Here is a 258,682-nt window from a genome sequence, read left to right on the forward strand (position 1 = left end):
AACTATAGGCCTACACCTCTGACATTGGCTGTTGCGGAATTTTTGGAGTATTTTAAGCTCGTACGTTATGACATTTCTCGAGAGTGAAGATCTCCCCTGTCGGAATTAACGTGTGTTCGGAAAACGACAACTTTGTGAAATCCAGCTCGCTCTGTTCATCCACAAGAGCCAGAAAGCAGCAACCGTATCGATGACATGTTCCTCGACTTCTAGAATATGATCGATACAATTCCTCAAAGCTAACTAATGAGCAAAATATGAATGCACAGAATAGCAGACCAAACGGATTAGAGAGTGTCTAGCAAATAGAACACAGCATGTCAATCTCAATGGAGAGGAATCTTAAAGATGTAAAAGTAGCTAAGGCCTGTTATAGAACCGCTACTTTTCACGATACACAATACGTAACCAACTGAGTACACTGTAATGGAAGTTCCACGAGGCTGTTCACGGATGCTGTATACAGAGAAGTTGCAACTATAGGAAACTGTGGCAGAATGCAGAAAGACCTACATAGGACTGATGCTTCCTGCACGGACTCCACATAAACAAATGTAGCATATTTCACACAAATAGGGAGAAATGCTCTTTAGTATACCATTACACAATTGCAAACAACCACCGGAAGCTGTTAGTTCCATAAAATATCTATGAGTCTGTGTACAGAGCCATTTTAAGAGGAAAGACCAATAAAACGAAATGTGGTTAAGGCCAATACCAGACTGACATTCACTGGAAGAACCCTCAGGAAATGAAATATGTCATCAAAGGAGGTAGCTTGTAACCTCCCCCTTACTAATCGACCTATCCTGCTTGCGATATAAATAGAGGTCTGCGCGGATAAGAAAAGTGCAATCCGTAACCGCATCCGCAGCAATTAATCCGCATCCGCAAGTTCCTTATCCGCATCCGCATATATTTAAGTTTTGAATGAGTAATTAATAGTAATAGACAGTAGTACTTAGAATTATGGTATTTAATGACATAGTTATTGTTAGAGTGCCATTTCTGCGACAACTTAACTACTTCTGACTTCTTAAATCACAGGAAATGCTCTATACCTACTCTAAAGCAGACCATTCCAAACAGGAAAGCAATGGCGCTCTGGAGCACACACAGTAGCGGCTCGGATCTCGTGAGACTGGAAACGCTATTTAAAAAAATAAAATTCAATGTAATAGTATTAAATGATGAAAGTAGGTGTATAAAAACAATTATATTTCACTACTCTTGTGCTGAAAATGACGATGGTTTTAAACTGTTACTAGCACATTGCATCATTTACCGACAGTTTTTTTGTACTCACTGCTTGGATGTGTCAAATTTTGAAGCCATTCATGTCAGCTTATGATTATATTATAGCTTACGCGTTCAGTCCTCGTCATTTCCAGGTGAAAATATTTACAGTATTAGGCCTACACTGCAAAACGCTGGCGCACCTGTGAAAAAGTTAAACTGCCAGCAATAATTGACGTTGTCTGGAAGAAATAACTCATCTTCCGAAGAGTGACAACAAAATCAGTGGTTATAGAAATTAGGAGTGGTTGGATGAGGTAGCAGTTCCTTAGCACTCACTGCACCGTACTTGGCGCACACATCAATAAGAAACTGTGCCGTCTTGAGAAACCCAGATCCACACGCAACTTCGGATGATAAAAATGTCTTTGCTGACAAGATTGATAAGTTTTTCTGTCGTGGCTGTCTTCAAATTTGGCGGAACTTCAGGAACTTTCACGTCTCTCTTGGTATTTAAGTAAGTAATTATGCTACTTTGTCGAGCCTCACACGAATGTTTTAGCAAATTTGAAGTTCCACTTTTGTGTCATGCAAAACAAGCCACTATATCTTTTATCTTTTTTCGTTGCCATCAAATATGTATGCGAATTTTTTCCAAATTGGCGATTTCAATTTGTTTTCCTTCACTAATGTAAAATCACCTTTTTTTACCTTACACGAAATTGTATCCATCGATATGGTGTTCATTTGAAGAAAGAACTCTCACTGATATTTGCCACGATGCACGTTGTCACTCGGTCACTACAAAGCGCTAACTGAAGGCAGCGGAAAATTGCAACGGGCACCTGTCTGGTAGACAGTGGGCAGGTTTGCCACCCAGAGAGCACTTCACAGGCCACACGAAAGACACAGTCGCGGAAACGGATTAGGTGCAGGTCTCTCGGGTACAGCTACGTCGGTCGTAGCCAGGGGCTGAGGACGACAGACATCCGCTCTACCCGGGCCCTGCAAGATTCCAAGAATGTCAACAGACTTGAAGTTTTGAACTAACATTGCAACATACGTACTGGGCAGATGCCTTGCTCATTATCCGCAGATGACCCGCGGATATCTGCGCCGGTCGCGATTTTATCCGCCAAGTAACAAATACCGCGGATATCCACATCCGCGCAGACCTCTAGATATAAAATATGACCGTGGATTGCGTGTATACCTAATGGAATTTTTCTAATTGGATAAGGCTATCTTTCCCGAAGAAGTAATACTGATAAGTAGGGGGAAAGTGTGCAAACGATATTTCTGATAGAAAAGTCTACTATTTGGAAAAATGAAAGTTATTTTGTGCATTCACTGATAAACAACACTAGAGAGAAAAGGGGTACCACTGATCATGAATCCAAAAGTTACACTAATGAACGAAAAGGAAATAATTACGGTCGCCAGCCAACTAGGGCGATTTACATGCAAAAACCTGTACGAGATGATGGAAAAGAAAAACATTTATTATAAAACACTGACGTGGCAACTGAAGGTTGTCATGTTTTTTGACACTAGTTTTAAGTCAGTATGTAATGATAAAGAAAACTGAGAAGTCACTTTTACATTAAGTTTGTCATTAAATTTTGAAAAAAGGCAATCGAGTAATGATTTGAAAATATCCATTTAAACTGTATGTTAGTACTGAACTTCGTTACGTGAACAATGACTTTCAGAGACCTCAACATAACGTCATCAAAGAAATTTAGAGAAAGGCAAGCACTTTTTACTTTGCAGTTATTTAATTTTCAAATTGGATTTCATATTATTGTCTGAACAACTGAGCCTTTTTTACTGACTTGAACAGAATTGAATACTAGAATACGTATCAAACCAAACAGCCATGTGCTCCAAGCTATATGTAAAATAAATAAAACTTCTGCACTCTTAATTTGTGCATTTTGTTTAGATTTGGATTTTTTCCAGTGATAGATTCTCAAACTTTGGCTAGCATATAAGGAAAAAAGGGAACAAGGACCCTGCTCGGTAACAATGTCTGCGGGCAATGAGGACACAATCGTCCTGAATTTAACTGATTATTATTTAAATAAAGTTCATTAATCAAATCCAAATCACATTCAGTTGTGCTGCTGGGTTAGACATTAATACTTTCTACCAATGAACAGTCTTACTTCAGTGCAGTGCGTGCGACGAAACTCGGAGCCGATGACGAATCTGTGTTGCTGGAACTGCTGCTGCTGCTGCTGAAGACGGTAGCATCTTGTGGAGCCATGGCTAATTACAGGAACGGGCAATCGTAATTAATACAGCCTCTTCCGCCCGTCCACTGTCCCTCCTGCTACTAGTCAGCTGGCCGGCGCGCGTACATGATGCCGCCGAAATGGTACACTCTACTGCGAGAGCATTAACACCACATTTCCGCACACTACAAGTGCTGGAACCCGTCTCTCGCTCTCTCCGCTCGCTCTGCGCAACAACCTCCTACCCAAAGATTTTACAATGCACAAGCACTGTTATTATCGTTGCTAATCGATGAAAATAATAATTCCTTTGGCTTTTTCCCAGAGCTTATAAGTTTCACAGTAAAACACAGATAAATACAATAAAACGTCAACAGACTTCTACCTAAATGTACACATACAGTGAAGCAATGTCCTTACTTATTAAAAGAAAGCATTTAAATTACAAATATTTACATACAATTAAAAAAAATTATATATCGGTAGCAGGTACCGTGCATCCTGCACTTTCGGTGTTACAAGCTTTACAAAACCCTTGTTTGGCCAATATCAATACTGCTTGTTAATATGGGATCTTTACCAGATAGGACTGACTGAATAAATAGCAAGGATCTAAAGAAGAGGAGCGTGTTCAACTAAAGGTTCATTTACAAAGCACAGAAGGGTCATGGAGATGATCAGTCAACTCCAGAGGTGGATTATGTAAGAGAAGTGTTCTATATCACGGTGCAATTTACTGTTAAATTTCCGAGAACAAACATTCCTAGTAGAGTCGACAAATATATTACTTCCTCCTACGTATATTTCACATAAAGATTGTGAAGATGAAATCAGAGAGATCTGAACATATCAGAGGCTTACCAGTAATTGCTTTTCATGCAAATCATTTGTTACTGGAAGACAAAAAGGAGGAAGTTACCACTGTACACAAAGTACCCTCTGCCACACATCGCAAGATGGCCTTCGGAATATAGATCCCTCGATGTATGGAGAGTATGTTCCCCAGAAAAGCAACAAACATAAAAACAGACAGGCTAGTGAGATTAAACAAGAGTATAAATGCACTTTTATTATTTTCGCACCAGTTAATAGTGAACAAAAGTGTTGAGTCACAGACAGGCACAACAAAAAGAATGCTTTGTTTTGTCGTGCCTGTCTGTGACTCAACATCTCTGCTGCATGGTGAGTAGCACTACCATCTTCATAATACCAAGTGATATGTTAATGTTCAGTGACAGTAATAAATGGACGTGCATTGTTACAAAGTTAAATATCACATCTTGTACAAGTTCTAATAAAGTGATCTAATATGCTGTACATGTCATAGTATTAACTCGCTCCTTGTGTGTGTGTGTGTGTGTGTGTGTGTATATCATTGAGGGGTTCATCTGAAAGCTAGCAAAGTTTTCTTTCATCTTTGGGTGCCTTTCATTATTTTTACGAAATCCATCAGTTCCATTACCTTGTACCGTGTATTTTATTTTCAGTTATTCATAATGTCACCTCATAACTGTATTTCCAGTGGCAACGCCACAGCAGTAATGGTGCTGGCACACACTTTGCAGTGATTCACAGAATGTTGATAAGAATGACACAAAACTGAGAGAGCTACAATTCTTTATTACATATATATGTACATATATTTTACAAAAGAGAGGCTTCACTTAATTTATACAATTTTTGTGGACACGTCTAAAACACTACAAAAAGTTTCGTGGTGCAAGTCGGAATGCTAATGTTAGATAAATTATAGATTATTCCGCATCGAAAATTACTTGTGCCGTGCCTGTAAATTATTTCTCAATAGTTTCGAAACAGTGATAACGTAGTGAATTCGAGGCTCCGAAAATGACTGCCGCTCCCACAGATCGGGAGAACTGCAGTACTACTCTATGTATTCGACAGTGTGGTGGCAGTCAGTCTGCCCTTCACATTGCCGTAGACTGAGGCAGACGTTGTTCCTCTGCCGAATCAAATAAATTAGCTTAGATTAAGGTTTGCAGCAAGGCTGAAAACTGACACACACGTATACACACACACACACACAGTCACCTCCCTCCCGGAGTCGCCGCGGCGCCCGCTCACTTCTCCTTGTTGAGCGCCTGGATGAAGTCTTCTAGCTTCTCCTGGATCTGCCGCACCCTCTCTGTGGCAGACAAAAGAGACCGTCACAATGCAATTTACTGTCGCTACTCACACCAGACACAGTTTGTGCAATACTCAGTCAACTTGCTCTAAATGTAGAAAAATGCAAGTTAGTTCAGATGTACTGGTCAATACAGTCACATCGGTTAAGTACAGCTGAACCTGATTTGTATGTATCTCTGTTTTGTCTAATTCTTATTTATACATGAACTTTTGTTAGGCCCAGAATAATATAATTTAAAAATGTGTAATATAAACCTCGTATGTATGTATGTATGTATGTAGTGAATTATTACGTAATTCACTGTTAGACAGAGCAAATTCCAATTAAATAAATTGATTTTTGCATAATTGTGTTCGTCAGGATAGAGGTCAGGAGCGGAGGGCGTTGTAAAATGAAAAGTAATGAAGTGGAATGGACCCAATTTATTCCTGTAACGATGATACATTGGTGCCTACGTAGGGCTGAGCAGCCCCAAGAGGGGTTGCCGTCTGCTCATCAGCGAGGCAGAGGCTAGAAGAGCGACTACTCGGGGCCGAGGTCTGAAGCTAAGAGAGCGTGGAGCTGTTGCCAAGCCGCCCTCGCCGCTCCCGGCCACGTCCCCACGTGATCACACGATTAGTCTCTGATTGGAGGATCGATTCCGCCAACGCGCCTTGCTAGTAGCGTACCCCCGTCAGCACAACCAACCTGTGGAACTTGAGTCTGACCGAGGAGCACGTGGCAGGAATGTGCCGACCATGTTCTTTCGGCCAGCACCTTCCACCACAGTATGCCCAAGCTGGCTACGGCCGAACATTATGCATGGAAAATATTTTTAATAAAATTTTGTCGGCAATGATCCCTCTTGGGGGGTCTCCTCCCTGCACAATTGTAATGAGCACTGATGTTCAAAAAGAAGCCCTGTGATATTTTCCATAACTCTGCTGGCACATACAGTGGGTAGATGGCACCGTGGAGGCAAGGGGCAAAGACGTGGTTAACGAGAGCAGGCAGCACTGAAACAAAGACACTCCCGGCACTGTCGTTTTCGATATAAGAATTTCTTTAGTGGTTATAATTTAGAAGTTAAAAATTTTGTGCTGCGTTTACTGCCGAACAGTGGTTCTATCTTTCAGTCGCTTTTGATCGGCTGTGGAGAACAGAAAAAGGAAAAGTTACACTCTAGATCAGATATACAGGAGGTGGATGCCAATCCACACAAAACAAAATCTGAAATTGCTTCGTACTTAGGAACTGCCTATACCACATAATATGTAGTCCATCAGCAAAAGAAACAGTATTTTAACTGGATGCACTTGAGTGGAATTTTCCCCTCCAAACTGTACCGGAGTTCTAAACCCCACTTGATATGGACAGTATTGCAAATTTCAAAGCGCATTCTAGAAAAACACTGGTTCAACATTTGAAAGTACTGACTGATGCAGGAAATGAAAATCTCTCCACTAACTTACTACAAGCCACGCAATTTATTTCGACCGTCCGGCAGCTGGTGTCATCCACATCAGACAACTATTTCTGTAAAGCTGGTTTCTTCCAGGAAGAGACTGCTGCTGATGATGATGATGATGATGATGGCAGCGACAGTGAAGTCAAGTCCAGTAGAGAGCTAGCTCTACTGGAGGGTAACAGATTTTGACAGTTTTGTACATTTTGATGATAATCTTGCCACTTGTGTGGAACTACAGGATGAGGAGATTACTGCCGACGTGTGCCAACAATGCGGTGACGATTGAGACGGGGGACCAGCTTCGAGCAACAGTGACGGAAGTGACGACTCGAATCTTGAAACACCTAATTTGGGTGAAGTGTTACGTGCAGTTGATGTATGCAGGTGCTACATCACTGTGAAAAGTTGTAGTGAAAAAGCTCTGAATTCATTATTAAAGTTTGCTAAATGAGGTCTATATACTTAATAGAAGAAAAGTGAAACAAGCCATGTTATCTGATTTCTTTAATGTAGGAACACGTTAAAAATTATGCATTTTTTTCTTTAATACAGTATCAAATCACAACACAGTATCTAATTTCTCTAAAGCAGGACTGAATAAGATTTTCTTTTTTCAATACTGTATTCTATTGTCTGCGTAGTTTACATATGGGGACCCATTGTATGACCTTTTTTTTCTTTTCTTTCTTTTAATATCTGATTTCCAACCACTTCTGAGTAACAAGTAATATTTTCTCTTTCTCTTAATATACATATAAATCTGGTTCAACTGTCCTTTGGTTCCCACAAAATATAAATTATTAATGATTATTTCAAGTTCAGCTATGATTTACAGTTTCAACAATAAGCTGTAAGTTATAAAGTCTCAACCATTCCTGGAAATTCCCTTGTTACTACTGGCTGTCACCATTTGATGCTGTCTCGCATTATCTTATTATTATGAGAAATTCTTGCACAAACACACTTAACTGTCGGCACTCAATTGTCGAATTCCAAACTGGATACTCTTCAAAGTACGTCATGATTAGTGCAAGCGGCACAGTGCAAATAAAAGGCCTAATACTACTTCTCACAGAAATTAATACAAAAAAGCTCTAAGCCTAAATGTTTAATGCAAATCTACAAAATACATACGTTCAGGTAGGGATCGATATTCATATTTTTTTATAAAATTTATGAAACTCACTTAGGCTTTAGTGCTAACAACAAATTCACAGATAGGTGACAAATTCTTAGACATACATCACATCAATCTAAAAATTACTCAATTGGAAATGGGCCCGGAACACAATGACCCACAGAAAAGTAATGAAGATTGCCGAACAATTGTCAACGATACAATACGACACCCCCATTCACCCTTCCTTACGAGACTCCACAATTGATTGTTTTCAACGCACAATGGCAGCTAAATTTGAAGCAAAAATCCATTCAATTCTTGCTAGGGTCTCTCAAAATTCCACATTTTTCAGAATTCCCCAACTTTTCCAGTTAACTCAACTTCCTCGAGAATTCCAATTATCCAGGCAAACCACTATCCTATACTAGCTACTTCAAAAATGCTCTGTTCCTGTCAGTCACCTCGTAGGAGAGGAACAACGAGTGAAGGGGAGGGGCGGGGGGCAGTACTCACTGAGCTCCTCGGCCAGCGTGACTCGCCTCCCGGTCAGCAGCTTCTCCTTCTTCTCCTGGTCCTGGCTGTACTCCTCCAGCACTTCCTTGATCTCCTTGTCCAGCCTCCGTGCTGTGTGTGGACAGAGATTCCCAGTTATTTCTCAAAACATAATACGTGTGAATAAACACAGTAAAGCAAAGCTATCGGCTGGAAGGCCCGTACTAGCCCGACACTGCTCCGGTAGGCACAGCTCTACCGGAGGCAGTACACCACAACTTTTCTCCAAAATCTTCAATGATTTCCCAAACCACAGTGCAATCCATAGATATTCACATTAACAATTAACACTTTCCACACTGAGCCCGTACGCAATACATTCTCACAAACACACCTCATTGAACAGAGTCCGTACACAGTACATCACTTTCTTTCCCGCGCATTTGTAATGCGAAAACAGCAAGAGTAGTTCATTTACTTTCTGACAGAGGTCACTACGAGTCTGCAGCTCGAGCATAGGCAACACACACGTGGTTTTCACGGGCACATTTGCAAAACTTCCGATTGGACCTAGTGCACTTTGCATGTCTGTGTTGTGTAAAGAGCCCGGATGTTTTTGACGGTTCTTTCGGATTGGAGGAGGAAAACTCTGGTGAGGATATTGATTACAAACCTTCAGATGTATTTTCTGAAACTTCCAACAGTTCTGGTACAGATTTATAATACTGAAAAATATTGTTACAAAATAATATGCATGCTACTATAAAAGTAAATAGAAAATATCCCAGCTGCAGCATGTAAGCAAGTAAGTGTGTGCAGATAAAGAGAAAAAAGAAACTGGGAAAAGAGTAAGAAAACAAACACGCTGGTGGTGTAAGTAGTGTAATGTGGGTCTCTGCATACCTGACTGTTTCAAAGAGTACCATATCTGAATAAATTACTGTGTGTATGTTAAAGTAGTAAATGAGTTTTGCTATTTGGGAAGCAAAATAACTAATGATAGTCAAAGTAGAGAGGATATAAAATGTAGACTGGAAATGGCAAAGAAAGCGTTTCTGAAGAAGAGAAATTTGTTAACATCGAGTATAGATTTAAGTGTCAAGAAGTCTTTTCTGAAAGTATTGTATTGAGTGTAGCCATGTATGGAAGTGAAACATGGACGATAAATAGTTTAGGCAAAAAGAGAATAGAAGCTTACGAAATGTGGTGCTACACAAGAATGCTGCAGATTAAATAGGTAGATCACATAACTAGCAAGGAGGTATTGAATAGAATTGGGAAGAAAAGAAATTTGTGGCACAACTAGACTAGAAGAAGGGATCGGTTGGTAGGACACATTCTGAGGCATCAAAGGATCACCAATTTAGTATTGCAGGGCAGCGTGGAGGGTAAAAATCGTAGAGGGAGACCAAGAGATGAAGACACTAAGGAGATTCAGAAGGATGTAGGTTGCAGTAGGTACTGGGAGATGATGAATCTTGCACAGGCTAGAGTAGCACGGAGAGCTGCATGAAACCACTCTCTGGACTGAAGACCACAACAACATGTTTTTTTCAATAAAATATGTTCCTTTGTACATGCTTATTTCTTTCAAGATTAACAATAATGAGTTTTAGAAGTTAAGAATTTTTTTTTATTTTTTGGAAAAACATTCAACTTCCAAAATTCTAGAAAAAATATCATTTATGTTCAGAAAAAATTATGTAACAGCATTAGAAAGAAGTCGTTTCAAAATTTAATGTAAATGGTATACTATCTTTATATTTTCTTCATAACTTTTATAAAAAGTCCATGGTATTGCTTGAAAAGTGTCAGTCCACAGGGACAACACGCGTCTAAATGGCTCAGTACGAAACCTGTTAATGACTGCTAGAGGTGAAAAAAGTGATCCTAAGATGGACTAGAAATCTAACACCACACCTTTGGAATGTCGTGTGGTACTTATTGAGTGGCCTTTACAAATGTAAACACCAATGAACCAAAACATTACGACCACCTGTGATGTATACACGAAAATGAAAACTGATGTGACAAATGAAAATCTGTACCGAGGCCAGGATTCGAACGCAGGTCTTCTGCTCACTAAGCAGATGTGCTAATCACAGTGGCTCATTTCATTTGATTAAAGCACCTGTGCCCGTGTCGCACGCACGATCCACCATTTTGTGTGATGCTGATGAACTATTACAGTAAAGTTGGAGAGCCCCGGCCTGTTCAACTTACGGTGGAATACCGAGCTGGCTGAGGCGTGAATGGGGATTTGGATGGAGAATGGAGGCATGCTAAGGTAACCTGTGCAGTCGTGCAAAGCTACTGGCTCAGGGTGGTGTAGCGACCGGCACACGCCTAGTGAGCAGGAGTTCCAGGTTCGAGTCTCGGCCTCTGTACAAATTTTCGTTCGTCACTTCAGTCTGCGTACATACGTCGTGGACATTTGAGACTCGAGAAGGTCTCTAAAACCGTACAGCTTTATTTGATTATAACCACCTCCTTAAAAACGTATTGATCCATCTTTGGAATACAGTGTTACAGGTTTTTACAAATCCTCGGTAGGTTTCTGGACGTACGTGGCATCTGATGTCTACGAGAAAATCTCAGTATTCCTGTAAATTGATGGCTGGTGGTTTGTGAGTGCAGACCTGTTGCCCCATACTGTCCCAGATGCGTTCTGTGGGATTCGGATCAGGTGAATCTGGTGCCACAGACTGTGATGCGAGTTCACTGTCGTGCTCCCGAACCACTGTAACACAATTCTGACCTCGTGACACGGCTGGTTATCCTGCTGAAAGACGTCGCCATTGTCAGTGAGGACATTTCGAGTGCAAAGGGATGCAGGTCATCTGTAATAATGTTCCCACGTTCCTCGGAATGTGTGACACACAGTCCGACATTGAGTAACAGTGCCCACTGCAATCGTAATTAACAGTGTCATCGGGTCAATGTGGGGACATGTAGGAGTTGTCAGCTGTGGAGTCCCGAATTTGACTGTGTGCACCAAATGGTGTACTCCGAAACAACTGTGCCGACACAGACCTCGGTTGTCACACGTGCCACAGATTGCTGCCTATCGTACTTTACAGATCGGGTATGCCTCTGACCTTCACAACCTGTGACAAGATGTGGACATTCGACATCATCTAGTCACGGTTTCACTTAGATTAGATTAGTTTTCGTTCCATAGATCCGTGCTGAGGAGATCCTCGTGGATGTGGAACATGTCAATTTCTTTTTAATTTTTATTTTTATTTTTTTATTTTTTTTTAAGCTGAAATAACAATACTAATAGTATGAATATATACAATACATCATTTGTTTCTATTAAAAAATTCGTCAATGCAGTAGAAGGAGTTGGCCACTAGTCTGTCTTTCAGGCTCATTTTAAACTGATCTTTATTTGTAACTAAATTTTTTATGTTTACTGGCAAATTATTGAAGATGAGTGTTCCTGAGTAGTGGACCCCTTTTTGAACTAAAGTAAGTGCTCGTAAGTCCTTGTGCAGATCATTTTTGTTCCTGGTATTGTATGTATGAACTGAGCTGTTTGTTGGAAAAAGAGATATATTATTTAGGACAAATTTCATTAAGGTGTAAATATACTGAGAGGCAGTAGTTAGTATACCCAGTTCTTTGAAGAGGTTTCTACAGGACGTCCGTGAATTTACTCCACAAATAATATGTATTACACGCTTTTGGACTCTGAAAACTTTTGTTTGACTTGAAGAGTTACCCCAAAATATTATACGATATGACATTATGGAATGAAAGTAGGCAAAGTATGCAAGCTTTTTCATTTTTATGTCGCCTATGTCTGCTAACACTCGAATTGCAAATACAAATTTGTTAAGGCGTTTCTGCAGTTCTGTGGTGTGCTCTTCCCAACTGAATTTATTATCAAGTTGTAATCCCAGGAATTTAAGACTGTCAACCTCTTCTATCTGCTCTTCTTCGTATTTTATGCATATGCTGGGTGGAAACCTCTGAGTTGGCTTTAAACCATTTATTAATATCCATGAAAATATCATTAGCAGATCTTTCTAGAACTACACTTGACATACTACTTATTGCAATACTTGTGTCATCTGCAAACAAAACGAACTCTGCTTCTGGCAGTGTAACTGATGAGAGATCATTAATGTACACAAGAAAAAGCAATGGCCCTACGATGGATCCCTGTGGGACACCACATGTAATTTCTTCCCATTCTGATGATGACTGATGACTTAATTCACTAGTCCCTTGCACTGACACCCTTTGTTTCCTGTTAGTGAGGTATGACTTGAACCATTGTGCAGCACTGCCCGTGACACCATAGAATTCTAATGTACTTAAAAGGATGTTGTGGTTCACACAATCAAATGCCTTTGACAAATCACAGAAAATACATGCTGCTTGTAATTTGTTATTTAATGAATTAAGTACATTTTCACTGTAGGTGTAAATAGCCTTCTCGATATCAGAACCCTTCAGAAATCCAAACTGTGTTCTTGATAATATGTTATTTGTGGTCAGATGGTTGAGCAGCTGCCTGTACATTACTTTTTCTAAAATTAATGCTGGCAAAAGTGAAATCGGACTGTAGTTTGATGGTATCTCTTTATCTCCTTTCTTGAATAGAGGCTTAACATCTGCATATTTTAGCCAGTCAGGAAATGTCCCAGTTATAATTGACTGGTTACACAAGTGACTTAGAATTGTACTAAACTCACAAGAACATGCCTTAATTAACTTTGTTGATATTTCATCGTAACCACTAGAATGCTTTGTTTTTAAAGATTTTATTATTGAAGTTATTTCCTTTGGTGAAGTGAGTGACATATTCATGTACTTGAAGCTATTTGTGAAGGCTAGTTTCAGATATTCAAGGGCATTATTTACTGATCCCGAAAGTCCCATTCTATCAGTAACGGATATAAAGTACTTGTTAAATAGATTTGCCACAGTTACTAATGTGTCATCTACCCTTAGTGCTATTTGCTCCTGTTCCTTTCTGGTTCTACCAGTCTGCTCTTTCACTATATCCCATATTGTTTTTATTTTGTTCCCTGACATTGCTATCTTCTTCTCGTAGTGCCACTGTATTCGACCACTGACCACAGGTGCTCTAGACAGCAACACCGAGACAGTCAATCAGCTAACCCAATGCCTACATACTAGTTAGCAGCTTCTGGGCCAAAACAATGTGCTTTTTGTCAAAGCGGCTTGTGTCGATGGATTTCCTTATCTGAGACCCCTATTGTCACTAGAATGATTCCTCAGTCATCTGTGCTCCACTAACACACTTTACTTCTCGTTTCACACTGGTGACGTGTTTTGGCTCATACGTGTATACAAAACTGCAAAAGCAGATATTATTGCTAGGGATGTTGTTGTTCAATTAAAGACTGCACGGGACAACACAACCAGCTACAAATATTTTTCAAAAAGCTTCCATTTGTTCCTCCATACACTACCATTAAATTGCATTTTATATACTTCAATGAAAAGAAGTAATCCTTTCTACAAACAACTTGCAGTATTTTCCATATCTATTTGCTAGTTAATAATAACTATTTGAAATCTTTCAAGCAATGGAAACTCAAGGTAGGAACATCAACTATGGACAAAAAGACAGATTACAACTTACCATAAAGAAGACATGTCAAGTTCCAGACAGGCACCATTATGAGACACGGCCCGAGATGCTGGAGTTGGTGGTTGTGTCTGCTTGTGTGTGTGTGTGTGTGTGTGTGTGTGTGTGTGTGTGTGTGTGTGCGCGCGCGCTTGCATGCACATGTGTATCTTTTACTGACAAAATCTTTGGTCAAAAACTTTATGTGAGTGTGTCTTAACTGTGCCTATCCGCAACTTGACGTGTCTTCATTACGGTAAGTAGCAATCTGTCTTTTCCTATTTGAAATATTTGTATGATGCTGTCCTGTTGTGTGGCATAGCATCAAAGTGTTCAGACAAGGGCCACGTTTCAATTTTTTTTTTTCCAGACAATGAAAGGGGAAAAAAAATTTGGAACCAACTGCTCTACCGTTTATTGAAATACATGCCTATTTACCAGAATATACAGGGTGTTACAAAAAGGTACGGCCAAACTTTCAGGAAACATTCCTCACACACAAAGAAAGAAAAGATGTTATGTGGACAGGTGGACGGAAACGCTTACTTTCGATGTTAGAGCTCATTTTATTACTTCTCTTCAAATCACATTAATCATGGAATGGAAACACACAGCAACAGAACGTACCAGCGTGACTTCGAACACTTTGTTATAGGAAATGTTCAAAATGTCCTCCGTTAGTGAGGATACGTGCATCCACCCTCCGTCGCACGGAATCCCTGATGCGCTGATGCAGCCCTGGAGAATGGCGTATTGTATCACAGCCGTCCACAATACGAGCACGAAGAGTCTCTACATTTAGTACCGGGGTTGCGTGGACAAGAGCTTTCAAATGCCCCCATAAATGAAAGTCGAGAGGGTTGAGGTTAGGAGAGCGTAGAGGCCACGGAATTGGTCCGCCCCTACCAATCCGTCGGTCACCGAATCTGTTGTTGAGAAGCGTAAGAACACTTCGACTGAAATGTGCAGGAGCTCCATCGTGCACGAACCACATGTTGTGTCGTACTTGTAAAGGCACATGTTCTAGCAGCACAGGTAGAGTATCCTGTATGAAATCGTGGTAACGTGCTCCTTTGAGTGTAGGTGGAAGAAAATGGGGCCCAATCAAGACATCACCAACAATGCCTGCCCAAACGTTCACAGAAAATCTGTAGAGCAATGAGTCGCATGTCAACACAAGCACCGAAGTCAACATTACCTTCCTTCAACTGGGTCAACTGGCGGTGAATCGAGGAAGTACAGTACATACTGACGAAACTAAAATGAGCTCTAATATGGAAATTAAGCGTTTCCGGACACATGTCCACATAACATCTTTTTTTTATTTGTGTGTGAGGAATGTTTCCTGAAAGTTTGGCCATACCTTTTTGTAACACCCTGTATACCTATTTACCAGACAATAATATAACCTTGAAAAAAGGATGACCCATTCTTAGAAGAGGCTCCTTAAGACCTAATTTTTGTTTTGGACGTATTCTGACTAATCAAATTTACAAACCATTTTATTGATATAAAATAGCTTAAAGATCTCCCCCTGTAAAAGTTAATATGGTCGCGGTTGTTTTCTTAGATTGTGCAGTGCCAATACGCATGCTGTTTTTGGTCAAAAGCTGTGAGAAGTCACTGAGCTAGCACTGTTCTGTATGGCAACACAAGCCCCGTTCTTTTCATCATTGTGATGCACCAATTTGTAGTTGCTTTCAATTCTGTGATACATGCTGCTGCAAAATTCCTTGTTTTCTCCAGTGGCTTCATTCCATTAATTTCTCAAGTAATCTGGAATCCTTAATTTGGTTTGTCTTGCACATACCAATTTGCTTCCTGGAAAGCTTGGTGTGTAGAACTGACGACTCATAATTCGTTCTTCATCTGACACTAACTACAATCATTCATTTCTGAGACATCAATTTTTCTCCCTGCTGGACAGTTTTTTGTGGCCTCTATATGAGAAAGAACCATTTAGTTACGTACTGTCTGTGTGAACCGATTGTGAACTGCAAAATTGTAGATCCATATTTCTCAACAGTCACTGCTGTGATTCGCATCCATTGTCAATGGCTACAGTTTTCTGCTCTTACTGAATTAAGCTAACTAACTAACAAAAATATGTTATTCTCTCAGTTCCAAATCAGCAGAAATCAAACCACTCCGGACTAACAGTCAGCTCTATTACTCGTTACCAACACTAAATATCACCACTGTTGCCGAGCAGTAGCTGCTGTAGTGCCATTGTCTAACATTGTGCTTTATTTATTATGCCACATTTTGGGTCTTGTATGTGAGCATACTTACATTAGAATTAATTTGTCTCCCATATAAACATAGAACATTGCTGAGTATTTGTCAGTGTGTAGTCAGTGCAGTTCCTACTACATTTGGATTCAAGCGAATTGCACTTTATATGGGGTAGATGTTTATCAAACCTAAGCATACTTGTCACTGGGAGTTATCCATAATCTTTATTTTTACACAATGGGCTTATCTTTCTGTCTACTGATCACTGTCTTTACTTTGAAATGACTGGTTTTGGGCAGTGTTGCCAATCTTCAGTTCTGTTAAACAATAAAAATTACAATTGGGTTGTAATCCAGTATTTATACAAAGCCAAAAAGTTTTCTCTCTGATTACATGTTGTTGCTTCATATTAAAATTTCCAAAGATTTGATTTGTGTATGATACTTGTAATTTCAAAGAGTGCCCTCTACAAGTACTAATGGATTTAAAATACAATATTCAAATAATTTATAAATAAAACATTCAAAAATGTTAACATAATGTTAGTGAGAATGCTCTAGATATACCAACTTATTTTGTAAGAGGGGGGAAAAAAATTAAAAATATGCCCCCTATTCTTTTAATTAATATTTTAAGTATTATAGTTTGGAATGTTTTATTTATAAATTTTTGTCTGTATTGAATTTTAAGTCATTAGTATATGTAGGGAGCTCGCTTTAAAGCTACACACATTTTACACCAATCAAATCTTTTAAAAGTTTAATATAAAGTGGAAGCATACACGTATGGTTTTAGTATACAACAGTCAACTGGTAATTCTGTTAAGCACTTTGTAACAAGTTACTCTGTAGCTACAAGATTTGGTATATTATACAATTTTTGTATTGTAATTACATAAAAAGGTTTGGGCTTTGAAACATTGTAAACACAAGATTAGAACTGAACTCTTTTTAAACATAAGTCAAGATGAGAGACATTACCCGAAACTTGTCATTTTGAAACAGAAACAGCACTTGGGAGACAGAAATCAGGCCTATTTTGTGGTATATGTTCATAAAAAGCAAGGTATTAGGGATGCTTCCCCACGGTTGGCAGCACGACGAAATTTGCTGCCCACTCGCCACTACCCTCCCCATATTGAGCCGTGCTATTGTCACAGTACCCCATCGTAACCTTCTGAAATCGTCAATTTAAGTCTGTATGTGCTCAAGCATTTTCTGTCTGACATAAGGGGACCAGAAGAAATGATAAGCTGATAAATGAGTGAACATAGATGGTGAAACATTTTGCTTCGCTGTTTTATTCTGTCAGACAAACAACTGTTTGACATACCACCAGTTGGCAATTTCACAATGAAAAAATGATGTGATACTTCCATTTTTTAACTTACTTTTATTTATTCCATTGATGATTTAATCCAAGCAACTTTTGGTACACCATTTGCCAGTAAATTTTCTTCCCCAGTGCAGAACACTGTTTTAATTTGCCAGGTAGTTTTAGTAAGTGTTTCTCAGGTCCTTTAAATCGATGCTTTTGACATGCCCAGTGCAACTACAGGACATATGTTACTTCATGAGCTTCTGTTGAAATGGTCCTGAATCTATCAAGACTAGACGATGACTAACTTTTCAAAATGCATAATGTCAGAAAACATATAATTTTCAGGAGAAACAAAAAACTTACACAAGAGCATTTCATTCATCTTTTCGAATTTTACACAAAATACACAGTTAGGGCCATTGATGAAAGAATGTTCATTATAACACAGGTTGTCTGCTTCTTCATTCAAGATATGAGGACTTTTGGGGTGGAGGTGGAGCAAATGCAGTTGGTTGTGTTTTGTGTGATGTCAGCTATTACGGACATCAATTTCATTAGTTTGCAACAACACACCCAACAATGTTGTAATACTAAAAATGAATGACAAAGGCCTTTTTGGCTAAAAGCTTTCTTGGTTGACAGTCTTTTCGTTGTTCCCGTCTGCTACTCAGCATTGCCGTTATATGGTGAGTAGCGATCTATACTTTTCATAGTACTGTCATTATTTCATCCTGGATTTTCCATTGTTTGAAAACGAATACATTTTGGTCAAGTTGGCGAATTAAAAGTTTTCACTTCAGTGCACCGCTCTTACATTGTAGCCAACATCGCTTAACCCTCGAGTGAGCGTGCTAGTGTAAAAAGTGTGCCACCTGCAAATCAAATTGTTTTGCCCCATTCCACTGTTGTTTCACAATTGAGAGCCCATCCCTAGTTCTTCATTATTGCTTCAGCTAACACGGTGATAAATTGTGTTGTCCTATGTCCAAGTAAGCAGCAGAATATAAAAATAAATAGTGGGCTAGTGAGGAAAAAATTTACATTGTGTGGAAGAAAATGCCCCAGATTCCGAGCTAGCAGTGCAATCCCACAATGAGGCAGCTGTCTACAAGATAATTAGTAACTGCATATGTGGTTGGCTGGGATCTGATGCAACTGCACTGTTTGGGTGGGTTATTACTGTGGGGTATCACCTGTCTGTGGCAACCGAATGATATTAATGAAAGTTTATTTCATTACAATTAAATTAAACAGTGGTTTAATTCATATTATGTAAGTTTATTTTATCACTGTTTAATTAAACTAAGATAAAACAATGATTTTGATCATACATGTTTACCTCGGAACCGTAGAGATTGCTACTCTTTACATGTGTACAAAGTACGCCACATGCCCACTTGTGTTATGAAAGACTGCATACACGCTTTGAGGTAAATAAAACAAAATAAAATAAAAAGATGTACTTTATAGAATTTGATCCATTCATTCATAGTACAGGACAAAATGCTATTTGTTTTCATTTGCTACTTTTGAAAGCTTGTTTTGAAGGTTTTAAAATGCGTTTTAATGAGATCTGATTGTAGAAGTGTGTAGAGCAGGACTGCATATCAAACTCAATTTTGTTCACCAGTGGACATTAGGCATTTAGAAAAGTTGCTACTCAGATGTGTGTAGCAGTTAAATGTTTGTGCAACACAGAACCTACTGCAGTCTTTGATGTGCCTAACGATGCCTCTCTCTCTCTCAGGTGTTGATCAGCACAGATCACTTCACGCACAGTGCAAATGTTTTCTGATTGGATGACCATCACAGAATTTTTCGTTGGCAGAAGCAACACCACAATGCAAATCTACAAACCAATTGTAAACAGTCTTTTCTGCACGATTCATTACCAAAATCCAAACAGCAATTCAAGGCATTTTTACTGACTCAGATCTTTCTGAAACCCACGAAAAAATATCTAACAAAAATCTTCATATTAAGTTTCAATTTTTTCACAACATTGTTTCTACAATCACTCACTGTAAAAGAAAATTACTCACCCTATTTCAGATCTGCAATTGTTTAGACAGTAAAAATGATGCATTTTAAAACAATAGTGATGTCACATTGTAACAGAATAACTCATGACATCAATTATATATTTTTAATTTGATCTTATTCTGTTAACAGCACATGTACAATAATTACATGAAATACACTACTGGGCATAAAATTGCTACACCACGAAGATGACATGCTACAGACGTGAAATTTAACCGACAGGAAGAAGATGCTGTGATATGCAAACGATTATGTTTTCAGAGCATTCACACAAGGCTGGCGCCGGTGGCGACACCTACAACGTGCTGACATGAAGAAAGCTTCCAAGCCATTTCTCATACACTAACAGCAGTTAACCGGCGTTGCCTGGTGAAACGTTGTTGTGATGCCTCGTGTAAGGAGGAGAAATGCGTACCATCACGTTTCCGACTTCGATAAAGGTCGGACTGTAGCCTATCGCGATTGCGGTTTATCGTATCGCGACACTGCTGCTCGCGTTGGTCGAGATCCAATGACTGTTAGCAGAATATGGAATCGGTGGGTTCAGGAGGGTATTACGGAATGCCGTGCTGGATCCCAATGGCCTCGTATCGCTAGCAGTCGAGATGACAAGCATCTTATCTCCACGGCTGTAATGGATCGTGCAGCCACGTCTCGATCCCTGAGTCCACAGATGAGGACATTCGCAAGACAACAACCACCTGCACGAACAGTTTGACAACGTTTGCCGCAGCATCACAAACAGGAGCACCTGCAATGGTGTACTCAACGACGAGCCTGGGTGCACGAATGGCAAAACATCATTTTTTCGGATGAATCCAGGTTCTCTTTACTGCATCATGATGGTCGCATCCATGTTTGGCGACCGCTGTGAACGCACATTGGAAGCGTGTATTCGTCATCGCCATACTGGGGTATGACCCGGGGTGCCATCGGATACAAGTCTCCGGTCACCTCTTGATTGCACTGACGGCACTTTGAACAGTGGGCGTTACATTTCAGATGTGTTACAACCCGTGGCTCTACCCTTCATTCGATCCCTGTGAAACCATACATTTCAGCAGGATAATGCACGACTGCAGGTTGCAGGTCCTGTACGGACCTTTCTGGATGCAGAAAATGTTTGAATGCTGCCCTGGCCAGCACATTCTCCAGATCTCTCACCAATTGAAAACGTCTGGTCAATGGTGGCCGAGCAACTGGCTCGTCACAATACGCCAGTCGCTACTCTCGATGAACTGCGGAATCGTGTTGAAGCTGCATGGGCAGCTGTACCTGTACACGTCATCCAAGCTCTGTTTGAGTCAATGCCCAAGCGTATCAAGGCCGTTATTACGGCCAGAGGTGGTTGTTCTGGGTACCGATTTCTAAAGATCTATGCACCCAAATTGCATGAAAATGTAATCACATGTCAGTTTTAGTATAATATATTTGCCCAATGAATACCCGCTTGTCACCTGCATTGGTGTAGCGATTTTAATGGCCAGTAGTGTAGATAGTTTCTTATTCATGCCTTATTTCACTAAACTTTATTATTTGCAGCATAGTTTTCATACTGCTCATGATAATATTACATTTGATGCTTATGGAAACATTTCCTTTAAAGAAGTATTAGTGACTTACTACACATGCTAATGCCTTGAAGGCGAAATTTTCAGTTTGTGGTGAAAAGGTGTGTACTGTCAAATCTCTGTCTCTCTTCTTTCCATGGAAAGCAGACACTGGAATTCCCCCCCATCCCCACTCTTACTTGCTCACAGTACAAAGGCACTGATTATTTATTCATATTTTGTGTGTGTTATTGATCCCTTTATGCTCTCACAATATTTTGTTTATAAATTTTCTTATCACCATTCTGCTAACAATGTACTAACTCATTTCACAACCGGGTAGGTTCAGCTCATGGGATCCCACAGAAGCTGACAAATAAGAAATGAAATGAAACAAGAGGTGCATACCTTCCCTGTTCATGACCTGCTGCCTGAGAGCGTTGGCCGTCACCTTCAGCATCTGCTGGATCCTCCAGAAGAGCACCACGTCCGCACAGTCCACCTGCAACACAGCACACACTCAGTCGCCACCCGTACTCTGAAGCGATTGTCTGTTTCCTCTTTTATCTGATGACAGCAGCATGCCAAAATGCATAATTTCCAGTTGATGGGGAAAAATAAAGTGCAGGTTTAACCAGCAACCAGCCATTCTTAATCCTGCTGTTACCTTCAAGTCAACAAAACCCAAGCAGGAGTTTATTCTTTCATAATATTTTTGTATTTAAACCCTTGCACCTGAAACATGCCGACTTTATTTTTCAAACAATGGAAAAATTCAGGATAAAATAATATGCACACACACACACACACACACAAACACAAACTGCACAGACACCGGTGACCACAGCTGGGCAGGCTGGAAAGAAGGGAGGAGGCTGGACTGCACCCAGACACAACAGTTCTCTCTCTCTCTCTCTCTCTGTGTGTGTGTGTGTGTGTGTGTGTGTGTGTGTGTGTTTTCTGTTTCAGGACAACTTTTTTGACCTAAAGCTTCCTTTATGATAGCTTAATTTGTTACATTTGTGCCCCTTTGGTCTACACGACCTGGATGTTTAAAAATTCCCGACCTGTGCAAACACTGGTAATAAAATTTTATTTCACCGCCTCTGAGGTATGTACATAATGTTTTTTTTTTTTTTTTTAACAATGCATATCGTTGCTTGCTTATTGTTGAAAAATGTGAACTTAGACAACAACACAGGTTGATTATTACATTCAAACTATCAAAACATTATCGCTATCAGTGATATTTCATCAACTATATGGTGTGGAACAGTTAACATATCTAATGTAGTAGCTTTTGTGTGGTGATCATAACAAAACAGTTTCTTCCTGATGAATAGCTGAAAGAATTAGTAAATGCATATGAGAGTGAGGAAACTATATTTTCAGAAGAAAATCAAACAAGTGATGGCAGCATTCAAGCTACATCTGAATCAGAAAACACTTTAGAGACTGATGCCTAACACGGCAACATGCAAGTGGTTCTGCCAAATGACAAAAATATCATGTGGAACTTAGGACCTTTTCCACATCAACAAAATGGAACAGCAACCAGTCCTAACATTATAAAACTGACTCTTTGACCAACAATATATGCTATGCATAAGTGATAAAAAAATTCTCTTTTCGAGCTCTTACGGATGAAAATATTCAGAACAGTGTGGTGGGAATGGCTAATACTGAGAGTACAAAATTTCATGGCGACAGCTGGAAATAATTAGATCAAATTACACTTAAAACCTATACTGATGGCCAAAGTGTATAAATTGTACATGGTATTCAGAAACAGAGCTATCCTTCTGTCATAATGCCATAGAAGTGATTCTGTTGCATCTCACATGTGATATAGTTTGATGACAAACCCGGTCGAAGGGCAAATAAGTTAGCGCACCTATATGAGTGGGAGAAAGTAGAAATATTTTCAAAACTATATAATCCTATCACAAACATAGATTAGCTAACAGAATCCAAATTTAAAATCATAATAACTTTTAATACTTTATGAGAATTACATCCTTAAATACCAATTGCGTCATTAGGACCCAAAAGCCAAGAGAGCATATGAGGAGTGGAAACGGAAAACGACCTAAGTGCCGGATCTGTGTGTGTGTGTGTGTGTGTGTGTGTGTGTGTGTAAGGGGGGGGCAGGGGGGGGTTTGATATATCCCTGTTTGTAAACAAGTGATTTGCATTCTGATACCAAAGAAGTATGCTCCTCATCACATCACTCCAAAAAAGTAATCGAACAAGTCGACTATTAAGAACATTTTAAGTGTCATACCAGGAAACTAAAAATATTGAAATGTGTGTGATTTTCTAAGGGACCAAACTGCTGCGGTCATCGGTCCCTAGACTTACACACTACTTAAACTAATTTATGCCCGAGGGAGAACTCGAACCTTCAGAGGGAGGGGCGTGCAATCTGTGACGTGGTGCTGCAAACCACGCAGCCACTACGCGCTGCACCAGAAAAACTGACAGGTTCTAAGTGCCAGCACGAAAAAAACAACTCAGTACAAAGACCGTGTGCCATCTACTAAAATAAATTTGAAAGACCTCCTCACATTCATTTCCAATCCTCATATATGTAAAAGCTTTTTAGAGGAAAGGATCAAGGTTATAAGGCTACTTATTAAGAAGAAATAGGGTCTTATCGGTTTTGAACTGACCGATTTGTCATTGGGCAGCTGTTCACATTTAGAATTACAAAAACATTATGCAGTGCCTATAGCGTCGGCAGAATTTTGTGGCGCAAAAGTTGCTCGATGTGGTGGTGCTCCACAGAACAAACTATGTATGGAAAAGGGCTACATTCTAAATAGTCTTCACGGGTTTGCCGCCGGATCACGTTGCGCAAATTCCACAATATTTCCTCAGAGCAACTGTCCGACATCTTCAGGTCGTACCTAGCCAATGGCAAGGTTGAACCACCAGTTGCTCCGAGGAAATATTGTGGAATTTGCACAACGTGATCTGGCGGCTAACCTGTGAAGACTATTTACAACATATCTGCTAGGAAAGCTTGAAGAGTGACAAGGGCTACATTACTGTAATTGGACCTATAGCTGTATATTTAAAATGGTTTACATTTGACTGCTAGTGGGCCAGACAGCTGCTGACAGCGATGCCAGGTGGGGGCTGTACTGGCACTGTCAGCTTCTACTGGCTCGCCAAATATACTGCGCAAAGAACTGCTCTATCATATCTCGAGTTGGGACACTTTTCCAGATGCAACAACTTTACCTATTTTGGGGAAATACACAACTCTAGGAAACGTGGAGAGGATAAGGAGCAGAAAAGGCCACACGGGCAGAAGTACAGGCACACTCACTTTATGGTGGCAATAAAAGACCTCTGACAGCGCAGATTTCAATGACTGAGTGCACACGTGAGAAGACGTCGGCAAATAGGAATGTTCTGCCCGTACCGATGTTTTAGCTCCACACTCGAGAGAGCACCGAGCTAGAGCACAATCCAGTAGTAGCCACATTATCCTCTGTACTGTGGTGTGACGTGTTATTAATTCAGAATAACACATTATACTTTTTCCTATCAAGTTGATCAAACATGTCCATTTAAAAACATCATTTATAAATTATCGAAGTAGAGGACTTCCAACTGAGGGTCCTTCCATTTGATACGTCTGCAGACACAATGGGAGAAGTACGAGCACAGGACACTGGAAAAGCACGATGGCAATCCAGTTTTCCCACCTGCTGTGACTGTGTCACTTATAATTTAGTGTCGAGACTTGGCAGTGTTTCAGAAGGCACAGAACAGGAGATGCTGCCTACAATGACAATGCCCAGAAACAGCTGAAAGGAGTTTGCCAGAAATGTCATTCCATTCTATTTGAACCTGTTGTAAGAGTCCATTTGGAGATGATGTTCTGATCTACAAATTCACAAGAGATCTGTACACCCACTTAGTAAACGTTAATATACACTGAAGGTGAAATACAGACACTGAGCAATCACGACCAAACCATTATACTGTTACTGCCCTCTGCTGACAACACAACGCACCCGGCCTCCTTTTATACTGGCGGGTCCACCTCTTGTGACATCCGGTTACCAATTTCACATTACACAGCGGTGTCTGGATACTTTTGATCAAAGAGGGTGCATGTACAACAGTAGAAGAGAAAGATAACATTTTTATCTTTTACCCTTCTCAACGGGAGCACTCCTCCATTCATATTACTGATTGTCAGATGCAGTACATATTTACATAACTGCCTTGTGTGCACGACACGATACACAAACAGAGATGCCGTACCTCCTTTTCGTGGCCCTGGTGGTACATATAGTACAGCTTGCGACAGTCGTAGGCACGGGCCAGGCTCTGTTTCAGGAAGTGTTTCCTGAAGACGGGATACCACGTCTCTCGGATGAACTCGAAGTCCACGTCGATCTTTGTCCGCTGCAGGTTCTTGCGCACAGCTGCCAACTCGTCGTATGACAGCGACGGCGGGTGTTTCTGAAAACGTTTGGAGACCGATTACATTTGTTGTCTTTGGTATCCTCGTATTATAGTTCACATTAATATCTGCCACCAAAATTAATAAGAGCTGCAACAGAACCAGGTGGGACCATCGTACTTGCTTTTAAACCACTCTTGACATCAGTATAAGTTTTTGTTCTTACTCTGATCTTGTTATGTTAAGAGCACATACGTGATAATCAGTCAAAATAGCTTATTTCTTATTCATGCCTTTTTCAGTGATATCTGTGATTCATTGGATATTTTTAAGACTAATGGTGATAGTAGCATAGAGTGCTTGTAAATGAATATTGGGGTTTTAACGCTTCATAATATTTATTATATTAAACTTACAGTTATAAATGATTTGTCAAATGGAAGAGAAACTCAAACAGTTTTACCACGAATCTAATAAATGTTCAATGTGAGCACCATTTGTCACACGGCACACATCAAGTCTATAGCCGACTTCTTCCAAACGTTGATAAGTGTAAAACTGAAAGAAAGGATACTGCGGAGACATGGCTTAGCCACAGCCTGGGGGATGTTTCCAGATTGAGATTTTCACTCTGCAGCGGAGTGTGCGCTGATATGAAACTTCCTGGCAGATTAAAACTGTGTGCCCGACCGAGACTCGAACTCGGGACCTTTGCCTTTCGCGGTCAAGTGCTCTACCGTCTGAGCTACCGAAGCACGACTCACGCCCGGTCCTCACAGCTTTACTTCTGCTAGTATCTCATCTCCTACCTTCCAAACTTTACAGAAGCTCTCCTGCAAAACTGCAAGTTTCTTCTGCGAGATACTGGCAGAAGTAAAGCTGTGAGGACCGGGCGTGAGTTGTGCTTCGGTAGCTCAGATGGTAGAGCACTTGACCGCAAAAGGCAAAGGTCCCGAGTTCGAGTCTCGGTCAGGCACACAACTTTAATCTGCCAGGAAGTTTCATATCAGCGCACACTCCACTGCGGAGTGAAAATCTCATTCTCGTTGATAAGTGTGTCTTCAGTGATTGTAGCAACAGCTGCTTCAATCCAGTTTCTTAATTCAGGGAGGTGTGCTGGTAGCGGAGGCACGTACACACTATCCTCGATGAAGACCCCAAACAAAAAAAATCACATGGCGTTAGGTCGCGTGGAGGCCGTGCAAAGCAAGCCCTGTCATCCGGCCCCTTGTGGCCTATCCAACGCTTGGGTACAGTGTAGTTCAATCAATCGGGTACTTCGCTATGCCAGTGAGGTGAGCACCGGTGCCAAAAACAACTGTTTGGATTGCTCTTGCATTTGACATATCATTTCTAACTGTAAGTTTAATGTATTAAATATTATATAACGTTAAAACCCTGATATTCATTTAAAAACACCCTGTACATCTGGAGACTTTGGAAATATTTTATTTGAAAGATTATTCATAATACACAAAAAAGGCACCTGGAGGTGAAATTTTCAGATAGCAAATATCAAAGTAGTATAATTCATCTAAAAGTCCTCATTCACCTTTTTTTTCCCCCAACAAACATTTTACTTTTTCCAAAAAATTTTGAAATATACAGTCATTCATATTCAAATACTTCACAATCTAGAATGTTACAATGTTAAATACTGATTATTTCCAAAATTCAGTACTACAGTTTTGCAGTTTGGATTTATCAGATTCCAAAAATGCCTACTTTACTAGAATAAATTGTTAGTTTGTTTATTACTCAATTTGGTGCGCCTTGGGAATCTGTATAAAAATAGAAATTATTCTAATAAAATAGTACTTTTTTTTCTTTTCTTTGGTGAGGCCGTCTACACACTTCTGTCCACATTAAACCTACCAACAAACAGTACTTACATTTTGACAGTTGCCACCCTATCCACGTCAAACGTTCCCTCCCATACAGCCTCGGCATCCGATGCAAACGTATTTGATCCGATGCAGACTCTTTACAGCAATACAGTACCATTCTCACCCCAGCCTTCACTGGATGTAATTACCCCACCAGCCTAGTCTGAAAGCAGATTTCCCGGGCCATCACATCCAATTCTGGTACTGCTGATCCCTCCAAAAAGAAAAACAACTTCAGAGCACACCACTGGTGACTCAGTATTATCCTAGTACGGAATGTATTAATCAGCTACACGAGTTCCTAAAATTGGGCCCTGAAATGCAATCCCTAAAATCTTGCCCATCACACCTAGAATAACTTTTCATTCCCCTCCCCATCTCCACAATATTCTTTTTAGACCCTATGCGTACCCATCTCCCTACCCTACGGCTTCTACCCCTGCGACTGTCCCCACTGCAAGACTTGCCCTATGCACCCTCCTACCACCATCGATAGCAGACCTGTAACTGGCAGGACATATACTATTAAAGGAAGATCCAACCTATGAAATGAGACGTCATATACCAGCTGTTATGTAAACGCTGTTTGGACTTTTGCATCGGCATGACTAACACCAAATTATCAATTGAGATGGATGGGCATAGGCAGAGGGTGTACACTGGCAACACACAATATCCTGCTGCAGAGCATGCTCTACAACATGACAATCGTGACCTCGGCACCTGTTTCACCACATGCACCATCGGGATTCTTTCCCCAGACACCAGTTTCTCAGAACTCCGCGGGTGGAAGTTGGCACTACAACACGTCCTTGGTTCTTGAAACCTACCTGGCCTTAATTTACGCTAATTTCTTTTGTCTCAGCATTTCTTCACAGTAACCACTATTTTCTTCACTCCACTTTAGTTTTGTACATCTTCCACTGTCTTACCCGTCCATCTTTTACTGACCCCCTCCCACCTCTGTTACATACAATGCACTTAGCTTTTCACTCTTTTTAGCTCATGCATGATGTTTAAGCAGTAATATCTGTCTTGCATATTACCCTGTCTTAGGCCTTTAAGCTTGCAGGTTTTCAAATCACATCTGCTGCAGTTCCCAACAATCAGTCTTTCCTTCTCATCCCGTGCGGCAAGTCTCCCCTGACCTGCGTATCTGGGTAACTTACCCAGAATCTTTTCCTAGACCTCTCCAGTCCTTTTACTTCACCCCTCTTCCTTTCCCCTCAACCCTTCTGCCTGAAGGAGTCACTGGCTCCAAAAGCTTGCCTAATTACGATCCTCTTTTAAGTGTCTGTTCTGCCGCCACTTGGTGAGTGGGTTTTTTATCTATTCAATTAAATCAAATCTATCCTTTTCATAATATTGTCATTATTCCAGCCCGGATTTTCCACTGTTTGATAACGGACACATCGACACATGAAAACCTCAGATCAAATACGAGAAGGAGAACTAGACACACATCACAAAAGTGAAAGTGAGAGCAGTACGAACAATAATTCCTGCGGAAACACTCGGGCCCAACACGGGAAGATCTTCAGCCGTCACTGTTATGTAAAACAATATTATGATCGAGCGAAATAACTTTCACTGGTAATGACAGTACCAAAACATTTTCCTAAATCTGCATCAACGGTTCACGCGAACTGTCTGATATTGCAATGTAAACGAGACCAAATTGACAACATAACAATAATGAAACTTGATCATTTGTAAATCATCCTCTTTTTATTGTGTTCAACATCTAAGTGAATTACAAACTTTATGTGAGAGAAATCCTATTTTATATTCTCCTTTATATGTAACCAGCCAATTTACGTTGGAATCATTTTTTATTGCTATAAAGAAAAGTAATTGCAATGTCACTTCGTTTTTATTTTATTGTTATGAGGGGCATTCAATAAGTAAAACAACATTTTTTTTTTCTAGAAGCATGTTGATTTTATTCAGGATTCCAATACACCACATTATTCCCCCTCATTTGGCTACAGAAGCCCTAGTTTTCAACATAAACTCTGTCAAATGGACGGCGTTATGCCACCTTCGTGGGAGCGCCTGTATGCATGTACGGTATCCCTCTAATGGTAGATGTCACAGCCAACATCCCACTTCATCAATAACCTGCCCATGAACTGCTTCCTGCAGAGTGCATCCTCCACCAATCCAAAATGGCGGAAGTCTGAAGGTGCGAGATCTGGGCCATACGGTGGTCGAGGAAGAACAGTCTGACGAAGTTTTACGGGTTCCTCTCGGGTGCTCAGACTCGTGTGGCCTTGCGTTGTTGTGAAGAAGTTAGTTTTAATTTTTGTGGTGACGAATGTGCAGAAGTCGTTTCCTCAACTTCCTGAGAGCAGCACAATACACTTCAGAGGTGACCTTTGCCCTGTGAAGGGGGACAGTAAACAGAACAACTCCTTCGGAGACCTAGAAGACTGTCACCATGACTTTACTTGGTGAGGGTGTGGCTCTGAACTTTTTCTTCGGAGGAGAGGTGTCGCAACACCACCCTGCGGATTGCCGTTTTCTTTCCCATTCGAACTGACGGTCTACATTTCGTTGCCCGCGACAATGTTTGACACAAAATGGTCACTACAGTGCTCGTCATCTACTACGGCGGTCGAGTTTAGGTTCGTTCTGCGCATCCGACGTCACAAAACCCAGTCAGCCAATGAACAGAGAACGACGTTGCCAGAGCTCGACTGCAGTGCAGAGCACGGACGAGTGTCTTCAGTTTCAGAAACGTTCAGTCATAAGTAAAGTAATAGAACAAAAGCGATGTCTCGATAGCAGACTTTCTTTTACAGAAAGTTTGGAAAACGCCTTCTTTATACCAATAGCTTCATATTCTATTAATTAATTAAACCAAACAAGCAATAAGCCTCCTAATTCAGCCGATAGCAAGGAAAGGTGTTTGTATCATTCTCACAAACCGCTTTTTCGCAATAAAGAACAGCGGTAATTGTTTATTTCCTATTGTACTTCGATGAAACGTAACTCATGGTCATACCAACAGTGTTTGTCAGTATTTTGCATGATATTTTAGAAACCTCAAGGTCTGTTGAAGGACGAGCTGCGTTAGTGTAATGGTTACGATGTTTGGCTGCTAAGCGAAAGGTTCTGAGTTCAAACCTTGTTCGGTGCTTAATTTCATATTTAAAAACAATATCGAAGTGCCTTACTTCATGAATTTTATTCGCTCGAATGTAATTTTTTGAAATTTCTAGTGCTTTGTCTCTTGATTATAATCATAATAAGTTTTCGGTTTTTCTAATTTTGTCCTCCAATATTCCTTTTCACAGCAATTAAAAAGAATGAAAACGCACACATACAATATACATGTTATCTGTTTTGTTTGTATATCTTCTCTTCCGCTGTCACTGTTTTACTATTCGTATTGAGATATATTCTTTTGTGACAGTAATAAAAGTATAATTTAGAGCAGAATTTCGGCTCGTACGTTGCCAAGCTACTTGATTGTCTGCTGCAATTCTTTGCTTAGCTGCTTTGGCAACATCATATTCAATGTTTTTGTTGACTGATCTATTTTTTTGGCAAGTATTTGCTGTCCGTTGTGACAAACAAATTGTTTGCGCACTGCGCCTCACTGACAACATATTTTAATTTCTATGTTTCATTACATCCACAATTCAGTTTTGTGTACTTCGCCAATTTTGTTTTAATCAGAACGTTTTAGAAAAAAGCGAAATGACTCTGGTATAAATAAAAGTTTTATTATGGTCGCGAAAGACAGAATATTTCTCAATATTACATACGACACCTATCTGGTACTTAAATTAAATGAGATATTGTTATACAGTAAATTTTATATGAAATTTAGGTATCTTGTCCACATTTCATTCTCAACATTGTGGCAACTAAAATCGACCATACGGAAAGTATACGCTATGGACTTTCACCTCTGCAAACTCTTCAAAATTTCGTGCAATGGTTTACTACATTTAATGCTGCACAATAACTGCGTTGAACATCGAAACAAAATTAAGTCGTTTATGAGGGGAAGGTATCAGTCAAGAAGATGTGTAAAAATCAAATTTTTGAGCCAAATAGTTTTTGTGAAATTGAATTATAAGTGTGTCAAAATAGTCAGAACACCTTGTCTCTGCACAAGCGAGCAGTGCAGTGATGACAAAATCGCGCACAGTGCGGTATGCGAGGAGCACGTCTCTGTAGCAGCGAAAGGGTTAATGCAGCCGTGGTGGCTTTACTTCATGAACTGCGCGCTCCCCCCTAAACGTAAGTTTGGGAACTATACTATACTACGGCACTGCTTCTCTTGGCGTGTGCGTCGTTTGCAACTGGCAACGCAGCAATCTCCTGCGTCTGGGCGGGCATGTGCGAGCCGCCAAGACAAAAGAATTGAACTATAGCAGCCTCGTAACACCAAGCAATTCTGCACGAAGGTACCATGTTGTTCTTTATGTTCTTCTGTTAGGCACCGAGGAACCCAGCACGCAGACACCTCCGAGTATTCGACTGGTGGACGACTGTGTCAGCACTACCGACAGAGACGTCTAGTTGTACAGTGAGGTGTTTGACTGATCCGTCAATCACCTCGAACGAGAACGTCCTCACGTTGTAACACGGCAGGTGTCACACCTGCGTGCAGGCAGCCGGCATGCGGGATGTCTGACAGAATGGGCTGCTCTTCTTTGGATCTTCTATATTTCCTTTACCAATCCTGTCTGGTACAGATCCTATTCTGATGAGCAGTATTCATGTATCGGTCAAACAATGATTCTGCAAGTTACTGCCTTTGCTGGTGACTACACTTCCTGAGGATTCTTCCAATTAATCTCAATCAGACATCTGCGGTACTAGTGATTAATTACACATTCATTGTTCCACTCTCAATTGCTCCGTACACATACTCCCAGATGTTTTGTGGAAGTAACTGCTTCCTGTGATTATTCTACAACTACATTGTCAAACAATATTGGGTCTTTCTGTCTACATACACACAATACATTACATTTGTTTATGTTGGGAGTCAGTTGCCACACACTACTCCAAATATCAACCCTCAGCAGGCCTTCCCGTATTTCCCTATAATTTTCTAGCACTACTTCTCTCTATACGATAGCATCATCTGCAAAAATCTTCGAGCACCTTCCGGTGTTGTTTACTGTATCACTTAAATGTATTGTGAAAAGTAACACGGAGTGATTTTTTAAAAAATCACTTTTACATTTGAAGGCTTCTCTCCAGTGAGAATAACATGTTGTCTTCTGTTTGCTAGAAACACTGTCCAGTCCTATCACACAGGTCATATGATGTCCCGTATGCTCATTTTTGTTCCTTAGGTGGCAATGAGGAACTGTACTGAATGTCTTACAGAAGGCACGGAACAGAGTATATATATCTGGGCCTCACAGAAGAAGAGAGTGAGCTGGGTTTCACACAGTTATTGTTTTCAGAACCCGTGTTGACTCCTAAAGAGGTGAGTTTTGGTCTCCAGAAATGTCCTAATACATAAGCATAAACATGTTGCAAAATTCTACAACAGACTAATGATAGTTTTTTTGCAGTTGTTCAGTGTCCATTCTCGAAAATAACAGGCTCTGCACTTTTTTCCAATCGGGCAGAAACACTCCACTCCTCCAAAGATCTACGGTAGACTGTCGCTAGAAGAGGGGCAAGTTTGTTTGCATACTAAATGTAGAATTTTACTGGTGTCACGTCAGGTCTAGTGGCCTTTCCTATGTTGAAAGACTTAAATTGCTTTTCTGTCCCACAGTCACTTATTTCAATATCTGCCAATACGTCATTTGTACGACGATTTAAAGGAGGAACTAAAATGCGATCTTCCTCTTTGAAACATTTTTGGAAAAAGACATTTAAAATTTCAGCCTTTTCTGTGTCGTCGTCCATTTTGATGCCGACACGATCACGGAATATCTGGACAGGTGGCTTCAATCTGTTTACCGATTTAACGTAAGATCAAAACTTCTCAGGACTTTCTGTCCAGCTTGTACACAAAATATTAATTTTGAATTTGTTGAACACATAAGCAGGTTCAGAAGAACAGAGGACTGTGTACTAGTGCTCGAGGAAACAGTACGGTTCACCATCTCTACCACACAGACATAATATACTAACAGATTAAACAAGAATCGTACACAAGGAAATTTTGAAAAATTTGCAGAACTTCCCTGAAGTGTGACTCCAATTAGTCAATGCTCCATATTTGTGTGTTTCATCTATTTGCCACTGACTGACACGAAATCAGATAACCTACTGTGTATGCAGCCAAGGAAGGCACAGTACAGTACAGTACAGTGCAGGGCTCACGAGATACAATCCGTCGAGAAATCGTGGACGCTTCGGCACAGGTGTTCGTGAGTGAGACAGGTATCTGTGGCTTCTAATCTGTGCCCAGAAATATGGCTGATGTCTAGTGGATACAATCTTCCTTTCTGTGCATCTATGCAAATTTTAATTTGCAAATAAACCAGTTAAACTTGGTGCTTGCATAGTACTGGATATTATAGATGTCAGCTGTTAAATCTTTTTTACACTCCCTGATAAATAAAATGTGCAGCACCAAGAAGAGGAGGAGGAAACACAATGAAACTTGACGAGTCGAAAGAGCATTTAATGTTATTTCGGAGGTGCGTATCACATCAAATTTACTGTAAACTCTGTAGCCCGAGCCCACGCATCGGTACAACATTACAGCCCCTGTGGCCTGCACCGTGCTCCGATTCCGTCGGGAAGGGTGTCGTAAAGCCGTCGCGTCCTTTCCCGATGCAAGCTGGCCCCCAACAGTCGTAACTGGTCCTCGACATCCCAGACACTGGTGCTGCTATCGGGGACAAATCTGGGGATCTCACCGGCTGCCGGAAAACCTCTACATCACACTGACAGTTCTCAGAGGCGTGTTCCGATTGCGGTCAAACATTATCCCGTCGAAAAGTAGCATCACGATACTGTCACACGAGAGGTAACGTTTGAGAAGATAGGATGTCCGTGACGTGCCTCTGTACCGTCAGAGCTCCCACAATTACTAACAGCCGTGACTTGCGACCGTACCCGATGGCTCCCCACATTGTGATGCCACGGATGACACTGCTGATTCTCCAATAGGTCGAAGAATGGGACCTCTCCCCAGATCGCTGTCATACTTGTCAATATCGGTTACCTGAAGCAGTGAAGAATCACAATTACTGAATCACATTACTGAACACACATGATGCTATTTGTCAGCAGTCTGTGCTTCCTGTTCACAGTAGCACTGGAAACACACCGTTTCGCGTTGTTGTGTTAATTGCAGCCTATGCGTGGGACTATAATTCACTAGTCAGCTATTGCTAGAGTTCAACCGATGGGACAGGATGACACACAACATTGCAAGGAATCCAATACTTTTTTTTTCAGATGGCAGGCACAGACACGAAACAGTTATGGTGTATTTTGTGCACAACCTTCTCTTTTGGCAGTCGCACGGAATCTGCCATCACGTTCCCGTGCCGTCCACCGACAGACCGCTGTCGTGTCCAAATGCCCCCCAAAATTCAGATATTGCAGCACTGGAGCACACAACAATCCTTAAGTTCTGTATTGGCATCACTAGTTTCTCAATTCTGTTACTATATTCCGATTTCCTGTAAGAAGGAGGATACTGCCTCAGAGCCTTTATTTCACTGTGTCGGTGCCAAATTACAGAACAGAAAAAAGGACTACTCGTGACAAACCAGTCACAGCACGGCAATAATACAGCAGTAGGTTCACTTGCCACGTGCAGTGGACTGAGACACAAAAGTCATTTGTGTAAAAGGGTCTCTACCTCACAGTGTCTGCAAGTGGTTTTCCAACAAGAATAAATGTAGTGTTCTGGCTGTGACGGAGATGTTCGATCCGGTCACAAACGCAGTCGGACAGCGTGCAGAAATTTACATTCTAGAGAACGTGTCGCCAAGGGACCAAATGTATATTTTTTCCAAAGTCCAGAAACACCACACCAACCCGATTTCCGATATCCACTACACTGTGGATACCGTGTGCCGAGAGCGAGGGTCGGATATCGCGAGACAGAGGTTTTCAGGTGCTGCCCCCTTTCTGTGGGGGAGGCTCCCCACTGCCTGTGGTGTTACGTACTGCTCCAGAAGAGTAAAGTGCATCCCTACATATTCTTAACAATGCTGGATTTACTAGTTTATTTGCACGTGGAGAACCAAAATGAAGGACGAGGCGTGCCTTCGAGACGCGAATGTAATTGCAATAACTTTGTGATAGGAAATACTCACACAGGTACGATATAGAAGCCTTGCGAATGGCTGGCTTTATTTGGAGAATTGGGTCATCCTCGGAATAAACACAGCAAAAGAGGATAATGACTATATTTATATCAAAACAAAAAAAAATTAGGAATCGGTTTGTCATTTTGAATCCCTGATGCTATGTGAAAGGAACTTAATCCGAAAAGGAATACTGCAATTCAAGCTGATGCCACGTGAAGGATACTGTATATGTTCGTGGACAATATACCGCATATTCCTCCAAAGGGTCATCAGGTGCATATTCTCTGATGTTTTGGCGGATATTTAGAATTTCATTTTTGTAGTGTATAGTAAATCAGAGTCAGACCGAACAAATACTGTTCATCACATCTTTCACCAATGTCAAGTGACAATGCAAACTATTCATTTGTTTCCCACTGCACCGAAAATTATTTTAAAAATGAAATTTGTGTATGTCCATTCACAAGAAAGATCCAAAATTAATCTAGCAGGATATTTGTTTTAGTGGTATGCAGCACAGTTAACACAGATAGTAAAACAAAGGATAAGAAGAATTACAGCCGTGACCGAGTAGTGCTGCTGCAAGGCGGCGATTGTCGCTACGGGCCAGGATGCCGGAGTACTGCTTATTCTTTCTGTTTTACTATCTCTACTAAAACAAATATCCCACTAGACTAATTTGGAATATCTCTAGTGAATGGCTGTTTAAATTCTGCTTTAAAAATAATTTCGTTTGTAATGGGAAACAAATGGACTCTTTGCATCGATATCGGGTGTCGCACAAAAGACGTGACGAGTGTTATTCGTTTAGACTGGCTCCTGCTACACACTGTAGCGGGACTTCGAATTTCGCTGCACTACACTCGTTCCCTCAGATATAAATTATACCGTCGCAGCTGTACGAGCACTCGACGGCAGAGAAAATATATAAGAAAAGGAAAGTACTAAACCTGTAACTTTTTTTGTTATCTATCCGTTTTTTTGTCTCTCGAGAGCGGAAGCTTAATGCAGACGTAAAAAAACTTATTAGCTAGTCTTGGTCTGATTAAGACGAAAAACAACTTATTGATGTGCTGACGTATTGTGGAAATTTGTATGAAATTCAGAGGATGGAAGCAGCAACATAAAATACATTGCATTTAATCTCAAGACAATTTTGATTTGTATAAATTAGTGATTCCTGAACGATTGCAAGATTTCGGAGCAGCTACTACTTTTCACGCAGAAACGAAGTAGGAGATTTTTGAAGACCTGGACGCCACACGAAAGAAGACATCTTAACATGGTAAAGGATGAACTCTTATCTACACCATTTCCCCCTGTTAATCACCTTTTGTTATTCTCTGTTTTTTTTTTTCCCCCCCAAATAATTTTTGTAGTGGAAATTGGTTTGACTTTTGCTCAGAAACGCCACAAGGACGACCCCAACAATAGCTTTTACGAATCACAAAGTCTGATAATTTTTCTGTAATACGAAGTCAGACTTGCATTTCATTATTTCCCTTTTTCACGGTCATTAACAATTTTAAAAAACCCCTTTTATTCACGATTTCTTCCAACATTTTCAACCATTTTCTTTTCTTTTCTTCTCTTTTTCTTTTTTATTAACCACTACAACACTGCAAAAGTGAAATTGCAAATATGTGGCGAAACATCAGAGAAAATGCTCCTGACAACTCCTAAGGGGGACACCCTGTATGTACGAGAAAAATGTTCGAATACTTATTGAAGCAGAGCACAAATGACACATCCTTCCAGCAAGAGTAGTTCTTTCCAGAAAAGTAGTCTCGTATTGCTGCATTCGAGACAACAGTCAACGAAGAAGAAGAATATAAACTCTCCACTGAATCCAAAAGTCCAACAGGGAATGCTACAAGCACGGGCACAGCCCCCAGGGTACACTCACGTGGTCGCTGTAGAGGATCTTGTCCAGCTCGGTCTTGACTGCCGACCGCAGGGCCTGGTCCGCCGTCTGGTAGCTCCAGTACACCCACCGCTCGTAGAAGCCCGGGCCCAGCATCTCCTTCAGGATCTTGTCTGTGGACTGGATAGAAAAGGCAACACGTTCAGAGACAGCAGGACAGACGTCCCCGGGCAATACGTACGGTCGAATCGTCAGGATGCCGAAAGAGTCGGCCGTGCAGAGTCGGCACTCACTAGAGTTCCTAATCTCTACCGTGGAGTCTCGTTAGCCCATTTTTGGAGGGACCACATACTGTGAACTTCACAAGTGGAAACATGTACTACCAAAAAATGCTTCAGGGTGTCTACATGTACAAGGAAAAATAATTCCCGGATTTCCCGGTTGAAAATACACTTTCTCCCAGGTGAAAATACACTTTTTCCGTGTTAAGTGACAGTATACTTTTTCTCGGCACTTTTCAATCCTTTTACGGTTTATGGTTTTATACACCGGCGTAGAATTTCCCGGCACTTTAGAAAATGAAACTCAGGGGGAAAAAAAAACGTTTTGGAAAGATCTTTGATGTGCAGCAATATATACACTGCATATTTCCATGTTACGAAGGTATAAATTCGAATTCCACCAAGCACCGCATGTTACTTTCCGGAGCATTAAAATCGAGATTGCGACGCGCTTTTGTAAGCCAGTCACAGCTCGTGTCACCTGATCTCGCCAGGTGATGACAGCATTTGACACGTGATGTAGTCAGCCAATAGCAAGACCACTCTTAAGTAGTGCCAACACACAAATAAGAAAAATTAATGGCTTAAATTAATATACAATTGTTGCTACAAGAAAAGCAAAGCTATCACATATAATATTGGTCTCTAAGATTAATAAGCTGCAAGAGAAGCTAAGCTTCCACATATATTGTCGATCTCTTTTTCGCGTCATACATCACATAAATGTGCCAGTAAATTTTTTTAATAAGGACATAAATGTCTGAACTTCTGGGCTCGAAATTCTTCACATGGTCATCCCCAAAGAGTTGATTTTTAAATGAGAGTCAAACGCTCTGTGATTTAAGAAATTCGTCGTACATTCTCTCACATAGTGTATCTTGCATAAAAGGAAATTTACTTTGAAAGTAACGCTTTTCAAAGCAATATTCACAATATTTTTTAGAAAGGTACGTTTTAGCAGTTGGCAGAGAGCGCCAGATAACGGGTGTCACTGCACTCGTGCAGCTACGATGATGCAGGAAGCCAGCATGTTCGTACGTGTGAAACATTAAAAGATCTTCCATTAAAACGAATCTAATGTAAAAAACTGTCACGTCACGCTCACTGGAGGCAACTTGTTGTTAAGAAGCACTGCACAGTCTTCCTAAACCCTTTGACACACTTTGCTGTTGGCAGACGCTTGTATGAGCACTGTGTTTTGTTGTTGTATACGGCGCATTTTCTCTGCGACTTAAGTTTTATTTTCATTTTTTTCTCTCGTTCACGTTTTGTTGCTGCGGTATTATTCTGCAGAAGCGGGATACAGTAAATTTTTTTGTTAGAGTATTGGTTCTAACCAGTCAAAATCACAAAAATTTAACTGAAAACTAAAACAATGAAAAATTCCTGGAACTCAAAAAGATTCCCGGGCTTTTCCCGGTTTTCTCCCGGATGAAAAAATTCCCGGGTTTTTCCCAGATCTCCCAGTTGTCCTGGGTCGTAGACACCCTGTGCTTAAATTGGCAACGATTCAATTTTTTCATTAATTGTGGATTTGGGGTGATCTCAAAATTACACATTACTATACGAGAAACGAGAATGTGTTTAATACGATGACACTGCCTATATCCTATATGCTGGATGTGTACACTTCTGTGAGAGCAAAGCATCTAGTGCCAGAATACCAACTTCTTGTGTGACGATTGGATTTTTCCACGAAGTGAGACTGAGCTGCACTGAGGTTACAAATAAGTATAATTCAGATACGATGAAATTTGAAGTTTTTACTATGACAAGTAAAGCAACTGGAAATAACTTTAAAACATTAAGAAAACTAATCTACAAGAAAGGATCCTGCCTAACCTCCACCAGAAAGAATACAAGTGAGTACCTTAAAAATGCCACATTCTTTGAGCAGGTGGCACTCTTTACTGACTCTGGAAATGTGACAAGTTTATGCACTGTGTGGATGCACATAAAGACAGATAAAAGCACTCGGTCTACACGTAATTGACTGACTATACTCTTCTCGGATACGCACTTTGATAATGTCATCATCTCGACACAATATTTCTGCCATCTCGAGGAGAGTAGGCTGACGAACAATCTCACCACAACTGACAGAGCCGACAGAACTGGTGGCTGCGTTATACGACGCGGCCAGCCCACTGTGCCCGTGCAGGAAGTAGTGCTGCTGCCCTCGAGCCCGAGTGAACCGGTAGTGTTCCGGTGCAAGAAGTAGGCAAAAGGATACATCGCTAGCACGACGCTAAATAAAAGAATCCACTGGTACAAATGAAGACCACTGTCATTTAATATCAGATAAAATTTGATTCCACGTCTTATTTAAAGGTAAACACTTATCCCGATTAATAATGCACGGTGGTACACGAAAAACTGTCACCTACTGTTCTGAAGCTGCTGCGACTACATTTTGTTTCGTCAGTATTTCTCTATTACCTAATTATTACACGTTTATCTATCTGTCGCTATATCTGCTCACGGTGAGCAATAATTCGTGTGTATCTGGCAAGCTGTCTGTACTCGGGGCCAGTTTTCTGTAGGTCACCCTGTATTATCAGTTAATCAAATTTTCTTTAGAACACATTCCTAATAGTGTCCGCCCCCGGTAGCTGAGTGGTCAGCGTGACGGAATGTCAGTCCTAAGGGCCCGGGTTCGATTCCCGGCTGGGTCAGAGATTTTTTCCTTCGCTCAGGGACTGGGTGTCGTGTTGTCTCAATCGTCGCCATTTCATCCCCGTCGACGCGCAGGTCGCCGAAGTGGCGTCAACTCTAAAGACCTGGACCGGGCGAACGGTCTACCCGACGGGAGGCCCTAGTCACACGACATTTCATTTCATTTTCATTCCTAATAGTGGGAAGCAGGTGCGAACATTTGCATCTCATTATACATCGTCTTATGTCCCTCATTAACATAGTGTTCTGCCAATGCAGATTTTTCTGGCTGGAGCAAACCAGAGTGACAATAGTGTTCTACAGATCAGCCCTGAATAGTATGTATAGTTTGGCCAATATAAACCTTTCCACAATTACAATGCCATTTGTATACTCTCCGTTTTCTCAGTCCCAAGTCATCCTTTACCGATCCGAGAAGGGCTGTAATCTCAGCCAGTGGCATAAATACACTTTTGATGTCATATATTTTTAACATTCTTGAAATTTTTGAGGATAAGCTCCTAGCAAAAGGTAAAAAAGCAACAGAATTACAAGTATCCTCTGATGGTTTCCCTAGTGGTCTGAACTGAAGAGAATATCATATCCATAATGTTATAAAACAACTTTAAGATAGTCTAATTCCTGTATCAAATTTTCTGTGACAGAAAAAGGCTATCTTCACCGAAGTCCACAAGACCGTCGTGCGTCGGTGTGGTGGATGACAGCTGGTCCCGTGAAGACAACAATCAGTATGTGTAAGTTTACGATATATGTTAAGCTCCGAAGTCCCACTGTCATTTCTGTGAACCGAAACCTCAACAAAAGAAAGTCTGCCATCCTTTTTAACTTTCATTGTAAATTTGATGGATGGATACAATTAAAATGATCTAAAAAAATGATTCGAAGCATCAATCCCATGGGGCTAAACAATAACAGTATAAACAACATTCCCTCAAAAACAGGTGGTTTTAAGAAACGAAGTCTTAAAGAGGGACATAAAACGTATAATGAGATGAAAATGTTCTCTCCTGGTACCCACCACCAGGAATGTGTTCTAATGGAATCTATTGAATTTGATTACCTGATAATACAGCATGGTGCACGAAAAAAGTGCCCCAAGTGCAGACTGCTTGCCAGTTATGCACGAACTGTTGCCCAGCACAAGCGGAGACGCTGAGTCGCAATAAGCACAATAAAAAGATTCACACAATTAAAGCTTTCACCCACTAAGGCTTTTGTCAGCAGTAGACACACACACACACACACACACACACACACACACACACACACACACACACACACACACACAAATGAAAGTTGCACACACGTCTGCAGTCTCAGAGAGCTGAGACCACACTGCGAACAGCAGCACCGGTGCGTGGTGGAAGTGGCGACTGGGTGGGGGTAAGGAGGAGGCTGGGGCGGAGAGGGGGTGGAATAGTATGGTGAGAGTGGTGGACAGTCAAGTGTTGCAGTTTAGATGGAGGGCAGGAGAGAAGGTGCGGAGGGGGGCAGTGGGTAAGTAGCGGAAAAGAGAGAAATGGTTCAAATGACTCTGAGCACTATGGGACTTAACTTCTGAGGTGATCAGTCCCCTAGAACTTAAAACTACTTAAACCTAACTAACCTAACGACAGCACACACATCCATGCTCGAGGCAGGATTTGAACGTGCAACCGTAGCAGTCGCGCAGTCTCAGACTGTAGCGCCTAGAACCGCTCGGCCACCCCGGCCGACTTGGAGAGAAATAAAAGAAATTAAAAGACTGCGTGTGGTGGTGAAATGACAGCTGTGTAGTGCTGGAATAGGAACAGGGAGGGGGCTGGATGTGTGAGTACAGTGACTAATGAAGGTTGAGGTCTCGAGGGTTGTGGGAACGTAGGACGTATTGCAGGGAAAGTTCCCACCTGCGCAATTCAGAAAAGCTGGTGTTGGTGGGAAGGATCCATATGGCACAGGCTGTGAAGCAGTCATTAAGATGACACATATCATGTTTGGCAGCATTTTCAACAACAGGGTGGTCCACTTGTTTCTCGGCCACAGTTTGTCGGTGGCCGTTCGTGCGGACAGACAGCTTGTCGGTTGTCGTGCCTACGTAGAATGCACCACAGTGGTTGCAGCTTAGCTTGTAAATCACATGACTGGTTTCACAGGTAGCCCTGCCTTTGATGGGATAGGTGATGTTTGTGACCGGACTGGAGTAGGTGGTGGTAGGAGGATGTATGGGACAGGTCTTGCATCTAGGTCTATTACAGGGGTATGAGCCACGAGGTAAAGGATTGGGAGCAGGGGTCGTGTAAGGATGGACGAGTATATTGTGTAGGTTCGGTGGACGGCGGAATACCACAGTATGAGGGGTGGGAAGAATAGTGGGCAGGACATTTCTCATTTCAGAGCACGACGAGAGGTAATCGAAACCCTGGCGGAGAACGTAATTCAATTGCTCCAGTCCCGGACGGCACTGAGTTACGAGGGGAATGATCCTCTGTGGCTTGACTGTGGGGCTTTGGGAGGTGGTGGGAGACTGGAAAGATACGGCACGGAAGATTTCTTTTGTACAAGGATGGGAGGATAATTACGGTCTGTGAAGGCTCCGGTGAGACCCTCGGTATATTTAGAGAGGGACTGCCCGTCACTGCAGATGTGAAGACCACGGGTGGCTAGGCTGTACGGAAGGGACTTCTTGGTCGAAGTGGAGGTATTGCTGGTGGTTAGTAGGTTGGACATGGACAGAGGTACTGATTTAGCCATCTTTGAGGTGGAGGTCAACATCTAGGAAGGTGGCTTGTTGGGTTGAGTAGGACCAGGTGAAGCAAATGGGGGAGAAGTTGTTGAGGTTCTGGAGGAATGTGAATAATGTGTCCTCACCTTCAATCCAGATAGCAAAGATGTCATCAATGAATCTGAACCAGATGAGGGGTCTAGGATTCTGGGTTTTTAGAAAGGATTCCTCTAGATGGCCCACGAATATGTTAGCATAGGATGGTGCCATCCGGTTGCCCATAGCCGTACCGCGGATTTGTTTGTAGGTAATGCCTTCAAAGGAGAAGTAATAGAGGGTGAGGATATAGGTGGGTCACGGAGACTAGGAAGGAGGTTGTCGGTTTGGAATCCATAGTGCGTTCGGAAAGGTAGTGTTCGACAGCAGTAAGGCCACAGGCATTAGGAATATTAGTGTACAGGGAGGTGGCATCAATAGTGACGAGCAAGGCACCGTGTGGTAAAAGGAGAGGAACAGTGGAGAGTCTGTGGAGGTATGGTTGGTATCTTTTATATAGGAGGATAGGTTCCGGGTAACACACACACACACACACACACACACACACACACACACACACACTGTCACACACTGTCCTCAGCAGCCAGAGACTGTGGTCATATGTATGTGTGATACGCAGTTGTGTGAACATGTGTGTGTTGTCTAATTTCGATGAAGAGCTTTTTGGCTGAAAGCTAACTTGTTTGATAGTCTTTTTGTGTGCCTATCTGCGACTCAGCATCTCCACTGTATGGTGAGTAGCAATCTCTCCTTTTCATAATATTGTATTATTCCATTCTGGATTTTCCATTGTTTGACAATACAAAATGTAGTCACAACAGCCTCAAAAAAAGCGACAATTGGTGGGGTGACAATGAACAGTCTAGTACTAAAGAGACAGTTTTTCTTGCACCAGCATGTATTATTAACTGGAATAGGGTTCCCTTTACGTACGGCAAGGAATCCAATTTTATCTGATATTAAAGAACAGTGCTCTTCATTTCTACCAGTGTTGCACTAGCAATATATCATTTTGCCTCTTTCTTGCACTGGAACACTACTATTCCATTTGTGCTCGAGGGCAGTGGCGTTGCTGCCTGTGCACGTACGGGGGGCCTGTCGTGGTGGCTAAAGCAGCCAATGATTCTGTCGGTTCTGTCAGTTCTGGGACATTACTCATCAACATACTCACCTCAAGATGGTGGGCAGTCGGTCAGCTGAAATATTGTGTCGAGATGATACCTTATCAAAGTGCATACTCGAGACGACTATCGTCAGTCAATTACATGTAGACCGAGTGTTGGTCTGAACACGCATGTACGTGATGCCTTTTCTCATGTTTAACTTTGTGCAAGCATTTACATTTCCAACAGTACCAATACAAATGTGAATTTGTGCAGAAATAATTTCCTCAAAATGAAGGCCGTGAGTAAAAGCACACAGCTTCCTGGTTTTGGTGGGAATCTCTAGTGCTGTTTAGCAGATGACAGGCAGCAGGGACCTGTGTGTGCATTGTTGTATAGTGTGTCGAGGTACACTGTGAGGCAGTTTATGCGAAGTAATATCTTCCAACTCCAAAGAATGCACGCTGAAATTTACAGATGATTACAGACACAGTTAAGTGAATGGAATGTCACCTCTAAAGATTATTTGAATAAAAATTTGAAATGTAATGCCCTGATTGTTAACTACAAGATAAAAAGTTTCTGACCAATCACATTAAAGAATGAGATATATCTCGAAGCAGGAGAAAAGAAAAGAAAAAGCCTACAAATTTATTAAAAGTGTATATGAAAACTGTGGGCGAATATTCACATTATTAGAACCTAACAGCACAACAACTGAGGAGCACAACATCGGAACAACAGAAAAGATGAGATAGATGAAGCTCCTGAACACAGTATTACAAATTGAAATGCAGCATATTGACGATGCAAAAAATACAAAATTGAAAAACATAACCTCCATTCTAGTGCATTTTGAGGTCAATTGCATTACCAAATTCGAGGCAGTTAATATAATCTCTTTTGACAGAAGATGTGTAAAATAACTTTTTATAAAATTATATATGAATGACGTACTGACAGTCAGTTAACCTTCACAGTACAACTCCTTCACAGAACAACTACGAGCCTCCCTTAAGTATTTCTCAGTTTCAGTAATAATTGCTGAAATGCCTTGTTTTGAAATGTGAAATAAATAGCTCAAACTGCTATGTGCATTGCTGCTTGCCAACTAACAAAATATTATTGCCAGCCTTATCTCTGCAATTTCCCATGCAGAAAACCTAATCTCACTGTAAACTGAAATTTACAAACAAAACATTGCTCTTCAACTTTTGTAGTCCTGTCTTCCTCAGTTGCGTGTAATATTACGATATATTGATAATTTTTATTTATGGACCGCAGACACATAATAAGAACAACCAAACAGAAGCAGCTACTATGAAAAGGTTAAAACAAAAGTTAACAAACAACAACGTATTAATAACAAGAGCAGACAAGGGAAATGTAACAGTACTCGTGGATAAAGAGCAATACATCACAAAAACCAAGGATTACATTAACACCAACACAATACAAAAACTGAAGTCAGATCCAACTACACGATTCCAGGCAAATGTGAAACGAACACTGAAAAACATTGAACACACACTCACAGACAAACAGAAATACTACTTAACACAGAAAAACCCACAAGCACCAACACTCCGCAGTCAACCGAAAGTACATAAAGACGGAATGCCAATGAGACCTGTTATCAACTTCAAGAAAGCCCCAACATACCGCATAGCCAAACACCTCCAAAAGTTAGTTACAAAACACTATAAAGTAGAAAACAACAGAACAGTGATAAACACAGAAAGCCTAATAGAAAACATACAGAACATACAGGTACCACACACAGCATCACTGATTTCATTCGATATAGAAAATATGTATACCTCCATCCCTATCACAGAAACAATAGAAATCATAGAACAAAATCTCTCATCCCACAGCAACCTCACCTCAGACGCAATAAAAGAAATAACAGATATGCTCAGATTGACAACTGAACAAAACTACTTTCAGTTTGAGGAAGAATATTATCTACAAACTGATGGACTGCCCATGGGATCCCCAATATCAGGAACACTAGCAAACATTTTCATCAGTCACCTTGAAAATCAGATATTTGACAAGATAACCACAAATGAAAGTTTCAAAATCATATATTGGTACAGATACGTGGATGACATTATTTGTCTGGTAGATGAGCCAAGTGAAAAAATAGATGAACTCCATTCAGAAATAAACAAAGCTCATCAGAACCTAAAATTCACACTTGAAAAAGAAAAAGAAAATCAAATAAATTTTCTTGACATTACAATTAAAAAAGAAAATGGAAAACATACATTTAACATCTTTAGAAAACCAACAGCCACGGACACAATAATACATTCCACATCCAACCACCCCCACAGCGAGAAACTTGCAGCACTAAGACACATGTTACATAGATTAAACAGAATCCCACTCAGCAAGAGAAACTATGAACAAGAAATGAACACGATCATACAAATAGCTAGGAACAATGGGTATGACACACATGTGGTACACAGGCTCAATCAAAAAATAAAAACACAAATAAAAAACAAACACAACATTTCCACAATACAAAAGAACTCACAAGCTGAAAACTTACAAACACACTCAACAAACACACACAATGACAACACCACACAGAAAAGAACCAGATGGTACACCATGACCTACACACATAAACTAACACACAGAGTTGCAAACATCCTAAAGAGACAGGGCTTCAAAATAGCATATAAGCCTGGGCAAACCCTTCAATCACACCTAAGCCAGCCAGCTACCAAGAGGGACAAATTCCAACAATCAGGAATATATAAACTTGAATGTCAAAGTTGTGATGCAGTATACATAGGCATGAAATGCAGGAATTTTGAAACAAGATACAAAGAACATATCAGATGTTGGAAGTATGAAACAAACCATTCCACATTTGCAGAGCATTTAAAACACTACAACCATCATCCTACAAACATGGAACAAGAAATGAAAATAATGAGAATAAGCAACCATGACAAACATCTTATACAAATGCAAGAAAACTTCCACATCCAGAAAGCCATAGCAGAAAACAAACATGTGATAAATGAACAAACACACATCAGCACAGGCTCCCTACTACACTTAATAAAGGAAATGATAAAACACACACACACACACACACCCCCCACGGGGGGGGGGGGGGGGGGGAATTACATAACACCAAAATACAGACAGACAGACACACACAGCACAAAAAATATATATATCACACCAAAACACACACACACACACACATACACAGGACAAAAACAAAAATAAATAAATAAAATAAAATAAAATTAATACCACACCAAAAAACACTCACACTCACACACACACACACACACAAATGCATACACGAACAGACCACAGATACTTCAAAAGTTACACTCATAAGGTTGGCAGTAATATTCGATCTTTGGCAAAAACATTTGACAGTCGGCAACAGAAACCAAAACATTGCATTAAAACAAGCATTCAGTGCATAGTGCTGTGGAATGTGGAAAAAACAGCAAATTGGCGTTCATAGGAAGAAGAACAACACCAAAAATACAACAGGAGCGTAATATGTAAGAAACTGTCTACGCAACCTGTAAGTACAGTTCAAAACATTACTACTTAATAGGATATACCAACCACCAGAACTGTTTATAACCTATAAGCACAGTTACAAAAATGTAAATAAAATAGCTAACATATGTACATATTCCAGGCCACTGATGATGCCTTGCAGAAAATAAAGGCGAAACGCGTATGGCACTAAACTTGTGTTTTATTCAGTTGCTGTCAGACGGTCCATAAATAAAAATTATCAATATACCGTAAAACATTGCTCTGTTATTTAGAAACTGTTTTACACACAGTGGTCTCGTGTTTTCTTTTTCTGTTGCCTTTCACCACAACAAATGCAGCCCAAATTGCCGAACAAAGAAATAGGCGTATAGCAGATTGCTTCGACAGTGAGACAACGTGTGGACAAAGGACCACATATCCGTTTGTACGTCCTTTCTACTAATTTTTGTGCACACGCTTTTGTGCCCTTTTGTCTGCGATTGCACACGAGGAAAGACGCATCACGTGGCCATATCTTTACACTGACAAAAAGACTGGGCGCTTCCACAGAATTCTCTCTCACTGTGCAAGAGTGGCTTCACAGTTAGCACAGTAGCAACACACGTGTTTTACCATACGGTGTTACAGATATGATGGTCACTTCTCTTGTAATGAAGACATAAAAAGCAAAGAATACAATACTTTTAACTCATTAACAATAGTACCGTGATCAGAACGAGCAAGACCCACCTCCAGCTTGTCCTTGACACTCGCCTCCAGGAACCTTACAGCATCGTCCCAGTAACGCTTCTCCGCTATCGAGCGGTCCTCCAGGGTGTTTAGCTGGAGAACTCTCAGCATCTCAGAAGCCTGTAGGGCAAACAGAAATAGCTTATCAATAATCCCACAAAAGAAAATGGGTGAACATTTGACCTCTACATTCTAGTAGATGAGTTCACTAACACTGTAAAACTGGGTGGACAACAACACATTCACCAAAAGACTATTCAAAATTATGAAGTCAAAGATAAAAAAACCACTGCTTAGAAGTAAGTAAGGAAGAGTTAGAAGAAGGAATCGTAACTGATTGTCTAGCTTTTGGAACACTATAGTCCACAACAGCATTTATGACCTCTGGACTGGGGATGCACAATAGACAGCAGTGCAGTTAGCCAATCAGTGTTCAGTCCGTTTCCTCATTCCATACTGTGTAAACTTCCATCAAATTTGAGCATGTGTACACAACTACAATTAACCAATTTCTGTGGTATTCTGTATTTTCTCATAATGGATGAAACACCTAGGAGGTGCCAAATGTTTCCCTAACTGGCAAGGAAACTTATTTTTAACAAGTACTCATTCTTCAAACATCAAGCAGATTCAGGCGAGCCAGTCCGTGACATTGGCAACATGCAGGAAGCTAATGTAGTTGCTGTCTATGCAGTTTCAGCTGAGTTGAAATTCCTGGTGTGCCGCACGGCCATAGGCCATTAATGCTGTTGCCTACTATATAATGAATCACAGGTTTGCAAAGAAGCTTAAATAGGATGTTGGCAAGAAATGGTTGCAAGAATGGAAGAAAAAAGTAAAGACATTTTGGGAGCACAACACTGTGAATGATACAAGTTTAGTTCCTGGTACTGCCAATGATTTCTCCTCGGTAGAAGGACTCTGAACCCATTTTTTAATGTATTATTTCTTAGGAAAGAAACGTCTACAGTAATCAATTTGCACCAGAAGTAGTACACAAGAGTAATAAATGAAAAAGATGTATTTGCAAAATACTGACTGGAAAGATGTACAAACCAGACTTGGGGCTAATGAAAGACATAATATGAAGAGCATTTGTAAACAAGTGTAATAAATTTTAACCTCTTTTAACTTTACAAGTATTGGTCAGCATATGCTTATCAACTACTTGTGAACACGGCAGTTCGTTTCCCATGTCAAAGCTTCACAATACAGTGATATCCATTATAATGGTTTAAATCATTCAGCAAATCTCACGCATGGTGGTGGTGGTGGGGGGGGGGGGGCGGCAACAGAGCTACTGAATGTAGTCAATACACTGCTGCCGAGACTGCCAGCGACTCACTGCTTGTGTAAGGGGCACTTACAGAGAAACTCACTGCGTTCTCTGTGATACATGTCCCACCTACCAACACTGAAGCTGGGTCAGAATTTGTGATCACCACTTCAACAACTCCCACGGGACTGGACCACCACCTTTTCCCTGCTGCACCACCCTGTTTCTTCACATTACTTTATCATACTCTTAAACCGATTTATTTTGCAACTGTTTCTGTTGGCAATCTTTCCACAATGCAGTGTTGCTACTGCTGCCATTCTGATAAAACAACTAAAATAACATTACCAACAGTGCAGGGTCTTTCTTTAGTGACTGCATTTCATATGGAAAACCTCAACCTTTCTAACCCTTTACACCAAGAGTCACTTCACAAAAGAAATCAACGCACTTTGCCAAGTGACAAACACCATACTGACATCGAGACAGGAAACATTTCAAATTCTCACTTCTTATAGCGCCGTATTTTCAACTGGCAGCACAAAGTGGAACTATTCTTTCTTTTCAGCAAACTCCATGACCACAGTGATTAATTAACACATCTATGATATCGCAGCATCGTGCAATGTATACAGTCCACGATGCAGCACTCTGAACACCGTCAATTTAATTATATCTACCCGGTACAAGATACCCTCTGCCACATACCGTAAGGTGGCTTGTGAAGTCTGTATGTAGTTACAGATGTATGCAGAGGGCATTTCACAAGCATATTTGCAGAGGTCAACATTGTTACAGAGTGCCAGGAATAAATGGCTATTTTATAATGCACTACCCAGTCATGGGAAGGTCATTACATGGTTTCACTATAAAATGCTAAGTGACCTAAGAAGACCAAGTGGATGACGGCTAGCCGTTGTTGTTGTTGGGGTCTTCAGTCCTGAGACTGGTTTGATGCAGCTCTCCATGCTACTCTATCCTGTGCAAGCTTCTTCATCTCCCAGTACCTACTGCAGCCTACATCCTTCTGAATCTGCTTAGTGTATTCATCATCTCTTGGTCTCCCTCTACGATTTTTACCCTTCATGCTGCCCTCCAGTACTAAACTGGTGATCCCTTGATGCCTCAGAACATGCCCTACCGACCGATCCCTTCTTCAAGCCAAGTTGTGCCACAAACTCCTGTTCTCCCCAATTCTAAATCTCTGTCTTACAATTATATAATCTATCTGAAACCTTTCAGTACCTCCAGGCTTCTTCCAGGTATACAACCTTCTTTTATGATTCTTGAACAAAGTGTTAGCTATGATTAAGTTATGCTCTGTGCAAAATTCTACCAATCCATATCCATCTACTATGTTTCCTTCTCTCCCTTTTCCTACTGACGAATTCCAGTCACCCATGACTATTAAATTTTCGTCTCCCTTCACTACCTGAATTATTTCTTTTATCTCATCATACATTTCATCAATTTCTTCATCATCTGCAGAGCTAGTTGGCATATAAACTTGTACTACTGTAGTAGGTGTGGATTTCGTGTCTATCTTGCCCACAATAATGCATTCACTATGCTGTTTTTAGTAGCTTACCCGCACGCCTATTTTTTTTATTCATTATTAAACCTACTCCTGCATTACCCCTATTTGATTTTCTATTTATAACCCTGTATTCACCTGACCAAAAGTCTTGTTCCTCCTGCCACCGAACGTCACTAATTCCCACTATATCTAACTTTAACCTATCCATTTCCCTTTTTAAATTTTCTAACCTACCTGCCTGATTAAGGGATCTGACATTCCACGCTCCGATCAGTAGAACGCCAGTTTTCTTTCTCCTGATAACGACATCCTCTTGAGTAGTCCCCGCCTGGAGATCCGAATGGGGGACTATTTTACCTCCAGAATATTTTACCCAAGAGGACGCCATCATCATTTAATCATACAGTAAAGCTGCATGCCCTCGGGAAAAATTACGGCTATAGTTTCCCCTTCTTTCAGCTGTTCGCAGTACCACAACAGCAAGGCCATTTTGGTTAGTGTTACAAGGACAGATCAGTCAATCATCCAGACTGTTGCCCCGGCAACTACTGAAAAGGCTGCTGCCCCTCTTCAGGAACGACACATTTGTCTGGCTTCTCAACAGATACCCCTCCATTGTGGTTGCACCTACGGTACGGCTATCTGTATCGCTGAGGCACGCAAGCCTCCCCACCAATGGCAAGGTCCATGGTTCATGGAGGGGGTGGGGGGTGAGCAAGCCGTTCTCAAATCCAAAATGACAAACTGAGAGGAAGTCGAAATAATCTTTAATAGTGTGCACCAAAAGCTGAATAGTAAACCATGAGAATAACCTAGGATAAGTGTGTCACTGTGTGTGAGTAGTACCAACTGCGAAAGACACCATTCCAAAATTTTGGGTGTTACTGAATTAAAGAAGATCCCGTCCAGCTGTGTGTAAAGACCACGGGATATCTTCTAATATCATGTTGGACCTCCTTTTACCAAGTGCTGTGCAGCAACTCCACGTGTCACGAATTCGACAAGTCACTGGAAGTCCCTTGCACAAATACTGAGCCACGCTGCCTCTACAGCTGTTCATATTCGAGAAAGTGTTGCCAGGACAGGATTTTTGCACAAACTGACGTCTCGATTATGTCCCACAAATGTTCGAAGGGATTCGCGTTGCGCGACCCGAGTGGCCAAATCGTTTGCTCGAACTGTTCAGAATGTTCGTCAAACCATTGCGAACAATTAAGGCTCAATGACACGGCGCATTTTCATCCGTGAAAACTGAAATCCGTGAATAGCTGCAAATGGCCTTCAAGTAACCGAACAGAACCATTTTGACTAAATGATCAGTTTGGTTAGACTAGAGGACCCAGTCCCGTGCAATTCTGGAGCTACCACCAGCTTGTACAGTGCCTCGTTCACAGCCTGGGTCCGTGGCTTTGTGGGGTCTGTACCACTCTAACCCTGCCATCAGGTCTTACCGTCTGAAATCAGGTCTCACTGGACCAGGCCACAGTTTTCAAGTTCTCTAGGGCCCAACCGATTCGGCCACGAGCCCAGGAGAGGCACTGTGGGCGATGCTGTGTCGTCAGCAAAGGCACTCGCACTGTTCACTGTTGCCGTAGCCCAGTAACACCAAGTTTTGCCACACTGTCATAATAGATACATTTGTCATACATCTCACACTGATTTCTGTGGTTATTTCCGCGGTGTTGCTTCTATGTTAGCACTGACAGCACACGTTCATGTGCACGACTGCCCACTTTACATTTTCTCAATACAATTCGGAATGGTAGCATCCAGTGCCTAACTGTTCCATTCCCCACCAGTCCAGTTACGAGCCTCTGCAGAAGCTGCCATTTAGTATTGCCCCCAGCAAAAGCCACGGCTCTCGGTCATTATGTGAAGTCGGTTGGCCACTGCATCGCCTGTGGTAATAGGTAATGCCTGAAATTCTCGGCACACTCTCGATGCTGTCGATACCAGAATATTGCCTTCCCTAATGATTTCCAAAATGGAATATCCTATGTTTCTAGCTCCAACTACCAACCCACATTCAAAGTCTGTTAATATCTGTCATGCGGTCATAATTACGCTGGAAACCTTTTCACACGAATCACTCGAGTACAAATAACAGCTTTTCCAATGCACTATAATTTCATACCTCGCGTCCCTAATATTACCGCCATCTGAATACGTGCATAAGGCTATCCCATGACTTCTCTCACCTCCTTGTATTTTCACACAGTTGGAGGACACAGATGTTGACCTGTACGTGCATTGAATCAGTGTAACAGCACAACAAGTGTGCTACTGATCACTATAAACACCCTGTCTTTCTAGCACATTTTTGCACAGTCTGGCAGTCTACATACAACACATTGCATGCCAGCCAGCATGCCTCACAATTCCACTCTGCCCTGTGGATTTAGGCAACACAACTGTGCCACGGCAGCACCAAACTCGTGCCTCAGAGGGCGGCACTTCGCAACCGGGACATTACTGCCGTCATTCCTCCACACGGGGCAAGATTCTATCCCACTAGCCGTGGCCACCTACGCGAATTCAGTGTACGTACACGTCACCGGCTCCGTACACTCGGGGCCACGTAGTGCCGACTCGGGCACACACTGCCGAACGAGGTAAACGGTGTCGGCGAAGTCGGCCATCCCACGACTGCGGCATTACCGGTGCACCTCCTGCTCGCAGAGGGCGAATCCGAGGGTGTTGCGACACCCCAGAATTATAATTTGAGACAGATAAAATTTCCGTATCTTGCAGCAGAGTTTTCCCAGCCACCCTAGTCAGAACAGCGCCTTCACAACCTGCTACCTCTACACCGAAGCGACCCCACTCACCTTAGGTCACTATACTTCAGATACGTAAACACAACTGCCTGAGCAACGCGCGTAATTTTCCGCACTGCCTAGGCCGCCAGAGGGTCTCGCCAACTCGCTCGGTGTCCACATTGCCCGCGGTGCAGCTGTGCAATCTTACAGCTCCAAACAGCCGACACCAGTGCGTTTACCTCGATATCGGTGCCCTAATCTGGAGGCGACTCTAAACGGCAGCTTCTGCAGAGGCTCGTAATGGGACTGGTGGGGAATGCGACAGTTAAGCACTGGATACTACAATTGTGAAAATGTACTCAGAATACATAAAATGGACAGTCGTACATATGAACACACGGTGCATCTGCAGTCTACTTTGAATACGACTAAAGATCCGTACAAATGTAGATGGACTCTCCAGTCCACTCCCCAGGTGATGCCACTTAGAGCATACAGGACACTCAGAACTGACACAGAAAGTTGCCAAGTATTATACTGGCCGTTTCACTATTGCAAAAATTTAAAGTATTTTCTTTTTATAATCTAGTTTTGCCTCTACAGGCTGCATGGTAACAACCAATTTCATTTTAGTGTCTAGGTCTCGTTCTCGTTTCAGCTCGGACTTAGAAGTGCCGGTTTATGCTCTTCAAAGGTCCTCTCCGTTTTTTGGACGATGGTGCCATTTTAAAACCTCGGTAGTTTTTCACCGATCTTCTAAATTTGTTGCTGTCAGGAATTTCTCTCTCTGAGCTACCGATCTGCCTAAGATCTTTTTCACATTCTTGGAACCGTCTCGACCTCGCTTTCTCAGATTAGATGAAACTCCGTATTCTTTTCGTCAGTCGATCACCGTCCGTGCTCACGAGATGACCGTAAAATAACAACTGTCTCTTCTTAATGGATGCTGTGATAGGTTCTGCCTTGCTGTACGAGTCCTCATTTGCTCTCATTCGCCATTGTCCGTCGACCCATTACCTAAGATTTTCCTTAATATCCTACACTCTCACTTTTCCAGCTGCTAAGCTTGACCTCGTCTATTTGTAGTCAAAGTTTCGGACGCATATAAGCCCTCAGATTTTACGACTGTATTATAATGTCAGAACTTGGCCCCTTTACTGAGAGACTTTTTGTTATAGGTATTGTTTGTCAGTTGGTATGCCTTGTCTAATTTCCTCATCCTGACATTAATTGCTTCTTTTTCTCTCTTCCGATGTTTCCCAGATTGTGATCATCCATTCAGGTCCATCACAGATGTTCATCATGTATTTCGTCTTTTGAATAGGAATCTGGAGTCCAACTTTCACAGCAATTTCTGACAGCCTATTGTTCTTGTTGACTGCTGACTCTTATGTTGTTAACAAAAATGGCCAGGTCATCTGCAAATGCCAAGCAGTCAATGTACACCCCTTTGTACTTTGGACCATGTCTGAAGTGCTCTTCATTTGTTTCTTCTTGGATTAACAACTTTCTACACCCTCAAATGACCTTTTCCAAGATGCACTTGAAAAGGAGTGGGGATAGTCCATCTCACTGTCTTATGCCCGTTCTGATTGTAAAGGGTTCTGATATCTCACCCATAAATTTTATTTTTCACACAGTGTCTGTGAGAGTTTGTTTGATCAGCTTCCTCGATGTATCGTCCACCCCAAACTCTTCCAAAATATCCATTAATGCCTCTCGGTTGATGGAGTCATATGCCTTCTGAAAATCAACAAACAAGAGTATTTTTGTACCTGATGATGTTCTTCAGGTTACAGATATGTTCTGGGCAAGTATGTATTACCCATGTGTAGACAACAAAAAAGTTGAGTACAACACGTATCCATAAAGGGCCTTCATAACAGTAATATTCGCCACAACATTTTTTGTTCCCTAAGGTAGTTGCTGTGACAGATGTATTAACAGCGCAGTTAACTCCGAAGCAAAAGGTACTCCGAGTGTAGAGTTCGGCATTTGACAAGTACTCAAATCTAGAGCTGACAAACGTGCACTTCAGATACGGTAAGGTGGGTCACAAATGCTGTGTCGGCTCGTCGTTTGTAGCGAGAGAGGTAGTCGTAGTGAAGATTTTTTGATGGACAAAAGGTTGGAGGCACAGAACAAAAAGACACACTGCTGTAAAACATAGCTGCAGATATAGTGTAGTTGATGTCCCGTCAACTGTGTCAGACTGGAAGCAGAGCCAAAAAGAAGTTGAAGATGTGTGTTTCAAAATGACGACTAACAACAGTTAGCAGAGCTGTGGTATGATAAAGAAAGCAAGAAACAAAACACTGCATGGAGCATTATTCATTTGGTTCAGTGAAAAAGAGAGCACTGTGTTCAGACATCCCATTCAATCCAGCAGGAAAAGCTACTAACTTAAACAGGGAGCTACCGGGTGGCAATCCTAACTGCACAGCCTGCAAAAGTCAGTCGGAAAGGTGAAAAGCTCCTTATGGCATATCCCAGCTTCCTGTGACTATTGATTCTCAAATCATGAAAAACAGTGTGGTCTACTACGTGTGAATTTACTGCTGAAGTTCACGTAGTTGTCAACACCACTCTGTCCGTTTTAGACGACAGTGATGCAGATGCTCAGCGGTAGAATAACAGCACGATGACTGACGGCAAAGTCTGTACTGACCCTGTTGTACTACAAAGAATGACAGTGATGTTGAAGTGAACAACAAAAGGTGATTTCAGAAGAAGTAATACCTCTTGCAGGGGCAACAGCACAAATAGAAGTACTAATGGTTTACCTACAACACCAGTCAGAAACAACTCCAGCCAAACTGATGTTTAAAAAAAAAAAAAAAAAACAACACACACACACCACCACCTTACACGCTATAGAGATTAAGTGCTAAAAATCTCTGGTTACTGCCCAGATAAAACGTTTGTATTTCCGGATTATATTAAAAATTGGATACGCATATTGTGCAGACAATTTGTATTGCTTGTCCACGTTAACAAGCTCGACGGATGCAGAAATTCTGTAAGATGGGGCGGCACTAGGAGTTTGGTCACACTTTGTAGCGCCCGACAGTTTGGCACTTACTCTGCGCAGCTTTGCATTCGCCTTGGAGACATGCTGCACTCCTTAGAATAGTGTACACCTTGACAATGGACAAGAAGAATTAATTCAGCTGGAAAAACTGTTCTGAGACCCATTACAGAGTGGACGCTGAACTATTTTAGTGTTCTGTGTGGCTGTGAAAGCAAAACTGCGGACAGTTGTATATGGTATTTTTCCAAAGCTGTCCGAGTTGGAACAATATATGCGGATAAGCACAATTTTTTATCTCCAGAATAGGCCAGACTGCACAGGAGAAATAGTCCACAAGATATCGTAAGGAGGAAATGTACTCCAGACAAGCAAGTCAGTAATTTTATTGCAGATCTGTGCGTCAAAGCATCGGAATTATTACACGAAGTCCGCCCTCCGAATGCTCGTCAATTTCAGCAGAGATCATACCACGACATAGTTTTTTACAGAGTGTTAGCCTCAAGAATTTTGATGAAGAGAAGAGCAGTAGAACCAAGATGTGAAGAAATTCCTTGCGCCACCATAAAGTTATGCAATTGGGAAAGTGGAAGAGCAGACAGTTGAGACAGTGCCAAAGTTGCAGTTTGAATAAATATATCTGCTGAGAACTGGAACAGACCACGAAGAGAACCTTAGATACCTGGTGGGAGACAGTTAATAATAGGTTGACAAATAAGACATGCTCAACATGCAGTCCTGAGGTAGCCTATTCTGAATAAAAAGGTCTGATGAAGCAAGCCCATCACTTAATAAAAATCGTTGTCTTTTAAAAATTCTGTAGGTAAGGAAGTGTAACAGCTGGTTTTAGAAGTCCCATCCTCCAGCACCATACACCTTCAAAAAATAAAAATTATACAACTACAGTCCGGGTCTTAAGCAGAAGTTGTTCACAATACGGGTGAACAGAAAGGTGAGCGGTTGACTGTGGAGCGATGCCTACAAAAGCCACACTGAACATTTGTTAGCAGTTTCCGAGATTCAAACCACAATACTAGCCCCTGTTGACCATTTGTTCCTTCACTTCGAAGACAATAATGACGATGGAAATGATATGGCAGCTGGAGGGAAGGAGTCTGTTCTTACCAGGCTCAGGGATTATGGTGGCTTTGTGCCGCTGTGTAGTGAAAGAGTACACAATTTAGCTGAATTAAATTCGGAAATTTCTTATAAGCTTTACAGGTGTGAAACTATCTGTACCCTCGTCAATAAATGAGTGAGCACGTATATAGTTAGTTTTGTTACAGACCAGACAGACCTGTAAGTTGTTCTTTATATGTAGATAAAAACCTACATACTTTTCAAATATTTGTTTTGCATTTTTATTATCTGTCTGAGGTACTCTTCGGGTAGCGTGCGGTGGGTAGAGTTCGATACCGTCCCTGTCGCAGCAGGTGCTGCACTGAGCTACCAATGCTGTACGGAATGTGAAAGAACTCGATAACAATGACAACGAGAAAATTAAATTGAATTCGTGTGAAACAGCTGATCGTGTGCAAGAGCATCCGTGTGTGCACGCACGAGTGTGTGAAAAGCAAAGCTGCAATAATGAGAGAAACTAAATATTGGATGAAGTCAGATCTGATATACGTTTCACAGTTGTTGTCGGAAATTCAGAAAGGAGAAGAGGCTTATCAAAAAGCAATTACATGTCACTTTCACATTTTCACTCTCGATCCTCTTCAGAACTTTTTCTTTCATTAGGAAATGTGCCATCCTTCCAGATACAATTTGAATATTGGAAATAGAGGCTGCAACACTTGAATGTGAATGTCTTTTAGTCCGGGGGAAGTGGAATGTGGCGACAAACAGGCACACACTAGCTACGTTGCAGTAAAACCATTACTGTCGCATTTGCAATAACTAGGAGCCTACGAGAGATCCCGAGCCTCCGCCATCCGCTACCTAGGTGAAGCGAACGGGAGACGACGACGACTGCACCTGCCGTAGAGAGAGCACCTCGGGCGGACGGCCTACCTTGGCCTCCCAGGAGTGGCGCTGCATGGCGTCGGCTACCACGGCCGCCTTGAGGCTGTCGAAGATGTCGTCGTGGTCCTTGCTGCGGCTCGCCGCCTGCATGAAGGCCTGGAACTCGTCGCTCAGCACATCCCAGCCGGCCTCCACCGACTTCTGCGGCAACTGCTGGTCCGCCCACTGCCGCAGTCGGATGTCCACCGTCGTGTTGAACGTGCCTGCAGATCGAATGTCCCGTCAGTAGGTAAAAACGATACGCCCGTGTCTGTACTCTGCAAACCACTTCGAAGGGCACGGCAGAGGGTACTTTGCACTATTTGTAAGCCATTAGTGGATCTACCAGTTCAATTCGTGTACACAGCGTGAAAAGAATGTCTGCTTAGATGCCTGTGTGCACCAAGGGGATTTTAGAACATTCCTATACCCCTCACTCAAGCCTGGTTGTTAATAGTTTGTAAGCTGGCTTTCACGTGAAAGTTTGCGTTTACCCTTTCATTTTTTTTCAGCTTCTTTGTGATACTCTCCAACGAGTCAAACAAACCTTCGCTCATTTGTGCTGTCTTTCTTTGCGTAAGTCCAATATCCCCTGTTGGTCCTACTGTCACGGAACTAGTGGTACACTCTCGGTGATTAGTACAGAACATGATACATTCATTTATTTCACTTCACAAGTCAATAAAATTTCTCACACATAATGAATTTATTTGTTTACAATGCAAATGTTATTAATGTAACATTCACACCTGAACCAAAAAACTGTGTATAAGAAACAGTTCTTTTCATTAATGTAATTTTAAGATTATCACACATATTTTGTGCTTTTCTGCAACAAGAAACATTGACTGTTGTTGTCATCATCATCATCATCATCATCATCAAAGATTAATATCAGCATTAATATCGACCACTGAAATGGTGTGGTGTGGTGTGGTGTGGTGTGTGTGTGTGTGTGTGTGTGTGTGTGTGTGTTGCCAAAACATCGCAAGCAAATTTTGCAGCATCATGGGGGTCATATGGTCTGGTAATCCTCCATCCCCCATGCATGAAGGTTTCATTTTGGAACTGCAAGGGATAGTCATGAAGATTTGGGTGCCTGAAGAGGGCATTTGCTCATGGCAACATAATATATCTAAGTGTGGTTTGTCAGTGCGTGCGGCTATTACTCTGCCACACACTCCCGCAGCCCCACAGGTATTATATGGTCCTGTAGCCACCTATGCCCCATCTGTGAAGGTTTGCTTTGAACATCTGGGTGTCAAAAGAGGGCATCATACTAATGGACTTCAGATGGGAAGGGACGAAGCAAAGTGACAGACTGGCCACAATGTTCCTTCTAGAATATTTGAGTATGTTCCAGAATCTTCCAGAAAATTCAAGAAATTGACAACTAGTTGTGATTATCAGTGAAGATTATTAAGAAATGTGGAGAAAAGGAGTAAACATATAGTTGCATTTCATTTAAAAGAGGTCATAGAACTAAATTTGAAGCCCAAAATCTGTTCTGCAAGGAGAAATTCACCTCAAGAAGCATTGTGCCAACAACAAAAACAAAACCTAATAATTAAAGTACATGAACAAAAAAAAGTTCAGTAAGAGAAAAATAATTTTTTCAACATTGGCTTTAAAACAGTTCTATCTGTTATGTTTCCAACACACTTTAGCAGTATTCCAGGATAAGTAGCGTAAGTGTTTTGTGAATGATTTCCTTTGTGGACTGATTGCATTTCCCAGAATTCTGCCAATGATTTCAAGTATGCCACCTGCTGGGACAGGAGAAAAGGAGAGAAGTAAAACAGACTGTGGGTGTCTTGGTAAAATAGAGGGCTGTGCAGTGCTGTAGTGGCAACAGGGAAGGGACAGGTCTGTAAAGGACAATGACCAATGAAGGTTGAGGAATATACGATTAGTAGACAGCATTCCCACCTGCACAGTTCCGAAAAGCTGGTGTTTGAGGGAAGGACCAAGATGGCACAGACTGTGAAGCAGTCACTGTAATAAAGAATGTCGTGTCTAGCAGGGTGCTCGGCAAGTTGACGATCCGGCTGTTTCTCAGACACAGTTTGACAGTGGCCATTCGTGCAGACAGACAGCTTCACAGTTGTCATACCCAGACAGCATGTAGCACATCGGTTGCAGCTTAGCTTGTAGACCACACGACTGGTTTCACAGGTAGCCCTGCCTCTGATGGGACAGGTGACGCTTGTGACCAGACTGGAGTAGGTGGTGGTGGGCGGATTTATGGGACAGGTCTTGCATCTTTGTCTATTTCTGTGATACGAGCCACGAGGCAAGGGGTTGGGAGCAGGGGCTGTGTTGGGATGGACAAGGATATAGTGTAGGTTTGGTGGGCAGTGGAATACCATTGTGGGAGGGGAGGGTAGTGAGTAGGACATTCCTCATTCCAGGACACAATGAGAGGTAGTCAAAACCCTGGCAGAGAATGTCATTCAGCTGGTGGTGGTACTGAGTCACAAGGCATGAGGGGAATGTTCCTCTGTGGCCAGATGGTGGGACTTTGGGAGGTGAAGTGGGGGTGGGGTGTGGGTGACTGGAGAAATAAGGCACACAAGATCTGTTTCTGTACAAGATTGGTAGGGCAATCACAGTCTGTGAAGGCCTCAGTGAGACCCCTCAGAATGTTTTGAGAGAGACTGCTTGTCAATACAGATGCAACAGTCACAGGTGGCTAGGATGTATGGAAGGGTTTCTTTGATATGGAATGGGTGGCAACTGTTGAAGTTATTTCAGTGACTGCTTCACAGCCTATGCCATCCAGATCCTCTGGACGAACACCAGATTTCCTGAATCTTGCAGGTGGGAATTCTTCCTGCAATATATCCTGTGTTCCCATAACCCTCCTGGCCTCTACCTTTGTTAGTCATTATCCTTTACTCACCTATCCCCTTCCCTGTTCCGATTCCAGCATTACACAGCCCTTTATTCCACCAACAGACCCACAATCTTTATTTCTCTCTCTTTCTGCTGGCTGCCATCCCCCTCCTTCAAACATCCTGACTGCACCTAGCTGCCCCCCCCCCCGCCCCCCATCCCTGTATGCTCCCACAAGCAGCGTTTTCCCCATCCTCACCCTTATCTTGCTCTCCCTCCCTATCCCAGCCTCCTCCTAGCTCCCACCCCATGCGCTGCTGCTTGCTGCCTGGCCTCAGGAGCCAGAGACTGTGGTCACACGTATGTGAAATGAATACGCATATGCGCGTACATGTGCACGTGTGCGCACATGCGCATGAACACGTACCTATGTACACTGTCCAATTCTGATGAAGGCCTTTTGGTTGAAAGCTTAATTGTTTCACAGTCTTTCGGTTGCACCTATCTGCGACTCACAACCTCAGCTATATTTTGAGTAGTAATCTATCCTTTTCACTACTGTTACATCCAGGCATTTGTATGAGTTGGAGCACTGGATTTGCAACTCACTGATATTGAGGTCATCGTATACTACCCCTGATTCTTAAAAGAATCAAACTACCATGTATAAAACAGCTTCTTTACAAATGAGGTAATGTGTTAAACATTTGCGTTTAAAGCATGTAAGCGAGAAAATGTTTGGGAAAGATTTGAACTTATGCTTATAGGTTGTTGCTACTTGCTAAATGCTCTCATTATGAAACAATGGATGAACATAAACAGAGTAATTTGTGCTTCACTTTAAGAAGCAGTTAGTACCTCCCCCTTCCCCCTCCCAAGCTCATCTCAACATTTACGGTGTCATTTTTCTCGAACTATGTGTTGTAAAATGATATAATTATGCCGGTACATTCAGTGATATATGTACATACTGCATGCACAGTGTGATGTGGGTAAAATTAGTAGTGGTAGTGAGAAATTAACTGTTATGCCTGATGCTGGAGTTTGACTGCATAAACAGTGAAAACATAGTAAGTGATAATCTTTTTTTCCTTTTGTTGTTTTGTGGGAGGTGTCACTGAGAAAAAGTTTAATAAAGGTTTGAAATTATGTGCAGAGTCTGACAGGGTTCACTAAGTCCTCTCATTCCCAAATACTGGATGAATGAGTCTGCATATTTCCACGCTGTATGTTAAGTTACCTCAACACAAACAAACAGTTTTCAAATTACCGTGTTAAACTTTTAATATAAGTTTATTCATCTTAACGAGTAGATTGTGATGGCATTCAAAATTTTTAAATTTGGTCAATAATTATGCAAAATATTCAAAATCAAATTTTTGCTGTGTCTATATTGCAACTGGTACTGTGTTCCAGGATATAGTCCTAGTAATATAGACGCTTTTGGTTTATGAAGAGCACAATTTTATATTTCTGAACATTTAATGCAAGCCGCCAATCTTCGCACCACTTTGAAATCTTATCAAAATCTGACTGAATATTTGTGCAGCTTTTTGCAGAAGTTACTCCATTACAGTTAACAGCATCACCACAATAACTTCTTTGGTTATGATTAATATTACATATCACTTCATTAAAGTAAAACATGAACGGCACGGGTCCCAACACACTTCCCTAATGCCACAGTTACAGGAATACAAAATAGGGATCACACAGTTTGTGCACAATAACGAGCTTTAACAATGACTCCTCAAAATTATTGTGATCTGAACTGAATTTTATTAAAATTCTCAGTGTATATTCTTCATTGTTTTCAGTGAAAAATAGCAGTTTCTTGTGTAATTACAATTATGCTAACCACTGCAGACAATGAATAAAGTTAGGAATCAAGTTTCATGTACTTCCTCACAAAAATGAGACAAAACAGAATGGGTAGATGCTTGTAAACACACTAACTATTTTTGGCAGACAGTGCTGCAAATGTGACAATGCACATTTGTGCCAACAACTGGAAATTAAGGAAAGATAAATAACAGAACTTAGGCAAAAGAATAAAGATCTACATGATTGCTGATCTGGTATAATGTTCGGTTGTTTAAAATAAAAGAATTTAAGAGAGTGGTTGAGGTTTCTTTTCTTATATGTCAGCAGCAACAAGTGGCTATGAATGAATGGTGTACTTCCCACCACAGCACATTGCGAGGGCCATGACTTCAACACAGTATATCTTATAAAGCATGACATACTGAAATATCCTCTTCCTGGGGCACTAACTATTAAAAGATGGTCAGACAGTTTAGTCTTCCAGCACGGTTTATTGGTTTAATTTTGAATATCACAAAAGACCCAATCAAAGTCACTAACGAAATTTAAAAAGGAGGTAATTCTTAGTTTTGATGAAATGATATCTTAAGTTTTATCGAGGTAAAAAATTTAAGTAAAGCGGATTTATTTGTCTCATGCAAGACATTAGGCAAACATAATAAAACCCAGAAGATTGGAAAAATTCCTTAATTCACTAGTTACACAAGAAGGGAGAGAGAGAGTAAACATAAATAACTACTGAAGAATCTCAGTAGTATCAGGTGCACACAAAACTATCCCAGTGTCTTCTTGATATAACACAGAAACAACATGAATCGAGAATTTAAGAATATCAGGCAGAATTCAGACCAGGGCATTTGTGTCCAGAGAAAATCTGCAGTCTAAAGCTCATCCTAAGGCATCAGGGAATTTGTAGCAAATTGGTTGTTTCATAAAAGTCTATTACACAGTTGATCGAGAATCACTATTCCAGATATTAAAAGAAGGTGGTCTAGATGTGAAAACTCTTCAATCACAATACAGACACAAAGTACAAGGTTACATTTATAAGAAAAATCTCAGATATTTTCACAATCCAACTGTTTCCTTGAGAGAGTGTTAAAAGAAAGCACAAACAGAAATCAATCCTCACCTTAGGCAGAGGCAGGTTATCAATAAAGAAAAAGTGTCTCCAGATTATCTTTTCAAATGTCAGAATATGAGCCCTACAAGAAACAAGCTCCAAAATTCACAGAGATTAAGTGTGGTAAAATCAAATGATTTCCACAGCTTGAGTGAAACCACCAAGGAAAATGGAATCAAAACACAAGTAAATGAAATCGGATGCAAAAGAAACCTCATACTGATTTACCCAAAATATTTACAACAACGACAGTTTTGTGGCATAATGGACACTACTCTTTTGGAAGATGCAGATGTTCCAGTATTTGTGAGTGACGAGGCTCATTTTCACCTGGACGTTTATGTTAACATACAGAACTACAGGCATTGGGTGTTGGAGAACCCACACGAACTACACCAAATACCTCTCCACAGCTCAGAAGTAAAGGTGTGGTGCAGTACCTCCGAGACAGGTATTGTTGGACCTAACTTTTTTGAAGATGGACATCTGAAGATGTGACATCTGCGTGTTATATCGAAGCATTAAACAACTTTCTTCACCCAGAACTCTAAAGGCGTATAGTGAACACAAGAGAAATGAACCTACAACAGGAGGGTGCCACAGCTCACACAGTGAGAGTATTAACGGAACCGATTAGACAGATGTTCCCAGGACACACAATTTCACAAATGCCGACGTTCCTCAGCCCCCCGTGTTCACCTGGTCTACCACTCTGACTTCTTTTTGTGGGCTGCATGAAATTAAGAATGTACATGAACAAGCCCTGCACAATTGGTTTCCTCAAGATTTCCAGTTGTCGGGAACCTGGAGTTGTGCCGAACGAAATGTCGGAAACAGCCATACATAGCTTTCGGCATAGGACCCAAATTTGTGTCCGGCAAGAAGGACATCATCTCAATGACATTATATTCTGACCCTAATTAAGGTACGTAGATTTAAAAAATGTAATAAAACTACTATTACTGAATTTGAGTTCTCCCATTCCCCCTCCCCTCCCCAATAAAACCAGATTTCAATTATTTAACAGTGAAAAACACGTTTCCATTGTTCCATCGTGTACAATTATAAAAATATACGGCCCCATTATCTCCAATATCTTTTTCTAGCAACAATATAAACAAAAAATAATAATCTACACTGACAGGGAAATTAAACATAAAAGAAACTGGAGTATACGACACGTGAACCAGAATGACGACACGCACCTTGGTTGCCGGTCTGGGCGGCGGGCAGGTAGATGTTCTCGAAGACGTGTGTCGACACCTTCTCCCAGAGCTTGCGCATCAGCAGCTCCTCCCAGCGGCGAGGCGGCACCTGGCTCAGGTTGATCACCTCGTCCAGGATCTCACCGCGCGCCTTCTCGAATAGCTCGTCCCGGTCCAGCTCGCGTAGCCTGGGAACGGTGTTTGCTCATTACTAGGGCCCAGATTTTAATGACAAGTTATATTTTTTTCTAAACTACAGGGTGAATTTTAGAACAATTTATACACAAATCTAGGCATTTTAGTGTCGAAAAATGTATTTTTATTGTGTATATAAAGTCATATTTCAACAAATTTTAGTAATAGGTCATATTGTGGCTAACTTTTAATATAATAGGTCATATTTCTGTCAACTTTTGCCAAAAATGCACATACCGTTTTTCTCGTATCTTAAGGGACACACAAATAAGAAAATGAATATGTTGCTCACGAGACAATATTTGACGTGCTATTATGAAAGATGAGCAGATAAATTAGTACACACCTTTATTTCTCAGGACCGTAGCAGAAATTCGTTGCACCACAACAGTCGTTTCGCGAACACAAAACATTGTTGTGCAGAGTCGACAATACGCTCTAAGAGCCAACAAAGGTGGCTTCTGCCGTAGTAATCATCGCAGTCGCACAGGTGTTCCCAGTAACCAGTTTGAATACAGCCTTTGCCTTGTTCAACGTGCCTAAAGCAAAATGCTCTGACAGCGTGAAATTGTGAGGATATGTTCGAGAATTTGGAGAGAAGTTATTTAGTACTGATGGGAAAACATTATTTTGTAAACTGTGTGAAGTTAAAGTTAGTGCAGAAAAGCGCTTTATTGTGCAACAACACTGTAATACTGCTAAACACACAGCAGCTGTGTGAAACGGAGTGCTGAAAATAACAGCAGGCAAATGCTGTTATTTGAACAGACAGGTCAATCGTCAACCGTGCAATCATTCTACAAGGATTTGTGTGATGATGATGGTGTCCTGCAACATCCCTTTGGAAAAGCTGAAGAATCCACACTTCAGATGGTTCTTGGAGAAGTACACAACACGTCCAGTTGCAGATGAATCTACACCGAGAAAGAACTATTTATCCATATGCCACAATGATGTGCTCAACAAAATACGAATTACTATTACTGAGCAAAAGGTCTGGCTGTCAATTGATGAGACTACGGATATTAGTGGGTGATATATTGCAAATGTTGTTGTTGGTGTTCTAAACGTTGATGGCCCTGGAGATATGTTCCTATTAACGAGTGAAGCTCTCGATAGAGTAAACAATTTGACGATTGCTATTTTGTTTGACAACTTTCTGAAGCTACTGTGGCCGGATGGTGTGAAAAGAGACAACGTTTTGCTGCTTGTAACAGCTGGTGCTTCATATATGGCTAAAGCAGCCAAACGGCTTCAGATTCTCTATCCCAGTATGGTGTAAGCCACTTGCCTTGCACATGCGTTGCACAAAGTTGCCGAAGAGGTGCAATCAAATTACCCTGACGTGGAGAAATTAATTTCCTGTGGCAATAAAATCCACGTGAAGGCTCCGCAACGGGTGCAGAAATTCAAGGAACAAGCACCTTCAACGCCCCTTCCACCTAAACCTATTCTTACACGATGGGGTTCTTGGCTTAATGCTGCTGAGTATTACTGCACCAACTACACCCAAATAAAGACAATCTTCTGTGAGCTTGATAGCGATGAATCAAGTGCTATCAAAATTGTGAAAGAAGTTTTTACAGATACATTGTCTCGAAACTTGGCATACATCAATGCCAATTTTTCAGTGATATCAAAAGCCATCAAACGACTGGAAGCTGTTGGCACTCAGCTATGTGAGGCCCTGAGTATTGTGAAACATGTGCAGACTGAGTTGGGTCGAGCTTATGGTCATGTGGCTGACAAATTGAGAACCAATTTGCAAAGTGTTCTCCAACGGAATCCTGGGTATTCTACACTGTGCAAAATTAGTGACGGTCTTTCAGGGAATGCCACAACATTTGAAGATACTGAAACAAAGCTGAACTCCAGTGACCTGGCTGCCTTCAAATACACACCAGTGACGTCTTGTGAAGTGGAGAGGAGCTTCTCCAGGTACAAAACTATCCTCAGTGACAACCGTAGATATTTGACAATGGAAAACCTGAAAATGCACCTTGTGATCCGTGCAACTTTGCAGATACTGAAGATTGACATATGGTATTAAATAATGTGAAACGCTTTAAATACTATGAAGAAATAAAAACTTTGTTTTACTGTTTCGATAGATGATCTTTTCACTGTACTTTGTGTTTAGAAAATAAAACATTCAGACATTCAAAAAATATGTGCAAATTAGCCACAAACCCTACAGAAAGAAAGAACTATACTTACAATATTCTGAGAAGCGAATTTTGTATTACTTTATGGTGAATAAAAAATTAAATAAACAAACAAGAATGCTTTAAATAAACTTCTATTAAGTCATATTATATTTTTTAATGTCATACTTATGTAAGTTTTAGGTCATAAATGCTTGCATATTTTACTGTTTTTTAGGTAATTAAAATCCGGGCCCTAGTCATTAGTTACCGGACTGTGACGGGAACAGCAGCCACTTCCGTATGAGCCTGAAGACGGTTCTCTACTCTGGACCGACAATCACCGGTTACCAGTCAATATTGCATTCGAGGAGCATCTTCAGTGAAGGTACTGACAAATTTTCACCTTTTAATCGTGCCTGTCTGCAGCTTGACATGTCTTCTTTACGGTAGTAGCAATCTGTCTTTTCCTACATTGTTGAATTTGAACCTTTCCAATTTCAATTACAAGTAGAGGAACAGTGGTTAGTACGTGCCTGTGACAAGTAAGAGCCACTTGATGTTTCTCAGGTTTGCCACAAAATGGCAGACGTACAGTGCTCGGAAAAAAAGCACAGATATCACTCCGCCATTTGCTAGATCCTGGGTCATGAATCTGTGAAATTTGTGTTAAAAGAAACTTTATGAGTTTTGAGTGTTGAGTCTGGTGAACAGTGTAAGTTTTAGCATCAGTCTATACTTCTGAAGGTAAGAAGTACTACTATTGTACTTACATTAATATTTAAATAGTGTAATGTAGATTGTACTGTAATCCCGTTCACTCAAGCATGTTTCTGAGTAGTATGGGCCATACCAAAGTTGGATGGTAAGGGCTATACACAAAACTTTTTGTTTTGTTTTTAAAGAACAAGGCCGAGGTTGAAGAAACAGCGTACCAATGAGGGGCGAGATGAGAATTCTACAATAAAGCAAAAGGTTTCAAGTGTTTATGAAGGTGAAACGACCAAAAAGGCTGCTGGCTTTGACACAGCTGGTAAATTTTTGTTTGTCGGCTGCTGACATTGTTTTGATTCGTTTCTATTTCCAATAACATTCCGACTGTGGATTCAGTTTTAATTTCTTGCATTAGTTGTCTAACCATGGAGCAATTCACTTTTGGCAATGTGTGCCAATCGCGAAAACATTTTATAAGAATGGAGAAAGTTGTGCAGCAACTATCAGGCAACTTCGCACGATTCAGTGTTCTGAGCAGAACACTGCAGTGGTTTGTGACAGTGTGGCTGTTAGCCCAATGAGATCAATTCATCACTCTTCCCAACAATAGAGCTTATGTTGTTCATCAGTACAGAGGATTCTCTGGAATGATCTCCACTACCACACCTATAAAATTTAGTTGACAGAACAGCTGAAAGTGACAGATCACCAGAAGAGACGACAATTTGTTGACTGGGTTCTGAGAGGATGACAGGAGGTCAACAGCTTCGCAAGCAAAATCATCTTCAGTGATGAAGCACATTTCCACTTGAATGATTTTGTGAATAAGCAGAACTGCCATCAGAAAATCCTCGCACAATCCAAAAAAGGGGAACGCGTCCACAAAGCGTGACAGTTCAGTGCGGGCTTTGGTCGGGCGGCAACATCGGCCCTTATTTTTCTGAAGATGAGGCAGGACAAGCTGTGACAGCCAGTGGAGGCCGATACCGTACAGTAATAAGCGAGTTTTTGTCACATCATTTGGACGGAATGGACACTGAATACTTGTGGTTTCAGCAGGACGGTGTCACCTACCATACTTCTTGCAAAACAATTCAGTTCCTCCACGAGCAGTTTCCGGATCACTTCATTTCGCGCAATGTCTATCATCGATGGCCACCGAGGTCATACGACTTAACACCTTGAGACTTTTCTTTGTGGTCATCTTAAGTCAATGGTGTATACCAATAAACCCCAAAACATCCGTGACTTGGAGGAGGAAATATGATGAGTTGCCAACAAAATGGATGTGAAAACTTGTCTTGTAGTCATAGTGAATTTCATGGACAGAGTTCTTGCATGTCAGCACAGTAGAGGTGGTCGTATGTCTCACAGTTTTCCTACACAAAATTGGAAGGCTAGAAGAACATATCTATGTATTTTGTTTCTGTTTCTTGTAAAAATAAACTTCATACTTTGATGTATCAAAAACAGCGCCCTTTTTGAACCACCCTGTACATGTAAAGGAAGTCCGCCCGGTTGGCTGTGCGGTCTAACGCACAGCTTTCCGGGCAGGAAGGTGTGTCGGTCCCTGGTACGAATCCACATGGTGGATTTGTGTCGAGGTCCGGTGAGCCGGCCAGTCTGTGGATGGTTTTTAGGCAGTTTTCAATCTGCCTCAGCAAACGTGGGCTGGTTCCCCTTATTCCGCCTCAGCTACACTGTGTCGGCGATTGCTGAGCAAACAAGTTCTCCACATACGCGTACACCACCATTACTCTACCACGCAAACATAGGGGTTACCGTATTTACTCGAATCTAAGCCTCACTTTTTTTCCGGTTTTTGTAATCCAAAAAAACCGCCTGCAGCTTAGAATCGAGTGCAAAGTAAGCGGAAGTCCTGAAAAATGTTGGTAGGTGCCACCACAACTAACTTCTGCCGTCGAATATATGTAGCGCTACGCAGGCATGCTTTGCAGGCACAAAGATAAATACTGGCGCAAAAACCTCTGCGTAAAAAAAAAAAAAAAAAAAAAAAAAAAAAAAAAAAAAAAAAAAAACACCCCACCCACCCACCCACACACACACACACACGTGGAAGACAAGCTTTTTTCTCCACCCCAAGTTTCGACCACAGCATTTTCATACATTACCCAACGAAGTGCGGAAGTCCTGAAAAATGTTGGTAGGTGCCGCCACAACTAACTTCTGCCGTCGAATATATGTAGCGCTACGCAGGCATGCTTTGCAGGCACAAAGATAAATACTGGCGCAAAAACCTCTGCGTAAAAAAAAAAAAAAAAAAACACACACACACACACACACACACACACACACACACACATGTGGAAGACAAGCTTTTTTCTCCACCCCAAGTTTCGACCACAGCATTTTCATACATTACCCAACGAAGTAAATACAAATTCCGTGTTGTTCATCTTCGAATGTAGCAGCATTTCAATGTACTATGAAAATCCGACTGTCAAGGCTGTTTGGGATGTTTGTCAATATGGCCAACTCTAAGATCTGAATTTTTTCCTACCTGTGAGTAGTAAGAATTATACGAATATAAACATTTTGCCATGTATTCTTTCGTGTTTGCTGCTATCTCATTTAAATCCTGTCTGCCTAATAAACTACGAAACTAGAGTGAGATAACAGTAAACGCAGAAGAATATACATATCGTGTCATGTTTATATTCTTATTATTCTTATGCCTAATAGTGATACAGTCAGAAATGAAGCACGGCAATTGACTAGATTTTTAAATCTAAGATGACTCTAATTTCTGTGCAGAATGTAATGTACTAAAGAAGCATCTGCAAAGATTTTCAAATGGAGAAAAATTTTCGCTAAACTCTCGTTCAGAACATCTTCCATCACACGCAGTCTATTATTTGGTTCTTGTTGATCATTATCAAAGGAAGCAGCAGTGTAAGTAACAACAAATAGCATTCTCTTGCCATTGTTTTGCTAACGACATGATTCCTCTCTTTTTTTTTTTTTTTTTTTTAATTGTTAACTGCGGTAGCATGCTCAAAAGCAAGTCATGCCGCGAGCGGCGACAGGTCGTAAACACTCATTATCAGAATGCAACAAACAATGCATGACACAGTACAGTAATGCATTTTCAGCTTAGAGTGACATAAACACCTATAACAAAGAGAATGGCACTTATCAGATCAAAGAAAAATAAGCAATCAATTCAAACCAGACGAAGCACGTGAAAAAGGAAGGGTACCCGTATAAATACGGACGGAGCACCTGACGCATAGCAATGGCTACCTGGTAAAGCTTAACTGCTAAGCTTACGACTCGAACCAAACTACTGTAGCTGTGTCGTCATTCATTCGACCTAAATTGTCTCATATTACAATGGACCAACTTTGTTTCGATTTGGAGGTGCGGCCTCAAACTTTTCTTTCCCCTTGAATTTCGAGTCTCAAATTTCAGGTGCGGCTTAGATTCTGGAAAAATTTTTTTCCTTGATTTCAAGTCTCATTTTTCAGGTGCGGCTTAGATTCGAGTGCGGCTTAGATTCGAGTAAATACGGTACACTCGTCTGGCGTGAGACGTTCCCTGGCGGGGGGTCCACCGGGGGCCGAACCGCACAATAACCCTAGGTTCAGTGTGGGGCAGCGGAGGGGTGAAGTGGACTGCGTTAGTCGCCATGGGGTTGCGGTCCACTGCGACTGCGGCGTGGACGGAGCCTCTCCGTCATTTCTAGGTCCCCGATTAACATAACATAACATAACGTAACATAACATGTAAAGGAAAGCAAAATGATTTTAGGGAATCAGCAGATATCTATGATCCCTTATGTGGGGGTTTTCCAAACCAACATTTTAAGGAAAGTATGAAGAACTGCTTGTAGCACAAGAGCAGTTTTGATTCCTAATTAATGCTGCTGGCTAAGACTGAGTTTCAAAAGTTGGCTTATCATTTGGCAGAAAATTTAAAAACTGTCTCACCAGTTTAACAGAGAAAAAAAAGTGACAAGTAAAAATTTCTGTCAAACCTGAATGAAGAAGCACCCAGAACTGTTTTCCAAAAATCCTCAGCCCATAAGTTTAATGTGCTGTGTCAGGTTCAGTAGACAAGTTTAGATGTTTGTTTATCATCATGTACATTTAATATTTAAATGAGGTAATTTATTTGGGAACCAAATGACACTTTTTTTATTTAAAAACCTATATTTTGTTGTACGGTCCATACTATCTGACACTATTCATCGTATCTAAAAATGTGTATCTTAGAAAATCTTTTTGTTGCTGTGTCATTTTCATTACAAATCTTTTTCCATCATTTACACATAAACAAATGTTCTGGTATAGGTATTATGCAGCTATACCTTATTTCAAACCAACAACAAAAGTTTTATACGAATTTTCTTTAACTGGACCACACTTTCTGCCATTCCTGTGACATTTCTGCTATCTCTTATCTCTGCCCCTTACAACTGTTTTTCTTTTCTGAACACAGTGCCATCTTCTAGCAAATATCGCTGCAATGAGAAAGCTGTAGGTACCTATCGATTGTCACTCACAACCTACCGAAATGGCTGCTCCCTTAGGGCACAGAGAGTGATAAACAAATGAAGTAATTCAAGAACACAGCTCAACGTGTGTGTGCCACTATACTGATATAAATATAAATGTTCATTTGTTTATACATTTTTACTATATTCTGGAGTATTGCATCTAAGATAAATATTGTTCTCCACTAAGAACACTGTCTACACTAGATAACTCATGTCTTGCAGAGATCACTCTGAAGATTCTCGAATTCCGACACTCAGTTTATAGTACATTTAATCTGAAGTGGTTTTTTGTGCTGGTGATAAAAACCGCATTTTCTTAGGTGCTAGATTTACATTTCTGAATGTTTCAAGCAAGTTGTCAATCTCTGCATCACTAGAAATTTTAGTAATATTAGACTGTCAACATGTTTTTACAAAATTACTACTGTTTAAAGTAAGTGCACTGCCATGAAGATTCATGCACATCAGAGATTTCACACAGACATCCCACATGGTCCGTACCTGGGGAAGTTGTTCTTCCACTCAGTCTCCAGGTTGAAGCGTGTCGCCTTGAAGGCATCTGCCTGCTGCTCCACAGTCTCACGCACCATCTTCCAGAAGCATTCCGAAACCGCCATGCTCAGGTTGCGTGTCGTCACCTGGTTTGGCATCACCACTCCATCCCTGAAATCGATTCACAATCAAATGCCTTAGTCCTATGACAACCTACTACAAAGATGGGTGGATGTGGGTGTGGGGGTGTGGTTGGACACACACACACACACACACACACACACACACACACACACACAGAGAGAGAGACAGAGAGAGAGAGAGAGAGAGAGAGAACCTTCCTCATGAAGGAACTTCATGTAAGTCATGTCCATTCCTGTACTACTGTTTGCAAACACTATAGACATTTTATTAAAATTTTTAACAATTTATTATTGTTTTGAACATGGCTGCTTGGTTCAGTGACCTTTTGTAAATTAAAATTGAAATTAACGAGTCCTCGGTCACAATTTTTAGTCTTATTAACTAGGTTTCAACACTTTTAAAGAGTGCCTTCATCAGAATTTAAACGTTTAAAGTAGCCTATAACATAATTACAAATTTATGGGAAAAGAAATTTTTTATATAAAAGTATAAGTACTGACTAACAATACAAGACAGAGACAGTGCTTACATGTCACGTATAAAATAAATAACAGGCCAGAAGGGCTTCAGTCACCTCCCCTCCCCCCCCCCCCCCCTCCCGCATGTGACTGTACAGGTATAAGCAGCCCATAGTGGCTCACCTTCATGTATTTTTTTAAAAAAAATTGTGGCTAAAGCCCTTCTGGCCTGTTATTTATTCTATACATGACATGTAAGTACTGTCTCTGTCCTGTATTGTTAGTCAGTACTTACACTTTTACAGAAAAAAATTTATTTCCCCATAAATTTGTAATTATGTTATAGGCCACTTTAAACGTTTAAATTGTGACTAAGGCACTCTCAGAAGTGTTGAAACCTGGTTAATAATACTAAAAATTGTGATAGAGGGCTCATTTGTTTCATCTATCGACGTGCCAGCGCTTTCATTTGGTAAGTCACATCATCTTTGTTTTTAGATATATTTTTTCCCACGTGGAATGTTTCCATAAAGATGATGTGACTTACCAAATGAAAGCGCTGGCAGGTCGACAGACACACAAACAAACACAAACATACACACAAAATTCAAGCTTTCACAACAAACTTTTACCTCATCAGGAAAGAGGGAAGGAGAGGGAAAGACGAAAGGATGTGGGTTTTAAGGGAGAGGGTAAGGAGTCATTCCAATCTTGGGAGCGGAAAGACTTACCTTAGGGGGAAAAAGGGACAGGTATACACTCGCACGCACGCACGCACGCACGCACGCACGCACGCACGCACACACACACACACACACACACACACACACACACACACACACACATCCATCCGCACATATACAGACACAAGCAGACATATGTAAAGGCAAAGAGTTTGTGCAGAGATCTCTGTCTTGCATATTGCCCTGTATTCCACCTTTAAGCTATCAGGTATTCAAATCTTGTCCAATGCAGTCTCCAACAATCAGTCTTTCCTTCTCATCCCGTGCAGTAAGTCTCCCCTGACCTGCAGTTCTGGGTGACTTTTCTGAAATCTAACACTTTTCCTAGACATCTCCAGTCCTTTTCCTTCACTCCTCTTCCTTCCCATTCAACCCTTCTACCTGAAGAAGCCACTGGCTCTGAAAGCATGCCTAATTATAACCATCTTTTACGTGTGTGTTATGCCACCATTTGGTGAGTAGATTTTTTATTTTATCTAGCTACATTACATTAACAACGTACGAAAAGATAGATTGCTACTTACAGTAAAAAAGACACAATAAGTTACAGACAGACAGAATTAATAGACACTTATACATAAGCTTTCGGCCAAAGCCTTCGCCACAATGAGACAAACACACACATTCATTCACACATGACTGCCAACTCTGGCAGCTTGGGCCACAATGCAACTACCACGTGGGATTGGTGCTTCCATCCTACGTGATAGCTGCTTTGTAGCTCGAGCTGCCAGAGATGGCAGTCTTGTGTACATGAGGTGTGCTTGTGTGAATGAATGGTGTGCGTTTCTCTTTTTTTCATGAAGGCTGTGACCAAAAGCTTATGGGTAAGTGCCTCAATTGCATCCATCTGCAACTCAGCATGTCATCTTTATAATAAGTAGCTGTCTATCTTAACCTACATTGTAAATTCTTTTCAAGGTAGATTTCTGATGGTCACTGAACCTGCTACTGGAGAAAAAGAAAGTGTGTGTGAGAGAGAGAGAGAGAGAGAGAGAGAGAGAGAGAGAGAGAGAGAGAGAGAATAAATTACCGGATAGGAATTCTGTCTTATAATTTTACATGCTGACTGAAAAAGTAAAGAAGCACCCAGTAGGAGAAGAAGAAATAAAAAATAAGTTTACTGGTCGAGACGGTACAATATGTTATTTCGGTGATGATAAAATCGGGTTGAAATGGCTCTGAGCATTATGGGACTTAACTTCTGAGGTCATCAGTCCCCTAGAACTTAGAACTACTTAAACCTAACTAACCTGAGGACATCAGACACATCCATGCCCGAGGCAGGATTTGAACCTGCGACCGTAGCTCCAGACTGCAGCGCCTAGAACCGCTCGGCCACCACGGCCGGCTAAAATTGGGTCAAATTTACAAAGTTTTGGCCCACTTGTCAGTACAACATTGCACTTGATCTAGCTTGGAAAGGTGTCAAAGCTGTTGTAAGTTCCCCTGAGGCAAACTGGCCTGCACGTGTCATAATTGGTCCTCAATGTATCGGACGCTGGCACTGGGACCGAGTTGGCATCCGAGCCAGATCTATTGGTGACAGATGTGGAGATCTTCCCGGCCACAGAAGTACCTCGACATCACGCAGACAGTTTGCAGACACACGTGCCGTATGTGATAAGCGTTATCCTATTGAAAAATGACAGTACGATACTCTTTCACACAAGCGGCAAAACGTGCACGAGGCATAACACACAAAGAACAAAGACTGAGAATGTGATGTAGCACTGCGCCATTAGGCTTCCCTCAATCACTACCGGGTCATACCTGACGGTTCCCCACACCACGATGACAGGAGTAATGCCCCTGTGCTTCTCTGAAACATTGGAAGATCAGCTCGTCTCCCCAGATTGCTACCACATTCACCGATGCCAGTCTCCCGGGAGAGTGCATCGACGAATGCAATGTGATGCCATTTGTCAGAATTCTGCACTGTCTGTTAATGTCACCACTTCAAATGCACGGCACAATGGCAAAGAATGATGTCGGAAGCCCGTTACTCGTTCTCAAATGACGAGTACTGACGTGAAGGGGTTACGAGGTGCTCGGTGCACAATACAGCGATCAGACCTCACGGTGCTCAGATGTGGTCGACCGAGTCCGAGGTGACAAAATGCTTATCCTCTTATCTCGTGCTGTTCAACATCGGCCACTGTCACATCCGGCACTGTGGGATTCGACCAGCTGCCCAAATAGAGAGCCACAGTGAGGCCCCTTTCAAACTCTGTACGATTCCACAACTCAAATTGTTTACATAGCCACCATGATATACTTATATTATGTCCCACTGACAGCTGACCATACTTCAGGGTGCTTCACTTTTATTGTCAGGCAGTGCATTTTTTTTCCCCAAATTAATTTACCTCTTGAAATAAACAAAATAAAATGTTAATCTTTTTCTTTCTCAAATAAGTAATTAAAGAATACTGTGCTAAAAGGAAGACCAATAACTGAGTTCGTTTCTGTTGTTCCATCCATATCCGCTGTTTGGCCCTCCTCTCGTTTTCATCGAGATTGCATCTCAGTTCTGTAAAACTGGTGGTCCTAATCCCTTAACACTTTTTTTGTTTGTTTGCATTAGTTTGGGTCAGTTAATAACATTTTTGAAGACTGCACGAGTCTGTCTGATGGAGCTGTTCGAGTCCATTCTTACTAGTTGTCCCAGCAGTCAGATTCTACACATAGGCAGTGTAATCACAGATCTGGCAGGAGCTTTCTGCACTGTGTTTTGGGAGATGTATTCCAGCTTTAACTCCTGTAAAGATTTTCTTGTTATTTCCCATTATTTTACTACTCACTTCTCCTATAATGTCTCGTGTCAGGAGTAAGCGTCTCTGATGCACACGTTGCCTCTGGTTTGATCACAGTTTTAGAACTTCAATTTTGCAGTTCCAGGAGCAGATTTCTTTCTTGTTACAAATATTTTCTGTGAAGTGAAATGTGGCTTCCACTCCCTCAAATCTGTATGTAGAAATCTTCTTTTTAACAGTGTTTCTGACTAACTGTATTTACTCGAATCTAAGCCGCACTTTTTTTCCGGTTTTTGTAATCCAAAAAACTGCCTGCAGCTTACAAGGAGAATCAAGTGCAAAGTAAGCGGAAGTTCTGAAAAATGTTGGTAGGTGTCGCCACAACTAACTTCTGCTGTCGAATATATGTAGCGCTACACAGGCATCCATGTTGTTGTTGTGGTCTTCAGTCCTGAGACTGGTTTGATGCAGCTCTCCATGCTACTCTATCCTGTGCAAGCTTCTTCATCTCCCAGTACCTACTGCAGCCTACATCCTTCTGAATCTGCTTAGTGTATTCATCTCTTGGTCTCCCTCTACGATTTTTACCCTCCACACTGCCCTCCAATGCTAAATTTGTGATCCCTTGATGCCTCAGGACATGTCCTACCAACCGATCCCTTCTTCTAGTCAAGTTGTGCCACAAACTTCTCTTTTCCCCAATCCTATTCAATACCTCCTCATTAGTTACGTGATCTACCCACCTAATCTTCAACATTCTTCTGTAGCACCACATTTCAAAAGCTTCTGTTCTCTTCTTGTCCACACTATTTATTGTCCATGTTTCACTTCCATACACGGCTACACTCCATACAAATACTTTCAGAAACGACTTCCTGACACTTAAATCTATACTCGACAGGCATGCATTGCAGGCACAAAGATAAATACTGGCGCCAAAACCTCTGCGTCAGTAAATAAATTGGGAGGGTGGGGTGGGGGGGTGGGGGGGGGGAGACGAGCTTTTTTTTTTTTTTCCTCCGTCCTGAGTTTCGACCATAGCATTTTCAAACATTATCCATCGAAGTAAATACAAATTCCATATTGTTCATCTTTGAATGTTGCGGTGTTTCAATGTACTACGAAAATCCGACTGGCAAGACTGTTTGGGATGTTTGTCAATATGGCCAACTCTATGTTCTGAATTTTTTCCTACCTGTGAGAAAAGATGGTTGCTAATAGGAACTTTTATGAATTGTGAATCACATGCACTATTCTCTTCACCATAAGAATAATACGAATACAAACATTTTGCCATGTATTCTTTCGTGTTTGCTGCTATCTCATTTAAATTCTGTCTGCCTAATAAACTACAAAACTAGATAGAGACAACAGCAAACGCGGAAGAATAAACATATCATGTCATGTTTATATTCATATTATTCTTATGAGTAATAGTGATACAGTCAGAAATGAAGCACGGCAATTGACTAGATTTTGGAATCTAAGATGACTAATTTCTATGCAGAATGTAATGTACTAAAGAGGCGTCTGCAAAGATTTTCAAACGGAGAAAATTTTTCGCTAAACTCTCGTTCAGAACATCTTCAATCATACGCAGTCTATTATTTGGTTCTTGTTGATCATTATCAAAGAAAGCAGCAGTGTTAAGTAACAACAAATAGCAGTCTCTTGCCATTGTTTCGCTAATGAGACGATTCCTCTCTTTTTTTTTTAAATTGTAAGCAGTGGTAGCGCGCACAAAAGCAAGCCATGCCGCGAGTGGCGACAGGCTGTAAACACTCATCATCAGAATGCGAGAAACAATGCATGACATAGTACAGTAACGCATTTTCAGCTTAGTGTGACATAAACACCTATAACAAAGAGAACAGCACTTATCAGATCAAAGAAAATTAAGTAATCAATTCAAACCAGGCGAAGCATGTGAAAAAGGAAGGGTACCCGTATAAATACAGACGGAGCGCCTGACACATAGCAATGGCTACCTGGTAAAGCTTAACTGCTAAGCTTACGACTCGAACCAAACTACTGTAGCTGTATCGTCATTCATTCGACCTAAATTGTGTCTCATATTACAATGGACCAACTTTGTTTCGATTTGGAGGTGCGGCCTAAAACTTCTCTCTCCCCTTAAATTTCGAGTCTCAAATTTCAGGTGCGGCTTAGATTCGGGAAATTTTTTTCCCTTGATTTCGAGTCTCATTTTTCAGGTGCGGCTTAGAATCGAGTGCGGCTTAGATTCGAGTAAATACGGTAGGTAGAATTTTTTCTGTGAAAAGTGTCCTGTTACACCATATTTATTTAGTCACAATCTCTTCACTAGCTGCAGTTGCTCTATTTTGAACGGACTACAGTCTGATTAAAATTACTTCATAGTTGATACTTGAAGTGTTGGAGCTGGTTTCCTCCAATAACAGCACTAAACATCACACCTGAAATGTTTGCCGTTGCCAAACTGCCACAACAATTCATCAGTTCAGTTGAAATTCCTCGTCTGGCGTTCTTTCTTTATTTGTTTGGATACCAAATCACATCGTTGCGATTGGGTCACCAGAGTGATACATGTAACGACATAACATAGCACGGTTGCATAGTGCAACAGTTAATATTGAAACCTCATGTGTAGGTTATCTCGTGCATCAAAAATAGTGAATTATTTTTTATTTCTAAATCTGACCACAATGATTTGATTATTATTGTTATTCAATTAACTGTTTTAAATTTATTATTTATCACTAGTTCTTTTCTGTGTCATTTTCACAATCGTATTGACTTTTTTATTTCCTCTTATTTTTCTTCCTATCATTCCTTTTCCATTTTCAATCTGCTTGTGTCGCCTATAATCTCTAACAAAATGGCAAAAAGGACTGCTCGTCAGTTGGTAATGTGTCAGCTCGTGTAGCAAGTGTGAGGACAGTTTCAGGTAACCAATGATAGTAAGAAATTACAGTTTGCTTTTAGCACTGCAACTGCATTGTGTGTGTGTGTGTGTGTGTGTGTGTGTGTGTGTGTGTGTCTCGAGTTTGGGCGTAGAAGTTAGCTTTAATCACTGTGAACAGAGTGATCGTGCTTTTAGTTCTGCTGCACATTGTTGACCACCATTTCCTTAGGTACACTGCAAAACGTGTCATTTGCCACAGTTCATTCATTGGTCATTTAAAATCAGCTGTCAACACAGCATCTCACATTTCCAATATATCTCGCAGTTGCCGCTTCCAACATTGCTCTGCATTTCACATTAACAGCATTTGTGAATGGACCTGCCACGTTTGTGTGTCAGTTATAACTGAGCGGTAGGCAGCAGCCGATATGGTAACACCGTAGTAGCAAGTGACAGACATCAACTATGAGGTAATATTAATCGGACTATAGCAACACCACCTTCTGAACAGTATGGAGATAAGTACCATTCCAGAGTACTGATGGATATGCCTACGTCTTCTTACAGACAAATGATACTCTCGACTAAAAATAATAAAATAATGTGTCAGGTGTAAGGGTACAGTTATTGGTTGGGGATACTATTTTTATTCAGCATGTGGTGACCTACACTGGGGCCAATGTAGATCTTCCAACACATAATGGCGACTGCAGTGACTTTGTGAGAGGAAATAGTTGCTTGGACATGGAAATTAGTATTTGCCAGATTCCAGACCTGTCTCAAGAGATGTGCAGACTTCCAAAGTAGAGATATATATGAGCGATGAATGCAAAATCAACTTCTGATATATTATTCTTATTCTGTATACTGAACTGAGAAGATGGTAGTGTAATGTGATTAATGTATGTATTGTGGAAGAGAATATACAAACTGTTAAATCAAAAAGAGTCTTGAAAGTTATTCATAGAAATGTGGTGTAGCAATTTTGAATTTCAATGGGAAAAGAGAGAGAGGGGGGAGGGGAGGGGGGAGGGACTGACAGCCTTAGTGGTCACACACAAAGGTAAAGCTAAAGGTAAAGGGTAAAGGTAATCAGCAGTTTCCAGTTTGAAAGCCGATACTATGCAACACTATGCTAGAAAATGGTCTTAATTAGAAAAATTTAACATGTAATGTGATTACTGGTAATGTTCGACTCACTTGAAGAGCTTGGAGTTCCTGAAGAATCGCTCCTCATACTCTTTGATGCTCTGGATGGAGTCGTCCTGTTGACCACGACCAGTCACCACAGCAAAGTAGCCCAACGCCTTCATCGGGAACAGTTTGCCTGCCAGGATCTTCTTCATCTGCACATGCAAGTCAACATGCCAGTTGTAATTCTCACACCCATTTTGACATATGGAAGTTACTCTAATGATTTATGGCAAAACTAAATTGCTGCATAGCAGGTGTACTTTCTGATGGGTAGTCATACAGCTAATTAATTTTGTGTTTGTTTATAGGAATGTGTCTGTAGCTCTGGTATGTGGCTAGAAATTACAGATGGAGTTTATTTACACCACCTATTATTTGCGGATGATCAAGTAGTAATATCACAAGATGGGGACGACGCAAATTATATATGTAACCAGTTAGCAATGGAAAACAGGAACTGAGAACTAAAGATTAACTATCAGAACACAGAATACCTCAATAATGATCCTGATTACTTATGCATAGGAGAAAAGAAAATTAAGGTGGCCAATACTTTCTGTTATTTGGAATCCACTTTAAAGTTGGAGTGAAAAATCACAGTTAGAAATTAATAAAAGAATTAGCAGTTGAAGGAAGATTATTGGAATGCTGAACTCAATCTTGTGGAGCAGAAATTTAATAACTAATCATAAGAATCATACATAAATTGATACTAGAGAGCATAGCTATGTATGGGCTGGAGACTTGGACTACTAATCTGAAATACAAAAAAAACTGCAAGCAGCAGAAATGGACTTCTGAAGAAGGTCCACAAGAATTTCTAGTAAAGAGAAAATAAGAAATAATGAAATAATTAAGAGAATGGAAGTACGAGAAAGAATACAAGATGTGATTGATACAAGAAAAAGAAGAATGGAGGAAACCAGAATACCAGAACTGATCCTGGAATGGGAACTGGAGGGGAAAAGAGAAGAGGATTTCCTATGACCACCTGGCTCCAAAATGTACACTTGACAGTGAGAAGACTTGGGGCAGAGGAACAAGATCTACAAGATTGAAACACCTGGAGGGACATCCTGAGGAGATAAATTAAGATCTTATGTAACAAACGCAGTAATTTTCGAGTATTGGTTATGTTGAAGAAAAACTGTTGTGTGGAGGAAAAACTTACTAAATAAAAAAAATTAAATGTGTACAACTAATTTTATAGTAATTTTAATCATACTTAAAGAGAAAAAGGGCATTCCAAATCCCTTTTACTTATACATAGATGAATGTCTATGTAAGTTCAGATATTTGTTTTATATTTTTATTATTTGTTTGGCGTACTCCCCACGAGACGTGCAACGGAAATAATTCGACAACATAAATCCCGCAGTCACAGTAGGCACTGCAGGGAGCAATCAACACTATATGGACTGTCTGTGAGAAGCTCCAAGTATGCCATCCCCATGTAATTCCAAAGATGTGAAAAACAACAATACTAATAAGACAAATACAATTTATGTAAAATCCACCAGATACAGGAGGAAGTGAGTCGCAGACAGGCACAATGAAAGGAATACTACCCTGCTTACCCTCATCACTTACCTCAACAGACAGCTGCTCACATCAGATACAGTCACAGGTGGGCCTCAGTATCCAGATAAAGCAACCACGTGTGTGTAAGTTGCTGTCTGAATGTTGAGAGTTACACGCCTGAAGAATAATTTTGTTTGAAAGCTTAAATATTTCTAGTATTTTTTTCATTGTGCCAGTCTGTGAATGAACCCCTCTTCTACCTGATGAGTAAAAGTATGTCCTTTCCACATTGCTGTTATTCCATCCTGGACTTTCCACCATTTGATTTTTGCAAAACTTTTGGTTTCGTAAGTAGAAATCACTAAACCACTACTGATGTGAATTTTAGTTTTGAGACGTCGAAAAAATTAAGTTGCAATGATCAGAGAAATGTTATACAGAAAGGAGAACACGTTCAAATTTGATAAATATTACATAGTTGTTGCTTATGAAAACTGAGAAAGGAGAAGAGAGAGAATATTAATAATTTTAATTTTGATTCACCCCCGACACAATTTCACTTTTCAAACTGTAATTGTGAAACTTTCTAGTTCCACATCATACGGAAAAATCACAATTATGACCCACAGAATGTGTGTATAACTGAAACGTACTCACCCTCTCCGGATTGGCGAGCGACTCCTCGGCCATGTCGACCTTGGTGAGCACGAAGATGGTGCGCTTGCCCTGGGGGTCCATCTGTGCGACGAGGTCGGTCACGTTCGAGCGCTCCGCATCCACCGAGCCGTCCTGGATGCACAGGATGATGGCATTCGGGTTCGACATGTACGCCTGTGACATCTGCCGGATCGCCTCCCGCGTGTCCGTGGCCATGTCGGTTGTCTGCGTCTGCACATATTTAGCTGACACTTACTCCTCTGCCATATTATGCCACTGTATTATAAAGCATTATCAACAGAAAGTACATACACAACATCAGAAATTTAATTCTACATTATTATTTTTTCTCACTTACTCAAAGGCGTGCTACTACAAACAGCATAGTGAACGCATTATTGTGGCCAAGATAGACACGAAGCCCACACCTACTACAGTAGTACAAGTTTATATGCCGACTAGCTCTGCAGATGACGAAGAAATTCATGAAATGTATGATGAGATAAAAGAAATTATTCAGATAGTGAAGGGAGACGAAAATTTAATAGTCACGGGTGACTGGAATTCGAGTGCAGGAAAAGGTAGAGAAGGAAACATAGTAGGTGAATATGGATTGGGGCTAAGAAATGAAAGAGGAAGCCGTCTGGTAGAATTTTGCACAGAGCATAACTTAATTATAGCTAACACTTGGTTCAAGAATCATAAAAGAAGGTTGTATACATGGAAGAATCCCGGAGATACTAAAAGGTATCAGACAGATTATATAATGGTAAGACAGAGATTTAGGAACCAGGTCTTAAATTGTAAGACATTTCCAGGGGCAGATGTGGACTCTGACCACAATCTATTGGTTATGAACCACAGATTAAAATTGAAGAAACTGCAAAAGGTAGGAATTTAAGGAGATGGGACCTGGATAAACTGACTAAACCAGAGGTTGTACAGCGTTTCAGGGAGAGCATAAGGGAACAATTGACAGCAGTGGGGGAAAGAAATACAGTAGAAGTAGAATGGGTAGCTCTGAGGGATGAAGTAGTGAAGGCAGCAGAGGATCAAGTAGGTAAAAAGACGAGGGCTAACAGAAATCCTTGGGTAACAGAAGAAATATTGAATTTAATTGATGAAAGGAGAAAATATAAAAATGCAGTAAATGAAGCAGGCAAAAAGGAATACAAACATCTCAAAAATGAGATCGACAGGAAGAGCAAAATGGCTAAGCAGGGATGGCTAGAGGACAAATGTAAAGATGTAGAGGCTTGTCTCACTAGGGGTAAGATAGATACTGCCTACAGAAAAATTAAAGAGACGTTTGGAGAAAAGAGAACCACTTGTATGAATATCAATAGCTCAGATGGAAACCCAGTTCTAAGCAAAGAAGGGAAAGCAGAAAGGTGGAAGGAGTATATAGCGGATCTATACAAGGGCGATGTACTTGAGGACAATATTATAGAAATGGAAGAGAATGTAGATGAAGATAAAATGGGAGATACGATACTGTGTAAAGAGTTTGACAGAGCATTGAAAGACCTGAGCCGAAATAAGACCCCGGGAGTAGACAACATTCCATTAGAACTACTGACGGCCTTGGGAGAGCCAGTCGTGACAAATCTCTACCATCTGGTGAGCAAGATGTATGAGACAGGCGAAATACCCTCAGACTTCAAGAAGAATATAATAATTCCAATCCCAAAGAAAGCAGGTGTTGACAGATGTGAAAATTACCGAACTATCAGTTTAATAAGTCACAGCTGCAAAATACTAACACGAATTCTTTACAGGCGAATGGAAAAACTGGTAGAAGCCGACATCGGGGAAGATCAGTTTGGATTTCGTAGAAATATTGGAACACGTGAGGCAATACTGACCTTACGACTTATCTTAAAAGAAAGATTCAGGAAAGGCAAAACTACGTTTCTAGCATTTGTAGACTTAGAGAAAGCTTTTGAAAATGTTGACTGGAACACTCTTTCAAATTCTGAAGGTGGCAGGGGTAAAATACAGGGAGCGAAAGGCTATTTACAATTTGTATAGAAAGCAGATGGCAGTTATAAGAGTCGAGGGACATGAAAGGGAGGCAGTGGTTGGGAAGGGAGTGAGACAGGATTGTAGCCTCTCCCCGATGTTATTCAATCTGTATATTGAACAAGCAGTAAAGGAAAAAAAAGAAAAATTCGGAGTAGGTATTAAAATCCATGGAGAAGAAGTAAAAACTTTGAGGTTCGCCGATGACATTGTAATTCTGTCAGAGACAGCAAAGGTCTTGGAAGAGCAGTTGAACGGAATGGAGTGTCTTGAAAGGAGGATATAAGATGAATATCAACAAAAGCAAAATGAGGATAATGGAATGTAGTCGAATTAAGTCGGGTGATGCTGAGGGAATTAGATTAGGAAATGAGATGCTTAAAATAGTAAAGGAGTTTTGCTATTTAGGGAGTAAAATAACTGATGATGGTCGAAGTAGAGAGGATATAAAATGTAGACTGGCAATGGCAAGGAAAGCGTTTCTGAAGAAGAGAAATTTGTTAACATCGAGTATAGATTTAAGTGTCAGGAAGTCGTTTCTGAAAGTATTTGTATGGAGTGTAGCCATGTATGGAAGTGAAACATGGACGATAAATAGTTTGGACAGGAAGAGAATAGAAGCTTTCGAAATGTGGTGCTACAGAAGAATGCTGAAGATTAGATGGGTAGATCACATAATTAATGAGGAGGTATTGAATAGAATTGGGGAGAAGAGGAGTTTGTGGCACAACTTGACAAGAAGAAGGGACCGGTTAGTAGCACATGTTCTGAGGCATCAAGCGATCACAAATTTAGCATTGGAGGGCAGCGTGGAGGGTAAAAATCGTAGAGGGAAACCAAGAGATGAATACACTAAGCAGATTCAGAAGGATGTAGGTTGCAGTAGGTACTGGGAGATGAAGAAACTTGCACAGGATAGGGTAGCACGGAGAGCTGCATCAAACCAGTCTCAGGACTGAAGACCACAACAACAACAACATACTGAAAGGCAAAGCCACTTCCAAATCACAGCCTTTTTTGAAGTGTTTCTAGCCCGTATGTTGTCTCTTCTCCCCAGTCTGTTTACCCTTTTCTTCGTCAGGGTTTCTTTTCTTACCAGGTCGTCATGCCACATGCCCCTCCTCCTGCCCCCCTTTTTTCTTCCTGTTGCTTCAAATATATTTAATAGTAGCTTCATTCTGGCCATTTAACTACTTTTGCAACTGCTAGCCATCAGTTTGCTACTTGCAAAGAGCATAATCAGGCAAGCTTCACCTGTCCCACTTCTAAAATATTGTATATGTAACTTATCTACACCTCTACACCAGTAGGTACATAATGTATACAAATTAGTAAATTAAAGTCCCCCAACATATTTTTCTGTCTGTGTGTGAAGGCTAATCTCAGGAACTATTGTATGGATTTTGATACTGTTCTCATTAATATACAGAGTGATTCATAAGAAATGTTTTTGTGTGATTTATAAACATTTTGTGTAAATCGGGTGACCTATGACGATGACTGTCAACTAAGTAGTGCCTCCTGAGAACTTCCCTGGTGTGCACAGCTTAAATAATTTAGTTATAATAGTATTCAGAGTTTATCTTAAGTTACCTAACATAGTTCTCTGAATTTTAATCGTAACTCTTGCCAGCAGGCCATAAACAAAATAACTGCTATGCCAAACAAGTTTTCCAGCCGCTGATATTTCATGCTACCCATGTGAGGCCGGATCGTGACACTAGTTTCCTACTAGTTTTCACTCTGAGAAGGCTTTCCTCACCATCAATTCTATACTGTGAATAGTTTTAATAATATTTTATGGATGTAAGAGATACGAACTTCATAGAATTACATTCTTACTTGTAGCTTTCAGTTACAACAACCGTAGTGCAGATACTTTTATATTTTGAGTGCCTCTCTGAGCATATTTGGTTGACTACTTAACTATTTATCATATTCAAGTATGTGTAATTGTGTATAACAACTAGTTTAGGTTTCTGGTATTCTACAATCCAAATTTTCTCTGTTTTTAAACAGATTGATGTCAACTTGGTAATAAACCCAACCCATTAATGGTACCCCTGCATGATTTGTGGCTTAAATATACAATTTAAAAAAATAACTTACGAACATGGGCACTCTCATATATCATCCTCTCACATTTATGTATATAGGTCATTTCCTTGAGAGTGCTACCTCCTGTGAGGACTTATTTCAAATTGTTTCCAAACTGAATGTCAATGACCTTTAAGTCATCCATGTCAGACTGTCATTTGGAAACTGCAATTAGGTACAGTACACAAGCTAATTACAACATTTATCAGCATTGGTAAACTTTTATTTTCTATATCTTCATTTACATCATTACTCTGCAATTTGCCCTTAAAGTGTTTGGCAGAGGGGGCATCGAACCAGTTTAAGAATGTATATCTACTGCTACAGTCTCAAACAGTACAAAACAAAAATTAATTTTTCTGCGCGAGCTCTGATTTCTCTTATTTTCTAGCAACAGTCATTTCTGTCTATGTAGGTTGGACTCTAAACAATATTTTCACATTTAGAGGAAGAAGTTGGTAATTAAAATTTGAACAGATGCTGTTACAACAAAAAATAGTTTTGAGTTTTGTTTTAATCACTGCCACACCTACCCATTTATCATATCTGTGACACACTCCCCCCCCCCCCCCCCCCCCCTCATTTTGCAATAATACTAAACAAGTTGCCAGTCTCTGAACTTTTTATATGTCCTCTGTCAATTCTAACTGGTAAGGATCACGTGCTGCACAGCAATACTTAAGAAGAGGGCAAACGACAATGGTTGCGTAGACAGTCTCTTTACTAGATTTGTTGCATCTTGTAAGTGTTCAGTCAACAAAAAAACATTTTTCTGTGTATTGTTTCTGAGTTGTAGTTTCTTCCATGACACATTTCAAAGGCTTGTACCCACATCCAAGGAAGAAGGGTGGATTAAATGAAATTTATTTACCTGGATGTAATGAATCATCTGCCACACACATCATTTCACTTATGTCTCAATGTTCTTTCTGCTGGAACATATTTAAAATGAAATTAAGGCAGACAACTGGCTACACCTAGTGTGGTGTTACTTATCATTCTGGCAGAATGATATGCATCCTTACATATTCCTTACCAACGGAAGTTACTTACAAAAAGAAAAGTAAATATTGCTACATAGAAGAGTACAACTAATGTGTGGATTTATTATTTATTTTCATTTGGAGAAACAGACTAAAAGACCACACAACTCTTCAAGACAGGATGGCGACCACAGTAACTTCATAAGTAGTAGTGCCTGTGATGGCGCACCTGTACGTTCCACGAATTGCTGGTCCACAATGGATTTGCGTATTGTACTGGGAATGAAGGGAAGCATACTGAACAATGTCTATATTGAGTTGGGATACAAATGAGAACTGTATTGTAGATTTCTCCTGGTCTGTTATTTGGAACTGTCGGTTCTGTGTCTGATTTCTGAAGTCAGAGTTTGTAAGTACTGTTTTTACTTTGAGATGAAGATTAAAGTGTTAATTATGTAATGATTTCCATATTGGTGTTGAGGAACACATAACACATATTTAAGAGAAGTGACAGCACATTTATCTGAGAAAAGTACAGTTTGTTCTGTCATTGTCTTCCACCTCATACTGCACAATTAGGTGAAGAAGTCTGACAGGTGGAATAATATTTAGTATACACTGCTCGAGATAAATTTAAACATTGAAATAAAAATGGCAACACTATAAAAGCAAAAGAAAGTCTCATGTAAGCCACTGATTCCACAATAAACAGCGTACATGCCCTCCAAACAAGTCATGAAGAAAATAAAAGGTCACTGAATAGGAAGATTGTTTTAATTTGTCTTTTTGTAATTGGTACTGGGGAAAGACCTTAAGTAAATGATCACAGGTGAAGACAAAGAATCCAATATCATTACAGTGTAGTGGATAAAGTGTAAATGGTCACGAGTTTCATAAACCCCAGACCCCAGTAAATTTTAATTTGAATATTCAATTCTACTACCTTCTACATGTAACAAGATCCAGTGTTCTACATCTACATCTACATGGATACTCTGCAAATCATATTTAAGTGCCTGGCAGAGGGTTCATTGAAGCAACTTCACAATTCTCTATTATTCCAATCTCTTATAGCACGCAGAAAGAACGAACACCTATATCTTTGATGGGAGCTCTGATTTCCCTTATTTTATCATGTCTCTCCCAATGTAGGTATTCAGAGGAGAAAGTTGGTGACAGGAACTTTGTGAGATTTCTCCGCAACGAGAAATGCCTTTGTTTTAATTATGTACAACCCGAATCCTGTATCATTTCAGTGACACTCTCTACCCTGTTTTGTGATAATACACAACATGCTGCCTTTCTTTGAACTTTTTCAATGTACTCTGTCAATCCTTGCTGGTAAGGATCCCACACCAGGCAGTAGTATTCTAAAAGAGGATGGACAAGCGTAGTGTAGGCAGTCTTCTTAGTACAGCTGTTACATTTTCTAAATGTCCTGTTAATAAAACGCAGTCTTTGGTCAGACTTCCCCACAACATTTTCTACGTGTTCCTTCTAATTAAGTTGCTTGTAATTGTAATTCCTAGGTATTTAGTTGAATTTACAGCCTTTAGATTTGAGTGATTTATTGTATAGCCAAAGTTTAACGGATAGTGTGTATATACTGTGTAATCTTCTGGTGAGATTCCGTTTGCTCACTACTCTCCTACGTGCGAGTTAAGAGATCAGTCAATCTTTGTTGAGTTTAAACCAGAGTTCTTTAATCACTTAGCTACATCTAAGGACAAATGATTTTTGTTAGCTGTGTGACTACATGAATTCTCTAACCACTAAATAAGTGTACCAGACACTGGCCACAACATTCGGTAAACAACAAGAGTCTGTCAAGCTGCTCAGTTGGTGCTGGTCAGAGGAGACCAACCCATGAGGTTCCAGCTCCACAGCCAAACCACAATTCAACCAGAATTACTAGCAACTCCACCAGATCTACATCTACATCTACATCTACATGATTACTCTGCAATTCACATTTAAGTGCTTGACAGAGGGTTCATTGAACCACAATCATACTATCTTTCTACCATTCCACTCCCGAACAGCGTGCGGGAAAAATGAACGCCTAAACCTTTCTGTTCGAGCTCTGATTTCTCTTATTTTATTTTGATGATCATTCCTGCCTATGTAGGTTGGGCTCAACCTCCGTCAATCCCACCTGGTAAGGATCCCACACCGCACAACAATATTCTAACAGAGGACGAGCTGTCTCTTTAGAGGACTTGTTGCATCTTCTAAGTGTCCTGCCAATGAAACGCAACCTTTGGCTCTCCTTCCCCACAATATTATCTATGTGCTCTTTCCAACTGAAGTTGTTCGTAATTTTAACACCCAGGTACTTAGTTGAATTGACAGCCTCGAGAAGTGTACTATTCATCGAGTAATCGAATTCCAACGGATTTCTTTTGGAACTCGTGTGGCTCACCTCACACTTTTCGTTATTTGGCGTCAACTGCCACCTGCCACACCATACAGCAATCTTTTCTAAATCGCTTTGCAACTGATAATGGTCTTCGGATGACCTTACTAGACGGTAAATTACAGCACCATCTGCAAACAACTTAAGAGAACTGCTCAGATTGTCACCCAGGCCATTTATATAGATCAGGAACAGCAGAGGTCCTAGGACGCTTCCCTGGGGAACACCTGATATCACTTCAGTTTCACTCGATGATTTGCCGTCTATTACTACGAACTGCGACCTTCCTGACAGGAAATCACGAATCCAGTTGCACAACTGAGACGATACCCCATAGGCTCGCAGCTTGATTAGAAGTCGCTTGTGAGGAACGGTGTCAAAAGCTTTCTGACACTTGCTTCGCTACTGGCCGAGATCACATCCACCCAGTGTGGTTCCCTATCTAGTCACACTCAAAATTGAACAAAACCCACACACTCGTCCAACAGCTCATCTCGGCTATCCCCCAGACAGTACGCTACGACACTCACACTGATAATGCCCGGCAGGTCGACGAGCACCATCCTGTGCAGGCCGGGACCCTTCACTGTCATCGAGATCACCTCACTGCTCACTGTCTTTCCATCCCGTACGGTGTTCCGCATGCGGATCTCGACCTGCGAAAAAAATAAAGATCATTAAGTCGACATCCTGAAATATTACAATGTGGAGCACGTGCACTTGCCCTAATACTACTCATAACAAAATACTAATTTTTCCCTTTCCTTATCTACCACTAAACCTCTGTCTGGGTAATTTGTGCTCCATTTTAAGCAAAAGCTAGTTTTTCGTCCATCTCTACATTTATGATGTCGTACCTCCTGAATTGTGTGTTGTACAGTGATATAATTTTGCACATACGGTCAGTGGTACATGTGGACAGTATCTGCCATATGGTGTGTTACGAATAGAATTAGTAGTAAAGACGTAATACATTAAAGCATCATACCAGACACTGAAGTTCTAGTGCATTAACAGCAAAAATATAGTAAGCAATAAACTATTTCATTTCATCATTCTGTAGGGAGCCTCAGAGGGAAAAAGTTTTTGTAAAGGCCTGATATTATGTATAAAATTTGTTGGAAACCACTAAGTACTCTCATTCTCAAATACTGGGTGAAGACGGTCTGGGTAACTGGCGTGCAATGAGTTATGCTGCCTTGAGACATGCAGTATACACAATTACAAATATTGCAATAATACTCTTACTATGTTAAACCTTTGATGTAAGATTATATCTCTTATTAAGTAAATTATGACAGCATTTCAAATTTTCAAAACTGGTCAATAATTCTATAAAATATAGAAAATAAGTTTTTGTTGCACCTGTAAGCCATTAGATAAGTTACCTGCAACTGGAACTATCAATTGGGATTCAAAGATAACTTCTACACAGAAGTATAACTGTACAACGAACCATAAAATATGCACACTTGTGCATATTTTATGGTTCGTTGTACAGTTATACTTCTGTGTAGAAGTTATCTTTGAATCCTAGAAAAAACTGTGATGTGTGATATAAATAAAAGGGATCACGTTATGTCAGGCAGCACAATTGCCAATGTACCATTAGCAGTAATATTTCATTGGTTTTTAAGTGGACTGTGTACTAGTTAAAATGATGTTTGGAGGTTCTGAAGTTAATTAGATAAGGCAATCCATACTGTTGATGGAACTGATTTATGGGGCTCCAGGATTGTGTCTCCTCAAATTGTTTGAATTTCCTGTATGACAATTATGCATTTGCTCCCATTGGTGGAAATAGCAATGCATGAGTGCCATCTGTTCTTCATGAGTGAGTGCAATGTGCCTCAACTGGTATTTCTATACTTTTGAAATTATTATAAAATGGTATTTATGAACTTTTACTGATGTTAGTATTTTGTACGCTGTAAGTTGTCAAAAATTGTTAACAGACAATTTGCTTCATGTACTTTAGTGCCACTCAGTGGCCTCTTCCAATTTATTATTTTCAACCATTCAAAAAAAAAAAAAGACACCATTTTGTAAAACACTGCATAGTGATTTCCATGAACTGTTTACTGATGAAATTGATATGATAATGAAACTAGTTGTGAACAAACAAACTGCTATATCCCTTTTTAAAAATATTTTTTTATGAAAAATTTTGAGTACAGATTTGTGACCAAAGAGTCACTGTTCATAGTTGCATTATCTGCAACAATTAAAGAAAGCGTGGCCTTCAGTTTTTTTCAGAGAGCAGCTATGAGAAGCATGAATGTTTGCTTTCGCCTTTCCTCTTCCAGCCGTCAGAATGTAAGCAACATACACTGTAATTATTAATGATTTCTAATATACAAACTGACTGAGTTAACAACATGCTGCATCCTTATTAATTCACCATATTACGCGTCTCTTACATATTTACCGTTACAAGTTCTGATTTTCAGCTTTTCTTGTGAGGAAGAAGAAAAATTCCGATGTGACACCAATCTGTCACTGGCATGATTTTATAACTAATTTGCAATTTTCATTTTTCCTTATCATACGACCAGAGCCTGCAGTCATTTAGAGAATGAAGTCCGATATTTTTAATCAATCGTACAGCAGTGAGTGGTTATCAAACTGTGATATGCAATTTACATTTTCTAAAATTCCATCCATCTACATCCTCTGTTGTGCCTCTCCAAACAACAATCTGGGACAGTTACAAACTTCATTCTGGTCAAATTTTGAAATATTTTAGCTGGTGGAGGTGGAAACCAACTCTCAAAATGCAACATGTACCATGTATCCAGTGCCACCTAGTGGTTTAGTCAACTTAGTTGCCAATTTCTTCCTTGGTGGCACTTTGCACTTCGTCTTGTGAATGAGAATGTTGACAAGGTACAATGTATCTAATGAATGATTTTATATGACTGACATAACGCTGGTGAGATAGGAAAGCATATTTTACTCATTATACTATGTCTACAATCAATGATGAAATGTAACATACACACATCAAAAAAAGTTTTGCGTTACCCCGGTTCCCAGAACTCCTGAAGACAGACATCGACTGTTGATACTATTCAGAGATGTCACTAAACCCACCCAAAGATGTAAACAACCATGCATCAGCAGTGCCTATTAGACGGAAGGGGCCTGACAGCCGATCAGTTCCAGTCATTCCACCAGGAAGGAGGTACACGGCTCATGTTGTCTGTAGTTCAATCATGACTAGAGGGTCAGTACCACGGTTCAATCACATCCGCATTGTTACTTTGTGCCAGGAAGGGCTCTCAACAAGGGAAGTGTCCAGGCATCTCAGAGTGAACCAAAGCAATGTTGTTCGGACATGGAGGTGATAGAGGGAGACAAGAACTGTTGATGACATGCCACCCTCAGGCTGCCCAAGGGTTACTACTGCAGTGGATGACCGCTACCTGCGGATTATGGCTCAGAGGAACCATGACAGTGATGCCAGCATGTTGAATAATGCTTTTCGTGCAGCCACAGGACGTCGTTTTACGACTCAAACTGTGCGCAATACGCTGCATGATGTGCAACTTCACTCCCGACATCCATGGCAAGGTCCACCTATGCAACCATGACACTGTGCAGCACAGTACAGATGGGTCCAACAACATGCCAAATGGATCGCTCAGTATTGGCATCACGTTCTCTTCACTGACGAGAGTTGCATATGCCTTCAACCAGACAAATGTCAGAGACGTGTTTGGAGGCTCAGGTTGAACGCCTTAAAACACACTGACCAGCGAGTGCAGCAAGGTGGAGGTTCCCCGATATTTTGGGGTGGCATTACGTAGGGCCAACATATGCCGCTGGTGGTCATGGAAAGCACCATAAAGGCTGTACGAAACGTAATGCCATCCTCCGACTGATAGTGCAACCGTATTGGCGAGGCATTCGTCTTCATATACGACAATCCGCGCCCCCATCGTGCACATCTTGTGAATGATTCCCCCCTTCGGGATAACAACATCACTCGACTAGAGTGGCCAGCATGTTCTCCAGACATGAACCCTATTGAACATGCTTGGGATAGATTGAAAAGAGCTTTTATGGACAACGTGACCCACAAACCACTTTGAGGGAGCTACGCTGAATCGCTGTTGAGGAGTGGGACAATCTGGACCAACAGTGCCTTGATGAAGCTGTGGATAGTACACCACAATTAATACAGGCATGCATCAATGCAAGAGGACATGATACTGGGTATTAGAGGTACCGGTGTGCACAGAAATCTCTACCACCACCACCTCTGAAGGTCTCGCCGTATGTTGGTACAACATGCAATGTGTTGTTTTCATGAGCAATAAAAAAGGGCAGAAATGATGTTTATGTTGATCTCTATTTCAATTTTCTGTACAGGTTCCGGAACTGAGGTGATGCAAAACTTTTTTTGGTGTGTGTATTTTGACATCTTTTGAGACCAATTTGGTGTTGCATTTTATAGGCTCTGAAAACGATGGAATGTCAAAATGTTTAAGATTATTTTGGAAATAACACAAAGTGTGGACAAGACATCTGAAAGTTATTAAAGTGCATCCAAATGGACACTTCATTTCATAGCATTTTCATGGAAATTGCAGCTTGTAAGGGCGTTGCACGGTAGGTTGTGCTGACAAATAACTGTAAAGAAATAAATTCAATACAGTATGCCATTTCTGAGTAATTTAACATTGAATGTAACCAATCAAATCATCGTGCACAAATTCAAGCAGCCTACAAGAGTCAGTGTCACCAAATGGGAGTGTACACTTGGTTTCCTCAACCCAAATGGATGTAGCTCTTGCTCACCGAGCTCACATTTTTGACTTCTGAAAAAGGCACATTTTAACTAGTAATGAGTATTTGAACATGTGGCTACACATGGACCAACAGATGCCTGTATGTACAAAGACCTGATTGGCTAACTACCATGATATACAGTACAACTCGGAAATGGCACAGGGAATAAAATTTTTTTCTTTTCAATTATTTTGCAGCACAATCTACCCTGCAACACCCTTACAAGTTTTTGATACTGTTTCTGACTACCCTGTACATTACACCTCACATCAACTTCTGAGCTCTGGCCTTTTTTTCACATCGGTCGGCACCTTGCCGTTTGAAGTGTCGGTGAGCTCGGGCGTGATGTCTCAGGACACTGAGTTTTTGCACCATTACACAGGAAGATTGTAGGCATTTCTGAGCCAAATTTCAAGCTCATGCGTCATGATGGGAGACAATGGAGGGGTTTTGAAAAAGTGGTACTTTATTTTGCACAGTATATTGCACAACATATTTGGCATCTTGAAAGATTCTATGAGTAATGAATGGTGAATTCAGGAACAGGACCACCCACACACACACACACACACACACACACACACACACACACACACACACAAAGAATACATAACATACTTAAAGAACACGGCTTAGTAATAATAACAAAAGCCAAAAGGATTAAAGGTCATTTTACACTACATATTAATGGAATGGATCAGAATGGCAGGTGATGTCACCATCAAATGTTGGAGTGTTCACACTAGAGGAAAGTCAACACAATGTCAGTTCACTTAGCCCAGTGATGAATAGTCAAAGTGAGGTGGTAATACACTGTTCAAAATGGTTCAAATGGCTCTGAGCACTATGGGACTTAACATCTGAGGTCATCAGTCCCCTAGAACTTAAAACTACTTAAACCTAACTAACCTAAGGACATTACACACATCCACGCCCGAGGCAGGATTCGAACCTGCGACCGTAGCGGTCGCGCGGTTCCAGACTGAAGTGCCTAGAACCGCTCGGCCACACTGGCCGGCTGTAATACACTGTCCACAGTACAAAAAGTCAGAACATAGTAGGAACTAACAATGTTAACATTTATTAATAGCCAAACCAACTTCATAATGGATGCTCTCGATAAAGTTTGTGCGGTAAACTGCTAAGAAAGAAAACAAGGGAAGTGTCGTCCAAACATTTCAAAGCACTCACTTACACCTCCCCCTCTACTCCCCCCCACCAGGAAACTATAGCTATCAAACAAGTCAGTACATGAAGCCTGTTCAGCTTAGCCATCTTTTTTTTTCTTTTCTACTAAGTTCCAATTAATTTAAAAACACATCCATTTTTCTCCTTCAACCAACCTGACTTAACTGTTAAACAGAGATTACTTAAATTTATGTTCTAATTTGCACACAGTGTAGACTTTTTCTCTGTCTCATTATTGCAAAACCAAAACCAATTTTTGCTTTCAGATATCTGACCTCTTATGTTGGAACACTCAATGGAAGAAAATATCCAAGCTCTCATGGAAAATTTGTAATGTGTTGCAAAAACAAATGAAAATAATACAATAAAGACTAAGAACATTCAAAATCATTAAATGCACTACTGTAACATGACTGAACATGGCGAAAATAGGTTAACTTCCAATGTTAGCAGGCAATGATACCACCTCCCCACCATCAACATCAAAACTTTCTGCCCGAGAAACCTCGACGGTGATACTGTTCTGTTCCGTCCCGCCCCGTTCCGTTCCGTCGATGGCCACTGTGAATGCAGTGATTTCAAATGTGCCGAGGAATGTTTTGACATTCTGTTCCATTGAGTGTGAATCAACCGTAAGTGGATTAACCATGTAATGAGAGGTCACAAAGATAGATACATCAACACTGTGCTAGAAGAATCCCCCAAAGGACGAAGACCGTCAGGACAGTTGAGAATGAGATTTTTAAACGACACAGAAAAGGATCTAAATTTTTTCAAAATTTATTTGTTTTAAAGATAAGTTTGGCACAATGGTGTTAAGTCAGTAGGCTATAACTGCTAGACGATAACAGTAATGTGTAGACAGGAAACGAAAGCTCTGAAGCGGGATTACCTCCCTGCGCAGCTCGGCCAAGTCGGACTCCTTGGTGAGGTCGAACTCGCGGGCGCTGTCACGGAACTGGGCGACGTGGTACGGACCCTCACTCAGAGTCACCTTCACGGGTGCCCGGGTCATCATCTCACCCGCTCCTCTGCAACATACACTGAAATTTCACCTACGAAACAGAAACTGGACAGTTCATTGTATCGTAAGGAAAATTCACCCGAAGAAACTATTGGGGTGGCTCATAACTCCGTAGCATTTTTCATAAACACGACGGATATAAGTAACAGACACTTTAGTCATCAGTAATATATTTCCCTTCACTATTTAGAACAGTCTGCCAATGCTGCAGTAACTTGTCAGTTCCGTGACTGTAGAAATCGAGTGGTTTCGAGGTGAAGAACTCGTCGAGCCGCGTTCGGAGCACATTTTCCTCCAGAAAGGAAGTTCCTCGAAAGCTGTTCGATAGAGCGCTGAAAAGTTGAAAACCTGCGGGCATAAGACCGAGTGAATAAGGTGAGTGACGATAATTTCCCAAAGTAACTGCTGTAAACTGTTTTTTGTCAGTCTAGAAGAATGCAGGCGGGCGTTAGCCTGGAGTACCGTCACTTCAAACAGTCTTCCCGGTTGTTGTTCTCGGACTGCGTCTGCAGGACGTCTCAATTGTTGACAATAAAAGTCAGAAGTTATGTTTGTACCTCTTGAGGAAGCAATTCGTATTATACCACACTGCCGCTGTTCCACCAGAGGCGTAACATTATCTTTTGTGGATGCACACACGTCTTTGTACAAGGAAGTGTTGTTTTGTTTGGGCTCGACGTCCCCAACAGAACGTGTGGGACAAGCTCAGACAGCAACCCTATCCCAGTGCCAAACCCTTTGTAAATCTCATTCATATTTGTCACCCACCTTAACCAGTAAAGTTTCATTTCATTACCTCCTCCCCTTTGGGTGCTCCACTTTTTTTTGTCAGGCACAGTATTTTCTGGGACAATTTTATTTTGGCTATCCTGTACCTTCAGTACAGCCAACCTCGGGGAAGATCAGTTCGGATTCCGTAGAAATGTTGGAACACGTGAAGCAATACTGACCTTACGACTTACCTTAGAAGAAAGATTAAGGAAAGGCAAACCTACATTTCTAGCATTTGTGGACTTAGAGAAAGCTTTTGACAATGTTGACTGGAATACTCTCTTTCAAATTCTAAAAGTGGCAGGGGTAAAATACAGTGAGCGAAAGGCTATTTACAATTTGTACAGAAAGCAGATGGCAGTTATAAGAGTCGAGGGACACGAAAGGGAAGCAGTGGTTGGGAAGGGAGTGAGACAGGGTTGTAGCCTCTCCCCAATGTTATTCAATCTGTATATTGAGCAAGCAGTAAAGGAAACAAAAGAGAAATTCGGAGTAGGTATTAAAATCCATGGAGAAGAAATAAAAACTTTGAGGTTCGCCGATGACATTGTAATTCTGTCAGAGACAGCAAAGAACTTGGAAGAGTAGTTGAACGGAATTGACAGTTTCTTGAAAGGAGGGTATAAGATGAACATATAATGGAATGTAGTTGATTTAAGTCGGGTGATGCTGAAGGAATTAGATTAGGAAATGAGACACTTAAAGTAGTAAAGGAATTTTGCTATTTGGGGAGCAAACTAACTGACGATGTTCCAAGTAGAGAGGATATAAAATGTAGACTGCCAATGGCAAGGAAAGTGTTTCTGAAGAAGAGAAATTTGTTAACATCGAGTATAGAATTAAGTGCCAGGAAGTCATTTCTACACAACAACAACAACAACATCCTGTACCTTTATACATGGTGCATCATAATTGATGGTGTGAATGCAAACAGCTGAAAGTACACTCGACTAGATGTCTCGGTAAATGTGGGCTCTCAAACGTACACCTGAACAGCTACGAGCAGTACTTCATTTTCGATACTGTGAAACAAATCCCTTCTTTTGCAAGCTCATCGCTTTCCATATTTTGAGAGTAGTTTGGACCAAAAGAAGAACAACAATGTCTAGTATAAAATGAGTTTTATAGTGAAAACCTCAAGAGCAAAGAGTGCTTGCTCAGTAGAGCACGTGCTCCATAGTAGTGAAGATGAACTATTGCTCATAGCTTTTAAAGTAAGTGCTTTGGACCCCACACTTACTGGAATGTTTTTTTCTTGTTTTGGTCCAGATCACCTCATACCAAAATGTGGAAAGGAATGAGTTTGCAATAGAAGAAATGTGTTTCACTGGATCGAAGATGAATTGTTCGTAGCTCTTAAGGTGTGCATTTTGAAGCACTGCTTACTTAGACTTTTTGCTTCTAGCATCGTGTACTTTCAACTGCACGTGTTTATGCCATTAATTATGATACACCGTGTATGTGCCTGTCGACAGTACAAATATTTCACCTCCTGAAAGCAAGTATTGAGCAGCAGCTCTGTTTCACAGTTTTATCGAATCGCACACTTTCTGACATTATGTGTACGAAGATGGCAGGAGACATCACGACAAGGTTACCCGACCTGAACTCTGTAGCTCCATTTGTGGGTCAATTACATAACATATTCTGATACAACCGAGGCTTTTGCGGCCGATGTCAACTTCTAGTCAGGGAGAAAGCGGTCGACACATAAAACGATTCGCCAACATTTCGCCACTGTCTGCGGGACGTATCTTCAGAGACGAAACACTGGTCTTGGATTTAGGAGGGCACAGTATATCTGATTGTCTTCTACAGGCAACAACATCATCAATTACACGCTATCGTTCATCTGAAAGATTTCCATAACCAATAAAGAACAACAGCTGCTATACATCCCAAGCATTTACAAACAAGATTAGTAATTTCACTGGAAACATTCTGGTGAAGCATGGGGTTTAAAATAATTTTAAGGCCTTGGAACAGTAGTGTGTAAAAGTAGGATGAAGCAAACAGCTTGGTGGAATGACACAGTCAAAGCAGCCTGTAAAAGGAAAAAGAATGCGTATCAAAAATGGGTACATACTAGAGCTCAGGTAGACAGAGAAAGCTATGTTGAAGAAAGAAACAAAGCCAAACAGATAATTGCAGCATCCAAGAAGAAATCTTGGGAAGACTTTGGAAACAGGTTGGAGACTATGGGTCAAGCCACTGGAAAACCATTCCGGAGTGTAATTAGCAGTCTTCGAAAGGGAGGTAAGAAGGAAATGACAAGTATTTTGGACAGGTCAGGAAAACTGCTGGTGAATCCTGTGGATGCCTTGGGCAGATGGAGGGAATATTTTGAAGAGTTGCTCAATGTAGGTGAAAATACGATCAGTAATGTTTCAGATTTTGATGTACAATGGGGTAGAAATGATGATGGAAATAGGATCACATTTGAGGAAGTGGAGAAAATGGTCAATAGATTGCAGTGCAATAAAGCAGCTGGGGTGGATGAAACTCATCAAATACAGTGGAATGTCAGGTCTTAAATGGCTACACAGGATAACTGAAATGGCCTGGGAGTCAGGACAGGTTCCATCAGACTGGACAAAAGCAGTAATCACACCAATCTTTAAACATGGAAACAGAAAAGATTGTAGCAACTACAGAAGTATCTCTTTAATCAGCGTTGTGGGTAAAATCTACTCAGGTATTGTTGAAAGGAAAGTGCGAGTATTAGTTGAGGACCAATTGGATGAAAATTAGTGTGGGTTTAGGCCTCTTAGAGGTTGTCAGGACCAGATCTTTAGCTTACGGCAAATAAAGGAGAAGTGTTATGAGTGGAACAGGGAATTGTACCTACGCTTTATAGATCTAGAAAAGGCATATGACCGGGTTCCTAGGAGGAAGTTATTGTCTGTTCTACAAGATTATGGAATAGGAGGCAAACTTTTGCAAGCAATTAAAGGTCTTTACATAGATAGTCCAGGCAGCAGTTAGAGTTGACGGTAAATTGAGTTCGTGGTTCAGAGTAGTTTCAGGGGTAAGACAAGGCTGCAACCTGTCTCCACTGTTGTTCATATTATTTATGGATCATATGTTGAAAACAATAGACTGTCAGGGTGAGATCAAGATATGTGAACACAAAATAAGCAGTCTTGCATATGCGGATGACTTAGTTGTGATAGATTCGATTGAAAGTTTGCAAAGTAATATTTCAGAGCTAGATCAGAAATGTAAGGACTATGTGTGGTGTCACCGCTAGACACCACACTTGCTAGGTGGTAACTTAAATCGGCCGCGGTCCTGTAGTACATGTCGGACCCGCGTGTCGCCACTGTGTGATCGCAAACCTAGCGCCACCACATGGCAGGTCACAAGACACGGACTAGACCTCGCCCCAGTTGTACGGACGACATAGCTTGCGACCAGACGTACGAAGCTTTCCTCTCATTTGCCGAGAGACAGATTGAATAGCCTTCAGCTAGTCCATAGCTACTACCTAGCAAGGCGCCATTTTGTATCAGTGCTTATAGCTTACTACTATTCAAGAGATGTATTCCAACAAGAGAATAAAAGTTAAGTAACATCTACGTACTTTTCTTCTTATTCATTAATAAGTCTCATGTTCCAGACTTCACGCCCGTCTGCGTTAGTTTAGCGTGCACCTAGCTACCTCATTGTGTCTAGACTGTAGGAACTAGACACAACACTATGGTATGAAGATCATCGTCTCCAAAACGAAAGTAATGTCAGTGGGAAAGAAATATAAACGGATTGAGTGCCAAATAGGAGTAACAAAGTTAGAACAGGTGGACGGTTTCAAGTACTTAGGATGCATATTCTCACAGGATGGCAACATACTGGAGGAACTGGAAGCGAGGTGTAGCAAAGCTAATGCAGTGAGCGCTCAGCTACGATCTGCTCTCTTCTGCAAGAAGGAAGTCAGTACCAAGACTAAGTTATCTGTGCACCGTTCAATCTTTCGACCAACTTTGTTGTATGGGAGCGAAAGCTGGGTGGATTCAGGTTGCCTTATCAACAAGGTTGAGGTTACGGATATGAAAGTAGCTAGGATGCTTGAAGGTACTAGTAGATGGGAACAATGGCAGGAGGGTGTCCACAATGAGGAAATCAAAGAAAAACTGGGAATGAACTCTATAGATGTAGCAGTCAGGGCGAACAGGCTTAGATGGTGGGGTCATGTTACACGCATGGGAGAAGCAAGGTTACCCAAGAGACTCATGGGTTCAGCAATAGAAGGTAGGAGGAGTCGGGGCAGACCAAGGAGAAGGTACCTGGATTCGGTTACGAATGATTTTGAAGTAATAGGCTTAACATCAGAAGAGGCACCAATGTTAGCAGTGAATAGGGGATCATGGAGGAATTTTATAAGGGGGGCTATGCTCCAGACTGAACGCTGAAAGGCATAATCAGTCTTAAATGATGATGATGATGATGATGATGATGATGATGATGATGATGATGATGACGACAGAAACAGATCAACTGCATGGCTCTATAAAAGGTGTACTCAACTTTCCTTGTCACACTGAAATGAAAAGTTTTTTGTGTTGAATACATTAAGGTGTAACTTAAGATGGTACATGGTTAGAATAACCAGGTACCATTGCAATGCACAGTCAACAAAGACTTAGAAAGGAGCAAAATATCAGCTGAATTTTCTAATGGAGTATCATCACAGGCTTGCTCAATTTTCTCTGTTTGACCATCCAGTCTCTACGTTTTGCAGCATGCACTGTGTTCTTCAGAGCACCCCAGAGATAAAAGCCTAAGGGGGTCGAATCCAATGACGAGCTGGATACTACATACCATCTTTGCCCTAACCATCTCAAAGGAAACGTACGGCCGAGAAATTCCTTCGTATCGAGCTGAAAGTGAGGTGGCAACCCATCCTGTTGAAAATAATGCTTTTCCTACCAAAATCTACTCACCGAGTGGCAGGAGGGGAACACACGCATAAAAGAAGTTTATATTTATTCGAGCTTACGGAGGAAGTAAAAGGACTGGAGAGGGTTAAGAAAAGGGGTAAATTTCAGGAAAGTCAACCAGAACTGCTATTAAGTAGAGACTTAGTGGACGGGCTCCCCTGACCCACATTTCTGGAAATCTACCCCTTTTCCTTGACCTCTCCAGTCCTTTCCTTCACCCCTCTTCCTTCCCTTTCAACCCTTCTGTTGTAAAAGGGAGCCACTGGCTCCGACAGCTCACATAAGTATAACCTCCTTTTGCGTGTGCTTTCTCCTGCCACTGCTTTGTGAGTAGATTTTTTTATCTATCCAATTACATTATACTGTCAAAAATTGATTATTTTCATTGTTATATTAGCTCACTGTCAAAAATGCCATTTATCTGTAGCTGCTATTGCAATATTTCTAGGTAAGAGTCACCTATGACAGTCTCTTCAAAGAAGTACGGCCTACTGAAAGCTCTAGATGACGAGCCACTCCAGGATGATAGTCTTGGTAGATTACCAAATGCCTTTCTTCAGTTCCATACAGATTTTTGCTATCCCAGTACATGCAATTACAGCACTCACTTGATCAGTTATCTTTAAAGTCCCTTCTCTGTTTGACCATCCAGTCTCTACGTTTTGCAGCATGCACTGTGTTCTTCAGAGCACCCCAGAGATAAAAGCCTAAGGGGGTCGAATCCAATGACGAGCTGGATACTACGTACCATCTTTGCCCTAACCATCTCAAAGGAAATGCTCATCTTCTTCGAGCATGCTGAACCACTCAATCAAATTCAGAACACAGAGAAGTGCCAGAATGCATTTTCCTCTCTTAGTCCACATAATTTTGCAAACAGTGCTTTCATTTATTTCAATCTCACAAGAGCATTTGCCTCAAACTTTCTCAGGAATTTTGTCTACAACTGAAATACTGCATCAACACCACTTTCATTGTCTGTTGAACGTCTTTTCTTCCTTTACGTACATTTCTTCACGTCGTGCACTGTTCCATCAACTTCAAGCTTCTTTCAGATTCCTGTGATTGTTAACTGTGGAGGGAAAGATAATCCAACTTCAACTCTGGAATGTTGTCAAACCTCACTCACATTCTTTGTTTTCCAGTATCAGTTAGAAACAGCTTTGGTTCTTAAAGCTGTAGTACCACATTTGTTTGCAATCATGCAACAAACGGAACTGATGCTAAGCTTTTCACAGTCTTTGGAATCATTACACACAAAAAATTATTTCTATTTGCATTAATTAAAGAGAGAGACTCACTTTCACAGAGCATGTACATTATTTTGGAGCACCCTGTATATTGGAGCCACAAAAAATGTATTAACACCTGTTTAGCCCAATATAAGAGGAACTGTCTCTTTGGATAAACTAGGCCACAGTGGAACGCTGGTTACAGTAAGAAGGCTGTGGAATAAAACTTCAGGGAACTAATGTTCTATCCAAGACAATACATCAGCACGTTCACTTGTATCGAAAGGCAATAGAAATTTACAAAGCGTAATATTTTTAACAGAAAGAAAGTAGGGTTTAAGTAAAATAATATATGGAAGTGAACTTTGCAAAGAGAGGAATTTTGAGTGAAACTTATGCATGTTGGCTTCTGTTATTTCAATTCATAAAGTCAACCCTACAGTTTTATAACAGACTTTGCTGACCAATAGGAATGAAATATTCCACATCGTGTGACATTGTAAGACAATCTACAGATGAGGGAATGCAAAATCTGGTGAAACTGACAGGACCTTGTAAAGTTTCCGCCATTTTTGGATAGCAAAGATCTGTCTGAGGAAGAGCAAGGGGCAAACGTGCCGTGCAGTTTACGAAAGCAAAGGCACGTGTACATGCTTGCATATTGCACCTAGCAGTGGAACAGCCATCAGGGATATCAAATGGTAGTGACAAAGATAAAAAATCGCACCAGCAAAATAATCAGTCTCAAGATTTAAAACATTTCTCCACACTAGTCTATCATTTGCAAGCTGCTTCATCTCCAGGCAACCACGGTATCCGACCATCCCGATTCAGTTTTCTGTACTTCCTCAAATCTCTCCAGGCAAATTCTGGGACGGTTCTTTTGAAAGGGTACGGCCGATTTCCTTCACCATACTGTTATTGTTCCGAGTTTCTGCTCAGTCTCCAACGACCTCGATGTCGACAGGACCGTAAACCTTAATCGTCCTTCTGAAACGTACATTCATTTAGACCAGGTTACTGCACACATTTGTTGGTCTCCTCCTACAATTTTTACTCCCTATCTTTCCCTACTTTATCAAATTAGTGATGCGTTTATGTCTCACAATGTGTCCAATCAACCGATTCCTTCTTTCAGCCTAGTTGTGCATAAATTAATCTCTCCCTCGTTCGAATTTACAGTTCGAGATTTATCGATTAGTAATCGGGTGCCCCTACTAAGAGTTGTCACGCACACTTCCTCCAATGTTTCGGCAGATATTAGCAATTTCGGCTTTGAAATGCCTATGTGTAGTCCACCCAAACAAATATTTTTAATTCTACACCTATACTCTGCAAGTGCAAGAGGGTACGTCCCATTGTAATAGTTATTAGGGTTTCTTCCCATTCCGTTCACATGTTGTCCACCAAACCTTTCACACCTTGCCCAGAGTCGACAGAAAGAGTTTATTTGTTTCTTGTTACAAACAAATTAACTTTTAAAATGGGATTTCACGTTTCCGTTTGACAGAGTGCTCCCAAATTAGTCCGGAGCAATATCTGGTTTAGCTGTGAGTGTTAACAGTGGCAGTAAGACACATGGAGGAAACAGTAATCCAGCAGCAGCTGAGCAGCACTGCAGCAAGACGGTGGCAGTCAGTGCAGGCCAGGAAGGTGCCGTCGCTGGTGCATTACTCATTATTCTACGTGTTTTACTGTCGCTGTTAATACACGCTGAATACGTGGACGAGGAAAAAAATTTCCCAGATATCCGTCATAACACACTTTTTCCCCAAGTGAAAACATGCTTTTTCTGTGTTAAGTATACTTTCTCTCAGAACCATAAAACTTATCAACTCTTTGAATGGTTAAGGTTTTATACACTGGCGTAGAAATTTCCTGGCACTTCATAAAACGAACAACCACCCACCTTTAAAAAAAGGTACACTGCATATTTTCATATTACCAAAGTATATATTTGAATGACACCAAACACAGCACATTGGTCTCCAAAGCAACGAAATCGAGGTTGCGATGCACTTTAGTAAACCGGTCATAGCTGACGTCACGTGACCTCACCATCCGACGATAGCAGATATTCGCAGCATAGCAGATGTGATGTAGTCAGCCAATAGCAACCGACATCACTGTTCAATAGGGTGAACACGTAAATAGGAAAAGGTAATGGTTTAAATGAATATACTAAGTGTAGCTGCAAGAAGAGCTCAGCTTTCATTGATAATATTGGTCTTCTTTGCATGTGTTACACTTTAATATACATCACACAAACGTGCAGGTAAAACTTTAAATAATACGTAAATGTCTTGGCTCAAAATTCTTCTAAGTAGTTGGCCCTCAGGGTGTTAAGCTGTAAATGAGAATCAAACGTTCTGTGATTTAAGAAATTCAAAGCACATTTGCACACGTAACATAATTCATTTCGCATAAAACGAAATTTACATTGAAAGCAACGCTTTTCAACTGTTGTTGTTGTTGTTGTTGTTGTTGTGGTCTTCAGTCCTGAGAATGGTTTGATGCAGCTCTCCATGCTACTCTATCCTGTGCAAGCTTCTTCATCTCCCAGTACCTACAGCTACCTACATCCTTCTGAATCTGCTTAGTGTGTTCATCTCTTGGTCTCCCTCTACGATTTTTACCCTCCACTCTGCCTCCAATACTAAATTTGTGATCCCTCGATGTCTCAGAACATGTCCTACCAACCGATCCCTTCTTCTTGTCAAGTTGTGCCACAAGCTCCTCTTCTCCCCAATTCTGTTCAATACCTCCTCATTAGTTACGTGATCTACCCATCTAATCTTCAGCATTCTTCTGTAGCACCACATTTCAAAAGCTTCTATTCTCTTCTTGTCCAAACTATTTATCGTCCACATTTCACTTCCATACATGGCTACACTCCATACAAATACTTTCAGAAACGACTTCCTGACATTTAAATCTATACTAGATGTTAACAAATTTCTCTTCTTCAGAAACGCTTTCCTTGCCATTGCCAGTCTACATTTTATATCCTCTCTACTTCGACAAGTATCAGTTATTTTGCTCCCCAAATAGCAAAAGTCCTTTACTACTGTAAGTGTCTCATTTCCTAGTCCAATTCCCTCAGAATCACCCGATTTATTTCGACTACATTCCATTATCCTCATTTTGCTTTTGTTCATGTTCATTTTATACCCTCCTTTCAAGACTCTGTTCATTCCGTTCAACTGCTCTTCCAAGTCCTTTGCCGTCTCGGACAGAATTACAATGTCATCGCCGAACTTCAAACTTTTTATTTCTTCTCCATGGATTTTAATACCTACTCCGAACTTTTCTTTTGTTTCCTTTACTGCTTGCTCAATATACAGATTGAATAACATTGGGGAGAGGCTAAAACCCTGTCTCACTAGCTTCCCAACCACTGCTTCCAACTGGCATCTGGTTTCTGTACAAATTGTAAATAGCCTTTCGCTCCCTGTATTTTACCCCTGCCACCTTCAGAATTTGAAAGAGAGTATTCCAATCAACATTGTCAAAAGATTTCTCTAAGTCTACAAATGCTAGAAACGTAGGTTTGCCTTTCCTTAAACTTTCTTCTAAGATAAGTCGTAGGGTCAGTATTGCCTCACGTGTTCCAACATTTCTACGGAATCCAAACTGATCTTCCCCGAGGTTGGCTTCTATCAGTTTTTCCATTCGTCTGTAAAGAATTCGTGTTAGTATTTTGAAGCTGTGACTTATTAAACTGATAGTTCGGTAATTTTCACATCTGTCAACACCTGCTTTCTTTGGGATTGGGATTATTATATTCTTCTTGAAGTCTGAGGGTATTTCGCCTGTCTCATAAATCTTGCTCACCAGACGGTAGAGTTTTGTCAGGACTGGCTCTCCCAAGGCTGTCAGTAGTTCTAATGGAATGCTGTCTACTCCGGGGGCCTTGTTTTGACTCAGGTCCTTCGGTGCTCTGTCAAACTCTTCGCGCGGTATCATATCTCCCATTTCCATAATATTGTCCTCAAGTACATCGCCCTTGTATAGACCCTCTATATATTCCTTCCACCTTTCTGCTTTCCCTTCTGTGCTTAGAACTGGGTTTCCATCAAAGCTCTTGATATTCATGCAAGTGGTTCTCCTTTCTCCAAAGGTCTCTTTAATTTTCGTGTAGGCAGTATCTATCTTACCCCTAGTGAGATAAGCCTGTACATCCTTACATTTGTCCTCTAGCCATCCCTGCTTAGCCATTTTTCACTTCCTGTCGATCTCATTTTTGAGACGTTTGTATTCCTTTCTGCCTTCTTCATTTACTGCAATTTTATATTTTCTCCTTTCATCAATTAAATTCAACATTTCTTCTGTTACCCAAGGGTTTCTACTAGCCCTCGCCTTTTTACCTATTTGATACTCTGCTGCCCTCACTATTTCATCCCTCAAAGCTACCCATTCTTCTTCTACTGTATTTCTTTCCCCCATTCCTGTCAATTGTTCCCTTATGCTCTCCCTGAAACTCTGTACAACCTCTGGTTCTTTCAGTTTATCCAGGTCCCATCTCCTTAATTTCCCACCTTTTTGCAGTTTCTTCAATTTTAATCTACAGTTCATAACCAACTACCATTCACAATATTTTTCCAAGACCTATTAGAATTCGTTTCAGCAGTTGTCAGAGAACACCGGAAAACGGCGTTGCTCCACGTTTGCAGCTATGATGATGTAGGAAGCCCAAATGTTCATATCCATATAGCAGTAAGAGATCTTACATTACGTCATAAACGAAACAGAACATCAGAGGTACTACGAGAGCAATAGAATTTCTTAAACCAGACTAAAATGCATAATTCAGTGTGAAGTGCACATTCGTATGTCCAGATTTGCAAATATGTAGGCCCCAACCTGATATTAAGCTTTTTAGTGTTGTTTTCAGGCTGCAAATTTTCTTGAAGTACCAGTACTGTATTATCTCAGGTTTGGTTCTTCATTATGGCATAACGCTATACGTGTCAGGAGATAAAAACGGGCACTTTTAACTCAGCAAACAGTTGATACTAGCCAATAATGTGGAATGAAACACTTTGTTTCAAATAAATTGACTGCCTCTGCGGAAAAGATTAATAAAAGCCAAATTTCTTTAGCAAATAAACAAAAATAACTTCACTGTTCTGCAAGGCAATTAATGCTTGACTGCCAAAAACCTGAAAATAAAATAAAATCAGGAAACTAAAACTAATAACATATTTTATCCTTCCATAAGTATGTGAATGCATATTGAATGGCCACAGATATCCACTTTGTTTTCATTTGACATGAGAGGTGTAAATGAGGAAGAAACAGCAAAATCACTAAACCTAAACACGGGTCATGTGGAAACTACCGTCTTCTCCACTGGAAGTTAGACTGCTCTATGCATGTGCGAATCTGGCAGCTTGGGCTCACCAGATGAATTTTTCCAGCTAGTGTCTAGCTCCTTGTTACTGCTGATACAGCTAGCAGACATACTTCAGGTAGCCACAAGTGGGAGTAGGTAATGCTCTTACTCAACTGCGCATGCGCACGAGTCGACTGGCAACTACTCAAATGAACCTAACATAAACCGTTGTGACGTCACAGTCACCAGAAGCAGTTTGTTGTTATGTCCTAAAGCCTTTGACACATTTTGGTGTTGGTAGACGCTTATGTGTGCACTGTGTTTTGTTGTTGGGAATGGCACATTTCCGTTGATACTTACATTTATTTTGGTTTTCTTTCCCTTGTTTATGTTTTATTGCTGCAGTATTATTCTCCAGTAGCAAGCTAAAGTAAAATTCTATGTTAGACTATCAGTTCTTACCAGTCAAAATTACAAAAATTTAACTGAACACTAAAACAGTGAAAAATTTCCAGAATTTTTTAGAATTCCCAGGTTTTTCCTGGATGAAAAAATTCCCAGGTTTTTCCCAGATTTCCCGTTCGTTCCGGGGCATATACACCCTGTAATACATTATAGATACAACGAATATTGCACGAGGCTGACTTTGGAATGCTTTAACCAATGAGGATGCAAAATTCCACTTTAAAAATAATGTTACTGGTAACAGAAAACAAACCGATGCTTTCTATTGACAATGGGCAACAAATGAAAGACAATATGGGCAGTATTTGTTTGGGCTGATTCCAGCTACACATCGCAAGGAAGAAATTGCAAATACCTGCCGAAACAATAGAGAAAATGCACCTGCAACTCACAACTCTTAGGAGCAACAGTATGTGTCTGTGTGTGTGTGTGTGTGTGTGTGTGTGTGTGTGTGTGTGTACTTTTTAAACAACAATGTACAGACTTTCTGTTCAAAACTACTGAGAGAAACAAAATGCTATGCTATTATGTGAAAATGTATTGTTTAGTTTTCCTTCTTACAGATTTAGCTACAATAGCATGGCACTTAAACCATTAGTCACATTCTTTTCTCGTATATATACTTTCTCCATAATCTGTAACTATCCTTATCTACGAATTTTAAAGAAAAATTGTGTACACAACAATGTTATGTTTTGTTTCCTCCCTCGCAATCAGTTTTATCAAAAAAAATAGGGAAGTCTTATTTATGGATTGTCAGCCCTTGATTACAATACTATTATGGAATCTGAATTGTCCAAAACTTTGTAATCTTCAAGTTTTGCAAATTACGACTATGGGAAATAATGTCACTGACACTACTGTCCACAAAGATCCAGCAGCCAGAGAGTTCTCCCTCACTCTCCTGAAAACCAACGATCCCAACTCCGCCCGAACACGCCACGAAGGCCCGACAGTACTGACTGGCCGCTGTGTCATCCTGTTCATGTAGGCGACACCGGATGCCGAAGTGGAGGGACATGTGATCAGCACACTGCTCTCCAGGATGTATGTCAGTTCACAAGACTGGAGCCGCTACTTCTCAATCAAATGGCTCCTCAGTTTCCTTCACAAGGGCCGAGAGCTCCCCGCTTGCCAACAGCGCTCGACAGACCAGACGGTCACCCGAGTACTAGCCGAGCTCGACAACACTTAAATTTGGTGATCTGATGGGAACCGGTGTTGCCATTGTGGCAAGGCCGTCCCAACTGATTTACCCATTCATTTCAAGCACACGCAGCAGGTAGGGGGGAGGGTGGGGGAAGAGGAAATAGACAAAAGGGGGGAGGGTGGGGCCACAGAGAGATGGGGGAAGAGGCAAGAGAGGGTAGAGATAGACAGAGAGAAGGGGAAGGAGAAGATGGCAGGAGGCGGGAGCGAGATTAGGGTTTATATCCAATTCCAAAGCACGTTTAGCAATTGCAAAGCATGGGCCAATGAGTTCCAGAAGGTACCGACAGGGATGTGGAGCCATGTCTAATCCAGCGTCACGGTCAGATGCACAAGGTTTCTCGGGTGAAGATTCCTGCACGAACAGCCCGATCGAGGTAGTCCGACATATTCTCGATTGTGGTTTATCCTGGTCATTTTGGTGGCCACGGTAGTGCAGTAAACTCATTATGTGCTCTTCAAACCACGTACACACACTGTCAGCCGAGTGACAAGTTGCATCATCCTGCCGGTACACGCCATCGTGCTGAGGAAACACAAACTGCGTGTACGGTTGGACATTTTCCCCAGTCTTCCAGAATTACAAGATCACCCAAGTAATGACATTCAGCCCGGATCCTTCAGACGACCGCGGCAGGTCGTCGTTTTCGGACGTTTCGCACCACACGTGCCGGTGGCCAGCTGTCCGTCAGAGCGATAACGTCATTCGTCTGGAAAGGCATTCAATGCAAGAGCAGCTGTGGTATCGGCATCCGAAGTCTAGCCTCTGTCACCTGTGAGCAGCAGGCAGCACCGGTGCACGAACTAGGCACCTGCAGCAACATTTGCCGAACAGTCACTGAGGAGACAATATTATCAGTCCCTCGGTTCATCTGGGCAATGAGCAGCTCAAAAGTTGCACGTCTATTTGCCCGTACACATCCCCGCAGTGGTGCACGACAGGTGCCCGAGCACCAGTTTCGGACAGCACCATTTCGCCACACACAGCGGCACGTGAACAGTTTACAAAATTAGCTGTTTCTGAAATGATCCCACCTTATGCCCGAAAGTCGATAATCGTGCCCCTTCGGATGTCAGGTAAATTGCTCCATTCCTGCAAAACGACAACTACTGCACTGTTTTCACGCGTCTCTCTGACAAACTTTACTTAATCTCTACTGGCAGTGCTTCCAACTGCCGCCTGTGAACGGTTACTGCACGTTGACGTAGAAAATAGGTGGTGGCCACATTGATGACTGATGTGTTGTATTTGCCAACCTTGGGACAAAAAAATTTCACTGAACTAGCAGGGTCTAATAACTAGATGTGCTGCAAACTAGCTAGTCCAGTAAACTGATATAGTGATTTTCAATAAGGAAAGCTCAAGAATGAACATCTTTAAGCAGAGAAACATATTTTAGAAGTTAATCAGGAACTTTAATTTTCCTGCATCTACTGCCTTTCAGACAGAGAATATGACTGGATTACAGGCAACACACAAGGCACACACATATAGAGCACTGTGCTCACATCCTGCCATCTCTCAGGGGCATAACCAATTAAAAAAAACATGCGTAACATCACCGGGAAGTGCCTGTGAACCTCTTAACAAAAGTTGTTTGCCATGATGTGGTGTATCACCACTAGACGTTTGATCCAAAGATTTTGAAATAAGCCCCCCCCCCCCCTCTTTCTCTCTCTGTCTCCCTGTGTGTGTGTGTGTGTGTGTGTGTGTGTGTGTGTGTGTGTGTGTGTGTGTGTGTACATCAAAAAGTTTCCGTTTGAATCACTTAGGCAAAATTGCTGCGCATCCATCCTACAGATGCACCAAGTTGGAGATAGCAGTTTAGTAAAAAACCATGTTCTGCTGTGTGAGGGACTCTGTAACTGCCTGCTGCATATCCTCATCTGACACGAATCGTTGAACCTTCGAGGCCTTTTTACAAGGGATCAAAGATGTGGTAATCACATAGGGAGAGATCAGGACTATACGGTAGGTACTCGAATATCTCCTACTCGGGTTTGCATAACCCCTGCGTTATGCCACTGTGGTATGGGGATGTATGTTATCATGAAGCAGCAGCATCCTTCAGTGCACCAATCAACAATGATTCTTTTCAATAGACATGCTGCCCCATACACATTCTTCATTCTCCGATGAACATCTACCAGTGCTTGTCCTTTGGTAGCCAATAAAAGAATAACAGCATGTTGGTCCTGTTTCGATCCCCCCCCCCCCCCCCCGCCACACACACACACACACACACACACACACACACACACACACACACTTAAAAAAAAAGGACAACGACACACCACAAAGGAATCCAAATGGGATGGAAATTTGCAGATCTGATGTACATCAGATCAGAATCAGCGATCATAAAGTGGTTACTGCATTGATGATTTCAGCCGTAAAAAGAAATATTAAAAAAGGTAGGAAGATTTTTCTGTTTAGCAAAAGTGACAAAAAGCAGATTTCAGAGTACCTGACGGCTCAACACAAAAGTTTTATCTCAAGTACAGATAGTGTTGAGGATCAGTGGACAAAGTTCAAAACCATTGTACAATATGCGTTAGATGAGTATGTGCCAAGCAAGATAGTAAGAGATGGAAAAGAGCCACTGTGGTACAACAATCGAGTTAGAAAACTGCTGCGGAAACAAAGGGAACTTCACAGCAAACATAAACATAGCCAAAGCCTTGCAGACAAACAAAAACTACGCGAAGCGAAATGTAGTGTGAGGAGGGCTATGCGATAGGCGTTCAGGGAATTCGAAAGTAAAGTTCTATGTACTGACTTGGCAGAAAATACTAAGAAATTTTGGTTTCATGTCAAAGCGGTAGGTGGATCAAAACAAAATGTCCAGACACTCTGTGACCAAATTGGTACTGAAACAGAGGATGACACATTAAGGCCGAAATACAAAATGTCTTTTTCCGAAGCTGTTTCACAGAGGAAGACTGCACTGCAGTTCCTTCTCTAGATTGTCGCACAGATGACAAAATGGTAGATATCGAAACAGACGACAGAGGAATAGAGAAACAATTAAAATCGTTCAAAGACCAAAGGCCGCTGGACCTGATTGGATACCAGTTCGATTTTACACAGAGTATGCGGAGGAACTTGCCCCGCTTCTTGCAGCGGTGTACCGTAGGTCTCTAGAAGAGTGTAGCGTTCCAAAGGATTGGAAAAGGGCACAGGTCATCCCCGTTTTCAAGAAGGGACGTCGAACAGATATGCAGAACTACAGATCTATATCTCTAACTTCGATCAGTTGTAGAATTTTGGAACACGTATTACGTTCGAGTATAATGACTTTTCTGGAGACTAGAAATCTGTAGGAATCAGCACGGGTTTCAAAAAAGACGATCGTGTGAAACCCAGCTCGCGCTATTCGTCCACGAGACTCAGAGGGCCATAGACACGGGTTCACAGGTAGATGCCGTGTTTCTTGACTTCCTCAAGGCGTTCGATACAGTTCCCCACAGTCATTTAATGAACAAAGTAAGAGCATATGGACTATCAGACCAATTGTGTGATTGGATTGAAGAGTTCCTAGATAACAGAACGCAGCATGTCATTCTCAATGGAGAGAAGTCTTCCAAAGTAAGAGTGATTTCAGGTGCGCCACAGGGGAGTGTCGTAGGACAGTTGCTGTTCACAATATAGATAAATGACCTTGTGGATAACATCGGAAGTTCACTGAGGCTTTTTGCGGATGATGCTGTGGTATATCGAGAGGTTGTAACAATGGAAAATTGTACTGAAATGCAGGAGGATCTGCAATGAATTGACACATGGTGCAGGGAATGGCAACTGAATCTCAATGTAAACAAGTGTAATGTGTTGCGAATACATAGAAAGAAAAATCCCTTATCATTTGGCTACAATACGAGGTGCGGCTAGAAAAAAACCGGACTGATGCTGGAAAAAACATTTATTTACAATTATTTACAATTTCATGTTATCTCCTTCAATGTACTCTCCTCCTTGGTCTCTACACCGCTCCATACGAATTTTCCACTGTTCATAGCAATGCTGCAGATCATTTTCGATAAGTCCATACATTACTTCCGTCGCTTTTTCTTTTACTGCTTCAACAGTCTCAAATCTAGTTCCTTTCAAAGCTGACTTGACTTTAGGGAAAAGAAAAAAGTCACAGGGGACCAAATCAGGTGAGTAGGGTGGATGATCTAAGATGGGAATGTTGTGTTTTGCCAAAAACGTCTTCACTGACAACGCACTGTGAGCTGGAGCATTGTCTTGGTGAAGGATCCATGACTCTTTTCTCCACAAATCGTTCCGTTTTCTCCGTACTCGCTCATGTAGGGTAGCCAGGACGCTAATGTAGTAATGCTGATTCACTGTTTGTCCCTCTGATACCCAATCAATGTGCACAATCCCTTTGATGTCAGAAAAAAAACAATCATCATTGCCTTGAATTTCGATTTTGACATTCGTGCTTTTTTTTGTCGTGGAGAACCAGGAGTTTTCCAATGCATCGATTGGCATTTAGTTTCGGGATCATAAGTAAAAAACCACGATTCATCGCAAGTAATAACATTTTCACTTGCAGATTTTCCTAGTTTGAAACAAAATTTGATGTTAACACGCTGTTCTTTCTGTACACTCGACATTTTCCGACGCACAGACAAAACGTCAACTACTTAAAACAGACGCCACGGGCAGACTGAGTGCAGGAGGCAGATGAAACTCGAGCAGTAGGCGGAGCAAGAGTCACGTGACAGGCCACGCGACTTTCAGCCTTATTGCATTCGTTTTATTGTTTCACCAGTACTAGTCCGGTTTTTTTCTAGCCACACCTCGTATAGCAGGTCAGCAACTGGAAGCAGTTAATTCCATAAATTATCTGGGAGTACGCATTAGGAGTGATTTAAAATGGAATGATCATATAAAGTTGATTGGCGGTAAAGCAGATGCCAGACTGAGATTCATTGGAAGAATCCTAAGGAATTGCAATCCAAAAACAAAGGAAGTAGGTTACGGTACACTTGTTTGCCCACTGCTCGAATATTGCTCACCAGTGTGGGATCCGTACCAGATAGGGTCGATAGAAGAGAGAGAGAAGATCCAACGGAGAGCAGCGCGCTTTGTTACAGGATCATTTAGTAATTGCGAAAGCATTACGGAGATGATAGATTAACTCCAGTGGATGACTGCAGGAGAGACGCTCAGTAGCTCGGTACGGGCTTTTGTTGAAGTTTCGAGAACATACCTTCACCGAGAAGTCAAACAGTATATTTCTCCCTCCTACATACATCTCACAAAGAGACCACGAGGATAAAATCAGAGAGATTAGAGCTCACACAGAGGCATACCGACAATCTTTCTTTCCACGAACAATACGAGACTGGAATAGAAGGGAGAACCGACAGAGGTACTCAAAGTACCCTCCGCCACACACCGTCAGGTGGCTTGCGGAGTATGGATGTAGATGTACATGTACATACAAATAAATGATCACAATTTCAGAAAAAAATGGATGATTTGTTCAAGAGAAAGAGCTTCACAAATTGAGTAAGTCAGTCACATGCTGGTCCACCTCTGGCCCTCATCCAACAGTCATTCAGCTCGGCATTGATGACAAAGTTATTGTGTGTCCTCCTGACTGACATCGTGTCAAACTCCGTCCCAATCAGTGCGTTAGAGCATCAAAATTCCAAGTCGGTCGGAGGACTGTACCCATAATGCTACCAAATGTAAATGGGGAGAGGTGCGACGGTACGGCTGGACGAGGTAGGGTTCGGCAAGCACGAACACGAGCAGTAGAAACTCTTGCCGAGTGTGGGTAGGCATTATCTTGCCGAAACATAAGCCCAGGATGGCCGGCCACACGGGGCAATAAAAAGGGGCACAGAATACAGTCGACGTACTGCTGTGCTCTGAGGGTGCTGCGGATGACTACCAGAGGTGTCCCGGTACAAAATGAAATGGCACCCTAGACCACCATTCCGGGTTGTCGGGGCATACGGCAGGGGACAGTCAGGTTAGTATCCCTCCACTGGCCGGGGCATCTCCAGACACATCTTTACTGGTTACAAGGGCATTTCAAAGTGCGACTCATCACTGGAGGCAATTCTACTCCAGTCAGTAAGATTCCAGACCGAAGACTTGTCTGGAGACACCCAAACAGCAGTGGGGCACCGACCCGATTGTCGTCTGCCGTACGGCCCGACAAACAGAAGTGACGGTCTGGGGTGTCATTTCATTTCACACCAGGACACCTTCGGCTCTCATCCCTTACAGCACAGTGGTATGTCGACAATATTCCACAACCTGTTTCGTTGTCCTTTAGGGAAAGCCATTCTGGGCTTACACGTCAGCAAGGTGACGCCTACTCGCACCCAGTGAGAGCTTCTACTACTCGTCTCTGAGCTTCTCGAACCCTACCTTCGCCGGCAAGGTCACCAGATCTCTCCTCGACTGAGAACATTTGGAGCATTACGGGCAGAGTCCTCCAACCGGCTCGGGATTTTGGCGATCTAACGTACCGGTCAGACTCGATTCGGCAGGCTATCCTCCGGGAGGACTTTCGACAACTCTGCCAATCGATGACAAATTGTATAACTGCTTGCGTAAGGGCCAGAGGTGGACCAACGTGAGACTGACTCACTTTGTGAAGCTCTTTCTCTTGAATGAAGACTCCAATTTTTCAGTTTGTCTGTACATGTATGTCACATCTACCGATTTCCATCCCTTTTCTATAATTCCTTAGTGGTGCTTTTGAGAGAGAGAGAGAGAGAGAGAGAGAGAGAGAGAGAGAGAGAGAGAGAGAGTGCTGGTTTTTCATCAGCTTGAGATCTCATATAAATATAACAGAACTCTGGGTGGATTTCATTAGACTAAACCTGGGGACGTAAAATACTATACTCTCAAAAGATGTCTCCCCTCAAACTCAGATTAAACATAAGAGAGTAGTTTTATGGTTTGAACACAGCACTTCAGTCTAGACTTTTAACATAAAAATAACGTACTCTGAGTCGAGCACATTTTATTGATGACTAACACACAAATGCAACAGAGTGCACATTCTGAATGTGAGAGCAAATGCTACTATATGTGCTGCTAGCCGCAGCAGCAACTGTACTATTGTAGGCAGCAGCTCACCTGGGGAAGATGCGGGCCTGCGCAATCATCTCGAGCACTGACGTCTTGCCCGAGCTCTGGTCGCCCACGACGACGACGCGCGGCAGGTGGTCCTGCGTGTTGTAGCTCGAGTCGTAGCCGCTCAGCTCGTCCAGAACCTCCGAGTACATGTCGATCAGCGACTTCTGCAACACATCGGTGGCAATCGGGTCAACTTCTGAGTTGGAGAAGGTGGGCCTGTATTGACTTTGGGAGATGTACAGTGATGATAACTGCAACTCTGGACACCTATACCTGTATGGACACCTATACCTGTATAGTTAATACAAACTACTGGACAATTTCAGAAGGTGATATTTTCACCAGCAAATAACAAACACACTGGTTTCTGACATGGCAAAAGGGGTGTGTAACAGACACCTCTTGTGTAATGGTTGTAACCCGCAGTGCTTCTCTTCAAAGAGGGCTGTAATGTTCACAATTGGAACTAACTCTTTACAATTCACTAACTCTCATTTAATTATACTGCCAATAACTGTTGTTGTTGTTGTTGTTGTTGTTGTTGTTGTGGTCTTCAGTTATGAGACTGGTTTGATGCAGCTCTCCATGCTACTCTATCCTGTGCAAGCTTCTTCATCTCCCAGTACCTACTGCAACCTACATCCTTCTGAATCTGCTTAGTGTATGCATCTCTTGGTCTCCCCCTACGATTTTTACCCTCCACGCTGCCCTCCAATATTAAATTGGTGATCCCTTGATGCCTCAGAACATGTCCTACCAACCGATCCCTTCTTCTGGTCAAGTTGTGCCACAAACTTCTCTCCTCCCCAATCCTATTCAATACTTCCTCATTAGTTATGCGATCTACCCATCTAATCTTCAGCGTTCTTCTGTAGCACCACATTTCGAAAGCTTCTATTCTCTTCTTGTCCAAACTATTTATCGTCCATGTTTCACTTCCATACATGGCTACACTCCATACAAATACTTTCAAAAATGACTTCCTGACACTTAAATCTATACTCAATATTAACAAATTTCTCTTCTTCAGAAACGCTTTCCTTGCCATTGCCAGTCTACATTTTATATCCTCTCTACTTCGACCATCATCAGTTATTTTGCTCCCCAAACAGCAAAACTCCTTTACTACTTTAAGTGTCTCATTTCCTAATCTAATTCCCTCAGCATCACCCGACTTAATTAGACTACATTCCATTATCCTTGTTTTGCTTTTGTTGATGTTCATCTTATATCCTCCTTTCAAGACACTGTCCATTCCATTCAACTGCTCTTCCAAGTCCTTTGCTGTCTCTGACAGAATTACAATGTCATCGGCGAACCTCAAAGATTTTACTACTTCTCCATGAATTTTAATACCTACTCCGAATTTTTCTTTTGTTTCCTTTACTGCTTGCTCAATATACAGATTGAACAACATCGGTGAGAGGCTACAACCCTGTCTCACTCCCTTCCCAACCACTGCTTCCCTTTCATGTCCCTCGACTCTTATAACTGCCATCTGGTTTCTGTACAAATTGTAAATAGCCTTTCGCTCCCTGTATTTTACCCCTGCCACTTTTAGAATTTGAAAGAGAGTATTCCAGTCAACATTGCCAAAAGCTTTCTCTAAGTCTACAAATGCTAGAAACGTAGGTTTGCCTTTCCTTAATCTTTCTTCTAAGATAAGTCGCAAGGTCAGTATTGCCTCACGTGTTCCAGTGTTTCTACGGAATCCAAACTGATCTTCCAGGAGGTTGGCTTCTACTAGTTTTTCCATTTGTCTGTAAAGAATTCGTGTTAGTATTTTGAAGCTGTGACTTATTAAACTGATAGTTTGGTAATTTTCCCATCTGTCAACACCTGCTTTCTTTGGGATTGGAATTATTATATTCTTCTTGAAGTCTGAGAGTATTTCGCCTGTTTCATACATCTTGCTCACCAGATGGTAGAGTTTTGTCAGGACTGGCTCTCCCAAGGCCGTCAGTAGTTCCAATGGAATGTTGTCTACTCCGGGGGCCTTGTTTCGACTCAGGTCTTTCAGTGCTCTGTCAAACTCTTCACGCAGTATCATATCTCCCATTTCATCTTCATCTACATCCTCTTCCATTTCCATCAAATTGTCCTCAAGTACATCGCCCTTGTATAGACCCTCTATATACTCCTTCCACCTTTCTGCTTTCCCTTCTTTGCTTAGAACTGGGTTTCCATCTGAGCTCTTGATATTCATACAAGTCGTTCTCTTATCTTCAAAGGTCTCTTTAATTTTCCTGTAGGCAGTATCTATCTTACCCCTAGTGAGATACGCCTCTACATCCTTACATTTGTCCTCTAGTCATCCCTGCTTAGCCATTTTGCACTTCCTGTCGATCTCATTTTTGAGACATTTGTATTCCTTTCCGCCTGCTTCATTTACTGCAATTTTATATTTTCTCCTTTCATCAATTAAATTCAATATTTCTTCTGTTATCCAAGGATTTCTACTAGCCCTCGTCTTTTTACCTACTTGATCCTCTGCTGCCTTCGCTACTTCATCCCTCAAAGCTACCCATTCCTCTTCTACTGTAGTTCTTTCCCCCATTCCTGTCAATTGTTCCCTTATGCTCTCGCTGAAACTCTGTATAACCTCTGGTTCTTTCAGTTTATCCAGGTCCCATCTCCTTAAATTTCAACCTTTTTGCAGTTTCTTCAGTTTTAATCTACAGGTCATAACCAATAGACTGTGGTCAGAGTCCACATCTACCCCTGGAAATGTCTTACAATTTAAAACCTGGTTCCTAAATCTCTGTCTTACCATTATATAATCTATCTGATACCTTTTAGTATCTCCAGGGTTCTTCCATGTATACAACCTTCTTTCATGATTCTTAAACCAAGTGTTAGCTATGATTATGTTGTGCTCTGTGCAAAATTCTACCAGGCGGCTTCCTCTTTCATTTCTTAGCCCCAATCCATATTCACCTACTATGTTTCCTTCTCTCCCTTTTCCTACACTCGAATTCCAGTCACCCATGACTATTAAATTTTCGTCTCCCTTCACTATCTGAATAATTTCTTTTATTTTATCATACATTCTTCAATTTCTTCGTCATCTGCAGAGCTAGTTGGCATATAAATTTGTAATACTGTAGTAGGTGTGGGCTTCGTATCTATCTTTGTCACAATAATGCGTTCACTATGCTGTTTGTAGTAGCTTACCTGCATTCCTATTTTCCTATTCATTATTAAACCTACTCCTGCATTACCCCTATTTGAATTTGTGTTTATGACCCTGTAGTCACCCGACCAGAAGTCTTGTTCCTCCTGCCACCGAACTTCACTAATTCCCACTATATCTAACTTCAACCTATCCATTTCCCTTTTTAAATTTTCTAACCTACCTGCCCGATTAAGGGATCTGACATTCCACGCTCCGATCCGTAGAACGCCAGTTTTCTTTCTCCTGATAACGACATCCTCTCGAGTAGTCCCCGCCCGGAGATCTGAATGGGGGACTATTTTACCTCCGGAATATTTTACCCAAGAGGACGCCATCATCATTTAATCATACAGTAAAGCTGCATGCCCTCGGGAAAAATTACGGCTGTAGTTTACCCTTGCTTTCAGCCGTTCGCAGTACCAGCACAGCAAGGCCGTTTTGGTTATTGTTACAAGGCCAGATCAGTCAATCATCCAGACTGTTACCCTTGCAACTACTGAAAAGGCTGCTGCCCCTCTTCAGGAACCACACGTTTGTCTGGCCTCTCAACAGATACCCCTCCGTTGTGGTTGCACCTACGGTACGACCATCTGTATCGCTGAGGCACGCAAGCCTCCCCACCAACGGCAAGGTCCTTGGTTCATGGAGGGGGCCAATAACTGTACCAAGAGGAAAATTTAATTGAAAAAAACTTTTATAAACTCAAGGAGTTACCGGCTGGCCAGTAATTAATTTTGGGAGGCAAAATTCATTTGTTTCATTTTACGAATGTGTCTGTTGGCAGTACTCAGGATTTTGCGTCCCAAAATAAGATACTCACCAGTAGTAAGGAGTAGTAGAAATGATAGTAGAGATAAACTTTAGATCAAAATTGGGGACAATGTGGACATAATGGATGAAGTACGGAGGACATAGAAAGCAGACTAGCAAAGGTATTCCTGGGCAAGAGAAGTCTACTGGTATCAAACAAAGGCCTCAATAGAAGGGAGATATTTCTTAGAATGTATGTTTGGAGTGCAGCATTGTACAACAGCGAATCGTGGACAGTGTGAATAACTGGGAAAGAAGAGAACTGAAGCGCATGAGATTTACTATAGAAGGAAGCTGAAAATTAGATGGCCTAATAGGATAAAGTATTAGGAAGTTCTCCACAGAATCAGCAAGGAAAGCAATAAGTCATTTGTTATGACATCAGGGGACAACTTCCAAGATGCCAGAGAGAGCTGTAGAGAGTAAAACTTAGGGGAAGACAAAGGTTGGAATATATCCAACAAATAACCATGGACTGACTGCAAGTTCTACTCTGAAATGGAAAGGTTGATGCAAAACTCGTCAGGAGTCTGACGACTAAAAATGTCTTAGTTTTTTCAAACAAATTTTCCTAATGATATAGTTAATCACCTAATTCTCTTACAGACATCTTCACTTCCACACTAAATAATTTATTGTACACTAATAACTGACTGACAGAAACACTACGAGGAAGGAAGCAATGATTTAAATCTCATTCATGTGCCTGTTGTTCACTCAACATCTCAACTATACAGTGAGAGGTTTACCTGTGCTTCTTTCATTACTTATAGTACTATGTGGCTAAAAACACACCCTCAATCTCTTGGAGCATTACAAATATTAAATAACTAAGATTTAAAAAGTGAAATTTAAAAAACCTTACAAAACAACATTAAAATCCAGGTGCAGAAAAATGGACAAAAATTGCATTTGTGACTAACAGAGGCAATTTGTTCTACCACTTCATAAAAAAAATGATTTAAAAAAGGGTAAGAGCTTCAGTCTAAATTTTTCCAGCCAACAGTACTGAATTAGTTGTACAAACATTAAGAGAAAATACTGCACCCACCACACTCACTCACACAGCCACAATAAAGAAGTCGCACAGGCACTGAATAATAAACATCAAGTGTTAGTAATTTATGAAATGGGGATCAGTGAAATATATAACAACAAAATTTTGTGAACTATAACAGGTTGGCATGTAACCAGTTTGTAGTCCAACAAAAATTTTTACTTAGTTATGTAAGACATGGGAACAGACAAAGTGAGAATTTTTATTTCATTTAAAACTTGAGAAAAGTGCAAAGACTAAGCTACTGGAGTAAGGCATATAGAATAACCACCTCAATCTGTCTTAATGTTTCCTTCAAATAATAAAGTTTACAAAAAAATGAACTAAAATTTTCCAGCATTAGTTGCATAGAATAATCACAAATGTTGAAGTAAAAATGGTACAAAGCCTTACACCTCAATCATGGAGGAGTGTTGGGGGGAAGGTTTAGTACCTGTAATCTATACTGTAACATTAAACATTCACTCTCTCACATACGCATGTATAATTTTTCTTTTAAGCTTGTGATCTATTACAGGCAAATGACCACTGGAGAATGGTTAGGAATCTATCTAGTATACTGTAAATTGAAGAGGCCAGAAGAGGAAAGTTGTAACTCACAAAAGCATTATTTTGACACATTCCACGTTATATATTGGGCTAGGTTCAAACACAAGAACATAAAAAATAAGACGAAGCAGTTTATATGATAGACAGTGCCTACTAGCAATGCATAAGGAACTACTATTTAGTAGCATGTGGCAGTACCAGAAACACAACAAATGAAGCCATCGGCCATTACTTAATCGTGGAGTAGCACATTTTTCATTTGACAACAAGCATCAATTAAGCAATTTTCCACAATTCTTTAAGTGTGTGTGTATTTGTGTGTGGTGTCTAATTACAGGTGTGGACTGATAAGCCGAATAAATTTCTAGAATATAACAGGAAAGTTTCTTAAGCGGCACAATTGTTGCTAACTGTAAATGTCTTATGAGTATTGTCCACTCTTTCACCAAGATACAATGCAGAGTTGTTGGCGACTAGTTACCACGAGTAATTAGCATCATATGCACTGTGTGACAATAACAGGAGGTCAAATTTTCAGAACGCATCTCTCGCACACACAAAGAAAAAGTAAGTTACATGTGCCAACAGAGGACATCAAAATACCTACAATATGAGTGAATTGAACCAGGGAATACATTGTTTATAATTTATCATATAAATGAACGGCAAGTGTTTTGATCCTGATAAGCCACTGAACACTTTTACTAGAATGGAAAAAAAAAAAAATTGCCCATCTGGGAGGTCTTCCACACCAGTTAGACAAATGAACCAGCAAGAAAAGTACGAATGGAAAATAACCTGTAATATATTTAAAGCACAAAATGTCACAGATCAATTTTCTCATGTTGTGATTTCCTGCCAGTCATAGCGGTGAGCTCCATAACATTCACAATTAGGTAGCTTTAGGAAGTGGTGTTAATTCAGTACAAATATTTAACGAGAAATGGACCATTAAGTCAACTGTCGAGAACACTACAGTAATCCTTCCATCCAACTCCGAAATAAAATCCAATTTACAAGAGCAAGTTTCTGGTCCAAATCAATAGTGTGATAGGTGCACGTCACGGGTCTGAGGACGAGCCACGTTCAGATCGGCCATCGACAAGCAGAACCCAGAAAAGATCGAGAAAGTGCGACAAATCCTAGCACGAGATTGGCGACGGATTTCCTGATCGATTGCAGAGGAACTGGGCTTTAGCAAAGACACGGTGCACACCACTGTCTGCTGTGATTTAGATAACCAGAAGATCCGCTCCCAGTTTGTGCAGTAGGAGCTCAAAGACGAGCAGGAAGCAAAACGGATGGAAACTGCAGTAGATGTCACGGTGTTCAGTATTCCCCGTAAACAAAAAAAAAAAAAATCTGCAAAAATCAAAGGTGAAAACACTGTGAATCACCTTCTTTGATAACAACGGCACCATCCACACAGAATTTGTTCCTGCAGATCAAACCATTAATGCTGCATTTTAGCAGTCAGCTTTGAACCAATTGCTACAGCAAATCTGGTGGGTTTAGACAGAGTTGCACAGGACCGGAAAATGGATGATGCTCCACGACAATGCCCCTGCACACTGCACGATCCGTGTGCCCCAATTTCTGGAGCTGAAAATGGTAGCTGTTCTCGAACAGCCCCCGATCTGGCCCCTGCGAACTTCTTCCCGTTTCCCGCTTGAAGGCGGCCATTAAAGGTGAGCGTCATGTGGATGTGAATGCTACCAAAGATCGTGTGACTGCTGTTCTGCAATCAATTCCACAAGAGGCCTTTGCTGATAGTTGCCAGAAGCTCTACAGACATTGTCAAAAGTGGGCTGTAGCAGGTGGCGACTATTTTGAAGGGCAATAAAGACCACTTGTTTGTATCTTTTGTTTCGTTTGTTGTCGGATAGCATTCACCGAACTTTTTAGACACACCACGTATTAGTAGACATTATATGGAGTGTGTCCACTCTTTGTCTTTATGACACCTTGAACTCTCCTGGAGAGACTTTCTATACGGTGTCCAAATGTCTGTGAAGGAACAGCAGCCCATTCTTTTTCGAGAGCCGAAACCAGAGAAGGTAGCGTGATGTTAGGTACTGCAGCCTGGAACGAATTCAATGTTCTAGCTCGTCCGAAAGATGATCTGTTGGGTTCAGGTCAGAACTCTGGACAACCAGTCTGTTACCTCACAGATGCTGTTCTATCAGAGGGTGCACTGTTATGCTGATACCAACAATCATCATCTTCAAGCTTTTCCTCTGCTGTATGCAGTACATTATGCTGCAAAATGTGTTCATACTCTTCTGCATTTCACGACTTCTTATGTACAATAATGTGACCACACCTTAAACACGAAAAATGTCTCCAGATTTCAAAACCACCCCCTCCTTACTTCACTGTAGGAACTGCACACTACGACAACTAACATTCTCCAGGCATTTAGCAAAACTGACCCCTTCCATCGCACAGCCACAGGCTATAACGCGATTCCGAATCACTCATTTCCAGTCTCCCACTGTCCACGGCATCATACTTCGCACCGCCACGAGCGCCCCTTACCGCCAGCTACACAAACGAGTGGTTTACGAGGAGCTGCTCGACCACCGTATCGCATTCTTTTTAACTCACTGCGTACAGTCACTGTGCTAGATGGACTACCGGTAGCACTCCGGAACTCACAAGTGATTTCTCCTGCCAATTTCACACAACCTTTTACGACCATCCTCAGTAATTCTCGAGGGTTCCCGACCGTCGGTATGTGACGCCTGCCCGGTCTCTGTTTAACTGTGCTTGCTCCTCCTCATTTCCACTTCACAATCACGTCACCGACACTGAACACAGGTGGCTTTGTAAGGGTTGCAATGTTCCCGAGTGATTTGTTACTCGTGTGATAGACATTGACTAGTCCACACGAACCTGAATAAATTTCTAGAGGAAAGACAAAAATAAAAAATCGTGGTACTTTGGTGGTACCTACACCATTCGGGAGAATGCAGCATTTGTCAGAAGTGTCGGCAGCTTCGCGCAGAACACCATGTACCGGCACTGACACTCAGAAACAGTTACCCTTCCAATTATTGTCACAAAATCTGTACGATGCGAATTCGTAACATTCGGCACCGTGGGGTTAAAACTTGTCGAGCTTTGCTCGGCGGCCGATTCAACCGTTACTGTTTCCCCTACTGACAATCCAATATTCCCTGCATCCTTTTATACCGAAGGGCCTGCCTCTCGTGACATCTAGTGGTCACTTCTACATTACACTGAGGTGTCCGCATACTTTTGATCAGATAGTCTACATATATATTGTTACTATTGAAGACTAGTAGATAAGTGTTGATGTGTAGTGTGTTTGGACGACACCTCTCATTTTTTCAGTTATAAGCAGTACGGATGTTTCACTGTGAGACCTTTGTCGAGAACATTCGTAACAAATTTGCCTTTGGTTGTTAATAAACTATCATCCTTGCTAGTTCTTCGATTCCGTTACTATATTCAAATGTTTTGTAAGATAAGTGGTCCCTCCTAACTTCAACTTCAGCATTCAGTACTGTCAAAAGACCAGTAGTCTTAATACCAACTTGTAAACAAAAATGACAGGTGACCCTCAGTACAGGAATAACACGCCAGTCATGCTGCGGTAGATTTAAAAGTTGCCTGAAAATATTTGAAGGTGAGAAAGTTATGAGTGTTTTATGCACTGCAAAATAAGTCATCTCTTTGTGCACATATCCCTTTGTGCACTATCAGATGTGAAACAGTTTTCTACAAGTTTAACTATTTAAGAAATATTAAGAATGCCCGAGTCACACGAATGACTGATACATTAGTAAAGCTCTTTCAGGAGGCAACTAATTCCATGTCCAGAGGAACACAATTTCATTTTCAAGTGAGATGCAGAAACTCTTATAAGTATACTAGAGATAATTTGTACAGGCCTACAGAGAAAACAGTTGTGATTAACAGCATCTCAGCTACAATATGATGGGACTGAGACCAAGATGTGATGGGTGAGTGACAAAACTTGTCCATGAAATATGAATTGAGTAGCTGTCTACATACTGTCCTAAAATAATAAGGGAGAAGAGGAGGCAGGTTGAAGGTGATGTAAGAAGACAGAAAGGATTTGGTCATATATGCCTACACACTGCTCGTAGCGGAGATGAGACGAGACAAGTTATTTAATTCCACACACAACAATATTAGTGCATCTGCATGAAGAGAAGTACAAATACTGGGACACAGTAAAGGTAACAACAACTCATCACAGAACTGGACTTGGGTAGTCTATAGGCACACAAGAAACACTGGGAATTAATGAAAAACCTGCTCCAGTTGCTCTGTAGAATTTCACCGTTTTCTGTTATGCCATTCTCAAGCGGATCTGAAACTGTCATACACCTGACAGATGTATACATATATATAACTGAAGATGAAAAAACAAGGCTTACATTTTTACATACAGATAAGACTATGAAACTTACAGTAGACATGTAATGTACAAAAGACTTAAGTGCAAGCCTGGTAGGTTTCAAACCTTGCTTTTCTAAAGGTATCATGAGAATACAGTCGTCTCAAGACTGTGTAATTCATTAGATTATAGTCTTCTGGTTTACAATAATTTATATTTTGACATATTTGAATTTGCATGTTGTAGGAGTAAGAGGCTAAAATGGTTTTTACTAAAAAGTGCAACACGGTTGCATCGGTTGGGAGCATCGAAGTCAGGTGTAGAATTATACTCCTGGTGTACTTAACACTTTATTTCATTTCCATTCTATGACCCAGTCTCCTGCAAATTCTTCATTCATATCCTTTTAAAAAAACATAATTTAATTCATCACATATAAATCTCAATCCCTATTGCATCTTTTCATATGTGACATTGATATAATACAAGATCCTGGCTTCGGCAGTGTGTAGGTCCGGTCTTTTGACTGAAAGCTAACTTGTTTGGCAGCCTTTTTGCTGTGCTTGCTGCAACACAGTTTCTTCATTACACAGTGAGTAACTATCTTTTTCATAATACAAAACTTACACCAAAACAGTAGCATCTATAAAATTTACTGCTCTGAATGTTGGATAAACAGGAAGGAACTTTAAAGAGTGTTACAAAGAACACACATAACAAAAAAGAAAAATACAAGAAATAAATCCTCCTTTGCTACTCACTTCATACAATGCACCATATCAGAAAAAACTAGTAATCCTTCATACAATGAATAAATGATACTTTATAGACTTTTTGAAGAAATAGAAATTTACTCCCACCAAAAACATCCAGAAGTACACAAGCTCAATGAGCAATGTATACTTAAAATTCCCTTCTCTGTAAATTTTAACTGTATCTAGATGTTTGAAAAGATGTTTGAAAATACACTCTGTAAGAGTCCACAACATGTCCAAGCTATGCTAACATCCAAGCTATACCAACAACCCCTACAGTTTCCCGTACTTCATCTTTTGCACACTAAGAGCGTAATTTTGCACTTAATTCGGATGCCCTGTCCACTGAAACCGTGTTCCACTTTTATTGAAAAACCATTTTTAGCCTTTTACTTATACAGTGTGCAAATTCGAATACATCAAAACATAAATCTTCATAACCCAAAGGATAATTATAATGTAATGAATTATAGTCTTGAGATGACCACATTCTCACAATACCATTAGACAAGCAAGACTTTAAATTTAGCAGACATATTTTGGACAAAGTATTATGGTATCTGTACATAAACATAAGTAAGTCTCGTTTTCTCCAACTCTAATTATATACATTCATACAGCTATCAAATGTACGGCTTAATAAATGTATGGTTTAATAAAAAAGCCAAAACTGTTATTGGATTTCATAAAGTTTAACAGAGCACTGAAGTGGCCTTTTCATTAATTACACAAACAGTTGTAAATCACTTGGAGAAACTAATGAAGTGTTTTGGACATACATCTGTCCAATGCTAATACTTTTCTTGTCCTGACATTTTGACTGATTAGCATATAGCCGTCATCAAGGTTGAACACTGGCAGAATTTAAATCACTTGGCACAATACAGTGGGGTAAACGTGTATGCATCAGAAATAACACTGTCTGTAAGCAAAGTGTCAGATGTAGTAAAAGGTACATAATACATACGATACACACTCTACAAGAACACTGCACCGAACACACGATATACCTGCCTTCTACAGCCCAACAGATCAGCAGTGGCCGAATATCATATTTCCACTGGTCATTCACTTATCACAGTTAGGTCGAGATGCCGGTCAAAGCCTCATCCTACTGCGATTCAGTGGTCAAGGAGCCCATAGAAATACAATTAGCAGGCTACTCGCTCAACCGAGACGCGGGTATCCAGCCCGACAGATTACAAAAATCCCTCATTTCACTGAATGTGATTTTCACTCTGCAGCAGAGTGTGTGCTCATATGAAACTTCCTGAAAGATTAAAACTGCGTGTAGGACCGAACTCGGGACCTTTGCCTTTGCAGTAGAACACTTGCCCACGAAAGGCAAAGGTCCCGAGTTCCAGTCTCGGACCGGCACACAGTTTTAATCTCTTCTCAGATGAATTATCGTTACCAGTCTTCACGGCCTGGGATTCCAAAGGATGTTGTCCGTAATAATCAACCACATTATCTGTACTTGCTTTGTTTTAATCTCGGGCACAGATTTTTATCTACAATTGGCAGACTCATTGCCAACATTGTTATTTCTGACACACGTGCATTTACTCCACAGTAATGTGTTAAAGGGTCAGTATAAGAGGTCTGCCTGGTCTCGATTTAGTTGTGGTTATTCCTTCACATTTCCACTTCACTGACTGTCGACATGTGGAGCTTTAGAAGGGTCGAATGTCCCTGACAAATTTGTCGCTCAGGTGACATCCGACTACTCGTCGACATGTGACACCAGTGAACTCTCCTGACAGGCATACTCTGCCATCACTGCTTCTCTACTGACAACACAATACTCGCTGTCTCCTTATATACTGGCAGGTCCATCTCTTGTGACATGTAGTGGTCAACTTCACATTACATACAGGTGTCCCGATACTTTTGCTCAGATAGTGTACGGATATCGTAAATTAAAGTCCTCCAAAACGTTTTTCTGTTTGTGGGTTTTGGGCGATCTCAGAACCTAATGAACAATTCTGACACAGTTTTCACTAACAGATTGATCGGTTCACCAGGGCAATCAACAGACAACCTGTTAAGCACGCGTGCATCAGAGATAAGCACTACGCCACGAAAGTTGTCTCGCCACACACTGAGGTGACAAAAGCCAAGGGGTACCTACCAATATTGTCGCGGACCACCTTTTGCCGAGCGTACTGCAGCAGCTCGACACGGTGCAGACTCGACAAGTCGTCGGAAGTCTTCTGCAGAAATTTTGTGCTACGTCGCCTCTACAGCCGTCCGTAATTGTGAAAGTGTTTCGGTACAGGAATTCGCACAGAAATTGACCTCTCAGTTATGACCCACAAATATACGATGGCTTTCGTGTCGAGTGATCTGGGTGGCCGAACCATTCACTCGAATTGTCCACGATGTTCTTCCGACCAGTTGTGAACAACTGTGGCCAGGTGATATGGGGCACTGTCGTTCATAAAAATTGTACTGTTTGGAAACACGACATCCACGAATGGCTGCAAATGATCTACATGTAACTGAACATCCACAGGACCCGGGCCATTTCATGTAAACACGGCACATATCATTATGGAGCCACAAATGGATTGCAGAGTGCCTTGTTGACAACTCGGGTCTGCGCCACTCACGAAACCTACTGTCAGCTCTTACCGACAGAAACCTACACTCGTCTGGCCGGGCCACCTTTTTCCGGTCATCTAGGGTCCGATAGACACCGTCTCGAGCGCCGGACTGGCATTGCAGGTGATGTCGTGCTATTAGCAAAGGTACTCTTGTAAGATGTCTACTTTCGTAGCCCATTTACACCACATTTCACTGCACTGTCGGAATGGGTACCATCGTCGTATGTCCCACACTGATTTCTGCAGTCATTTCGCACAGCGTCACTCCGTCTATTAGCACTGACAACTCTACACAAACACTGCTGCCCTCAGTCAGTAAGTGAAGGCCGTCAGCTACTGCGTTGTGAGTGGTGAGAGGTGATGCCCGAAGTTTGGTATTCTCGGCACAGTCTAGACACTGCGGATCTCGCAATATTGAATTCTTTAACAATTTCAGAAATGGAATGTCCCATGCGTCTAGCTCCAAGTACCATTCTGTGATCAAAGTCTTAATTCATGTCGTGTTGCCGTAATCACGTTGGAAACCTTTTCACAAGAATCACCTGAGTACAAATGACATCTCCACCAATGCACTGTCCTTTTACGGTATTTACTCGAGTCTAAGCCGCAATTTTTCCGGTGTGTGTAATCCAAAAAACCACCTGCGGCTTGGAATCGAGTGCAAAGTAAGCGGAAGTCCTGAAAAATGTTGGTAGGTGCCGCCAGAACTAACTTCTGCCGTCGAATATATGTAGCGCTACACAGGCGTGCTTTGCAGGCACAAAGATAAATACTGGCACCAAAAACTCTGCGTCATAATAAAAAAAAAAGGTGGAAGACGAGCTTTTTTTCTCCACCCCGAGTTTCGACCACTGCATTTTTATACATTATCCAACGAAGGAAATACAAACTCCGTATTTTTCATCTTCGAATGTAGCAGCATTTCACTGTACTACGAAAGTTCGACTGGCAAGACTGTTTGGGATGTTTGTCAATATGGCCAACTGAATTTTTTTCCTACCTGTGATAAGAGATAGACGCTAATAGGAACTTTTATGAATTGTGAATCACATGCAGTATTCTCTTCACCATAAGAATAATACGAATATAAAAGTTTTGCCATGTATTCTTTCGTGTTTCCTGCTATCTCATTTAAATCCTGTCTGCCTAATAAACTACGAAACTAGAGAGAGAGAACAGCAAACGCGGAAGAATACACATATGTCATGTTTATATTCGTATTATTCTTATGCCTAATAGTGATACAGTTAGAAGTGAAGCACGGCAATTGACTAGATTTTTAAATCTTTGATGATTAATTTTGGTGCAGAATGTAACGTACTAAAAGAGGCGTCTGCAAAGGTTTTCAAACGGAGAAAAATTTTCGCTAAACTCTCGTTCAGAACATCTTCTATCATACGCAGTCTATTACTTAGTTCTTGTCGATCATTATCAAAGAGAGCAGCAGTGTAAGTAACAACAAATAGCAGTATCTTGCCATTGTTTTGCTAATGAGATGATTCCTCTTTTTTATTTTTATTTATTTATTTATTTTTTTTTTTTAATTGTAAGCGGCGGTACCGTGCACAAAAGCAAGCAATGTGGCGAGCGGCGACAGGCCGGCGTAAACACTCTTTATCAGAAAGCGACTAACAATGCATGGCACAATACAGTAATGCATTTTCAGCTTAGAGTGACGTAAACACCTATAAAAAAGAGAACGGCACTTATCAGATCAAAGACAAATAAGCAATCAATTCAAACCGGACGAAGCACTTGAAAAAGGAAGGGTACCCGTATAAATACGGACGAAGCGCCTGACGCATAGCAATGGCTACCTGGTAAAGCTTAACTGCTAAGCTTACGACTCCAACCAAACTACTGTAACTGTATCGTCATTCATTCGAACTAAATTATGTCTCGTATCACAATGGACCAACTTTGTTTCGATTTGGAGGTGCGGCCTAAAACTTTTCTCTCACCTTGAAATTCGAGTCTCAAATTCAGGTGCAGCTTAGATTCGGTAAATTTTTTTTTCCCTTGATTTAGAGTCTCATTTTTCAGGAGCGGCTTAGATTCGAGTAAATACGGTATTCCTGGTGTACACAAAACTACCACCACCTGTATATACGCATATCGCTATGCCGTAACTTTTGTCACTTCAGTATATTCTGGAGCAGCGTATCTTCCCAAGAATAAATGAAGACAAACATAACAATGACGATAATCCATGTAAAACAAATGAGTTGATAAGTCATTCAGAACTGTATATTCTGGGCCTGAATTCTAAACTTTGTAGTGTTCTTGACTCCAATATGAAGACTGAAGTAATGATTATATAAACATTAGCGTAACAGTTGTGAAGAATATGTGGGAAAAAAGTGCCAATACACTTACTGAAGAAAAGTAGAAATTGTTCTGTATTATTGTCTTTCACCAAATATTACATGATAATAAAAGGTGGTACACAGTTGCTGCATTCATGATAAAGGTCAACTATGTATTTAAAAAAAAAAGAAAGAGAGAGAGAGAGAGAGAGAGAGAGAGAATAAAAATGGTGTGGGCGGGGGGGGGGGGGGGCAGATTAATTTCTGATTACCGCTAACTAAAAGGAGTAAAATCTAAATTTTGAAATACAATCTCCCTCGTTCAGTGTTAGAATGTAGCAGTGCATCTGTACATGTATTCTGTTAGTTATGATGAAGGGCATAACGCAAAAGCTTAGCAACATTTGAATCTCGCTTACGTGCCTATCGACCACTGAACACCTCGACTTTGCAGCAGTTACTACTTTCGCTCCTTTCAATATTTATATACTAAAGGAGAGTTAGTGTTACACACGACAACAAAGGTAAAGCAGTTATTAGTGGACAGCTCATCATTGCTGCCCCTGACTGTAGCTTCTAGGTCAGAGATATTTTCAGTAGTAAACATCCATTTTCAGTAACAATATTTTACTTTTCTGTTTAAGTCTTCAGCATTTACAAGCTGCAACTCAACAGAGGATAAAATACTGCGACTGGAGACGGTGTATTACTAGTAAAAATACACCTAACATAAAGGAAAAGCACTTCCACTTTTTCGGGTGCACAAACAGATTACGAGGACCGGAACAGCGACGTTAAAGCGAAAGGTGAGGAGCGGGAAGCGGAGTAGGTATACTGGATAGAGTAAAGGAAAACAGCACGTGCCTTTAGTACACAGGGAAAGGTAGCAATAGGAAAGCAGCGCAACACAACAGTCTTCGCCAGCCTCTCTCTCTTGCCAAAAAGAGGAAGTCGACTGCGAGAGACGTACCCACGCGTATTGGCGGAGGCTCGGGGTTGCCTGCAATCAGAGGGAAACATCACGTGAGACACAACTGAGCACACACAGTCGCACGGCTTGTAAGGCAAACAGGTGCTGCAAAGAAATGCAACCGACATATTTTTGTGTACTGACAAACAGGCTTAACAACCTCAACATAACGATGACCCTTCTTACAGTGAACATTGACATGTTTCGGAGCAAAGGGACAACTGTATTAAACACGGATATGGGCTCGAATCGAGCTGAACTCAGAAATCTGCAGACTGTACAAATGTTAAATGCAGATTTTTGCCACGAACTGTAATCAAACCTACAAGCAAAATTTCATGTATAGAATCGAGTTTAATTTCATTTGTCATTTCACAACTTAACGTCACTACAAAAGTAATGAGAAAATTTGAAAGTAATAAAGAAGTACTTTCAGGTACAAAAGCTAAGGAGATACATGAAAACTCTACTCCTAGATGCCTTATGTTCAAAATAATTGCTTGGGCCTGTACAATTAGATTAAGGACATTATTAGCAATGTAAGAAATGGCTGCTGATGATAAATGGAGGCAACTGATAATTATTGAGCCCAATGTGTCTTACTACTGTAGTAACTCATTTAGAAACCCAATCCATGGAGATCACCCCAGTGGAACAATGTTAAGAACAATGGTAGTTATTTAATTTCTGTGGCTTCTTTCCCGTTCTGCTGTGATAGTGTATTGACTTCATGTTAGAGATTTCAGTATAGACAGATAACTAATTCTCTTCTTTTAATCTGCTGCTTCTTCATAACTTTGTATTCAGTGCTGTCGAAAAAAATCTAGCTTTTCTAAATTTCTAGGGCTTGTGATTTAAACTGACTTACAACTGTTTCATTTGGTGAAAAAGACTTTCTTTTCAGAATTTACAAATCAATGCATCCCTACACAATTTGTATGGAAACACCCATCTGCTGCTGACTCAAAGTGCCTGTACACAACCCACACACAATTAATTTTTACCATACATCCCCAACAAATAAATTGGTCATAATATGCCAATATCAGTGGAGAGTTCCCTCAGATTAGCTTTCAACTATACGTATTAGCACACTGCATTACGGTGTTTGCTTCTTAATTTTAGGGAAGCAAACAGCTCATATAAATGGACATATACACCACTTGACAAAAAAAAGTGAAGCACCCACAAGACACGGGCCTACATCAATGCAACTTTGTACACATACATAGAACTGGCACGTACGTACACGATCAGAGTTACAGTTCTCGGAGACAGGTCGAACAGCCACCATAGTGCATCAGATTTATTTGTGTTTAATATTATTACCAGGCCTAGTAGGATATACAAAGGGTACAAACAGCGTTAGATGTCGAGTTATCACTCTGGAGGGCACGGAGATGCCCTGTACTTGCATAACACAGTGTAATCGACACTTTAAAAGAGTGCGTTCCCATTTAACAGGTTGGTCGAATCACACAATATCCAGGTTTTTGTGGCATGTAAGTATGACAGTGACCCACTGTAGGACCGCACAGGAATGTGAGAGCACGAGTATTCGTCATCAAGAATCCAGGTGACCAGACCTGACCTCAATGAGAAAGGATCACCTTCAGCACCGAGCACTTTGCAATTCCTTCACATCTGTATCTGTCACTAAAGAACAAGTAATGGACTCCCTGCAGCATTCTGTACTGTCACACACCACTGGTCACAGACCAGCAGCCGTCAGACTAGGAAATTACTGTCCCACGTGGTGGCTTTCTTTACCGCAACACAAATGTACAACGGGATGTACCCTTGGCCGTGCACCTCACGGTGCTTTGAAAAGTGTAGATGTAGATCTAGATGAAATTTCTGCATCTGCAGTTGTGCTGCAATTGAGAAGCCTGCACTGATGACGAATGCGTCACACTGTGTTCGACAACGAATTGCAGCTCTGCTCTGCTCCGGACAACAATCGTCAGTGAGCACGGTGCTGACTTGAAGACTGGTTCCACTCTTCCAATATTTTGGAGACTTACAGCTGTCCTATCACGGTGTGGGGAGCTGTCGCATATGACTTCGGATCACGGCTGCCAGTGATTAAAGGAATTCTGACGGCACAGCGGTACGTCAGGAACATTCTGCGCCTCACCAGTTACCTCTCGTGTGACGGTACCGTGGTGCAATTTTTCAACAGGACAATGCTCATCCAGACATGGCCCGTGCCTCTATCAACTGTCTATGTGATATTGAGGTCCTACTGTGGCCACCAAGACCACCAAATCTGTCCCTGACAGAACTGGTATCCGTGACATCGAGGACCAGTTACAACAGTTGTGGGCCAGCTCGGATCGGGAGAGGATACGACGGCTCGGTGCACCACTCCCCGTCGAATCGGTGCACGCATTACGGTAAGAGTAGGTGCGATGTCGTACTGATATGCAGGCTATTACTGCCAAATTCTTTGTAAATTTTACTCGATGTTGCAATCACTGGAACGACGTCACATACGATCTCAGCTTGTGAAGTTTCATTTTGTTTCCTCCTACATTAAATTGCCAGACTGATAACTGTTTTTTTACAAATCTGCCTGCTTTTACTTAATTAATGGAACAATGTTTTACCGAGTTTGACGCAAGTACCTGTCGGCATTTAGTGGTTAAGCATTCGATGAAAGTCATCCCACAAAATAGCTTCTAGTAGGATCGATGAGAAGAGGTGAATGCTCTGCAAAATAGCACGTACTGTGAATTACAGATACAATTTTTCTTTCAAAGAAGAGTAAACTTGCCGAAGTGGTACAACAGATGAGTGTGAAATGTTAAGTACAATCTTTTTGCCTGGAGCAGCTGGCAGCAGCAGAAGGGAAGGTTATTTCTCTGAGTCTCTCTCACACTTTTTTTAAGAAAAAAGACATCATGTCTATGGAATCCATGTCCACACAATATTTCCAGTATAGAGAATGTACTAACTACCACAATGGCATTTATATTTTTTTTTAGTAACGATCAGTTTTGATTTTCAACTAACCACGTTTAGATCTGATCATTACTTCCACTTTAAAGGTAGTAGATCTGTTGTGCAAGCAATATCACACAGAATGCAAACTTGAACTCAACTGCCACAAATTTCTGATGTGTTCCTGATGGTTGATAAATTCTGTGTTGAAATTCCAACACCCATTGATCAACTGCACGAATTACATGAAAAAATAGATGAATATTATCCAGTCTCAACGTATTTGTGTTATCAAACATATCTGTAGCAGTACTTGTATGAAAAAATATAGATTATAACAAAAATATGTGAAATTATTTAAATAAACAACACTTCACAATACACCAGTAAAGAAGACCCTTTCAGGACATACCACATGCAATATATAGTAAGAAAGCAGCAAAAGACAAATAGGTCTTTAGAATTATCCAGTAATATTCAGTGGATAGATATATCAAAAGGAATGCCAAGTTCAAATCTATGAAAAATTTTTGATATTTACAAAATGGGGCTATGCAAGTTATGTTCCCACAACAAACAACATTGACAAGTTATATACGGTGTATGAGGGGACCCTTTCAAGTTTTTACAAAAACAACCTAAGAAATTCTTTTTCCAGTGAAAGTCCTCTGGGGAGGGGCGGGAGGGGGGGGAGGGAGGGGGGAGGTGGGGGTCTCATCTCATTCACGCAAGCACAACCCTCTCTCTCTCTCCCCCCCCCCCCCTCTCTCTCTCTCTCTCTCTCTCTCTCTCTCTCTCTCTCTCTCTCTCCCCCCCCCCTCCCCCCCCCCCCCCCCGCCCACACACACAAAGGCTCACTGTAGTCTTCAGGTTGCACTTGTGTGTCTGTGCATTAGTTTTCTATGGCCGATGAAGGATTTAGTCCGATAGCTGAAGATTTTTAGCATTCTCTTTCTATCTGTGACTCAATGCCTCCTCTACGTGGTGAGAAAGGAGAGTAGTAATCTATCCTCTCGATACTGATGTTATTCCATACTGGATTTCCCACTGTTAACATTAATTTGAGTTTTGCTCCACCAAACTCTCAATACTTCAATGTGTCATGTGATAGCTGGCAACATCAATTTTATTGATAACTTGTGGCAAACAAATTGTAGTATACCATTCAGCGTTACCTGTTCTTCGATCCCCTACAGCAATGGTCACGTCATGTCCAATGTAACCAAAACATGCAATAATATTGGGAGAGCTTTGCGATTGTACTGTATTTCTTAGTTTCAGTTGATCCAAAAAACTTGTGTTTGCTTTGTTTCTTGCTCAGACAAATACATCTAAGTTTTGTCTCCTGTTGTGACATCATACCCAGATCTTAAATTTTCTTGGTCGAATTTTTGGAGCACTTTATTACACCAGTTTACACAACCCTCTAACTGAGAATGGTAAAATTGTGTGGAAAACATCAGAAACAGATCTTTTTCACAGCTGTAAATTCGATGTGAAATAAAATGTACTGCCATCTCAGACATTCCTGCCACTATTTCTACATCACAGTAAAGGCACAAACATTTCTGTTTTGCTCATTGTTTACCATACATGGGTTTGTCAAACAAGCATACCGATATAATTATCATCAAATTTAATATCATTTTTAAAGCAGCTGTCAGGCCGTGCATATTATGTTGCGAAGTATTATGACACTAGTGGACCATATACGAGGTGCAATTCAGGATATACGAACTTCACATCTTCAAAATCTGCTCCGGCTGCCAGATACACTGAAGCACCAAAGAAACTGGTATAGGAATGCAGATTAAAATACAGAAAGATGTGAACAGACAGAATACGGCACTGCAGTCGGCAATGCCTATTCAAGACAACAAGAGTCTGCTGCAGTTGTTAGATCGGTTACTGCGGCTACAATGGCAGATTACCAAGACACAAGTGAGCTCGAATGTGGTGTTATAGTCGGCGCACAAGCGATGGGAAACAGCATTTCTGAGGTAGCAATGAAGTGGAGATTTTCCTGTATGTCCATTTCACGAGTGTACTGTGAATATCAGGAATCCGGTAAAATATCAAATCTCTGACATCGCTGCAGCCAGAAAAAGATCCTGTAAGAATGCCATGAACAATGACTGAAGAGAATTGTTCAACGTGACAGAAGTGCAACCCTTCTGCAAATTGCTGCAGATTTCAAAGCTAGGCCATCAACAAGTGTCAGTGTGTGAACCACTCAATGAAACATCATCAATACGGGCTTTTGGAGTCGAAGGCCCACTCGTGGACCCCCGATGACACACCGACATCGGACTGTCGATGACTGGAAACACGTTGCCCGGTCGGACGAGTCTCGTTTCAAATTGTATCGAGCGGATGGACGTGTAAGGGTATGGAAACAATCTCGTGAATCCACGGACCCTGCAAGGCAGGAGCAGCCTGTTCAAGTTGGTAGAGGCTCTGTAATGGTGTGGGGCATTTGCAGTTGGAGTGATATGGGGCCCCTGGTATGTCCAGATACCACTCTTACAGATGACACTTACGTAAACTCCTGTCCAATCGCCTGCATCCATTCGTGTCCATTGTGCATCCTGACAGACTCGGGCACTTCCAGCAGGACATTGTGACATCCCACACGTCCAGAATTGCTACGGAGTGGTTAAGGGAACACTCTTCTGAGTTTGAACACTTCCGCTGGCCACCAAACTCCTCAGACATTAACATTATTGAGCATATTTGGGATGCCTCACAACATAGCGTTCAGAAGAGATCGCTATCCTCTCATACTCTTACGCATTTACGGACAGCCCTGCAGGATTCACAGCCTCAATTCCCTCGAGACATTAGTCAAGTCCACGCCACATCGTGTTGCGGCACTTCTGCGTGCTCGCGGGGGCCCTACACGATATTAGGTAGGTGTACCAGTTTCTTTGGTTCTTCAGTGTATACCAATGTTATACACAGTACTCCCAGAAACAGCTGGCTACTGGTTGGCAAACACATGCATAAACAGTCAAACTTATTTCTCAAATCAAAATTTATCTCTAACATATCACACTTTCTGTTTCTTTTCATTGCTTTGCCGCACTGTTTCATTAATCACTCAACCAATTTCTGTGTTGCCAGTGTTTTAAGAAAAATAAATGACAAATTTAAAAACAATAACATCGACAAGTCTAGACAGTACCGCCTAGCGGCCATTTGTAAACCCTCCGTATTGCCGGCCCCGGTACCTTGATCTTCTTGGCGGGCAGCTGCCCCGCGCTGGCGCGCAGCAGCATCTGGCGGCGCAGGTCCTTGTTCTCGCGCTCCAGCCGCTCCAGCTCCTTCTGGTAGCGCAGCTGCACCTGGATCAGCTCGTCCTGCAGGTGCTCCATGCGCTGCTCCGACGTCTCTGCAGCACGTGCCCTGCGGCTCACAGCTCACCCGTGGTGGGGGCACACAGTAGCCACAAACTTACATCTAACTCTCTCTCTCTCTCACACACACACACACACACACACACACACACACACATACACGAGTCTATCCGCAATACCACAGTACTAACCTCTCCAGTCTGAGACTTTCTAACAATCTCACATCACATCATCACTTGACAATCCAGGTTGAACTCTCACTCCACCAACAAAATTTCAGAGTTTTTTCAGTGATATTGTTTTAGCAATTTTAGTATACGGGACCTGTGGTTTCCTGTAGCTCATAACAGAGTAATTGCATTTCATTTGATTTTTTACTGTGATACTTTTTCACGAATTTTCTTATAAGGGGCCTGTGGGTTTCAGTAGCTCGTAACAGAGTAATCACATTTCATTTTTTTACTGTGAGGGTACAGAAGTTTTCTGAATTTAATTTGTGGTTTTTGGCAGTAAGTGTCACAGGTACGTAATGATAATGGTTATGATGTTTAAATAGTATATAAGTGCACAATTTCTATGTACAAGTGCATGCCGAATAGTAATGCCTCCGAACCTTTGTTCTGTTCTCAGTATCGGTTGAGATATATGACGTACATATTACTCTGATAATTAATTGGGGACAGTGGGACAGCAGCTGGACACGAAGTACCTGAATGATGATAATTAAAGCCAACAGCTGTACTGTAATCCAACATCATTTATTCAAAACGTACTACCAGTTTTGACGGCAAAAAGCACCACCTTCGGGCCCCGAGCTCAAACTGCCATCGACGTATAAACCACAGTGACCAAAGGAGTCTTCAAACGGAAACAGGAACTTATTAACCACGTTAGGCCAGCACGTGCGACCGACAAAAACGAATGCAGCGGGGCCAGAATCGACCGGATTCCGTACCTTCGTAGTAGTAAGAAGATCGTCAATGGTCAGACAGCATGTTGCTTCCACACACTGGCACAACTCACTTAATAAGTTACTGTTTCCATTTGAAGACTCTGTTGGTATTTGCCATTGTGGTTCATACACTGATGACGCTCGGGGCCTAAAGGTGGCACTTTTTGGAGTCAAGACGGCTAGCACGTTTTGAATAAATGATGTCAGGTTACAATACAGACGTTTGTTTCAATCGTCATTACTCAAACACTGCACATTACTCGCTCGACGTTCGGGCTTCTGTGACTTAAGTTTCGGCCCTCTGCCGCTAGACGGTTCCGAGCGTGTAACGTAACTTATGTTGGTGCCTGAGAAACGACATGCTGTAACTGAGTTTCCAACGACAGAATATTTCATTCACACGTGGAGTACCCTCTCCTTCAGCACGACAATGTCACACCCGAGCACAGTGACATCTGCAACAATCTTATGCCTCGGGTTCACTACTGTCGATCATTGTCCGCACAGTGCCGAATGGGCCCCATCCGATTTTCATCTGTGTCCAAAAAATAAAGAACACTTTCGAGAACTTCACTTTGATTGCGATGAAGCAGTGAAAGCAGAGGTCGGACTGTCGCTCCGTGAATAACATCAAAAATTCTACAGTGACAGTACGAACAAACTGGTATCTGTGTTTGGCACCAGGATGACTATATTGTGAGAAATAAATATATACACTACTGGTCATTAAAATTGCTACACAATGAAGTGCTACAGATGTGAAATTTAACCGACAGGAAGAAGATGCTGTGACATGCAAATCATTACCTTTTCAGAGCATTCACACAAGGTTGGCGCCGGTGGTGACACCTACAACGTGCTGACATGAGGAAAGTTTCCAACCGATTTCTCATACACAAACAGCAGTTGACCGGCATTGCCTGGTGAAACTTTGTTGATGCCTTATATAAGCAGCAGAAATGTGTACTGTCACGTTTCTGACTTTCATAAAGGTCAGATTGCAGCCTATCGCGACTACGGTTTATCGTATTGCGACACTGCTGCTCGCGTTGGTCGAGATCCAATGACTGTTAACAGAATATGCAATCGGTGGGTTCAGGAGGGTAATACGGAACGCTGTGCTGGATCCCAATGGCCTCATATCAGTAACAGTTGAGATGACAGGCACCTTATCCGCACGGCTGTAACGGATCGTGCAGCCACGGTTGGTTGGTTTTGGGGAAGGAGACCAGACAGCGTGGTCATCGGTCTCATCGGATTAGGGAAGGATGGGGAAGGAAGTCGGCCGTGCCCTTTCAGAGGAACCATCCCGGCATTTGCCTGGAGTGATTTAGGGAAATCACGGAAAACCTAAATCAGGATGGCCGGACGCGGGATTGAACCGTCGTCCTCCCGAATGCGAGTCCAGTGTCTAACCACTGCGCCACCTCGCTCGGTCGTGCAGCCACGTCTCAATCACTTAGTCAACAGATGGGGACATTTGCAAGACAACAACCATCTGCACGAACAGTTCGATGACGTTTACAGCAGCACGGACTATCAGCTCTTAGACCGTGGCTGCGGTTACCCTTGACGCTGCATCACAGACAGGAGCGCCTGCGATGGTGTACTCGACGACGAACCTGGGTGCACAAATGGCAGAACGTCATTTTTTCAGATGAATCCAGGTTCTGTTTTTCAGCATCGTGATGGTCGCATCCGTGTTTGGCGACATCGTGGTGAACGCACATTGAAAGCATGTATTCGTCATCACCATACTGGCATATCACCCGGAGTGATGGTATGGAGTGCCATTTAGTCACATGTCTCGGTCACCTCTTGTTTGCACTGACAGCACTTTGAACAGTGGACGTTACATTTCAGATGTGTTACGACCCATGGGTCTACCCTTCATTCAATCCCTGCAAAACCCTGCATTTCAGCAGGATAATACACGACCGCATGTTGCAGGTCCTGCACGGGCCTTTCTGGATACAGAAAATGTTCGACCGCTGCCCTGGCCAGCTCATTCTCCAGATATCTCACCAACTGAAACCGTCTGGTCAATGGTGGCTGAGCAACTGGCTCGTCACAATACGCCAGTCACTACTCTTGATGAACTGTGGTATCGTGTTGAAGCTGCATGGGTAGCTGTACCTGTACACGCCATCCAAGTTCTGTTTGACACAATGCCTAGGCGTATCAAGGCCGTTATTACGGCCAGAGGTGGTTGTTCTGGGTACTGATTTCTCAGGATCTATGCACCCAAATTGCGTGAAAATGTAATCACATGTCAGTTCTAGTATAATATATTTGTCCTATGAATACCCGTTTATTATCTGCATTTCTTCTTGGTGTAGCAATTTTAATGGCCAGTAGTGTAGACATGAAGAATAAAGGTGTAAAACGTTAATAAAGTTTCTTTTATGTAAGAGTTTTCACATAAAAAATTCAGTGACGTTACTATTCAGAATGCCTCGTATATTAAGCCATGTAACTAACCAGTTTTTATGTACGTTGTGCAGCAATGTTTGTAATGTTGTTTGCAGCTACAATGGGACTACTGATGATCGTAACAAGTGCAAATGGAAGAACAATGTTCCACAGCTGCGTCAGTACAAATAAAAGGAAACTGTTTCTGCACTGCAACTACCAAAAACGTTATATGGCACTACTGTCTGTTTATGCTCTGTCCTACTTAGTGGAATGTTACAGGATTTGTTGTGTCACGTGGTGTTGCATTCTGTGTTGTGTTTTATAAAATGGAATCGACAAGGAACCAGATATTTGAACTTGTCACACATTGTGAAGCAGGAGAGTGCCTCTGAAACATACATTGAACTAATTATAAAAGCACTAAAATGAAGCAGATTACCCTGTCACATTTGTTGGAACTGCCAGTGACAATTAAATTAAAGCAGTAGCATTTGTTGAAGATGAGCATCTGTGTGATTTTAATATAAGTACAGATCTGTGGTCAACAAAATATGTGTTTCACTACTATTAACGTAACTGAATTACCTTTACATAATCTTTCAATTCTTCAACCAAAGCTACACAAATTACAGCAACTACTTGAGATTTGGCTGGTTTTGAGATATGGAACAAATATGCAAAGCTTTGATAGGAATCTCCTGTTGACAAAACCTAAAGAGTCTTCACTTCACAGCAACTGTTTTACTGAAATTTGTGTCTTTCTTGGGAACAACTAGGCTTATCACATTCATTAGAATTTCAAAATCGGAGCTGTTCTCCTAATTCAGCTCTTACTGCACTTTGTTCTCACCGTGTCTTCTCTAATATGATATTGTCCACCAACAATGCCTACATCTTTTTCTTTGTCTGATTTCAACAGGAAATATTTTTCATGCACCACCATACATCATTAATCCATCCCCTTCACTTGTTTGTGTAGCTCCTGAGGGAAATACAAAAAGTGAAGTTCTTGCCGGCAGTTCAGGGTAGCATAAGATGCGAATGCGTAAGTGAAAATGTTTGTAGCTAGTTTAGACAAGGCTGCAAACAGTAAATAAAGTTGCAAACATTCTGAAGACTGACATGTGAAATAATCGGATGTTTGTGTCGCTCTGGTACAATATTTTGGCCACATAACTCGTTGCCTTCTTCAGGTGCTACCCGAGACTGCCGTATTGGAGAATCTCGTCCAGTATTTGTGTCCAGATGGCGACCAAGTTGGGCGCGGACGTCTGAGGGAGCACCGGGGAAGAGAGAACATATTACAAGCGGCACCAGGCGGGTGCGGACGGCAAACAGAGCGCCCAGTGCCCTCTGAGCATAAATAGTGGACAAAATCCTCCAATACAGCAGTCTCAGGTAGCACCCGAAGAAGGCAACGAGTTACGTGGCCAAAATATTGTACCAGAGCGACACAAACATCCGGCAGTAGACCCGATTATTCCACGTGTCAAGATCTTGCCGGAAAAGCCTGAAGAGTTACATCATTCTGAAGACTGTTTCGTATTTTATTATTTATTCGAGATACTCTCCGGACGGAGTTCGGCAGCAGACATCACTACCGTCAGTACACGACAGCAGGTCCCACACGGAGCTACCGACACAGCACAGACTGCGTAGTAGGAGATCAGAATCTTGCACTGATAGTGGTGCCGACAAAGAAGCAAAATAATAATGTACACTGAGATAACAAAACTCATCAGATACCTCCAAATACTGTATCGGACCTCCTTTTGCCCGGTGTAGCGCAGCAACTCGACACGACACCGACTCAAAAGTCAGAAGTCCCCGAGAAATACTGAGCCACGCCGCCTGTACGGCCATCCGCAGCTGCGAAAGTGTTGCCGGTGCTGGATTTTGTGCACGAGCTGACCTCTCAATCATATCCCGCAAATGTTCCACGGGATTCGTGTTGGACAATCTGGATGGCCAAATCATTTTCTCGAATTGTCCAAAATGTTCTTCAAACAAATTGTGAACAACAGTGGCACAGTGACATTGCGCACCGTCATCTATAAAAATTCCCCCGTCGGTTGCATACGTGAAGTCCGCAAACGACTGCAAATGGTCTCCGAGAAGTTGAACCTAACCGTTTCCAGTCACAGATCGGTCCAATTGGACCACAGGACCCAATCCGTTCCACGTAAACACAGCCCACACCATTACGGATCCACCACCAGCTTGCAGAGTGTCTTGCTGACAACTCGGGTCCACGGTTTTGAGCGGTCTGCACCATACTCCAACTCTACTGTCTGTTCTTACAACTGAAATCGGGACTCGTCTGACCGGGCCACGCTTTTCCAGTTTTCTAGGGTCCAACCGATACAGTCACAAGCCCGAGAGAGGCACTGCAGCTGACGTTACGTTGTCGGCAAAAGCACTCACGTCAGTCGTCTGCTGCCGTAGCCCGTCGGTGCCAAATTTCACTGCACTGTACGAACGGACGTGTTCGTCGTACGTCACACACCGATTTCTGTGGTCGTTTCGTGCAGTGTCGCTCCTCTACACAAATGCCGCTGCTCTCGGTCATCGAGTGACGGCAGTCTGCCACTGCGTCATACGTAGTGAGAGGTAATGCCTGAAATTTGGTATTCTTAGCACTTTTTTGACACTGTGGATGTTGGAATATTGCATTCCCTAATGATTTAGAAAATGGAATGTGCCATGCGCCTAGCTCCAACTACCATTCCGTGTTTAAGACCTGTTAATTCAATTCGTGTGGCCACAATCACAGTGGATTTTTTTTTTTTTATTTTTTTTTATTACACGAAACACACGAGTACAAATGACAGCTCCGTCAATGAAGTACTCTTTTATATCTCTTGAATGTGATTCTACCACCATATGTATACGTGTATATCACTATCCGATGACTTTTGTCAGCTCAGTGTATATTACTATTGTGACAGTGTTAGTGTGAGCCTAGCACCTGCTGAATAAACAACTCTGTACGCAAGTATACATTAATAGTTTATTACTGTGGTCTAAAGTAATTTTATGAAAGATTAATATTAGGAGACTAATTATTAAGTACTATTTTATGAAGAAACCCATATCAAGAATTTGGTATGTTTTGCCCACCCTGTTCCCTTTCATTACCCCACTTTATTTCTGTGCGTATATTACACTGAAAATATTTGCCACAACAGTACAAATGCCAACAGCACAATCTTTGTGTCTAGTTTGTTTCTAAACTTGATCCATTTACTAATGGTACTTGCACAGTAATGACCACTTTACACTTCAGTTCTGCTCGGTCGTGTTTTTCCAGCAGTGTCAGTCACGACACACGCTAGTGTGGACAGACGTACTGCCGGAGTCTCAGCTGATACGTACTCGGTGTACGTGTACACCGAAAGCAACTGAAGGGCAACATAAGGACACTATGCTGAGCTGCTTCCACAGTGATGACAACTTCGGCACAGTACCTTTCGAGACACCTTCGACAGAGTGCATCCTCCTGTCATTGCATTTTACAGGCTTTTCACTGTTGTGAAGATATTTCCACAGAAAAAGGTTACTGGGTAACAAATCCAATAAAACATAACTATGTTACTCTGTAACGAGCCAAAGGGAATCACAGGACATTCAGAGCAGAATATTTAGAAAATATTTCTCATCTAAACAGTTCAAGTTTGTCCTTTATATGATACACTTCACAAACATATTCATTACCAATACGGTTCCATCGGTGGCTTTGTGAGTGTTCGGCCACTTTTTTCTGTATCTTACATTATCACACTATTTCCTACATTAGTAGTTTAGCTGTTACGTATTTTCATTTTTTATTTTGCCAAAATTAAGTGATTGTGCCAGTTGATAAAACAATTACAAATTTAACAAATACCTGCTGCACAATCTCAAACGTCCATATTGCTGCCTCATGTTATCATGTGTTGTTAGCCCTCCATGCACAAATCTCTTCCATTAATAACATTTCTGTTTAGCTCCTGGCCAATCCATATCACCCTGTTTTTCCTAGTCTATTCTTTCGCATCTCTCTCTGACAATATTTATTCCCTTAACCATTTTCTTCAGCTATCAATAAAACTAATCACCTCTACCTACATTATGCTGCACTTAGGTATTAACCTCATATACTTTTGTAATTTTCCTTTCTTCTGTTGACAATAACTAACTGTCACTACCACTTTACAAATCCTATGTTTTTTATTTTAATAATCTGCTCCCTCCCACTTTCCATTCTCTACATTCACTCCCTTATTTGGTCCTTTTTTTCTGGTTTCACATTTTACCATTTTTCTCTGTTCTGCTCACGAAAACTAATCATCTACACACACTTCAAATCTCCTTTATACTTGTCACTTTTTTTTCTTACTATTTCCTTCTTACCTCCTCTTCTCTTACAGTTTCTACTAATCACACACCTTTCAAACTGTAATTAGGTATCTCTCTTCACCATTTTCTCCACCATCTGTCAAAAAACTACCTTACTGCATGCAGGATCACCCAATTTTAATACTCCCTTTTTGGCACTATCTCGGCTAGCCCAGTCTGCGTCTCAGACCAAATATGTCACAAACATAAGCTCTTACACTACATATGATTAGGCAAGACTTTGACCTCAGTCATCCCCCCCAGGAGGTACATGGTGACCACTCAATTTTTGACAACGTTATAGACATAAATAGATGCCTCTAGTCTTTTCAAATGTTTTACTCTATAAGAGAATATGAAGACCTGTTTACAACTTAAATGCCTCACTCTGCTATTAGCCTACAGGTATTTAATCACTTGACTACCAAGAGAGATTTTTTTAAAGATTTATGTTAAGTCGTTTACATTCTATATGTGACTTTAGCATTCTTTTCCTTTTGCAGATATACAAGATTTCAGCAGGTCCACAGGCATGTGAATCATTGAAGGATAGTTCTTGATAAGGAACTGGGATCAAAGCAGATGAAAGTAAAAAATGTGGAATTGAGCTTTTCCAACACTTTACAGGTAGTATATTTTATGTCCACTTTTAAGAGGACATAAATAACACAGGAATTAAGAATTATTTGTCATCACTGTTTGTGTTTTTACACTGCAATAAATATTTGGTTTCAGGAATTAAGAATTATTTGTCATCACTGTTTGTGTTTTTACACTGCAATAAATATTTGGTTTCAATTACATTTCCTTACTGTTGATTATTGAAGAGTTCCTTGTGGTAGAATTTCAATCACTAAGGATTTCGTCCAACTCCCACTGGAGTCTATTGATTGTTAAACCAAACAACAGTTAAAAAAGTGTCAATTAAGGATTTTAAAATAAAGCATCACTGTGGAAGAATTACACTTCCTTAGAATGCTTTCTAAAGCTCTCAGTTTGGCCTCTAATAATGATACAGAATCAGATGTAATGAAACTAGATTGTGAGCGCCATTGCTACGGCAATGTCTGCATATAATTTAGTGACGCTCACTTCGACGCATATATATGTTATATGAAAAAGTACAGTTTAATGAATGTTTAATTTTATTTAGGCAATTTGTACTTGTGATTTACAATCATAAATTTTTGAATATATATTGAATGGGATTAGACATGTCACTATTTTCTCACCCCCATCCTGGTGTTTCTATGTGTGTCATGCACACAGTATTCTTTTCCTCGGTAGTAAACTGTATATTTACTAAGTTTGGTTGAAACTTTTCCATGCTGTTTTCCTACTGACTGCTGAACAATAACAGCAAGCCAAATTTCATTTGCCATGAAGTGCTTGGGTTCTTTGCTCAAAATCTGTCAAATTTTTAACTTTAATGAGGAGTTTTATAGTTGTCCACAATAAATATAAAGTAATCAGTAATGACAATCACAAAGGGCATGGCCAGTACACTACAGAACTCCAGAGCACTGCCTGCTTTTCCTTAGCTTCTCAGTGGACTAAAAAGCTATCCCGACTTACCCTGCCTCTTCCTTGCCTCGTCGTATTTCGGATCTGCAGCATTCAGTTTCAAATCTGGTTTTGCCTCTAAAAAGAAAATTGAGAAAAGGACAAATGTCAAGTACAAATGGCAATGGAAGAATTTTTTAACAATTTTTCTTAACTTTTTGTTTGGTTAAAAACTCAAATGCAAATAGATGCAACATAAGGATAAAAAATGCCAAATGAAAATACAAAAACCAAATAATGTCAGATGCACATGCCACATGCAAGGAAAATGGAATACATTTCAGTTAAGTACACCAATCCAAAAAATCCTTTTAAACTGCACCATACTGTACTGTGGAGTGAGTCTGCCTAGGTACCATTGTTGAATGCCCACAGTAACAACCCCAGCTACACAGGGTATAAAGGAACTGGGAGAATATAAGGGATAAGGGGTGTTTGACTATTTGAGGTACAAATGAAAGGGACAAGCAGAGAACAATCCTAATAATCATAGGTCTGTGAGGTGTAACATGTCATTTGTAGAATGAGATGTTCCGCATCTTCGATCTCCGTTGACCGACAAAAGAAGTTCGTGGGTTAAAGTAGGTAGGATGTAAGAAGCACCCAACTTTCAGGAAGTTTTTGACTGATTTTGCAGATCACAGCTGTGCTGAACCTGTGCTACGGGACGTTAAGGTTGCGGAATGGTCCTTCTACTTGCTGGGTGGAGTCGTTTGCTCCACGGGGCCACGAGTGAAGGGCACAGAGGGCAAGTGACATCCACAACGTCAAAGAAATTGTCACAAAAAAGACAACAGATGTTCTGATTTTATTGTAAAAATTGTTCAGAGTCCATTATGAGATGCACTCGTCCAAACATCTGGGTGGAATTTAATGCCTGTGTAGCCAATCAATTAGAAGAACTTAGGATTATATGTTACAGGAAATTGATACGGGTCAACTTTTCTGGGTGTGTTATTTCACCAAGTGTCTTCCAACATCATCGATGCAGTGGATCGAAGTCCATGGCGGAGAAACTGGTTCACGGTTCAAGGGCACTATGTAGCGGGACCCTTGCAGCACTGATATTGTACAGTGGCCAACAGAAAAAATGGAAAATCCAGTAAAATACAAGAATTGCAGATTGACTACTGGACTGTATCAACAGTCATTTCCCATCACCTCTGGAATGAAAATAAGCCACAAAATATTCCATCCGGAAACCAATGATTTCTCCAGTACGATATTATAGGTGAGTGTAAGAGTCCCCAAGGACCCAAACTGCAGACATGCACTTATGGATAAAAGCATTAACGGCCACCAATAATGTGAAGGCAGGCTTCAGCCCATCTCCTAATCAATGCCAGTATATTAAAAAATCGCAGAAACGTTCCAAATTCAGTAACAATAGAGTTCACTGGAACTAGGAACAGGTCTGGAGTACAGGAAAGCTGTTACAAATCCCCACACAAAAAAAGCCAACGGGGTCGAGCTGACAGAGATGGGAGGCCACGATACTAGGGAGTCACGACCAATATACGTATTGACGATTCACGCTACATATTACCACACGAAAGGGTGCCACTGTACTGTCATGCGAGTACCAAACGAGCATCTTTGTACCATTAGGAACAAGCATGCACGCATGTCGGAAGGAATAGACGTCAGTAACGATTTCCAGCTGTAGTAAAATTACAAAATTTTGTCGCAGTTGTGAATATTTTTTAAATCAGCTGTATCAGGCACGGAAACCGTGCCAGACCGGGACTCAAACTCTGACTCTCCGCTTATCGCGAGTGGTCGCCTTAACTGTCTCCGCTACCTGTGGACATTTCCAGGACCAATCTGAACTCCCGAATGCAGTGCCTATGTCCCCATCGCTCACAGGTTACTTGGACTTTCGCAACCAGGGTTAATGAGGCAAATGTGTTCAACATTAGTATTAGCATCTTACTGCTCATGTAGGCTGTAATATTTATTATCAGAATGTCTGTTCCTTCAGACCTGCATGCACATCTGAAGGAACAAACAATGGTGACAATCTGTAGCTGTGGCAACACAGCCGATGTCAAAAATATTTACAGCTACGACAAAATTTCATATTACGACACTTGCAGATCGTCATCAATCTCTGTTCCTTCAAATATCAATACATGTCTGAAGGAACAGACACTGTAATAATAATTACAGTCTAGATAGCAATACATATAATAGTAACATTGAAAACGTATGGCTCATTAACCCTTCTGCGGGAATCCAGGTAAGATGCGGGCACCGTGGACTAGATGCTGTGACATACGGAAGTTCGGATCGGTCCTCGTAGCGTGCACAGAGAGATGTGATGCTTAAGATAACCGCTCGTGATGAGCGGAAAATTCAGGTTCGACTCCAGATCCGGCACAAATTTTCACACACCACCAATAGGTACGATTTCCATGTCTAATCCAGACGATGTTAAAAATATTTGTAATAGTGACAAAATTTCATAATATCTGGAACATCATCGAAATGGTTGTTTCGTGTGAAGTGCACTTGTGGAAACGTCGTAGCAGGGTAATCGCTTATTTCTGGATCTATGTTTATTAGGATTATTTATAGTCATCTAATCACCCCTTTTGTTTGTAGCCGTAATACTCAAACCCCCTGAATACAATATGAAAAACACTAAGGTAATGTACAGTGTGTCCAAAGGACAAGAAATCACTTTCAGAATTCTTACCTAAAGACGCAGAATTCACAATACAGGGACAGATACCACTACAAAAGTATATATACACGCATACTCCCCAAGCCTATGTACAGCGAATGGCAGAGGATATCTTTTACCACTGTTCACAAGTTTCTGTCCTATACAATTCTCACACCGATCGAGAGGCATAATGGCTGACTATATGTCTCTCTAAGTGCCCTGATGTCGTTTTACTTTATTCTCATGGTTGATACACAATATACACAATGGTGGCAGCAGCATAAAATCCACAATTTTCTCAATGGGGTTTTGCAAGAACAACGTCTGTCATCTTCCTATCCAGAAGGGGCTTCAAAAAAGTAAGTTACACATTATCACGGCAGACCACGTAACTTTTCAATAATGTGAGTAATTCAGTCATTTCGCGGAACAGCACAGGAGATTAGTTACGAGATTTTAGGTTGAAACAGTACCAAGTCTGTTACTATATAAGTTTTGTGGAGGAACACAATGATAATAGAATGTAATGAAAAGGCTTTTGTGGTCAGTGATTACCTGTTTAATCAATGGAGAAAAACAATGTAGCAATGGTTGCTTCAGTATGAATGTGAAACGAGCTTAACTGTTAACAAACGACTATACATATTAGGGAAGCGTTTTATGTGTTGTTATTATTTCAGAGCGATATTTTCTGTTTTTCAACTGAACAACTTTAATATCAAATTCATAAGAGAGACATGTTCTCATTAGGTACACAGTCGGGTTTACTTCTCTAAATATAACACCCACACTCGAGTCTGATAGCCAGAAAATAACTGAAAGAGAGTGCTTTACACCTGTCAGCATGGCAGGGACAGGAACTTTAAATTTATTTCACTGAAATCATTTCAGGCCAATGCATTAGAGCACTCCAACAGCACGATGAACCTGTGTGAACGGCATTCGTTCCCACCACTCTGCAGATGGTTCAGAAGCAGGCAACTGCCAGTTTCTGCACTCACCGTCCAGCAGGTGTGCACTCGCCGATTCAGGGCGACGGACGAGTGGCCCTTCGGCGTGGGTACAGAAATGTGGACCCCGTACAACTATGTCATTACATGGCAGTTTTAATGGGCCCAGCAAGTGTTGGAATGCATTGAGAATTGTAACTGCTGTTAGCTGACAATTTTCCTTCTTTTATGAGAAGGAACTGTATGCTGTATTATCCCAAATGATTGAGTACGGTTATGTGTAACTAAAATTAAAGCTGTAACAAAATACTTAAGATAATTAAAGATCACCGATTTCGACATGGGTCTGTAAATGTGCATGAATGAATAACTAACTGATGAAATAATTCGAGTATTCAGTTTGCAGTTAAAGTACACTGACAATGAGAACTACATTAGACAGAAGAAATGAGAAAGATTCTTGTTGAGGAACGTGACAACTGCTTATAAATCTCAACTTTGTTCATAATTAACAAAAAGGAATTAACAGTACTTGTTACAGCTATTAATGTTAACGGCATAGATTGGGAAGAGGAAGGACGCTCAAGGTGTAATGGTGTAAGGCAAGCAAACTGTGCAAGTGCACAATGTTAATTCGCAGCTTATGTGCAAGTGAGCGGGAGTGGGGTCCACCAAACTAAGAATTTTATTCTCTCTCTCTCTCTCTCTCTCCTGGACCACAAATGCAAGCGGACCATTTGGACAGGCCTTACAACTGCAGGGCTCTCCATTGTATCTTTAAAGATTTCATTCCCATTAGCTCCATTAACTTCACATCTGGAATTAAATCAAATACTAAAAATAAATGTGTTCTAAACTGTACAAAATGTACTGTATGCTTCTGAAGGTATGAAAGCAATACCGAAAGACCGTACATGGCTGTGTGACAAAAAGAAACTAAAGCTTCATGCTCCAATAGTGGCAGAGCCTTAACAGGCAAAGTTTATTTCACAAATGTAGATCAAATAACAACTGTTAATGTTCATCGTCACAAATACATATGTTTCAAAGTTGGGCAAAGTAAGGATAGCTAGAAAGATGCAAAAAGAACTGATGTAAGAGAAAGCATAAACGATCTGTAGCATAACAAGGTGATAAACTATTAATTTTCTTGAAATAATTATCACCAGGATACAGCCTCGGTCATAACATAAGACCACTTGCTTAACAGCACTAAAACTGCTGCAGCTTATCTGTGGTAAGGAAAATACTATCAATTCATCACAATAGTGAACATTATTACAAGTATTAAATGGAACTATCTTTCCTGGTTTTATACATCATAATTGGCCAATTTCATCTACACTTACTTTTCAAGTGCACCAGAATGCTACCAAAAACGTAGCCTTGTGGTGGGCTTGTGAATAACCATAGACAAACAGGCTTGAAAAAAATAATGGTTTCATTTAATTCTCATCATAAGGTTTAATACTGCTGTGAGTACAATAAGCAGTAAATCTGATGTCAATCTGTAAATTGTTAGTGGAAGTGATAGGCTCCTTACAAACTTGTGCAGCTGAGTCACATTCTTCGTTTAACAGGCAGTTCCTATATGGCCTTACTAATTGGCCATATGACATGCTGTACAGCCACTGGCCCCACGACATTTTAAGATGACTCGGCCACATTCGACCCTCTCTCACGTGGCGATCTAGCAGTGCGGCTGCAGAAAAAGGAGATAAAAGCTGCCATATCGCCATGTTGTACAGCATTTTTGGTCATTTGTGCTTTGCGACTGTCAAATAACGGGCTTTTCCTGTGTCGTTTTAAAGATTTTTGTTTGTGTTTCATGCTGCAAGTTGGAAGTTGTCATCACTGAAGCAGAATTTCGTCCTGTAATTTGGATTTCAGGAAATAAGGATTATAGCAGTAAGATTGTCGAACATAATGATTGGGAGAAGAAAAAATTTGTCTTTACTTTGAAAATAAAACTGTATAAAAAAAAAGAATGCCACATGTATTGGTTTGTTTATTATTTATTGGAACACATTTTATATCTTATTCACTTGCCTAAGAACAGCCTCTTCAGGGCTAACAAAGTAATCTGTGAATTTGTCCCAGATACTCGTGGCACAGTGGTTTCTATAGCACGGTGCTCCATATCTCTGTACCAGTTATGTCTAAAGTTCCAGCCAACATGAACTCGTCTCTTTAGCGAACAAAGTCGTGCAGAACTCAGCAAGCTCTAATGATTACTGCACAGGTGTCCTCTCTCACATTTTTTTCTATGAAATATTCACCATTTTGCTGACTTCTGTAACTGGCTCACATGAGCACGCAGCTGTTGCCACAGACTCTCTGCCGAGCAGTTCAGTTGCGTGTCTGGCAATCCTGAGAGAGTTGTGCACGGCTTTAAGCGAACCACATGGCTGAATCACTGCAACTAAGTCACTAGTGTGAAAGTACTTGCCTTCCTGCAATTTCTGAACTGCATATCTCTGTAAAAGATACAATACTATGCTGTGGTGGAACTTAGTGCATCATAAAGGATGTTTTAGGCATATTCTACAAAAGAAAACCATGGAAATTAATACTATTAATACCAGTTTATGAAGAGACTCTGAAATGTGTGAGCTTTTGTTAATGTTGCACGCTGATTTCCATATTTTCATATGTTTTTGTACATACTGAGGAAATGTCATCTTTCCCAAGTTGCACATCAATGGGCACCTCCACAGGTGATACTACAACATGTTAGAAGTGTGCAATCTACGACTGGGTGTGTGGCCTATCACTTAAATGACTGTTGCAGCATCCCAGAAAGGAGACATTCTCATTCAATATTGTATAATCTGGTTTATGTCTCAACAATGAAAGTGAAACTATAAGGTATTTCTGTTGTTTGTAAATAAGCACAACGCAAATGTAAAACTGTCAGTTATCATTTGATTGCCTATCTGAGTAGAAATGTTAAAACTGAATATCATATCACACATACTGAAATAAAATCTTTACTTCTCACCTGGGTAGGATTGTTGACATTTAAGAAGAGTAATTTTTTATTTATGAACAGCAAGACCAATTATTTCCAGTTCATCGAGAAGATTCACTTTACACAATTTGTCGTCTTGACTGTAGAGAAGAGATTTACTTGACTACAACAGATTTTATTTTCTATCCAGAATATGCATCATCAAATATATTTCTTAAAGAACAAGAGAAAAAATAATTACATTTTTTTTATAGTAGTATAATCATACCGTTTCAATGAGGTGATTAAATTTTCAGAGAATGTGGCCCCATTCAAAACTGGATAATACCTCTGTGATAAGCAACTTATGAGCACCCAAAATGAGCAAAATAAAAACACTAAGGTCTACAGAAAGCCAACCACATGAGCAAAGCAGCAACAGCCAACCACCACAGCTAATCTACAGCAGCACAAAGCAGCCAGTTAAAAACAAAGCAGAATAAATTATGATTAGTAAAAAATTAAAAGTACATTCAAAGATAGACTTTCACAATTTTTATGTGCAATTTTGCATACTGTACACTGGTTAAAACAAAATCATTTACAAATAGAGGCAAAATCAGTTTCTGAAAATGTTACTGCATATTGATATCACATACACTGTTTTTAAACAAGTACGAAATTCTTATGAACTCAAGTTATTGAATTATCAGTCACTGAAAACAAATGGAATCTAATAGCGAGGGGAAAAAATGAATCCTTCCTCCGAGAAATTATTCAGTGGAACAGAGCTTTCACTCCCAACAAAAGAAGCTAGATGCTCTGAACTTGTAGGTGTATTAATTCAATATTAGAAGCAGCTAACAGGACACACCTGAACACAGCCCTAACTATCACAGCCGAGAAATGAGGTGCACTGCAACTATTTACACAAAGGAGAACCTCAGTTGACTAACTCTTAAGGAGCCTGCACAAATTCAGTATTTACTGACAATACCAGTTTGGCAAGCCTTCAGTATACTGAAGCAACATACACTGTCAATAATTATGTCAGTTGGTAACATGATTTTACAAGGTTAAGGTGTCAATCACCGAATAGAAAGCACATGCTGCCATTACAGTAGCTACAACTGACAAACAATGGAAATCAATGAGAAAGGGGAAATGGGTCCGAGAATGGCTAAAAATAAGAGCGTAAAATGTTTCCAGAATTAGTTACAACATATTTAAAAGCATACAAATTTTAAAGGTGAATATTTTGAGAAAAATTAAAATGATTTCTACAAAACAAATTTTTCTTTCATTGCTTTTGCACTAACTGAAATAGTAAGCCTCATACTAGTAGCTACAAATCACCTTTCTGCTCTGCTAAAAAGAAACTGTCACATTTAGTTTGCACACCAGCACAAACACAAACCCCTCCTATCTTTCGTCCACAGCGGACCTGGTTCTCCAGTACAGAATACGACTGTCGTTCCATTATCACAATCACCTTCATTCGCTGCTCCCCTGTCGACCTTCGTTTCATTTAACACAGCCATCTCACGCATCCTGTAGCACCACTACCACTCACTGCTTTATAGCGACAGTCTACACAAGATAACCTGTACAATGGGAATGAGGGTGGAAAGAGGCAATAAGCTCACAAAGCAAAGTGGGCGTTTAATTTCAGCAAGGCACTCAATCTCTCGACAAAAATTTGCAATGTCGCACTATTTGTCGCAACAATTGTATCGTCTAGTTCTTAACTATACACCAGAAAAATTCAACAACTTTATATTCTGGGCATCCGTAGCTGCTGAAAGTCATGACATTACGAGGAATTCTGCTAATAACTGGTAAAATTGTTGTTCGTTAAAACACGACCGGTTTCGAGGCCTAAAACCGCATCAAAGTGCAACCTATATAGAAAAAAGCAAAATACAGTGTCATCACATTTTGTGCATATTAAAATTAAAAAAGGAGTATCTATAATTCACTCATAATGTAAAAGATCATATGAATACCCATCTAGCTCCTAGTCAAAATTTACTATTCAGTGAATATTGTCAATACTACGGCGAGCAAAAGGTAACGAAGACTTGCTCCATTCATTTAAGGCGAACTAATGGTTGCAGTGCGAAGTTTTACAATTTGCCTGCATCTAAAAAGAAAAAAGAAACATATTTTATAGTGAGAGGACCCTAAAAGTATTTAAAGAGGCCAGATTGGCAATAAAAAATTGTCACTGCTAATATAGTCATGGCATTATACAAATTATACGTGGAATTGCCCTAAGAAATTAATAGGGCCAACAGGTAAGTCATTTTGAATAAGATATAAGATTTCAGGACAACCCTAACTTTAGTAATCCCCAATCTGCATAAACACTTACGTGAAGAGGGCACAGCATCACAAACTCTTCAGAAAATTTAAACATACTACATTAAAAAAAACTATTTTGAAAGTAATTTTTGAATATATTATACACACCTCAAAAAAAGTTTTGGATCACCTCGGTTCCGAGAGTTCAAAAACCTGTACAGAAAACTGGAATGGAGGTCAACATAAACATCATTTCTAGCCTTTTCATTGCTCATGAAAACCAAACATTTCATGTTGTACCACCATACAGCAAGACCTTCAGAGGTGGTGGTCCAGATTGCTGTACACATCGGTACCTCTAATACCCAGTAGCACGTCCTCTTGCAATGATCCACGCCTGTAATCGTCGTGGCATGCTATCCACGAGCTTATCAGGCACTGTTGGTCCAGACTGTCCCATTCCGCAACAATGATTCGGCGTAGATCCCTCAGAGTGGTTGATGGGCCACGTCGTCCGTAAACAGCCCTTTTCAATCTATCCCAGACATGAATGAGATTTTCACTCTGCAGCGGAGTGTGCGCTGATATGAAACTTCCTGGCAGATTAAAACTGTGTGCCCAACCGAGACTTGAACTCGGGACCTTTGCCTTCCGCGGGCAAGTGCTCTACCATCTGAGCTACCGAAGCATGATTCACGCCCGGTCCTCACAGCTTTACTTCTGCCAGTATCTCGTCTCCTACCTTCCAAACTTTACAGAAGCTCTCCTGCGAACCTTGCAGAACTAGCACTCCTGAAAGAAAGGATACTGCGGAGACATGGCTTAGCCACAGACTGGGGGATGTTTCCAGAATGAGATTTTCACTCTGCAGCGGAGTGTGCGCTGATATGAAACTTCCTGGCAGGTTAAAACCGCTAAGCCATGTCTCCGCAGTATCCTTTCTTTCAGGAGTGCTAGTTCTGCAAGGTTCGCAGGAGAGCTTCTGTAAATTTTGGAATGTAGGAGATGAGATACTGGCAGAAGTAAAGCTGTGAGTACCGGGCGTGAGTCGTGCTTCGGTAGCTCAGATGGTAGAGCACTTGCCCGCGAAAGGCAAAGGTCCCGAGTTCGAGTCTCGGTTGGGCACACAGTTTTAATCTGCCAGGAAGTTTCGTTATCCCAGACATGTTCGATAGGGTTCAGATGAGCACAATGGGGGTGCAAATTGTCGTCCAGGAAGACAAATGCCTCACCAATATGCTGCCGACGTGGTTGTACTATCAGTTGGAGGATGGCATTAACTTATTGTACAGCCATTACGGCACCTTCCGTGACCAGCAGCAGCGTACGTCAGCCCCACATAACGCACCCCAAAACAGCAGCGAATCTCCACCTTGTTGCGCTTGGTAGACAGCGTGTCAAAGGCGTTCAACCTGACCGGGTTACCTCCAAACATGTCTCCGACGACTGTCTGGTTGAAAGCATATGCGACACTCGTCAGTGAAGAGAACAGGATGCCAATCCTACACGGTCCATTTGGCATGTTGTCGGGTCCATCTGTACCACACCGCACAGCAGCGTCGTTGCAAAGATGGACATCGCCACGGATGTCAGGAGTGAAGTTGCGAATCGTACAGCCTATTGCGCACTGTTCGATTTTAACACAATGTCCTGTGGCTGCACGAAAAGCATTACTCAACACGGTAGCTTTGCCATAAGGGTTCCTCCGAGCCATTATCTGTAGGTAGCGGTCATCCACTGCAATAATAGCCATCGGGCGGCCTGAGCGAGGTATGTCGTCGACATTTCCTGTCTCTCTGTATCTCCTGCACATCTGAACATTACTTTGGTTCATTCCAAGACACCTGGACACTTCCCTCATTGAGAGTCCATCCTGGCACAGAGTAACAATGCGGACGTGATCGAACTGCGGTATTGATCATTTAGGCACAGCTGAGCTACAGACAACAGACAACATGAGCCGTGTACCTCCTTCCTGGTGGAATGACTGGAACTGATAGGCTGTAAGACCCCCTCAGTCTACTAGGTGCTGCTCATGCACGGTTGTTTACATCTTCGGGTGGGTTTAATGACATCTCTGAACAGTCAAAGGGACTGTGTGTGTGATACAATATCCACAGTCAACATATATCTTCAGGAGTTCTGGAAACCGGGGAGATGCAAAACTTTTTCTGATGTATGTATTTGAATATATCAGTGCAGTGGAATTCTTCCTAACACCAATAGTATCAACGTTTTCTGTTACCCATTATTTTTCCCTATTTTCTCAGGTTAGGGTTAGGTTAGTGTTGTTTAACGTCCCGTCGACAACGAGGTCATTAGAGACGGAGCGCAAGCTCGGGTTAGGGAAGGAAATCGGCCGTGCCCTTTCAAAGGAACCATCCCGGCATTTGCCTGAAACGATTTAGGGAAATCACAGAAAACCTAAATCAGGATGGTTGGAGACGGGATTGAACCGTCGTCCTCCCAAATGCGAGTCCAGTGTGCTAACCACTGCGCCACCTCGCTTGGTCCTTATTTTCTCACTCAATTACATGTTGTTTGTTTCCTGAGAAAAATGTAGATGAAAACTACGAGGGAAACACAAACCACCTGACAAAAAAGTGAATCATCCAGACGACACAGTCAGATGCCACTCTAACTCCGTATACATATATACACGTCATCAGCGGGTATCTAAATGATGAGATTTGCAATTCTCGGTGACAGGTAGGACTGCCGCTGGAGAGCAGTGTATGTTTAATGTCGTTGTCAGGCCTGTTAGGGCATGTGAGGGACAAAAACAGCATCAGACATTGAGCAATCACTGTGAAGGGCAGTGCGGTACTGTGTACACGGATGATTCAGCATTACCAACACCTCACTGGGTTCGGAAGGGGACACACTGTGGGTCTCCATCTGCACAGCTTGTCATATCATATAATATCCAGATCCGTGAAGCATTTGGATGTGGCAGTGGCCCCCAGGACAGGCTTGCCAGTCATCGAGGTTCCGGTCAATCGTACCTGACTACTACCGGGGAAGAACGCATACTGCGCACTGAGCATTTTGCAATCCCTTCACGTCAGCCCTCGCAATCCGAGGACCAGACACACTGTCACCCGGCACCACTGACTGGATATCAGTAACAACTAGACAACGAAATTGCCTTCCCGGTGGAAGCTGTCGTAAGCAGAACACAGAGAGCTACTCGAGTTGTGCCTCGACTGAGAGGCACAGAATGTTGACAAACGGCATCGCACCGTGTTCTGCACTACTGTGGACGGCCATCGTCAACAAGTACGGTGGCAACCTGGAGAAGTCCCGTTTTTCCGACGTTTTCGAGAGATGCAGTTGTGTTAGCCCCGGTGTCGAGGTGTGGGGATTCGCTGGGTACGACCTCGGGTCACGGCTGGAACATCACAGACACATCCCATCCTCTCATTTTTACCTCGGGAAAGGGTACAACAAACATACAGCAACCTTCCGAGTGAATTGATGCACACATCCGAGCCAGAAGCAGTGTAACTTCAGGATCGTAACTCACCTCATACTGCAAAGTTGACTCGATTTTGTAATTCTATTAAGTGACTAACTAACACAGCTTTATAAGAGTAAGATCCTTTAAAGACTCCTCAATGAATATTTCATTCTGCAGTGGATAGTAAGCCAATTTGAAACTTTCTAACAAACAGCCGACCAGGACTCAAACCTGTCAACGGTTCTGCGTTCGAGTCCTTGTCTGGCACGGAGTTTTAATCAATCAGAGTTACAAATCATGTACAGACAGTTTATTTAGTATGACACAGTTAATTGAAAAACATAAAGAATTCGACAAACCTACATTTACAGCCTTCATGTATCATTTCATAGCTTTTGAAAGAATGGTTACACAAACTATGGAAAATCGTGGACAAGTAACGAATCTCAGCCCGCCTGCTAAGTGCTGTTTAAAATCTTTATCACAAAATGAATGCTGAGGCAGTTGTAAATGGAAAAAATGCAAGCAAATAATTGAAAATCAAGATGTCAGATAGCAATATGCGGGGCACAAGCTCGCTTTGAAAAAGGCGGAGGAAAGCAATTGGCCATGTGTTTTGAAGGTAACTGTCCTGGCATCTTCCTTAAGTGATTTAGGGGCATGGAAAAACAAAACTTGATGTGAGGAATTGAAATAGTGTATGTGGTAGCTATCAGTTTCATAATTCGAAGGACTGATGAAAGAAAGTGCTAACCACGAGAACATAATTTTCAGTTATTGCCTGTTATAAGTTGGTTAAACTTAAAGAGAAGAACATAAAGGCAGTAAGAAAAAACAATTTATATAGTAGACAATCAGATGTTTGAAACTCTCTCTGCTTATTCAAATCTGTTGTCGATGACACTTCTTCTGGGAGCAGACAGAATATTTTCAAAGCTCTCTGTATCTGATAATTACTCCCAGAAATAACTGCAGTCATAGATTCTGACAGGCACCTTTCTGAGCAATCGTCAACCACGTCCTCACTCACATCTCGGGAGAGAAAGGATCAGACTGACATCACAACTCTCTACGAAAACAGAGCTCTCGTCAGACGATATTCAATGTGAGCGATCGACAGTAAGGCTTCTCCCAGTCTCAGATAGAAAATGGTTGCCTACCCTAAAAGAAAATACATCTTTAGCTAAGTCAGAGCTGTGGACTCATCACACCTGGCATCGACATGCCTGACACAGCCCAAACAGGGCACAAAACTCACCTATTGTCGTCAATCGCACAATGTTATAGTAACGGACGGGTGAAAGGAAGGATTCATCTTTCCACTCCCACTGGCTAAAAAACTAGAATGACAAGAGCACGAGGGAAGTAGTGTTTCAAACGTTCCAGCCTCACTTTACAGACCTTCTATTAATCTCTCCAGAAAAGCAGTCAGTGTCTGGAAACCTGTAATATTGAGAAAACATAAAACACCATATAAGAGTCGCAGGAAGCATACTGCAATGGCCTCATGAAATTATAAATTCTGAAGATATATTTCCACGTGTTTAGCCGGCTCAACAGTTCTGCGTTTTACCCCATTGTTTGGGTAAGCGACCTAGTCCTCGAAATAGTTGTGCAAAAGCCTCAAAACAGTTGTGCAAAAATTCAACTACTCGTCACAGCTAGCCGTCAAAACAGTGTGCAAAAAATTGGAACTGTCGATCTGGCTATACACCTACAAATATACCTTCTGTCACTTACAATGTAAAAAATATCAGAATTTGGAAAGATACTATAATCACTTTAACCTCAGTGTCATTTTCTTTCTGTTTGCCAGGTGACAAAAGCCATTAATAATTGTACATAAAATTGCAATACATAACATCACATTAAATTTTCTAATTATGTAAATCTGTTCTTAATAATTTCTTACTACTGGAGTCTGTAGCCTGTTCTTCAGGCGACTTTCACTGCAGATCATGTTTAGATTGTGCAGATGCAAAATGTCAGAAAGTCTACTTGCTTTCCTATTTTCATTAGCTAATGTCTTATGGCCTCATATTGTTAGATAACTTATCACTGAAGAAATGGTGTTGCCCAGATATGTGTATAAGGATAATGTATGGCATTCCCTCCAGTGCCTCTTGTAGACATCTCTTTAAACAGCTGGGCATACTGACGACAGCCTGGTAATATATTTACCCTCTTATGAAGTTCGTTCATAACAATCAACCACACTTTAAAAAAACATCACTAACATTCATAAATATAATACCAAAAGGAAAAATTATTTACACTATCCATCTTTCTGTCTTAGTGTGGTGCAGAAGGGAGTGACGTATTCTAACGTATAAATCTGACCCAACGCTGTAAAGAATTTTATACGTAATAAAATTAACCTCAAACAAAAGCTGAAACCATATCTGCTCGAGGTCTCCTCCTGCTCGGCATAATAATTTCTGAATATGCAGTATAGTCTGTTCAAAACTACTTCAGAACTGCCCTAATGTGAGTAATTTTTATCATTTAAATTTTACAAAAAGACCACTTCTTTCATCAGTTTCTGCTGATGTAACAATAACTGATTGGTTCGTGGCAGAGTAAGATAAACTGTCATCAGCAAAGCCACTCTGGCAACCAAACCGTGCTGCAGTAACACCTGATTTATGAGACTGAGGGCTTTAGGAGCCACGGCTGCAACACTAAGCTCTTTTCTGTTCCTCCTCCTCCGAGACGGGTCTATGGAGTCTGTGCCTATTGGAGTTACTTTCTCACTCTACCGCACTACCAGCACCCTCCCCCTCCAACACTTCTCACCATTTAATTCCCACCAGAAAACTATACCTATGCCTACACAGTGAGAGTACAATGGCACTGTGGTATTTATTTCATGTGCATCGTAAGACACATGTAAATGGACACTCTATTATAATAACAAAAACAAAAATTTTCTTGTAGTCACTTTTCATTGTAATTAAATAGTTTGTTGCCATGATCAGGTTGAGAGGATCACCCACTCCGTTGAGATGTCACCTTAACTATACTTTACCACTGCTCTTTCCTGCAATCCTCCCAGCAGTTGTACTTATTGTAGGTCTTTCATAACACTGTCCACACACCACATTCAGGGTCTCGCCAAAGGTCCCGTACCAATTATTTTGGCATTTAACACTATTTTTAGCCACAGAAACAGAATACAGCTGACTGAGTGAGACATGTAGACTTCTCGGAAAATTCTGTATTGTAACATGATGGAAACACCTGACACAGCTTATTTGATAAGAGAAATGCAAGTAGCATTTATAAAATTTCGTATGTTATGTAGTGCCCACAACCGAGTAAATTTCTTTTGTCTGTCCACACACAACTGAAAAAGTCGAATTAATCCAGAACCACAAGAAACATTCTTACAGACGACTGCTCGTGAAAGGGTTTCCGACAGGTTTACGACACCGTACAGCGGGACAGGAAAGATAAGAATTCAATACGGTGTTCACACTGAGGTCACTAGAGCTGGGAGACCGGGACAAGGATAAGGAAGAGGGAGCAGTGGTGGTCTTCTTAAGCACCTCAGAATTCTAACTCTTTCATCGCATGACATACGAGGTGTGGCTAGAAAAAAACCGGACTAGTACTGGTGAAACAATAAAATGAATGCAATAAGGCTGAAAGTCGCGTGGCCTGTCACGTGACTCTCGCTCCGCCTACTGCTCGAGTTTCATCTGCCTCCTGCACTCAGTCTGCCCGTGGCGTCTGTTTTAAGTAGTTGACGTTTTGTCTGTGCGTCGGAAAATGTTGAGTGTACAGAAAGAACAGCGTGTTAACATCAAATTTTGTTTCAAACTAGGAAAATCTGCAAGTGAAACGTTTGTAATGTTACAACAAGTGTACGGCGATGATTGTTTATCGCGAACACAAGTGTTTGAGTGGTTTAAACGATTTAAAGATGGCCGCGAAGACACCAGTGATGACACTCGCACTGGCAGACCATTGTCAGCAAAAACTGATGCAAACATTGAAAAAATCAGTAAACTTGTTCGACAAGATCGCCGTTTAACAATCAGAGCAGTGTCTGAGTTAACAGGAGTTGACAAGGAAAGTGTTAGGCAGATTCTTCATGAAAGTTTCAACATGAACAAAGTGTGTTCAAAATTGGTTCCAAAGTGTCTCTCGAAATTCAAGGCAATGACGATTGTTTTTTTTGACATCAAAGGGATTGTGCACATTGATTGGGTACCAGAGGGACAAACAGTGAATCAGCATAACTACATTAGCGTCCTGGCTACCCTACGTGAGCGAGTACGGAGAAAACGGAACGATTTGTGGAGAAAAAAGTCACGGATCCTTCACCAAGACAATGCCCCAGCTCACAGTGCGTTGTCAGTGAAGACGTTTTTGGCAAAACACAACATTCCCATCTTAGATCATCCACCCTACTCACCTGATTTGGCCCCCTGTGACTTTTTTCTTTTCCCTAAAGTCAAGTCAGCTTTGAAAGGAACTAGATTTGAGACTGTTGAAGCAGTAAACGAAAAAGCGACGGAAGTAATGTATGGACTTACAGAAAATGATCTGCAGCATTGCTATGAACAGTGGAAAATTCGTATGGAGTGGTGTAGAGACCGAGGAGGAGAGTACATTGAAGGAGATAACATGAAACTGTAAATAATTGTAAATAAATGTTTTTTCCAGCATCAGTCCGGTTTTTTTTTTTTTTTTTTTTTTTTTTTTTTTTTTTAGCCACACCTCGTATAGTCCCTTCATCAAACAGTAGACAAGGAAGCTATTTACACTCGGGCAACACATTTTTAGTCATTGAATGGAAATGAGAGCAGTATTGAAATAGATTTCACATTTTAAACAGTTTTCCAGCAGAACTGAAACTCTGAGTAATAAACATTCACATTTTCAGTTTAAAGATTTTCTTGTGGTACACTCCTTTGATTCTGTACACAAATTTCTCACATTAATTTAAGAACTCACACTGCAACTTATCATTTGTGCATATACTATCACGAATCTGAGTTTTTTTTATTATTCAATTTTCTGTTTGCTCTTAAATTTTCTTTCAGCTCTGAGTGGATCATTCAATAACCACGTGGTCTTGGCTCAACATCTCAACAACAGTTTGATGGACAAAAAAAAATTGTGAATAAAAAAGGTGCAAGAGGCTAGAACCTTCTGATACCTAATGTCAGCTTTGACTTGTAAAGTAATGATGGAGTGTGTGACATCACGAGTGCAAACAGACATTATTTATTTTGCTTCTACATTATTTTTTGTAATGCAAGTTATAGCAACAGACTGACCTGTAATCCCCCCCGCATACACACACACAAAACTATAGGTCTGTCTGCAATTTTGATGAGGTCACGCGTCAAAGCCAACAGGTGGTACCATTACGTTCAACACTTCTTGCAGCTCTCACACGTGAGTGAGAAGCAAGACAGAGTCGGCTGCGAATACTCACTGGAGGCGAGGTTGGCCGAGAAGCTGTCGTCGGACTCCCCGGGCGGGAGCGGCCGCAGTCCCTCCTCCCGCTCCGCCGCGTCGATCGCGTCCTGCAGTCGGCTGTTGAACCACTCCCGGAAGCCCCGCATCTTCGCCTCTCCTAGCTTGTAGATCCTAGGGTCTGAAAGTTTACACAAAAGCTGCCTCCGAGACTAGTGTCACCGAGCTACACATCGTACGCACCCCTCTCGTGACACCGTCGACACTGGCAGGGATGTGAGTCTTCCCATTTAGTTTCATCTTTTAAGCAGTTACCATTCTTTTGTTTACTACATTATATTTTTGCTATCCATCAGAGAAACATTTTTGTACCAGTACCCCTGTAGGTCAGTGGACTTACAGATCACTCTGGAAGAGCCTTACGGATCCCTACACATGCCTTATCGGTAAACGATACTCCCAAACCAAAAATGATAAATCTGTCGTAAAAGAGAGTAAAGCTAATGTCCAGATTTATTATTTATTTTCACGAGGAGAACCGAGGCGAGAGACAATGCGTATCATTAAGATGGGACGGCAACGACAATAATTTTACGAGAGGGAGTACTCGTGCACACGGGACGCGTACGCTCCTCGAATCGCCAGCCCACACTGGAATAGCATATTGAGCCGGGAATAAAAAAAGGTAAAGATAACAATTAGTGTATCAAGTTAGAATATGTGGTTACCAATCCTATCACACCAGCACCACGGCAGCAGCTACCATAATAGGACGCGAGGCTCTGGCGCAAACCGCCACAATACAACCCGCCCGTGCCAGCACCTGCCACTGCAGGTCCAGCTACCGGGTGGCAGCACTATCAAACATTGGAGGCAGCACCTCGGTGCACTCCACGAGATTAACAAGCCGTGTATCCAATATAATCCTGGACTGGAGTGCACTCGGCCTCATTCTGTTATTGTGTTTTCTCATGTTAACCTGACTCCACTCTCAGGAAATTCTGTACTGTATTACGTTTGTCTAGGTCTGGAAAGACACAACTGTTTTCACAGCATTTTAGCTGCATCATCAGGAGAAATCTGTACAAACTGACAGACAAAGACTCATCTCTGGGGAGAAAACATAACTAAAATGGAAAGTACGAGTTCTGTTCAAAAAATTCCAGGACTTCGACCACAATTTTTTTTTTTTTTTCTCTTGCCTTTTACTTCTTGTGCACAATTTCCTTTGAAATACTCCTCCACAACTGATACTCTACTCCCAACGGCACTTCCACTTCCAGAAGCAGCCTCGGTACATTTCTTGTTTGATCGCACGAAGTGCCATCTGCGAATTTTCTTTTATCTCACCCGTCATTGCAAACGTCATCCTTTCAATGGAGTTTTCAACTTTGGAAATTAAAGTTCGCAACAGACAGGTCTGGAGAGTACGGAGTGTGAGGCCGCACAGTCGTTACGTATTTTCTGCAATAGTCATGCACCACCATTGATATGAATGTCGGGATGCACTATCGTGATGCTAGAGCCACGAACTTTCCACCTCATTTCAGGCCACTTCCTTCTCACATTTTGTCACAGGCATCGCAACACATCCCGACAGTACAATAAATTAGCAGTTTGACTCTGTGGCATGAATTTTTGATGAAGTAATCCAAAATCAAGAAAAACTAACAGCATGGCTTTGACATTTGAAGTGACGTGAGGAGCTTTTTTGTGTCTTGGAAAATCTTTCCAGATCCTTTGTGAAGACTGAATCTTGGTCTCAACACACAACCGTAGATCCACATCTCATCAACAGTTATGATTCTCTTAAGTAGCATCTCGTACTCATTCAAACGATCCACAAACTCTTCACAGATTGTGAGGGGACAGTTTTTCTGGTCTTGACTCACGAGTCACGAGATGAACCTGGCAGCAACATGATGCATTCCAAGATACTGTTTCAAGGTTTCGTGAGATGATCCAACTGAAAAGTTACATTCTTCTGCAATCTCTCGGACAGTCAGTATTAGAATGGCACGCACAGTTTCATTGACGCTCCTAACACGAGCGTCGTCGATAGACATGGAAGGGCATTCTGAATGGGGATCATTTTTAACTTGCACCTGTCCATTTTTAAATCGTGTGAAACATATGTAACACCAAGTATGGCTTAAGCACTCATCACCGTAGGCTTCCTGCAATATTTGATGTGTGTCTGTAAAGGTTTTCTCGAGTTTCACACAACATTTAATGCAGACGCGTTGCTCCTTTAACTCTGCCGTCTCAAAATTCGCAAACTGAGCAACGACATTCTACTCAATACGACACCAAACAATAACTAACAGACATACAGCAATGGAACTTCCCAGAAGTTACTCATTAAGCACAGGCGTGTGCACGGATGTCAACAGCATTCCTCTCCAACACACCATTGACACTAAATTGCCAATGTTCTGGATTTTTTTGAACAGACCTCATACATAAGTGAAAAAGATACAAAATCACGTCACGTTCTGATCGAGAAAAGAGAACGAGATGACCCAGCATTCACAGTCGCCAATCTTTCGCTTATTAGCAGACGTCACACACAGAACAGTATTGAAGGCTCCTGTAATACCCAGAAAGCAGTACAGTGGTTGCAGTTTAGCTTTTAGGCAGCAGGACCACAGAACACGCTGCCCAACACAATGTTGTTCACTTCAATTACTGCTTCGCAGCCTGTGCCATCTGGATCCTGGACCAGATTTTCTGAATTTCACAGATGGGAACTGTGCCGACAACATATCCTCTGTTTCCGCAACCTCCCTGGTGTCGACCATCACTAGTCCCAGTCCTCCACCTACCTACCCTCCTTTTCCTGTTCCCACTACAACTCTTTCTGTGCCTTCATTCCACCAATGCACCCACTACTCTTTTACTCTTCTCTATTTCCACCACCCAGCTCAGTTCCTCAACTCTACACCTACATACGTTCTGCCAGCCACCGTACACTGCACAGTGGAGGGTACCCTGTACCACTACTAATCATTACCCTTCCTGCTCCACTTACAAATACAGCAAGGGAAAAATGACCGTCTACGTGCCTCCTACGAGACCTAATTTCTCGTATCATATATTTCTGGTCCTTATGTTTGGCAGCAATAGAATCATTGTGCAGTCACCTTCAAAGGCTGGTCCTCTAAATTTTCTCGATAGTGTTTCTCAAAAAGAATGTTCCCTTGCCTCCAGTGATTCCCATTCCATTTGATTATTCATTTATTAGTTATGAGAATTTTTAACTTTTAGTTCCTCTGAATTTCTTTCTTTATGTATCTGCTGATTGTTGGCAGAGTGCAATTGACGAAAATGCCCCAAGAGATTAAAAACTGATCTATTGGATATTTCATATATTCATTCTCTCTCTCTCTCTCTCTCTCTCTCTCTCTCTCTCTCTCTCTCTCTCTCTCTCTATTCGTTTAGTCGGTTCCGACTCTTCGTGACCCCACGAACCAAATCACGCCACTTCTTCCTGTGATGCCATCGATCCATCTCATCCTCTCACGTCCTCATTTTCTAGTTCCTTCAATCTTCCCCAGCATTAATGTTTTTCCAGTGAGGCATGCCTTCACATTGTGTGTCCAAAGTAGGTCAGCTTTTGTTTTAACATTAGACCTTCCAAGGAGAAATCTGGTTTTATTTGCTCCAATATTGGTCTATTGGTTCTCTTTGCAGTCCATGGAACTCTAAGAAGTTTCCTCCAACACCACAATTCGAAGGAGTCAATTCTTCGCCGTTCAGCCTTTCTAATGGTCCAGGTCTCACATCCATACATCACAACTGGAAAGACCATACCCCTCACAATACGGATCTTTGTTGCTAGTGTTACATCTCTGGACCTTATAACCTTGTCAAGGTTTGACATCACCAGTCTCCCGAGCAACAAGCGTCTCCAGATTTCCTGGCTGCAGTCGCCATCAGCAGAGATCTGGGAACCGAGATAACTGATGTGGTCACTACCTCCGTGGTTTCCCACGAATTGGTAGGTGTAGTTGCCATAATTTTCGTTTTCTTCACATTCAGCCTAAGACCGGCCTTTTCACTTTCGTCTTTCACCTTCAGCAAGAGTGTTCTCAATTCTTCTTCACTTTCTGCCAACAGGATCGTATCATTCGTGTACCTGAGGTTGTTTACATTTATTGCAGCTATTTTAATTCCTGTTTCTCCTTCATCTAGTCTCGCATTCCTCATAACATGTTCTGCATACAGACTGAATAAGTACGGTGACAGTATGCAGCCTTGCCGGACCCCTTTCTGAATCTTTATCCATTCCGTTGTTCCATACACAGTTCTCACTGTGGCTTCTTGGTCAAGGTATAAACTCCGTATCAGATGAATGAGGTGATCTGGTACACCCCTGTTTTCAGTACGTTCCATAATTTGTTGTGATCGACGCAGTAAAAGGCTTTGGCATAGTCAATAAAGCAGAGGTACGCATCTCTCTGGAATTCTCTTGCTTTTTCCGTAATCCACCGAATGTTAGCAATTTGATCTCTAGTTCCTCTTCCTTTCCTAAATATAGCTTGTTCTTCTGGTGGCTCTAGATCTAGATATTGGCGAAGTCTATTTTGTAAGATTTTCAACATGACTTTGCTAGCATGTGAGATAAGTGCGATTGTTCGGTAATCTGAGCATTCTTTAGAACTTCTCTTCTTTGGAATGGGGACGAATACTGATTTTTTTCCAGTCTTCAGGCCACTGCTGTATGATCCATATTTTTTGACATATTGAGTGCAGCACTTTCACTGCATCCTTTCCAGTGACTTTAAACAATTCTGCTGGTATTTCATCATGTGCACTAGTTTTGACAAACTGCCTATTGGCTTCTGTCTCGGGTTCTTCGGCCGACGTTCATCTAATGATTTTTCTGACGTTTCGCCAGCACGGGTGGCTGCCATTGTCAAAGCTTCACGCTACATTGCCGGTGGTCCAGTTCACCACCGGCAATGGAGGGTGAAGCTTTGACAATGCCAGCCACTCGTGCTGGCGAAACGTCAGAAAAATCATTAGATGAATGTCGGCCGAAGAACCTGAGACAGAAGCCAATAGGCAGTCTGTCAACAAGTGGCCACGAAAGCCTTAACAATTTTCCACTAGTTTTGTTATCAGCCAAATTTTCAAGGACCCACTGGATTTCGCTCTCCAAAATATATGGCTCTAGTTCTAAATTAACATTAACATCAGCAGTAGGAGCCCTGGCATTATGCAGTTCTTTCTTGTATAGGCCTTCTACATATTCTGCCCATCTTTCCTTAACATCCTCTGCTTCACTCAGATCTTCCCCATTTCTATCTTTTTATCATTCCAATTTTTGCCTGGAATTTTCCTTTAATTTCTCTAATTTTCTTATAAAGCTCTCGTCTTCCCCATTCCGTTACTATCTTCAACTTCCTTGCACTGTTCATTAAAAAATATATTTTTCTCTCTTCTAGCTAATTTCTGAAAATCTTTATTTAATTCAAACATAGCTGATCTATCTCCCTTGATTTTTGGTTTCCTTTGTTGTTCTGCAACTTGCAGTGCCTCAACTGATAGCCATCTAGCCTTCTTGCTATTCCTTTTCTTGGGAATGTGTTTCTCTGCGGCCTCCTTGACAGTATTAGCTACTTCTGTCCACATCTCTTGTGAGCTTTTGTCCTCCAGCTATAAAACATTAAATCTGTTTTGCACCTCTACAGTGTAGTCGGAGGATATAGAGTTAAGGTCGTATCTGCAAGTTGGGATACTTTTTGCTACATTCTGAAGTTTCAGCCAAAATTTTGCAATCAGGAGCTCATGATCTGATCCGCAGTCAGCCCCAGGTTTCGTTGTAGCTGACTGAACCGCGCTCTTCCACCTCTGATTACACAGTACGTAATCAATTTGGTTCCGGTGTTGGCCATCTGGCAAAACCCAGGTATATAGGCGTCGTTTTCGTAGTTTCACGTATTATTAAAGTCTAACTGACAAAACTACACAAGTATCATATCATGTCAGAGGAATGAAACCATAAATGCATTTTCACACATGTGGTAAAGTTTGTAAGTCACAGAGTATACAGTCTTTCTCAAGAGTAATTACTGCTCCTTATTTCACAGATTTTCGCTCGACACACTAACCCACTGCCACATACTGCAACCCAACTCCCTTACTAACAACATGAGGCCAAGGGCAATCTATCACCACAACCATGAGTGGGAGGCAGAGGGTAGTCATAGACAAAAGTCTGTCAGCATGCAAGCACGCGTGCGCGCACACACATGCACGCACACGCAAACACGTGAGTCATATTTTTTGTGGCTGGAGGCCCTTCCCGACGACAAAATTATCAAAGGTAACCAAAGGAATGGCAATCATGGCATCATCTGCCTGTCAATAATATAACTTTGTTCTGTGTGTCATTATATTTTAACTGTTTGTGTATCCTATTCTCTGAGGCAGAATTTCGGGACCAGCTCTGTATTTGCCTGAACGTGAACGAAAAACTATCTGAGTGCTAAACTAGCACTGGATGGTGTAACAGCCCAAAGCCTTGAATCTGCTGCACGGATTCGATCCAGGTCTGGCTCACCTCTCCACCTTGCAAGCTAGCGTGCTCCGCACTGCGCCATGCTGGCAGATTGTAGAGGAGTAGCGAGCTACTGGTACAAATATGCTTTTCTGATGGACAGAAAAAATGTAATGCAATGAAGAAAGACTGATCACCTCGTGAACTGCAAATTAAACAGAAAGACATGTCCCCACGAGGTGCAGTATTACCACACTCCTCACTACTTTCTACAACTCAACAATTTACTGCTACTATACTGAAATTTCAGTGGCACAAGATTTATTACAAATACAGCTACAAAAGCTTTCACCAACTGACTACATTCTGCAGCACTATCTCGAACTACTGCTCATTATGTGCAGCCTCAAATACTTTCAAAACAAGGACATCACAGACTACAATATCAAACTTCAAGAATACAAGCCACTAAACTTATTGTCAAATGTCAAAGCAAATCTTTTATATAATTAACAGTTACACTTTAATTATCCAACATAACTTCATTTGAGAAATGCAGCTCAGTCAGTTTCATACTGTAAAAAAATACATCACTGATTAAAGTAGTCTGTCAAACAGGCAAAACGACAAGAGGAGGCCTTTTAGGCTACTTCTGTTCTGAGAATAACCACCAATTTTGCAAGAATCTAAACCAGGAACTGAACATGTTCCTCAGTGTTATAAAAGATAATACTTTGTGGCAACTCCTCTGATGACAATAAGTATACTTTCCACAAAATAATCAGAATTCTTCGTGCAGTTTACACAGGTACATCTTTAAAGTAACTTTTCGTGCAGTTTGGAAGATACCTATTAATATTCTTGTGCACCCATCCACAGTTGCATTTAAAACTTTGTAGGTTAAAACTATTTTGCCACTCTTGCTTTTATTTAAAATTCCTGAAATTATTGTTTCTTTATTTCATCACTTGTGCACTGCCAGCTAATTTCAGTATGAAGCCATCATGTAGTTCTCTCTGTGACAAATGAAATCATAATATCTGAAACGCTACGAAACAGTGGTCATGCAGGAAATGTTCTATGCAACGAAAACTCTTAAACTGAACACTAAGAGAGAGCTCGAAAAATTAGGAAAACTGAGAGAAGAATCCTAGGAAAAATACTACGACCTAAAGAGAGCAGTTAATCAGAATACACATTAAAATATAATACAGAACTGTATCTGAAAGTCACAAAGTTGTAATGAGAGAATGAAAAATAGAATTCTATGGAGGAAAAAATAGTGACAGAATAACAAAACAAATCTTTTGACTTACTAAGCAATTACAGATCCAAAATAACAGTGCTGAAAGAAATAGGAGGTGATACCAAAAATGTGGTAGTCGGCTTTGACACAATAAGAAATAGAACATTTTTTAAAGCACAAATAGAAAAGGCAGCCTTTCAGGTCAGAATTATTTGGAAAAAAAAGTTGCATGGGTACAAGTAATGAAACCAATGCCAAAATGCTTGAAAAGATAAAATAAAATAAGGAGAGGGTATATTACATTTGAAACATCTTGTAAATATATGCCTTTAAGTCTCACATTGGAAAGCACATAAAAATGCCACAACTCCATTGTAACTAATTATTTTGTTGTTTTTGTATATACAGAAAGTAGCTGCTTCAATAATCATCTTACAGTGTAAAGCTCTGAGTCGATTAGAACTGTGTGCTGGACCAACAATTTAAAGTGGACGTTTACCTTTCACATACAAGTGCTCTACTAACTCAGCTAACTGAGCACGACTCATTAGCCATCCTCACCCTCACAGCTCTACTTCCAAAAGTGCTAGTCACACAAGTTATGCAGGAGAACTTAGAAATTTGGTATGAAAGAGATGAGGTGCTGGCAGAAGTAAAGCTGTGAGGGTACGGTTCGTAAGTCGTACTCTGACACCTCAGTCGGTAGATCACCTGCCCGCGAAAGGCAGAGGCCTGGGGTTCGAGTCGTGGTCCAGTGCAGTTTTCATCTGGCACGAAATTTCAAATCAGTGCACACTCAGTTGTAGACTGAAAATACATTCTGAAAATCTCAATTGATTCTAATTAGAAATATTAAAATGATGTAAAACATAAATTATCTTTCAGTCTACAAATTTTCTGAAAAATTAAGAAAATACTAGGGTTTAAAACAGCTGTTCCTAATGTTCGTCTTTAACCATATTCTTAATTTATAAGAAATACTGCTGTAGAACAGAAGACAATAGGTGAGTGTTCATTTCTACTAGCATAAACACTTTCCTGTAACATATTTCCATTTCTTTTTGACCATTTGACTGTGTTGAAAATTAAATTCGCTCCGAAAAGGGTCTGGTGTGAGAAATGAAAGTTTATAGCACAGCTGTAGGCCACTAGAGACAATTTATTGGATTTAACACACGGATGCTACACAACAAGGAAAGACACTGATATTTTCGTGACAAAGGGCAATGGCACAAATTCCACATCACCACACTGTCACACAAACGTACGATTATTTGGAAGAAAAACACTAGTTAGGGCGACTACTTCTGACTGTCTCGGTCATCTTAAGCAGTCTTCTATGTCAGTAATATACCGATGTTATTGCTTGTTATACTGAATGTGCCAAGAAACACTACATAGTGGCCTTACACTGAAATCATTCTACACAAATCAACGATGAAATAAACAAACACTTGTTTTCTTAACTGAACATACAAAGGTGACAAAAATTTTTTTTAATCTACACAGACAGAGTATGTACTTAATGCCCAAATTTGTCATCAACTCTTCCATTTGAGACTGAAAGAAATAATGACAGATGTAACAATACTAAAAAGAAGAATGCTCTGCACTCTTTGAAGTTAATCTAACTATGGCTCTGAAATCAGTGAAAAACATGACTGTGAAAGTATTTCACATATCAAGATTGAAGATGTTTCTTCTTACAACTACTACTCCTTGAGTGAAACTAAACAGTCAATTACAAAGACAAAATGAATATTTATTTATGTGAAATGTGTTACGGGAGGTTCTGGCATAATGTAAATAATTTAAGTGTAAAGGTAGCAGCTCCCCGAATCGTAGCATCATTCAGTTGTCGACTGGCACACGAAAAAGAATGAAAAATTAATGCTAGTAAAGTTTTCACTCTTTTTAATGTCCCTGCCAATTACTCAAACTTCTAGTATTCGGTGAAATGTTAACGTTACTTGTAAACTACATGCCAAATTCGCGACACTCGTCACTTATGACAGCTGCCAACAATTGCTAGGTACTGCATCTGTTTCAATGTTTGGCCAAAATCATCACGAGATGCACACTTGCTAACATACGATCCGCATCACACAGTTTCCTCTACTTGTAGAAATGTATCCGACTATAATTACATCAGAACAACAAAGTGACTGGCAGTTATGCACGGAAGGGAGTGAACTCGGGTTGCCATTATCAATGCAACCAATATAGCTGGGGGAACAACAGATGTAGGGTTTTACACTCAATTTATTTCCACTCGTCCACTTCTGGCTTCTGACACCACTTCTTAAAATAAGAATATCTGCACTGAGAAACATAGCACCCTACCAATTTAAATCACAACAGTGGTGTTACGAACCAAAACATGTCCACAGGATTATTTGACACAACTGAACAGAACAGAATATGTGCTCACTTGTCTTCGGTTGGCTGTTGTTGTTACAATTGTCCTTGCTGTCAATCACAGCATTATTCTGATCTGTGTGTGACTCAGCCATCAGCAGACACTGTCCTCCATTTGGCTTCACTCTTAGAAAGGAGGGATTTCTCACTCTGAAAGCTTCATATACTGTTCCTTTCAGTGACAACATAGTTGTAAGGCTAGATACCAGACTGCATTTACTACAGAAAGTCAGAAATTGACCACAATTTTGTTGTTACACACACACACACACACACACACACACACACACACACACACACAGGTTGCTGACTAATTGTCAGCCTCATTTCGCCGAGTGGCCACAGAAAGTCTACCACAGCTGGATGCTCATTTTTTGTGCACTATCCAAGTGCCGGGGCTGCCTTTACGTGTCCACTACTGCTCAACAAGCGATACGGGGCAGATCCCGCACCCACAGAAATCTGACGATGCACATTTGCAAATGTGTGGATAATTCCAGCTCTGTCACGTTCGACCGTGTCGCACTTACCGCCACCCGCTGCCAGCATACACTTACCGAGGTCTATACTGTCGCGAATGCTGTCCTTCACCTCCGACAGTGACGTGCGGAAGCTGTTCCACTGGTCCGTGTCGGGGAACATGTCGCTTAGCCAGCCCATGTCAGGGATGGAGTCTCTCCACTTCTCGTACGTCTGCAACACGTCACGGTACAAGATGCTCTGTACAGACTGTAGGTGACAAACTTCCGTGGCCGGTGGGATGTGTGCATTCCACCAATATATTTACTTCCCAGTTCCCACAGGGACAAGGAATGTGCGAGACATTTCCGTCCCATCCCCTTTGATAATCAGTAAAGCATTAAGTCTACGAGGGTGGATCGAACATAAAGGTGACTGCGTGTTACGAGTGTGTACAGCTGATGAGGTGGTGCCGGCTTCTATGCAGTACTAGCAGGGATGTCAAGCGAGCATTGCAGGCAGGTTGCATTCACAGGCTGACACTTTACCACTGTTCACAATATCTGAGAAATTGGTACCCAGCAGAATTACTTAACATTTTATCATCAAATTTCTTTAATTTATTCATTTTACTGAATGTTGAGCTCTTTGTCTGTGGATTATATTACTTTAAGAAATATAGCACAGCACGTACTGTGTTTGTTTATATCAGAAAATTATGTCTAAATCTAAGTTACACTTCACTTACAGGTCCACAATTTTCTGACATAAACAAACACGTCAGTCAGCAACGTGGAGGATGCTGTGATTGTTTTGAACAATGCAAAAAGCAAAAGGTGTTTGTGCCACACTTATAAATGTCAAAAATATGAGCAACAACAAGCAGGACAGAAAGTAAGTGCATCTATTGAGTTATCTCTATACACAACAGGAAACGCCCTAACTGGTTCACTGACTCATCGCCCAGTCCCAAACACTAAGGACAGAAATTTGAACAGGGTGTTGAGCTTACACTGTAAACATTGTTTATGTTGGGATTTTTCAAAATTCCATCCTTAAGAAGGCGAAAAAGGGGAAGGAAGGTTTTTAAGTCACTATTAAGACAATACTGAAATCATACCTACAAAAACTGGTATTTTGCTTCCTGGTCAGAGACAAAAAAAGTACGTCTTTCAGCATTTTCGGAAATTTAACCCCTAAGAGGGTGAAATAGTGAGTGAACGTCTTTTTTTAAATAAATCATTATTAAACAACTACTAATGAGTTTTTAAAACAACATCTATAGAAATTGGTATGTCACTTTGTGATTAGAAATAAAAAAATACATTTCAGTGGTAAATTCAACCTCTAAAAGAGTGAAACAGGGGGCAAAAAGTTTTACCAAAATATTTCATTATATTAAAAGATTTTTAAATCTAAATCTACAAAAATTGGTATTTGACTTCTCGGTTAGAAATAAAGAAACCTGTGTTATGTGTTGAAAGCTTCTACGGAAATATCACTACATGAACTCAAAAAGCAAGGTTAAAAAAAACCTCCAAGTCTAGCTTACAGAATTGCTTTTTGGTCAGAAGTACATCCAGAAAAGACCATACTTCTATGGCCTGGATTAGTGTGAGAAGTTTAGACGGTGTTTAAATTTGTGAACTAAATCAAAGAAAGCTATTTAACAGTCGCCACCACAAATCGGCTTTGTCTGAATTGCACAGAAAAAGACATGTGAGTGAAGCAGAAGGTGCTAAACTACTATATTGTTAATATACAACTCACAAGTGTAGCACATAAATAAAATCCTTATTTTGCACTGGGCAGCTGCAACATTCGAACTGTATCCAATATTTTAATAATGATGCACTAACTGGAGATATAAATGCATACTATGGCAACAAAAAATGGACTAAGTCTAAAGTGTGTATTGGTATAAATAAAAATACATAAAAAAGGGGCTGGTTGCTGTATTTCTTAAATTAATTAAATTTCTTGGGCATGAAGATGTACAAGCAGCAAAAATTTTACATAAAATTAGTCAATCCCAAGAGAAGTGTTAGTAATACTGCAGCACACTACCTGTAGCCCTGATAATGGCCTCAACTCTGTGAAGAAGAGTGTCCAGAAGTTTCTTCAGGTATCCTATACACACCTGAAGAAAGTCACTGATGATCAGATCCTTTAGGATTACCAATGGCCTTTTACAGTCATCTATAGTATGTATCTGTGTTTTATGAATGCTGGGAAGCAACAACTCAAACCCCACCCTGGAAGAATGTGTAATATTTCAGGTTACCTTATCCTACAGAAGAATAACAACAATTAAAAATGAAGTCTAAAGAGAATGCAAAAGGTAGATCATATCTGAAGATCTGTTAAGAGATTAGACTAGCAAGAAGAGAAGAAATGAAGCTGTACAAAGAGACAAAGAAAGAGCACGAAAGAAAAGAAATTAAAGAAAAGGTGGTATGTTGCAACATTGTGCCTGCAAGGATGACAATACACCATCCATTTCAACATCGCAGAGTTGCTGGTTTGCCAGGCAACTACTTTCGCCATAAAGTAGACTTCGCACTAGGCAGCCCTAGCGGCGTCACCAGAGATTGCAGATTGCTACTTGCTTCCACAACACACGTGACAGAAAATAGATCCCACAATATCCAGCCGCTGAACAGTACTTAGTCCAGTGCACGACCCTCTGCAGCCGTTGACTCCGAGCCAAGAGTCGGACATCCGGCCCACGCCAAAACCACTGTCTCTGCTGCCGCTGCTACGGAAAGCACCTCGGGTCGCTGTGACACCAGTGACAGATCTGTCTTCGCAATAGTGGATGTCGTAAAACTTGGCTCAAATTATTCTTGTGGTACATTCTCTGTAGACTGTACTAAGGGAAATTTAACTCTATTTTTTGACAGAAGAATTAAACCTCTTGTGGAAAGTTAACTCTGTGCACAGATGGCAGAACTGAATGTTTAGTCTAACACTGCTTCCAGACAGTCTCAGTGAGACCTCTCATTTTCATTTTGTGTGATCACCTTGTTCGTTTCTAAACTACAGCTATTATTCATTCAAGAAGAGGAACAGTCTTTCTTGATTTTGTTAATAAACATTTTAAAGAATTTTTTACAATGTCTGTGTCTGCCATTGTCTGTGTCTGACACTGTCAGATTCTTCAAACAGAACACTTGAAAGACAAGAATGAGATAAATTAACGTAGAAATACATATAGCTCAATTTTGGGCAGTGATGCAATATGTAAAAGATAGGCTCACCACTTTGACAAACTGTTATATGAGGATTCAGCTGAGCACCAAAGAATCTTACCTTCTGTAAATAGAAGGCACTCTGAAACAGAGGAACCAGTACTAACTGCTGAAGAAGTGGAAGCAGCCATCAAGAACATGCAGAATAATAAGGCCCCAGGAATGGATCTAACACAGTCAGAACTCATTCAAATACAGGAAAGGAATTTATGAAACATTCCCACATGCTTGCAATTAAGATTTGGTTAAAAGAAAGTATATCTGAATATGTATGAAATGCCCAATACATGAGAAAGGCAATGTTATGCTGTGCTCTAACTATAGGGGAATTCGCCTATTATCTACAGCATAAAAATGTTCTTCAACATCCTCTTTAACAGGCTTGTACCCTTTGTTGAAAATGCCTTTGGTGACTATCAATATGGATTTCGTTGACAAAGACCTTTACAATATGGCAAATACAAGAAAAATGTACAGAATTTGGTATTGATACTCAACGCCTCTTTATAGACTTTAGATGAGCCTATGACAGCATTGACAAATGGGCCCTGTATACAGCAATAGGAGGGTTAGAGATTCCTAATGAATTGATTGAATTAGTAAAAGCACTATGGAAAATGCCTAGAGTGAAGTTGAAGTACAGAATATGTTATCAAGCACTGTGATCACAAAAAATAGGTAAGACAGGGAATGCATCATCCTGCCTTCTGATTAATATAGGCTTACCAAAAGTTGTAAGATATGCAGGCATCAAAACAAGGGGGACTATCCCACAAAAATCACTTCAGGTGCTGGATATGCAGATCATAACGGCAAGAAAGCCAAGAATAATGAAAGAAGCCTTTACATATCTTGGAAGAGCTGCTAGAAAGATGAATCGACAGATAAATGAAGGGGAAAGTAAGTATATGCCCATAACTAAGGAAGAGTATCCTAATGAGGCCCGTCCACAGAAATTCATTTGTGTAAGTTTGATGCTATATTCAGTGACACTTATTTTCAATCATAAGTAAACTGGAAGAATAATATCAGTTCTGAAATCCAAAAATACTGTCCGCCAACAACTGCTACTGTGGGCACATAAAATTCCTGCAAACTTAGTTGCTGATCAAGAAAACTAAAGTTGTGACGTATGAAGCTTTATTAAGTCTGGTGCTAACATACGGTGCCGAAACATGGACATTAACAAATTCTATGAAAAGCAACTTGGCTTCTTTGAAAGAAAGATCTTGAGACAAATTTTTGGGCCAGTGTAAGAAAACTTATGTTGGGAGGAGGAGATTCGAGTACAAATTACATAATATATAAAATGAACAAGACACTGTCAGATACAGAGTGACCCAAAAGTTGTTAACATTTGAAAATTCAATAATTCATGGAATAACATAGGCAGAGAGGTACAAATTGAAATGTGTTGGAAAGGACACGGGATTTCACTGAAATAAGAAAAAGGGGCCCAAAATGACCAACAGATGGTGCTTCGTGTGGTAAAAAAGCAATAATTAGCATTAACAGTTGATTTTTCGCGAAGATGACGACGTTTATGACAAATGCTAAATATGAAACTTCCTGGCAGATTAAAACTGTGTGCCAGACCGAGACTCTAACTCGGGACCAGGTTCGCAGGAGAGCTTCTGTAAAGTTTGGAAGGTAGGAGACGAGATACTGGCAAAAGTAAAGCTGTGAGGACGGGGCGCGAGTCGTGCTTGGGTTCCTCATACGGTAGAGCACTTGCCCGCGAGTTCGAGTTTCGGTCCGGCACACAGTTTTAATCTGCCAGGAAGTTTCATATCAGCACACACTCTGCTGCAGAGTGAAAATCTCATTCTGGAAATGCTAAATATGTCAGCTGTCATTCACGAGCAATATCTGTAGTCGGGGGACAATGTTGTGAACAGCACTATACAGCATATTTGTAGGTATGGTGAGATATGGTCTTCGGATATTGTGTTGTACCATCCCTTATGAGACTGGAAAATAGTGGTAGACATATGACTTCAGATAACCTCACAACCAATAATCATATGGACTGAGGAGACCAAGCACGGCGGATGTGACAGCTCAGCACGCAATCCTCACCAAACAATGTGCGTCAGATGGAGCACCATCCTGCATAACTGTCATATCTTCCGGCAGGTCTTTATCAGCCAGGCTTTAACATATCGACGTACCTCGCACCCATTATGCTGAGTTTGGAAAGCAGCACCCTTCTGTCTAGTGCCATCTGTTGGCTGGTTTTTGCACTTTTTTGTTTCAATAAAACCCACACTCTTGCCAATGATGATGATGCCCTAGGCAAACTGTCTTTACAGGGATGAATGGAGTAAAGGAGGGCACAAGAAAAAGAGAAAGAGAAGAAGACAATGAAGGATGGGAAGACAGAAACTGATGGCAACAGCCATGTGGGATGTGGTGACAGCTACAGGATCACCACAGGAGTGTGTGTGTGTGTGTGTGTGTGTGTGTGTGTGTGTGTGTGTGTGTGAAAAAGAGGGGGGAAGGGGAGGGGGAGGGGGAGGGAGAGGGAGAGGGAGAGGGAGAGGGAGAGGGAGAGGGAGAGGGAGAGGGAGAGGGAGAGGGAGAGGGAGAGGGAGAGGGAGAGGGAGAGGGAGAGGGAGAGGGAGAGGGAGAGGGAGAGGGAGAGGGAGAGGGAGAGGGAGAGGGAGAGGGAGAGGGAGAGGGAGAAGGGGGGGGGGGCAGAGAGAGATGGTGTGGGGATGGGGGAGCTACCAAAATGCAGGTATGTCTATTGTTGCATTTTACCTGCTGTCTGCTGTTCCAAACAGTCCCAGCCATTTTCTACACGATTAACATCGGATGAGTTAGTGGACCAGATGAAGTGTGATTGGGAGCGCAAATGCTTGTCAAATAAACAACATATAAGGTCTGTTCAAAAAAATTTCAGAACTCTGTCCACAAAATTTTTCTACTCTTACCTTTTACTTACTGTGCACGGCACCTTTCGAAACACTCCCCTTCACAATTGATACACTGCTGTCAATGCTTTTTCCACTTCCAGAAACAGTCTTGGTACATTCTTGCTGGATCAGCATCTGCAAATTTTCTTTTATCTCATCTATTGTTGCAAATCTTTATCCTTTCAATGGGGTTTTCAATATAGGAAATAAAAAAAAAAGTCCGCAGGGGCCAGATCTGGAGAGTACAAAGGATGAAGCAGCACAGAGGTATCATTTTTTGTGCAATAGTCACGCATGACTCACAAGCCGTGGGATGAACTTGGCGGCAACACAATGCGTTCCAAGATGCTGTGTCAGTATTTCGTGACACAATCCAACTGAAATGTTACATTCTTCTGCAATCTCTCGGACAGTCGGTCTTCAATTCGCGCGCACAATTTCGTCAATGTTCCTTAAAAGAGTGTTGTCGGCAGACTTCAAAATGCTTCCTGAATGAAGGTCACCTTTAACTTGTGTCCGGTCATTTTTAAACTGTGTGAACCATTTGTAACACCGAGTGCAGCTTAAGCCCTCATCACCGTAGGCTTCTTGCAGCATTTGATGTTTCTCTGTAAAGTTTTTCTCAACTTATGTTTCTCTCTAAAGTTTTTCTCAAGTTTCACACAGAATTTAATGCGGACGAGTTGCTTCTCTAACTTTGCAAAACTCGAAATTCGTAAACTGTGAGACACAATGTTTCACTCAGTACAGGAGTGAACAATAACTAACAGACATACAACAATTAAACTTCCGGCAGTTACACATTAAACACAAGCATGAGCAGGGATGCCAACTGCATTTTGCTCAAAAAACCATTGGCGAATAATTATGAATGTTCTACAATTTTGTGATGTCTGTCATCTTGGAATACAGGAATGCACACACCAAACTCATCATGAAGATGCAGAAGAAGTGGGAATACTTGGTCACTGAAAAGGCATACATAAACATTCTACTTTTTTAACAGAGACAGACAGAGAGAGAGAGAGAGAGAGAGAGAGAGAGAGAGAGAGAGAGAGAGAGAGAAGCCTGAATAACTGGGCCCAAGTCACAGTACAAAAAAATACAAAATCATCTCCAGCCTGAAATACACCATTTCAGTGTGCCAGGAAGTTTTAGCAAGTATCCTGGTCAACTATGAACAATTATCGCTGCAAAAGATGATTGTGATAGAGGAAACAGGTGTGTAAGGTCAAATTAGAGGCCGTATTTACCGATTTATTTTGGAACAGATGCTACAGGAGGGCTGAGGTACAATGGTAGTGAATGCAAGGCATCTCCTGGGTGGTTGCATGTTTACACCGTGATGCCTCCAGTTGAAGGTGGCATGGACTGCCCACAATATGCAGCCTACTGACAATGTCATTTTCGTCATCAGGACAAATGAATTATCTTTTAATTTACCACTGAGTATCGATACGACTCACGAGTCACAAGTGTTTTAACGACTGACGTCTTCATCGATACAACCTACTTGAGCTACACCTCATTTAAAGTCATTTCGTAGCTCGGAGCAGAAGTTGCGATCTTTCATTTATCATTGCCTACAATACACAATGAGTCCAGAAGTTTTAGAAGTTCAAGCATGGCGATAGCAACCACAATCTGAACTATGAGAATGAAGTAGTGAGACAAAAACTCACCGAGAAGAGACATTTAAGGTAACAGACGGCAGCTTAAAACAGTGTCAAGGTGTACTCAAGCTATATAAAGCACAATAACAGCTTACACTACAGCCATTCGCAAATTTTACAATGTACCTTCCACAGGCTGCAAATTGAAGGCCTCACGGTGCCATCTGTCAGTGCCTTCAACACCTCACACCATTCGAAAAGACGCAAAACTGCAACCACATTACATGCCTCCAGTCAATTATTGTCCACTTCTGTGTGGTTTGGCCCACTGGCCCACTGTAGGTGCGCAGCTTTATGTGCTCCTGAGAGCAATGGCCTTTAACAAGGTACTCCATTCCAAACATCCACTGTGTGCTGTTCCCTTTGCAAAATATGCCAGACTACTTCAGAGATACCTACCTGCGTTCACTGACAGCAGATATTCCTGTCGGGTTACAAACCAACTGTTAGTGATGAGACACAAAACTCATTTCTAGTCCCCTGAAGTTAGGACCTCTTTCTGACCACTGTTCTTATACTGCATTACATGGTTGAAGAGGCACACCATTCCTTGTAGACAAGCCAGATGATCTGCATTGATACATCAGGCAACTTTATTCAGGCACAGTGATGGGCAAATCTGAACCCAATAGGTCCTTTCTACCATTGTGCCACATCTCTACAGCGACACCACGTGCATTCCACAGAATGCTCTGGCACATACCACTTCATTCCCACGACTCAGGTCAGTCATGGGGGGTCACAAGACTGCTACATCACTTATGGCACTCCAAAATCGACTGACACTAAAGAGTGATTAATGTTTGTCTGCTGAGCTTAGCAAGCACAATTTGGTGACTAAACACAATCACAGCATTGTGTGTTTACTTGGCATAAGGAGTTTGAGGAAGGCCAGAAACAAATAGCAAATGAGAACAATTGTTATCCTCGCATACGTATAACTAATGAGAAATTTAATGCCATTTGCCATCTCCAGGAAAGCGACTGATGTTTGACGGTGTCCGAAATCGCTCCGAGGTCAGTTCTCGAGCCACTGCCGTGGAGTGCCCTCCCAGTGGGTCCCTCGTGGTTTTGACTGAAGTTGAACATTTGCTGGTTAGTGAAAGAATCCCAGTAAAATCTGCAGTTAGAAAGAGCACGTTCTGAGTCACACAAGACCTACAGGGCACCACAAACAAGTCAAAACTAGCCAGTGAACAGCAGCAAAGTTGAGGCCACCACAGTAAAAGACAAAACGCTTTATGGCATACTGCAGAGTGACGAACAAACGATATTACTGCCACTTTTTGTATGAGGTTAGATTTGCTTATTGCAGGAAAGGACATGGCAAACAAATATGAAAAGTCAATCTTCTTCACAAAAGTTCACAAACCCTTACTGCAGCTATAAATTCGAAGAAATAAGAGGAGTACCACTCGTCCGGCCTCCTTACAGCACAGGTTTATCGCCCAGTGATTGTCATCTGTCTGGACCGTGTGAGGAGCAGTAACAGGCTTGCTCTTCCGAGACTACGCAGCCGCAAAACTTCGAGTCCAACTGTCCAATTACACAACAGGGTCAAGAAGCTGCCCACACAGTGGACTAAGTGCACTTCTAAAATACAATGTCACGCAGGAAAGTCTTAGATTACGGTGAGCAGCAGCTGTGGCAATGTATCTCTACTGCTCTTAGATTGGCAGTGTGTCTGTTTCACGTAGCCAAAGTAATGACACTGACATACCAACGAGAGGCGACAAAAAAGAGACAATTCTCACTATTTTCACAAATATTTGGCTTTTTTCTGAATACGTCACAAATTATGTGGTTGTGGTTTTGTTGAGAGCTACCAGCACAATTTACACTGATAAAAGTGAAATGAGCAGCAATCACATTCATAATCTTGGTTATGACAAATATCTGACTTTTCTCCTAGTACATCACAAATTATGAGGTTGTGGCTAGATTGTAATGTGACCACAAAAAAAAACCAGTCAGTGACATACTAGTATATTACTAAGCTTAGCTCACGGCCTCGGTTAGGCCACAAGCTAAGTTTCACTCACAAAAATTAAATTAATAATTCCTGTTGTCATACATATTTGACTGGTTTTTTTTCCAAATATGTCACAAATTATGAGGTTGTGCTTATGTTGAGACCTAATGGCAAAGCGTACACTAAATATACAATCTCTGTTGTCAAAATATTTTCCCATTCTTCCAAATGTGTTACAGTTTCGGAGGTTGTGGTATACTAAGTATACTAACACGAGACAGTGACAATACGCCTTCATTTCGTACCTTGAAAGACATTATCTCCCCTCCCCTTCCCACATACCTCACAGTGAGCACTAACAACACTGTTGCACAAAACATGTGAGTATGCCACTTACCTGATCTAGACTTTTATTGTATTTGGTTTTGCAGTAACAGTAAATAAAACAATTAGAAACAGGAGTCTAGATTATATCTGATCCATCATCACACATTTTCACCCACAGATGTAAATATGGAGCTCATATTAGCATATTAGCTTTAAGCATCCCACTTCTAGCTGGAACTTACTAATCCAGAGGAGTGACGCATATTCCTATGTCTTCTTAGCAGTGAACAATACTCGTAAATGAAAACTATAAAATGAGGTATTGCAAGTAAAAGCACAGATAATGCACGGGATAGTAATTTTATTTGCACGTCACGTCATACCGAGCAACATCCCACGTCTTCGGGACGTGACAGCAATCGCAGAAACTTCACGAGAGAAAATACTTGCTCTGACACAAATATATAACTTCCTGAGATCACCAACCTTCTCTGAAGAGGTGCAGAAGTCACAAATGATATATACATAATTTTGACAACAGTTATTACATGGTGTAGGAAGACAAATGGAATGTTCCTTCTTTGATATTCATTCTATTTTGAGAAGCTGTGTCAGGATGTTACCACTGACAGAATCTAACTATGCCATCAGTTCAATGATCCATTAATCACACACTTTACATTGGCCTGTCTCTGATCTGTGAAAGTCAGCTGATTTTGAGCCACTCTCCTATGTTTACACTCTTCCCAACCTATAGCTATGTTGCAGTATTATGCACTGTAGCATTAAGTAGTCAATTGTGAATACAGGGAAGATCCACAGACAATGTTGTGTCCAGTGATTGTTAACATTGTATCAATTGTTAATATTTGTTACAAAAGTGGACAAAGATTTACCCTGTTCTTCCAGTGATGCATTAACTCACTACATGTTTCCTTCTTTTATGATCTGACTGCACTTGGAGGAAGAGGTGGGACTTGTCCCAGCAGACAATTCACCATGAACCAATCACGAGCTTCCATACACAGCACTTTTCACATAGCAGCCAAGTTAAAATGTGTCATTGTTATGTGTTTAATGTCAATAAACAGGGTGTCCATAAAGTCCTGCTATAATTTCCAAAAATCATAGCTCAAAAACTACTAAACACAGAGAATCATAGTTTGTTATGAAATATTCATCAGCTTTTTTCCTTTATGCTTTGTTGTAGGTTTGACTTGAAAGTGCGCCAACATGGCAACAGACCACAAGAAGGCGCACTGTATCATCTCTGACAAGAGTACTGCAGGATTTTTGATACTAATATGGAAAGACACCATAAGCTCAGTTATAATGTCTCCTTTACTTTCCTTCCAAGTACCACTGTCTCCACCATATCGTTGGCAGCCCAAAAATTCTGGGAGGCCTAACTTATTTTTTCCTCTCTACACACGTGTTTAAAATTTCGGTCCAAAACGTACCCTCCCCTATACAAGAGCATTAAAGTTCACTCTTGTGGTGTGCGGCAGGAAGGGTGTGGGGTGTTGGCGAGGGTGAGGCAGGGGTGGGGGATCCCTACCACACGAGCCTGCATCTGATCTCCACTTATCTCTGTTTCATTTCCACTGCCTCCCTTCTCTTTTGCTCCCACTGCTACTATCTCCAACCATCTCTCTCTTTCACAGCCTGACCACCACCATCTCCTCTTTCTTTGGCTCTCACTGCTATTGTCTCCTCCATCACTCTCTCTCTTTTTTTTTCACTGTCACTTTCCCTCTCCCTACAATACTCTTGCCCCCCCCCCCCCTCTCTCTCTCTTTCTCACACACACACACACACACACACACACACACACACACACACACACTGGCACTGTCTCATATCTCTTCCACCATCACTGTCTCTCCACTACTCTATCTCAGGACAAAAAAGCATGAATATGTCCACACGCCAAAACTGTTGTTGAGGCACGAGGATTGTGACAGCTGGTTCATCACACTTCCACCCAAATCTTTTAAAGAGGAACATATTCGTCTTCTTGTGCTCCAACAAGGGCATTTTCCTGCTGGGTCCCTTCTTTTCCCAGGGGGCCAACTTTTGTCAATTTGGACTGTTTCTGTCCAGAGTCAGAAGTGTGAATTTTTCTGTACCCTTGCCATCCATAAATGAGTAAACATTTTCTCTATTAATGTTATGTTTGAAGGCATGCTTCAAATAAAAGTGCAAGCCTGAATTTCTGCATATGATATCCCATGTTAATACAATAATTTGTTGTATTGTATTACTATTTGGTTGAGGTACTCTGTGCGTGGGGTGCAGCAGCTGGAGTTTTCCAGCACATGCCTTTAGGTCACATTGAGTATGTTGTGGAGCTTCCAACATCACATGGACTGCTGGAGGAGAGCCTCAGAATAGGTAACATTACCTCTTCAATGGAGAACATTTGATAACACTGAATATCGAAAGAGATTTGGAAGATATCTGCAGAGTGTTCTTAGAGTGTCTTAAGAATATTTTCACACTGAAAATCTGAACGGCTACAATTCATGTAATAGATGTGACTAACTGTGGCATGTACACTGGCAATAGCTAGGAAAGTGTTTCTAAAGAAGAGAAATTTGTTAATATCAAGTATAGATTTAAGTGTCAGGAGGTCATTTCTGATAGTATTTGTAAGGAGTGTAGCCAAGAATGGAAGTGAAACATGGATGATAAATAGTTTGGACAAGAAGAGAATAGAAGCTTTCGAAATGTGGTGCTACACAAGAATGCTGAAGATTAAATGGGTAGATCACATAACTAATGAGGTGTTGAATAGGATTGGGGAGAAGAGGAGTTTGTGGCACAACTTGACTAGAAGAAGGGATCGGTTGGTAGGATATGTTCTGAGGCATCAAGGGATCACAAATTTAGCATTGGAGGGCAGCGTGGAGGGTAAAAAACGTAGAGGGAGACCAAGAGATGAATACACTAAGCAGATGCAGAAGGACGTAGGTTGCAGTTAAGTACTGAGAGATGAAGAAGCTTGCACAGGATAGAGTAGCATGGAGAGCTGCATCAAACCAGTCTCAGGACTGAAGACCACAACCACAACAACAACTGTGTAAACCAGATGAAAGCTATTCCAAACACATACTAGTACAATTAACTAGTAATATATTGAAACTAAAACTACTTCAAGACTATTTAATAGTTTTGCAACAAGAATCCTGTCACTTTATGCATATCCCGTACAGTTTACTAATACGAATGGACATGTTACATTATTTAAAAGAAATTAGAATTGCAGTATGAATCTTCTTGACAGTAATAACATACAGTTACAGAAGAAGTATGGTATAAACTTTCCAGATGTCACTGTCTCGAACAGAAAAAGATAATGAAGAAATTGCATTAAATACAATATGTGACAAAACACTTCAAGCCACATGTGGCCTCAGGAAACGAGTGGAAAAGTTTACCTTGTTCAGTGTCACACCCCCTCCGACAGCACCGCCGAGCAGCAGGTAGCGAATTTTCAACGCCCCTCGCAAGATTCTACCGACGAACATCGCCACGCCCCTCCGTGGCACGTACGCACCGGCAGGCGCACGCGGTTGCAGCAGCAGAGGACTCGCGTGCCGGCGGTGCGGGTGGTAGCCGGCGCGCCCGTGTAGGTGGCACAGCCAGCGTACCGTCGGCACAGCTGCGCCACCACTGCGCCGCACGAGCACCACTCGGTACCTAAAAAAAGGAGATAGTGTTTATCACTCGTATCTGCCGAATAGCCACCCCCTACCTTCAGGGATGTCAGATGAAATTCACGTAAAGACAATCCACACTACTAAATGGCTAATCCAGAGCACGAGCCCAGTTGCTAATGCCTATCTAACGGCTTCCAGGAGCAACAAAAATTTTGATTTTCAATATTTCATACAGTTGTTGACGAAATTTAAAAAATTTGGAATGCTGTCATACTCTACACATTAAGACAAAATGTAATTAGATAGATAAAAGAAACCCACTCACCAAGAGGCGGCAGAACACACACGTGTAAAAGGAGGTTATAATTAGGCAAGCTCTCGGAGCCAGTTGCTACTTGTTCAGGAAGAAGGGTTGAAGGGGAAGGAAGTGAGGTGGAGGAAAAGGACTGGAGAGGTTTACGAAATGGGGGAAGTCACCCAGAACCACAGGTCAGGGGAGACTTACCAGAGGCAATGAGAAGGAAAGACTGATTTTTGGGGACTGCACCGGACAAGATTTGAAAACCTGAGAGCTTAAAAGTGGAAGACTGCGTAATATGCAAGGCAGACATTACTGCTTAAACATTGTGCACAAGTTAATAAGAGTGAAAAGCAAAGTGCATTGTATGTAACAGAGGTGGGAGGGGGGGGGGGGGGGGGGGGGCAGTGAAAAATAGACAGGTAAGACAATGAAAGATGTAGAAAACAAAAATGGAGTGAAGGTAGGAGTAATTACTGTGAAGAAATGCTGAGACAGAAGTAATTAACATAAATTAGAACCGAGGATATGTTGTAGCAATAGTTCCCGAACTGCAGAGTTCTGAGAAGCTGGTGCCTGGGGGAAGAATCCAGATGGCACGTGTGGTGAAACAGGCACCGAGATCACGACTGCCACTGCGTTTTGCCAGTATATACCCTCTGCCTATGCCCCTACATCCTAACTGATAATTTGGTGGTAGTCGTGCCAATGTAAAAAGCTGAACAGTGTTCACGTAACAGCTGGTAAGTGACACGTGTCGTTTCTCAGGCGACTCTCCGTTTTATAGTATAGGTTTTTCCAGTTACAGGGCTGGTATAGGTGGTGGCGCAAGTCGTGCAGCGGGGACGGTAAGAGAGGTAGGAGGCACAGGGAAGGGAGATAGGTACAGAAGGAGCAGAGGGTCTGACAAGAATATTGTGGAGATTGGGAAGACAATGAAAAGCTATTCTAGGTGTGGTGGGCAAAATCTCAGACAGAATGGATCTCATTTCTGGGCACTATTTTCAGAAGTCACAGCTTTGTCGGAGTAGTTGATTAATACATTCCCAGGATAATACTGAGTAACAGTGGTGCACTCCAAAGTAGTTTTTAGGAGGGATCAGCAGTACCAGGATTGCATGTGATGGCCCAGGAAATCTGCTTTTAAACTAGGCTGTTGGGATAATTATGTCCAGTGAAGGCTGAAAGAGTGGTGGTGTACTGCCATAAAGAGTGCACCCGCACAAACACGTTTGCCTCGAATGCCGAGGTTGTATGGGAGAGAGCGTTTGACATAGAAAGAATGGGAACTATCAAATTGTAAGTACTGTCGTTTGATAGTAGGTTTAATATCGACAGAAGTGTGCAGCTCTACTAATTAAGAATTATAATCTTATACTAAATGTTTAACACAGTATGTCCCAGGAGAAATGGTCAATACCCAGGGACAAGACAGGAATGATCATTTGAAACAGAAAGTCTACTAAACTTGGGCTCTAAAATGTGTACCTCCAAAGCCATGAGCAATTCTTAATTTTCAATAATGTGAAACAAATCTCTTCTACTGCAAGCTCTTTGCTTTTCATATTTTCAGAGGTGGTAGTATAGAATAATAATAATAATAATAATAATAATAATAATAAAAAGGTCCAGTAAATGTGGGCTGTAAGGCGCATACCTTGCCAGCTATGAGCTCTTGTTCGTCTTTGCCACCATCAGATATCTCTTCTACTGAATAAATGCTCGCGGCTCTTAAGATATGTATTATAGAGCACGTTTACTAGACTTTTTTGCTTCGCATGATCATTCACGTCATATATGTGAATAATGACCATTCCTCCTGAGACACTCTGCATGTCTTGAGGCAGCATTAACTCGCACATTCAAATTACTACATTCATCCAATTTTCGAGAATGAGAGCATATGACGACTTCTAACAAATTTTACACATTATTTCAATCCATTACAAAAAAATCTCATTGAGACCCCCACAAAATGATGAAAAGTAGTTTATTTATAACCACATTTTTGTTGTTAATGCAGTAAAACTGCAGCAGCAGGCATGATGTTTTAATTTATTATTTTTTTATTACTGACTCTATTCACGACACATTTTACAGACAGTGTCCAATGTATTTACAATTAATTATATGAGTGTACGGCCTACAGTGCAGGAAAAGTATCATCATAAACATTGAGATATATGAAGAATTAGTTTTTGTTTAAAATACAGTAAAATTACTCACACCGCACTCATCCAGTGTTTGATAATGAGAGCACTTGGCAACTTAACAACAAATTTTTAACATACTTTAAAATCTTTTCTAAACTTTTTCTTGCTTATGTTCTTAATGTAAAATATTTAACGTATTAACTAATTTGTAAAGTAAACAGATGTTTCAACCTGTTTTCCATATGCGAGTTCAATTCTTTAAAGACTCATCGATGGGGGTCTATTGGTATTTTAGAAACTGAGGTGGAAGTAAACAGATGGGTGAGGAAAATTTGACAGGGCAGTGAATAACCTACATCAAAACAAGGCCTCTGGAGTATATGACTTTCCCTCAAAACCACTGACAACCTTGGGAGAGCCAGGCATGCAACATAATTGAGACAGGTAAAATACCCCCACACTTCAGGGAGAATGTAGTAATTCCAGTTTCAAGTAAGGGAGGAGCTGGAGGGTGTGAATACTACCAAACCACCAGCTTAATAAAACAGTGGAAAATCCAGGATGGAATGTAACAATATTGTGGAAAGGATAGTTGCTACTCAACATTTAGCGGAGGTGCTCAGTCGCAGACAGGCACAATGAAGAGATTGTCAGAAAGTGAGCTTTTGGCCAACAAGGCCTGTGTCGAAAATAGACAACACACGACTCACACACACATGACCACAGTCTGGTGGTGGTGGTGGTGGTTAGTGTTTAACGTCCCGTCGACAACGAGGTCATTAGAGACGGAGCGCAAGCTCGGGTTAGGGAAGGATTGGGAAGGAAATCGGCCGTGCCCTTTCAAAGGAACCATCCCGGCATTTGCCTGAAACGATTTAGGGAAATCACGGAAAACCTAAATCAGGATGGCCGGAGATGGGATTGAACCGTCGTCCTCCCGAATGCGAGTCCAGTGTGCTAACCACTGCGCCACCTCGCTCGGTCCCACAGTCTGGTTTCAGACTGGCCACTGAAGCAGATTATGGTTTGTGTGTGTGTGTGTGTGTGTGTGTGTGTGTGTGTGTGTAGTTACTTTCTGTCAGCCTTTTCGTTGTGCCTATCTGCAACTCAGCATCTCCACTATATCGTGAGTAGCAGCTATCCTTTTCATAATACTGTTGCATCAGTTTAATAAGTCACACTTGCAAAATATTAACATGGATCATTTGCAGAAAAGTGAAAAAACTGGTATAAACTGACTTCAGGGAAGATCAGGCTGAGTTCCAGAGAAATGTAAGGACAAACAGGGCAATACTGACCTGACCCCACAATTTATCTTATAAGATAAACTGAAAGAAAGACGGACTGATGTCTTAGTATTTGCAAATTTTGAGAAAGCTTCAGACAGTGTTACTGGAATACATTCTCTAAAAGTCTTACTATAGCAGAGATACAATACAGGGACTGAAAGGTTATCCACAGCTGGCACCCTGTGCAGTTTCAACAGAATGGAATGGCGTGAGAGGGAATCAGTAGTTGAAAAAGAAAGATTTCTTAATATCAAGTACAAATGTAAGTCCTAGGGAGATGTTCTGAAGGTTTTTGTTCAGAATGTAGCCTCACACACCAGTCTTTGAGACAGCTGGAGCTGCCTCGTATATCACGGATACTTCGTCTAGGTGACTGGTGAAGTTTCCAGAACCGTGTCCTCTGTGGAGTATGTCTAGTCTTCGGATGACCTCTGTCCATTACTTGAGGACACAGATGCTCCAGGTGATGGAAAGCATTATATCGTGGCACCTTTGACTGTACCATTCAGCACACGCTTGAGCAGCAGCAGCAGCTCAGTTATCGGATGCACTCAGCACCAGAAGCACATTGACGTAGTATTCGTCCTCTGTGTACTCCATCGGGAAACCACCCTACGTGAACTTGACTGGACCAGTTACAGCCGTGCACTGCACGGGTTAGTAGACACACGAATGAAGCTTAATAGATTCCACTGTCGCGTGATGAGCTACCGTCATGTGACAACATGGTGCCCCGCTTATAGACAGCGAGAACTGGGGAACGGATGTCTAAAAAGTAAGAAAGGAACAGGGTGAGAATTTGAACCACAGCTCTGTTGTAGACAGAGGTTTGATGTCCCAGAAGTCTACACAGTAGCTACGACAGCTAGTACGTTAGTGCAGAATGATACACATTCCTCTGTACATTCCGCTGCACTGCACAATAAAACAGTGTTAGCAGCTCCTCATTTTCACACACGTTCACAAAATGTAACCGATCTGACTTTGCTAGATAAACTTTTCTCTCGAATCTTGACGAGGAATGAGATGCTGACCTCTGGGTGCGGCATTCTTTCCTCGCCTTACATGCAGGGAAATTTTGCAAAACGGCAACAAACTGCAGGAAATAGTGCCCGAGAGGATAAGGAGCAAAAAAGGTCATATGGAAATACGGTTGGAAATATGTTCCAAAAGAGGTACACCCACTTGAAGCTGGAGATAAAAGATCTTTAACAGTGTAGGTTTCAGTGACTGAGAGCACACGTTTTTTTTTAGGGCACAAAACTGCTACGGTCATTAGCACCCGGTCCGTGACTTAGGAAACAGTAAAAAACCAAAAATGGAAACCAGCAACAATGGGAATGAAAGTCATAAAATTGGAGAAACTAAAAGCAGAAGGAAGGCTTAAAAATCCACTACAGAAAGGGGTTGGTTGTCCCCAAAAAAGCTTCAAATGACTGACGTCATTTCACTGGCACTAATAAACTCGAGAACGCGATCGGCTGAGCGCGTGTCATCTGCTAAAATCGACGATAGATCAGGTGACAGCTGTAGACGGGAGTGTAACGGATTAAAATAGGGGCACTCAATTAAAAGGTGTCTTACCATCCACAGCTGAGAGCAGTGGGGACAGAGTGGGGGAGGATCGCCGCTTAAAAGATGTCTATGGCTAAAAAGACAGTGCCCTATCCGGAGTCTAGTTAATATTACCTCATCCCGACAACGCGTTCGGGAGGAAGAGGTCCAAGCACAAGGAAGAGCTTTCACGTCCCGCAATTTATTATGGGGAAGTGTCGACCAATGTGCATGCCATAAAAGAACAACACGACGACATAAAACGCTCCGTAGATCGGCGAATGGAGTCGATTGAATAGCTGGCCGAAGAAGAAAGAGTGCAGCCTTGGCCGCTATATCGGCCGCCTCATTTCCACAGATACCAACGTGTCCCGGGAGCCAGAGGAACGCCACCAAGATGCCCCCCAGGTGGAGCAAGCGCAGACAGTCCTGAATCCGGTGGACCAGAGGATGCACAGGGTAAAGAGCTTGGAGACTGAGGAGAGAGCTGAGAGAATCTGAGCAGATAACGTACTGTATCCGCTGATGGCGGCGGACGTAGTGGACAGCCTGGAGAACAGCGTAAAGCTCCGCAGTATAAATCGAACACTGGTCGGGAAGCCGAAAGTGATTTGGGGTGTCGCCAACAATATAGGCACTCCCTACACCCAACGATGTTTTCGAGCCATTGGTGTAAATAAATGTGGCTTCCTTCATTTGTGCACATAGAGCAGCAAATGCCCGACGATAAACAAGTGAAGGGGTACCATCCTTGGGAAATCGACACAGGTCACAGAGCAGGCAGATCCGGGGACGGAGCCAAGGCGGTGCTGTACCCCAAGTTGTCAAGAAGGTTTTAGGAAAGCGGAAGGAAAGAGAATGGAGCAGTTGACGGAAGCGGACTCCCGGTGGTAGTAGGGAGGAGGGGCGGCCTGCATACCCTACATCAAAGGAGGCGTCGAAAAAATGTCATGGGCCGGATTAGCAGTCATGGAAGACAGATGGCTAGCATAACGACTCAGGAGGACTGCTCGCCGATTGGACAGCGGAGGTTCAGCAGTCTCAGCATAAAGCCTTTCCACAGGGCTGGTGTAAAAAGCTCCAGACACTAAACGTAATCCACGGTGGTGGATAGAGTCGAGACGCCGAAGAATAGACGGCCGAGCAGAGGAGTAGACAGACTATGCTTCCATAGTCCAATTGCGAGCGCACTAAGGCGCGATAGAGGCGGAGAAGGACCACTCGGTCTGATCCCCAGGAGGTTCCATTCAGGACACGGAGGGTGTTGAGGGATCACAGACAGCGAGCCGAAAGATAGGAAACATGGGAGGACCAGCACAGTTTTCTGTCAAACATAAGACCCAAGAATTTAGCGACGTCTGAAAACGGAAGGTTGACAGGTCCTAGATTTAAGGAGGGTGGAAGAAACTCCTTACGTCGCCAAAAATTAACACAAACGGTCTTACTGGGAGAAAAACGGAACCGGGTTCCGATGCTCCAAGAGTGGAGGCGATCGAGACATCCTTGAAGACGTCGTTCAAGACGGCTGGTCCGTTGAGAGCTGTAGTAGATTGCAAAATCGTCCACAAAGAGGGAGCCCGAGACATCAGGAAGGAGACAATCCATAATTGGATTTATGGCGATGGCAAACAGTACAACACACAGCACGCAGCCCTGGGGTACCCCGTTTTCTTGGGAGAAAGCACGGGAGATTGGTTGGTTTGGGGGATCAAAGGGACCAGACTGCTACGGTCATCGGTCCCTTTTTCCAAAGACAAAGAACACCCACAGAGAATAAAAACGAGGAACAGAATAGAACACGGACGAAACAGAGCAAGAGAAACTCAGACAAAGACAAGACAAAACGAACTAAAACCACACAGAGTGTGACGGTGGTTGGCCGACCATAGAAATAAAAAAAGGAAAAGTCAACCACTGAGAAAAACATTAAAAAAAATCAGTTTAAAATCATAGGCCATAGGCCAGAATCAACACAAAACAATAAAATAAAACAGAAACACTCAGATTAAATGATAAAATCCCCCTGCCCGAATAAAACGTAAAACTAAGTCAGCCATAGTGGAGTCGTCTGTTAAAAGGGCAGGGAGCGTATCAGGCAGCGCAAATGTCTGCCTGACCACAGCTAAAAGGGGGCAGGCCATCAAAATGTGGGCCACTGTCAAAGCAGCCCCACATCGACATAGAGGAGGGTCCTCCCGGCGCAGTAAATAACTGTGTGTCAGCCGGGAGTGGCCAATGCGGAGCCAGCAAAGAACTACTGAGTCCCTGCGAGTGGCTCGCAGGGATGACCGCCACACAGCCGTCGTCTCCTTGACATCACGGAGTTTATTGCGCATTGTCAGTTCGCGCCATTCATCGTCCCAAAGCGCCAAGATTTTGCGGCGGAAGACTGCCCGCAAATCAGTCTCTGGGAGGCCAACATCCAGAGATGGCTTACTCGTGGCCTCTTTCGCCAGGCGGTCAACATGTTCATTGCCCGGGATACCGACATGACCGGGGGTCCACACAAAGACCACAGAGCGGCCGCTACGGGCAAGAGTATGCAGAGACTCATGGATAGCCAGCACCAGACGAGAATGAGGAAAACACTGGTCGAGAGCTCGTAAACCGCTCAGGGAATCGCTACAGAGAACGAAGGACTCACCTGAGCAGGAGCGGATATGCTCTAGGGCACGAAAGATGGCGACCAGCTCAGCAGTGTAAACGCTGCAGCCATCCGGCAAGGAACGTTGTTCGGAATGGTCCCCTAGAGTTAGCGCATAACCGACTCGACCAGCAACCATCGAGCCGTCGGTGTAAACAATGCCAGAGCCCTGATACGTGGCCAGGATGGAATGAAAGCGGCGGCGGAAGGCCTCTGGAGGGACTGAGTCCTTCGGGCACTGTGCCAAGTCGAGCCGAAGGCAAGGGCGACGAACACACCATGGGGGTGTATGCAAAGGAGCCCGGAAAGGAGGTGGAACAGTGAAAACCCGAAGCCCAGAGAGAAGCTCTTTGACGCGGACCGCTATTGTACAACCAGACCGGGGCCGACGTTCTGGCAGACGGACGACCGGTCGCGGGAACAGGAGACGATAGTTAGGATGCCCGGGCGAGCTTAGAACATGGGCAGTATAAGCGGCCAGCAAACGTTGGCGTCGGAACCGCAGTGGAGGTACACCTGCCTCCACTAGTACGCTGTCCACAGGGCTGGTGCGGAAAGCACCAGTGGCAAGGCGTATCCCGCTGTGGAGAATTGGGTCCAGCACCCGTAACGCAGATGGGGATGCTGAGCCATAAGCCAGGCTCCCATAATCCAGGCGGGACTGGATGAGCGCCTGGTAGAGCCGTAACAGGGTAGAGCGGTCGGCGCCCCAGCGGGTGTGGCTCAAACAGCGCAGAGCATTGAGATGCCGCCAACATGACTGTTTGAGCTGCCGGATATGAGGCAGCCAAGTCAACCGGGCATCGAAAACCACCCCCAAAAACCTGTGGGTCTCCACCACAGCAAGCAGTTCGTTGGCAAGATAAAGCTGCGGCTCAGGATGGACTGTTAGGCGCCGGCAGAAATGCATAACGCGGGTCTTGGCTGCCGAAAACTGAAACCCATGCGCTACAGCCCAAGACTGCGCCTTGCGGATAGCGCCCTGTAGCTGACGTTCAACCGCTGCAATGCCAGTAGAGCTGTAATAAAGGCAGAAGTCGTCAGCATACAGGGAAGCGGAGACAGAATTTCCCACGGCCGCAGCAAGCCCGTTAATGGCTATTAAAAACAGACAGACACTTAAAACAGAACCCTGTGGCACACCGTTCTCCTGGACGTGGGAGGAACTATACGAGGCCGCGACTTGCACGCGGAAGGTACGACACGACAGAAAATTGCGGATAAAAATCGGCAGAGGACCCCGAAGACCCCATCCATGAAGCGTAGAAAGGATGTGATGACGCCATGTCGTATCGTACGCCTTCCGCATGTCGAAAAAGACAGCGACCAGTTGCTGACGGCGGGCAAAGGCAGTACGGATGGCCGACTCCAGGCTCACCAGATTGTCGGCGGCGGAGCGGCCTTTACGGAACCCACCCTGAGACGGAGCAAGAAGGCCCCGAGACTCCAGTACCCAATTCAAGCGCCGGCTCACCATCCGTTCAAGCAACTTGCAAAGAACGTTGGTGAGGCTAATGGGACGGTAGCTGTCCACCTCCAGAGGGTTCTTTCCAGGTTTCAAAACGGGGATGACAACGCCTGCCCGCCATTGCGACGGAAACTCCCCCTCGACCCAAAGACGGTTGTAAAGATCGAGAAGGCGCCGCTGGCAGTCCACTGAAAGGTGTTTCAGCATCTGACAGTGGATGCCATCTGGCCCAGGAGCGGTATCAGGGCAAGCAGCTAGGGCACTGCGAAATTCCCACTCACTAAATGGAGCATTGTAAGATTCTAGGTGGTTGGTGCGAAACGAAAGGCTCCGACGTTCCATCCGCTCTTTAATGGAGCGGAAGGCCTGGGGGTAATTCGCAGATGCGGAACTCATAGCAAAATGCTCTGCTAAGCGATTTGCAATGACGTCGGAGTCAGTACAAACTGCTCCATTCAGTGAGAGCGCAGGGACGCTGGCAGGGGTCCGATGGCCGTAGACGCGTCGAATCTTGGCCCAGACCTGCGATGGAGTGACATGGAGGCCAATGGTGGATACATACCGCTCCCAGCACTCCTTCTTGCCTTGGCGGATAAGGAGGCGGGCCCGCGCACGCAGCCGTTTGAAGGCGATAAGGTGGTCGATGGAGGGATGTCGCTTGTGACGCTGGAGCGCCCGCCGGCGATCTTTAATTGCTTCAGCGATCTCAGGCGACCACCAGGGCACAGTCCGCGCCGAGGGGACCCAGAGGAACGGGGAATGGCTGATTCCGCGGCAGTAACGATGCCGGTGGTGACCGATTGAACCACCGCATCAATGTCATCAGTAGAGAGAGGCTCAAAAGCGGCAGTGGAGGAGAACAAGTCCCAGTCAGCCTTATTCATAGCCCATCTGCTAGGGCGCCCAGAAGAGTGGCGCTGTGGTAGTGACAAAAAGATCGGAAAGTGGTCACTACCACACAGGTCGTCATGCACACTCCATTGGACAGACGGTAAGAGGCTATGGCTACAGATTGAAATGTCAATGGCGGAGTAGGTGCCATGCGCCACACTGAAGTGTGTGAAGGCACCATCATTTAACAGCGAGAGATCGAGCTGCGACAAGAAACCCTCAACGATGGCACCTCGACCTGTTGCCACTGACCCACCCCACAGAGGGTTATGGGCGTTGAAGTCGCCCAAGAGCAAGAAAGGTGGCGGCAATTGGGCGACCAGTGCAGCCAGGACACGCTGCGAGACATCACCATCCGGTGGAATGTAAACACTGCAGACGGTAACAGCCTGTGGCGTCCACACGCGTACAGCGACAGCCTCTAAGGGCGTCTGGAGAGGGACAGACTCGCTGTGCAGAGTGTGAAGGACATATATGCAGACGCCACCAGACACCCTTTCATAAGCTGCTCGGTTCTTATAATAACCCCGATAGCCCCGGAGGGCGGGGGTTCGCATCGCAGGAAACCAAGTTTCCTGGAGGGCAATGCAGAAGAAAGGGTGAAGGCTGATAAGTTGGCGGAGCTCAGCTAGACGGTGGAAGAAACCGCTGCAGTTCCACTGGAGGATGGTAGTAGCCATTGCGGAGAAAGGCGTGACGGGACTGGGAAGGCAGATTACGCCGCTGGGTCACCTGCCACATCCGATGGAGCACCCGTGCAAGTGCTACCCATTGCGTCTGAGGGATCGGCGAGATCGAGGTCCTCAGCGGACGCAAGGATCTCCACCTCATCCTCAGATACAGAGCTTTTATGTAGCGGTGGAGTAGGTGCCACCGCAGGTGTCTTGGACTTACGGGTCTTCAGAGTCGTTTTCTCTCGCTGTTCCTTTGGTTGCCGTTGGTGAGAGGGCTTATTGGAGTCAGTCTCTGGGACCGAAGTGGAACGCGAAGCCCGTCGACCAGCGACCTGTGGCTGCTTCAGCCACTGGCTGGTGTCTGCTGTGCCGCTGGTAGGAACCTGGGAAGGGAGTGACCCAAGGGATCCCTTCCGAGCGAGAGAAGCCGAAGAAGACTTACGCTTCTCCGGCTGAGAAGGGGGGACTGGCGTCCCCGATGGTTTAGTGGGTGCTGCTCCCGAGGTAGATGGTGTGGGAGCAACAGCAAGAGAAGGGGCCCCCATTGTCAAGGGGGCAGGTGAGGTCCTCTGGTTCCGAGAGCTGACTGTATATCTTGCAGCTGAAGGAGCTGGAGCAGGAGTGACAGTGGAGGCATAAGATGACATCATGCGCACGGGATGTAGCCGTTCAAATTTCCGCTTGGCCTCAGTGTAAGTCAGTCGGTCCAGGGTCTTATATTCCATGATTTTGCGTTCTTTCTGTAAGACACTACAGTCCGGCGAGCAAGGGGAATGAGGCTCTCCACAGTTGACACAGACGGGAGGCGGAGCACATGGAGTATCGGGATGAGATGGGCGTCCACAATCTCGACATGTGAGGCTAGAAGTACAGCGAGAGGACATGTGACCGAACTTCCAGCACTTAAAGCACCGCATCGGGGGAGGGATATAGGGCTTGACGTCACATCGGTAGACCATCACCTTGACCTTTTCCGGTAACGTATCACCCTCGAAGGCCAAGATGAAGGCACCGGTAGCAACCTGATTGTCCCTCGGACCCCGATGAACGCGCCGGACGAAATGTACACCTCGTCGCTCTAAGTTGGCGGGCAGCTCGTCATCGGACTGTAAAAGGAGATCGCGGTGAAAAATAATTCCCTGAACCATATTTAAGCTTGTATGGGGGGTGATAGTGACGGAGACATCCCCCAGCTTAGTACAAGCGAGCAAGGCCCGCGACTGGGCGGAGGATGCCGTTTTTATCAACACCGATCCGGACCGCATCTTTGACAAGCCCTCCACCTCCCCAAACTTGTCCTCTAAATGCTCAACAAAGAACTGAGGCTTCACGGATATAAAAGATTCCCCATCAGCTCTGGTACAGACAAGATATCTGGGCGAATATGTTTCACTTTCATTCAACGCCTTTCGTTCCTCCCATGGTGTGGCCAGGGATGGGAACGATTTGGGGTCATAAACATTACCCTTAAAATGAGCCCTCGAACGCTTAGAGACTGCTGACGGCTGGCCGCCAGCGAGAGATGATGTACCACGCTTCATTGCGGGTCATCCGCCCTGATGCCACCTACTCCGACCAAGGGCCCTCCCCACGGGCGCCACCCAGCCGCAGCAATAGCCACCTGGCAGGACGGCCATTGCCGGGAGTCCTGATGCCCCAAGGAGATGGGCATCTACTCCTTGGCATACGTGGGGAGTTAACGGCACAGGCATCAGTAGAGCGATCCCTGTGTTGTCAGGGGGCTACAACCAAGAGGGTACATGGCGGCCCCACCACAACGGACTGGCTACCGTGCTGGATCTTAGGTGCAAAACTGACCAAGGTCGTCGTCGCAGATAAAAGAAACACTGCAGAGTGCAGCGTGGTAATCGCCCAAGAGATCGAAAACGAGCGGGACACCATTGCAACGACGAGAAAGCCGGCTAAAGGTCTAATTGCACGACGGATACAGTGCACCATGTAAGGCGCCCTTCCCCAATTGGCTCGCTCTTCGGAATAATTTAGAAAAATGGAGGTCAAACCCGAGAGGGGACCATCACATAAGGCCGAAACATTCGAGACTCCTTTTAGTCGCCTCTTACGACAGGCAGGAATACCGCGGGCCTATTCTTACCCCCGAACCCGCAGGGGGGAGCACGGGAGAGAGTAGTGTTCACCCGCACCCTAAATGTGCGCTCTGCCATAAATTCGCGAAGAAAAAGGGGCAGCCGACCTCGAAAGCCCCAAGAGAACAGTGTGCGGAGGATGCCTATCCTCCAACAGGTATCGTATGCTCTCTCCAGATCAAAAAATATTGCTACCGTTTGGCGTTTCCGGAGAAAATTGTTCATGATGTGAGTGGAGAGAGCAACAAGATGGTCAACTGCAGAACGATGCTTTCGGAATCCGCGTTGGGCAGGTGTTAAAAGACTGCGGGATTCCAGCCACCAAGCTAAACGGTAATTCACCATATGCTCCAAAACCTTACAGACACTACTCGTGAGAGAAATGGGCTGATAGCTAGAGGGGAGATGTTTGTCCTTTCCAGGTTTCGGAACGGGAACGACGATAGCTTCCCGCCATCGTCTGGAAAAAGTACTGTCGGTCCAAATTCGATTATAAAGGCGAAGGAGGTAACGCAGACTATGGGTTGATAAATGCAGCAACATTTGGACGTGGACACCATCCGGCCCTGGGGCAGAGGAGCGAGAAGAAGAGAGTGCATGTTGGAGTTCCCGCATGGAGAAAACAGTATTGTAGCTTTCGCGATTTTGAGAGGAGAAAGCAAGATGTCGCACTTCCGCTGCACGTTTCTTCGGGAGAAACGCTGGCGGGTAATTTGAAGAGCTCGAAATCTCAGCAAAGTGCTGACCCAATGAGTTAGAAACTGCGACGGGGTCCACTAATGTATCATGCGCGACAGTGAGCCCAGAGACCGGGGAGAAACTAGGCGCGCCTGAGAACCGTCAAAGCCGACTCCAAACTTCTGAGGAGGGAGTGAAGGTGTTAAATGAGCTAATAAAGAATTTCCAGCTCGCCTTCTTGCTTTTGCGGATGACACGACGGCATCGCGCACGGAACTGCTTATAGTGGATACTGTTGGCCAAAGTAGGATGGTGGCGGAAAACGCGAAGAGCACGTCACCGTGCACGTATTGCGTCACGGCATGCCTCGTTCCACCAAGGAACTGGGGGGCGCCGGGGCAATTCGGAGGTGCGTGGTATTGAACGTTCCGCAGCTGTAAGAATAACGTCGGTAATATGTGTGACCTCATCGTCGACGCTGGGAAAGTGACAGTCATCGAATGTCGCTAGAGACGAAAAAAGTGTCCAATCGGCTTGGGCAACCTTACAGCGTCGCGGGCGCATATATGGCAGTTGAGGCAGCAGTCTAAGGACACATGGAAAGTGGTCACTCGAGTGTGTATCATCAAGGGCGAACCATTCGAAGCGCCGAGCTAGCGGAACAGTACCGACCGCAAGGTCCAAATGAGATAAATTTGTTGTGGAGGCAGACAAAAATGTAGGGACCCCAGTGTTGAGGCAAACTAGATCCGCTTGGTGGAAGACGTCTAGCAATAGTGAGCCACGTGGACAAGGATGTGGAGATCCCCAAAGCGGGTGGTGGGCATTGAAGTCCCCAACCAGCAAATAGGGGGGTGGAAGCTGACCAAGAAGATGAAGGAGATCAGCTTGTGCCATTGGTGTGGGCGATGGAATGTATACAGTACAAAGAGAGAACGTGTATCCAGAAAGGGAAAGACGGACGGCGACAGCTTGGAAGGAAGTGTTTAAGTGGATTGGGTGATAATGGAGAGTATCATGGAGAAGAATCATGAGTCCTCCATGGGCTGGAGTGCCTTCAACAGAGGGGAGATCATATCGGACGGACTGAAAATGAGGGAGAACAAAGCGGTCATGGGGACGCAGCTTTGTTTCCTGAAGATAGAAGATGACCAGCGAGTAGGATCTTAAGAGGATCGACAATTCATCCCGATTGGCTCGAATGCCGCGGATATTCCAGTGGATAATGGACATAGGGTGAAAGGAAAATGGAGGAATGTGACCAAGGTTGCCGTCAACTCAACGACTGCTCAGAGCTTGTGACCGACAGCATGGAATGGCATTCAAACGAAGGCAGAAGATCCTGATCCATAGGTTGTTCAGGAGCAGCTCCTGCCACCAGTGATCGGCCGGTTGAATGGCCGCCAGCAGTGCGCCTCAGCGACACAGAAGACGGCCGAGGGCTATTTTCGCCAGGTGGTGCTGTAGATGGGACACGCCTTGGCGGAGAAGGAGATGAACTGGGTTTCTTTGTAGCCTTCTTGGAAGTATGATGTTTAGATGAAGGAGGAACCGATGGTTGTGAAGTTGGGGTACGTAAAAAATCTTCACGAGTATGCTCTTTTTTCGAAGTCTTGGTGTCTAACTTTTGGGCTCGAGATTTAGCAGAACCCGATGAAGGGTGAGCCATAGAGTGGGCAGGCGAAAGTGGTGAGGTTGAACGGGCGATCTTTGCGCTGGCCGATCTGACGACTGTGGTACTAAAGGTGAGGTCGCAAGTCTGCATGGCCGCCTCCTTTGTTGGCCGAGGAGAAGCAAGGACAGTGCTGTATTTTCCCGTCTGAGGCACGGTGGGCTGTCGACTGGCGAATAATTTTCGAGCAGCAAAGGTCGACACCTTTTCCTTCACTCTGATTTCCTGGATGAGCTTTTCGTCCTTAAAAATGGGGCAATCTCGAGAAGAAGCAGCGTGGTCACCCATACATTTTATGCAGCGAGGGGATGGAGGTGGACAAGCACCCTCATGGGCATCCTTGCCACACGTAACACATTTGTCCGGATTGGAACAGGACTGGCTGGTGTGATTGAACCGCTGACACCGATAGCAACGCGTAGGGTTTGGGACGTAAGGGCGAACGGAAATTATCTCACAGCCTGCTTTGATTTTTGATGGGAGTTGAACTTTGTCAAATGTCAAGAAGACAGTGCGGGTTGGAATGATGTTTGTGTCAACCCTTTTCATAACTCTATGAACAGCCGTTACGCCCTGGTCAGACAGGTAGTGCTGAATTTCTTCGTCAGACAATCCATCGAGGGAGCGTGTATAAACGACTCCACGCGAGGAACTTAAAGTGCGGTGCGCTTCAACCCGGACAGGGAAGGTGTGGAGCAGAGAAGTACGCAGCAATTTTTGTGCCTGGAGGGCACTGTGTGTTTCTAACAACAAGGTGCCATTCCGTAATCTGGAACAAGACTTTACAGGACCCGCAATTGCGTCGACACCTTTCTGAATAATGAAAGGGTTGACCGTGGAGAAGTCGTGACCTTCGTCAGACCGAGAAACAACAAGGAACTGTGGCAACGATGGAAGTACTGTCTGTGGCTGAGACTCAGTGAACTTATGCTTGTGAGCAGACATAGTGGAAGGTGAGGAAACCATTGCGGAAGAATCCCCCATGATTACCGGCGTCTCCGATGGCGCACTCCTTCCTTGTGGGGGCCCTCTCTGAGGGCACTCCCGCCTTAGGTGATTGTTCACACCTCCCGAGAAACGGACTGAGGGACCAATCGGCACTTTCTGAAGGTATCAGCTCGGGTAATCACCCCTCCCTGGGCCTGGCCGTTACCAGGAGGTACGTACGTGTCCTACCTGTCTACCCGGGGCGGGGAATTACGCATTACCCCGTCACCGGCTACGCACAAAAATGCGTGGGTCGGCCTTCAGACACGCACAGGGAGGAAGAAAGAGAAAGGGAAAAACAAAGAAAGGGAAAGGAAAGACGAGAGGTTTCAAACGCCGCAGCGGAGAAAAAGGTAAAGAGAAGAGGTAAGGAAAAGAGTAGGACAAAGGAAGGATGAAGACATACAAGCAGAGAAGGCGAAGAATGCGTTACATTTACGAGCGTCCGTCTCCGGACGGAGGCACAAACCATACTCCCAGAGGGGGAGAAAGGGAAGGAAAGAGCCAGAGGTGAGAGGAGGAGGGGCGAAGATGGGGGAGAGGGAAGGATGCGGAAAAGGAAGGTATGCAGCCCGGAAAGGAAGGAGGGCCACATTAGCTCGGGGTCCCGTGCTCGCTACGCACGTATCCACAAAAGAGTTGTGGACCCCCTGGGGGGAACTGTACGAGTGTTTTTAGTAGTAAGGCAGTAGTGAACCATCGGCACCAGTTCAGTCTCAACAGGAGTGGATGGGGTAGATCTCGTCGAGATGCCTCCGCATAGAAATGAGGGGGAGAGCTCGGGCAACGTCACCCAAAATCCATATTTCCCTTTGTACCACCAAAGACATGTCTCCCTGCGGGGGAGGCAGGGTCACCCGCAGGATGTGCAGATATGCCTCACATTTGAGGGACTGTAGAGGAATGACTGGCCCCACTAGACAGGTACAAACAATCCCCACCAGTACATCAAGACTGAACGAGTGCTAGCGGTACACTGTTAGTGCACGAGTAAGACACTAATACAGATGGATTACTCCCACTTGCCTGGTGTGTTTTCATGTATGCTTTCAATTACTGAAACCTACACTGTCAGATATCTTTTCCATCTTCAACAGGATGTACTTCTTTTGGAATGCATTTACAGTCTTTACATCCACACGAATAGTGGACATGGAAAGTGTTAAATCTGTCATTTGTGAGGGGACAGGGGGGGGGGGGGAGGGGGAGTAGAGCAACAATGCATCTCAGTTTGAACATAACTGATTTGTATCCCAAAAATTGAGAAGTTATTAGGTACAACAGAATTATCCTACTCACTGCAAGAAATGATACAAATTAGAAAATAAATATTCTACTAAGAACATTCTAAGTGTCATACTAGGAAACTGACTGGTGTGTGAATAAGAAAGTTTTTACAAGCTGATTCCTGCACAGAAGAAAACAGCAACCAGGCACCGATACTATTGCTATTTATTGAGACGAGTAGCACTGTTACTGGTTTCGGGTTCATCTTCAAACATCTGTTCATGTTTATATTAAATTGTTGGCAGCTGCTTTTTTGCAACAATTAATGTACACAACAACAAATGAAATATAAACTAGAGCAACCGTCTGAAGACAAACCTATCAGTTCGAAGGCAGAGACTGTGCAACTTGTGTAAATAAATAGCATTACTAACAGTAGTGGATTGCTGTTTTCTTCTTTGCAAGGACCGTCTTGTATTTTGTACACAGCCACGTTCTCAAAAGTGCAGCTTTTCAACAAAATAGCAGGAAAAATTGTTTGAAGTGCCATTAATACTGACACACTAAGTTTTATTTGCAATAATAAAAGTACATAAATACAGCTTTACATTTTTAACTAGAAGGGCTGTAGTCAACAAAAAACACTTATCTAAATTTTGGAATTCCAGAGGGAAGTACAGCTCAACAAAAGGAATGCGTGGGCACGTCTGAATGACTTTCTCCACTGTTTGGCAAAAGGATCAAGTCTAGGTGCACATAACTAAGTTCTGAGAACACTGTGACACTAAAAATGCATTCTATGAAAAAATAGCACTTACAATGGTTTCCACTGTCACCCTTCACATGACCTTTTCTCCTCCTTATCTTTATATGAACGGTTTCCTGCAGTTTATCCCCATCAAAATCACCCCGTATATGAATGACTACCAGTACCGCTAAACTAGAGGAGTGCAACGATGGACACAGAAGTACAGCCTGTCTTGAAGACAACCTGAGTGCTTGCCACAGCATGCTACTGGCAATCTATATCCTCCAGCCAGCACTAGTTTCCCACACAAAAAAAAAAAAAAAAAAAAAAAAAAAAAAAAAAAAAAAAAAAAAAAAAAACAACCTGTAATTCCTGTAACGGTTCTTAACAACATACGAGCTATACTCAAAATCTTAATTGACACCTTGAGGGGGAAAAATATCCTGTTATGAAATTAATCTTTTGTTGATTTCCAAGTACTTAATAGCAGTTCTGATGCTCACTGAAACCAGAGCATAACAGTGCTACAGCAAGCCACTAGAGGACCTTAAACAAAATGTCACAGTCCACTGATAAATTGGAGTACTGTGCAGTAATTAATTATGTAACTTTATGTTTTTCACTGATAAATAAAACTTCATAAGTACCCACCACATTATCTTATACTTGCTGATCTTGTTGCAGTGTAATTACTGCAACCTACGTCCATTACTGTATTTACTCATTCATTCATTGGTCTCACTCTAAAATTTTTATGCCATATGTTTTCATCCATTACCAAATTCATTATTCCTTGATATGTACTATTGACCAATATCTTCTTTTTGTCTAGTTGTTCCATAAATTTCATTTCTCCATAATTCTATTCAGTACCACCTCATTAGTTACATTATGTACCCATCTAATCTTCAGCATTCTTTTGTAACAGCATATATCAAAAGCTTCTATTCTCTCCTTGTCTGAACTGCTTATAATCCACGTTTTACTTCTACATGAGGCTACATTCTAGACAAGTATCTTCAGAAAAGACTTCCAAACACTTCAGTAATGATATTAGATGTTAGCAAATTCCTGTTTTTCAGAAACTTTTGCTTGCTATTGCCAGTCTGCATTTTATATCCTCTCTGCTTCGGCATTTGTCAGTTATTTAGCAGCCCAAATGGAAAAATCTATCTGCTACTTTTAGTGCCTCATTCTCTGATCTAATTCTGTCAGTATCACTAATATTAGTATTTGCAGTGTCCTTCAGATATGCATGCATGTTTGGAGGAACAGACACTATGGTAATCGACAACTGCACGAAATGTATTTCCAATTGCAAATACATTTAGACTCTAGCTGCGCAACTAATTAGTGACAATGAAAGTTCGTGCCGTACCAGGAATCGAACCCATATTTCTTGCTTATCACGGTTGCCTTGACCACTTGGGCTACCCGAGCACAGCTTCAGGGCTGACCCAAACTTCCACATATCACTGTGCCATTTCAGGACAGACACAGTGAAATATGGGAATTTGGGTTGGCCCTGGTGTCATTCTAGGATAGCCGAAGTGGTTAGAGCGACAGCTCACGATAAGTGGGTAATCGAGGTTCGAGTCCCACTCTGGCAAGTATTTTCACCATCACTCCACAGTTGCGCAGCTAGCGTCTAATCATACTCGCAATTACAAATACATGTCGTTCACTCAAATTAGATAATTACATTCCATTGTCGTCGTTTTACAGTTGTCGATGCTCATCTTATGAACTCTTAAGGCACTATCCATTCTGTTTGGCTGCTCTTTGAAGTCCTGTGCCTTGTCTCAAAAGAATTGCACTGTCATCAGCAAACTTTAAATCCCTTTCCAAATTTCTCCTTAGTTTCCTTTACTCATTAATCCATGTACAGATTTAATAACGCTGGGGATAAGCTACAACTCTCTTACTTCCTTCTCAATTACTGCTTCTCTTTCACGCGCTTTCAGTCTTGTAACTGCAATCCGTTCCTCTACAAGTTGTACATAATCATTCATTGCCTTTATTTTATCATTAATACCTTCATAATTTTAAAGAGTGTGCTCCAGTCAACATCGTCAAAAGCTTTTCCTAAAACTACAAATGCTATAAATATAATTTTGTCTTTCTTCAACCTATTTTCTAAGAAGTAGAATAGGTCAGAATGGCCTCGCATGTTCTCATATTTCGCTGAAACCCATATTGATCTTTCCCAAAGACAGCTTCCACCATTTTTTCCATTCTTTTTTAAATAATTTGTACAAGTATTTTGCAAGTGTGAATTATTAAACCAATTGTAGCACAGCATTGACGTCTGTTGACACCTGCCTTCTTTGGAATTTGTATCATTGCATTCTTGTTGAAGTATAAAGGTATTTCTTCCAGTACAAGGTAACTATTGGCTTTTACATAATGTACTGAAATACACATTGAATATCTACATTTGACTTTAATTGTTCGTACTGAGGGGCTACTTTACCAAAAAGTTGCCTTATGAGATTAGAAGTTGCTGTTTTGAAAGTAATTTGTGTAACTCATTAGTAATAACTGAATGCTTGTTTTTCTCTTCTTTTTTATTACTACTCCTGAGATTGTATGCTGATAATTACTAGAAAAATTGAGGTTAATTTAGCAAAAATTTGTAATGGCTGACAGCACACACACAACAAATCCTGTAAAGACGCATAGCTTCTGCTAGCTTAGGAATGCTGACATCAGAACAGGGTAATGCACACCACTGAATGTGCCAACAGAAAGTGATAAGCTTCCAGCAGAACAGCCGTTCAGTTAGTTGAGGATCAGACGAAGAGTCAATCTATCACTGTTCACATTGGCGAGTCTCGAAAACTTTTTAACAATTTGGGCCGAGGCAAAAGACACAGCAGTGGCAGGTCAGAGTGGTGTGCATACTAATGTAACAAGTTTCTGGCAATCAATTTTAACAAAGTAATTTCTCAGTGTTTTTGCAGATCTCTCCCACGGAGTTCCTAGGCCTATGTTTGACTAGTAACTCGTATGTGCTCCCCTCAGTAGAGGAAACCCTACTATAAAAGTATTGTCAGTACAGAATAAATTCAGGAAATCCTTCAGTTCTGACAACATGCAGCGACACAGGAATTTCTGAAAATTCCTGAGTTCCTGCCACAGAGATACCACACTAATAGATTGTTACAATTCACAGCTACAGTGGCACAAACATCTGACATTGTAGGGACGTCTAACACTGGACTTTAGGTTGGCTTGTTCAAATTTATATTTTATTACAAAAGGCAGTAACTGATTAATAAGACTTTCCTTGTTTTTGAGTGACTCATCTCCCTGATTAGTGCAAAAAATGCAGTCAGCACAACACTGTCGATCTTTGGACTGTGAAGATTGCAAAGAGAGATTCAGTCATTAAAAGCACATAAAATTGTACATCACCTACCAAGTGATTTGTTAATGACAGTTCACTCTTAATGGGCCCAATAAAAAATATCTCTTTTCTGCCATCCACACCAGCGATACACACACACACACACACACACACACACACACACACACACACACACACTACATGATCAAAAGTATCCGGACACCTGGTTGAAAATGACTTGCAAGTTTGTGGCATCCTCCATCGGTAATGCAGTAATTCAATATGGTGTTGATCCACCCTGTCTAGACAACAGCTTCCACTCTCGCAGGCATACGTTCAATAAGGTGCTGGAAGGTTTCTTGGGGAATGGCAGCCCATTCTTCATGGAGTGCTCCAATGAGGTGAGGCCTAGCACGAAGTCGGCGTTCAAAACATCCCAAAGATGTTCTACCGGATTCAGGTCCGGACTCTGTGCAGGCCAGTCCATTACAGGGATGTTATTGTCATGTAACTACTCCACCACAGGATGTGCATTATGAATAGGTGCTTGATCGTGTTGAAAGATGCAGTCACTATCCCTGAATTGCTCTTCAACAGTGGGAAGCAAGAAGGAGCTTAAAACATCAGTGTAGGCCTGTGCTGTGATAGTCCACACAAAACAACAAGGTGTGCAAACCCCTTCCATGAAAAACACAACCACACCATAAAATTACCACCTCTGAATTTTACTGTTGGCACTACACACACTGGCAGATGACGTTCACCAGGCATTCGCCATAGACACACCGTGCCATCTGATCGCTACATTGTGTACCGTGATTCGTCACTCCAGAAAATGTTTTCCAGTGTTCAAAAGACCAATTTCTACACTGCTTACAAGAAGTGAGGTAGCGTTTGGCATTTTCAGCAAGATATGTGGCTTACGAGCAGCCGTTTGACCGTGACATCCAAGTTTTCTCAGCTCCCACCTAACTGTTATAATACTTGCACTGGATCCTGATGCAGTTTGGAATTCCTGTGTGATGGTCTGGATAGATGGCCTGTACTCTTTTATGCTGTATGTGTCCCTTCGCATTTCCACTTCACTATCGCATCGGAAACAGTGGACCTAGGAATGTTTGGAAGTGTGGAAATCTAAAGGTACGTTTTGGGGGGTGTCCAGATACTTTTGATCGCATAGAGTGTGTGTGTGTGTGTGTGTGTGTGTGTGTGTGTGTTGTGTGTGTGTGTGTGTGCGCACGCGCACGTGTGTGCATGACCAAGCTAATCACATCACAATACACAGAGTTACCTTTAACCAAAAAATAAATAAATAAAAGAAAATCTGCGTTATGACTGCTAGGGCCTGCCATCTTATTGCTTTATGTAGGGTGTAAGTAGTGCTCGACACAGACTTCTTGGCCAGTGCAGCAAAATTGTGCTACACACTTGCAGCCATGGCCACCATTGTCAATGCAGTACCATGTGAAGGTGGAGCTAGGTGGAGTTCTTTTGTCTGCATTTTGGTGTTATCTTTTCTTTACTTACAATAATTACACTTATTTTTTAAAAGAAAAATACAGGAATTTGGAAGTAGGAAATCATAAATTTATTGTATAATTTAAGAAGAGTTCTTTTGTCTGCATTTTGGTGTTATCTTTTCTTTACTTACAATAATTACACTTATTTTTTAAAAGAAAAATACAGGAATTTGGAAGTAGGAAATCATAAATTTATTGTATAATTTAAGAAGAGAATAAAAGAATTCAGAAATGAGCAGATAGAGATATTCCTTCACCAACACCACTTCGGGAAGAGGGCCTGATTGAATTTCAAGTCCAGTGTCCACATGTGGTGCTATCCATCTTACTATTATCCGTATTAACATTGCTCTTTGGGAAAACTAGATTTCCTCAGTCCATGCAGATCTAATCTATGTTGGTGTTGTTAGAATGCTGTGAGAGCTGATGTTCATTAGGTTATATAGAAACTATTACTACTAGCATAGTTAGTAGACGAACTCTGCATGGGTTTAGAACAATATCCTGTCTCAATGTAATCTAATTAAGTTACATACTCTTCCAACACAGCTATAGGAGAAACAACAAGTCACCACTAACCGATAATTAATTTCGCAAAAATGTTTTTGTAGACTAAAACTAGACTTTTTTGAATAGTGGACCCATTAATTTTGTATAATTGCATAATCTGTTTCTGTTGTGTATTTACACTATCTGATTTTGCTTGCTTACTTTGTATTAAATTTGAACCACACTCATATTATTATATGTACAATGATGTGTTCATTCATGTAACTAGTTAACAATGTTGGGTGGATTCTAGAACAATATCTCAATATGGACCATTCTAATTAATTCTACTTTTAATTCGATTCATTCATAATAGGATTCAACCTGCAGTCTCATTAATGTTCACACGATTAGTTGTGCATTTTTTACTTGTTTTATGCTATGTATGTTTTGTGGGTCTATGTATGTAGATGATGTCGCTGACACTCATTTCATCGTCTGTAGCGGAGCTACTCAGGCTGCGTATGTCAGCCTGCCTTTGTCTTCTGTGGCCTCTTTATTAATAAGTCTGTTTTTATATGTCATGTTCTGCTTTTGAGATGTTGTTGGCGATGGCGTTCAACTGCGTCCAGGTATCTGGGTTCCTCAGTGCACCGTACAGTGCCGTTTCCGTTATGTGTTCTATGTTATTATGTAATTGCCTATATCTAATGCATTTCAAAAGGAAGTGTTCTGGGGAACCAGTTCTCCCACGTGTGCAACAAGTGCTTTCTGAAAGTGACACGCACTGCAAGTGCGCCACATAAGGGCCGTGTCCAGTCACGAAATGAACCGTACCTCGGTCGGGGTTGACGTGGTGCAACTGTACCCGCTCCCTGATATTGGGGAAAAATGAATAGACTTGACGGCCCCTATCACTCTCATCCCACTCTTTTTGCCAAGTGTCCACAAGGCAATTTTTTAATTGGCATCAGTCTTCTATGTGCTGCCCAGTGATCTGTAACTCTCTCTCAGGTCTAAGCATCTTTGGCCGGCATGTTGCAGCCCGATATTTGACGGTTATATCTATCGCATATATTCCAAGTGCCATACGCAGCGAATTGACTGATGAGGTGCCGAATGCCCCAGACATTCTAAGTAGCACACTCCTCTATCCCCGCCTAACAGTGATCCTGTTCATGAGGAGAGCAAATGTATATGTCCATTTACTAGCTGCAAAGCTCAATACCAACTCGAAAAGTGAACAGTGGTATATTCTTAGGTGTGTAAGTGTTAGTCTGCATCGCATCGAAATTAATGTCTCTGGTTTGGCTTTCGGCTCTGTATGCGATTAGTCGTACGAGTTTGTTGAAGTTATGTCGCTTGTCAATATGTACCTCAAGATATCTAGTTTCTACTTTATATTTTATGTTTGTGTTATTTACTTTAATTGCCGGATGTCTTTGTAGTGATCCTTTAAGCATTATGTATGCTATTTTTCATGCTGCTATGGATAATTTGTTTTGGTTGCACCATTGTTATATTGTGTGTAGCATACCACTGGCCTTGTTTTCCATCACTGTTCTGTGTTGGCTGATATCACAACTAACAGGTCGTCACAATATGCAATGATCCCATCTGAATGTTCATCTCCACTGATGAAATTCAAGAGCAGTTCAATTGTGATATCCCAGAAGACGGGTCCACAGACAGAGCCTTGAGGACATCCTTTGGTAATCCTTTTTACAGCCTTGTGGTTGCCCGCTTGCCACTCAGCCACTCGGTTCTTACAGGGATCCAGGTACCCTGTAGTTCTCGAAATCTTGCAAACATTGATGGCCACCAAAGATTACATTGGGCAACAATGAAAATGTTTCGGGCTTAAAAATAGTAATTTACATGTATTTCCATCTGCTGAATTCAAAAATCACCATAAAATTACAGATTAGCTCTTGTTTTGAAAATAAAGTGACATGTCATTTTTTAGAGTGAAGATTTTAAGTTTGGGGGATTTTTTTTTTTTTTTTTTTTTTTTTTTTTTTTGGGGGGGGGGGGGGGGGCTGACTGACTTGGCATACCTGTCGAATAACAAAACACAAATGCTCTTCAGCTGTTTTTAAGTCATAAACACAGATACTGTTGCTGTGACTTTGAATTACACGTAGTTTCTACTCAAATTAATGCAAAATTTCTGGATCGCGGGTGCTTTTTTAGTATAAAATTTGTAAAAATGCCACAAAAACGTGTAAATATGGTGATAACTTTTGTTATATGTGTGGTGAAATAACATTTTCCTCACAGAAACGCAATCTGACGCCTCTTGTAAAGACTGCCTTTCAGTATTATTTCGGTATGAAAGTAGGGGACCAGGATAAGTCTTGGGCTCCACATATATGATGCAACGCACGTTCAGTTACACTGCGAGAATGGCTGAAAAAGAAAAAACAACCTATGGCTTTCGCTGTGCCTATGATTTGGCAGGAGCCTACAAACCATACAGATGACTGCTATTTCTGCCTGACTCCACTTATAAAGGCAGTATTGTCTACGAAGAAAAGAAGAACAGTTCAGTACCCGAATCTTCCATCTGCTATTTGACCCATTCCACATTCGGATAGTTTACCAGTTCCTACTCCACCCGAAAATTGTGTGTTTGAAGTAGAAGATGAAGACAGTGTGGAACAACAAGAACCAAACAAGCCTTCCATATCCCATGACCCTGATTTTGAGGGAAAAGATGATAAACCGCACAGACTGAGCCAAGCAGAATTGAGTGATCTCATTAGAGACCTTGGCCTGTCAAAGGAGAATGCAGAAAATCTTGGGTCTCGACTACAGCAATGGAATCTTGTCCAAAGTGATGTGAGAATTTCACAGTACAGAAAACGTCACATGGAACTGCTTCCTTTTTTTGAGAAGAAAAATAATCTTGTTGTTTGCTGTGACATTAATGGCTTGATGAAGTCTTTGAATTTGAACCATGATCCAACTGAATGGAGGCTATTCATAGACTCCTCCAAGCTTAGTTTGAAAGCTGTGTTACTTCACAACGGGAACCTTCTTCCATCTATTCCTGTTGGTCATGCTGTTCACATGAAGGAGACATTTGCAAATATGACAGCTCTCTTAGACTCAATTAAATACCATGAACAAAAATGGAAAAATCTGTGATGATCTAAAAGTCATTGCCATACTCTTAGGAATGCAACTGGGTTACACAAAGCATTGCTGCTTCTTATGTATGTGGGACAGTAGAGATAGGAAATTGCATTAGCCCTATATTAAAGAAGACTGGCCTGCAAGAAATCTTCACCCTAGCGAGAAAAATGTCATTGCCAAGCCTCTTGTGGACCCAACAGACGTTCTTCTTCCACCCCTGCATATCAAGCTGGATTTGATGAAAAACTTTGTCAAAGCTATGAACCAATAAGGATGGGCCTTTAAGTACATAAGAGAGAAATTTTCGAAATTAAGTGATGCACAAGTTAAGGAAGGCATTTTTGTCGGACCACAAATAAGAGAACTTGTAAAGGATCCTGCATTTGACCAAGTTTTGGAGGGGAAAGAAAAGGAAGCTTGGGAAGCCTTCAAGGGAGCTGTTCATGGATTTTTAGGCAACAAAAGAGATGACAACTACAAGAATTTGGTGACAGTGCTCCTGCAAAAATACCGTAACCTTGGATGCAACATGTCTCTTAAGATCCATTTTCTCCACTCCCACCTAGACTTTTTCCCTCCTAGTTGTGGGGCTGTTAGTGATGAACATGGTGAGAGATTCCATCAGGACATTTCTGTTATGGAACAAAGGTATCAGGGCCATTGGAATGAAGTAATGCTTGTCGATTGCTCTTGGTCTTTGTGTAGGGATTCTGCAGAACTCCGTTACACGAGGCAAGCTAAAAAAAAAAATCACATGCACTTTCATTGTTGTTAGCATGTATGTAATCAAAATGTATCCTTTTCTCTCAATCCATTAATATGTAATACTCCCACCTTGTGTGTATCATAGAAACTAGAGCTAATAAAAAATTTTCATTGTCATATTTGTTTTTCTCAACCCAAAATTAGTAGGAATTGCCTCATGAAGTGGTTGAAACATTCAAAAAAAAAAAATTTTTTTTTTTTGTTGCCCAGTGTTATCAAAGGCACCTGTAGTTCTTGAAATCTTGCAAACATTGCTGGCCACCAAAAATTATCAAAGGCCCCAGCAATGTCTACAAGAATCACAACTGCGTACTTCTGTCATGTCTGTTCTACAATTTGGAAAGCCCAATTAATTGCATCGTCAACAGGTTTTGTTGGTCAAAAGGCAAATTTGTGCTAAGGAGTGGAGTTCCCTGTGAGCTTGGAGGCAGTTACACAGAAGCCTCTCGTGGACCTTGGCCAATGTGTTTAACAATCAAATTGGTCAGTACGATTTTGGTTCTGATGGATCCCTATCTGCAGCTTTTTTAACAATTACTATGTTGGCTGTTTTCCATACTAGAGGCACCCATCCCAGCCACAAGGCATCATTTATTAGATTTGTTAAATATGGGGTCATCAGAGTGAATATGGTCTGGCCCTGGCGCTTTCTTGCTAGCGTGACCTTTTACGCAAACGGGCGGGTGATGGTTTCTGCAGTGTAATCCCTATACACTGTCACCCTAAGGTGTGTGCACGCTTGTATATCTGTTCACGGATCATCATCACTGGGGAGTTTGTTGCACAGATACTGTGCTGTTTGTCCCCGTCCCTGTGTCATAGTTTGGTCGGCCTTTCTTAGCGTAGCCAGGACAAGAGGAGATTTAATTTTCTCTGTTATATGTTTGTATGGTATTCCCCACGTGTTCTGTTGTAGATATGTCATCATGTAATGTTCCCAATGTTCCCATCTAGTCGTAGGTAGTAAGATTTTGAACATAGTTTTTGCATCCCTGTATTCTTGTAGTCCTGAGTGGTAACTTGCCTTCTGGTGGGGTCCTTGGTCACATATCCTGTCTTAGTCTAGACAGCTTAGACCTCCAGGGAGCACCTGTCTTAAACTGTTTAGTGAAAGTCTGTAGGTATTTTCGATGGCAGTTTATAATATTTGCTGAAATCAGTATGGCCACAGGTCTACTCCTTCATGTACATTTCCACCAGTTTATCTCTTACACAGTTAAGAAACCCTTCCAATTTGCCCTGTTTAACATATACCTGTTTGACAACAGTGTACGATGTGCTGTAGCCTTTGTATCAATCGTGACTGCATTACTCTCACTTCTTCTTACATTAAGATACACACGCCAATCTATTTCTATATTTATAGCTGTACGGTTAACAATAGGTACGTCCACATTGCTATTGCCACCAGCATGTCTTTTATATTTCAGTGGTTGTCCTTTGTCATTGATAAAGTGCAGGTTGTTCGCACTTAAGATGTCGTTGACGATCTGACATCGGTCAGCAGTCCGATCACAGTGCCACAAGGTGCATCTGGCGTTGATCTTGGCTGCAATGACCATCTTATTCCCCCTACATTAAAGTGCTGTCTGCTGAATCGTGTCTGTGTACGGCTGAATTGTATGGGAGTACCGGGCATACAATGACGCTAATACCTATGTCCCTGTGCCCTTGGTGACATTTACTGTTACAACATGTCTGCTGCAGAACTGTGTGATTTTTGTGGTCTGTCACCTGGTGTCCATTATCAGTTATTGGAGTCGTTCGGGGGAGGGGTTGGTGGTGGTTTGTAAACATATGAAGTTCCCATTTTTATAGTATAGTTCTTGAATGCTCACGACATCAACGTTAAGCTCTTGGGCCAGCCTGGGAGTTCTGCACTTACAATTCTACTCCTCATAACATTGAGCAGTAAGATCTTCACGACTGCATACACCCGTCTGCTCTGCATCAAAGTACTCTCTCCCATGTGTACCTGACAAGGTTTTTGTACATTTTTTTTTAATGCTGAGATCTTCTGAACACCGTTCGCAGACCTGTCTCAGGAGATCAGCAAGCTCACTCCCATCACTAGGCCAGATTTCTGTCCAAGAGATTATCCTATCCGCCTGCTTGGTTGTATGAAAGCAAACGGAATAACCCTTCTCGTGTGTTAACGCATAACTAATCTTTGTGCAGTTTGCAGGATATCCCTTTGCTCGAGCCTGCTGAGCTCTGACTTCAATCCAAACACAATGCAAGTTTGCTGATTCTTGGTTATGATTATTTACTTGTTTGTCCCATGTATTTTTCAGTTCAGAATTAATGTAATTGGATACTTCCTGCTTATGATTACATACTTGTTCATCCTTTATGTTGTTTGCCACTTATTTATGAACTTCTAACTGTGTACCTTTTTTACATTCATTATTATGAGAGTTAATTTTGTTCCCCCACTTCGTTTTTATGGCATTATATTTTGTTACAACTTGTGTGCCTTTCTGATCTTGTCACTGCCTATAGCGGCTTAGCCCTTTTTCTCCTGATTTGTGTTTTCATTATTAGCAGTTGATGTCACTACTTCATCACACATCATATCAATGAGGATTTCTGGGATGTTCTTACTTCATCACACGGCACATCTTTGGGAATTGGTGGTGGTATCACTACTTTGTTACATGCCACACCTTTGGGGATTGGTGGAGGTTTCCCTCCTCCTTCACACACCATATCATTTGGGATTAATGGTGGTATCCTAACACAACAAGTTGCCACATCATTTTTACTTTCTTTACACACTACACTGATGTTATTTCATTTTTGCTGTTTAATGTGTCCTGCTGCAATAAACCATGCTGCCATTGCCATTCTACAGCACGTTGTCAGCTTCTAGTTCTTGTGGATGTAGGTCATTTTTTTCATCCTGGGTGTAAAAATGTCCAATTCTGTATTTAGATGTAATGTGTACAATGGCTGGAATTCGTATTACAGTTAGAGATCGTCTCAATTTGTCTGTTGTGCAGGAGTTTGCAAGTTAGACACTCGATCGCTCAACCTTTGGTGCAGGTCTTGCCTCATTTCTTACAGGAGCTACATCCTATTTTAGGCTCCAGTCGTGGGTATTTCCTTTTTTATGTCCTTCAACACATGTTCCACAAATAATCTGAGGGACTCTGCAACCCTTCACAGTGTGTCCCAGATTGCAACAATTAAAACATTTTGTCACTGCATTGTAATCTTTGACTTCTAGAGACTGGAAACCTACAGATACTCTGTTTTGGCTCAATAACTGGTTTCTCAGTCTGGGACTTAACCTCTACAATGTTATTTGCAAAACCTTTATCTCAAGGCCCAGTTTTAAATCTCAGTTTCAGTTCATTTGTTAATTCCTCTCTGGATTTGTGTTCTGATAAATGTTAACTCATGTAGCCCATCTAGGAACTCATCATCCTGATAAGTTGTTGGCACCTGATAAATTGCAGCTAGTTGTTTTCTCTCTTTTGTGGTCTCACACTTAATTTCTGAAATGTTATGACTTTTGCATACAAATCTTTTACAATCTTCTTGCATCTATGTTTCCACTACGACAACAGATTGTGTTTTGCCGACTGCTCTTATCCTCGTCTTTTCTTTTTTGGGATCTATGCACATCGTCAGTTTGTTTAACACTTCATTTCTGTCTTTGTTCTCTGACGATTTAATGAAGAGAGTCATATTCCGCTTTGCCTTGGACTCTTCTACTTTAATGTTAAAACTTGCCTTTCCTGTTGGAAAAGCCACAACTGCAGCATAGGTTAATGCTGACTGTTTATTCTCTATCTTTATGAGATATACATTTTTAAATCTCATCCTAATTTGCTCTTCTTGTAGCTTCTCTATCTTTTCCCTCGCGTGGGGGATGTTGATAACCTATAGAACTGTGATCTGGTCCTCGAGTTGTTTGTTCTCTTTTATTTAGGATGCCAATCTACCCCTCTATACGTGCTCATCTTAGTGCATCCAAGGACTCAACCTCCTGTTGTGCTCTGGCCCAATCTGCACCTCTAAACTCACATGCAGTTAGGTGTTCTCATTATTTATTCCTGGACTTTCCCTTCCAGTTGTGACTGGGTGACGCCAAAGATGATGGACCTGCATTTCAATTTTTTCACGCATGTCAGTGGCAATTTCTTAGCCCCCAACTCTGGGCAACTTCATCTACTATTTCATCTATGGCAAAAAGTTTCACCTCTGGGGTAGTAAACTCAGTGCTCAGAAGCTGCTCTTCCTCAATTTTCTGAGCACCTTTCTGCAATGCAGAGCGTGTACATCTTGCTGCTGTCTCAAGTGGTTGTGTTGGTATTTCCACCACCACCAAGGTGCTGCTCGATCTGCCCATACATGCAGCAGAAGAAGCCATCGCCAGCTGGGGCTGTGTTTGTTGCTCCACGTGTCACACGTAGACGCAGGTGTGGAGCAGTGCATAACCAAACGTCATGCACTGGTGTTCCATTTACTTCGTTAATGGAAGCAACAGGTGCCCTTGCAGACTTATGGGCTAATGGCAGCTATGATGGTCCACAACAAGCTGTTTGTTGGCTGAAGCTGCTAAGTTATGACGCCATCTTAGTTTGTTCTATGTACCACGATCAAAATATGATGCTTATATCACAAACAATCTTTGAGCCGTGCACCACTAAAGGGAATGTCATGATCCCAGTTCATCACCTGTACAACCATCAATGTATGTTCTCCGTATCACAATCAAAATTCATTCTACGAACCACCTTTTGGTGCAAACACAATCATAACCAATTACTGTACAGAAAATCTCAAAGAATTTGCCACAACTGTGAATTATAACCGCCTGTTCACACTCACCCCTCGCAACACTTTTCTGCAGAAAAGTCATCCAGCACAGAAGAGGAGGAGATTATAGGTTATGATCACCACTACACTCGCAAAACCAAATATACATGAAGTGCAATTGACACACAGTGTGTTTTCTAAGAGTTTTGCATAAACAATTATAAAATACACTAGTTCAAAACATTGTTCGATGTATCACTGTCAAAATCCCACAAAACACTTGACTAAAGAATGAGCTGATGTGAATGACCGACTGCCAGCACCACACTTTCTGGGTGTTACAATGAAGTATCATATTTACAAAGACCGTGAAGAAGCAATGAAAAAACTGTATGTGCCAGGCCTTATTCTATCGCCAGTTAAACATAAATAGCTTCAGCCTGGCATGGCATTGGTAATTTTTGCTTTTGTGACAGCTGAAATGTTTATGGACAATGCCCACAATGTGTCAATGAGGTTTTTTATAATATGTGGATTTGTTGTTACACAGTGACCTGAAGCAGTGTTAAGACTGTGCTGAGTTAATGGCATAATGGTCGCAGAATTCCCGTGTGACTCTGTGACACAAGTTAAACTTTAAATAAGCATGAACCACACTACACTTGGAAAAAAATGTTTCACAAGCTTGAAAAGCTTTAATTTTCACTGGCAAGGAATCATAATTTATTCCGATCATCAAGCTCCACCCTAAACTAGCCTTCGATGCACACCACAGATCAGTCTGTCAGCACATCTAGTTTTCTGTCATTCACATTCACTGGGTTCATCAACTCGTAATCAAACTGTCACATCCAAACCAACCAACCTTAGGCATTAGGCTTCACTACAGGTCATCTATCAGCAAATCTAGCCATTTTTCAGTCGCCAAAGAAATGCAAAAGTCTGTAATAAACCTTCAAATTTGTAATAATCAGACCAGTAAAAGTTATTCTGGCACTCATCACATCGAAAAGAAATGTAATCAATTTGCATCTTTTACTGAAGGAAATCATTAGATTCAGTGATTCTTACCGACTACCATATAATATCATCTGATTGGCTACAACTGATATAAACAAATTGCCAACATCAGTGTGCAATCCAAGAGCCACTGACACCATTAAGTGCACATGATCACTTTAGTTCAAAAAATGTATACAGCAAATGTGTGAGTTTAAACTATGTAAAAAATTGCAGTCAAAAAGTCAAAGCTATTTCACACATATGAAGCTCATGACAGCATTATCAATTGTACCTGATTATACGTAAATGCTTATGTGATGGAGTGACAGCAGATTTTTATAGGTCACTGCTCAAAGGAAGTGGAGCAGTTTAATATATTTTAGTTATGGCAGAATATGAGTCAGTCGAGTATTTGCACCTGTATCATATTAAATCCCCCCTCTTTTTTCTTTAAGGCTTGAAACAGCCGAGGTCACACTATCACAGCGAATAAAAAGGAAAATGCGATCTGCAGCTCATGCTGTATCTGGTAAAATATCTGACGATTCAGATGGCAAACATACATTAAAACAAAACGGTTGTAAAATCAGCATCAGCACATTGTCAATGGTTGGTTGTAGCAAGCACAGAGTTGTGCAGAGTCCCCACTTAACAAATAACAGTGACTGAAATGACAGTGCCCAATACACAACCTAGCTAAAAGTATCTACTTGTGGCAAGAGGGGCGAGATGAAGTCATTCAAGACATTGGTAGGCGTTTAATTTCCCAGAGTTTGTTCACATCTAGAGAAGACCAGTGCTCATGCTAGAGCGACAATGTTTCCACGTGTGGCAACACAGAGATCATCTGAAGGGACAGAACAGTTACATGGCTAGGTAGTCAGACTGCAGCCTTAGCTGCAGCATCGGCAGCTTCATTTCCCGGCACTGTGACACGAACAGGGACCCACACGAACACCACACGGGCTCTATCACCAGCGAGCAAGTGAGGCACTGTTGGATTTGTTGTAATAAAGGGCGATATGTGTATAGCGCACAGAGGCTCTGGAGGGCACTAAATGAATCAGAACATAATACACAATCAACAAGCCTCTGTCATTGGACATACTGGGTGGCCTGATAGATGACGGAAAGGTCTACAGTAAAAATCTAGCACTGTCCTAGAGGCCGGTATCTAAAATGTTTGTTGCCAATGACAAAGATTCTTATGGCACCAGAGTTGGTCTCAGAACCATCAGTATAGATAAAGGTGCTGTTTCTAAGTTACGTGCAAAGTTCAAGAAACTTACAGTGATAAAACAATGTAACTACATCTTCTGTCTGGAGTGTGGGACTACGGCTGGTCAGTTTCTAATAATACAATACCAACAGCCGTTATTTAGGTTTTATTTTTAGGCTACCAGCTTCGACTTTACATTGAAATAAAATAAAACCTAAATGCAGACGGTTCTCACAGTCAACAGACCATAATCTTGAAAGTTTATCATCTTAAGTAACTACATGTTAAGAAAATATACACCACTGCTTATATTTACTATGGGACGCCTTGACAGCTGATTGCAATGGGAATTACATTACATATCTTCTTTATGAAGCATATGGGTGGACCAAGGTAATATCTGATGCATTATAAAAACTCACTGTGCCAAGAGGAAACTGTTTGCTCAGCAGTATGTTTACTAGATCCAAAACAAATTATTACTGATGCAGTGCACTGATATGTGCATTAATGACTAATAGGTGCTTCACACATCACAGAATCAAAATCTGGACGCCAGCATCAGTTAAATGGCGAAGTGCAGAGAAGTTCATGGACCATTCTGCTTTGGCTAGTGACATAATTAAAAAGAAGGTCGTGTCATCACCTACGGCATTATTCTTTTAAATAATGGTTGCAGTGGCATACTGATCCATTCTGTAGTGGGAGGTGTGGGTTAGGTCACAGTTTGGTTGCAAGTTGACAAAGACAGCAAATGTTTCATGATAGTTGTTCTGTGCCCGCCGAAACCTTCTATTTGAGTACTGAGATGTGATATTTTCAAGTTTTTTACATGCTTGAAGGCATTAAAAACAAACATCCGAGGGCAAAATCTTATATTCCTGTGCAGATCCCTATACACTTATAGTTAAAAACAGTGTGGAAGACAGTACTGTGCCAGAGTGGTAAGGTAGTGCTGACAAATATAATTATGCCCTGTTGAACGTGATCAGTCACACCTGCTGCATTGTATTGTATCCTTTAATACTTCCACGAGAGATGGGACACACAAGCACTGACTGTTCAATGTTATTCGCCTAACAACTTTAAAGACTTTTACGGAGGTGTAAGTAAGTTCCGAGACATTCTTAGGCCAATATATTTATGTGAAACTTCCCATGCCAGTGACAGGAATTTACTTGACTGGAAAAATATAGAGAGGATGTTACATAAAAGAGAGCACAGCGTTAGATTTTTAAATTACTATCTATGTGAAAGAATCTGAGCCAAAATAAATGTTGGTGCTTCACACTACATGACAGTACAACGGGTCGACAGAAGCGTCCGATCCCACGCATCGGCTTTGACCCGTGACGTAAGGGTGTTGTCGTGTGTGACGTCATGACGGTGCGGAGTTTGGTTTGAGTGTGTCTGTCTCCAGTTCTGTTTTATCTTATTTTATTTACTTTTCTGATCTGTTCGTTCTATCTCGTGAGATTTTTTTTTTAATTTAAAAACACTTATTACTTATTTTAATTATCTGTTTCCTCCAATTTCTGTTTTAGTTTATTATATTTATCTTTCTGATCTGTTCGTTCTATCCCGTGAGATTTTTTTTTTTTTTTTAAGACAAAAAACACTAATCAGCTACTGAAGCATCTTTATCTTCTATGGGTTGCAGGGGTTACGACCCCTGGGGAGGTGGGTGGGTATTCATGCTTGGCTGTCTTCACTTACATGTTGTAGCTACGCAAGGCGTCTAAATTTGTTTATATTTAGTTTGCCCCCCACCCAAAACACCCCATTTCCCGCGCTTGTCCCGTTAGTGTCATTAGGCTTCTTGTGGAAAGTGTGTGTGTTTGTTTTTTTTTTTCCGCCATATTTGTGACGTCATGGGTCAAAGCAGACGGGCGGGATCGGACGCTTCCGTATTTCCGTACAACAGTAGAAACTAGTTTATTCTTCATTTTTCCGGTCTCTAACAAGTTAAAGAATTATTTTTTGGGCAACTACACTTACAGGAAAGTATTTTTCTGAGCAAAGAATTATGCTAGGAGACAAATTATACCTAGTATTGGCTCAAATTCACCCTGCAAACACCTCTTCAAAAAACTCACCCCTCTTGTCATTAATTCTTCACAAGTGACACTAATTACATCTACATTAACATCACACAATATGAATACAATGGAGGAAAAGAACCACAATCATACCTGCCCCTTATGGAACAAGACTAGGAAAACAACACACAAACGCACAGCTTACTCGAACTATGAGTGTTTCTGTTCCACAATAAATGTCACTACAACCTCAATTTGAGGAACATCAGACAACCTTCGTTATGTGCCACTGCAAGCACCCGTGAACTATAATGTAAATGACACTTCCTTCCAAATCTAACAAGGGTAATATTAATTTTTACCGAGTAAAGAAAGGAAAGAGAAATACACGACTAAATTGAGATCTTTTAATAAGCTACTCCAGGACAAAGTGTCACAACAGGCAGCTCAAAATAGATTTCAATGCAAGTTTATCACTAACAGCTCTATTTTTATCATCTACACTAGTTCCTTAATAGAAGTGGTAGGCACTGAAACGTGGTAATTACACGTTTCTACGACGAACTGGCAATGTGCATTAGGGAACCACAGTGACAGTAGCATAAAACTTACAATATGCATTTCAAAAAGTATTTCTATGTTTTTACACTATGATAAATGTTAGGCCTATCCACACCACTTATTAAGTCTTGGTAGCATCCTGAATTTGGACTATTTGTGTGTTTTATAAAATAATATTGTTTTATAAGATGATGTGCCACTGCAGATGGGGTACCCCAACAGTTACAAGCCTTTGATAAATCGTGTAAACAAGTTTGTGGGCGTGTGTCACGGGAGGGGTATGGCGGAGATTGTAAATGGTAAGTCTCTTGGACACAAATATCGTCTGACTCATGATAGGATTATGTTTCGGCATAATCTTAATGATAGTTGATTCACACAAACGTCATTGAGTCCATTTATCATCACAGATATTTCGTCTGAAAATGAGATATTGAGGACAAATTTTACCAAACATGTCATTTTATATGACGGATTACATCTCATGCAAAACAGAGCTGCATTTATTATTCTTACGCAAAATCGAGTTGACATGTCAAAATAGGGACCTCGAACTTACACAGGATTTTGTATTAATTGTTTTGTAGAGATATATCTTCAATGACGAATATGTTCTCATACTTCAACCGGTCTTTCAACCTACCCTGCGGATACAATGTCTGCAAGGCACCAAATCGAAACGCTTACTACGAACAGAAAGCCTTATAAACGTTAATCAAAGGAGACAGACAGGTAATTTTAGGTACTTTTTAACTCAGCATTGGAATAAAAGTGCATTTTCCGTGATGCTGTCTCCATTCACTAATTACGATTTGCTTTCATGACTCACCCGAATGTTCCTCTCATTAGTTGCTCCATAATGTTTACCCCTTTAGTGTGTTATTCCATTTCAAAATACACTAACATTCATCACCCCTTATCAGTTTGTTGCACATTTTCCCCAAACACTCGCTCCAAGTTTTCAATGCCTATTTAGCATCTTTGGAGCAACTAGTATCGATCACCAAGAGTAGCCCAGTAAATTAACGATACTTCGATCCTGGCGTCTCGAATGATCGCAGAGCTAAAATCGAGATAGTGCGCAGCAGATTCGAAGAACCTAATTCACATAGACGAAATGGAATTGGCACATCTATCACTAGTTCCAACTGTAGTAATGCACGTGTAAATAAATAGTTACCCATATACACAAGTATGGTATATAACACTAACAAATTCATACATGAGACATATTTTACCACAGAGTAACAAACACACATCAGAAATAATCAACAGATTGAGTACCGCGGACAGTGTTGAGTACTGCGTAAAGACCTTGGATCTGCAACTTGGATCACAACGAAGTGTACAAACAGAACTCAATACAGGGAAAATCATAAACACTGGACAATGTCATGGGTTTGCTACTGATTCATCTCGTTAAAAATCAGTTTATACTGCCCGTCACGCCACTGTCACGTCAGGTTATCTTCACACTACCCGTCAGGTCACATCACGTCAATTCGTTTAGCCTAGTATCGTACAGTAAAAATGAGGTTATGAGCTACTGTCCATGAAAGTTGCAGTATAGTGTCGTAACTGAAGAAGTAATGAGGATAAAGTTTATTAAAAGGTAAAGCGAACTTCATAACGTATCTTCTTGATCGATTTTGAGTGGTTAAGTGCTCAGAAAGGAAATATCATTTCAAATGATGACATTTATCTGTTAACGGAAATATATACATACAAACACATCGAACAGTGTTTATGAGTGAATAAATAGATATTGTTTACCTAACCCATTACGGTTTTGTCCTTATGTAACTAATGATGTCATAAATAACTGCATTTTTCTCATACATTCACGATGACATTTTCACTTAAAAATTATTTCATGAACATTACTTCAACTTATGTTCTTACTTATACACCATACAGGGCTCACTCAGTTCTATTTTTGTACAGCCTGCAAAATTTTTTGCTTTCAGATATCTGACCTCGCTAGTGCAAGAACACCCACTGGAAAAAAATATCCAGGTTATCTCGGAACATTTGCAGTTGGCCAAGAAAACAAAATACAATAATAAAATAAAGATGAATAAAACAAAGAAGCACGAAATCCGCTACTTATCACAAGTTCATATTTCTTTCTGTTACATGTGTGCAAGTATCATTGATGCAAAGTTAATGTTTGATATATTTGTTCTTTGTATTAGAAATCTGTGAAGTTTTAAAAATATATGTAGTTGTTCTGTTGTTGATCTTACTTTAAGTTCTGGGACTTTAATAAATCTTTGCGGAAGCACTTAGAGGTTGGATATAATTTTTTGTACCCTAAAATGGTAGCAGAGGAGCGTGGTTGCGATCAGCATTGATTTGATATATAACTGAGACTTGTTTAATAGTGTAAGATTGGACTAATTCAAGCAGACGGCTCATGACGCGATCACCCTTTTTGCAGACAGTTTACGAACATATTCGTTGTGTTTGTAAGCGTAAACAGAAAATAAGGCAAAACATCATGACTGAAGAAAAACAACCAGTTGAAAAAGTAAATGGCGAAGAAATTTGAGCTACCTGGCGTATTCTCATGAAGGCTGTCTTAGAATGTGACGCTCTTTACGATTTTGTATGCGGATCTTTGGTGAAACCGGAAACAAATGCTGAAGATTATGTAACGAAATTAAGTGCTTGGACGAAAGCGAGTTCAAAAGTGAAGAAACGTCTTGTTTTGTCACTAGAAACAAAACCGCTACTTCGACTAGCTACATGTGAAACTGCAAAAGATGTTTGGGATGAGTTAAACCAGATTTATGATATTCAGTCTGCTGAAAATATCGACTTGTTGCGACATAAGTTTCACAATATCGAATGGGAATGGTCAGGCGGTATGCAAGGTCATTTAGCAAAATTTGAAGAAGTACAAGTAAAGATGTCTATGCTAAATAAGCCAATAGAGGAAGCTTGTTTGTGTGCACGTTTGCTTCAGCCACTGCCAAAAGAATTTGATCACATTTACGTAACTTGGCATGATCTGTCACAAGCTGACAAAACATAGCATAAATTACAGAAAAGGTGTTTGAATTATGAGCTGCGAATTCAAGACAGAGAAGAAACAAATGTAGCTGCTGCAATGTTTTCAAGAACCAAGGGTAGTGTATCTATCAGCAACGAAGCAAAATTAAATTGCGTAGTGCGAAAAAGGTGCAAAATTCAAGCAGCTGCGATGTGAAGAAATGTTTTTCATGTGGTAAGATTGGACACATTTCGAAAGGCTGCAAAACGACCATAGTGTGTTTTAAATGTAAAAGTAAGGGTAACATTTCCAGGAATTGTCCTAGTGGTAGTTGTGGTTCTGCAATGTTACGAGAAATTCCAGAAGAAACTTTGCTTAAAGTATGTAATTTACCTACAAATGTAGATGTATCGGAATGTGTCGAGTGGTATATTGATAGTGGCGGGACACATCAGATTACAAATCGTCAAGACTGGTATGTTTTATACACTTCTTTTGATGTACCACAGAAAATGGACAGTGCTAAAAATAATGTGCATATCGAAGCATTTGGGAGTGGTCGTATGGATGTTGAAAGTTTGAATGGACGAGAGTCGACCAGATGGTATTTTGAAAATGTATGGTATTGTCCAGATGGTGCTTGTAATTCATTTTCTGTTAAAAAGGCCAGAGAAAAAGGTATTGATCAAAGTATCAAAAATGATGGTAAAATATGGTCGTTTTCTAGAGACAATATTCCAATTGCTATTGCTCTATCTAAAAGCAAAAATGAACTTCATTCTTGGCGGTGAAAGTGATTAAGCATATAAAGTCCTGTGTAGTAAAGGAAGCTTCTGATACTCTACAATTGTGGCATGAAAGATTTTGGCACCAGAACAAACAACATGTACAAATATTTTTTACAGCGCATGATATCAATGTAAGGTTAGACAATGAATTATGTGAAGGTTGTATGCTACATAAACATCATAAGCTAGGTTTTAGTTCACGAGTTGACAAGTCAAATAGCCCAGGTGAATTAATCTTCGCTTTTACGGAAAAAAGAGGAGGTAAAGAAGAAGTTCCCTATATGTATTGAGATGGTGAAAACACAAGCTCAATGTACTATTAAAAAACTGCAGACTAATGGTGGCTGTGTGTGATGTGAGAAGATTTACTGATTCAATTGGATTGAGACATTCTTTAACTCTGCCATATACACCACAGCAAAATGGAGTTGCTGAGCATGGAAACATGATTATCTGCGAGATGGTATGTTCACGGCTTCAGCAAAGCAAATTCCAAAAGCTTTGTTGGGAGAAGCTGTACTTGCAGCTACTCATACTCTGAAATGAACTGGGGGCAGGGCAACGAAGGTTAACGGAAAGACACCAACAGAATTATTTTTGAGAAGGAGGGGTCAGTTTAATCATCTAAATGTATTTGGGACACGATGTTTTGTCTGGATTCCAGCACAGAAACGGAGAAAATTTGATGCCAAATCTCTGGAAGGTTATATAGTTGGTTATGATTACTGTGGCTATCGTGTATACCTTCCAGATAAGTATTTAGTTATTGTTAGCCGAGATGTAAAATTCAAGGATGAAATATTTAAGCAGTTATTGAAGAGTGACCAAATTAATTGACATCTCGAGTATGAATGATACAGAAACTGTTGTAGTTTATGCAGGTTAACGCAGCTAAATGACAGTTAACACGATTTGAGGGATAAAATAAACTTATGCTTTATTCGCACAACACATATTAATACATTTGTCTACCAAATTATATTACGTTGCCCCATCAACAAACACGGAACATGTATATTCCGTATAATATCTTGTACACCACTATACACGATGGAAAATGTTTGTTCACATATCCCCAACAGAAACTGAAAGGTCTCTGTTGGATTCCTTCCATGTTTAATTTCTCAAATTTGTTGTCTTTTATGGAATAAATTCCTCTTCTAAATTTACTGTGGCGTTTCTGACTATCTGGGAGGAGACTGAGTAGTGGAACGTGTTACTTTTACACGTAAACAAGAACGATCTCTCACACTACTACACTTTAAAGCACAGTTTATATGTAATTCTTATATGTAATTCATGTCACACAGTCTCATACGGAACCTACATCCGCTTTCTTTTATATACTGTGTATGATAAGATACTGTCATCCCCCTTCCCTTCTGTGTGAGAGGATGAATGATCAAATGTGTTTGTAGCTGCATGCTTGAGGGTAGCAGACAAGGCTGTCTGCTAGAGAACAGTAGGACCAACGTTGAAACAGGTAGCTACGCTTCCTAAAAGCAGAGAGGTTTCCATTCTTAGTATGGTCCAGTCCGTCCCCTGTCATGTTGGTATAGGAAGCTGCCCCTCTGGCCCCTTCCGTTTGTCTTGGAGAGCGACTCTCGGGAGCACGCTGGGTAGTTCAGTGGGAGTCTGGCAGCTGGAGAGTAAGCAGTTGGAGAGTGGCAGTCCAGCAGTAGCAGTCTGGCGGTAGCGAGCGTCTGAAGTGGTAAGATCTCCGGCCAAGCGCGTGTCTGTTAAGTCCATAGGACAATGGATTTGTTAAGTTCAGCTTAACTGAGAATTTAATCATTTTATTTCGGGTTAGCTTTAAAATAGCTAAGGTTATCCTTAATTGCAGCGGAGTGTAATTCTCGTGTCCAGTTCAGATTAATTTGCGGTAGTTGCTTTGTTACTACTTTGTGAGTAAAGTGGAACCACGTGTTGGTCAGTAACTCTAAGTAAGATCAATCTTATATGCAAATGCTTGTGTGATTATAACGTATCGTCTTGAAAAGATTTTGAATATACCAACTTTTCTTTATGTTCAACCCACGTGGGGTGTACTTTGTGAGACCAGTACCACGTGCTTATATAACTGTTTGACCCATCAGGTTAATAGTAAGACGTTAGTAACCAGTTCGAGGTTTTTGTTTTGTAATTTGCTTTTTGATCTAATTTATTTATATTATCTAAATTATTGCGGAGTTATACGCTTTCTGTAAACCAAGTTGACCACGTGAAGGGTAATTACAAGACGGACAGGATTGTGCTACGAAAGTAATTTCTTTAACTGAAAATTTGAATCTATTGGTTCTGGTTAACTTTCTGTTGCATGTGTTTCAATGTTGTTTGTGTGTTGTTTTATGAATGCAGTGTTGTACCCAGTCTCCCAATCTTGGCTCCATATTTTATGTGTTCCGTAAGATTACAATCTCACATTTTTACAAGGCACCAGCTAAGTAGTAACTCACGTATATTATGCTGAAATTTCAATGAACAATCTTTAAAATAAATTTGCAAATATAAACTGATTTCTTTCTTTTTATTTAAATTCTCCCTCTTTTTATATATATAGATATATTACCGGTTGTTGTATGACTGTAAAAGATTATAATCAATGATAGTCTGATTGGTAATGTGGTAAACCTAGACTAAATATCTGATGAAACAGTGGCCCAGTAAACGCACGGTTAACCTCCCCAGACAGCTCACGGCTTGTAACCCGCTTTTATTCGACTATTAGCACCCGATGTCAGTATAGTAAATTCTTGTAGAAATATTACACATGGCGACCCTGTTCTGTGATTCCGCTAGACTCTGGAATCTCTGAGACGTTAGATTGCGAGCGTGTTATAATCTTAACTTTGGCGTTGTTTCCGAGCAGACGTTCAAAAGATTCACGGCGTTGTTGAACGGCGTTGTGTTGTTTGTCTTGTTTTGTTTTCTATATTTGTTTGTTCTATATATGTGTGTTTTTTTTTCTCTCGCTTGTAAATTCCACTGTTTCGAACAAAGATAAAAATTTGTTTTGCGTATGAAAAAGTGCGTCCTAGGTTGGGTATCTTTCGTGTGACTGTCGTAATTTTTGGGGGACACATTTATTGTGATTAGTGTGTTGCGTACTGGGTGTAAATTGCACTAATGCTGACACGTAACCAAGCTAAAAGTAAGAGGTCCGACAAATTAAGCAACATGGACCAAGGGGATAATTTGATTTCCAATATTAACGCGTCGGGCGGTTCCGAAAATGCAATGGAGAGTACTTCAGAAGAAATGCAAAACAGCACGAACGGGCTCACATCAGAGCCACAAATTAATTTGCCTCCAACTAAACAAATCGAGTTGGCAGAACTCATGAAAGCCTTTATGCAACAAAGTAAAGAAAACGCAGATAAATTACAAAAATTGTTCCGAGAACAAAAAGAATCATTAGAAAAATTGTTCCGAGAACAAAAAGAATCATCAGAAAAATCGTTCCGAGAACAAGAAGAATCATTTGAAAAATCGATCCGAGAGCCAGGCGAACAAATGATGCAGAAATCAGAAAAATCGATCCAAGAATTAGGCCGTACATTTGAACAAATCGATGACCGTCTGCAAGCCGTAGAACAGAGCGAGCTGAGTCGCGAGGCCGAATCTAAAGAAAGCGAAGAACGGCCACTTAGGAATTTCCAACCGCTGAGAGAAGAATGCCAGGTACTCTCGAGGGTCCAGGACGCGGAAACGCATTGTCCCACGTCCGTTAGCAACACAATAGCGGACAACAGTTTAGCGATTCACGAGCTGAACCAGCCTGGTTTCGGCAGCCCTGCACGCCTATTCGATCACATGCTGCAGGAAAATCAATTTGTATACGACCCATACGGACCTGCGGAACTAATTAGGATATGCATCACCAAATTGCCAATGCACTTGCGGCACGTCATTCTTGCGGGACGATGCAAAGAGGACGTGGAAACGTTTAAAACGCTTCTCCAAGAGCTGGAATACAATACAGCAGAATGTCCGCCTAATCAGGCACAAAGTTATTACGGGGCACAGCAGCGCGATCGCAGTCGTGACCGTATTACTAATCAACGGCGTGACTGGTCGTCGCGACGCGAACGAAACAATAATCGAGACAGGCCGTATAGAAACTGGGGTAACAGTCGCGAACACAGATGGAGCAACAGAAATGATAGAGGATGGGGACAAGATCGTGAACGCAACAGGTACGGCAACCAGCATCGTTACTACGATGAACACGGTGGGAGTAGAATTGTAGGCGGAGCCCCACATGATGTCGAAATTCGGCCGGCCAACCCTAGACATAATCCAGCAAATGGGAATGAACGAAACCGGCAATGACAAATGATCAGCCCAGAAGGCGTCAATCGGAACAAATGAGCGACATGGGAAATGAGTAGAGAGGACAGTGAGGAATAGAGAGGACGGTGAAGAGAAACAATTGATTAGTTTAAATTTGTGAAGTATGCATTTTGAATAATATGTTAGTAAAAATTAATGATAAAGATGTTTCTATGTGATGTTTCTAGCTTTTTTTTCCTTCCTTGTGCAATTAGGATTTAGTTTGATTCAAACGTAAAGATAAAAGGTTTCCTTGTGAACGAGTGAAATGCTGTTTTTTTTTTTGTGTGAGTAAATTGAAAAGGAGTCGCTCCTGAGAGAAGCACGATCGTTGCTGAATTAGTGCAAAAACTCAGGGGAATATCCGATCTGTGGGTATTATGGGTCTGGCAAACCCAGGTCCCCAGCTGTTAGTAGCCTTGTTTCCGATTTCCTGCTTTCAGTGCTACTATCTATCTATTACTATTCTATATCTGTCGGTATAAATGAGGATCTCTTACTATAGTATGCGTGATGTATGAATATTTTAAGATAGGAGAACTCTGAGAAAGGAATGAGTAAGTTTGGAATCTGGAAAACCGGATGCGATAATACGATTGTTTAACCATTGGCTTCCCAATATACGATGATTTGTTAATATTGATGATATATGTCTTTTTTGTTTTTTTTATAGCTGAGTACGTAAAGTGCTGTCTGTGGATTTCGTAAGTAGATTGATTCCCTTCAAGGTGAAACAAGAATTGTGGTTTGTATAATTTACGTGGTTCTGAAATATTATTGTGGTAGTCATACGAGCAGTTTTTTTTTTTCAGCAAATGGAGAATGGAACGGAAATATGGATCCTTTTTGTAGTCTTGATTGATGTTGAGCCAAAGCCCGAAAAATTATTCCGCGTGAATACTTGTCCTAGAAAAGCGACGTTTATGTGATTTTGCTGATGCTGTGAGCATTGCAGCCTGCTGTTTTCGCTGGTGCGGGATGCACTGCAGCCTATAGGATTTGTACTGAGGAAATTTCCCTCTGGAAGGTAGAGGATGATTAAATAATTTTGATTATGGGAACGAAGGAAAGCTTGGTTTAAGGTAATAAGGATGAAGCAAAACATTTGTCATTTAAACCACAGGAGGATTCGGATCTTTTGTGTCTGTTGTAAGTTCAAATATGTAAAGATGAAACTGTTTTACAGAATAGAGGTGACCACAATTTTGCCATTCATGAGAAATGAATCCAGAATAACCACCACAGGCGAAATAACTGATTTGAAGGCGAAAGGTAACGCAAAGAAGGAACGAAATCGCAGCAAAATGGGTAAGAAAATGTAATATAACCTGTATAATTAAAATATTTTACCTTCTCAGAGCCATCTGTGTGATTAAGTCTTGTAATAACGTAATTTTAGATGAAATTTTCTTACTGTGTTATGTGTGAATATATGAGTATGATAAATGTATAATTGCGAGTCTCTTTTCAGGTGTGTGAACTGGTATAAATGTTTTTGCGTGTAAATAACCATTATTCTCTTTACTGTGTATGTTTAAGGAAAGTTCTCCATTTATCATGTGACAAGACGTATGCCGCGAGCGTCAAGAAGAGGGCGAATTAGAACACTGCTGTAGTAGTGTAAACACTTTGTTGAAGTAGCATTGAAGTGGCTTGTGGGATTAATTAGTAGTGGATAGAAGTAGAATTTTGATTAATGCATGTTTGTGGGTAGTTAGTTTGTAGAATAGACAACAAGTGTGCATGTGTGTGTGTAAATAACATGTGAACCCCATGCTCTCCTAACCTATACTTGCGCAAGGCATAGTCCTATTCATTTTAGTTATTTAATAAATAGCATTTGATTTATTAGAACGTAAGTGAACCACATTAGTGATGTGGATTTAAATATTATGTTGTCAATTCATTTAATTTTTATTTTTACATTGTAAAGTCATTTCACTTTTATTTTTTTATATTGTCAAGTCATTTAACTTTTATTTTATATTATCGATTCATATAACTTTATTCTTAAAAATTGTGAAAGACCATACTAAGTGGTATTATGTATGACATTGTGTAATCACATAAGGATGATGAAAAAATTTCTGTGAATGCAGATGAGAACGTGAAAGCGAACCGGCAAAACTCTTAAGAGACAGCGGGAGCAGCCAGGTAGTTGTAAACTGGCGGGTTTCCCAGCGGGACACGCTGTCAGCCAGGCCACTTTGGGAGCGCGGCCGACAAAAGAAGTGACGCCGCAAACACTTTCCCTTATACCTGCAGCTAATGGGCGGCCGCCCCGGGCGACCCCTTCCTGAAGGGAATGACCTGAGATGGGCGAGCGGTCCACCGCGCGGAAATCCATCTCCTGGCAACGCACCAACGCACGCGACCGTGACGAGACGGCCGCGGTGTAACAACACAAAGGGCGTCGAGCCTTTTGACAGATACTGTCCAAAGAAATTTGCAAACGTCAACGACGCCTATCGACATTTCCTGATGGATGCCTACTGTCAAGCGACAGTAAATCATGGTTCGATGTTCTCTGGTCGCTAAGGGTGGCACACAGAAGAGCCATTAAGTGTCATCCTTGCCCGAGAATATCAACCTGGCGTGTCAATAGAGGATACCACACGAATTTGACAATACAAACATGGAACAAAATCGAGATGTACGTGACACAAGAGAAACTTCATGAGAGGGCAGAGACGGCGGGATTGCACGCAACAGATGGACAAAAATCCCTACTGACAGCTGCGGCGACGAACCCCCTCCCCCTCCCCTTATATTGTGCCACGGAACAGTGGAACTAGTGAGTGTATAAGTGAACAGTGATTATACGGTTCTTAGTTCAATGCATATACGTGTGTTTCTGTCACAGAAACTTTGACTCGTGTGTTTTGCAGGGACTCGATTTATTGATGTTTATTAAACTCTGACTCTTGTATTTTGCAGGTGTTCTATATTTTTGTTTTGTTTTGAAACTTTGACTCTTGTATTTTGCAGGTGTTTTATTTATTGGTGTTTTGTTTTAGATGTTGACTATTGTACTGTTTTATTGATCAATGTCTGTTCTTGTGTTAGGTATTAGATTTGTGATATTTTGTTTAGTAAATTCATTGCTGTGGCACTGCTTCCTTTATGAGTCAGATAGCTATTCATTCTCATTGGACTGTGATCGATTAGCCTTTGCATGGGGCATATTTATTGTGAGGAACCCCTTAAGGGTAACAATCACACAATTATTGTACTTTCAGTATAATGACACAGTGCTCATTGTTTGCTAACTAACTGAAATATTGTAGAGTGATTAAATTAGTGCCACATAGTTAGGTTAATCCTACAGATTATTAGTTTTATAAGATATAGAATTTTTTTTGCGATAACCACTTAGTAAAACATGTTTTTTTTTGTCGATTTTTTGCTTTTGCGAATTGTGCATTGTAATGTTCTACTTTATGATACTGATGTTATTTGATGTTTTTTTTTTAATTGCTGTGGCACCTTTGCTATTTTCATAAATTTTGCTTGTTAATAAACAGTCATAAATTTGCCTGTGATCAGTTGGCTCTTGCAATGAGCAAATACTGGTGAACTCCATAAGGGTAACAACCAGAAATTGTTTTCATATTAATGACACAGGAACCATTGTTTTTACTTGCTGACCGATTTAGGTCTACATGATCTTTTAAATAGGTGTCACAGATTGTGTGTTTTTATTTTTCTCTCTTTGAAATTGGTAGATTGTAAAGATGTTTGAAATTATTGTGTTTTAGCAAGTAGCTGGTGACCTTTTGCCTTTTGTTTACACTTTTGGTTTAAGTAGGGTATGAGAAGCCTGCTTGGGAATGTCCTAGCATGGCCAGAAAATTCCCTGCACAGTCTTTTCCCGGAGCGTTGGGGTTATGAAAGGTCTCTGTTGGATTCCTTCCATGTTTAATTTCTCAAATTTGTTGTCTTTTATGGAATAAATTCCTCTTCTAAATTTACTGTGGCGTTTCTGACTATGTGGGAGGAGACTGAGTAGTGGAACGTGTTACTTTTACACGTAAACAAGAACGATCTCTCACACTACTACACTTTAAAGCACAGTTTATATGTAATTCTTATATGTAATTCATGTCACACAGTCTCATACGGAACCTACATCCGCTTTCTTTTATATACTGTGTATGATAAGATACTGTCATCCCCCTTCCCTTCTGTGTGAGAGGATGAATGATCAAATGTGTTTGTAGCTGCATGCTTGAGGGTAGCAGACAAGGCTGTCTGCTAGAGAACAGTAGGACCAACGTTGAAACAGGTAGCTACGCTTCCTAAAAGCAGAGAGGTTTCCATTCTTAGTATGGTCCGGTCCGTCCCCTGTCATGTTGGTATAGGAAGCTGCCCCTCTGGCCCCTTCCGTTTGTCTTGGAGAGCGACTCTCGGGAGCACGCTGGGTAGTTCAGTGGGAGTCTGGCAGCTGGAGAGTAAGCAGTTGGAGAGTGGCAGTCCAGCAGTAGCAGTCTGGCGGTAGCGAGCGTCTGAAGTGGTAAGATCTCCGGCCAAGCGCGTGTCTGTTAAGTCCATAGGACAATGGATTTGTTAAGTTCAGCTTAACTGAGAATTTAATCATTTTATTTCGGGTTAGCTTTAAAATAGCTAAGGTTATCCTTAATTGCAGCGGAGTGTAATTCTCGTGTCCAGTTCAGATTAATTTGCGGTAGTTGCTTTGTTACTACTTTGTGAGTAAAGTGGAACCACGTGTTGGTCAGTAACTCTAAGTAAGATCAATCTTATATGCAAATGCTTGTGTGATTATAACGTATCGTCTTGAAAAGATTTTGAATATACCAACTTTTCTTTATGTTCAACCCACGTGGGGTGTACTTTGTGAGACCAGTACCACGTGCTTATATAACTGTTTGACCCATCAGGTTAATAGTAAGACGTTAGTAACCAGTTCGAGGTTTTTGTTTTGTAATTTGCTTTTTGATCTAATTTATTTATATTATCTAAATTATTGCGGAGTTATACGCTTTCTGTAAACCAAGTTGACCACGTGAAGGGTAATTACAAGACGGACAGGATTGTGCTACGAAAGTAATTTCTTTAACTGAAAATTTGAATCTATTGGTTCTGGTTAACTTTCTGTTGCATGTGTTTCAATGTTGTTTGTGTGTTGTTTTATGAATGCAGTGTTGTACCCAGTCTCCCAATCTTGGCTCCATATTTTATGTGTTCCGTAAGATTACAATCTCACATTTTTACAAGGCACCAGCTAAGTAGTAACTCACGTATATTATGCTGAAATTTCAATGAACAATCTTTAAAATAAATTTGCAAATATAAACTGATTTCTTTCTTTTTATTTAAATTCTCCCTCTTTTTATATATATAGATATATTACCGGTTGTTGTATGACTGTAAAAGATTATAATCAATGATAGTCTGATTGGTAATGTGGTAAACCAAGACTAAATATCTGATGAAACAGTGGCCCAGTAAACGCATGGTTAACCTCCCCAGACAGCTCACGGCTTGTAACCCGCTTTTATTCGACTATTAGCACCCGATGTCAGTATAGTAAATTCTTGTAGAAATATTACAAAACATCTGATTCTAATGATGACGAAATATCAGAAGAAAATATTACAAGACTGCATCGTCAAGATCATGTAGAAGCGACTGAAAATGCAGATGGTCATCGAGTTTTGAGGGACAGACAAACAATTAGAAGGCCGATACGTTACAGAGATGAATCTGAGCGACAAAAGATGGTGATACTGAGAGAAGTTCCAAGGAACTATGATGAAGCAGTGAAATCTTCAGATGTAGAAAATTGGAAAGCTGCAATGGATGAAGAAATGGACTCACATCAAAAGGTTGGTACTTGTAAATTAGTTGATTTTCAGCTAGAAAGAAGGATATTGGAAATCTATGGGTGTTTGCAATTAAACTGGATAATAACAAATACATTGTACAGTACAAAGCAAGGTTAGTTGCAAAAGGGTTTAACCAAAGGCCAGGGCTTGATTTTTCTGAAACTTTCATTGCTGTGATTAGGTTTGAAACTCTGAGAGCGCTCTCGTGTGTTGCTGTTGAAGGAAATTGCAACATCAAACAATTTGGCATTAAAACAGCATTCTTGAATGGTAAACTGGAGGAAGAAATTTATATGCAACAACCACAAGGTTATGATGATGGCACAGGCCGTGTTTGCAGATTGCTTTGAAGCTTGTATGTACTGAAGCAAGCAGCAAAATTTTGGTATGAGTGTTTAAAGTTATACCGTAAGAAATCAAATTTGCGGGAGAGTAATGCTCATCCTTGTATGTATTTTAATAAAAATTTAATTGTTTCATTTGATGTGGATGATGGATTGATAATGGGACCTGGTGAAACAATTAATAATTACACAAAACAATTACATGAAGAGTTTGATATGGTAGTAGGTGAAGTGGATTGTTATCTTTTCTTGCAAGTCTTGCAATTTAATGACTGTATGAAGATTAATCAGACTGCATATGTGAAAAGAGTGTTAGCCAGGTATCATATGACTGATGCAAAGCCAATATCATTAGCAATTGAGCCTGGATGGATATCTGGTAATTCACCATCAGCTACTGATACCGGCACTTACCGAGAAATTACAGGCAGTCTCACATATTTAACACTGGGGACACGTCCATATCTAGTTTATGCTGTAAATGTTGCTTCAAGAGCACAAGATCCGACTACCAAACCACGCCTATAATTAATTAAACGGATTCTTCGCTATTTGAAGGGTACAATAAATGATGGGATTCAGTTTAGGAAAACGAACAATTCTGCTCTATAAGGTTATAGCGATCCTGATTATGCAGATGAAAAATTGACTAGACGTTCAACAAGTGGAGTTTTAATGAAGTTATGTGGTGGACCAGTAATGTGGAAAAGTAAACTACAGAAATGTGTCGCACAATCATCATTGGAAGCTGAATTTGTTGCTGCCAGTGAGGCAAGTAAATCTATAGTATGGCTTGATATTTTATTTAAAGATATTGACAGTGTTGAAAAGAGTTCATTCCTACTTTACACATTGACAATCAAAGTACTATTAAATATGTCCAAGGCGCAGGATTCTATGAACGTTCTAAGCATATTGAAAAATGCTATCAGTATATACAACACATAGTCAATGAGAAGAAGATCAATGTTGAGTACGTTTCAAGACAAGTTCAGGCAGCTGAAATTCTTACTAAGGGCTTACTAGCAAAGAAACTATCAAGAATGAAAACTCTGATTGGGATGGAAGTAACTAATGAAAATAGAGACGAAGTTAAATTCTTGATTTGGTGATGAAATATGAACTTGTGGGAGAGTGTTAAAGGATTGTAAATAATATCACAAGTTCATATTTGTTTCTGTTAAATGTGTGCAAGTATCTTTGATGCAAAGTAAATATTTGATGTATTTGTTCTTTGTATTAGAGATCTGTGAAGCTTTAAAAAATATATATATAGTTGTTCTGTTGTTGATCTTACGTTAAGTTGTGGCACTTTAATAAATCTTTGCGCAATCATTTAGAGGTTGGATATATATTTTTTTGTCCTAACAATAATAACCGTGAGCGCTATGAATACAGGTTAACTTCCGACTTTAGCAGATGATAACACTGCGAAATCATTCTTCCTGAGAAACCTTGACATTATGTGACATGTCCATTGATGACCTTTGTGAATTCTTTGAGGAATAGCTGGACATGATGTGATGGCCAGGGTGAAATGGCATTAACTAGGTTTCTCCATAAAGCGACATTTTCAAACATTTACAATTATCATTGCCTCCTCTCCTACCTATTAACCAGTCTAAGGTTAGCTTCCAGATTTTCACTGATCTTTTTTTAGCTATTAGTTACAATTTTATAATATATTAATGGGCAGATCGCTGTGGAACAGAATCATGATGAAGGCTGAAATTGACTTAAGATGGAGTTGACTGAATTAGAAGATGCAGTGGACTGAATTTGGGAGAAGTGGATTTACGATTTCTTTACTGATTGTCAGAAATTATTACAAGTAAAAGCACATTATGAAACTGCGTTTTCATCAAAACTAAACATTGTGAGCATATTACTGTCAACAGTTAGTTTAAATTACGTATTTGGCATTGTCATTTCTACAAACTCCAATTTTGAATTTGTTGTACTTTCGTCTCACCATAACATTTACTCTGAATGACTACAGCAAGAAACATTATTATTATTATTATTATTATATTGAAATAAAGGACATATTTACAGTATTAACTGTACTGCCATAGTATGAGCCTTCGAAAATCGAATTCTGAGTTGCAATGTCTTTTGAATCTGTATGTTACTTGAAACTATCCTGTGTTACTATAAATAAGAGAATATAAACAATTGCTGAATTATATTGCTGTTGCTTGGATTCAGAACATTTTGCCACTTTAAAAAGTATTTATTTATTTAGTTGAAGACTAATCTCATTAGTTTGTTATTTTGAAATGACACTAATTATTCATGTACATAAACAAACGATTCAAGACATGAACTGTCTAATGAACAAGACGAAAATGAAGGCACATCCATTTAGTGCCACTTGCTAAAACTCTTAGGCGATGTTGGGGAATGTGAAATCGTGCAAGAGATTTAAGCAACTTTTAACTTTTGTAACATAATTGGAAGTTGTCATGATAGTGCGCAAGTGGGCTGTTTACACATGGAAGTTGATGAAACAAGTGATAATGGGATCATACGTGCATAAGAAATTCATGCCTGTGGAAACCCAACTTTAGTATACATCTATATAGAACTTAGATGTACATATGAAAGATAATGTTGAGACACTCATTAAAGTAAAAGTAACACTGAGGTGCCTGACAATGGGAGACTTCTTTATTATCAGTGTGGTTTGTTTACTGAATTCCTAAATGCACAATTTCTAAATTTTCGTGTGTTGTTCTGTGTGCCATTTACAACAATATTTGTGAATTATTTTTATTTTTAGGGTTAGTCAAGGCTATTATAGCTCACTGGTGCTGTAAATATAACGTTACCTTCAGTTAATTTTGTAACCAAACTTTGTACTAGTTTCCAGAAGCGGACAACATTCAGTGAGTGTGAACAAGGAAACATCATGGGATTTTAATTGGGTCAACAATGGAAGTAAATCCCTATTCTATAAATAAATAAAATAAATAAAATCTCCACTTCATCATAATATTTAGACGCAATGACTAAAGCAAAAACGTATTATACTGACATTAAGATATTGTTACAATATTGTTTGTTCTGCAATAGTATGAACCTCAGCAGCTCCATGCTCTCACACACGATGTTGAGCATCTGGCCACTCCTTATAGATGTGCACCTGTTGTGCTCTGACATTTCACGTCGTTGTTGTGAGCTACACTGAAGCTGCAGTGTTCTTTTTTGGCATGCTAGTGTAAAAGGAGATGCAAGATCAGCTAAGTGGTCAAATTCGTGAAATTCGCACGTCTATTTACTTATACTTAAGTATATAAACCGAGTCCCAGCATTTCCTTTCTCTTTATTAGCATCAGCCTGCATAAATTAGCTTTTGAAAAGTTAGTTACAATAAATTGATGTAAAATTTAAACATCTTTATACTGTTGATTTTCTGAAAACTCCTGTTGGTGTCAATATATATTGTGTAGTATTTGTTTGTCAATTGTAAACATAGCCCGCACTTTGCAGGGACATGTTAAACTGTGTAGTGCTATATCATCAGCTGTTAAGTTAACTGTGCTTTTCAGAAATTTTGGCTACAGTATCCTCAATCACAAGTAACATTTCCCATATTTCTTTAAGTATTTAAATGTAAAAGGTATATTTTGAAACATTTCGAAGCTTGCAAAGATTTTCGCAATTTACAAGTATTTTGTATAACCATTCTCATATTCAATCGGTGTTTGTGATTTACTGTCACTTGATTAAGTAACGTGTCGTGTCACATTAGTTCTCCCTTTTAATAGGAGTGTATATTGTCTACATTTATCGTAAAATAATGCTCTTGTCGAACTTTCTTAGTAACCATGCCCTCAAAAACCCCATCGTTACATGTCCGCTTGACAATGAGTGGCATGTCAAGACATCCTATACATAGTGTAAAGGGGCCAGAGAAGACTCAAGGTGCTATAGTAATCCCTCTAACAAATAAGTCTGAGGCACTGTTAGGCACTGAAAGTGAAACTGAGCCAGTGGGACACACTCCACTTGTTTTGGGGTAACCTGCTTTGTCTAGTGTCAAGAAGAGCAAACACAAAAGGGTAGAAATCTATCAATCATCGGCTGTTCAAACATGTGGTGAATAATGGTAATGCTCAGGGAAATGGTAGCAAGGGATGGGAAAGAACACTAGCTACATACAGTGTGTATGACTGTAGGCCTCACTCAGCATGCTGAAGAGACTATTCTAGCAGCCATTGAGGGAATAGTGTGCAATCAACTACAGACTGTGACACATATTGGAACAAATGATGTTTCGCATCTGGGCTCTGAGATCATACTTGGATCCTTCCAGTGACTAGCAGGGAGGATTGAAAATACCGGCCTTCCTCATGGAGTTAACGAAGCTCACATTTACAGTATTACTCCCACAACAGCTCGTGGCCTTCTGCTTTTGAGTCGAGTGGAAGGCTTGAACCCAGGACTCTGATGGTACTGCGACTAGCTAGACTACGGCATCATAGACTTGTGTCATTGGGTTGACAGTTACACTATATTCAGGACATTTAGTAACTATAGATTCACTGTGAAAACACCTAATTTGATTCTGTCCACTACACAGATACCACACTAGCACCCTCAGTTTATCAGCAATTTTTCTTGTTTTTCACATTATCAAGAACACTGGAGGCTACTCCAGTGGATCCTCTTGCAGCTTCTCTTTCAAGCCACAGTGAATGTATCTCAATTGTTCCCAGTTCCCACTTTACTTTTCAGATCGTTCTCATTTTCTACCCTTTTTCTAGAGTTTCATTGTCCTTCCTTTCCTCAAACATATGGCATTTGTCACACATTGGTTATTAAGATAGATCAAAGTTATCATTCAATCTGTTCCCATATATTCATGTCTTTTTTGGGAGAAATATGTGGACTTCAAACTTTCATGATCTGCTGGTAGGTACTCTTTTGCAGAGTCTTTATGACTATAATGAAATGGCACTCATGGAAATGAATTTTATCATGCATCACACATGAGGTTTGGTCCTACACTGGCTTCTCTGATTCAGCTAACAAATTTAAGTAGTTTCTCCGTGCATTTACACCACCAATCCAATAGTAGCGTTCATTAATTTCTCTTCTTTTCCTTTACTGAATTTATTACTTTTGACCATTTGTTTTCCACAGGTCTGGTTTAACTTCCTTACTTCGTTTCTTCTTCTTCTCTATTTTTTCAGGTTCTTCTGTAACATTTTGCCTGTTTCCAAACTTAATTACACTTTGTAGTTCTTTATTATGGACTGTACTTCCTTAAACCTTTATATTACAACTTCCACTCTTTCTAGCAGTATTCTTGAATATTATTTCACACTTACGTCCTTGAACAGATAGAGAATGTGCGGTACCTGCAGAACCATAAATATTGTAGCATCTGTCATTGGATCACAGCTGACTTCAGTTGTGAAAGATACAGTAAATTCTCTTCTGGAGGAAACATAAACAATATTTTAAAATATTTCACTATTCCTTAAATGGCATTAACATAATATTGAGAATAGTTCACAATTGGTAAACATTACCAAGATAGTGTGCAACTTATTAGGTTAAGCAGTTGATCATATTGTTTACCAAATTCGTTCTTCTCTATGCATGAATTTCTCAAACAATCCCATACACATACCAACAAAGTTTGTCAATTTAACCGACTTTTGAAGCAGATGCTGTTCATGTTGAAAAGTATTTTGACACCAATGCAGACAAACTATTGCTTGCTTTGAACTAGCACTGTGTATATAGAAGTAAAATAAAACAAGACTCTGGTCTAGAGAATGCTTGAGTTTGAAATATAAGTGTACCCATGAAAATATACACCAGGAACCTATGATTACATCAGCTTCCTCCAAATTGACAGTCAGACTTTTAATTGCTGTCGGAGTTTCTTTGCCCCAACATTCAAAAAGAAGACACAATTATGCAAAAAATTATTTTCTTCTACTATGTCTTCTAATGACAATTCATTAAAATAGCACAACATGGGAACATGCACATCGTCCATGGAAGATCTGGATAGCTTCGATTTATTTTATTTTATTGCATTTTCACTTGTATGTTGTGTGTAGAATACGGATTTTCTTCTTAAACTCCTCCTGTGTAATTTACGGTTTGGGAAGACACAGTTCATCTACCACTTTGGCAATTGCCACTGTTATATTATTTACATTTCGTGGTTGTGGAAACTCACAGTACAATGAGATAAATTGTAATGAAACTCTTTTTTGCTAGATGTGTAGCAAAATATCGATACAAACAACGTCCATCATTTTGTCAGATGTGCTGTCTATCATAATTTCACTCAAAAACAACAAACATGCTCTATGTTTTATGAACACATCAAACAGCACTATGCTTGGTCAAATAATTGTGGAACCTAGTACTGCTTGACAAATTGTTTGATCATATACAATGGCCTTTACATGAATGTACACTGTAAAAATTTCAACATTAAATCTTGCATGAAACACAGTGTCTGTCTTCTAACATCTTCCACTTGAGTTTTTTAAGCATCTCTGTGATGATCTCATACCTACCCATGATGAAAAATACCACTCTTGCTCAGTTCTTCTTTTCACTTTTATTAATCTCACCTTATAAGTGTTCCAAACTGATGTGAAATGCTCCGGAATGTATCGAATGACTGTTTTATAAGGCAATTTTGTTGATGAATTACATTTCCTTAAAGATCTTCTAATGAACTTCAGGTTGGCATCTGAGTTTCTACTATTATTTAACATTATCAGTCCAGTTTAGGCTGTTCCAGATGGTTGCTTCCAGTCATTTTAGAGAAGTTGATGTTTCTAGTACTTTACTGCAAATAGTGCATTAAAAAATACTGGATTACTTTACACTTTTATGCACACTAAGTTAAATGCATTTGTATTCTTGGTCAACTGTCAAGCACTTCACCTATCATTGAGCATCGTCCAGTCTTTCTGCATTTTGCTACATCTTTTTGTGGGGTTTCAATCATCCTGTAGACACCAGCACCGTCTGCAAATAGCCTGACAGAACTGCTGTCATCATCCACTATATCATTTAAGTATACTGTAAATAATAACTGTCCTGTAACACTCCATTGAGGTTTTCCCAACATTACCTTTACGTCTGTCATTTTTTTCCTTTTAAGAATAACGTGTTGAGCTCTATCTGCTACGATCCAATCACAAATCTGGTCTGATATTCAGTAAGCTCGTAATTTGTTCAATGAAAAGCAGTGAGGAACGGCACTGTATGTTTTCCAGACGTCAAGGAACACATTATCAACATGGGAGCCTTTGTCTAGAACACTCTGAATTTTATGGACGAACAGGGAGATCTGCATTTCGCAAGATTTTTGTTTGTCGAATCATTGACCCTCCCATATCTTCCTGTATTTCATTACAGTCTCCCAGTAATGCTAATTTCCTATAGCTAGCAGTCTCGTTTGAACAACATCATGGGGGCTACTCCCAAAATTTGCTTTACATCTGTCGATTCTGTTCCTTTAAGAACAACATATTGACTAATAAATATTAGGAAGTTCTGAATTAAGTTAAAAATCTTTTCTGTTACTCGGTAAGTTGGTATTTTGTTCACTGAGCGACAGTGTGGAGCAGTACTGAATGGCTTCCAGAAATCCATGAACACGATTTCATCCCGCGTTAAGACGCTCTGAATTTCATGGCCAGAGCGAGTTGAGTTTTGCAAAACACAATTTTAATCAGCCATGAAGTTTCAATAAGCACACACTTTGCTGCAGAGTGAAAATTAATTCTGGAAACAATTCCTAGGGCTGTGGGTAAGCCATTTCTTCCAGGAATGTTAGCCCCACTAAGTGCACAGAATACGTGCAGGGTTTGGAAAGTAGGCAAGAGGTACTGGTGTGAGTGAAGCTCTGAATTTGGTTTGTGAGTCATGCTTGAATAGCTCAGTTGGTAGAGAACTTGTCTGTAAATGACAAAGGTATTGCGTTTGAGTACCAGTTGGGCACTTTAGGACCTTTTAATACAACACGTGCGGGTAATAAATATGTTCTTATGTTGTTAGAACATTTTTCATGATATTTAGTTATGGTAGCCATCCCAGACCAGAAGGCGAGTATGGTAGTACAGGCAATGAGAAAGAATCAGTTACTGAAATTTGGCATGCCAGAAACCATTATTACAGGACAGGTAACGAAATTTGTACCCAAACTAATGAAGTAGTTATGTCACTTACTGGAAATTAAGAAGTTGCATACCAGCCTGTTCCATCCTCAAACAAATGAATGGAACGAAGTGATTTACCATACATTATCCAAGATAATAATAATGAGTGTATGGCATTGGTGGCCAGGAGAACCCTAGCGGGGCGGTTCGGCCACCGCTCCACAAGTTCTTTAACGCCACTATGGTGACTTGCGAGTGAATGAGGATGAAATGATGATGAAAGACACACAACATCCAGCCATCTTGAGGCATAGAAAATCCCTTACCCCGCCAGGAATCGAACCCCGGGCACCCCGTGCACGGGAAGCGAGAACGCTACCGCAAGACCACGAGACGTGGACGTTATCCAAGATGTTAAGCCATTACGTTAATGCACAGCTTTCAGTCTGGGATGTGTGTTTAAGTTTTGTCGTCACTACATATAATTCAAAAGTTCATACTGCAACTGGTTTCTCGCCATACGAAGCGATATATGGGCGAAAAATGCAGTAATTCAACATAAACTGGGTCTACACTGTGAAACCTGGAGAATTTTGTGATGGAATTGAAAGAATTTTCACAAAAAGTGAAGTATGCCAATACAAACTTTTAGAGAAGCAAAAACATATTGGGCAACAGATGAGCAAACTGCCGCTATATAGAATAGGGCAGTGGATATTACCCCAACAGCAAAATATAAAAGCTGTTAACGAAGTATCATGGACCTTACCAAGATAGGTAAATGACTTCACCAGTCAACGTAAAATTACAGTTGCCAGCTAGAATGTCTATAGTCAATGTAAGTAGAGTAAAACCATTCCGATGTGACATTGATGCATTGCAACAGATTCCATAAACCATCATGGAGAAAGAAGAGTTACCAAGGAAAAAGGAACATCAGAGAAATGTACCTTAAGCATTTAGGTCTAGGAATAAATAGCATAAATTCTCAACTGAAATGCACTTATGGTATTTGTTACTTAGGTTAGTCTTAATATTCTTTACTTCTCATGTTTACTCATATATATTCATATAAAAGACAGACGGGACTGATGGCACTTATTTTTCTTTCAGGAATTAAAAACCTCATATGAGAAATTGAGGACTCAGTTGCAACTGTTAACAGAAGTAGTTCCATGAACGGCAATACATAAGAAATGAGGTTGGAAACTGTTAAAAACAGAGTTTGGAACAGCAGATAATGAGGATATGAAGGTACAAAAGCAAAAGTAGACTGGCACTCAACACAGATATGAAACATGGAGCAAGGAATGCTCAACTCTCTAAAATGGTACAGAACTGAATAGCAGAATTAGAGCAATGTGCACAGAACAACAGGAATGTCTTAAGTAGTGATCTAGAGAAAATACAAACCCAGTTAAGCAAAACTAGATAGCAATGTGGTAACTGCTCCACTATTCTGAACCTTATCAGACAGATTAGACAATGCAAGGATTGAAGACAAAAATCTGCATGAAGCAGGACATCATGCTACTCATAGGGAATTGAGTGCAAAGTTATTAAATCCACAGCAGATTTTGATGGCATTACAGAAAGAAGAAAGAGACTCTACACAAGGACTACAATATGTCTTACCCTTAATAAATAAGACTATAGCCTTATTTTATGCCTGTCTGATGTAAGAGTGAATAGTGATCAAGGTAGATTGCACAGTAGGATACAGTTTTCAGTAGTAGATATGAAACATGTACCACCAGTGTCACATGGTACACCCACTTCCAATTTAAAAAAATTTAGTTGGGAAATGGATACAGACACAAACTCATGAAGTGTTATTAGTTACTAGACAGCATAACATGTTGTTATATCTGTTGCAGATTTCAAAGATTGTATTGGAGAAAATATTATTTTTTTGCTACAATAGTGATACATAAAACAAACAGTCATGTGAAATATAGTAGTTGTCAGCATTGACAAAGGAATTCAAACAATCATTCTTCCTGTGCTCGAAATGTCAGTGGAATGGGATGAAACCCTAAAAACTAATACAATGGGATTCCCCTCTACCATGCACTTTGTGGTGGCTTTGAAGAGCATGATGAGATGTAGGGGTAGAAAATGGAAGCAGTAGATTTCAAGAAAAAAGTCTTAGGTCCTAACCCAAATCCCAGAAAATTGGAGATCAATGGGTTTATTCCATGTTTATACCTGGAACAGTAACTGGCAGGAAGACAATTTCACTTTCTAGCTACCAGCATGGCATAATAATCATTATCATGTCCTGACCAATGTTGTGTTGGATGAAGAAATCACCACTTCAGATTCAAAATGTTTCAAATGGCTCTGAGCACTATGGGACTTAACATTGGAGGTCATCAGTGCCCTAGGACTTATAACAACTTAAACCTGACTAACCTAAGGACATCACACACATCCATGCCCGAGGCAGGATTCGAACCTGCGACCGTAGCGGTCGCGCAGCTCCAGACTGAACCGCTCGGCCACACTGGTCGGCGAATCACCACTCATACTGCCTAACCAAACCGTAACTTTTATTAGCGATACCTTAGATTTCACTTGGCTGCAATCCCTAGCAAAATTAATAACTTCAGAAAGAGTATGAATTTCAGTCAACTGAATATTGTAACATGTTAAACGATATCATGAGAAAGATGAAACGACCAGCATAATCTTGGTTCTAACATCTATTTGTGCAACTTATCTCAATCAAAAGACGCAACCATCCATCAGATAACTGGAATGGATATGAACTGGTAATAAGTAATGTACGTGTGTAGTGTATATGGGATATGTAACCAGGACATAACGAAAAACTAATTATTTAATTAATTAATTAAGCTAACATTCAAGACTTAGGTTGGTAAGCAGCCCAGAAACGTTTTCTTAAATACAAGACAAGTATGGAATAATTAGTAATAAGTGGGTTAAATCGAAAATTCGGGATGCTTTCTTATATCGAAGGGATGTCTTGTGGCACAGGATAGTAAAAGGTAGAAAATTACTTCATAAAAACTCATCAATACAAGTCATGCCAGAGACAGTCATCAAGTCATGCCAGAGACAGAGACAGAAGTGTTAAGCAAGTCAGTGTGTCTCAGGTGGGTCAGGCCCTTGACATTGTCTGCTGAGTGAGAATATGCTTACAGCACAAAGAAGGCTACGATAGAAAACCAAAGGAAGTGAGACAAGCATATTCGATCTTCAACATGGAAGCCCGCAACAGTGCCTCTTAGGGTCTATTTCCTCTTCAATATTCAAGCAGCTTTGGTGTTGGAACCTACCACAACTGGTAGCGAGGAAATCAACTGATCACATGACTACCAATACCCCTGACTGGTGATCAGTGGTCAGCATAGAACTTGGAATGGAACCAAGGACAATCCAGCATCCAGCATGAGGTCACTTCATGCTGCGAAATGGCTATGGATGATCACCAGCAACCCACCACAGGGCCAAGGACACTAACACCTCGCATGCGAATGCAGATGCTGAGCTGACTGGACACACATCAGCTAAAATCCAACAAGAAGATTAGTGAGGCTTCAGTCGAGGCTGGTGCAGAATAATGACGACTAGTAAATATTGTGAACAAATGGTTGAACTCTAATAACATTATAGCAGCGTCGAAGACACTTTACAGGTGCCCAACAGCTATCCTGACTTCACACAGAGGTGTCTCTACTCAGACTCTCTGTACATCCTATAGACAACAGCATCGTTTGAACATCATTCCCGAAATTTCCCTTACGTCTGTCGATTTTGTCTGCTTAAGAACAACATGCTGAGTTCTAAATGTTAGGAAGTTCTGAATACAGTTAAAAATACAGGCTGTTTCTCTGTAAGATCGTATTTTCTTTACTAAGCGATAGTGTGGAACTGTACTGAATAGCTTGCAGAAGTCAACTAACACCATTTCATCTTGGGTGCGCCTTTAAGGAACTCTGGATTTCAAGGACAGGGCGAACAGAGTTTTGGAACACACAATTTTAATC

General features: G+C 41.3%; 1 protein-coding gene across 3 annotated transcripts; it reads right to left on the reverse strand.

Annotated features, from left to right (window-relative positions):
- Positions 1 to 5,073: 5,073 nt before the first annotated feature.
- On the reverse strand, positions 5,074 to 233,205 carry LOC126213059 (dynamin-like 120 kDa protein, mitochondrial). 3 transcript variants are annotated; one of them, XM_049940632.1, is made up of 21 exons: positions 233,050 to 233,205; positions 194,762 to 195,023; positions 181,279 to 181,414; positions 170,572 to 170,733; positions 166,524 to 166,565; positions 152,803 to 152,868; positions 143,358 to 143,518; positions 120,567 to 120,730; positions 99,375 to 99,513; positions 93,031 to 93,156; positions 84,983 to 85,213; positions 82,811 to 82,956; positions 74,635 to 74,796; positions 66,562 to 66,749; positions 59,584 to 59,798; positions 48,968 to 49,087; positions 37,911 to 38,048; positions 25,719 to 25,919; positions 21,846 to 21,939; positions 8,703 to 8,813; positions 5,074 to 5,619 (listed from the first exon to the last, which is right to left on the reverse strand). In XM_049940632.1, exons 1-21 carry the CDS (start codon positions 233,076 to 233,078, stop codon positions 5,555 to 5,557), a joined length of 2,958 nt encoding a protein of 985 aa, XP_049796589.1. In that variant the 5' UTR covers positions 233,079 to 233,205; the 3' UTR covers positions 5,074 to 5,554. The 3 variants fall into 3 exon arrangements, with proteins under 3 accessions (XP_049796589.1, XP_049796590.1, XP_049796591.1); XM_049940633.1 differs by lacking the exon at positions 166,524 to 166,565; XM_049940634.1 differs by lacking the exons at positions 152,803 to 152,868; positions 166,524 to 166,565.
- Between the last annotated feature and the right edge of the window lie 25,477 nt (positions 233,206 to 258,682).

The sequence above is a fragment of the Schistocerca nitens genome, chromosome 11 (assembly GCF_023898315.1).
Source record: "Schistocerca nitens isolate TAMUIC-IGC-003100 chromosome 11, iqSchNite1.1, whole genome shotgun sequence".
NCBI classification, from domain to species: Eukaryota; Metazoa; Arthropoda; class Insecta; order Orthoptera; family Acrididae; genus Schistocerca; species Schistocerca nitens.

Excerpts from the sequence above, each read along its gene's own strand:
- LOC126213059 (XM_049940632.1), bottom strand. The coding sequence starts at position 233,078 with ATGGAGCAACTAATGAGAGGAACATTCGG. Across the intron at positions 195,024-233,049 it reads CTAATGAGAGGAACATTCGG|GTACCGAGTGGTGCTCGTGC; the intron begins GTGAGTCATGAA and ends TCCTTTTTTTAG. Across the intron at positions 143,519-152,802 it reads CGAGGCAAGGAAGAGGCAGG|AGACGTCGGAGCAGCGCATG; the intron begins GTAAGTCGGGAT and ends CACGTGCTGCAG.